Source organism: Brugia malayi, assembly GCF_000002995.4.
Source record: "Brugia malayi strain FR3 genome assembly, contig: Bm_v4_Chr2_contig_001, whole genome shotgun sequence".
NCBI lineage: Eukaryota > Metazoa > Nematoda > Chromadorea > Rhabditida > Onchocercidae > Brugia > Brugia malayi.
Window position 1 is genome coordinate 5,213,546 of NW_025062476.1, and position 282,999 is coordinate 5,496,544.

At 26.1% G+C, this 282,999-nt stretch overlaps 31 protein-coding genes across 36 annotated transcripts; 15 read left to right on the forward strand and 16 right to left on the reverse strand.

Moving 5' to 3' along the window:
* Positions 1-4,111: 4,111 nt before the first annotated feature.
* Bm11526 (Uncharacterized protein) lies at positions 4,112-21,022 on the forward strand (the record flags this gene model as incomplete). Its single annotated transcript, XM_043078489.1, has 11 exons — positions 4,112-4,234; positions 4,554-4,663; positions 9,484-9,613; positions 10,491-10,997; positions 11,620-11,757; positions 12,547-12,715; positions 16,321-16,434; positions 16,611-16,748; positions 17,827-17,939; positions 18,412-18,535; positions 20,880-21,022. The coding sequence occupies 11 exons, from the start codon at positions 4,112-4,114 to the stop codon at positions 21,020-21,022; spliced, it is 1,809 nt and encodes a 602-aa protein (XP_042934423.1).
* Positions 21,023-23,165: 2,143 nt separating this feature from the next.
* Bm2889 (PDZ domain containing protein) lies at positions 23,166-53,869 on the forward strand (the record flags this gene model as incomplete). Its single annotated transcript, XM_043078490.1, has 35 exons — positions 23,166-23,180; positions 23,694-23,963; positions 24,191-24,388; positions 24,993-25,052; positions 25,427-25,555; positions 25,739-25,957; positions 28,924-29,025; positions 33,614-33,688; positions 34,598-34,666; positions 35,251-35,410; positions 35,669-35,766; positions 36,121-36,227; positions 37,270-37,368; positions 37,655-37,898; positions 39,845-39,991; positions 40,232-40,437; positions 40,706-40,898; positions 41,228-41,306; positions 42,788-42,942; positions 43,286-43,402; positions 43,551-43,688; positions 43,994-44,170; positions 44,531-44,699; positions 44,928-45,121; positions 45,369-45,482; positions 49,614-49,719; positions 50,145-50,233; positions 50,691-50,816; positions 51,048-51,119; positions 51,604-51,819; positions 52,132-52,197; positions 52,450-52,648; positions 52,869-53,029; positions 53,269-53,538; positions 53,786-53,869. The coding sequence occupies 35 exons, from the start codon at positions 23,166-23,168 to the stop codon at positions 53,867-53,869; spliced, it is 4,923 nt and encodes a 1,640-aa protein (XP_042934424.1).
* Positions 53,870-56,908: 3,039 nt separating this feature from the next.
* Bma-mks-5 (Uncharacterized protein) lies at positions 56,909-67,217 on the forward strand (the record flags this gene model as incomplete). The annotated part of the gene is made up of 25 exons (XM_043078491.1): positions 56,909-57,033; positions 57,128-57,230; positions 57,667-57,741; positions 57,840-57,976; positions 58,300-58,408; positions 58,865-59,094; positions 59,539-59,821; positions 60,051-60,211; positions 60,341-60,437; positions 60,916-61,080; positions 61,347-61,513; positions 61,876-61,945; positions 62,265-62,477; positions 62,967-63,090; positions 63,272-63,429; positions 63,791-63,919; positions 64,011-64,112; positions 64,316-64,512; positions 64,814-65,000; positions 65,272-65,374; positions 65,574-65,719; positions 66,163-66,376; positions 66,483-66,543; positions 66,633-66,745; positions 67,108-67,217. 25 exons carry the CDS (start codon positions 56,909-56,911, stop codon positions 67,215-67,217), a joined length of 3,579 nt encoding a protein of 1,192 aa, XP_042934425.1.
* A 4,216-nt stretch (positions 67,218-71,433) lies between these two features.
* On the forward strand, positions 71,434-73,857 carry Bma-pqbp-1.1 (WW domain containing protein; the record flags this gene model as incomplete). The annotated part of the gene is made up of 8 exons (XM_001897130.1): positions 71,434-71,491; positions 71,775-71,961; positions 72,259-72,320; positions 72,420-72,551; positions 72,684-72,832; positions 72,922-73,021; positions 73,339-73,402; positions 73,719-73,857. 8 exons carry the CDS (start codon positions 71,434-71,436, stop codon positions 73,855-73,857), a joined length of 891 nt encoding a protein of 296 aa, XP_001897165.1.
* Positions 73,858-74,183: 326 nt separating this feature from the next.
* Bma-pars-1.1 lies at positions 74,184-89,309 on the forward strand (the record flags this gene model as incomplete). Of its 2 annotated transcripts, XM_043078492.1 has the most annotated exons (27): positions 74,184-74,353; positions 74,727-74,832; positions 75,300-75,464; positions 75,670-75,804; positions 76,061-76,215; positions 76,279-76,405; positions 76,653-76,845; positions 77,184-77,355; positions 77,552-77,785; positions 78,263-78,407; positions 78,599-78,715; positions 78,891-79,079; positions 79,384-79,536; positions 79,835-80,029; positions 80,226-80,289; positions 80,507-80,932; positions 81,436-81,689; positions 81,968-82,081; positions 82,963-83,130; positions 83,644-83,853; positions 84,098-84,250; positions 84,496-84,753; positions 85,026-85,220; positions 85,551-85,775; positions 86,082-86,191; positions 86,506-86,716; positions 89,223-89,309. In XM_043078492.1, the coding sequence occupies 27 exons, from the start codon at positions 74,184-74,186 to the stop codon at positions 89,307-89,309; spliced, it is 4,731 nt and encodes a 1,576-aa protein (XP_042934426.1). The 2 variants fall into 2 exon arrangements, with proteins under 2 accessions (XP_042934426.1, XP_042934427.1); XM_043078493.1 differs by lacking the exon at positions 74,184-74,353 and having other exon boundaries at positions 74,734-74,832.
* Positions 87,431-88,697, reverse strand: Bm17495 (Uncharacterized protein; the record flags this gene model as incomplete). The annotated part of the gene is made up of 3 exons (XM_043078494.1): positions 87,431-87,763; positions 87,849-88,054; positions 88,403-88,697. The coding sequence occupies 3 exons, from the start codon at positions 88,695-88,697 to the stop codon at positions 87,431-87,433; spliced, it is 834 nt and encodes a 277-aa protein (XP_042934428.1).
* Positions 89,310-90,187: 878 nt separating the features above from the next.
* Bma-tkt-1 (transketolase, putative) lies at positions 90,188-95,538 on the reverse strand (the record flags this gene model as incomplete). Its single annotated transcript, XM_001893493.1, has 11 exons — positions 90,188-90,363; positions 90,601-90,820; positions 90,960-91,125; positions 91,201-91,353; positions 92,436-92,653; positions 93,108-93,290; positions 93,958-94,033; positions 94,357-94,549; positions 94,691-94,760; positions 95,005-95,211; positions 95,332-95,538. The coding sequence occupies 11 exons, from the start codon at positions 95,536-95,538 to the stop codon at positions 90,188-90,190; spliced, it is 1,869 nt and encodes a 622-aa protein (XP_001893528.1).
* A 1,603-nt stretch (positions 95,539-97,141) lies between these two features.
* Positions 97,142-112,911, reverse strand: Bm13792 (Type III restriction enzyme, res subunit family protein; the record flags this gene model as incomplete). The annotated part of the gene is made up of 45 exons (XM_043078495.1): positions 97,142-97,259; positions 97,643-97,803; positions 97,934-98,113; positions 98,464-98,593; positions 98,825-98,976; positions 99,242-99,410; positions 99,549-99,604; positions 99,801-99,935; positions 100,167-100,278; positions 100,431-100,556; positions 100,900-101,032; positions 101,321-101,465; positions 101,785-101,898; positions 102,186-102,328; positions 102,521-102,641; positions 102,750-102,861; positions 103,028-103,234; positions 103,463-103,545; positions 103,713-103,835; positions 103,928-104,025; positions 104,190-104,361; positions 104,561-104,717; positions 105,189-105,282; positions 105,402-105,499; positions 105,725-105,921; positions 105,996-106,109; positions 106,392-106,566; positions 106,708-106,909; positions 107,165-107,293; positions 107,629-107,734; positions 107,962-108,153; positions 108,359-108,424; positions 108,601-108,781; positions 108,963-109,111; positions 109,394-109,555; positions 109,890-110,030; positions 110,199-110,284; positions 110,390-110,504; positions 110,650-110,772; positions 111,026-111,164; positions 111,242-111,441; positions 111,698-111,829; positions 112,110-112,235; positions 112,422-112,551; positions 112,844-112,911. The coding sequence occupies 45 exons, from the start codon at positions 112,909-112,911 to the stop codon at positions 97,142-97,144; spliced, it is 6,072 nt and encodes a 2,023-aa protein (XP_042934429.1).
* A 965-nt stretch (positions 112,912-113,876) lies between these two features.
* Positions 113,877-117,448, forward strand: Bma-cct-2 (T-complex protein 1, beta subunit, putative; the record flags this gene model as incomplete). The annotated part of the gene is made up of 11 exons (XM_001897126.1): positions 113,877-114,005; positions 114,286-114,400; positions 114,607-114,993; positions 115,313-115,407; positions 115,725-115,814; positions 115,921-116,068; positions 116,142-116,261; positions 116,423-116,601; positions 116,724-116,877; positions 117,175-117,278; positions 117,380-117,448. 11 exons carry the CDS (start codon positions 113,877-113,879, stop codon positions 117,446-117,448), a joined length of 1,590 nt encoding a protein of 529 aa, XP_001897161.1.
* A 711-nt stretch (positions 117,449-118,159) lies between these two features.
* On the forward strand, positions 118,160-120,562 carry Bma-spe-6.2 (Protein kinase domain containing protein; the record flags this gene model as incomplete). Of its 2 annotated transcripts, none has more annotated exons than XM_001897125.1 (7): positions 118,160-118,338; positions 118,697-118,867; positions 119,266-119,436; positions 119,588-119,739; positions 119,922-120,072; positions 120,187-120,253; positions 120,413-120,562. In XM_001897125.1, the coding sequence occupies 7 exons, from the start codon at positions 118,160-118,162 to the stop codon at positions 120,560-120,562; spliced, it is 1,041 nt and encodes a 346-aa protein (XP_001897160.1). The 2 variants fall into 2 exon arrangements, with proteins under 2 accessions (XP_001897160.1, XP_042934430.1); XM_043078496.1 differs by having other exon boundaries at positions 118,295-118,338.
* A 668-nt stretch (positions 120,563-121,230) lies between these two features.
* Bm7473 (Sof1-like domain containing protein) lies at positions 121,231-123,919 on the reverse strand (the record flags this gene model as incomplete). The annotated part of the gene is made up of 11 exons (XM_043078497.1): positions 121,231-121,369; positions 121,546-121,664; positions 121,768-121,903; positions 122,008-122,172; positions 122,273-122,355; positions 122,500-122,647; positions 122,741-122,957; positions 123,102-123,208; positions 123,310-123,387; positions 123,475-123,559; positions 123,850-123,919. 11 exons carry the CDS (start codon positions 123,917-123,919, stop codon positions 121,231-121,233), a joined length of 1,347 nt encoding a protein of 448 aa, XP_042934431.1.
* Positions 123,920-124,610: 691 nt separating this feature from the next.
* Positions 124,611-126,816, forward strand: Bm3839 (ShTK domain containing protein; the record flags this gene model as incomplete). Its single annotated transcript, XM_043078498.1, has 6 exons — positions 124,611-124,756; positions 124,856-124,968; positions 125,161-125,397; positions 125,719-125,771; positions 125,988-126,108; positions 126,602-126,816. 6 exons carry the CDS (start codon positions 124,611-124,613, stop codon positions 126,814-126,816), a joined length of 885 nt encoding a protein of 294 aa, XP_042934432.1.
* A 1,739-nt stretch (positions 126,817-128,555) lies between these two features.
* Bm17496 (Uncharacterized protein) lies at positions 128,556-129,190 on the reverse strand (the record flags this gene model as incomplete). Its single annotated transcript, XM_043078499.1, has 2 exons — positions 128,556-128,688; positions 129,108-129,190. The coding sequence occupies 2 exons, from the start codon at positions 129,188-129,190 to the stop codon at positions 128,556-128,558; spliced, it is 216 nt and encodes a 71-aa protein (XP_042934433.1).
* Positions 129,191-130,483: 1,293 nt separating this feature from the next.
* Bm17497 (Uncharacterized protein) lies at positions 130,484-132,845 on the forward strand (the record flags this gene model as incomplete). Its single annotated transcript, XM_043078500.1, has 2 exons — positions 130,484-132,751; positions 132,819-132,845. 2 exons carry the CDS (start codon positions 130,484-130,486, stop codon positions 132,843-132,845), a joined length of 2,295 nt encoding a protein of 764 aa, XP_042934434.1.
* A 2,023-nt stretch (positions 132,846-134,868) lies between these two features.
* Positions 134,869-137,081, reverse strand: Bm17498 (Uncharacterized protein; the record flags this gene model as incomplete). The annotated part of the gene is made up of 2 exons (XM_001897121.2): positions 134,869-134,896; positions 135,847-137,081. 2 exons carry the CDS (start codon positions 137,079-137,081, stop codon positions 134,869-134,871), a joined length of 1,263 nt encoding a protein of 420 aa, XP_001897156.2.
* Positions 137,082-137,208: 127 nt separating this feature from the next.
* Bm17499 (Uncharacterized protein) lies at positions 137,209-138,390 on the reverse strand (the record flags this gene model as incomplete). The annotated part of the gene is made up of 2 exons (XM_001897120.2): positions 137,209-137,612; positions 138,099-138,390. 2 exons carry the CDS (start codon positions 138,388-138,390, stop codon positions 137,209-137,211), a joined length of 696 nt encoding a protein of 231 aa, XP_001897155.2.
* Positions 138,391-141,334: 2,944 nt separating this feature from the next.
* Positions 141,335-141,906, reverse strand: Bm9381 (Uncharacterized protein; the record flags this gene model as incomplete). The annotated part of the gene is made up of 2 exons (XM_001897119.2): positions 141,335-141,632; positions 141,845-141,906. The coding sequence occupies 2 exons, from the start codon at positions 141,904-141,906 to the stop codon at positions 141,335-141,337; spliced, it is 360 nt and encodes a 119-aa protein (XP_001897154.2).
* Positions 141,907-144,336: 2,430 nt separating this feature from the next.
* Bma-srp-2 (serpin precursor) lies at positions 144,337-146,778 on the reverse strand (the record flags this gene model as incomplete). Its single annotated transcript, XM_001897118.2, has 7 exons — positions 144,337-144,573; positions 144,784-144,945; positions 145,146-145,352; positions 145,544-145,723; positions 145,908-146,128; positions 146,317-146,489; positions 146,672-146,778. 7 exons carry the CDS (start codon positions 146,776-146,778, stop codon positions 144,337-144,339), a joined length of 1,287 nt encoding a protein of 428 aa, XP_001897153.2.
* Positions 146,779-149,393: 2,615 nt separating this feature from the next.
* Bm9379 (Uncharacterized protein) lies at positions 149,394-156,613 on the reverse strand (the record flags this gene model as incomplete). The annotated part of the gene is made up of 17 exons (XM_043078501.1): positions 149,394-149,497; positions 149,654-149,830; positions 149,965-150,190; positions 150,543-150,601; positions 150,863-150,985; positions 151,238-151,445; positions 151,731-151,897; positions 152,036-152,195; positions 152,382-152,644; positions 152,870-153,095; positions 153,468-153,603; positions 154,091-154,334; positions 154,573-154,744; positions 155,030-155,193; positions 155,452-155,605; positions 155,741-155,991; positions 156,577-156,613. The coding sequence occupies 17 exons, from the start codon at positions 156,611-156,613 to the stop codon at positions 149,394-149,396; spliced, it is 2,871 nt and encodes a 956-aa protein (XP_042934435.1).
* A 3,249-nt stretch (positions 156,614-159,862) lies between these two features.
* Bm18584 (Uncharacterized protein) lies at positions 159,863-162,082 on the forward strand (the record flags this gene model as incomplete). Its single annotated transcript, XM_043078502.1, has 7 exons — positions 159,863-159,991; positions 160,302-160,402; positions 160,561-160,657; positions 161,014-161,172; positions 161,452-161,570; positions 161,737-161,904; positions 162,031-162,082. The coding sequence occupies 7 exons, from the start codon at positions 159,863-159,865 to the stop codon at positions 162,080-162,082; spliced, it is 825 nt and encodes a 274-aa protein (XP_042934436.1).
* A 519-nt stretch (positions 162,083-162,601) lies between these two features.
* Bma-sptl-1.2 (Uncharacterized protein) lies at positions 162,602-164,691 on the forward strand (the record flags this gene model as incomplete). The annotated part of the gene is made up of 7 exons (XM_043078503.1): positions 162,602-162,673; positions 163,026-163,130; positions 163,225-163,319; positions 163,477-163,570; positions 163,656-163,869; positions 164,241-164,362; positions 164,515-164,691. The coding sequence occupies 7 exons, from the start codon at positions 162,602-162,604 to the stop codon at positions 164,689-164,691; spliced, it is 879 nt and encodes a 292-aa protein (XP_042934437.1).
* Positions 164,692-165,508: 817 nt separating this feature from the next.
* Bma-tre-5.2 (Trehalase family protein) lies at positions 165,509-170,713 on the reverse strand (the record flags this gene model as incomplete). The annotated part of the gene is made up of 10 exons (XM_043078504.1): positions 165,509-165,703; positions 165,926-166,070; positions 166,554-166,652; positions 166,885-167,149; positions 167,427-167,662; positions 168,245-168,342; positions 168,604-168,800; positions 169,146-169,272; positions 169,785-169,911; positions 170,148-170,713. The coding sequence occupies 10 exons, from the start codon at positions 170,711-170,713 to the stop codon at positions 165,509-165,511; spliced, it is 2,055 nt and encodes a 684-aa protein (XP_042934438.1).
* Positions 170,714-174,800: 4,087 nt separating this feature from the next.
* Positions 174,801-177,880, forward strand: Bma-sptl-1.1 (Uncharacterized protein; the record flags this gene model as incomplete). Its single annotated transcript, XM_043078505.1, has 5 exons — positions 174,801-174,891; positions 175,839-175,892; positions 176,886-177,085; positions 177,356-177,426; positions 177,796-177,880. The coding sequence occupies 5 exons, from the start codon at positions 174,801-174,803 to the stop codon at positions 177,878-177,880; spliced, it is 501 nt and encodes a 166-aa protein (XP_042934439.1).
* A 505-nt stretch (positions 177,881-178,385) lies between these two features.
* Positions 178,386-180,314, reverse strand: Bm1683 (Uncharacterized protein; the record flags this gene model as incomplete). Its single annotated transcript, XM_043078506.1, has 6 exons — positions 178,386-178,639; positions 179,117-179,230; positions 179,374-179,568; positions 179,796-179,884; positions 179,979-180,066; positions 180,212-180,314. The coding sequence occupies 6 exons, from the start codon at positions 180,312-180,314 to the stop codon at positions 178,386-178,388; spliced, it is 843 nt and encodes a 280-aa protein (XP_042934440.1).
* Positions 180,315-182,758: 2,444 nt separating this feature from the next.
* Positions 182,759-185,658, reverse strand: Bma-emc-2 (Protein KIAA0103 homolog, putative; the record flags this gene model as incomplete). Its single annotated transcript, XM_001892293.2, has 7 exons — positions 182,759-182,941; positions 183,207-183,353; positions 183,527-183,718; positions 184,018-184,075; positions 184,547-184,677; positions 185,366-185,499; positions 185,628-185,658. The coding sequence occupies 7 exons, from the start codon at positions 185,656-185,658 to the stop codon at positions 182,759-182,761; spliced, it is 876 nt and encodes a 291-aa protein (XP_001892328.2).
* A 1,278-nt stretch (positions 185,659-186,936) lies between these two features.
* On the reverse strand, positions 186,937-191,646 carry Bma-alh-6 (Delta-1-pyrroline-5-carboxylate dehydrogenase, mitochondrial precursor, putative; the record flags this gene model as incomplete). 2 transcript variants are annotated; one of them, XM_043078507.1, is made up of 12 exons in its annotated part: positions 186,937-187,049; positions 187,253-187,371; positions 187,700-187,821; positions 188,133-188,333; positions 188,565-188,761; positions 188,961-189,143; positions 189,265-189,343; positions 189,453-189,537; positions 189,783-190,010; positions 190,478-190,593; positions 190,959-191,151; positions 191,570-191,646. In XM_043078507.1, 12 exons carry the CDS (start codon positions 191,644-191,646, stop codon positions 186,937-186,939), a joined length of 1,713 nt encoding a protein of 570 aa, XP_042934441.1. The 2 variants fall into 2 exon arrangements, with proteins under 2 accessions (XP_042934441.1, XP_042934442.1); XM_043078508.1 differs by lacking the exon at positions 191,570-191,646 and having other exon boundaries at positions 190,959-191,123.
* A 1,491-nt stretch (positions 191,647-193,137) lies between these two features.
* Positions 193,138-196,975, reverse strand: Bm9377 (Protein kinase domain containing protein; the record flags this gene model as incomplete). Of its 2 annotated transcripts, XM_043078509.1 has the most annotated exons (7): positions 193,138-193,333; positions 194,068-194,199; positions 194,841-195,013; positions 195,167-195,307; positions 195,504-195,594; positions 195,906-195,987; positions 196,405-196,975. In XM_043078509.1, 7 exons carry the CDS (start codon positions 196,973-196,975, stop codon positions 193,138-193,140), a joined length of 1,386 nt encoding a protein of 461 aa, XP_042934443.1. The 2 variants fall into 2 exon arrangements, with proteins under 2 accessions (XP_042934443.1, XP_042934444.1); XM_043078510.1 differs by lacking the exons at positions 193,138-193,333; positions 194,841-195,013 and having other exon boundaries at positions 194,185-194,199.
* Positions 196,976-199,251: 2,276 nt separating this feature from the next.
* On the forward strand, positions 199,252-203,881 carry Bm8453 (Uncharacterized protein; the record flags this gene model as incomplete). The annotated part of the gene is made up of 10 exons (XM_043078511.1): positions 199,252-199,306; positions 199,885-200,002; positions 200,457-200,568; positions 200,912-201,061; positions 201,170-201,287; positions 201,447-201,601; positions 202,006-202,137; positions 202,514-202,626; positions 203,081-203,132; positions 203,813-203,881. 10 exons carry the CDS (start codon positions 199,252-199,254, stop codon positions 203,879-203,881), a joined length of 1,074 nt encoding a protein of 357 aa, XP_042934445.1.
* A 28,526-nt stretch (positions 203,882-232,407) lies between these two features.
* Positions 232,408-259,446, forward strand: Bma-vab-1 (ephrin receptor 1 precursor, putative; the record flags this gene model as incomplete). Its single annotated transcript, XM_043078512.1, has 23 exons — positions 232,408-232,528; positions 239,373-239,452; positions 241,810-241,953; positions 242,792-242,922; positions 243,411-243,573; positions 246,360-246,486; positions 246,796-246,912; positions 252,592-252,747; positions 252,999-253,096; positions 253,671-253,873; positions 254,246-254,354; positions 254,463-254,561; positions 254,791-254,942; positions 255,108-255,268; positions 256,104-256,172; positions 256,341-256,450; positions 256,701-256,838; positions 257,080-257,223; positions 257,349-257,504; positions 257,614-257,826; positions 258,255-258,511; positions 258,881-259,132; positions 259,266-259,446. The coding sequence occupies 23 exons, from the start codon at positions 232,408-232,410 to the stop codon at positions 259,444-259,446; spliced, it is 3,381 nt and encodes a 1,126-aa protein (XP_042934446.1).
* Positions 259,447-261,960: 2,514 nt separating this feature from the next.
* On the reverse strand, positions 261,961-266,066 carry Bm10385 (Uncharacterized protein; the record flags this gene model as incomplete). The annotated part of the gene is made up of 10 exons (XM_043078513.1): positions 261,961-262,241; positions 262,410-262,467; positions 262,931-263,025; positions 263,188-263,248; positions 263,533-263,616; positions 263,812-263,940; positions 264,542-264,615; positions 265,107-265,222; positions 265,449-265,621; positions 266,064-266,066. The coding sequence occupies 10 exons, from the start codon at positions 266,064-266,066 to the stop codon at positions 261,961-261,963; spliced, it is 1,074 nt and encodes a 357-aa protein (XP_042934447.1).
* Positions 266,067-267,879: 1,813 nt separating this feature from the next.
* On the forward strand, positions 267,880-278,626 carry Bm10386 (the record flags this gene model as incomplete). Of its 2 annotated transcripts, none has more annotated exons than XM_043078514.1 (25): positions 267,880-268,077; positions 268,309-268,523; positions 268,810-268,916; positions 269,098-269,274; positions 269,743-269,824; positions 270,312-270,495; positions 271,082-271,244; positions 271,717-271,853; positions 271,957-272,148; positions 272,248-272,369; positions 272,708-272,900; positions 273,358-273,492; positions 273,583-273,733; positions 273,955-274,171; positions 274,634-274,737; positions 274,833-274,948; positions 275,103-275,372; positions 275,543-275,677; positions 275,978-276,121; positions 276,385-276,509; positions 276,704-276,855; positions 276,962-277,059; positions 277,256-277,403; positions 277,529-277,697; positions 278,509-278,626. In XM_043078514.1, the coding sequence occupies 25 exons, from the start codon at positions 267,880-267,882 to the stop codon at positions 278,624-278,626; spliced, it is 3,852 nt and encodes a 1,283-aa protein (XP_042934448.1). The 2 variants fall into 2 exon arrangements, with proteins under 2 accessions (XP_042934448.1, XP_042934449.1); XM_043078515.1 differs by having other exon boundaries at positions 271,723-271,853.
* Positions 278,627-282,999: the final 4,373 nt, after the last annotated feature.

Genomic DNA, 282,999 nt, shown 5'->3' on the forward strand with positions numbered 1-282,999 from the left:
CGAATGTTAATGGTGGTGATGATGCGGTGATGGTGGTAATGAGAATGATAGTGTTACTAATAATGATAGTACTATTGCTGGTGATAATGATAAGGGTTATGGTAGGTGTTGCTAGGTGATTACGATGCTGGCAATGCTTTCATATTATTAAAGATGGTGATTTCTATTGTTAAAATTAAAATTTGCAGTAAATATGGTTTAATCATTATACTAATCAACTGACTAATATGTGATAATTTTATTTTTTATTTTTTGAAATTATCCAGGAATATTAGAAATGAAAGTATGGAAATGACAGTTTCATATTCTTTCATATCATAGCAATAACTTATTAGCTAAAAGATTTGAATAAATTTGTTTCAATTCGTCATTCTAATTAATGAAATTGGCATGATTTTCGTGAATTTTCTATGTTTTATCGAAATCATTTCAAATGTTTGAATTAATAACAATGACTGTTAATATAAAAAGATTATGCTTACTGCTTATAGGAATAATTTTTGATGGAGTAACTTTCCAAACTTTTGAAAGCATAAATTAATCTTCTAACTTGCTAGATATACCTACAGCTTTAACTATTATCATCACTATATCAAGAAGAAGAATTGCTTTTTCGACTTTACACTATCTGAGATATTGATAACAATGATAAGCAATTGTTTATATCAACGAGAATTGCAAAACTGAAATTAAGATTTGATAATTAATAATAAATTCATAACGTTTTGAATGTTGTAAAAGCAAGCATCATTATATAAATCTATCCGATTATAATAAATATTTTACTATTTGTAATTGTTTTGTTGTCTACATTAGCAAATTTAAAATTTGAATTAAAACTATTCTGTTTTTAATGTCATCTCAGTTTTTCTTACCAATTGATTTTCTTCCTCCATTTTTTTCTTTTAATATTACTTGGATTATTCTACTTATAAATACTCATTGAAAAATTTTCGAGAAATTAATGACAGCATAGGTTGTAATCTTTACAAATTTTCTAACATTTGTTTTTAGCACTAACAGCAAATGTTATTGTAGTAAGTAAGTAATTAAAATAGTGAATTACTTGGTGCATTGTTGCTAAAATAAAATAAATTAAAAATTGTGAAATGATCCTTAGTGGCCTTAAATTTTATGACTCATTTGAGCATTTAGATTTAAACGGAACAGATGTTTTCAACATGTCATGTTGCATCCAAAAAAGAAGTACCAACAGGTGTCAAGATATTATTCGGACATTTTACTTTACATTTATGAACAAAATTAAATGATATTTCGAAAACTTTTCCGCCTGTTTCTAATTTTATCGTCTTCATATTCTAGTCTAATTAACATTTTTGTGTAATCATTATTAGCCTAGTATTATATGATGTCATAGTTATTCTTATTCGTTACAAACTAATCAACTTTCATAAGATATTACAGTTATTCTTAATCTCTTTGCAAATTAACTATCCACAAGATATTATATATTTTCAATGTTTACTTGCCAAGTATCACAAGATCTTCAAGTTATTTTAATCTTCACTACACAAATATCAAATATCACAATCATTTTTATCAATTTTTTGCATAAAATAAAGTTATCAATAATTTAAGAAAATTTCATTCTTATTTTATTCAAAGGTTTATGTTAATATATAAAGGTAAGAGAAATGAATAGATTACATTATTCTTTAGCATTTCAATGTTTTACAAAGGTCACTGAAGCGTTAATGTTATACGCATAATCACTTCATCACAAAGAAAAACGAAAAAAAATTGATTTTATGAAATTGCTTTTCGAAATTTGCTAACTTCTTTAGTAATCACTTATAGTGAAATTATTACTATGTAATATATTTTGACTTATTTCTCCTTCTCTCTCTTTCTTTCTCTCCTTATGTTTTTTTTTATTTTTCTGTTTTTTTTTAAACAGAAAAAAAAAGGAAAAATTAAAAAATCATATTTTTAAAGTTATAGCTAACTATCACTATTTATTTTAATTAACTTTAGTAATTTGATTCAGTGGTCATTCTTAATGCTTTGAGATAACTAACCATTACTTTAACAAGATTTAAGTAATTCGATCTAAAGGTCACTCTAAAGATAAAGTTAAGATGGCTAATCCAACTTGCAAAGAAAATAATTGAAAAAGAATTTTCATCACTTCAGAGAGAATATTTCCTTCTCTCTTTACCTTCTTTCCTTTTAATATTATTGATATATTCATACCTTCCTTCCTCCTTTCTTTCATTTTCTTCTTCCTTTCCTTCCTTCCTTCCTTCCCTCTTTCTTTCTTTCTCTCTTTATATATGTAAAATTTATTTATACTTTATTACTTTTTAACTTTAATTTTTTTATCAGGCTATTTCGAATTCATTCAATTTTTTTTAATAGAATTAAATTGCTTTCTATTCTTTTGCACTTTTGTTTCTTTTCTTCTTGACCAATTTTTTTGTGTATTTTGTTTTTTTTCAAAGAAAGGAAAAAAAAATTCTGTTTTTTTATTATTGAATTTAGAACTATCTAATGTAATCTTTAATTCCTAATTATTAAATTTAAAAAATGATAACATTCTTTAATGCATTATTTGTTTGTGTTACGTTTTTAAACTAATGGATTATTTGAGAATAGAAAAAAAAAGAATGAATTAGATAATGTGCGTTCAGTAATTTTTTTATTTTAGGTGTAAATCAAGAACGTATTTGGCAGTTACTGCAAGAATTACGTCAACGTAAAAATAACGACGCAGTGAAGGAAGATATACGTATACTTAGACGTGTCCTTCAGGATCTCAATTTTCAACGGCAAAATTATAAGGCTATTTTTCATTGATTGTATTTCATCAAATTAAATTATATTTTTCCTCTTTCTATTGTTTATCATTCCTTTTCGTATTGTTTTACATTAAATGAAATATTATCAGACTATTATCAGATCATTATCTTCCATCTACTTTTCTTAAATAATTTCTGAACACTTTTTCTTAATAATACATATATCATACATGGACGTGACGTTTTCCAATTATTTTCACTTTAATCATGCAGTGATAACGCTGAAATACACGGATGAAAAAAAAAGTTAAAGTAAAACAATAATAATGAGCTTCTTTCTTAACAGTAATAGTAATAATGATATCAATAATAATAATAATAATAATAATAATAATAATAATAATAACAATAATAGTATTAATAATATAGTATAATAATAATGATAGCAATAATACTAATATTATAATAATAATAATAATAATAATAAAGATAATGAATAATAATAGCGGTAATATTATTCTAATAATAAATATTGTAAATAGTAATAGATAATAATTACATGACGATAGTGATAGTGATAACAATAGTAATTACGATGGTAGTGTTAATGATGATAGTGGTAATTATGATAGTGTTAATGATGATGACGAGAGTGGTGGTGATAATGCCTAATCTTTAGGTCTGTCTAATAAACATTTAGTGACAAATGTTTGATTATTGCTTATTTTTCTCATAGAATTTCCATTCAGATTGCACCACAAATTATCAATTCTGTAATTTTTGATCAGATTTTTTTCTTTTTTGTGAAATTTCCAGCAAAAGTTTTGTTTTTGAAAGGGATGAAAACAGAGAAAAAGGAGTGGAAAAAGAGGAAGAAATTCGAAATGAGAATTAAAGGAGGAAATGTTTGATAAAGTAATATTGAAAAATTGGTATTAAATGAAATTAAATTTCCAATGTTAAAATGAAATATTTAAGGAAATTTAATTGCATCAGAATTATTGTCATATGATAAAAATATATTTGAAATGATGAGAATATTATTTTTCACTTTTTGTAAATATAATTTTTTTTTCTTTTTTTTGCAGAATTTATCAAATTTATTTCCTGAAAAAAGTGATCATAAACCTTTAAATTGTCAAACTGTATCATTATCTAATAAATTATTCAAAGTGAAAATTTCAGGTAAGACTTAAATTTGTTTTCTCTTTTTTTTCCAGTTGCTTTGTGAAGAATTTTTGATTTTATTATTTCATATTCAAAGAATTTTTCCCTAAAGGATATTTCCAAAAAAAGCGCATTTGTCCCATTTCAACAAGTTAGCTCTCACACTTTATCATTCTATTTTTCCCATGATGACTTATATTTCATTGATTTGTATTGCAGTTGACAATGCATTAAAATTGAATTCAAAATTTCGCAGCCTTCTCAAGTATCTAGAAAGTGTGTTGCTACCTCGTATAAAACAAACAGAGGTTTTTATGATTTTTATTTCAATTTTAAATTTTAATTTCTTTTTCATAGCAAAATAAATTTTATATCGAAATATTGAAAATGTAAGGAAGTATATATGAATGCATGAGATATCTATAAGTATAAGGGAAATTTTAAAAAAAAATGCGTACTTTATTCGGCAAAAAAAAAAAAGCAATGAAGATATTACTGAAAATATTGAATGGTTGACTGCTGCAGTAAGGACAGAAAAAAATGGAAAACCTATTTATACCTGAAAAATTACATAAATGCTTTTATCAGTTTTAATTCTTTTTTTTTTTTTTTCTCAAATTTTTTTAGAAGCTAATATTTGTTGGACAAGAAACGCAAGAAATTCGTCACTTAATAGTGAAACCTAACGCTAGTGGAGAACGACTAATTATTGCTGGGCCAAAGGATATAAAAACGAAGTAAGTATATGATATGAGAATGATGTATTCTTCAACAATTCAAAATATTTTGACTAAATTAGAAGAAATAATTGGCCAAATAGATTAAATAGATATAATTTAAGCCATTAAAAGTATCATTGAAATGATACTTTTAAGGCTCTTTTTCGAATTTTTTGAAAAAATTTCTTTAATTAATAACGTTTATAAATTATTTTTTATTCGTCATTCATTTCAATTCATTTCTTTCTTTTTCCTCTCTTTTTTTAAATTTTTATTCAATGCAAATTTTGATTTAATTTAAGCAAAGCAATACAATCCATGTAAACTGAAATAGTCGTAGTGTTAAAATGAAATTAAATTATGGCTTTGTCAAAATCAACTTCACTTTAACATTCCATCAATTAATTTTATTTAGCTTTCAAATCTACTCTTGAACTCATCATCAGTTTTCATTCTTACTTTTAGCGCATTCTTTTGCTACTTAAGTAAACTTGAAGTTTTTTAGGAATTCTGTTTTTCGTGTTTTGGCTTTATTCTTATTGTCTTTTTTTTTCTTAAGCAATAAAATATAAACTAAAATTATATGAATAAATAATTGCTTATAGAGTAAGTTGACTTAAAAATGCGCGAAATGATTGATTGCATTTAAAAAATGGTATTTAAAAAAGTTATGGCATAAAAAAAATTTTTTAAATTTATTTTTTTATGTCAAAAAAAAGTGCTCCTCTTCTTTACTTCAAACTTAAAATTTTTTATTTCATTGGAAAAAAATTTCTTTTATAAATAAACTTCATCTTTCATTTTTTTTGATTAAAAGCTTATAGCGTTTTTATCATTCAATCGATGATTTTTTTTTCATGAGAAAAGACTCTACTTCGACTTAAAAATTGAAACTTTCTCATTATATCTTTAAATAAAAAGTTGATTAATTGTCTTCCAATTTTTCATATTGAAATTATTGGCGATTACTGATTACTAATAAAGTAAATTTGCACCACTGTTTAAGTTATGTTTCACAAATAATGAATGACTGAATGCTTCTACTTCTATCTTCTTATCATTGGATATCACTACGTTCAATTTGCTATACAATATTATAAAATTTAAATGATAAAATTTTTTTTATTAAAAAACAATTCAATGATAATATCATGTATGCTATGATAATAATATTATTAATATAGTACAGAATATTGTTGTCGAATTCTAAGCTTTGAATTTTTGTTAAAAATTGCTACTGTTTTATAGAATTGAATTTTTATAATTTGATATCATTTGAATAATTCATTCAAATAATAAAATAATACAATTTGATATTATATATTTTCATCCCACAACAAAAAAGGAATAATTGTTATTAAAATTTGTCTTATGGGTTAATTTTGAACTATAATCCATGTAATATGTACATTTTCATTTGAATGAACTAGCGATAAGCTTATTATCCATCACTTATATTTAGGCTATGGCTATCATTCATTCTTCTAGAGAAATTATTTGGACCATATGCTAAAATATACTTTGATGGAATATTCTTGCTTATGACAATTGTCAAGCAACTCAAATGCATTTCTCTTATTATCAATATTTAGCAGCCAAGGTAAACCATTCGTAAAATCTATTTTCTAATTATTTCTTATTTCAATTTTTGTTTTTTTTTTCTCTCTCTCTTTTCTCTCTCTTTCACTCTCTTCTGCTTTCTTTAAATTATCATATTTCTTGATGAGATTTTTTTCGTTTTTGATGAATAACTATTTTCTTCTTTCTTATTATTATCTATCCATATATATATTTTAAAGTTTTAATACTGATTGATGAAATATATTTAATAAGAATTTTTTTATCAGTATTCAATATGAATTTTATCAGCATTATTATTAATATTATTATCAGTATTATTAATTATTGTTAATTATTACTACATTTTAATTATTATTGCTATAGGTACTCTATTTTTTCCTTCTTCACACTACCATTATTAGCTAAATTAGCAAATATCATTTTTTTTAGAGAAAAAAAATGAAATAAAGTAATAGAATTATTTCACCATTCAATTTTCAAAAAACTTAAACAATTAAGAAATGCAATAAATATAATTAAAAAAAAGAAATGTAAATAACAAAAGTGTTTTAATTATATTTAAATAATGTAAAAAAAAAAAAAGAGAATAAAATCATTTAGATATTCCATTCCTGTAATAAAATTTTCATTTCTTTAAAATTTCACTTTTTCTTTCAGCATTCTTCATTATCTTTGCTTTTTTTCTTTTTCCTTCTTCCTTTCCTTCTTTTTTTCTCTCTCCCTCTCTCTACCTATACATATATATAAGAAAATGTAATTATTTTGTCCGATTTCATCCACTTCTCATAGCTTACAATAAGTTTCAATTTCAATGTAAAAGCTTCTATTATTGTAATTTGATTTTCTTAGGAAATTAATTAATATAAAATATTAAATTTTCCTATACAAAATAAACTATTTTAATTTGTAATTATTAAAAGCATTTTTTTATTACAATTTAAATATTGTTACCCATTAATTAACACTTATCCTAATTATAACTGTTATTAAATGTTATTGATAAAACATATGCTCAGTCGTTTATTCTAATATTATAAATTTAAGCTTAGTTATCTGAATTTTTTTAAATGATTCATTATAATTTTAAAATTTTGGTGAATTCTAACCTTTCTTTTATGCATTTTAAGAGTAAGAATTTCTTAATTGCCAATGAAATAAGAATTATTCCCTTTAAATATTAGCATCACCTACTCTCTCTCTCTCTCTCTCTCGATTTGTCTTTCCCTCTCTTTATGTCCTCTTTCTATTTGATATATTTTGTCTAATGCTATAATGTTTAGGAAGTAATTAAGGCTGTTGGATGTTGAAATAAATAGTCGTAGAAAATTGTCGTTTATACTCTTAGCTATTATCCTGTTTATAGATCTTATATGCATAGCTAAGTTTTTTTTTTTTTTTCTTTTTTTGTTTTATCATCTATAAGAATATTGATTTAATTAATATTATCGATAAGAGAAATAATTATTTACTGAAATAATCATTGGATCATTCGTCCGACTGATCCAATTAATTAATGTTTAGAAAAAGAAAAATTGATAAGTTTACCCTTATATACATAAATATATGCATATGTATCAAATCTTGCATATTTTCATTGAAACAAATAAGCTTATAGATAAGATAACACTCTTTAGATTAAGTTCTTAATTATTATATAAAACTGTTAATAAATGAAATTTGCCATTAAAATTGAAAAAAAAAAAAAAAAAACATCATTATTAATTCTGGACAAATGCGCCATTACTACATAATTATCTATTTCAATCAAAAATCTTAATAATAAACAAAATAAAATGCGATAGGCTTATTTGAAATGTTGCCATTTCTTTTATAGCTTCATTAATGATGAAGTGCTGATCGATTGTTGTTAGCCTTATAAGCTAGCACAGATGCGCCGCATGCCTAGGTCACACATACCTTTGCATAAACAATACATATTGCTTAACTGAAGGGAACTAAAAAAGTGCCAAGTTTCAATTTAATTTAATTTAAATTAAAGCCTTTTAGCTCCAATATATATTTTTTTCCTTACGTACGCATATTTGTTTTATTTTCTAAGAAAATATTAAAATATTTTTTTTTTTTACTTGCATCCTTTTTTCTATTTTTTTTAATATTTATTTTTTTTTAATACAAAATATTAAAATTATATTTGAAATGTATAATGTATTAATTATTCATTATGTGATAAAAGAAATGCAAATAGTCTAGGTAATATATTCATTTGATAAAAAAGTTTATTTGAATATTTAATTTAATAAATTTTTAAAACAATGCTAGTTATGTTTTGTTTTGTTTTTTTTTCTCCCTTGTTTTTTACTTTATTTAAATTTTAACAAAAATTTAAATTCTTTTTCTCTCTCTTTTTTTTAATTGACAAAGAGAAAAGAAAAAATGAAAAAGTCAAAAATGATGGGATTAAAACAAGCAAGCAATTTTTTGCATAGCTTATCAAATTTTTTTATGCAGAAATTTTGATAAAATATTGATGAGATGATATTTTTATAAAAGTTAAATAATAATAATAATAATTAATCTAGTAAATATCATTCATATTTTAGCATTATTTTCACTTTCGTGTTATCATATCTTCTTTCTTGATTAAGTAATTTGAAATGATAAACTAATATGGAGACCTTAAGAAAAAATTATTTATTGAAATCTATCAGTTATGTATTAATTAGCACATCACATGCATTAACAAATTTACGTAATATTAGACAATTAAAAATTTTAAATGAATGAATTTTCATACCTAATAGAATAGTTATTAGAAGTTTGCAAAAATTCTTCTAAAATTTTACAATTTAATTGTCATAAATGAAAAAATTTGCACAAGTTTTCCTAGATATACTTTGAATAATATAATCAAAATGTATCAAAATTGTATGCAAATTGATTTCATTGCTAATTAATATTAAATAAGTTAATATTGCTTGTAAAGATTTATTTTTAAATATTTTGATTTTAACTCTTCGTGAATTATTCATTTACCTTCTTAATATTTATTTATTTTGATTTGTTTAATTAGTAATTTTATTATTATTAATGTACTGAAACTTTCGTTGTGTTTTTTTTTTTTCTAAGTCTTGTTTAAATTTAAAAATTTGCAAATTTTGTTTATGTTTCAGAATGCAACAGTTTTGTTTACTTTTCATTTTATCATTTGTTTACTATTATGATACCTAGAAAGGATTTAACATAATTAAAATAAATCATTTAACCGAATGAAATAATAATTGAACAACAATTTACAGGTCCGGTAATCGGATTCATATTGGTGATCAAATTCTAGCACTCAATCAGTATCTTCTTCATACTGTATCATCAACCGGAAAATCTCATACGGATCCTGTTCACTCAATTACTTTTACACAGTATAGTGATGTAAGTGTTTAAAAAAATTGAACTTCGCAAAAATTTTACAAGTAGATTAGCAAAGTATTATACTTAATTTTTATTTTAAATTGACTAAAATAAAGAAAAGCATAAAAGAAAACACTAAGAACTAATTAATTAATTAATTAATTATTCATGATCTTATTAAATATATATTTTTTTCTTTTATCAGTTTAATTTCAATCATTCATAACGTTATCTAAGCAGTTTTCTTCTTGAAGGTATCACTAAAAATAAGAATCATCTTTAGACATTTTTTTCAACTTTTAACTTAGTCTTTGAAAGGGATGAAATTGCGGATGAAATTGCATATATTTCTTTAATTATCAAAATAATGTCATCTTTCTGTTAAGCTCTTGGGATTCATTAATTATAATCATTGTTTATTTTGTTTTACTTATAATAACAAATATCAAAAAGTTTCTTCATAAATAAAGTAATATTATTATGATAGCATATCATATTGAATAACTTAATTAAACTTGATCTCGGAGTAAGATACATAACCAATCGTTATGCTAATATTTAGATGAATAATAAAAAATTTTCATCTTCAATTTTAAAAACAGATCTAAAATTAGTATCAGTTATTATATTTGATATTTTTGCACAAAGAAGGGAAAAGAAATTAAATAATTTGTTACTTTAATATTATTCAGTTAATTATAAGCAATTATTCCACCTACAATGTATAATTAATCAAAATGATCAATTATAGATATGAAAATGACTAATCAAATTTATTTGTTGTAGGTTAATTAATTTGAAAGAAAGCATCGTAAAGTGAAATTTATTCTATATTATTCTACAAAATTTTCATGAAATAACATTGATTTGTTATCTTTTTTTTCTTAATTAAATTTAGGTATCAAATGAATGTTCCAAGATAAATTCATGCAACACTAAGGATTATCGGTTAGCAGGAAGACAGAGCAGTGATGACAATGTTAAGAAGAAACAACGAAAACAATCAAAGTCATCATCATTAAATTGCTCAAAGTTTACGAGTAATAAGACGAGAAATAAGAGAGTAAAACAAAATGAAGCAGATGAAAGATCAACAACTGCGTTAAACTTAATCTTAACTCAAACAAATGATGATGATGATGATGATAACGATGATAATGATAATAATAACGGTGATGATGATGATGATCGTGAAATGCTTAACCAGGATGCAATATGGAAATTTGATAGTGAGAACGTTGCAGCGGTGTTGTCACCATCTTTCACTTCTTCAACAGCAATAATTGATCGATACGAAAAACTTATTGAAATTTTTGATAGTGATAAGGTGTACGGTGATAAATCAAATAATTATACAAAATCAATTATTATTGTCACATTGTTGCGTCAATCACCGCAAATGGTCGTACGTTTTTTTTTTTTTTTTCTAATTTTATTGTATATAAAAAAAAAATGAAAAAATTATATATAATTTATTTAATTATTACATAAAATTTTCATGTGCTTTTTATTTATATTTACATTTATAGAGGTTATAATGTAATAAATTTATTTTGTATATTTTGAATTATTTTTTTTTTATAAAAGGAAGAGATTTATCAGTTTAAAATAAATTATTCATTGATTAATTTGAATTGGTATTTTTGAGTATTTGATTTTATATATTTTAAATAAGTTTTAAAAATTACTCTCATGAATGAAAATTTTCAATGATAATTTTAACGTATTAATTTTTGATTTATGTAGGTTGTTGGAGCTAATTTTATTTTCATTTCTTTCTTTTTTAAATGAATTATTCATCTCTGAAATGTTCTCAACATTGGATTATATTTTTATTATTATTTGAAAATTTAAATACATTTAAAATTATTTGAAAATTATTCGAAATTATTCTAATAATTTTGAAGATAAAAAGTGTTGGGAATTATTTGATAATTTTTTTTCTTTCTTTTAATTTAATTGTAGAAATCTCAATTGTTATCTTCTAAATTGAATTATAAATAGAATTAAATTTTTGTATGTTGCAGTTGACAAGTGATTGGACTGAGGTAGAAATTATTCACCTACCAAATATTCCTGGCGTTGGATTAGGTTTTGGTATTGTTGGTGGTACTTCAAGCGGCGTTGTTGTCAAAACAATTTTGCCTGGAAGTGTTGCTGATAAGGTTTGTTCATAGAAATACGGAGAGAGAGAGAGGGAGAGAGAGGGGAAGAAAGAGGAAAAAAGAGATATGTGATGGAAATAAGTAAATTCAATTGATTACAGTTTACAGTATAATTATCATCTAGTCATACCATATTGATCATTTAAATTTAATTCAAATTCAAATTGATTGAAATGAATATTATCAGACAAATAAATTCCAATTGCTACTAAAAATTAAACAAGCATTTAACAAGTTAAACACTGTTTTTTCGTGCTTCATTTTAACATTTTATTTATAATTTTCAAAATTTTCTTTTTCGTTTTTTTTTTTTTTTAAACTACAAATAAAAAAAAGTTGGATAAAACAAAATTAGAACAAAAAAACTTTTTTTTTTCTTCAATTACATTTTAAATTGGTAATTAGACAATTTAATAAATAATAATATAGTATTGTTTTCCTGTATTTTCGCTTTTTCCTTTTTCATTTTCATCTCTAAACTTTTTTGTTTTAGAAAAAGTTTTTGTGAATATTTTTTGCACTATTTTGTTTGTTTTCTTTTTTTCTATTTTATTTTCTTTTTGCATTATTTTATCATTCAAAAAAAAAATGTAAATTTTTTACATTTTTTTGTAAAAATTTTCTATCCATATAAATAATAAAATGCAAAAAAAACAAACAAAAAATGAATGAATTATTTTAGTTTTGTTTCTTTTTTCACCTAATTTTTTTTTTTTTTTTGATTTCAATATAATTAGTTAATTTAATTATTTTCATTATTGTCACCTTCATTTTTTTTTCTTTTTTCAGGATAAACGTTTGTGTCCAGGTGATCATATATTAAGAATACGTGGCATTAACGTACACGGAATGAGTCCACAACAAATTGCTACTTTGCTTAGACGACAAGACACACTGGTTGAATTGGTAGTGGGAAGACCAGCGCTTACTTCTACTAATTCTTGTAAAAATTCTGAAAGTATGATTTTCTTTTTTTTTTTTTTGCTAGCAAAATTAAAATTTTAAATTGTTAGTATTGTTAGCATGGATAAATTTCATTGATTTGTTAAAAGTATTTGTTTTCGTTCTTTTTCTTTTTCTTTTTTTTTTTTTTTTTTTTTGTTTATTTCAAATAATGCCATTCAATCAATTCTTTTCTTTTTTTTTCACCCTCAAAAAAGAGAAAAAAATGAATAAATTTGCAAATTAATAAATTATTATTACTTTTTTAAATTAATTTGTTTATTTCTTTGATAAAAATTTTTCATCTTTTTTTCTAATATTTTAAAATTTTCATATTTCTTTTTCAATGAAATACAATTATTATGCAAAAATATTGAAGTTTTCGCCTATTAACTAAATACTTTTATAATAAATTCATTATATAATTGATGCCATCACTTGATGCTATATGCATTAAGATTAATTCATTATTAATTGGTTTTCATTTTTCTTCTTTCTTTCTTTCTTTCATTCTTCTCTTTATCATTTAAAAGCGGAAAAATAGATAATAATAATAGTAATAGTAATAATAATATTAATAATTATTAATATTGGTGATAATAACAATAACACACTACTAATTTTAAGAAATGCCATTTAATGTATTTAGATTTCATTATTAACTTCTGCTTTTCTTATATCTGTATGTCGGCCTGTCCATCAGTGTGTGTGTGTGTGTGTGTGTGTGTGTGTGTGTGTGTGTGTGTGTGTGTGTGTGTGTGTGTGTGTGTGTGTGTGTGTGTGTGTGTGTGTGTGTGTGTGTGTGTGTGTGTGTGTGTGTGTGTGTGTGTGTGTGTGTGTGTAGTGTGTGTGTGTTGTGTGTGTGTGTGTGTGTGTGTGTGTGTGTGTGTGTGTGTGTGTGTGTGTGTGTGTGTGTTTGCCAGTCTGTTATGCATATTTAATTCCAAATGAAAATTCTGTTCATTTCTATTTTGAAAAATTAACAAATTTTGAAATGAAATATATGTAAACTATCAGTGTATATTTGTATGTGTGTATGTATGTATGTTTATATTTAAAAGATCAACAAATTAACTTGGCCATTTCTGGCTTCTTTTTAACAATATTTGACTTGGCCATCCTTGGTTCCTTTCCGGATTGGCACATCCAAATGTTTTTTTTTTTTCAGTACTACACACACACACACACACACACACACACACACACACACACACACACACACACACACACACACACACACACACACACACACACACACACACACACACACGCACTCGCATGCACACGCAGAGAGAGAGAAAGAGTTACACACAGGGATACGCTTCTTTTTAATAAAACTTTATATTTCTTCAAAAATTAAACATTTTTTTTTTTGATTGTAAAATGCTTTCTAAATTCTAATCAAAAATTTTTTTTATCAACATTTTTGATTTTATTTATTTAATTAGTTTTGTGGATATTTTACTACGATATTTTCAATATTACAGTATTATTAGTACTGATTGTCTTATATCCCTCATTTCCTATCTCAAAAATTTTAATAAATTTAAAAATTTTCATTTCAAATGCTGGTAAAATGTCCGTAGGAATAGAAATATGACAATCAGTACTAATAATATTTTAATAAATGTTCAAATTTCGATTAGCATTTGATATTTCTTATATCTTTTATATATTTGTTTAATATACATATATTTATATATTGTTTATATATAAATATATATATTTATATGTAATATTTTTTCACATCTAGTAATGAAAAAATTAAAAATAGCAAGTACTGCTTTCATGATATAATTTTTCAATTTCAAGATTTCTTTCATTAATTGATAAACAAATTAATATTTTTCCTTTCTTCTCTTTTTCTAAAATTCAAAACAAAGAAGTTGTGACAAGAAAAATTATTATTTTGCTTATTCTTAATAACATTTGTAAATTTAAATTAATTTTTTGGAAGTTAATTAGTAAATTAATTTTAGGGAACAACTTCAAATTTAAGAACAGTACTAAATTACTTAAAATTCCAAATTTAAATTACTGCACTATTTTAAATTAATTTAATGACTAATCATTAGGTTATACTTTTTTGATAAATGATTATCATTAGAAACAGTAATAATTATTTTAATCTTCACTATCTTTATTTTCCTATCGTTATCACTATTATTGCAATTCTTATCTTTATCAATTCCTATCATTGTCAGTCACAATTATCATTATTATTTTATTGCTATCAACATTAGTAGCACTATCACTAGTGTTATCGTATCACTATTATCAACGAATAACTATTCAGTAATGAAAAATGATGAAATTTTAAAGGTTGAAATGATTAAAATGGTTTCCTTTTTTAAACTCTCTCATAACGGTCATTTTGTATTATTGAAAACTTCTTCCTCAATTTACCACAATTCGTAAAAGAAATAAAAATTCTTGTTTGCTAATTTTTTTTTCTGTGGTTGACAAGTTTAAAAATATTGTATTGTGAATTTTTTAATTTTTTTATTTATGTTTTGATTTAAACATTTGTTTAAAAACTTGAAAATTTTTCGTTTTTTTTTTGTTCTCTGTTTTTGTTTCTGGAAAGTTCCTTTGAATATATAATTAATGGATTAAAATAAAACAAAATAAAATCAATTTTTTCTTTTTCTCTTTCTTTTTTTTCGTAAAAATTACATCTTAAAATTGATGAGTCCATGAGAAATTCTTCTATGTTTTTCTTTTCTTTTTGTTATTTTTCTTCTAAACTATGAAATTTTCAATTTATATCAAATCTTTCAGCATATTTCTGTGAAATTTTCTAAAAAAATTTTTGTGTAATTTGTTTCAATTTTTTAAAAATTCAAAAATTATAAAAATTGATAGAGAGAGAGAGAGAGAGAGAGAAAAGGAAGAAAAACAACACATACACTTTAATTGACATTTTCAAAAAATTTCTTCATTCGTCTCTTCTTCATCACAAATAAATTCATTCGTAGATGCTTTAGGCAGGTTTTGAAATCCAAATTTAATTTGCTGAAAGAGAGTAACTCCCTCAGTGGAATTCCTTTTTCGATTTGCCTTTCATGAAATATTGATTTCTTTTTTTTTTGTGGTAGCATTTTTAATGTTGGAAAAACATTTTCTAACATTATTGTCGATACAATTCATTAAAATATTGGAAATGTTTTAAGTTTGTTTATTGATTTCTTTCTTTTTTAATAAATTAAAGAAATTATGTGAAAAATTTCATATTTTTTTCATATCCTATCGTTTAGTTTTTCTTTTTATTTTCTTATTTTTTTTTAAAAATTTTGTTTATTCCTTCTTGTTTATGCTAATATTTTCATCTTTTCAAAAGAAATAAAACTTGTAATTTTAATTTTCAGTAAATTAATTGAAAAAAACGAAAAAAAAAACAAACAAACAAGCAAACATCGTTTCTTATGAAAATAACTTCCAGAATTGATTACACGTAAAATTGAGTAGTTTGATATAAAAACATATAAAGAAAACAAAAGAAATTTTTTACGTTAAATTTTTAACTTTAACATCCATCAATTTTAGCTATATGTAAATTCTTTGCTATAAATAGCACATTTCACAGCAAAATTATCTAAAATTTTGATACAAATTTTTTAGGCTGTTGGACAATGCCAACACGTGACGCTTTGTGTCGTGAAAGTTTGGAAGAACAAATCCGGAAACATACTGGTTCCATGACGACAACTTCAAATATCTTATCAGATATTGAAGGTTGCAAGAAATTGAAACAATAATGATAGTAATGAATAAATAAATAATAAATAACAATAACAATAATATTAATAATATCAGATGTCAAATGCTGCAAAAATTTAAGCAATAACAATAATAGTAAATAATGGTAATAAAAATAATGTTGACAATGATGATAATGATAAATGATATAGCAGCAGAAATAGCAACAACGCCGACGACAATAAACAAATCTTTTGATGGATATGCGGGAAATCCAGGACCATCAGAAATTGTCTCTGCCATCATAGAGGCAACAAATTCGAATGAAATACAAAATTATACAATAAACGGTGAGGAATGCAAGGAGATTTAATTATTTGGTGCAAATTTACAATCAGAGATTTTTATATAATAATTCAATAAATATTTATTATGCGAAATTAAATAATAAAATAAAAAGCAAATTGCTTTATTACTCAATTTGAAATGTGAAACATTTTTTTTTTCATTATTTTCGTGCAATTTCTATAAATTTTATAAGTTAATTTATTACATAAATTAAATTTAAATTGAAATAGATTTCAAACTACTAAAAAATAAGAAGAATGAAATTTTGAAAAGAATTTATAATATCTTAGTGTCTGCATATTGAAAAAAATTAAAATAAATATTCTTCTTATTCATATATTATGTAAAACTGTTCGTATTGACAATTAATTTTATTTTATTAATATTTCATCAAATTTATTAATTTTTTTTTTTTTTTTGAATGAACTGACAAATTATGCATATAGTCTATTGTTCGAAAATTTAAACTATTCATTACTCGATTTCAATAAATTTTTTTATTTAAACTATTTGTAAAGTCAAAAATTTTGTCATACACTTTCAATGACTATCTTCATTTAATTTCCAGAATTTCAAAAAAAAAGTTTTGTATTTGATGCCAAATTTTTTCCAGTTTTTGTCTAAATTTGACAAAAGAAAAAATTTTTTCTGACTTATTCAAATTTATTTCTTTTTTTTGTATGTTTTGAATAAGTCTTTGCTCACTAATTAAATTTTATATGAAAATTAATAATTTAGTCACTAATGTAAATTTTCATCTGTTTGTTAAAAATTTTTAAATTTTCAAATATATTTGCTTTTTCATCTTTATTAAAATTTTAAGGATTTTAAATGCATTCACATTATTTTATCACTGTAATAGTTTAATCTATTCGTCAAATAATTCTAAAATTTATTTGATAGACTTAATAAAAATGAAAAAAAAAAAAAAAACTGAAATATGATAGCTTATCGTCTGCATAATTTTTTTTTTTAAATGATTGTTCATTTTCCTTATTTTTTATTATTTGAAATTTTTTAACTGTTAAGCTTTTTTATATATTAGTAACTTTTTTTTTTTTTTGAGAATTTAATATTTAGATGGAAACGAATCGATTTCAAAAGTGCCTTCAGGGACGCATAATTCATTAAAAAACAATAATGATTTGTCAGAAACAAACAGTACTCGATCACTTCGACAACTTCAGGAGATGGTTTTTAATTTTTAATGTTTAAATATCTGAAATAAATTGCAAAATTTTATTAAAATGTTTTTTTGTTACTTTGCAGTCTTTTTTCTTTTTCAAATTTTAAATAATAAATTGATCGATGATCGTTGTCGTTATTGTTAATTACTTTTTATTGTTATTAATTGTTATTGATTAATCATTCAATAAATTTCCAGAAAATATTAAAATAAATTTTTAAAAAATCTTAAAAATATATATGTAAATTCTCGAGGCAATATTGATCATCATTATTAGCATTATTTTTCAATCAATTATTATCGATTATTGTTGCTATTATTATTATTACTAATAATATTAGTATACTTCCTATTATTTTCAATATTACTATAAAAATTTTATTTATGAAATAATAAGCATTAGGAAATATGCAAATAATTATCCCATTTTTATGGATTTTTTAAATTTTTTTTTAATTTTAGCAATTTTAATCATTTAGGCATTGTCAATATTTGCACATATAAATTGGATTCCTGAAAAGTATGAAATAATTGAAGTGGAATTATGCCGTGATCCAATTGTTGGACTTGGAATTACAATTGCTGGTTATGTTCATAAAAAAGGTTTCTTCGGGGATTTTTTTCCCCGAGATTTTTTTTTTTGTCAACTTTTTTTGAAAATTAAATAATCTTTTAATTTCGTACAATAAGATGTTTTAAAATTTTATTAAATATTATATAAAATAAAGTGAATAAGATGAAAAAGGATTTTTTTTAGTTTGAAAGTTTTATAAAATTTTATTTGAGACATAATCTGGAGACAAATATATTGAACTTACATGCAAATTAGTCAAAATTTAATGTTTAATTAAAAAAAAAATGGAAGAAAGGGATAAAATAAGATCAGTTTTTATAGTAATTAAGTTATTTGATGTTGCTTGATTTATTAAAATGAATTGTTTTTCAATTTTAGTAAAATTAAAGTTGATTAACGTGATAATTGAATTTGCTTGAAATAATTTATTAAGCTAATAAAAAAGTTGAACTTTAAATTTAATGAATTCCTATCAAATATATTTGCTCGATATTCATTATGATGCATTTAATAATTTAAGACTAGTTGTATTTATTTATTGTATGGGATAATCATTTGAACCTTATTGTATCTCATAATATGCAATATAATACAATTAAGTTTTTTTTATTTGACATTTGTAAGATAATTCCGAATTATCAAACAATTAAAAATGCAAAATACTAAAACAGTTTCAATCTAATGAAATATATTGGATTTGTTTAATGGTAAAATTTCAGTTTCTTTTCTTTTTTCTTCTTAATTAATAATTATTATTATTTCCTATATTAATGCGTATATTACAGTTTTGTGAATTTTATAAATAAGAAGTAGTTAAATTAAAAGAAATTAAAAATTTTCAAATATGAAATGACAAAGAAAAGGAAAATTCATTCTTTCATTTCAAATTTTAGTAAAAAAAAAAATTCATTTTTTTAAGTTCATTTTTTGATGCTATATTTATATATGTATGCTTCTGCAAGCCTAAAATTAATATTTCAAAAAAAAAAAAAAATAAAATAAAAGCGGCGAAAAAAAATAAAATAAACCAATCTGATGTCGGATATTTCAAATGAATGAAAAAGGACTAAACTAACTGTTATGTATATTCTAAGTCTAATCTAACCTAGCCTAGTCTTATCTGGCCTAGTCTAGCCTAGACTTACTTAGAATATGATAATACTATGATTAATTTATATAAAAAAAGCCTATCATCGTATTATCAATTGCATTATGCTCAATATTACAATTCATTCATTAAAAGGCCTAATGAATCTCATTTTTTGAACATTTTAACAAATTCAATTAATTTCAATTAAATGATTTAAAATTATGCATATACGTAATTGCAATTTGTATTGTTTAATTTTCAATTGTTGAACAAAACGAATTAAAAAGATTTGTTCTTTGATTAGTTCTTTGTCTCATTTTCTTTAAAAAAAAGTGTTATAAGAGTTATAAGATAATTATCTATGATTTAATTCAACCAATTTTTCCTTTTTCTTCCTTGAAACTTTAAAGAATATTTTTTCATTTAATGTTCTAAATTTGATGAATAATTTTAAAGCATTTTTTTATTGAAAATATCATTGTTATCATAATAAATGTTAGCAACCTTAAAGGAGCTTACAGTTATTCAAAATTTCAGTTTTGAATTTTAAAAATACTTTAATTTATTGATTTACAAAATCAGAAAAAAAAATATTAGTTAATTTTTATCTGCAATATTTTTTGATATATTTTTGCTATTAATTAAGTTAAAATTATTTAAACTAATTAAACTAATTAATTACGCCAAATTTTGAGTTTACAATTTTAAACATTAAAAATTTTTTTATCTTTTATTTTTTTTTTGCTTTTTGCTTTCGCATGTCATTGCTATGGAATCAAAAGACCATTAATTGCTGTCATCCTGTCAAAAACGCCTGTGACATCCGTCTCATATCATCGTCAAAATTACAATTTGCTAAGAAAGAAACAAGAACCATCGATTTCATCCATTTTAAAATTTATTTACAAATTTTCAAACTATCATCCGAAAAAAGAAAATTAAAAAAAAAAAAAAAGATTATTTATTTAATACGAAATGCGCATGCAATTCTCATTATTTTTCATTTCTCAATTTTCGTTGGTCTTTTCTTTTCAAAAAAAGAAAGCTATTCGATTTTTAAATTCTGAAGTAATTTTCAAATTTTATGAAACATGTAATGAAATTTTTTATTGAAATTTTTAATAAAACTAATAATTTCAAATTTCTTGAATTGTTTCTTTTTCTTTCCACATATGTATGACATATTTTAATTCTATCAGTTAAATTTAATTTAATATTCTTAAATTTTTTCTGCAATTAAAATTTGTATTTTTAGTACGTACAGTAATAATATGTAATTTCAGAAGAGATAAGCGGTGTTTTCGTCAAATCATTGGTGCCTAATTCAAGTGCTTTTCATTCCAGAAAGATACAATTAAATGATCTCATTTTTGAGGTATCTAATTCAATTCCTTTTTTTTTTTGTTTTGAATTTATTATTAATTAAATATTGATTGTAAAATTGTTTGTAATCAAATAATTTGCAGTCAATTAACAAGAAATTGGTCATTTAATCAAAAAATTTTTTCATTTATTAATTTTTGTTTATTGTTTCTTCCGGATAATTTTAATTTGCAAATTTGATAAATTTTTCACATCCGTTGAAAATTTTTATTTTTTTTCTCAAAAGATGACAGCATATTATTGAAAAATAAATAAATAAAAGTTGTTGATAATTCATTTTTATTTTGTTTTCTCATTCTTATAAGTGAATAATTATGCAAAAAATTTTTTTGAAATAAAAATTTTCAATTATATTAGATAAAAAATTTCATCAAATTTCAATTTATTAATTAAATTTGTTTATTTACTTTTTTAATAAAGCAAAAAAAAAAATGCTAGAAATTTTTTGTTTCTATCATTTTATTTTATATTATATATGCATTTGAAAAAAAGTAATTTATGACTTATTTTAATAGCTCTTGAATAATCAGTCATTCCTTTTTCCTTTTCTCATTTCTCTTTTATCTTTTTCTTCGTCTCTTTTTCCTTTATTTTTTTTTATTTTTTATTTTTAAAATGATTGATTAGCATCTATCTAAGCTTTTATTTGACTTCATTTCATTTTTTTTTTTTTTTGTTTCTACTCTTAAAATACATGCTAGCATGGTTTTATTTCAATATTCAAATATCTTTCTTGTCATTTTCCATTTTTTTTTCCTCAATTCTTTCTTTTCATAGCTTTTCACAGAAAAAATAAGCTCAAAAGTTAAAAGTCGATCAGTTTTTTTTTCTTTCTTCTCAAACTAAACAAATAAAAAATATAATCAATTTTCTAAAAATTTTAATATTATAATTCGTCTCCTCTATTGTCTCTTTTTTCATTCATTTCATCATTTCAAACTCAAATTTTTGAAATTTTTTCATTTTTTTTTCTTTTTTTCTTCTTTATTTAAAAAGAAAAGAAATGATTATAAACAAACATTTAAGAAAAAACAATTCAATCTTTATTCTTTGTTTTTTTCTTTTAATTTAAAAATTTCATTTTTAATAGATTGCAAAGAATTGAGTGATAATTTTTTCGGAGTAATAGAGATTAATCATTATCTTATCATTTTTGTGTTCATCAATTAATTTGTATATGTTTTTTATTTTCGCGTATACAAAAATTTTTCTTTATGGCAAAAATTTTTAATGAAAAATTTTTTCTCTTTGTTTTTTATGAATTGTAAATAATGTAAATAATATTTTTTACATAAATATTACGTTATTTTATTAAAGCACATATGTTAGAAAAGTTTTTGTTTTCGAAATTTATCACTGAATATAGTATTTTGTCGCCATTAATTAATTAGCTAATTAATTAAGCATTTAATTTTTTCATCCCTCTGACTATAAATTATCATTTGCTTAATTAGAAATGTTCTAATTAGTAAAGATAAATTTATTGGCATAAATAAACATTGAATAAATTTCTATCTTTGTTTTTTTCCTTTTTTTTTTTTTTATTTCAGCAAAAAATTCATTCTTTAAAAATTCTCTAAAATGAAATCATTTGAAATGATTCTTCCTTTTCTTCGCATAAAAGACGAAAAGAAAATTTTAATCAATGCAAAATTTAGATTTTCCTTAACTAATTATGGTTAAAAAAATTTTAAAAATCAAAAATTGAAAATAATTAGTCTAAAATTTATTAACCATTAATTTTCAATTATAATCATTATATTTTGATTATAGTTGGGGGTTATTGATTATGTGATTATATTAATTGATAGCCAATGGCAATGATGATAATGGTATTGATAATAATAATGATAATCTAATTATCATAATTTTTTAGTCTATTTTGTATTTGTTGCCTATGTCAGATTGTTAAATTTTAGGTTGAATTTGTTAATTTCTTTCTTTTGTTGCTGTAACATAAAAAAAAAGAATAATGATTGATAAGTGTTATAACTATCATTGTATCATTGTGATTTATTGTACTGATAACACTTATGAATTCATTTTTTTTTTAATAGGTAAATGGTAAATCTTTGGAAGGTTTAAATCATAGTGAATCAATAAGAACACTGGTAAATAGTGGATCAAGAGTGAAGATAAAATTAATTCGTTTTCTACCTGGTTCACCTCAAGCTGAATGTCTTACAATGCTTCAAAGACAGGTAATCAATGATACTTTTATCTTTTACTCAATTATTATATTACTCATTTTTTTAGGCCTTAATTTTTTTCTATTTATTATTTTTTATTATTTCTTTAATGTGTTGACTAATTAATTAGCTAATTATTTAAATAATTAAAAATGGATTGCCTAAATAATAATAAGCAAATTAGGATCATATTGCTATATTTTTGTTGAAAGAAATAAGTTTAAAAATTAAAAGAAAAAGGTGGAAATGTTCCTATCATTCAAATACTCATAAGATTAAAAAATTTATTAGCATCTTTTATGCTAATAAACAATCTATTGCTTTAATGCTTATATCATATTGAAGTATGCTAGTTTACTTTCTTTTCTTTTCTTTTTTTTCTGAAATAATTTTGAGAGGAATAATACAAATTTTTTTTTTGTATTTAAATTGTGTGAGAGAATAACAATTCATTTATTTATTATTAATTTAACAATTAAAATAAGTTGATTGATTGATAATTCATTTTTCTTTTTTTCAACACAGGAAGCAATAACGCAAGTGATAGACGTACAAAGTACGTTACGTGACGTGGTGGCAGACTGGAAACAACGACTTGGTTGTGAGTTTGAAGTGATCAGTGTTGATTTAATCCCAGATAAATGTGAAGATGGTGGCTTAGGTATTTCGCTAGAAGGTACCGTGGACATTTTAAATGGTGCCCAGCTTTGTCCACATCATTACATTGATTCACTTAGGCCTGGTGGACCAGCTGCTTTCTCGAATGTTCTTCGTTCAGGTGATGAATTATTACAGGTACGACTATTTGTTTATCTTTTCTTTTTATTAGATGAAATCAATTATTTTCCATTAAAACAGCAGCTTTTTTACCTTTTTCATATCTAATTAATACTTCCTTTTTCATAATTCTATTTCATAAATATAATTCTTTGATCTTTTTTAAATGTTTTGTTTAATTAAATAAATTAATGGAAACATTAAATTTGTGTTTTTGTTTAAAAGAGACACGAAACTATTTACAGGCTAATGATGTAGTACTATATGGTGAATCACATGTCACTGTTACACAAGCCTTAATTAAGGCTGCAACCACCTCACAACGTGTTAGGCTTACAGTAGCACGAAAAATTCAAACTGTAAATGTATTCATGCCAAGACCTGAAGAAAGCCTTCCAATTGCTTATCCTTTATTAGCTACAACAGATGATCGTCTTGTTAAGGTTAGCTTAATTATTTTTCCCTCTTCTCTCTCTCTCTCTTTCTCTATCTCTTTCTTTTTCTTCCTAAATAAGTATAATTGTATAAATCACAATTCCTTTTGGTTTCTTATAAAAATTATTTCCTATTCAAACTTCAATCAATTCTTCATTTAATCATATTGTAAATAAAATGAATTGAATTAATTTGAATTATTTAATTATTTTTTTCACCCATACGTTCTATTGTTAATTTCAAATTAATATTTCATCTGTAATTAATGATTAGTTTATTTGAAATGATTTATTTTGTTTTTCATTTTTCTTTTATAATGTTAAACAATGCATCCTTTCTTTCTTTTTCTCTCTTTTTTGCTTTAAAAAAGAAAAAGAATTTGTAATTAATTTATTTACTTTTTTATAATTTCTCTATTTTTCGCACATTTTAATTTATGAAAAGTTTCAAATTTAAAAATTTTATGACAGAAAATTCATCGATATTAATTGATATGTTTTCGAAAATGATGTGTGTGTGTCGTAAAAACTTTCATTGATAATATATTAAATAAAAATGATAAATAATACTTAAAATCATCATTTATAAGTTTGGACAAAACTTATTTTATAGGCTAAATCAGAAAGTTGCATAACGAAAACATTAGATTCAACAAGAGCTGTATTAGAACAGGTATACAAGTTTCTTTAATTTTTTGGATTACAAAATTAAAATTTTAAATATAACCTTTAAAATTACAGAAAAGAAAAAGAAGAAGGACGAACATTTTGAATAATTAAAAAAAATTTTAGATAAACAAAAGTGACCATGAAGTAATCAATAGAAAATAATATTTGTATTTTATCACAGAACTTGTTCATTTTTTTGCTGTTTTTTTTTTTTTTTTTTTTTTCAACTTTTTACTAATTCATAATTATTTTAATTTCATAATGAGAAAAAGAAAAATAAAATGATTATTTACATTTCATATTTATTTAAAACTTTGTATTTGAATTAAAAACAAAGGGCAGAAGTGGAAAGAAATACTAATAATACATTCATTTCAGGTATCACGGCGCTTACGTTCTCGATCATTGCAACTGTTTAACGGATTAGCTATTTGGCGTTGTGTCCCATTGATAGTGCAATTGGAAAAAGATAATCGTGGCCTAGGATTTTCAATTGTTGATTATCAAGTTAGCATTTCTATCAAATTAGCATTTTTTTTTCCTTTTTTTTTTTTTAATTATAAATAAATAAGTGAATGAATTTCTATTTTTCTTTTCTTTCTGCATATAAAGAATTTAAATAATTAAAATTTATGAAAATCATTTTTAAATTTTTACAAAATTTTCATTATTAATAAATTTATTTTTCAGGATCCATTACATCCAGGACAATCTGTAATTGTCATACGATCACTAGTACCAGGTGGCCTAGCACAAGCAGATGGCCGTATAATACCTGGTGATAGGTTAATGTTTGTAAATGACGAAGATCTGTCGAATAGTACATTGGAACACGCTGTTGCTGTATTGAAGTCAGCACCTGATGGCTTAGTTCGGTTAGGTATTGCTAAGCCAATACCAATTGAAGAAGTTTGTTACTTTTTTTCTTTCTTTTTCTAATATTTTTTTAAGACAAAAAAAAATGAAATCAAAGTTTGATGGCAAAGTTTGAAAATTAAAAATAACTTTTAATCAGCTATTTATTTTATTTTTATCATTTATTTAATTATTTATCCATATGCTACATCATTATAATTTGTGCTAATATTATTGAAGTGAATTATGATATTTAATTTTTCATTATCTATGAAAATAGAAAATCAAATTTGTCATTTTAGAAGTAAAAAATTATTTAATAAATTTTGTTGGTTTATTTTTTTTCTTTCTTTTTGCTTTTTTTCTTTATACATTTTTCTGAATTATAAATTATATTTTCAAACAATTAATTTAAGTCATTTTTAACTAATTCTTCCAGTTTTTCTCTCTTACTGAATTAGAAATAAACAAAGAAAAACGCATATATTTTTTTTTATTTATCTTATCAACAATATATTCTTTCTTTCTTTCTCCCTCTCTCTCTCTATTTCTTTCTCTTTTATACTGTACATACGTGATAGACGTATAAAAATTATATCTGAGAAACGTTACATCACGTACGTGTTCATACTTTCATCGCCTTTACACCTTTGATTCATTTCTTTTAAAAAATATATGTGTTTACAAATAATTTTAAATATAAACAATTCAACATATATGTGAAATTAAAAAAAATGTCACATTATGTCACAATAATTAATCTATCGTAATGTTATGTACATTTCATTTTCATTTTTGATTTAAAAAAAGTAAATAAATAAATAAAAGGAAAATGAATTCCTAATTGCTTAGTGATATCTAATGCATTAGTGATATAAAATTATAGAAAAAGAAAAAAAAAATAAAATGAAATTCTCGAAAAATGAAATTTTGTCATATTTATCATTTTTTCTTTTAACCTACGATAATTAGAATACTGAATTAATTAATTGTAAATTGTAAATGATAAATTGGTGCTTCTTATATTTACAAAAAAAAAATTCTAAAAAAATTTTTGAAAAAAACAATCGGAATATACAAATTAACTTTTTATATAGATAATTTAATTAATTAAAATAATGAATGTATGCTTTAGATCAAACTATTTAGCTAAATTTCAGGTTTATATATTTAGGCTAGATAAACTGGAATCATTATTGGCTATCTAATCGCTTATATGAGTAAAAAGTAAATAAAATTAAAATAACTGTATCATATCTAGCAATTTTAATTAGTTAAAATTAATTCTGTATTATAATTTAAATAAAAACTATTTTCATTTAAACTTTACTTTTTCGGGCACTGAAATCTAATAAGTTCACTAATTTGAGAATTTCAAGAAAAAAATTATCTGTGTTACTTTAAAATAGTTAAAAAAATTTCAAGATTCAATATTTATAATATTTTTGATTAGCTAAAAGATTTGTAAAGTTTATAAGCTTGAAGACCTAATTTTTTATAATTTATGAGCATGAAGAAGTAAAATATTTGAAACTTACGAATCATAAATTTTACTTCTTCAAATTCATAAATCCAATGCAACATTATTGACTATTTAAATTTTTTTATTCATTTTCTTGATTTATCATAAATGTTTCATTATTTTCTCGCATTTATTTGCCAATTTAGTAGTATCTAATTTCTGAAAGTAATGTTTAATTTTTTGGAAATAGCATTTATAACAAATTTTGATCGAATTTTAACAGTGGAAAATTTATCAAAGAATACGAATGAAATAAATAATGGAGCGGAAATGATGAAAATTAAATTTGCGAAAATCTATTATAAAATTAGGATTTATTAGTTTCTGCAAATATTTGTAATACGAAATTAATCCTATTGAAAAAGTTGTCTTTCAAGATTTTTGTGATCAATTTTTCATCAAATAATCAAATGTTGTTAAGCTTTTGCCGGGAAAGATGCATAAAACATGAAATTTTTTTTCTTTTTTCAAATTATATATAAAAAATTGGAATTTGAAATCTGTAAAATTTAAGTTTTGATCTGTTTGGCAAAAAATTTTCAAAAAATTTCCAACTTTCTTCCTTCTTTCTTTTTTTTTTTATAAAATTGAAGACTTATTTGTACAGAAAAGAAAAAAAAAAACTGATAAGCATCAATTGATAAGCCAGCTATTTAATAAAGTAAATATTTAAATAAAATTTAAAAGTAAATATTTTCATTTGTGTGAGAAATTTTGTGAGTGAAATGAAATTTTTTAATTGTTTAAAATTTTGATTTATTTTAAATAGAATTTTTGATACATAAAGTAAGCAAAATTTTTTTGATTGATTTTTAATTTATTAATTAATAAATAATTAAATTCATCTCAATTAGTAATTGTATTATTAATTAAATTTTTTCTGCTTCTTCATTGTCTATCTTAAAAGAAACAAATTTTTTAGCCTTTTTCATTTTTTTTTTTTTTTTTTTTTTGCTCACCAGCAGTTTTTAAAATTATTATTAATTAGTGATAATTATTAAAATTAAATTTCATTTTTTCTTAAAGTTTCTTTTCTTGTAATTTCAAAAAAAAAAAAAAAAAAAAATTAAGACAAACATATTGAAAAAAGAAAGAAACAGAATAGAGGAGAAAAAGACAGAGCTTTGAGGGAAAAAAAGAAGAAACAAATTTAATAGATTTTGAAATAATGAAATTAATTAAAAATGAGAAATGGTAGTGCACTTTTCGATGACAATTTTCCATGACATATAAGAAGGGAGAGACAAACAGAGAGAGAGGGAGAGAGAGAGGGAGAGGGGAGGAGAGGGGAGGAAGCATTAGAAGAGGACGAATGGAAGATGACATATGTGTGTGTGTTGTTTAGTTGAGTAAGTAAAGAATGGATTTTAAACTGGAAAGTATTAGATGACTGAATAGCTAATGTAAAATTAGTTTAACTTAGACTTAAAGCTTATTTGGTTTGTTAAAGAATAAAATGAAAAATGCTTTTCCAATATTTTTTTTTGTTTCTTTCAAGTTTGGTAATGGAACAGATGGTCATTCACCACTTATTTCACGCAGCGAACGTGTACTTGCAAAAGGAAGCTCGCCACGATCACGTCGACGTCATCGTAAACAAGTGAGTGAGCTTCGTCTTTTTCCTTTTTTTTTTGTTTAATCAACAATAATGAATAATAATTAGTTTAGCTGCATGCTGCATTCAGTTGTTAAACTTGCAAATAATGAATGTAATATTTAATATTATATTTCTTTTTTTTTTTTTTGTTATGTTAAAATATAAAATCAATTATTATTAATAAATATTTTTCATTTTTTATTTTTATATAAATGAATTTTTAATAAAATTTTGCTTTCTTTTTTTTTGTAAAAAGGTAATTCATTAACAAGATGAAATAAATTAACAATGAAATGAATTAAAATATCAGCGTTAGTACTATCAATAACAGTATTAATTGTTTTATTATGAAGAATTTTACTGTAATGAAAATTAAATCAAATGAGAAATAGCATAAGTTAGAGTAATAATGCAAATGAATATATAATTTCTATTTAAATTTCGAATTAATTCATTTATTTATTTCCTAATTAAGTTGCAATAAATGGAAAATTTATTTTATTTAATGGATAAATATTTATGCATTTTAATTCTTTCCTTATCATATTTTATAAATATTAAATAAATAATTTTGATAATTATTTATATTATATGTATATATTGTTTTTCTAGTAACTTATCATATTATATATTTAATATTGTTTTATTTAAAGAAAATAGAATGCAAAAAAGTTTCATTTTTCAAACAATTATTTCTTCCTCATTCTTTTTTTTTGTTTGTTTTAGTACCATTTAATTTCAAAAAAAAAATTAATTTTTTATCCAAATGATTAATTTATGAAATAAATTTTGATAAATTGACTTCTAGCAACAACATTTTATACTTCATTTTTTTCGCACGTTATAGTTATTAAAGTGATTAAAATGCATATTTCATTAATTTTCTTAATTACTTAAGAGAAGAAGAAGGATGTCACCTGATTCTATCATCAACTTCATTTCTAATTTATTTTAAAAATATCATCGATGAGACAGAATCTTACTTGTTATGCTAAGATATCAGAATTAGATTGGACTAGGTAGATTCTTGTCTGTTATGCTAAGATATAAGGGTCAGATTATACAAACCAAAATGTTTTTTAATTAATGACGACTAGATTGAACTTCAATTAGATAGAATCTTGCTTGTAAAAAATACGAATATATGAGAGAAGTTAGACTGAATTAGGCAAAATTTGTTTATTGTTTGCTTGTACACAAACATATTAGCGATGAGAGCAAAAAATAATTTATATTACTTATTTTCTTTGAAATTTTTTCTTTTTTTTTTTTTTTTGATTATATAATTGAAAAAAAAAAAAAAAGAATTTTATGAAATTTTTTTTTGCTTATAATTGCAGCAATGAATGAAAAAGATTAAAAAAGGTTTTGTTTGAGTGATAATATAGTGTAGAAGAGATAAATATAAGCACAAAGAATAATGCACACGGATAAGCAATAAAACTTTAAAGCGATCATTTTGACATTAATTGCAATTGAAGATTTGCCACTGCGACAGGGGCAGGAAGTATACACATTGAAATTGCGTCGCTAAGGCTTTACTTTTTAAAGCTTATATTTAAATTTCAAATCTTTTACTCTTAGTGAATTCATTCAAATATTTCTTTTCATTCATATATGGTATGCATAATTTCTTTTTTTTTTTAAGTTAAGTAAATTTTTTGAAGTTTAATATATTTTTTTTTATAAAATAAGTTTATGAATGCATGAAAGGTATTAGATTGAAATTGGAACTTCATTTTGATCATTGATCATATCTTTTATCATAAATACGTCTATGTAATGATAAGTGTTATTGCAAATGAAATATATTTACCATAAATATTCAACAAATTAAGTAAATAAAATAACTAAAAAATAAAGTAACTAAAGAAAAGAAAAAAAGAATTTGCTAAAGGTATTTTTAAAATAATAAGTTAGAAGATTTACCGATAATTGATTTTATTAGCTATATAAATAGAAATAGTTAATATTTTGAATTAATTTTTAATCATTTTAAAAATTATTAGTGCTAATTTAATATTAATATAATTTTTAGTTTAGTATTTTCACTTGGCGCTTGCAAGAAATCAAAAATAATTTTTCATTTTACACATCAAATAATTCTTCTGCTATACTTAAACACTTTTTTTTTCTTGTAATTATAATAATATCATTGATTTTATTTCTTCTTAACTTGTAATAATCATCTTTTTTATATGACTTATTACATTCAAAAAGAAAAAAATAACAATTTTGTCTCGTTTTAACTCAAATTACTAATAATTTGCTTTTACTGTAATTAAGTCTCTAATTTTTTACTACGTTAAAATTAGGCCTAAAATAATAAATTTTTTCTTGAAAAAATAAAATGTCACAATTGTTTTTTTCTTTTTTTTAAAAAAGACATTAACAATTGTCTTTTGTTTGTCTCTCTTTTTTCTCTCTCTCTCCCTCCTTCTCCCCTCTCTCTTTGTTCGTCTTATAATAATTTTAAAATAAAATTTCAATGCAATCCTTCTAACATTCATCCTACTCCATAATTCGATAAATGTTTGCATTGCTTTTGCATATTTTCATAGAATATATGCATAAAATATATTTTGCATATATTTTCAATTTTTATTTTTGAAATTTCTTTTTTTCAAATGAATCATTTCTCTTATCTTTTCCTCTTTGCTTTTAATAAAGAAATTTTATTTTAGAATTACTTTAGGTTTTATTGAATATCAAAATGAAAACAAATAGCTTAAAAAGCATAGTGGAACAGATGCAATTTTCGTAGAAAAAAAAAGAAAAAATGGAAAATTTTTGTAAAATTTGTTAAAATTTACGATTTAAGATTTAATCTTTGAACAAAAGGAAATCTTCTTTTCGCTGAATTTTGATCCTTTCATAGTTTTTTTATTTTTCAATTTATTAGCTTAAAGTTTAAATTTGAGATAAGAATGTATTTATCATTCATTAATTGATGGAAAAAAACAAAATTTGTTTAAATAAATTTTTTGCAAAAATAAAATTTCGAATGAAATATAATTTTGTTTATGTACAATAGCAGTGAGAATTGTATTAGTTTTAATGAAACAATAAAGAAGCCTAGAATATAAGATAAGGTATAAAGGTGGGCCATAAGATAGGGCTGCAAGAAAGAGGATCACGAGAAAGTTTACGAGATAGGGACACGAGAAAGGTTACAGGATAAGGTCACGAGAAAGGTTATAGGACAGAGTGACAGGACAGGGTTGAGAGACAGCATTACAAGATAGAGTTACAAGGAGAATTTACAAGCTAAAGGTATTTAGCTGAAAAGTTAAAAGAAAATGATAAAATGAAAGTGCGAAAGGTATTTTTGCGCATAATGAATTTATTTTTCCCAAAATAACAGTTTGATACTGATAATTAATACTTTTTTTTGTGATATTCAGTTTTTTCTCCTTCGACATTAATTAATTTGAGAAAAATAAAAGTGAAAAAAATCTTTTTTAAAAAATTAAAAAAAAAAAGAAAAGAAGTAAAAGCAAAAAGAAAGAAACCTATTGAAATATTACATCGAAAATGCCAAATAATATTTTCATTTACATTTTTTCTCATTTAATTTTTTCTTTTTCCTTTTTTACAAATAAAGAAAAATATTTTCAATTTTCATTTCTTGTTTAAATTAATGATGAAGTGAAACAATGATGACATTATTAGTTTTATCAAATTTAATTTTTAATTAAATTGTAAACTGATTACAAAAAAAAATTTTTTTTTAAGAGAAACTTATTACGAATCCATTAAATTCGTTTATTGCTTTTCACTTTGTGATGATGAATTGATGTTTCAGTTCAATGATTATTGATTATTTAAATTGATTTCTTCTATTTCTTCTTATAGATTTCATTTTATTTGTTGAATAAATTTTTTTCGCTTTTTAGTTTTATTGAAAATTTTTTTGATTTAAACAAAAAAAAATTTTTTTGATTTAAACTTATTACGAATTAGCAAAATACTAATAATCTGATAATAAATTTTGTTTCATGAAATTTCAATCATTTTTTTTCTTAATTCATTTTAATTTTATCAATAATTAATTAGTTTTTTAATTAGCTGCTAATCAGTGCTGCTCTTATATCACACAAAAAAGTTACACTAATTAATTAATTAATTAACTGATGTTTAATGATTCATAAATATGTATCTTAATTATTGCCACTATTAATCAATTTTTTTGTTTGAAAAGTTTTTTTCTTTTTTCAAACATATGCTTTTCTCCTTTCTTTTGGCATTTGATATAAAATGCTGATATAAAATGATATAAAATTTTAATTTAAATAAATCCTTTCAAAAAAATTAGATTATATTTTTATAAATTTTTATCGTTACTTATATTTATGTTATATATATTTATGTAATTTATTAAAATACACATAATATATATGTTTAATATACAAATCAGAATTATTAATAGATTTAATTTACTAAAGAATCCATATAATTTGAATGAAATTGAAATATTTTGATGTGAAAAAGTAGTTTATTTCAAAAATTTTTCCCCTTTTTTAATTACTAATAATTTTTTCTGATTAAATTTGACTATTTTGTAATTAATTAATTTAATAATGAATTGCAGGTAGTCTCGTATACATCAAGTCAGGAAACAGTTTGGCTTGGTGCAACCGAATATCGTCGACAGTATCATTTGCAGGTTTTTCTTCTATATTTTAAATTTAATTAATTAGAAATGAAATGTCTTATTATTACTTGTATTTAATTGCATTCTCTAAGTTTATTCATTTTTGATAAATTTTTTCTTCTAAATCTTTGTTTTTCTAAAACTTTATTTTATTTTCATCAAGTTTTTTTAGAACCAGTTTCTCTTCCATTTTCCCTCTATCCCTTTTTCTCTCTTTCTTTTTTTTTCTCTCTCTCTCTTATTCTTCTCAGATTCATGATTTTACTAAATAAAAAAAGGCAAAAAAATGAAAAAAAAAAGAGAGAAAACCTTTCAAAAGATACAAACAATCATCGATATATTATACTTTTTTTTTCTCGTTGGTAAAAACTTAATTATCACATATATTTCACTATTCTTTCAGAAAAAAATAACTAATTTCCTTTTTTTTTTTTTTTTTTTGAATTTTTATTTTTTATTTTAATCCATTTAATTGTTATGAAATAAGATTGTTGTCATTATTATTGCCATTGTTATTATTATCCGTTAAAAATTTATAAGAAAATAATTATCATTAAATTAAATTATATATTTTTTGTCAAATTACAGAAAAGCTACAAATAAAAAATTTTTATTTTTTATAAATTCACAAAAGCCACTTTTCCCTTTCTTTTTTTTCTAAATTTATTCTAGAAATTTTTATTTAAACAAAAACAGAATTACAATTTCTCTGTCTCGCTCTTTCTCTCTCTCTCTCTCTCTCATCGTTTTTTCTATTTTCATTTCTTTATTTTTTTGTTTTATTACATTTATTTATACTTAAATTCAATTTCATCCTATTTTTTAATCTTTGAACAGTTAATTTCAAACTTTTTTCTTCCGTCTATTTTACTTTGCTTTTTCTCCGATTACTTTTTTTTCTTATTTCAATTCTTTTTTCAGAATTATAATCAATCTTCCGGTTCACTTACACCGTCAACACCTCGTGCCTGTAATATATCATTAAACGAAGTAAGCTTTTTTCTTTTTTTTTTTTTTTTCATTTTGTTTTTTAAATCGTTTCTTTTTCGTCTTTATGCTAATTTTTCATTAGCTATCATAAATTAAAATAACGAAGTTTGTTTTTTGAATGAAGTATTTGTTATGATAATCTTTTAAACCTATCATAAATTGAAGTAATGAAATTTTGTTTGTTTATCTCTTGTTCTTTTTTTTTTTTTTTTTTTTTTTTTTTTTGGATTAATTTCTTATTTGTTTGCTTGCTTATTAGTTGGTTATTATAATTGTTTCAGTATTTAATTACTTTTCTTTTTTCTTCATTTTATTTTATGTTATTCATTCAACTTATCAATGTAATAGTTTGTTTTATTTGATGTAATTATTATTATTGTTGTTAATTTTATTATTACTATTATTTTTTTCGTTTTATTTATTATTTTAGAATTATTTATATTTGTTTGCTTAGTAACATCCTTTTTATTTTATTTTATTTTTTCAATTTAAATGATTAGCTTAATTTTTTTACTAAATTTTACTTAATTTCCTCAATAATTTAATTTATGACTATTACTATAATTAATAATTATTTCAAACAGAGTCATTTATCGATGACCAGTTGGTCACCTTGCTCAACTCGTTCAATATCACCTTGTGGCTCACCGCTTCATCTACGTGGTTCATGGGCGTATGATATCGTCTACTTACCGCCAAGTTTGGAACGATCAATTAAAATTCAGAAAGGAGCACTTTCACTTGGTATTTTCTATTTTAATTCTTTCTTTTGTGAGTAAAACAATAAATTAGCAAATTTTTATTTAATTAATGAATTTTAGCAACAAATTAATAAAAAAAAATTATTAAAAAGAAATTAATAAGTTTTATTGTAATTAATGAGAGAAAAAGCAAATAAAACATTATGCAAAAATTTTTTCATTAAACAATTTCTGCCTTTTTTTTGATTTTTTTTTTGGTTTTGAAAAGGAGAAGGAAAATTAAGTATACATAAATTTTTAGGTATTACATTAAATGCAGAAATTGACAAAGGTATCAATGGTTGTCAGGTAAAAAGTATTTGTAGCAAAAAAGCTATTGGACGAGATGGAAGAGTTCAGGTGAAAATTTTGGTATATTTTTATAAAAATTAAAAAAAAAAAGAATCGAATATATCTAAAATAATTTTGCTAGAAAATATTAATTGAAATAAATTATATTAGAATATGTGCTGTAGAATATTGGTGATATTTTTCATTTTGATCACATCAGTTGTTACATTGGGACTATTTATTAGATTAGTATATGTAAATTAATTAAATAAAGTAAGAAAGAAATTTACGTTTGTGAATTTTTCTTCTTTTCAAAAGAAAAAAAAATAATTAAATTACTAAATTATTAAAAAAAAAAAATGAATAAAATAAATATGAAATGAATACATTTTCATTTTTTACTTCAGATATATTAATTTAAAGGTAAATGATTACATTGTAAAAGTAAATATGGAAAGTTTGCGAAATGTTACGAATTCGCAAGCACGAGCTATTTTAAAACGAACTAATCTAATTGGTACACAGTGCAAGTTTGTTTTCTTTTTTATTCTAATTAATTTAATTTAGTCATTTCCATTTCTTTTTAATTTCCAAGTTTTTTTTTCTAATTGATTTAATTTTTTAGCACTGATTTGATATCTAATATTAACGGGAATGATTTAATTCATATAATTCTTTGTTGCATTCATTTTCAGATTATCGTTTTTCTTCTTTCAAATTTTAATTCTCTCTTTTCAATTCCTATCCACAATTCTCAGCACTTGTAAGATGTAATTGAAAACTTTTGAAAACATCAAAAATTCATTAATTTGTATTTTATGAAATGAATAGTAATTTCAGATTAATTTTTCTAACAATTTATAAATTTTTTTTTTACAATTTTGATTAGTTTGCTTCTTTTGATATTAATTAATTCTATCATATGCTTTAGAAACAATTCTACACTAAAATTTAATGAGTAATTATGAAAATATTTCAGTTTTATTTTATTAGCAATTTTATTTTAAAATATTTCAACTTTATTTTATTAGCAACTTAATCTCGAAATATTTTCATCTTATTTTATTGGCGATTTTATTTAAATATTTCGATTTTATTTTATTATTGATTTTACTTTAAAATATTTCGATTTTATTATTTTATTTTGAAACATTTCGATTTTATTTTATCAAGTATTTTATTTCAAAATATTTCGATTTTCATCTTCAAAAAAAAAGGGAAAAAACAGAGAAAAATTGTTCGTAATTTTTAACATTGTTTCAATCAAATTTAATTAAAGAAAAGAAACAAATAAAACGAAAAGCATTAGCAAACAAAAAGAATAATTAATTAACAAACAAACGATCATTTGATATTAATTTTTTTTTAAAAAAAAAAGTGAATTTGCTATTTCTTATCAGTTAGCTTATCAGAAATAAACAAAATAATTTTTGAATCATTTAACTTTTAATAACTGATAACAATAATCACTTAAAAATTTAATAGTAAATTTTATTCCTTTCATAATCAAAAGTATTTTATTTCCTTTCAACCAATTTGATTAATTATTATTTTTTTTTTTTTTTTTTGCAGTATAACTTATATTACTGCTTCCGATGCAAAAATTTGGAAAGAAAAGTATCATCATGAAATGGATTATCAATTGCCTATTGTTAATCGACTTTCACCAAAGTAATTTAATTCAATTTTTTTGCTATTTCTGTTTACGCAGTTTAAATGCTATTTGTTTATTTCAGTTTAAATAAGATTCTTTTTGCTGTCTCGCATAAAAGAAAAAAATAAGAAAGATGAAAAGAAGGAAGGAAAAAAAGAAGAAAAAAAACGAAAAGAAGTATAAATTAGAAAAAATCATTTATGTGAACTTTTCCTCTCTTTTTTAGCTTTTTTTTTTGGAAAAAATTATTTATTATTTATTTGTTTGTTCATTATTTATTTATTTATTTATTTTTGATTTCAGAATTTTTCCAAAATTCTATCGTTGTTCATATTATGATGAGAAAGCGATGATGATAGATATGGAACAACAACAACAACAACAACGACAACAACAGCAACAACAACAAGATGATGATGATTCATTTGATAATGATATGCTTATTTCCGCATCATCTGATGTGTCATCAATGATGAAAAAAGGATTAAATGATGATATTGTAAATGGTGGAAAATTAATTGAAATTTTTGTTTACAATCTTGTTGAGGTAATATTTTAATTAATATTTTTTTTCTTTTCTTTGATTTATGACTTAATTATTTGATATTAATAATAGTAATAAATAAAACAAATGATAATAATTAATAGCAATAATATTTAAACTTATAATAAATTCTTGTATTAATTTCAGTAAATTTTTGAGTATAATTTCAATAACATTTCAAATATATATATGCAATAAGTTTTAGGCCTAAAGGATTTGTTATCAGTTATTATAATTGAGTTGAAATTTCTTTAATAAAATTATTATACATGAGGATCTATTATTTACTCTTTTTTCACCTCTCTCTCTCTCTCTCTCTCTCTCTCTCTCTCCACTCTTTCATTTTCTCTTCTCTTATAAATAAATTTAAATTAAAAAAAAAAAGAAAACAATTTTCATATGGGATATCTGGGAGCGAATAATCAACGATTGGTATTAATCATATTAAAATTCTTTTTGGTAATTATTGTAATTATTCATTCATTTTTATCGTTGTTAGAAAGTTAGGAGATGAAAATTTATTTTTTAAAAAAAGCAAATTTTTGAGCGATCTAATTTTTTCTAAAAAAAAAATTGTGAAAATCTGAATTTAATTTGTACATTTAACAAATTAAATTTTATTATTTACAGGAAAATGGTATATTATCTTTAAAAAATGAAAATAAGTTATAATTTAATGTAGTTTTGCTATATAAATTTTATTCTAAATATCTACAAAATGTTATGAAATTAATCAATTAATGTTGTAATAATTTATTAAAAATTAGAAAACAATTTAATAGTATCTGTATTTTAATTTCATTTTTGCTTTTGTTTTTTATCAGAAATTGTATAAATAATAATATGCGAAATTAAAATTGTTCTTTTTAATAGCGTTTAATTTCTTACTTTAATTAAATAATTTCTTGAAACTAAAAAATAAAACTCGGATTTCTTAAAATAAAATTATTTATGAAAGATGCTAAGTTTTTTGGTTAAATTTTTGCATAATTTATTAATAAATATTACTCTTCGTTACTTTCTTTTTTTATTTCATTCCGCATTCCAATCAAATTTCAATTTCGTAAAAAATTAAGTCCAATAATATCGAATCTATTTTCTTTCCATTTTTTCTTCTTACTCCAACAGTAAAATAAATAATATCCAATTAATTAATTTTTTAATTACAAATAATATAGTAATTAATGTGTTTAGCTAATATATTTAGGAAAATAAAAACAAATTTAAAGGAAAAATTGAGTAAAACAAGTCAGTTATTTCTTTTTCTTTGTTTTTTAAAATTATTTGTTATTTATTATTTTTTCTTTATAAATTTTGACAAACAAATTTCCTAATTTTTTTTTTTATAAGTTATTATTATTTTTTTGTTTTAATGATTTTTATTTTGTATAAATATATTCATAATTTTCTTAAAAAAAAGTAGAAAAAAATTTGTTATTTACTTTTTCCTATTAACAGTATGAAATTATTTACTTTTTTAAAGGCCTAATTGGCTTGTTGACTTTATATTCATGGGCCATAATAGGAAGATTGACAGTAAGTATAAGCATTCTAATGCTCAAATTGTCAAAAATGATTAAATTCAAAATTAACATTTGATTTTGGTGGTGTGATGTGGCCTAGTTTATATATTTTTTAGTAAGAGTCAAGTGAACATTTGTCATTTGTTCTCTCTTTTTATCTATTCTTTTAGTATGTTTTTTTAAAAAATTATTTTAAATTATAATATTTTTGTTCATTTTGTTCCTCACACTCAGATATTTAACTTTTACAAAATGTTTAATTTAAAAATGCTAAAAATGACATTAATATGGTTGATTTTTCGAATTTTACATTAAATTTCAAGTTTTTTCTTTCGCTTACTTTTCACTTTTTTTGATTATTATTATTTTTTTTAATTCCTGAGAAAAAAAATTGAATATTTTAATTTAATAAAATATCATTTTTAGGCAATTTTAAAAGATATATGGCTGGAATTATTAGCTTCTGAGCATTTACCAAAAGCGATAAATTTAAATTTGTCGGGAAAGGAATTCCAATCATCGTTGTTGAGTGAATTAATCGAAGCAACACCGTCTACAAGTGCTGCACCGCAAGTAATCCGATTTTTCTTCTTTTTTTTTTTTTGTAATTTAATCGATGACTTTCCGGAATTAATAAATTCTGAATTCTTTCCAATATTTTATAGAAATTTTTATCCCATCAATCAGATTTAATCGGAAATTTTATACAATTAATAAATTTTGAATTGTTTCCATTATTTTATAGGATTTTTTATCTGTCAATCATTAATTCTTGAAAAAAAAAAAAAAAAAAAGGATTTTTATATATTTTAGATTCATAGGCAGTCAACATCATTCAAACGACGACAAGATTCTTTGGAAAATTTACATAGAAAAACGGATCAGGAATTAATTAGTGATAAAATTTCCGGTTCATTCTTAAATGAAACAGAATTCGAAAATGGAAAGAACGATTCATTGATATTAGTGAAAGAGAAAAATTGTGAAATGAATAGAAGGATAAATGATACCATTGATGGGTATTCGTTTACTTTTTGCTTTATTATTAGAAAATTTTATTCACTCTCATTAATCTTTTTTTTTTTTTCATTATTTCTTTAAAAAGAAAAAGATATTAAAATTTTATTATTCTTTACTATCTTTATAAAATTTCATTTATACATTAATTTGATGACATTTTTTAATTTTGTTTTTTGATTTTTTTTTTTTAGGAAAAAAGGAAGGAATTGAAATATCCAATAATTTGAATTATATGTGTATTTTTTTTCACTTATTTTCATTATTAAGGTGGCAAAAAAAGTCAGCAACTCAAATATCTGTTGGTAGCAAAAATGTGGAATGTGAAAATGAACAATTAATTATCAAAAATGAAATTAAACGAAATAGTTTAATTGACGCTGAATTAATTAATCCATCAATGGCAACAATTTTATTGAATGATTCATCCGTAATTTCACCTGTTTCATCTGAATTAAATCTGGTGCTTTTATTTATTTATTTATTTTTTTTTTTTTTTTTGTAATTTTTAAATTCTTTTATTTTTTTTTTTTTCTTTTCTTTGCATTTTAATAATGGCAAATGAAATTTCAAAATAGCTATTCATTTGTAGTTGGAATGTTAGAAGACTATTTATTATTAATTTTCTTCCAATAGTATATCCACTTCAACGATTTAGTATTTCTAAAAAATAATATAAAAAGTTTAACTAAAGTATGCATTTAACATTTTGAAAAGGTTTTACTTATAATTTTATTCCTTTTAAAACTTTATTACTGAACAAAAAAATTTAACAATGATCACTTTTTACAGTCAGAGAAGTCAAATCGTTTCAAAATTTGGGGTCAAACAAGAACAGTTGTGCTACATCGTGAACCGAATCAGTCATTCGGTAAGTTTAGAAAAATAAAAAATACCTTAAAAAAGTAAAATATCCATTAAAATAGAAAATGTATAGTCAACAATACGTATAATTTAGAAAATGGATGTACAGTCTAGGACGTATACTCTAGAATATGTGTAGTGTGGAACACGTATGGTACAACACGTATACTCTAGAATATGTGTAGTGTGGAACACGTATGGTACAACACGTATACTCTAGAATATGTGTAGTGTGGAACACGTATGGTACAACACGTATACTCTAGAATATGTGTAGTGTGGAACACGTATGGTACAACACGTATACTCTAGAATATGTGTAGTGTGGAACACGTATGGTACAACACGTATACTCTAGAATATGTGTAGTGTGGAACACGTATGGTACAACACGTATACTCTAGAATATGTGTAGTGTGGAACACGTATGGTACAACACGTATACTCTAGAATATGTGTAGTGTGGAACACGTATGGTACAACACGTATACTCTAGAATATGTGTAGTGTGGAACACGTATGGTACAACACGTATACTCTAGAATATGTGTAGTGTGGAACACGTATGGTACAACACGTATACTCTAGAATATGTGTAGTGTGGAACACGTATGGTACAACACGTATACTCTAGAATATGTGTAGTGTGGAACACGTATGGTACAACACGTATACTCTAGAATATGTGTAGTGTGGAACACGTATGGTACAACACGTATACTCTAGAATATGTTAGTGTGGAACACGTATGGTACAACACGTATACTCTAGAATATGTGTAGTGTGGAACACGTATGGTACAACACGTATACTCTAGAATATGTGTAGTGTGGAACACGTATGGTACAACACGTATACTCTAGAATATGTGTAGTGTGGAACACGTATGGTACAACACGTATACTCTAGAATATGTTAGTGTGGAACACGTATGGTACAACACGTATACTCTAGAATATGTTAGTGTGGAACACGTATGGTACAACACGTATACTCTAGAATATGTTAGTGTGGAACACGTATGGTACAACACGTATACTCTAGAATATGTTAGTGTGGAACACGTATGGTACAACACGTATACTCTAGAATATGTTAGTGTGGAACACGTATGTACAACACGTATACTCTAGAATATGTGTAGTGTGGAACACGTATGGTACAACACGTATACTCTAGAATATGTGTAGTGTGGAACACGTATGGTACAACACGTATACTCTAGAATATGTTAGTGTGGAACACGTATGGTACAACACGTATACTCTAGAATATGTATAATCCAGAAAACATATAGCTCTACAATATATATAAAAATAAAACACGTGAGAATACTTGTACTAAACTTTTTACCGCTTTCTTTACTGCTAACTAATTATGTTCTATATGATATGAGATTAAATGATCAAATAACATTTTTAAAATATTAAATTGGTCGATTTTTTTTTTAAGAGAGATTTTTTAAATTTTTAAAGAAATTAATTTCAGGTATTAGTATTGTTGGTGGACGTGTTGAAGTTAGTCATAAAAGTGGACAATCTGGTACGACGAGTACCGTTTCTGGTATTTTTATCAAATCAGTCCTACCAAATTCACCAGCTGGTCATTCTAATATGATGAATATGGGTGATCGAGTAATTAGTGTAAGTAATTTAAAAAAAAATAATTTAAATTCATTTACAAAAGTGAATAATGATTATTGGTTAAAATGAAATAGAATTTAAAATTGAGAGAAAAAGGTGAAATGGATGAGGAGATTAAAATTTGAAATCAAATGAATGTAATTTTAACTTAAATTTAGTAAGTTAAGGAGAAAAAACAATGACGAATAAGTAAAATTAACTGAAACGATGATGATAAACAAAAATAAAAAAATATATTGGTAAATAAAAGTAAAAAATATTAATGATAAATAAAAATTAAAAGAGAAGAATTAAAATTAACTTGAAATAATAAAATTATCCTTAATACTATTTTAATTTTTAGGTAAATGATCACGATTTGCGTGAAGCTACACATGAAGAAGCAGTTCAGGTTATCAAAAATGCTAAGAATCCAGTGAAATTTGTTGTTCAAAGTCTTCATAGTTTTCCATCACAATCAGTACAATTATTTTATTATGCATTTTATTATTTTTAAAATTTAGCCAAAAATAAAAAAGCAGAGATTGAAAATTTTATTACAAATTGCATTTTTACCAAAAGCATTTTTTTTTTTTTGTTAGCGAAATAATTTGAATTAAATTTAAAAGGATGATATTAATGAAGAGAACGATGAAGAAAGAGAAGAATGTGAAAAAAATTTGACTAATTGGCAAAGTGAGATGGATGAATGTGATAATTCAGGTAGTAACACAGAAGCATTCAATATTTTGGATAATTCAACTAAGGTATTAACTCTTTTCTAAAAAACATAAATATCTAAAACTTTAATAAACATTTTGTAAATTTTATTTTAATGCTTGAAGCTAAGAAAAAAGTATGTATGCATTTTTTTGGTATACACATAGATGCTTTTTTGTCAATTTATTAAATTAAATTGTTATTTATTAAATTAAAATGATTTTTTACAAAATTTGAATTCCTAAAAACTTTTATTTATACTTATTCGTTGTTTATATTTGCTTTGAAAAGAAACAAAAAAGAAAGAATGTTCAAGAGATTTTGTATGAGTTATTTATTGATTTCCCATTAGGATAATAATGCGCAAATGATCACTGATGAACTATCATCATATGGCGGAAAAATGATAACAATTGATGAAACACCGCGAAGAATAAGCGTGGCATCAAAATTTGAATCAGAAGGAAAGAATCAATTTGAATTTGATAATACATCTAATGTTATCACGAAAACATCAATTAATATGAATGTAAGTTTCTACTAAAATATTTCATTTCCTAAAAAAAGAAAATGTAAACAAATAAGAAAAACGAAAGATTTATATCGGGGAATGGTGAGAAATTATAATAAATTAATTTATAATTAATTATACAACTATAATTTATTGCATTGAATTTAATTCTTAATTTCCTTTTTCTAATCTCATATAAATTTGTGTTTTTTTTTTTTATTTATTTTGTAATTGTTTTTTTTGAAAATTATTTTTAGAGAAACATTTCATTGATGTATTGCTTTATATAAAAAAGACTTTTTTTGGATAATATTTCTTCCAAAGTTCATTTGATGTTTATTTTTCGGTTTTCTTTCTTCTTTTTTTTTTCATCTTCAGGAGGAGAAATTTGAAGGAATGAAAAGTTTGGAACAGAATCAAACAACAATGGAATCAGGAAATATGAATGATACAACAAGACGACATGGAATTGATCCGGATAGTGCAGCTGCGTTACCAAAACGTGCTAATGATCCGGAAGAGGAAGATCAATTCTTTTATACAAAAGGTTCTTTTCTTTTTAAAAAATTATTTTCAATTTAATTTTAATTTAATATAAAACTAATTCTTTACTTTCTTCTTTTAACAATTTTGAATAATGCTGAAAAAATATTCTAATACATTATTGAAATAAAACTTTTTGTCCGGTTTTAATACGTATTTAATGTGTATTAACATATTACATTTTATATATGAATAATTATCTGTTAATATGTATAATTTGATATAAATTTAGATAAGATAAGTCGGAAATATGGTAATTTATTGGGTGATACGATACTGTTAAAGTTGGATAAGCTACCACGTGGCGGTCTTGGCTTATCGCTTGCAAGTAATCATGATCATGATCATGATCGGATGAATGTTTTAGTGGTTGCAGTTAAATCTACCTGTCCATTATCAGTGAAAATTGGTGATGAATTACTTGAGGTGTAATTTTTTTGAAAGAAATATGATAAATGAATGAATGTTGTCAGTGATATGGAAAGAAATTAATGATTTAAATTTATGATGAAAAATTTTCATTAAAATTATAGGAGGAAGGGAAAGAGAAAGAATCAAAGGAAGAAAGAAAAATGGAAATAATTTTTTAGACAAAGAACCTTTTCTTTTTGCTTATTTTCTTATTTTTAGAATAATATTTGATTTTATATACCTAAAATTAATAAATTAATAGGTTAATGGAAAGGTACTTATTGGTTTATCACATTTGGATGCATCTTCGATAATGCGTGAATGTTGCGAAGATGGCATTTTGGAATTGTTAGTGCTAAGAAGATTTGAAGCACTGGTGACTATTATTTTCTTATTTCTAAAAAATTTAAAAATTTTTTTTAACAAAAAAATCTGTTGCGGAATAATAGTAATAAAGTAAATAAATAATTTACCAAAAAAAAAAAAAAAACATATTTATAAGAAAATCTAAACTATAAATTCATTAAATTGAATGTATTCTCCCTTCCCAAAAAAAAAGGATGGCTGTATTTATTTTTTAAATATTTTGATTTCGCTATTAATTTAAATTAGTATCTAATTTTAATCATTTTTTCAATATTTCTATTATTTCATCCCATCTGAAATTTTTCATGACAGAATTTAGAATTTTCTATTGAATTTGATTTACTTTTTTTATATTTCATTCAAACATATTAATATTTTCATTTTTTTTAATGAAAAAAGGAAAATATATCAATAAGAGTAATAATAATAAGTAATCAATAATATTTTTTAGAATAAACATTATAACTGAAATTTCTTAACTTAGCTTTCTTAACATTTCGAAAATTTGATTATTTTTTTAGATTTGAAAGTGTCGAAAAAAATGACAAATGTGATTGAATTGTATAATTTTGAAAGTTAATCAAAGTTTTTTTTCTTTATTTCCACTACTTCGTTTTTGACAAGCGATTATTTTTAATCTCACATTGCATTTGCTTACTTTCAAAATATCATCTTTTTTAATTTGCCGATAGCAAACATTGCTAGAAGCAGTTGAAAACGATATTGATTCGTTTTATTTATTTTGCCCATTAATTAATTACTTATTATTTATTCTCTCTTTTAACCATTCTTTCTCTCTCTCTTCATGTCTGTCATTTTTCTTTTTTTTTAAATTTTTAATTATTGTTTATTATTGATAAGCTATTTTCTTTTTTTCATTCAATTTAAATCAGTCTTTCTTGACTTCTAATAAATGAGTATTAGAATCTCGATGAATAGCAAGCAAATCAATATGTACTAAATTTATAAGTAAAAAAGGTAATTATATGCATTGAATGTTTCTGTTTATATATATAAATTACTTCATAAATTGATGGTAAGATTGAAAAACGAAATTTATTACTTTTAAATCAATCAAATATTAGAATGTTTCTTTTTTTTTTGTTAATGAAATCATCAATCATTATTACTCGTTTATGTTATCATTTTTATGACAATTACATATTATTATTAACGGTAAACAAACAATTAGGTATTGCAACAAAAAAAAAAAAGAAACAAAAAACAAAAATAAACATAAATGAATTTAATTTTTTTGAGCCTAAAATTTAAATTCAATAATGACAAAAGGACTAATAAACTCACTTTTATTTAATATATTTATTTCATCTAACTTTTCGTTCATATAAATTTCTTTTATTTAACAAATTAAATCCATTAATTTCGGTGATATTAGCAATAATTTTAATTTGCGTAAGAAAAAAAAAAAAAAACTTTTAAAGTTAAAAAAAAAAATAATAATACGTCATTTTATTATCGCACCTAAAACAATTCCAATTATGTTTGTCCTGCACTGAGGCATAACTATTCTATGTTATATTAGGCTGCATTGCCCTAGGCCTAAAACAATCGATACTATGGCTGTGTTGCATTAGGCCATAAACACAAACATGTGACGCACACGTCTAAAATGCAACATCACGTCAATATTCCAGTTACTTACGCTTTGTTGTTGCATCACGTTTGTGTTGCTTGCATAACTCAGTTTACTTCCTTTTTTGCAATTTATGAATGTGTGCGTTAATTAGTTGAATTGTTAAGTTAATTAATTCAAATTGTTTATATGAAAATAATAGCAAAGTGTGTTATTGGAAAGTAATTTAATGAGTAGTCAGTACTATTTCTTATTTCGATTTAAGTCAATTTAAGAGCTAAACCTTAAGCATTAATGCTCATTTTCTTTGCTGTCTCCCTCTGTGTTTCCCTCTTTCCTTCCTTCCTTCTCTGTCTCTCCCTCTCTCTCTTTTTTCATTTTTCATTTTAAGTCAAAATCAATTTAAATTTAAAGCCTTATATGTTTGTTAAAGTTCTATCTTTATTATGTAATCACTGAAAATGACTAACTGAGTGAGTAGTTAAAGAATGAACTAATGTTAAGATGAGTGGACAGACAACTTTCTTCTCTTTCATTTTTATAAATTTTTCTTTATTTGATTTTTTTTTTTTTTTTTTTGAGGTGTAAGGGACAAAGGATTTTTTAACTCTTTCATTTGATCAATGAGAGTAATTATGAGGGTTTGTTGACATTTAATAATATTGAAATTTTTTTTTCAGTTAACTAACTTTGCCTTTTAGACTAAAAAAAATCATTGAAATTTAGGCCTAATTTTAGAACTCTTTTTTTTCCTTTTTTGTTACGTCTCTTTCAGTTTTTTTTCGTTTCTTTATTTTATTGAAATTTTGCTTTTGTTGAAATCCCTAAGCAAATTCACTTTTCAATTTTCGTAAATTCTCCCTGGAAATGTTTGGAAATTTTAAACATGTTTTAAGTTTGAATAACAAACAAACATTTATTATTATTATTGTTATTATTATTATCACCATCATCATCATAGAGCTTATGATTCATAACACTGTCGTTGTTATTATTTCATTTTAACATTACTATTTTTTAATATAATGATTTTAAATTTTTGTAAAAATTGTAAAAAATGCTTTTTTGTTTTTTCCTTTTTTTTAAAAAATTATGTTCTTTATTATATTATTGTTATATTTGATAGTATTCTTTTTCTTTTCTGATTTTTTCCCTTCTTTAAACGAAAAAAAAAATTTATTTAATTGATATTATAACTAATTCATTCTTGCTACTAAAAATTTATTAATATTCATATTTTTCAGATATATTTTTCATTTTTCTTCGTTTTTGAAGCACAAAAATTTTTTAGTATATTATTTGCTATCATTTTGCTAAACATTAATTTAATATAACAAGAAACAAATATGATAAAATGTGCTTATTTAATATTTTTAGTAATTCTGAAAATGAAAAAATTTTTTTTCAAAATTTTTATATTCAAAAAAAAGGAAAAGATGGTTTAGCACGAAAAAAAGAATAAAAAAAATATGAAATTCTCATAGTTAATAATTTCCAAATTATCGATTTAATGAAATCAACGAAAAAGAAAAGAAAAAGGAAAAGAAATAAAAGCGAAAGAAATAATTTTAAAAAAATCGATGGAAGTATTTCATTTCTGCACTAAAAAATTAATAATATTCATATTTTTCAGATACATTTTTTCATTTTCCTTCGTTTTTTCCTTCTTTTTTATCCTAAAAAAGGAAAAAAGATAAAATGATAAAGAAGAAAATAAAAATTTGAATTATTTCTTTAATATTTAAACACAGACAAATAATGCGTCAAATATGTTTGATCTAAAAAAAAAAAAAAATTGTTTTTGATTCGACTGATTCGATTAATTGATTTAGTGATTGATTAGATGCGAATGTCAGGTGATAAGAAGATGTTAAGAGTAAAGTTAAAGTTATAAACGAGTCACAAGGTTATTTGTATGATTGCACCTTTACCTTTGCATAAATATAAGCAATAGCTTCAACAAATAGTTTATTTTGAATTTGAAGCAATTTTAATCTTTCTTAAAAGTAATAACATATGACATTTGTTTTAAGATTTACGTCATCGTTATTAGCTCCAGCTAACTACTATTATTTTTTTTCTGTTTGAAATAGAATGAAATTTTTGAATTTATTTAGAAAAAAAAAAAAAAAAAGGTGGAATTATCAGATGTCATTAATTATTGTCATTTTATTAAGAAATAATATTAATTGAAAGCTATGATTTTACTTTAAAAAAAATGTTATTTTTTTCATTTTCTTTTTTATTCAATAGTTAATAAGTTTTTATGATTAAATAATTTCTAAAATTAATCTTAATTGTTTATAAAACAGATAGGCACACAATTTATCTATTATCATATCATATGATTCATGTGATAATTAATTAATTAATATATCAAATATATAAGAACAGTTCCTGTTTCTCTTTTTTTTGTTATTTTGTTTTGTTTCAAAAATTTTCACAAATAATATTTTAACCTAATTGTTGCACATCGATTTTTTTTTTAAGTAAGTAACTAATAAATGAAATTTTTTAATAAATTAAAATAATCAAAATCATTTCTAGGCAATTACGTTAGATTCAAAAAAATTAGATGAAAATAATACAATTGGAAATGAATCACAAATGAGTAGCAGTGCTGACGAAATGAATGCACAACATTCTATTGAAGGTAATTTTAAATTAGTTTTTTTTTTTTTTTTTTAAATAATTTTTCTTTTTTTTTGATTTTTTTAGGTTTGGGTTTGTCTTTTTTTTTTGAAAAAAGTAATTTATCAAAATCAATAATTTGAAATATTTTTGAAAATGTAAGAAAAAAATTATTCTCTATCATACAATTATTTAATGAAATTTCTTTTGTTAATTATTAAATTTCCTTAAAAAATCCATTTTATTTTTATTTTTTTGTTCTCTTTATTTTTTATCTTTTTTGGTAATTTTTTGTAACTAAAAGATTTGAAATTATCAAAGGATATTTGATCAAAATGGATATATTCAGTTGTATGTTTTACTTCTTTCGGTTTATTTTCGGAACAAAAAAAGTACTTCGACATTTCGATTTCGATTTTTTTTTTTAATTAAAACATCGATTTCTAGATGTGAATAAGTCATCACGACAAAATGAATCAAATGTTGGTATTGAAACTGGACGTGAAACGCTTATCGAAATTGATAAGGATGGAAAGGTAAGTGATAGGAATGAAATATTTGTTTATGTATGAATGCTATGAAATGAAATTTTAGAGGATATTCAGGTAATTCTCTCATTTCTTTCTGCATTAAACAATCATAAAAATGATTGAAATAATCATCGCATGTTAAATTTTCAAGTGAATTTATTAATGATTTAAAAAAAAAAGTTACTACTTGAAATAGTACTGATACAATTATATTGAATTGATTGATAATCATAAATGAGTGACCTAACATTTCTTTTGATTTGGTTTGAAAATGTGTTTAACAAAAAAAAAAAAGAAAGGAAAGTCTAGAATGTTTCCTTTTTTTTCTTCTTCCAATTTTTTCTTATTTGCAATTTTGTTTTTCAATTTAGAATTTCCAATAAAATAATCAATCAAATTGATTATTTTATTGGAATTTTTAGACGAAAATATAAAGAAATTTTTTCACTAATTCAAAATTTAGGGTTTGGGATTGAGTATTGTTGGTGGTTCTGATACGGTATTAGGTACGGTTGTTATTCATGAAGTTTATCCGGATGGTGCTGCAGCAGTTGATGGACGATTAAAACCAGGTGATCAAGTCCTTGAGGTATATATATTTTTTTGTTTTATTAGTTTTTTTTTTTTTTTTTAATTTGATTCGTTCAGTCATAATAATTAAAGTAACTCAAATAAATATTACTAGGAACATTTATTGAAATTGAAAATTTAGATCTAAAATACTTTTATTAGTATATCTGATTTCAATCATTGATAATAATTTATATAATTAGAATTTAGCAAATCAATTATTTCATTTAAAATTTATTGCTAAATTCAGGTAAATGGAGTATCCTTACGTGGCGTAAGCCATGAACAAGCCATTTTATTGCTTAGGAGAACACCAACTAAGGTTTGTTTATGATTAACAGTTAAATAATCATATCTCTTTTTCTTTTTGCTTTATTAGAAATATATTTAGTTTATTATTATTATTGCTGTAAATGAAATATCCTTGATTTTTTTGCAAAAAGTTAGAAATATCAAAATTCTTGTAAATACTGAATTTTCGTAAGACATTGCGATCTGTAATCAAATTTAACATTTTGAGATATTGATTGTTGAATGTACATACTAAATACAAAATTTATGTAAAAAATCTAAATTATTAATACTAAGTTATCATTAAACTTAGTCTCTTATAGCATAATTAATTAAGTAAAATTTAAATAATTTTAGACTTTCTGTAATTCTAATGCAAAATTTTCCTAATTATTACAAATAATATTTGATATAAAATTCTCGAAAAGAAAAAAAAAAGAGAAAAGACCGATAGAGTTAATGAAGTAAATATATATTTACCAATTGATTAATTATCATTTCTTTTTCAAATTAAGGTTTCATTATTGGTGTATCGTGATGTGAATCTACAACTATCACTGTTGGATCCAACACAAATTTACAATATTTTTGAAATGGAACTTACAAAGAAGCCAGGTCGTGGACTTGGACTTAGTATAGTGGGTAGAAAAAATGAGCCTGGTGTTTATGTTTCGGAAGTAGTAAAAGGTGGTGCTGCTGAAGCTGATGGACGCTTAATTCAGGGCGATCAGGTTATGATTCATTTGATTTATTTAATTTATTTTCAAAATTCTCCCTAAAAACTATTTTAAAATTTAATTCGTTACATGAGGATTAAAAAAAAAAAAATTGTGAAAAAACAGATCTTTTATATTATTATGTTAGGTTTCCCTTTGTTTTTTCCTCTTTTATTCTAAAATTTGATTAGCTTTCTTAATTTCTTACTGCAAATTTTAAATTTTACTAATATTTTAGCGACTATTAATTAATTAATTAATTAATCGAATTACATGAGTTATTTAAACTTATTAAATATTATTGAATATTCATTTTCTTTTTTGCAGATATTAGCTGTTAATGGTCAAGATGTAGCAAGTGCAATGCAAGAAGATGTAGCAGCTAAATTAAAAGTGTTTATTTATTTATTTATTTATTATGAAAAAATTTTCTTTTCAAAAAAAGTATAATAAAAGTTATAAAAAATAATAATTCTTGAAAATTTATTAGTAAATTCATAATGTTTTTTTCAGATTTTTAGTTTATTTTATTTATTTTTTTTTTCATTATGCTTTTATAATAACACTATAAAATCCAATTTTTCTCTCTCTCTCTCTCTTTCTTACTATCCTATTCAAAAAAAAAAAAAAGAAAGATTACTTTAGGCTTGCACTGGCCGTGTGACACTAAAAGTTGGTCGTTGGAAATTAACTGAAGCAGCTAACAAAGTGCATGCAGCAACAACAACCGAAGCTGCTTTATCAGATAATAAACAACAATATTCGGTTGATATAACAACGCAACAACAAACAAAATTAATTGCAACAACACCTAAAATTAAATTATTTGCACCAAATAATAATGGTTATTTAATCATTGATTTTATCTGATATTTTATCCCAAAAAAAAAAAAAAATAAATAATAATAATAATAATAAATAAATAAATAAATAAAACACTCAAGATTTATTTAAAAAAGCGAAAAAAAGGGGTTAAAATTTTTATTTAAAAAAAAAAAAATTATCATAGCTTTATTTATTTATTTACTGTTTCAAAAAATAATTTTTAAATTGATAAGTTTTAGAAAATAATTCGAATTTAATAACAACAACAAATGATCGTAAAACAATATCAATAACTGTTGCAAAATCACAATTATCAACAAATGAGGAAAATCAACAGTCACAAATTACGTATGCGGATTTGTCACCTGTAACAGAAGAATCAAGTAGTGGTGCTGATCAGGTTAATTGAAATTTTTTTTTCATAAATTTTTCATTAAAATTTTCTATATAAAATTTTCATCGTTGTTTTCAGTTTATTATTTATTTAAACTAAATTGATTCAGTCTTTCTAATTTTTTTTTTTTTTTATTTCGATCATTTTTAAATTTGTTATTTCTATTATATTATTCATATTAATTATATTTTATTATTATTATTCTTTCTTTCTTTTATTTTATCTTTATTTTTTATTTTTTTCAGAAATCATCAATGGCTGATGAAGAAAGTTCATCGGTGACAAGTATAGGACAAAACAAAGAAATTGAACTTATTAAAGAGCTGAATGAGGAGAATAGCGATTCACTATTGATGATGCTGAAGAAAATTCCGGATCAGCAATTAGGTATGGGAATCGGTAAACGTACACGTGGTATTCTGGTTACATCATTACAGCCAGGTAGTATTGCAGCAGAAAAATTAAAAGTTGGTGATCGTCTAATGGCAGTTAATGGAGTAGCGATAACTGATCAGGTTTTATTTATATAAAACTTTTACTTTAAATATTTTTTTTTTAATTTTGAAAATCATTTTTTTTTTTTTTTTTGAAAAAATAGTTTTTTGAATTAAAATGGCATTTTCGGACTGTTATAATTAATAAAATAATTTTCATCCTCTTATTATTATTAATGGATGAAGTAATCGCAGGAATATTTACATTTCATATTATTTTTTATTTTTGTTTAATTAAAAATTGAAACATTAAAATGAAATATTTCAGCTATCAGCAGTAGCACTGGTGAAAGCAAGTGGTAAGAAATTATGGTTGCAAATATCGCGACCAAGAATTTATCAAAATCCATAATTTTTTTTTTTAATTTAAATTATGATCAAGTTAATTTTTTAAAAAAAAAATAGCAAAAAAAAAAAATCAAGTTGATCATATTGCACAAATATGCTCGTTTTAGTTGTTTTTTCCTTTTTTTTTTTAATGAATGTTTAAATGGAGTAAATAATAATATTTAATAATAATAATAATCGTTGTTGTATTTCAATAATTTTCATTTCCCAAAATGGTTCAACATTAATTATTTTGTAAAGGTAAAAAGTATTGCAGGCAGGTATTATCATCATTATCTATAATAAACTTCATTTCATTTCATTTTTTTATTTATATATAAAATGATATGAATTTAATAACTTAAAAGCATCCAGTTCTATTCAATACTGAAATAATTTCAAACAAGATTTTAATAATATTTTATGAATAGAAATAAGGATAATGTTGAACAGAATAAAAAGATAAAGAAAAAAGAAACAATTAAATGAATTGAATATTTTAATCTTTGTACATAGTAATAAATATTTCTTAATTTTATATTTTGTTTATATATTTTAATATTCTGTATCATTTCGTTATGTAAATTTTCATTTCTTTGTATTATTTATTTTCTTTTTTCCTCACATAATTAGCTTAATTAATATAATTTGTTTTTGTTAATGCTAAGTATTTGTATGTATTACAGACGTAAATTGCAACATAATTTTAAATCAAAATATTTGCATGTAAAATGTGTTAATTGATTTGTTATTTCTTTTCTTTTTTTTTTTTTTTGTTTACTTTTTTTATTGATTTCTATGCTAATTGCTATATATACAACTGTGATTTATAATTAAATTAATTCATTGATGAGAATTTTCCTTTTTTTTTTTTTTTGTTTTAAAAAAAGCACAAATTTTAAGTATTATTTTTATAAACAAAAAGATTTTAATAGAATATGATATGATGCAAATGAAATATCTTCAAAAAAAAAGTTATTCAATCATTATTCAATCGATATTTTTTATTATATGTAAATGATTTACTAATGAAAAGCAATTGGATAAATATTATTTGAGAAATTATAATTGAAATAACGGTAAGATAACGTATAAATTTAAAACATATATTAAAATATATAATAGAATATAAATGTTAGATTTCAATGATTAAAAATTATAATCGAAATATAATTCTCATATATGATACTCGCATTGAATAATGTTTCAATTTGTTCTTTTTTGTATGCTATTGCAAATTTCTTATCACTTATTAACTGTAGCGAAAAATTTTTGATAATAAAATGTTAATTCTCTTTGTCAATGATAAAGAAAAAAATTATTTCATTTGAATTTTAATTGTGTGATTTGTGATAAAATTTGAACAGTAAAGAAATTATGAGATTTAAAATAGTTATTAATAAACAAATTAATTAAATAAGAAGAAATGTCAACTATTTCAGTTTCGTGACCTAAATAATGGAATTGAAATTGATTAAATGAGATTATTTGAAAATTTTTCAGTGTTAGTCTTTTTTTATTTTTTGGCTAAAATTTGTCTAAATTAGCATTTAATGCTTAAATTTTAGCTTATTGAGAAAAATTTAGAAATATTTAAATCTTAAGTTTTTTTTTTTTTTTTTGGAACAAACTATGGGATTAAACGAGTCTAAACGAATTTATTATCACAATCAAATCGAAATTATCTGATTAAATAAGTCATAGCTTTATCATCGCAGTAAAGTTGGAAGATTCATGAAGTTAATTATCAAATCTAATCTAATTATTAAATCACTCAAAGTCAAGCTAATGGCAGTGATTATGATCATAAAATAATAATTGGAAAATGAGAAAGACTTAGATTTCATCAAGAAAATGAAATTCATTAAGTTTTTTAGAAATTGCAATTAATGAGTAATTTTATGTGTAAAGGATTAATTTGAAATATCAAAGAACATTTGTTCTAAAAATACTTTCTTTCATAAGTAATAATTTAGCGAAAAGCCTAAAATGGATTTTAATTATAATCTTTTTGATAAAAATTTTGTTCCTTCTTGTCTCATCCATTTTTCATCTTTTCATATTTTTTTGAAAAAAAAAAAAATTAAAAAAATGAAAACTTTTTTGGATTCATTTTTCTTATTTAAAAAACGAATTACAATTAATAATATTTTATTATAAAAGAATAAAATTAATTAATTTTATTATTATTATTTTATTTCCCCTGTTGGTTGATAATTATTTAAATTAATTAACATAATAAGAAAGAACTGATTAAAAAAATAATAAAAAGAAAACGGTAACGATTAATAATGATAATAATGTGTCAGTTTCCTTTTTCGTTTTGGTTTACATATTTGTCTTAAATAATAAGGTAAAATTTATTTTTTTAATTCTTTCAAATAAAATAAAAATAGATAAATAATTATAAAATGCATATTAATATTAAATAAAGGATTTTGTTATCATTTCGTTGCCATGGCATCCATTCATTTAACCATTGCCAATGCTTTTTATTATTTACATTTTGTACCAAACTATTTCCAATAATAAATGTTTTACAACTGAGAATTTTCAATTTTGTTTCAATTTAGTTAACTATTGTAAATTTCTAGTTTATAGCATTTTTTTAATTATTTATTTTAATTTTGAGAAACTAAATTTTTCTTTTTCATTTCTGATAATTCTGAAATTTCAAATATTAGAAATGACTAATTATACATATATACCTAATATGAATTCTTATAACATTTTTTAATAATTTATTTTATTACAATTATTTATATATTACTTCACAACATATAAACATGCATTGTTATTTTAGTAATTTAAAAAATTTATGAATAAATGTTAATTAATTGACTAATTAATTAAATGATTGGTTGAACGATGTATGCTAAACATTATTGAAAAGATTTTTTCAATTTTTTTTTTTATCCACTAAATTGTTTATTTTTATTAATTTATTGCAATCAGTTACACATGTTTTTTTTTTTTTTTTTTTCAAAATATAAATTGAGATTTTTAGATTTGAATGAATTTATAGGATATGCATAGTTGTCTGCAAGATGATAAGTGATAAGTGATGGTTATTCGCCCTTCGATCGAGAAATGGTCGAGACAAGAGCTGGAAGATCACTATCATGTTCTTTATCAGCAGCATCATAGCTTAAAACGAAGTTACAATGAGTTAGAAAGTAAACTAAAACAGTAAGTTTAATCACTTAATTAATCAATTGATTAACTTATCAATTAATTAGTCATTAATTAGTATTACATACATATATCCGAAATTTTTAAACAGATCAAATGCCAAAATAAAACGTATTACCATCAGTGGCAAAGATGGCAGTAATGATGTTAATTATGCAGAATTAATTAAGGAAAATCGATTACTCACCAATAAAGTAAGTTAGTAATTTGTCATGTTGGATTATACTGTTAATCTAAAACATAAAAAATTTTGTTGAATATTTAATAGATATGAAATTAAAATGTTTAATTAATATTAGATTAAATTAGCTAGTACTTTGTTGTATATCTTTGTGATTTGTTCAAAATTTTGTAAATTAAACCTTTTTGCTTAAATATCTAATTTATTAATATCAAAAAATTTTTTTTTCATTATTTTTGCAGGAAAAAACATTTTTTTTTACAATAATTGATAATAACTATAGTCAAATTTGTGTATTATCTTTTTTCTTAATTTCTATACATTTCATCAAATTACGCTTGCTGTTATTGACAATCTAATTAAATGCTTGTATTCTTATCATTATTTATCAATTATTTATCGTTATCAATGAAATGAATTCAATTCAAGAAAAAATTTTTTAATTATAGTTGAAAAATCTAAAGCAACAAGTTCTAAGTTATGCTAGGCCAGGGATATCAACACAATGCTTACCTTCCTCACAGGTTTGTCATACTTTCATTACAATTACCTTTTCTGGCTAATATTTTTATACCTTTTTTTGTTTGTTTGTAAAAGCTTAAAATGCCTAGTAATTATTAAGGCTCATTTACCTATAAAACGGCCACAATCAGCTTTACCACGGAAACCTCAACCATTACAACAAACTGCTAATGTTTCATCACAATTTGTAAATATACAACAAAGACCAGCGACAGATGTGCAAAAAGTTTCCGACAGGTAACTTAAATCGGTTACGCTATTTACGTTATTTTTTTATAATCGTTTCGCGTAAAACACTTCATGAATATCATTTTAATAACAAGCTTTTTCATAAAACTAATGTTTTCCTTCTTTCTTTTATTTATTTGATTAAAAAAAATGGCTTACTTTTGTTTATATACTTTTCACCTATAAATACAGTCTGTAGGTTTAGAAATATTAGGAATAATAATAATGAAATTGATAACTTAAAAGAGAAATAATTAAAAAATGACAAAATAGAATATTGTAAAAAAAAGAATAAAATTAAATAAACCAGTGAATTAATTAATTTAATTAAGGAAGTCATTGCTTTTGGACAAGATACTTTTTGTTAAATTAAATCGAGAATTGAAACAGAAAGATGACGAATGCGGTTTATTAAAATGCAAATTAAATAATACTCAAGAAGTAAGTCTCTAAATTATTTCTTCTGTTATTTTTATTTTTTATTTATTATTAGAAAAAAACATTTATACATTTTTTATTTTTTTTATTTAATAATTGTCTTTTTTATTTTATTTGCTGTGAAATGAAGTAATTAATGCGATCTTGCATTAATTATTTGAATTTATTGAATTAAATGTATTTGAATATTCCCTGTGAAAATCAATAAAACAAATCATTTACTAGTACTTTAATAATCCCTACTTTTTTTTGAAAAAAATTCGTAAAAAATTTAAAAACTGATTCTTAATTCATACTAAGAATAGACATTCTAAAAATGAATGAAATTTTTTTTTTTTTGGAAAGTATTTAATTTAATTTTTTTTTAATCTCATATTAATATTATAGCACTTTCCTATCATTTCATTTCTATTTTGCTTTTAAATTTAATTACGCTAATGTATCAATCAATTTTTGCAGCAATTAGCAAAGCTTAAAGATGAATATGACCAATTGTTGGAACAATTTCAAAGTAAAGAAAATGAAGGATTGAAATTGCAACAACAATTTGATCAATTATCATTGAATGCTACAACTGATGCAAAAATTGAGGAGCAATCAAAAAATATTCAAATTATGGAGAAAGAATTGGAAATGATCCGAGAAGAAAATAAAATGTTGCATGAAGCAAATGAGAAACTTATACAAAAGTTTGTCAATAATGATTGTTAAGTTTAAATTTTTATAAAATTAAAATTTATTGAAATAGATGAGTTCATTCACCTTTTTTCTTCTCTATTTTAAAAATTTAATAAACAAATTATTTACTGTTTATTTAAGTGCACATCCAAAAAAAAAATATGTGTGAACATAAAGCACGTGAAAAAATAATTGTGGAAAAGTTTATTATCTAAAAAATAAAGAAAATGAGAAGAATTCGGAATGAAATAAATTTTTTGATATATGAATATTTTATTTTAAATAATAAAAGACACAATGGAAATGAATAATTTGTAATTATTGATCATTTAGATTATATATGGAAAAAATTAGTATGCGTGAATGAGTATACGTAAAATACGTAAAATTAATTGATGCTAATATCATATGTTTCTTTCTTTTTTCTCATTCATTCATTAATTAATTAATTATAGTTCACTAATGATCGAACAGCTAGTAGTGAAAGAGGATAAACAACAAGAAATGAGGAATGATCGACGCATATTGGAAATGGAAAAGCAATTAAACGAATTATTTGTGAAATATTCACAATTAAAAAAAGATTATCAGAATTTGCTGGGAACAAAGTTGAAATTAGAAGAAAGATTAAATAATCAAAATGATCAAAAAATTAGTGAAAGAATGATTGTTGATAAGACAACAAAGCAAACAAATGAATTTGAGAAAACGATAATGGAAAATTCGACAACAAATGATGTTTGTTTATTTTATCATATCGATAATAATTATAAATGATAAGATAATTTTGGATAAATTTACAACTACAACTTTTAAAGGTAACAATTAAACTATTAGCCAAAAAGAGTTATAGATAACAAAAAAAAAAAATGAAAGATTAAGATATTTTATTATACTGATAATAGTTATAGTGATAAGATAAATTAAAAAAAATTGTTTTAAAGAAATATTTATTCTAATATTTCAGAAATTTAACAAAACAGATTTTAATCTTGTAAAAATATACGAAGATTTGACTCGAATAATTGAAGCACATATTATCAAGAGATCAACGGATGATGATAATATTGATGATGATCATGATAATGGTGATAAAATGATAAAAGAAAAACAGGAATATGTTGATAAGTAGATCATTTCTGTTTTCATTTTTGCTTCATTTTTCCTTGATTTTTTAATAATATTAGCTTAATTTGGTGAATTTAAATTGTTTTTATTAATAATTTAAATAAAATATTTTTTGATAATTGAATTTAGATGGCGAATAATGTACATGGAAATTTATGGTGAACTTGAAAAGGTACGAAATATGCTACTCATTCAACATAATATCAATGAAAAACATCTTCAAGAGGTAATAATAAATTTAACATTTAATTATTTGATTTATGGTTTAAAAAAATCTAAAATTCTAAATAATTGTTAAAATATGTTTATGATTAAATAAAAAATTTCATTTTTAACATTGATATGCATGAAATTCATAAAATTTTTAGATATCATTCATAAATGTTATCTTTCTTTTTTTTCCTTTCTCTCTTCCTCCCTCTCTCTCTCTCTCTCCCTCTCTTCTCGACAATTAAACGGTTTAAATGAATGAAATTATGAAACAACTATTTTGAAATAAAACTGTTCTAAAATATTTTGAAAGGGTTAATTTGAAATAAATAAAGAAATTAATCAGTGATAGGAAATGAAATATTCGAAGAAAAAAATGTCAAATTAATCATCCAAAAATTTTATATTATTTTAATTTTTTTTTTGCCAGAAATTTTATGATATATGTATTAATGAATTAAAGTTTTATAAATGCTTAATGTTTGCAACTTCAGATAGCTTTATTAAATCAGAATTTAAAGCAAGCAAAAGCACACGCAGAAATTAAAATGAAAGATTTGATTGTAAAATTGAGTGAACGTGAAGCTGAAATTGTAAATTTGCAAATGCAATTGAAAACGTTGGCATATGATGAACAGATGCCAATTTCATGTGTTCTGGTATGTATTTTTCACTGTGATAATAATTAAAATTAGCATAAATATGAAAAAAAAAAATTAAAAACAGAATAATAATTTTAAAAATAATAAAAAAATTTGTCTTTAATTTTTAATTTTATCAAATTTGAGAAATAATTTTTTTTGAAAAAAACGATAATAAATATATGCAGTGGTTAAGTCAAATTAGAAATTAGCGAAAAAATTAAGGAAAAGATTTTGAGATGTTTAAATTTGATAAAACTTTAATGTTAATTGCTATATTTGAGACGAATGAGCAAGAAATGGAAGCAAATGAAATGATGTTGCATTTATCAAGAATAGTATTAAGCTCAAATGGCATGGCGCAAATTGGTACTCTACGACCTGTCATTTTTCTGGCAATTGAATTTTATGATTTTGAATTGCAAACAACACCAATGTTAAATGGATCTGAGTAAGTTCAGCTAAATAACAAAATTTGCAGTAAATATTTAATGATGAAAAAGTGACATACATATAAACATAGAAGTAAGCAATAACTCATTAATTTGCGCATTTTAAACGAAATTTGCCTCAAATCATAGAACTTTTTAGTTTCTGGGAATAACTTTTGAAGGAAATAAAATTAGTTAAAAGTCACGAAATTATACTGAAAAAAAAAAATGTAATTTTTTTAATGCTAATTTATAGCCAATGGTTTTTTTGTACAAATTATTCTTTTATTGACAAATTAATTCTTACAAAAAAAAGAATTCAATTTTCATTATAGAATTCAATTCTTTCATAAAAAAAAATTTTTTATTAAAAAAATTGTAGCATACGATTGGATTTTTCAACAATTTATGATGTTATTGTTTCAAATTTATTTCTTCATTATTTAGAAACAGTAAGTTTTTTTTTTTTTTTTTCGCTTTCCATTTAGAAAGTTATTATTTATTTAATGCAATATAATACCAATATTTTTGGTATACAAATAATTATAACCAAAAAAAAGAAAAAGAAAAAATGCTAAAAGAAATTACAGCTTATTATTTTTTTTCTAATAAATTTCATTTTTATAGTATGTAGTAAAGAAGATAAAAATTATAAAATCTTTTAAAATTAATTTTAGTTCGTTAATACTTTCAAATTTTTAATTTAATTAAAAAGTTATTAAGTAATCATTAATTCTTCTTGTAATATATATTTTGTCCTTGTGCATTTAGCATGGTATAACAATTGAAATGTATCAGCCACGTGGCACCGATTATATTCTTTGCTCAATTGGTATTATTTCATTAAAACGATTAATTAGCATAAATGAGTCATACAGTGGTGTGCTTCATATGAAATCATTGCATGATGGATGCTTATTTGCAACAATTGAATATGATATTAGCATAAATTCTAAAATGATTAATGCATTAATTTTGCAAAAAGTGCGCAATTGTAATTACTCATCGATATTTGTTGATTATTTTGTGATTACTTATCAGTTTATCAGTCAACATTTGTTAATTTATTATGTAAAGTATCTCGCTGCTTTTTTTTTTTTTTTGAAAAACATTTTAAAATTATAGTTTATAATTTCAAATGTTGAAAATGAAAAAAAAAGAAGAGATTTATAAACATTTTTATAAATAGAGCAAAAAAATATTTATATTATGATTAAATTTATTTGAACATGAGAAAAAAAATCATTAAGATAATTAATTAAAATATTATTCAAGAATCGAAGATTTATTTTCTTTAATAGTTTGTCAACATTTTCTCTTTTTTTTATTTTATTTTTTGGAAGTTTAAACATAAATGATACTCATTTTCTTTTATTTATCAAAAATATTTCTTTGTTAATAGTTTTTTCTTTTAAAAAAATGTTTTTTATTTAAATTTAATACCATATCAGAATTAATGAAATTAATTTCTAGAAAAAATTAACTGTTGTTAGTATGGGAGCATTAGCTGACAGTGATGAATCGATCAATCAATCAATGTATAATGTACTAATTGTTAATATACAACGTTGCGCTAATCTTGATAAGCTTATCAACGGTGATTATTCATTCATTTCTATTAAATCTTACTCCAAACTTTGTTAAAAACTATTAATTTTTATTACTTTTTCATCATTTTGATTCTTCTCACTGATTTTAAAAATAATTATTTAATTATTGCTAAATTTTTATTGATGTCCAGTTTCAATTTTTTTTTTTTTTTTATAATAATCATTCAGACAATTATGCCCCAACAACGTTAATTTCATATGAATTGTATGATTATGATGCATGGCGAACACAATTAGTGCTAAATAGCATTAATCCGGAATATAATTCCACCAAAACATGGCTTTTGCCAACCGGAAATGATTTATACAATGTTTTACGTTCATCGGTATGTGTTAATTTGCATTTTGTTTTGTTTTTGTATTTATTTAATTACCTGAATGATAATCATTTTGTCATTAACAACTTTAAGTGTTATGATGTGAAATGAGAAAGCTTATCAAAATTAACAAACACTTGAAAAAATTCATTACTAATAAGTTATTATATGCATATGCAATGTTTCAGTACTTATTTAATTTCTTTTAAATTAGCAAATTATTTTGTAAGGTTTAATGGGTTGTTTTTTTAGAGCAATAATTTTATTAAATTCAGCAGATTTATGCAATAATATTTTGTTAAAAAAAATTTTTAATAAAAATTTGTCAAATTTTTTTTTTTAAAAGAAATCATATTTTATTTTATTTTAGCATTTAACAATAGTTGTTTTGGAGAAACAAACACATAGTAATGAGGAACGTCAAATTGGTTATGTCAATATTGCGCTTTATCCGCTTGCTCATAACAATGAAATTTCCGGAACATTTCCGCTTCATTCGGTAAATTATGACGCAACTAATAATTAATTGCTTTTTGAATAAAACTGTAATTTTGCAGTGATTTGTTTATGATGTCGCAATCATTTTGCAGATGACAAGGGATATACCAACAGAAGCATCAATTGATATTTCAATAAGTTGGAAATTTCCGTATCATCCGCCTGAACCGGAATTAGAATTGACAAGTACTATGGTACTGTTGCAATTTTTTCTAATAAATATAAAAAAATTGCTAAAACTTTAGAGAAAAACCAAAATTTAAAAATTTTTAATTATTACTGCAATAAAATTAAATTTTAGCTTGCTTTATGTTTAACAAAATCAATAAATAGCTTAACTAACTAATTTTAAATTTAAAATTTAACTTTTTAGACTTTAGTTTCCAATTTTTTTCAGGAAAATGTTAAACGAAGTATTAAAACAAATGGTATAGTGCAGGAGGGAAAATTAATAAATGGTTGGTCAAATTTAACAGATAGCTTTAATGATAATAACGAAAGTGCAAGTAAGAAAGAAATTGATGGAAAAATCTATGAATTAGACGATTTGTCGCAGAAATGTCATAACAATGAGTCACAAAAAGTGTCACCAAAGTAAGTTATTTGCAGAAATAAAAGGAAATCTTTTTTTTATAAAAAATAAGAAAAGTGAGAAATGCTTAAAATTTGGAACATTTTAATACTATCTTTGAAAAAATACGACAACAAATATTAAAAATTTGAAATAAATCAATATTGAATCAAATTGTAGCATCCAACTGAAATATTAATTGAAATATTAATCTAAATTTAAATAATATTAATTTAGACATTTTGTGTTTTAAAATTTGGAATAGTTTTTAAAAAAAAATTAGTCATAAAATATTTCTTTTTTAAATTATTCTTATTCGTTTAGTTTAATGGAAAGCATCAAGCAATCATCAATGATAAATGATGAATTTATTGCTACAAATGAAGATTTTGAAGGTGAAAATTTCCATTTTCACATAGATTCTATGAATGATATAAAGAAAGCAATGCCAAAAGTAATTGATATTGTGGATGATAAAGATGATAAAATGGATAATCAGCTTACCAATATGGTTTACTTTCACATTTTTCTATCATTTTTTTTTTCTTCTTTTGTTAAAATTTGATCATTTCGAAAATTTTCAAAGAAAAGAAATTAATAAGTAATAATAATATTTTATAAGTAATAATAAATAAGTAATAATAAGATCGTATCATCAATCATGATCTTTTTTCTCTGCAGATGTTAAATTTTGGTGATAAGTTATCATTAATTTAACAGAAAAAAATTAGTTTAATTATTAAATTAATTATCTAATTAAATCTTTTCATAATTTAATTTAGGAGGAAATGAATGAACAACATAAATCATCAATTTTATCAGAAAAAAGACGAAAAATTCCTCATGCAGTTGAATTTGCTGATCCAATTCAGGAAATATTTTCACGTATGCAAATATTTAATTCTTTTTATTTAATGTTTTATTTTTATTCTTTTCAAATATTTTATGTCAAATTATTTCTTCGTTAAATATTTAATTGCTTAATTATTTAGTAAATATTTAATTCTTTTCATTTAAACATTTACAATTTTTTTTTTAAACTATTTTTTTTTTAGAAAAATCTGATTTTTATTTTTTTTTTCAGCAAGTACGAGTAGCATGGATGAAACAATAAATAGTTGGACAGGTGACGATGGACAAATTATTGAAGATGATATTTCAATTATCAGTTGCAAATATTCACAACTGAATGAGAAACTTCCAGATCTTAGCAGCAATGGTTTTGATAAGGTATGATAATAAAAGTAAAATGAAGATAAATAATTTAATCGCTACTTTTAAATTTAATTTATAAGCAAATAATTTGTGACAAATAATATGAATTTTCTTTTTTTCTCCATTTTTATAAATTGGAAATTTTCGAATATTTGAATTTTTTTGAAAATCTCATTAATTAGACAATATTTACATTATTATGCAAATTAGCATGATTTATTCTATTTCTTTTTAAAGTTTAATCTACTCCTTTTAATTTGAATAAAAAAGACAAAATTATAAAAAGTTTTTTTTTTTTTTTTTTTTTTTTGTGAAGCAATAAATGAATGTGAATAAAATTAATTCATAAAATTAAATTCCATTTTCAATTCTCTTTTTTTCTATTTCCTACTTCAATACAAACAAACATTATATTTGTTATAATTCGAAAAGGAAAATCTTTTTTTGTCTTATTTTAGTTGTCATCATGCAACAATTATATTATTGAACTGATCATTGGAAGCCTTCATATCAATGATCAATCAAAATTGATTGATCCTTTATACAATGATCAATCAATTTATATCGAGTGGAAATTGCTGGATTTTCCATCGGAGGAATGTGAAACAACTGGCGAATTACTGCCACTTCCACGTGACACACAAACAACGGCAGATTTTAACTTTCAAAAATGTCATTTCATTCATTCATACAAATTAAATTAAATTTTCAGTTTCAAATGCATTTATATAAATTTTTAAAAAATGCAAAAAAATTAAATTAATTAAATTTATTGCAGCATATACATTAAATAACAAACAATATTACCTGTTGCGACAATGGATTGAACATGGAAATAGGTACAAAAAAAAAAACTTACTCTCCAAAATTGCATATTTGTTATCAAAATTATCATTTGATAATAAACATATGACAATGCTTCATTTAGGTTGGAAATAAATTTGGTAAGTAATGGGAATAATTTGAAATCAAGTGAAGATCTAGGCGTAGCGTACGCTGAATTAGATGCGCAATACAATGCAGAAAAACGTCTAATACAATGTAAGAATAATTTAATAAATTTTTTGAAAAAAAAATCTGTTTTAAATTTATTTGGTGATGTAAAGTAAGACAAATGATTAAATTACTAAAAACAATTTCTTCTTAATTCATCAAACTTTTGGAAAAAAACTTTACTGGAAGTTTTTGGAAATAAATAATAGTTAAATTATTCAAATTTTATTTTTCGTAGTAAAATAAAAAATAACATTAATAATTAGTAACAAAAAAACGAAATCTTTGTCATGAAATGATAAATTTTATTTGCGGGAAAACTTCAATTCTTCAAATTTCATTTCGACAAAAAATTTTCACAAAAATTTGTTTTTTTTTTTTTTTTTTTTTTTTGGAATTTTTCTTTTCAGTTACTGATATAAATGGAATTGAAGTTGCGAGCATTGATATCAGTATATCATACAATAAAAATTTATTGGAGCAACTTCAGGGAATTGGAAAAGTTCTAGAAAATGAGTGAAATATTTTAATTTAGTATTTGTTCAATATTCAGTCTTATCTGTCATACAATTATCATTGCTTTATTTCCTTTCTTTTGTTTTTTTTTTTTTTTTTTTTTTTTGAAAATATTATAACAAAAAATAATTGCGAAAATATTTTGAAATTGTATATTTGTTATTTTTGATAAATATAAAAAATCAAAAAACTAAAAATGTGTATGTTATATGTGTAACATATTTTGAATAAAGCAAAAGTTTGCAAACTCTTTTAAATCTGTATTATATTAGTGTTGAATAAAATTAAATAAATATTAAATTTGTTGGTCAATCACTGAATTACTGTAAATTTGAATAGTTTTTTTTTTTTTTTCCTTTCATAATAATATAAATTTGTAAGGAATTTTCTCGAAATATATTAGAATGCAAAAGACGAAATTGTTAGATGAAAAGAAATAAATCTATTTTGATCTTTTAAATGTCTCAAATCAGTTTTATTATTATTTTTGGGGGTTTATCATCATTTTCTTTCCGTTCCATATATTTATCTTATAGCTATATATAGTTTATAAATCATTTAATTAATTGATTAGGTTCCATTATTATTTCTTATTAATAACCAATTGGTTTGGTGGTACACTTTATATTATAAATTATTGGAGAGAAATATCAATGAAATTATTCGTTATTTAAAATAACATCAAAAGGTACTTGTCATAAATATAATATTCTTCAACAGAGAAAAATTAACACATTCCGATTTCCGTAAACGGATAAATTGGTTTGAATGAATAATATATAATTTTCCTGAAAAGTTGCTCACATTTGATATTGTAATAAGAATTGAATTAATTGAATGAAAATGGAGCATTAAATTAAAAAATTTAATTTGAAATTATAAAATAAGAGAATATAATCTAATATTATTCGATTTAATTAAAGTTGTCATAACCTCAGTTCAAATATATTTTAACATTTTCTTGCTACTTGCTACATTTTCATTATTATCATATCACTATTTTCTTCATACTTGTATTACTAATACTAAATTATGATTTAATATCATATTTCACACTAATTACTGAAATTCATTTCGAATTTTTTTTTTCTTTTTTTTTTGAGATTTTGATTCATATGAAGAAATAAAAGAATGTGGAAATAAAAAATGGAAAGAAGAAAAAGTTCATAGTGTGAAGAAATTATACACTGAAATACCATCAATTTTAAATAATTGTGTGAATACTACGAATTGTGAAACATTTAATCTACATTTAACATTTTAGTTAATTAGAATTTATTTAAACTTTTTCAAATTTGATTAATAAAATTATTTTTAAAATTTAGAGAAAGCAAACGAAAATCAAATTTGACGACGTATTTGTGTGAATTGAGAAATTTCTCGTCTAAATTATTGATAGATACATTGTTAATTTTAAAATTTGAAAGTTTGAAATTGTTTTTTCCTTTTTTTTTTTTTTTTTTTTTTTTTTGTAATTAAAATTGTTATCCTAAATAATATGTTGCCTCTCAAAATTTTTTAGCTTACTTAACAAACAATGCTTATCAAAAGTTATCATTAAATTGGAAATGTTATGATACGATGAAATCTTTACTAACTGGGAAGAAAAGCATAAGAGACAGTAAAGTTATTATCTTTGAATTGAATACCATTGGTTTGTATAATTTTCTCTTTCATTTTTCTATTCTTTCCTTTTTGGAAAAATTTAAAAAAATGATAGAAATATATAATCAAATTACAGGAGAGTGAATTTTAACACAATGAAGCATAAATTCAAAATGGAAATTGAAAAAATTTATTATTGTTTATATTCTTACTTGATCATTTTTTTTTTACTGTCAAATGATATGCTGAAATTTTATACCCTTGTCTTGAGTTTGATAAGAATAAAAAAATCGTTACTAACGTTTTATCACACAAAAAATGTTAGCATTCTCGTGTTAATGTTTAAGAATAAATTCTCATTAAAATAATATAAAATAAATATGAGTGATAAATTAACTGATATGAGCAGAAATATTCGTGAAAAAAAAGGATATGACAAATTCTCGGATAAGTATATTTGCGAAGTATCACTTTTTATTGTTTTATTTGTTTGTTTCTTGCATATGTGATATTGAAATTTGAATCATACTAAAGAGAAAAGCGAGAATTACAAAAATTTAAGCAAGGCTATTAGCGTATTTGCTTGAAGATTCATTAAATTTATTTCATATCTTAAGATGACATTTAAACATTAATTAACAAATGCTAAAAATTTTAAATTACTGATTGGAAAATATATCACAAACGTGTTGATAAACACATTAAAAGAGAGTAAAGTATGAACGAAAAAAAAGTATAAAAGTAAAAAAAGAATGTAAAACATCAACGAATTGATATCGAAACATTTTGAAAATAATATATTTGGTATAAGAGACTTGTCATCTTATCACTTTATCAGGTCTAATTGTGAGCAAATGTTTATCTATGCAAATAGCAGGCTAATGCACCAGACTATGGCAGAAATTATTGCATGAAATCTGTAGATCTAGTAGATTTAGACTTAGGATTAATTTATTTTATTATTTTGTGTTTAATTTTATTATTTTGTGTTTTAAGAGAAAATGAAAAAATTAACACTGTTAATCAATTAAATCTGATTCAAATTTCTTTCACATTCCCTAAATTCTAAATTATGATGAGCAGATGGTCAAAAAATTCAAGGATTTGGAAGACAAATTTCTAAATATAGTTTTTTGTTTTCATTTGCAGTGGGAAATTATTTTTTGCTTTTGTTCTTTCCTTCCTTCCTTCTCTCTCTCTCCCTCCTCTCCTTTCTCTCTTTATCAATTTATTATCGATTAACTTTTTCCATAACAGATAATTTTTTTTTTTTAAAAAAAATGAAATTTTGAAATGAAATTCATTGTCTATGAAATTAAATTCACTAATTGAAATTAATTATTTGAGACATTGAAAATGTACAACATGAATTTAACCACATTTATAATATGAAGTGTTAGTCCTGAAATCACAACAAATCTAATGAAATAAATATTATTGTTCGGAATTTATTGATTAAATCAGCTATATAATTGAATAATTAAAGTTAAATTTGACCAAGATTGGTTCCACATTCTCTAATTGCTAAATTTTTATTCCTAACAGATAATTTATAACAGAATTTTGCAAATAATGGAAAATTAGTTATAATAAATAAAATAATGTAAAAATTCAATGTAGGAAAAGTAACGTAAATTTTAATGAAAAATTAAATTCATTAGATGACTAGAATTACATTTCACTAAATGATCAAATTGCAGTTTGAATTTGCTAATTTTCTTAGACAAATTAAGTCATAATTCAAAATCTTCAAAACAAAATTTTATCCCATACAATTAAATTACAAATTTAAATTTCAAAGTAAAATTATAGAAATAATTGGTTATCAATATTATGCTTATTGACTTCTTTTTGACAACACTAACAATCATCACAATAATTCTATTTTAGTGACTCTTGAATCATTTCAAATAATAATTTTCTATCGAATCTGATTTTTTAAAGTACTATAATAACTAGTAAAAACCACAACACGTTTCTGCATACGCAACAGCGTGACATTATTGTCCCGAGAAAAATGACGTAAAACTAGTTAGATATCTCTGCATTGAATTCACGTAACTCAGAATAATGATAGTAATAATAATAATGAAAATAATAATAGTGTGAAAATATTCAAATTTTAAAACTTCTTAAAGCAATTTTGCATGATATATCATTCATGCCTGAAATAATGTCGTCATATAACTTTTCAAAATTACGAATGCCCCTTGACCTCCTAGCTTTCCGTCCTCTTTTCCCACAGCCAAAACATCCACCAAAGTTTATCTTAACTACAATTCAATCCCAAATAAATAATTTTACACATAAATAAATGTTATGCCTGTATTTTACGGTTAGCCGCATTTAACTGTTCCTTGACCTAATAGTTGACGTAGTTACGTCATTTAACTATCCTTGACTTAATAGTTTACGTAGTTGCGTTATTTAACTATCTCTTGATTTAATAGTTGACGTAGTTACGTCACTTACGTTTCCTTATAAAACTGCTATTTCACTTATGCTTATGCAGTTATGTTTGCCTGTTTTATTTGCATCTGCTTATCAATATAATTAATTTTTCCTTTTGTTTTAAAATTTCAGAATTACGTGACACACAGCTTTTTATAATTGTGATGCCTTTACCACCAGCACTTCTTGCTCGACTTAAACGACGTGGAATTATTCAAGAAGGTTTGATAATTCATTAAAAACTACATTATGTTGATTAATTTAAATGAATATTTCATTTTATGTTGAGGGGATTCATTCAGTTTAATCAATTTTGTTAATATGTTAATAAAAGATTCATTTTATATGAAAATTAGCAGTTTTGATGACACATTGGGTCTTATTTTATGACATTGTAAAATTATAGGATAAATTTTTTTCTTCTCTGATCACTATTGCAAAAATTTTACTGAACAAAAGACATAAAAGTTACCAATAAAAGTGATATATTTGTAATAATTTGTAGATGCTGCTGAAGAAGTGATAGCAGAGAGCTATGATGCGGAAATACCTACTGGAATACAAAGTAACGCACGTCAAAAGACGGAAAAGAATGCTTCGGGAGCTCGTGGATGTCCGAATAAATGGAATCCTTATCACTACTGCGTACAATTTTGCTATGATCATTGGAAAGATGGGACAAATGAAAATAGGTTTGTTGTTTTCGCGACTTCCGTTCGTTTAAGTTACTATAGCTTCTTTTGTATTTCAAAGATATCTTTGAAATTATCACAAAATTACTTTTATTGCAATAGGTATGTTTTTAATGGGACGGAATTATTTTGGCTAAAGTGAAGTCTATAAAAGTTATTCGAATTTTCTTAATTAAAGCATCGTTTTATCAAATTTTCTTAATTTATTGCAATAATATTGCAGTGCAGTCAAAAATTTTTGTTTGCAAGAAGTAATTATTTTATAAATACGCTAGCATATAAATTTCTACTTTTCAGACTTACACAAAGATATCTTGATCAGCGAGCTAAAATTGTGAAGAAATATCCATTGCCAAATGGTATGTTTGTAAAAATAATAGTTAAATTTGTATTCTGCAGGTTCTTTTTTTTTTTTTTGTGAACATTGATTTTTTTCCCTTGAATCTGTTGTTTTATAGGTTGGAAAGAAGTTTATGATCCTGGTTGCATGCGTCATTATTATTGGTGTCCACGAACTGATGAGGTGTCTTGGCTCCCTCCCAGACATCCTTTGGCTGTTATTGGAGATGCTGCACCGAAAGTTGCGAAAGGTTTCGATTATCATTTTAATTTAAAATCATTTTAATTTGGACTCATTTGGCTTAATTTGGTTTAACTTAGTTTAATTAAAATATTTTAATTTTCTTGTTTGATTCTGAAACGCTGTACAGTCTTTTTTTTAGAGTTATTTGAAAAAGGTGAAAATACTAATGGTCTTGGCGAGGGTAGAAAAGATGGTAATGAAAGGAAGGATGATGAGGAAAGAGAAGTTTACAGAGAGGATCGGGGAGGTATAATCAAACGGTATGATGAAAACAGGTCGAAGAGAAAGGTTAAATTTGCTAGCAGTGGTGTTTCTCTTTTTAATCAGAAAAGAAAAGAGAAAAATAATCTCTTACTGATAATTTGCTTTCGTTTTAGCGAAGAGGTTCCATATCAGATTCGGAAGTTAGCGATCGTTTATCAGCTTCTGAAAGTGATGAGGAAAGCAGGCCTGAGCTGAATGACAGAGATAAGCTGAGTGAGTTCCATTTATTTTATTTCAGAAATAAAAGTATGTTCCTTCATGATTCCCGTCACGATTTAAATAAAAGTGAAGTGATTTTTATTAGTACATTGAGCGAATTTTTTTAAGTTTTTTTTTTTTTAGTCTATGTTGATGTTTAAAGCAACAGGAATTGTATGCATTAATGAAAGATGTTTATGATTTATATCAAAACATGAAATAAATTTTAAGTCATAATGTGCCAAACAAAATATTATTGAAATCTTATTAGTACAGTCATGTTACCAAACTTTAAATTGGGTTTTGTATGTGAATATGTTTATGTTTCTCAGAACGTGCCAAACGAAAAGGAATCGATCCAATGGATCCAGCTGCTTACGGTGACAATGTTCCTATGTATGTTTTTTTCTAAATTCCAAATTCTTTTTCCGGCAACACTTTACAGTTATTCACCAAAAGATTCCATCTTGCTACTTCATTTTTGCTGTTTGAGTTCAAGTCTGATTTTTCTTTTTTCAAGAACAGAGTAGCACACTCAATATATTTTAGGGCTCATTTTGTTGAATGATCGTTCTTGTATTCAGGTGTACATTAGAAAATCAAAATATTGGAATATAGGAATAAAAGAGCTAGTCAGCAAGATTATTGAGTTAGGTGTCACAGAATGGTTTTTTAATTTTATAAATGCAATGATATACATGAAATTTTTCAGTGGTACATGGAGTTCTGGTTTACATGCCCACGATAAAACAGGTGCCGATGTTACAGCTAGTGGTCCTTTGTTCCAGCAACGGCCTTATCCTGCTCCAGGCGCAGTTTTACGGAGGCAGCAAAAGGAACGAGAGAAGTAGTCCTTGGAATGATGCTTTTCTTTTTTATACGTTCTTTTTTTTTTTTTTTTTCTTTGTTTTGTCTCTATTTGAATGTATAAAAAGATAAATTTTGTGATCACTTGTATTACTTTTGCAGTTGCATTTCATATACATTTATTTATTTCCATGCCGTTGTTTCGATGAATTTGAGAATATTCCTTCAAATCTGTAATTTGTCAGGAACAAATTTGCGTTGTTTCATAGAAAGATTTATTGATATTATTTTACGTTCAATGATTAACAGAATCAGTTGGGGAGGGACAATATGATGCATTTATTAATTTTGTCCTAGTGAGATCTGTGAAATGGTTACCAATGATGATGCATTCCTGGAATCAACTGAACGAAGGACCGTTACATTTAGCATTTCACGTAGGAATCCAGCTTATGGAACAGTTCTTGCTCTTTCTGCGACTGGTTTCAGTATTGAAAAGTCAATTATTTTCACTGACGAAATGTTCAACGAAATGATACTGTAAGTTCAAGTGCAGAGCTGTGCTTTTTCTCGGTTTTTCTCGAGTTTGGAATTTAAATATCTCTTGCCACTGGATTTTTTGAGTCGAGAAAATTTATTGTTTAAACAGCATCAATTTTTAACTTTTATTTGTGAATATAAAAAATTTTCATAGCATTTATTTGTATATTATCATTTTTATATATTATTATCAGTGAAACGATAAGGAATTGAAGCTTCAGTATACTAGATGTCTAGCCATTCTTTTTGCTGGAATGTTCACATGCTTATATAGCTTATGCAGCTGCAGAGACGATTTCTATACCTGAATTCATTGCAACATTCGTTGCACTTAAAATGATTTCTTCATATATCATTCTGTTTCTCATTCCAGAGATGGGATGAAATATACAAATGACGCTTCCATAGCGCGTTTCATTATTCGTAGTTCTGATAAAGCGGGTGATTTGTTTGGAAGGGATATTATTGAGCAAGCTGAGGTAATTGCTTTTCTTTTTATTCTTGGATGATTTAAATTTTTAGACTTTAGGAGAGGTTGGTTGATCTCGGGGAGATTCGTTGGATGTGGATATAAATATGTGGGTAACAGACGAATATAATAATTCTTTTATTAGCAGAAGCAATAGTACAATAACTTGATAGAGAATTGAAGTTGAACGATCCTGGTTCTTGGTAAAAAACACAATATCCCCTCTCAACAAGGGTAACTGGCCTCTTTATGTAGCAAGCACCATATATTTTAAAGTAGTTTGGTAACCGATTAATTTAGATTTTTAAATTTTATGCCCAGTTTATCCCTTATTTTGCACTTTATTTTTAACCTTTTTTAGTATTTCGGTTTGCTACTGGTTGTTCATAATTTTCTTAATTTAAATCTTTTAGAAGTAATTCTCGGTTGATGGAGTGGATCGATATTCTTTACTTTTTTTTCAGATTTTTTGTTTAGATTGATTTCTGGGTGATAGCAGTTGAACGGTATTTAGAGCATGATGATTTGGGGGATTTGATGAGATCAGCTCAAGAAAAATTAACAAGTAATTTATATCTGTGCCTGAATCGACGTACACTTGCGGATATTATGCTGTGGACTGTTATAGCTGCAGATGCCAAGGTAATATGTACGTGTTTTTTTGCGGATACGAAATTTATTGCGTTTCATTTATTACACTTTGGTTGAATGTGCTAAAAATTAAAATTATTTAAAACCATTTAAAATCTAAAGTCTACAATCAACTTTTAATTGATTTTTGACAACAGAAATGCTTTTACATTTCTTTTTTATAATCCTTTAATGAGGGCAATAGAAAATCTTGCAGGCTCAACAACAAAAACCTTTTTCGACATTCTTTGAAAGTATACTGTATGATCCCTTATTTGCTGATGCGCATCATGCTATTGGCAGATTTCGAATAGGGACTCCAGAAAAGTTAGAAAACGAGAAAGTGGAGTCGGTAAGTCTAGATTATCCACCTAACTTTTTTTTCTGATCTTGAAACAAAGCCTTATTAAGAAGTGAAGTAATAATGAGTCTCTTTTGAGTAGCAACGACGTGTAGTCTTGGGATCTTTTTTACTAAAATAGTGATAGATTGTTTTTGTGATATTGTCGATATTATCTTTAATTTTTCCTTGATTGTGGAACACTGTAGGGAATTATAAGGAATCACTTGTTAATATACTTCAATTATGTTTATTGTTGGAAGTTTAGGAAACTACAATGGCTATCAAAGGCCAAAAGGAATCAACTAAAAGTGTTGAAGGAAAGAAAGCGCAAGACCAACTAAAAGATGAAGGAAAATTTATAGAATTGCCAGGTGCAGAAAAGGGAAAAGTGGTAGTTCGATTTCCCCCTGAAGCTAGTGGGTGAGTAATTTTATCTCTGCTATAAATATATATTATCTAATGCAAAAGAATCCTTTTTTCCAGATATTTGCACATTGGACATGCTAAAGCAGCTCTTTTAAATCAGTATTATCAGCAAGCTTTTGAAGGAGAATTGATTATGCGATTTGACGATACGAATCCAGCAAAAGAGAATGCTCATTTTGAACAGGTTCCTGATGCTATTTGGTGATTTTGATATATGTATCACAAAAATAATTTAATTTATAATTTAAACTTTCTCTGCTTTAAAATTCACAAGGTTTTTTCTCATTATTTACAGATTATAAGACTTTCATTAGAAGACAAATCATTAAAAAATTGTAATTATACATAAAATGAAAGTACAGTATATTTGATGACATAAATCACATGACTAAATACTGCAGTACGAGAGAAAATTTCAAACTTTGTTTTAGGTAATTTTGGAAGATTTGAAAATGTTAGAAGTGAAGCCAGACAGATGGACGCATACATCTGACCATTTTGACTTGATATTAGAAATGTGCGAACGTTTGTTGCAAGAAGGGAAAGCATATGTTGACGATACGGATGCCGAATTGATGAGAAAAGAACGCGAAGGACGCAAAGAAAGCCGATGCCGTAATAATAGTAAGCTCGTTTGTTTAATAATTTAATAAATTAACGAAATCATTATTTTTATCATTATTTTATGTTTAATCATAAGTAGTTTTCACTTTAAAAAGGAGGATTTTATGTATATTAGTGTCAGAATATCATACTTCAAGTTCTTTAGTTCAAGTAGGTTATATATGTATATTTCTTTACCATTAAATTTATCTAATAAAAAATGGGGTAATGCACCAGTAGTTGTACTATTTATTGTTTTACAGTGCAGTATTTTCCTTTTCATGTTTCAGAATTCATGGAAATAGAAATAAGTATTAAATGATGGAATGAACTTATGTTTTTTCATTTAAATTTTGAAGCTCCCGAACAAAATTTGGCATTATGGGAAGAAATGAAACGAGCAACCTCAAAAGGACAGAAATGTTGTGTTCGAATCAAAATTGACATGCAAAGCAATAATGGTGCAATGCGCGATCCAACAATTTATCGCTGTAAAGCAGAAACTCATGTTCGAACTGGAAATAAATATAAGTTAGTTTTTGCAATTATTATTGTCAAGTAGCATTCTAAATCTTAAAATATAGCTGCGCATTTTTGTGGAAAGACTTTTTTCAACACCGTTAGTGTAAATAAGGGTCAGGAAAGTAGAGCTTTTTAAGTTTTTTCCTTTTTTTTTTTGTTGTTATTAGAAATTTGTCTAAAAAATTTGTCTTTTTTATATTTGCAGGGTTTATCCAACATACGACTTTGCATGTCCTATAGTGGACAGCATTGAAGGTGTTACACATGCACTTCGTACAACAGAGTATACAGATCGTGATGATCAGTACTATTTTATTTGTGATGTACTAGGATTGAGAAAACCATATATTTGGTCCTATGCTCGACTAAATATGACAAATACTGTGATGAGTAAGCGAAAACTTACGTGGCTTGTCGATGAACATCATGTGGAAGGATGGTAAGGATGGTATTATTGCAGCCCGTTCTCAGACAAAAAGTTTTAAACTTTGACATTTTTTTTTAATTTTTATAAAAATTTGTTGAAACTATTTGGCTATTTTGTAATGATATTAGATACTAACTTTTTCATCCTATAAAGCTGATAGGTTCAATCATGTTTGAGCGAATAACTTGAAATTCTAAAGCTATTTTTCCATAGTCTCCATCACTTTGGTAACAGCCTGAATATTTTATTATCACTTACAGAATTTGCTCCACCTTTCTTTTTTCTCTTTTTTCTCTTCACATAAATTTATTCACTATCTATTTCTCTCTCTCTTTTATTTTAATTTTTCCATCATGCTTATAATTTTTCTTTTTTTTTTACTCTTTTTAGAGGTTATTTTCATAGAAATCAAAATATCTATTGTTACAGCGAATGAAATTATGAGAACCTAAAGCATAATTTGTTCACATAATGATAATTTTCTTAAAGGGATGATCCACGATTGCCAACTGTACGAGGTGTTATGCGACGCGGATTAACGGTTGAAGGTTTAAAGCAATTTATTGTTGCTCAAGGTGGTAGTCGTGCCATTGTCATGATGGAATGGGATAAAATTTGGTCTTTTAATAAAAAAGTTTGTTTATCTCGAAATTTTGTGTTTTTTCATATGAACATTTAATAAGTTATGCATTTGAATATTGTTTTTAATTTAAAAATTTGTTATAGTAGTAGTAATTTTTCCACATGAAAGAATAGAAATTCGTGTAGTTAAACTTTTCCCTTGTTTAAAAAATAAAAGGTCTAATTTTCTTCATTGATTTGTAGGTAATTGATCCGGTTGCTCCTCGTTATACCGCTCTTGCTTGTCCAGAAAATCTTGTTCAAGTAGTAGTTACGGATAATTTGGCTGAAGAATCGAAGAAGGTTTCATTACATCCAAAGGTTACGTTATTAAATATCAAATGTTTCGATTTAAAGGTTTCTGTCTTCCTCCTTTCATTCAGTGCGATTTGTGTGTTGGGTTATTGTATTGTGGAGATAGTTATGGCATTCAGTGAGGAATCAAATAGTAGTTTTTCATAACGTATCACTGATTTTTTTTTTTTGTTTATTTCAGAATCATGAAGTTGGAACAAAAACTGTTTGGTACAGCAAAAAAGTGTTGGTGGAAGAAGCTGATGCACGGGAAATGAAAATTGGTGATTGCGTGACATTTATCAATTGGGGAAATATAAAGATTTGTGACATATTAAAAGATGGTGATAGAATAACAGAAATCAGAGCGAAATTAGATTTAGATAACAAAGTGAGTTGCAGTTTATCTTGTTTTCTGCTTTCTAAACAATCGAGTACGTAATTAGTTGATGAATTGAATTTAATGATTGATAGCTGATCGCCATTTCTTGAGTGTTGCTCTTTCATTAGTAAGATATCTAATTGAATTGATGAAATTTCCACCACTTTTCGATGAAGAACCATAATTCCAAATATTTGTCCTTTCTATTGATTAACTTTTTAACTAACCTGAAGTGCAGTTCTGATTATATCATTTTTCTTTTTTGGTAACAACAAATTTAATATAATTATGTAAATGTTGAATAACAATTCAGGATTACAAGAAGACATTAAAAGTAACATGGATTGCTGATACGAAAATGGGACCACAAATTCCAGTAAAAGTCATTGAGTATTCTCATATTATCAGTAAGCCCATTATTGGGAAAGACGAAAATTGGAAACAGTTCGTTAATTATGATTCTGTGGTACGTTATATTTCAATATTAGAAATATTTCATTTCGCATTAATGTTGTTCATTAGTACTTAATAAATGAATAGCTCAGTACGTACGTTGTGCTTATGCATATCTTTTTTTGGATTTTTTTTTTTTTTTTTTCTTTTTTTTTTTTGGACAGCAATGTAAAAGGAAAATACATGTGTAACTTTTATTATAAATCCAATAAGCTAAGATTCAAATATATTTTTTATACTTTCCAAACTTCAAATTATTATAAGAGCCAATAAAGTATGTCTGAATATTAACGTCAAGATATGACTTGCAGGAATATGTCGACTTCATCGGTGAACCCGCAATGAAAAAAATACGTAAAGGGGATATTATTCAGTTGCAACGTAAAGGATACTATATATGTGATTTGGAATATACGTCAAAAAGCGAATATTCTGGTTTTGAAATGCCTGTTGTTTTGATTCTCATACCAGATGGCAGCAGTAAACCTATTAAACAAACTCAGACGGTAAAAGAAATGCCTTTAAAATAGAAAAACGTTTAGAAAATAAAAGAAGCAAAAATGAAATTTGTTTCTTGCTCTGAATTTATTTGTTGAGCCGAATTATGATTTTTGACTATCAGGGCGAACATTATGGATTGATTTGAGCTGATCTGAGCTAATGTTTGATACTAGCTGGTATTATTTTTATATATTATTTCAGGCTTCTGCCGTAGAACTGGGAAAAACAAACGGTGAAATTCAGATAAATGGAAATGCATCAACAAGTTAGTTTTGCTCTTATAACTTTTCTACTTTTAAAGTTATTTTATTTAATGAATTCAAAAAAGGAAGTGCGAAAGATGTATATAGGTATTCAAGAATATTTATGAATTTAAATTTTTTTGCTGTGTAATTATATATCTTTAATGTTAAGTACCCGTCTTCTTTTCTGTTCTGTTTTTTTCGATTCAAAAGTTTTTCAAACATTTGAATTTTTTCCAGGTGAAATGAACATACTCAAACTTAGTGAACAAATAAAAGAGCAAGGTGATTTGGTCAGATCTCTGAAAGCAGCAGATCCAAAGGGTGTGAAAACTAAAGAAGCCATCGCTACTCTTTTGAGCCTAAAAAAGACTTTTCAAGAATTTTGTGTAAAAGAAAACACCAACAAACTATCCTTATCAGATGATGCTAGCGATTTGTATCAGAGCATTGAGAAGCAAGGAAATCTTGTTCGATCTTTGAAAGCTAGTGATCCTAAAAGTGATGATACTAAAGCTGCTATTTCAAAGCTACTGGATCTTAAAAAACACTACAAGGATAGAACTGGTTCAGAATATAAGCCAGGGTCAACAATTACATCGCAAAAGCAAGCAGATGTGACGACGCGAAATCTAGAAGGACTGTACAAACAGATCGAAGAACAAGGTGTTGTGAAAATGAATTAACCTTTTCATGCCTTTATTTTTTCTTGGTTCTACAAGATTTTATATAAAAATTTGATAATGTAAAAAAAGGTTATATAGGTGACATTCCCTCATTAAACAATCCTACTGCTAAATTGCTAAATTTCTTGCGATTTCTTTCAAAAATTTCACAATCTTGGAAAATTTTTTACAAGCGCTATGTTTTCCGTAGCTTATCACAAATCATAGTAAATTCTTTCTTCAAAATGTGTCTGAAGAGTTAATCATCTTTGTAAAGCCCAGCATATTTTTAACGTTGGTGCAGTGCTTTTTTAGCAACTGAAATTGACTTTCAACCATTTAAGTCAAGTTTACTTAAGCTAACACTTTTTATTTACATATTAGTCTTTAGTTATGACTTCTTATTTATATGTTAGTCTGTTTGGCATTACTTACTTTTGTCGGTAATTGCTAATTATTACTTCTTTTTCTTTAGAAATTGTCAAATCTGAAATTTGATTACAGGTAATATAGTTCGTGCACTGAAAGCTGCTAATCCAAAAAGTGAAGAAGCAAAAGCAGCTATAGCAGAGCTTTTGAATTTAAAGCAAAACTGTAAGGAAATATCAGGGTTCGAATATAAACCGAAGAATATACTTGTTACGCCATCCGATAATAAACTCAGGAGTGATAGCGCAAAATGCAAGGAAGCATTTGTGAAAAAAATTGCTGAACAAGGCGATTTGGTGAGATCACTGAAAGCAAAAGATGCAAAATCGGTGCGTTTCATTTCTTCATTGTCTTTTTCATAGAGATTTTAGGGAATTCTTATTAACTTGTTAAATGAAAATTTTTTTCAAGATATGCAAAGCTAAGAGAAGATATATTCAGAATTCCGTTTTTCATTTGATTTTTGCTGCAAGTTCTAAGGCTATAAAGTAAATGTGCTCTACCGTTCGTAGTATAAAAAAATTTTCTTCATTCCAAAATATTATTCTCTTTTTTTTTAATGTTTAATTGGAGAAAGAATTTTAAGACTTTGAATTTTTTATTATAGCAGGAAGCAAAAGATGCGATAGCGGAATTATTGAAATTAAAGAAGCAATACAAGGATGAATTTGGTGAAGACTATACCGCCAATGCTACTAATACCAATTCTTCCACTGCTAAGGTATAACTATAGAATTCCTTAATGGAAATTTTTAAGATTGGAACAAACGATTGTTGTGTTTTCTTTTTTTGATTCTTCGTAAAAGAAATTTATTGTTTTTGAATTTATTGGCTCTAAATATCTGTTATATATGTTAAAAATAATCCTTGTTCAATCTACGAATTGACTGATATTGACGTATTTAGCTTTTTTGATCGTAAATGATAAACTTATCTCAAAGTGTTGTTACAATTTTTTCCACTTTGTTAGTAGAGTTGTAAGGATATGACGCTTTTACGATGTTTAATAAATATTCGATGCTACCTGGAACATTCTTACTCTGATCTTATTTGTCGTTCATGTCATTAAGTTAATTAGTTCAACTTTGTTAAGTTATAAAACGTAAAATTTGCTCAGATTTCGAAATCTCCAAGTCGTTTTTATATATTAAATGCTTTAGAATAAACTTTCTGTATTTTTGTCTATCCAACACTCACATTATCTACCAAAAAAAGATTACTGGTAACTATTTTCGTCCATACAACAACAAGAAACATCATGGCAATTTTTTTCTAATATTCTTTATATTAACTAATTTTACACTTCAGTTTCAGTCACACCTAATGATTTCTGCTTCATTAATTAACTTAAAAAAATTTGCTAATTCTATTAGTGGAGATTTTCTTCAGGATGAAATATCTGTCTTTTCGCATCATAGAATTATTTCTAGTGCATTATTTTAATGTACTCAAAGTTCCCAAGAATAAGGCTTTATTTACATTTGATTATTGTTTTCAATGAATAAATGTTTATAAATATATACAATATCTATCATCCATAGGTTCTTTTTTTTTGTTTTTTTTTTTTTTGTAGAACATATAATTTTCTTGCTCTCTATTCAGAAAGTTGTGACAGTTACGAATGAAGAAAGACAAAAAAGTGATGGTAAAAAAGAAAAGAAGGAAGAAGTTAAGCCTAAAACAACATTGGCATCGATGGAGATGGTGAAACAGACAAAGTTAGGCCTGGATGTTAAGAAGGAAGAGAATTTAGCAGAATGGTATTCGCAGGTTTCTTTTTTCCTTTTTGACAGAAAATTCTTTTAAAATAAAATAGAAGATGTGCCATTTATGATAAAAGTCAGGAGTTTGACTAAAATTCAAATAGTGTCAAAGTGTGAATTTTACAAATTTCTGTCTGAGAAAATTTCGTTTTTCTATGTTTTCTTTCTGATTGAGAGAAATTACTTTAAAATAAAGTTAACAATGTTTTCTAATCACAAAAATTGTCCAGAAAATTCATCAGTAGCAAATTGAAGCTATACTTATTTATTTCATTTATGCAATATGTAATATTGACAATGGTATTGTTTTCTGGAATTTAGTGACAGTGAACGTTTTGCTTTCTTAAACTGTAATTTAATATATATCTTACACTTTTTTTCTAGAAATGTCAAAAGAGAAAAATGAAGGAAAAAATGGAACGAGATTTAACACTTCAAACTCTATACATTTCTTCAAGTAGTGCTAGTCAGTAATTGGTAATGCTGTACTGTATTCAGTTATTTAGTTGTGAATATTTAGATTATAATAAAAGCGGATATGATCGAATATTACGATGTATCAGGTTGCTATATATTGCGTCCATGGTCATTTGCAATTTGGGAAATAGTGAAAAAATGGTTTGACACAGAAATTAAGAAATGTGGCGTACGCAATTGTTATTTTCCAATATTCGTTTCACAAAACGGTTTGCAAAGAGAAAAGGAACATATTGATGATTTTGCTCCAGAGGTTTGTCACAATTTAAAATTTCCGATTTGAGAATTATTATGATACGAAAATAGTAACAATTAAATAGTGTACTACAGGAATATTTATGAATTTTGAATGAATTAAGTTAATTCAAAAATTTAAAACTAATAATTTTGCTAATAATAATCAGATCTAATGGAGTTGAAACTAATAGTTCAACAGTATCTTTGCTTAAGCAGTTCTACTAATATCTATTATTAATATTTGTGCTGAAACATTACAGGTTGCTTGGGTAACACGAGCTGGAAATTCTGAATTGAGTGAACCGATTGCGATACGTCCTACTAGTGAAACGGTAATGTATCCAAGTTATGCGAAATGGATTCAGTCCTATCGTGATTTGCCTATTCGTTTAAATCAGTGGTGCAATGTTGTGGTAAGCTTTTGCTATGATTTCCATTCACCGACTGAAATTTCTTTTTCATTTCTGGCTGGAATTGACGACGACATTAGGCATTAATATATTTTAGCTAATTTATCTTCGAAATGACTTTTATTGAAAATTGAAATTTGATGTAGTATTCATAGTAATTAAAAATTAGGATTTTTGCTAAAGTTAGAATGCTGTCAAATTTTGAATTTTAGTATTTCTATTTAAGAAATTTTGTTTGTTCATTTTAGCGCTGGGAATTCAAGCATCCGACACCATTTTTACGAACACGTGAATTTTTATGGCAAGAAGGACATACGGCTTTTCAAACAAAACAAGAAGCTGAAGAAGAAGTTTTTGCAATCCTGGATTTATATGCAAAAGTTTATACGGATCTGTTTGCTATACCAGTAATTAAAGGTCGAAAATCAGAAAAAGAAAAATTTGCTGGTGGTGAATTTACAACTACCGTTGAAGCATATGTTCCAGTTAATGGACGTGGTATTCAGGTTTGTATAACGTTTTGAATTTTTGAAAATTGCAAATTTATGAAATGATTTGTGAGTAATTACACTTATTAAGTGACATATTTTTAATTTTGGCTTAATGTCTTGTGATTCCTGATTTACTATAATCCTACAAATGTCTATGCCTTCCCACTATTGTCTTGAATATTAATGAGTATGATAATGTTTGCTAAATTAGAAAATCGTTGATTTCAAATGAAATGAATTTTTAAGTAAATTTGTCATTAAATTCAAAAATTGACCCTGGATTAAAGGGTGCTACATCTCATCATCTCGGTCAGAATTTCTCCAAAATGTTTGACATTTCGTTCGAGGATCCGGAAACTGGTAAAAAAACATTTGCATGGCAAAATAGTTGGGGCATGACGACAAGAACAATTGGTGCAATGATCATGATTCATAGTGATAATGATGGCCTAGTACTACCTCCAAGAGTTGCACCTATTCAGGTTTCTATTCTTAGTTTTTTTAGTTTAATGTTTGTTTAGTTAATAACATTTAGAGATTTTACATCATATCAAGGAAATTATTTTATCGAATTTATCAAAAAAAAAAACAGGCAAAATATATGTAAAACTTTTCAAATACAGAGCATAGTGATAGAATTTCCAAGATTTTTTAATTTTAACTACCATATTGTTGGTTGAATAGTTAAAAATTAAATATAATAACTCTATTACTTTCATTTGAAATATATAAATGCATTTTAAAATGACAAATATGTTAAAATTTGTTACCAAAGTGAAAGAAGTCATGCAAAATGAGAAATGCAATTTTAGGTGATTATCATACCGGTTGGCATCGCATCACAGATGCATAACAAAATAAAGCAGGAAATAATTACAAAAATAGAAGAAATCATAAAGACTCTCGAAAACTCCAAAATTCGAGTCGACATTGATTTGCGTGATAATTATTCTCCTGGATGGAAGTTTAATCATTGGGAGTTAAAAGGTGTTCCGATTAGGCTTGAACTTGGACCGAAAGATATTGAAAAATCTCAGGTACTACAGCATGATAATAAGCAATGTAATTGAATTTGATTAAGTCATTCATTTATAATTTAAACCTAAATTTTGAAAAATGAATTGTTGATTCTATTCCTGTTTGATTAAAGAAGCACCAGTTTTTTATCATGAGTACTTCTTTGAGAAATTAGTTTAGTTGTTGTTTGGCCAATAATTTTATTTCCAGATAGCTTGGCAAGATATTTTCTTAAACTAGTTATTTGCTTCGAGCTATTTAATACCTACAAAAATTTTACTTCTTTTTCCTTATTTTTTCTTAAATATCTAAATATATGTTTGCAGGTCACATGTGTCACTCGTTATAACAAACATAAATCAGTCATTCCGATCGATAATTTATTAGCAAAATGTTCTGAATTACTAGATGAGATACATACTAACATGTATATAAAGTAAGTTCCTAAATAAAAATGAGCATTCCCAAAAATGTATGCACATTTTTAGCTACATTCAGTCTTCGATTTGAATTTGTTCCATAAGCTATATTGATTATTAATGAAGATAAAGACTATATTTTGATAGTAAGGCAAAATAATGTTTAACATTATTTTGCCTAACTTCTTTATATTCTAACATTACAAAATTTATTTTATTTTTTTTTTCTTCAGTGGTAGTAAAATCTTGAACAAAGTAAAAGTAAACTTCCTATAAGTGGTATTAATTCTTTATAATTTTTTATTCAATGTTATTTTCTAAAATTTTTCAGCACGAAAAGAATACGTGATGAGCGTCAGAAAATTACAAAACATTGGTCCGAATTCAAAGAACTGCTAGATCAGAAATGTTTAATTTTGGCTGCATTCTGTGGTTTCTCACAATGTGAAGATAACATCAAGAAAGATAGTTCCAGTGATGAATGTGGTCAAATAGGAGTACCACTAATGGGCGCTAAAACATTGTGCATACCGCTGGAACAGGTTTGTATTACCTTGAATTATGTAGGTTTGATCAAATGACTGGTGAAATTTTACATTTTGATATGGAATAAAGTTGAAGAAATAGTCAGCTCTTATTTTCATATGGAATAAAGTTGAAGAAATAGTCAGCTCCTATTTTCATATGGAATAAAGTTGAAGAAATAGTCAGCTCCTATAACTATGTCAGGTTGTTTCTTGTAACTTTTAAGATGGTAATTCTCACCTTTGTCTACCACTTCCATCACTTGAAGATCGCTTGTCAAATAATCCATTACAGTGGCTTGGATAGTCACTTGATCGGAGTTTTCCGTTTTCACTCCTTTTGTGTTTGAGTTGCCGTTTTCACTCCTTTTGTGTTTGAATTTGTGTTTGAGTTGTGCGGCATACTCGAGGAGTCCTATTGCCAAAGGAAGAGATCTTATATTCTTCTTCATCAGTTTCTAGGAGATTTAGTCGATGAGCTAGCCTTTGTGAGATAAAGGTCGCATCTGCGCCGACGTCAAACAGTACTAAAGCTTGTACTTGATGTTCAGGTTTATCAGGATTAAAGACATTAATTTCTCTACATAAAAGCAGTACTCGTTTCTTTTCAACTTTTAGTTGAATTAACAGATATGTTTGCATTTTTGGTAACAATCTTCCCAGAATCACGAGTCTTAGTGGTACAAAGGGCGCTATTGTGGGATTTTTTGCAATAAAAACAACTTGCTCTTTTTATGCAGTTGAGTTCTTGTGTCCAGATTTAAAACAATTAGAGCAAACATTGATTTCCTTCAATCGATCAATTCGCTGCTCCACTGTAGAATATATGTGACACTTGCTATCCCAGTGATTGTTATTGCAGAAGATACAGGGTCTCCTTTTCTTATTTGTCGACCAATTTGGATTCTCTTGATTTAGCTGGTTCCTTTCGGCTGAAGCCGTTCCTCTTGTTTGCTTTGATTGTTTTATTGCAATCAATGCTGAGTTTTCTGGAATGCTTGCGTTAGGATGACGTTTAATTAAATTTTTACGACTGACGTTATCCAAGTATTGCCATTCCATTACCTGGTCGTTTCTATTAATTGTCTTCCTGAGAAGCTGTCGAAGTTTTGTTACGGACCACTGGCCATCTTTCTTTTTGTTGATAAACCTGGTTTAATATCCAGTTTGGCAATTTGGATTCTATTATCGTTTCGATGGTAGGTTGCTCTACGTTTTCGCCAATTGCTTCTAACTGCTTTAGAACTCTCTCCATTTCTTCGATTATTGTTTTCCAGTCTCGGTTGTTTCGTTTTGTAGATATGAGTTCATTGTAAAGTAATTTTCTTATAGTGGAAACACGACCAAATTTCTCCACTAATAATTCTCTTATAATTCTATAGTTTTCAGGTGCCCTATCGTAACCTCTTACTAGCTGTAGGGCGTTTCCTCTTAAGCAAGAAACCAAGTAATTTAATTTTTGGATATCTGGTATGTTTTGAGAGTGTACGGAGGCTTCGAAACTACTCCAGAATTCTCTCCATGTTTTAGGGTCTCCACTAAACGTTGGTAACGACAATTATGGTAAATTTACTACTGGACGACATTCAGTTAAGCTAGGTTCTTTAATTTGTGCTAGACGTTTAAGGGCTAACTCTGTATCATCCTTGTACATAGATAAGGTTATAATGGTATCCGTACCTATGTTAATTAATTTTAAAATACCTCTATCGTCGTTCGCCATTTGTTCGTATTTTTCTTCTTTTTTCTTTTGCGACATTGGGGCTAGTTGAATGTGTTCCAACCATTTGTCGTTGATATTCTCAAGAGTGCCAACGTATTTTTCGAGGCGCATCAACTTTTCTTTGATGATCCTTGCCCTTGCTTCGTATTGCTGGCACAATACTTCTACTGTCGCTTTTTGGTCTAACGGTGTTAGATCCATTTGTTGTATTTCATCGAGGAGTCCCTCGAGATTCGCTTTTACTGGTGTAGCTTGAACAATTATACTGGCCGACATACCTCACCTCGGGCACCAAAATTATTCTTTGTCGTGAAACCTCAAACTTGGGTAATTAAACCTTTATTTAACATGAAGCAAATAATAGCGCTTTATACATATCGTACGGATGCTACACCGATTAACAAACGCGTAACGAAAGATATAATTATAAAACATTAAAATAATATCAAAACCACCCCAAAATGCAGAATGAATCACCGTATGGAGGACGATGGTTTATATGCAGAACTGAGCTGACCAGATATCCGGCAGAGGATATTTAACTGATGTGAAACAAAGACTGCTAACAAAGGGTTTGCTAACGAAGGGTTTGCTAACAAAGGGTTTTTGTTGTGTGAGGAAAAGGAATCAGATAAGAGGAACTTGTTAGTTTTGGATATAATAATTTAAATATTTCGTCTTTCACGACAATAACCTTATAAGTAGAATATTTGCCTAATTAACTTCTAATGATGATATAATTTGCAAACAAGAGATAAATCATTGCTTACTTGAATGCTAAACTGTATTCTGTTTTTTCAGCCTTCGGAACAATTACCAGTACATTGTATACATCCAAAATGCAAGGAACAGCCTAAATTTTATGCACTTTTTGGCCGCAGCTATTAAAAAAAGTCGACTCAGCTACACTTTTTTCGCACTTTAGAAAGAATTAAAAGGAAAAGAAAAACCGAATTGCCTTTAACTTACTGCGATATAACATACATAATGAGAGAGGAAATATTTGTACCTTTATTGCTTCGCCAACCGGTGTAACACCATATACAGATGATTTGGATGTTACTGCTTAATTAGTACCAAAAAAAACAACCATGTGATTCACTCCTGTTCTTCACCTTACGCAGATTCTTGAAGTGCACTTTTTAGTATTGATATCCTAATATTGTTACATTGAAATGACATTTGTTTGCTAATTCTTTTTCTTTTTTTGTCTCTAAGTCCTTCTGTTATTTTCTTTTCCTATTTGTTACTATTTAGTTCAATACAAGCAGGAGCATCAAAGCAATTTGATCCCTTATTATATAATGTGCTGATTGAAATTTCTGCAGATTTATTTTGGATGTAGAAATAATTTTAAAATAATAAGGACTTTATATAAAATAGGATTTAGAGTATTGCCATACTTACCTTATGTTGGCATTTATCCTATGACATGTTTTGTTGACTACTGTTTATTGCCCGTTGCAGAAAAAAGAATGTAAAAGTAACAAAAGAAACTTCAAAAGAGCATATCATTTAATGGATAAGGAATTCATAAAACAAATTCAGTGAATTAAACTGAGTGTAGAGAAAGAGAAATGAATGAATTAACGCCAGAATGCAATATTTAAATATTTGAATGATAAGCCCACATTACAAAATCACTGAAGTCGAATTAGTTGTTGTCGAAATGTCTTCCTTTTAAGATGAAGAAAGTAATTAAATGAAAAATAATTGCTTAAAAATTAAGAAGCACTTTTCGAAACTTTTTAAAGTCTTAAAATCATTTAATTTGGTGGATGAATGAATTGATGTACAGCATCAACAATACATTTCGCTGAAATTCCGTATTTTTCAAGTAGTACGTCCGATGGTCCGGAATGTGGAACATCAAGAACGAATAATGAACGAACGCGTATATCCTTCTGATCGGAAACAGCTTGGCATACGGCCTCACCAATGCCTTAAATAAAAAGAAATTTGTCGATATTTTTGACAAAATCGTATATCAAAAACTTTCTTTAGAAGTCCGGAATAAAACCGCGGTTCAATACCGTCATCAGATATTGCAGTAAATGATGCAGTTTTACAAATTCTACAATCGTAACAGCTGAGAAAACAAGGATGGACAATTCCCTTCTATCATAAAAGAAATTACATAATGATCTTAATTTAATATTCGAATAGTAGAAAGTAATACCTCCGGCTTGATAATGATCCTCCACTGTAATTATACGATTTTCTGCTCTTCTGGCCGATTTTACAATCAAATCTTTATCAAGCGGTTTAATTGTGAATGGATCCATCACAATTACTTCTACACTCTCCGACTGCAATTTATCTGCTGCTTTTTTTGCTTCATAAAGTGTAATACCTGCACCGATTATCAGTACTTTTGGTTTCGTTGCATCATGAACAATCTGAAATGAGAACAAACTGCATACTAATTACTGTTTAGCAAAAAAACAGAGAATCAAATCAATTAAATGCATCGTATTCAAAAAAGAGATGTCTAAAAGTTAATTTATATAATTAGAAAAGACAGCAATAATCATTCACTTTTCCTTTTCCAATTTCGAATTTCTCATCATTGCCATAGATAACTGGACAAGCAGGGCGTCCAGTACGTATAAATGCAATACCACGAGTATTGGCAGCCAATTCAGTTGCCCGCTCTGCTGCTACTGCATCAGTTGGATAGAATACGATAGATCCAGGTATAGTTCTAAATTTATTAATATAATAGTTAAAATTTTATGAAAATATAAGCGAAGAATTTAGCTATTCAAAATGAACATACCGAAACAATGCGATATCTTCTAAACCCATTTGTGACGGACCATCTTCCCCAATAGAAACACCAACATGCGAACCAACACATTTTATGTTTGCAAATGATACCGCAGCCATACGAAGCTGATCAGCAGCACGTGTGAAGAATGCAGCGAATGTGCTATAATTTAAGAAACTTACAAAATCATCAATAATTGAAAATCTGTGAGCACACCATGATCACAAACAACAGATTTCATAATATTAAAAATTAAGACACTAATTCAAATATCATTTGAAATTAAAACATAAACGAGGAATAAATTTCCATTAGTTTATTGATATCTAATTTTCATCAGTGGAGACCGCTGTATATTGCAAATTCCACACATTAATAAAATTATTCGGCTTTGAATGCAATGCATTTAATGCTTCGGAAATTTTTTCCTCGAAACTGCCCACTTCACAATTTTGCTTTTTTCCTTATTTTAAAACAAAATTATTTTATATTACTTTCAACTACTAAACTGCATGCAGTACTACCAATAAAACTAGACTACAAATGCAATTCTACTAAACATATATTACATGCACTTTTCCATACCAGTAAAAAATTAACTTTTGATAATAGCAAAAATAAATTCCCTTCAAAATCAAAAACAGAAAGAATTAAATTAGTTTTATGTGACAAAAAGTTGGGAAATGAAAAATAAATCGGCATCAATTTTAAAAAGATTTTCTAGATGCATAATTTCAATATCGCCTTGTTAATTATACAAAATTAACACTTATATATAATAAGAAATATAAGACTGCACACCGTAAACTTACAATAATGCCTTCAAACAAAGGCTATATGATTGGTTGCGTATACATGTATATATAACACGCTACAATAATATTGAAATTGAGAAATCTGAGAATAAGTAATGATGACTTTTATATTCTGATACTATAGTAAAATAGATAAAAAGCTTTGGTAATGAATATAACTCCCGAATATTCAATTAATTTTTTTAAACGGTTAAAAAATCGAGATGTGAACATTGAAAGCATAACTATGGAAAGAATTAGAAGGTATGCTGATGTATTGTTGAAAAGTGTATTTGATCATATATTGAATAATGATGGTAATATTAGTCCATGTTTTTAAATTGAACTTTAACTTTAAATGCAATAAGTTTGTTCCTCTTGAGTTTAAAAAATATGGAAGCTGAAATCAACTAAATCTTGTCTTAATTAAAAGTTATCAATAAAATAAACCTTGCAAATGGAATAGCACGATCACGACACTGCAAACCAACAGCGACTCCAACAAGATTTTGTTCCGCAATAAAGCATTCCACGAATTGTCCTGGATGTTTCTTAAGCAAATTCTCACTAAATGTTGAATTTTTGGTATCACCATCTAATCCAATTATTCGTGGACAGGCATCACCCAATTTTGCTAATGCTATACCATAAGCCTGGCGAGTTGCCACCTGAAATAGCCATCCATACCGATGAAAAATTAAGATAAATAAAGGAGTCTTTTGACACTAAGAAGGTTGGAATCACATGAACATCTATCTACCATATTTTTAGGTACGTTAGTCTTCTAACAATGGCAGTGCAGATTATGGATCATTTGTGCACCGTCAAAGTTTAAAAAATTGTGAAGTTTAAAAACCATAGCTAGCTTAATACTAGGAAGTACAATATGACCAAAAATCCATTACATGATTATATTTCTCCCAAATAATTGTATGATTATAGACTTAGTTTTGATAGATGTAGGTTGCATTCTTTTAGCAAGCAGAACTTCAACATCTGCCTAAATACAACCCGTACCTTGATCTGCTGCATTATTGGTCATCATCTTTTCTAGACGAATCAAAATTAATTTTAATATATCTGCTAAAAATACATACAATTCTAAAGGAATATAAAGAATACCTTATCACCAACTGTGTATTCTGGTGATGCCATTTTAATATGACCAATTGGTAGCTGAACATTTGGAGCATCATTTACTGGAAGATTTATTTGAAGTGTTCCGGCAATATCTGCTTTGTTCATAAGACGTTGTTCAATTGCCTCAATAGTACTTTCAGGCACTGGTTTTCCGTGCCAGTTATCCTAAAATAAAATCAAATAAATTACAAAATGAAATTAATATTAAATGTAAGATAAGCTGGAAATTGACAATGCTTGACGAGATATTAAAGCAAATGGTTGCGTCAAAACTGTTTAAAATGGCGAGTTACACAGCTATAAGTCTTCTTTTTTTTTTCTTTTTATTTACATATACTTATCGCATCAACTTCGATAATTCATTTAATATATATCTTATAATAAACTTGAAAAAGTTAATTCCGAGTGATTGTATTACGCTTGTACCTGGCCACCCAATCGTGATACAACATAGCAACATAAGTTCGTATCCCGTCAAACAGCCAACAATTATGATCTAGCAGAGAATCTAGGATATTCCCGGCAATTTATTCCTCCGGTCATAGCTGGTGCTCTGCTGTACAATATTTTAGTTTCAAACGACATCTACAAGGTCCCGAACCTCCTTTCGAGGAGTGATACTAATGGTCAAACTTGTCTCTACACTAGGACACCACTGCTAATCTGTTTAGCATTAAAGTGGCCTAAAGTAGTAGTTATTAAATTTGACAAAGCATGAATAACTATTGATTTTAAACTGGCGAACTAACTGGAACTGAACCCCTATAATTATTGCAGTAGCACAAACTGTTCAGTCATCAAAAGATTATATTTTAAAAATACGAAAACTTACTTCATCTTCAATTCCAATGATACCTTTTCCTTTGAGCGTTTTTGCAATGATGGCTGTTGGTCTATCTTTTGTTTGACTAAATAAATCGAAAAATATTACAATGAACTTCATTTCAACTACGTTTAATTCCAAATAGCAAGTAACTGTTTTAAACCCTCCACAATATTATTGCCAGAGTACAGACTTTAGCTTTGGCTTGTATTAACAGGATTCATCGCCTTTTGAAACTAGTAAAAAATTTTGAAATGTCTGATCAAGTGCTGATCTTATCTCTTACCGTTACACTGAAGTGAAATATCTGAAATTGTAAATTGCAGTATTAAAGTAAAAATTATACAAAATACATGTGAAAATCTTCTTTTTTTTTTTCATATTTTTTTTTCTAAATAAATCCACAACCGTGCAATGTTATACGCATTTAGTAGCTCTACGACATTACAGCCATTAACAACAACTGTATGACATCCAAATGACTCAAAGCGTTTTGCCATAGCATCAGCATCATGTCCTAGCATCGTCTGTTGCGTTTGTCCTAGACGATTCATGTCTACGATTGCAACCAAATTGTCCAATTTGTAGTATGATGCAAATGCTGGAATATTAAATATTCAAGTAATTGATTAATTTATTTTGTAATTTCTGATTAGCAACTTTAACGCTATTAAATAGCACACGACATATCGATTTTTCATCTAAATATCAAAAATCGTTACAATTAAAGAACAAAACATACCTGCAGCTTCCCACACCGAACCTTCAGCGCATTCACCATCACCCAATAGACAATATACACGATAACTTGCCTAAATTTAAAGAAGTTTTTTCAAGAAACAAATTTTGGTGAATAGGCAATAATCTGACTGATACTCTGTAAAAATCTCTGTAAAAACAGTTTATATGGTTAAATAAACAAGAAGCATGTAAATCTGTGAAAATGTCAAATGCCACCCTTCGATGTCTAGAAACCATAGATCTGTTATCTACTAAGCTAGCCAGATGATAAAAATTTCATAATCTAAGCATATAAGTGTGGTTCAAGAAGTATACATTATCAATATATTTTCCAGCATAAGCCATTCCTGCAGCACATGAGAGGCCTTGTCCGAGAGAGCCAGTAGCAACATCGATAAAGTCTAGTCGTGGCGTTGGATGACCTTCTAGATCACAAGTAACCTTCCGTATATTCATCATATCAGATGTTGATATATGTCCCGCTTGATGCCATGCAGCATACAGTACCGGGCATGCATGACCCTTAAATAAAAGAAATACTATTGCAATTTTTATGATTTGAAATCAAATCACTTACTGTTTATTTCCTACAATATCGTAAAAAACTACTCGAAAAAAAAAAAGAAAAAAAAAAAACAAAACCTTTGATAAAACGAAACGATCAGAAGATGGATTTTTTGGAAATGTTTTGTCAAACTTCATTTCATTAAAGAAAAGAGTTGCAATAATCTCCGCAGCTGAGCACGAACTTGTGGGATGACCTGATTTAGCTGCACAAGTCATTTTGATCGAATCAATACGCAGATGATTTGCTACATCATCCAACTGTTGAATATCTATTTTTCCCATTGTTGAATTTAGTAAGCGTTATTGAACTTCCTGAAATCTAGACATTTCTGTAAAACTAATGCAATTGCCCAACGCTTTTTCTACAAGCAAACCATATGAAAACGTTTCTTTATAAAATTAGATCTCCTGCATTAAAATAGTTTCAACCTATTAATCGAGTAAGAGATTTAATCCAACTATATTCCTTCTTTTTCACTTTCAAACAAAAAGACAACAAAAACCACCGTACATGAATTGGAAATAATTAAAGTTCAAAGATCATCCCATAGTATCATCATCATATGTCAAAACGTAGTTGAAGACCGATCAGACAATCAATATGTTTCAAAATGAATATGTCACATCTCAGAACTCTATCATATGTTACAGTGTACTTTAATCTTTTTTTCCACTTTTTTTTTCTACCCGATAAGCAGAATACTAAGAGTCCTTGAGAAAAGGTTATCATTTAATGCTATAACAGTAATCAACTAACCCTGATTGAATTTTTAAAAACTTAAAATAGCATGTAAACAGAATAATGCACAGTGCAGGAACAAGTCTGCAAAATGACTGGGTGGAAACATTTTAAACACACAGATACCACACGCAAATAACACCAAAACAAGAAAATGCACCGTTAACAATTAAAGACATATGAAAGGTCATATTTCATCATATGAAAAGTCTAAATTCACTGCCAACTAAATGATTACATAGCTGTCCCTAATTTTATTAAATGACAATGGTATTTCAAATTTTATTCATTTCTTATTTTTATTTTAATCTAATACTTTCAAGTTATAAGTTACATCAAAATTTTTTAAAATCAAATTCAAGTACACAAATAGTTCGCAATAAACATTTCTAATTTTTTATATAATATCTTCAAAATTTTTCAATTTATGACTAAATGAAAAAATTTATAACCAAGAAGCTATAAAAAACTACCGCCATTGTCTAAAGTTATTCTATTTTCATAAGTGAAATTTAGTTATAGTCCGTAAAACCTTCCAATAATCGAATCGTATTAAAGAAAGACATAATCTAATCAAAATTCAACAAAAAAAAAAAAAAAAGAAAGAAAGAAAGAAAGAAAAAACAAAGCATACATGAACAAAAATAGAACCTTAACGGTGCAATGTCGAATTTTGTTAAACTGCTATGTGACAAAACTTTTTATCACTTTAAAGATTTAAAGAAAAATATTCACATCACTTTACAAATTGTCAATTATTATGACATACATGCAGCATGAACATTCCTACACTGTAATTTTCAGTAGATTCTATTTGAGGTGCATTTCTTTAGAAAAAAAAAAAAAAGAAAAAACATAATCCAGATTATTGGAATATTTATTTTACAAGAAAAAATATCCCAGAAATCGGTCACTTCAGAAATCAGCTAGCTACAAAAACTTGCAAATTTTTTCAAAAAATCGCAAGAAATATACGAACTAACTACAAAATAAAAACTGAAAGACGGAATTATAAAATGAAGTGATAAAAGTGATAAAATGGAGTATCTATAGCAAATTGATAAGCTATCAGTCGGAAGAAAAAACAGCAGTGGTAAAATAGTATGATCACATTATTATCAGTGCTGCAACTTTAAAAGTTTTCATCTAAAGTATCGAATTATCCGACACTTTCTTTTCAACGATGTCGCAATGAAGATTGTATTCCTGATCGATGCCAATGTAAGAATCGGACATGATAAAAGTTGTAAAAATATGTCGACCTCTGGAAAGCAGAAAGCAAGTAACAATTCAATAAGCATAAATTAAAATCAATCCATGCATAAGCTTTTTTCTAGCTGACTTAAAATGTCGTATCACTCGTTGATAAGTTTCTCATAGTTGTCTTTCAATATCCATAGTATACATTACAAATTTCTCAGAATAAATCACAGGATTTTACATCAAAGGATATGCTAAATATGTTGCTGTTTTAAAACATTAACATTTCATTTGTTATGTGGAAATAATTAAAAAATTTGTAATAGAAAATCGTCAGCTATCTGGAAAATTGAAGTCGTTTTAGTACTCGTATCTCTCAGTTTCTTTGAAATGTGAAATTTTCAAAAATTTTGCACTTTTTTCAATCCATAAAATACGAAAACTTACAATCGTTTGGGCATCCTAAATGGAATACTGAGTTGCTTAGAACCGGTAATCGATAATTTTTTACAGCACAGTAATTCGCCTGTATCTTTCTCACCGATGATCACAATCCATCCAGCAGTTTTTTCTTTATGGAAACGTGGACAAAAGGCGTTCGTTTCAAACTAAAACATGGCTGTTTTATTCGGCTAGTTAATTTTTCTGATTGAAATAGAAACTTGTAATCGAAAACAAAAATACGCAAGAAAACGTATTCGTATAAATTTTTATATCTGATTAAAATTATGAACATACTTTATACGGGCCGATTAATTCGACAGTGAATAACATACGGTATAACATATCTGATTCAGCAGTTATGTACTTTGGCCATCGTTCATCTTGCAAATAATCGATTTCGAAAACCTGATTTGTATCACATAACACACATTTCCTTGGCTGTAATATTGGCCATTTTAAAAGAGTATCAACAGCCTGAAATTATAATATCACTAAGACAAATTCAGTACAGTTAGCAAATGTGATGAATAGCATAGATTTAGCAATGGAAGAAAAGCATGTAGTTATAACGAATGACAGAAAAAAGGGTGAGCTGAAAAGATAGCGCAGATTTTAATCACATATTTTTAATGGAATTATGGACTTAATAGTTGGTCTAGCTAGCATATTAATGCAGCTATTATTCACTTCTTCTTAAATATAATTTCCGCTCAACATTACCTTCTTCTAAGAAACTTTTTTCAATGATTCAATATTAGAACTAAAATTCCGAAAAGAAAAACATCAATATTACACAGATAAGAAATATTAAAACAAGCAAAAACCTCCGTTGCTTGAAATTCATCGATAACTGTCATGTCCAAAAGTTTCTTTATGGCCTTTTTCCTAGCCTGTTCGATATTTGCTTTATCAAGACCAAAGTGATTTTTTAATATAGGTATTGTTAAATCAGTCCTATAATCAACAGCTAAATTAATTTTGAGAAAAAAAAAAAAGAAATAAAAGACTTTTTTTAAACAAATAATATAGTCGTGCTTACTGTCATTGATATTTTCATTACTGGTAGACTAATCAAGATTTAACAATTTCAACTTAATCGAAAGCATAGCAAACCATCCAGTCCAGTGACATTCATACACAGAAAAAGTTGAAAAGTTTAGTGGCTTGGAAATATTTCGTACTTACCCAATTCTTTCGATAATTTCCTCACTGAAATGAGGAACGACCAGCAAGGGATGATCTGTGTGCCAAACAGCCTGAGCGATCATTTGCATCAAAATAATAACAGAAAGAGCAGTTGATAGCCACTTATGCAAGATACTTATATCCAACATTGCCTAATAAAATATTAACAATTTAAAACACATTTTAAGCTTGGAAAATTTTTTATACAATTCCTAATTTTAATGAACAATCATCCTAAGCACAAATTTAGAAAATATGTATTTCAAGTTAGTGACGAATTATAATTTGACTTCTAAATATCGCTTCAGTCAATTATTCGTTTCCATCTACTTCATAATTTAATGTCTCACAAATGTTCTCATAGTTTCAGTTTATTCAATAAACATACTTATTTAATAAGTTCCAAAAAATCATTACATTTAAGATACGAAAACACTGATCTAACATTGAGCGTTGGTCAGTTATGTAATCTGTCATCAGCTTTATATGACTTAAATGAGCTTCCAACAGTAGAAATGCCTTTGTATGTGAAGAATCCAAAGCAGCATCAACTGGCAATTTAAGTGGCATAATCTGTTGTAGATGACTGAAATTAATTTTAAAAAATAAATACAGGTCACTCAATGCCAGTTGTTGAAGCTAAACTATTCAGCAGAAACATAAAAGGAGTTAAGAACATATGTATCTGCGATGCGATATTAATAATTAGTGAAAGAAAACTGACCCATTAATTTGATCTTCATTATGTCGAACAGGTATCTCATCATATTCTGGGCAATCCTGAAATAGCTTTCCTCAATCTCTTCAGATAGTCAAAGAGAATCTTCCTGAACAGTATCATTCTTAATAAACAACTTAGTAAAAAAAAAATTCCTGTATTCTGGAAACAGTACAAGGCAACTCTTCATTGCATAGCAGCAAAATCCATTAATGGTTTATATAAATGCAAAATTAAAAAAAAAAAACTGAAACGTACTGCTAAAACTTTTATAAGCTCTTCTACCGTTGCTGTAGGCGTGAGACAACTGGCAAAAAATCGTACAGTTTTATGATTCAAATAATAAACGCTTGCGATAGCTCCAAGCGGAGCTGAAATAAGTGACTGCTCGTCCTGAAATTTGATATAGAAGATTAATTTAAAACAATATAAATAAATAGTAACACAATTCAAAATATCATATTTATAATACTAAGAAAAAGTAGAGAAATGCTAATTTAATTTGGTAAGGAAATTATATCCCGAAAATTTCCACTTTTCCAATACTCAAAACGATCATTTTCTATAAGAAAAAAACATTTCAATCTTCAAGAAGAATAATACTTTCTTGTGAAATAAACATACTTCATTAATGATAATACAGTTAGAAAGCACAAGTTCTTCAATACAATTATCAACCACTTCCACAAGGAATTGTGTTAGAGCTTCTGGTGTTGTATCCACAATACCATAATAACTGTAAAAAATAATATCAGATTTCGTTATTCACTTATATTCAGCTAGAACAAAGTAATATGTTTTTTACAACTGCACAACTTACTACAATTAGATCCAAATATCTTCCTTAAAAAAAGATGAAATCGAACTCATATAAATACAAATTCTTACCTTGGATTTGCAAAAAGACGACGATAAAGGTATGTATTAGCAATGTATTCCATTACATGTTGTTCTGAAGCAATAGTTCCAGCGTAAATTTCTGCATTTACATGATTTGGCAATGCCATGAGCAAACTGAAATGACAAGAAATGTCAAAGACAGAACGAGTAAGTTCTGATTTACTTATGTGCATCTTTTTTTATATATACAATCACTGAGAGCTATAAGAGAAATCCGACGTACAGTGTTTTAATGTATTTCAGTTGGAAGTAAAAGTAAAATTCTTTTTTATGTCTTTTTTTTTATGTCTTTGGAAGTAAAATTCATATTCCTTCCAAAGAAACAAAAGCTTAATAACTAAATATAGATAAAATTGAGAACTGGATCGATAATGTAATTTTATTCTCCAAAAACCAAGTGAGCTTATCATACAGGATAATAATTAAAAAAAAAAAAAAAGTATTTTCAACAAATCACCTTGACTCAACCGGAAAAGGTTCGTAGAGGAATCGTTTATAGAAGTTTTTCTTAATATCCTGAACATAAATAACAGCAACAGCAGAATCGTCAAACTGCGGCCGACCAGCACGGCCTATCATTTGCAAAACATCTAAAAGTTTAATTTCAATAAATTTAAAATTTTTTATCCTTCTCCTTAATTCTATTCTCCTTGATATCACGAGCCCTTGTACTTAATGTATTATACATATTAATTTCGGTTTATGAGAAATTACACATTATAATTTTTATACATACTCTTCGGGATCTTAAAATATACACATATTCTTAGAGATTTCAGATTGCTTATAATGTCTCCACATATCAGTTGAATAAGGTTTATATTGAACTAGATGACTTAAAAGAAATATTTTTTAACATAATAAAATTAAGCTCATACCTGTAACCGGGAAATCAATGTACTTATGAGTTTTCCCATCGTAATATTCGGTCCCTTTAACAACAACCAAGTGTGCCGGCATATTAATACCCCAAGCTAAGGTTGCTGTAGCAACCATAACTTGAATCTTTTTTTGAACAAAAAGCTGAAAATTATTTCCCCATAGAAGTAAATCATAAAAGAGATAAAACTTAAATATAATTTACTGTTATGGATTATTTTTCTGTTATGGAGGATTGTCTTTCTTTACAATGAAAATCCTTTTTTCCAACTAAATAAAACTTAACATCTATGATTTCGGCAATAAATCGTTCGAACACAAAACTTTTCATAACACAAATCTGTCACATGGAAATTGGAAAAGGGAGCACTTTTCTGTCTTTTACTCTTCTTAAATATCATAGAAAAGAGTATCGGTAAACACAAAACAAACAAATTTTAATAAAAATTTGTGCTCAAGATACCCGTTCAACAATGCTCCTTTCGTGCTGTTGTAAACCAGCATGATGCATTCCCACGCCGAATGGCAATGTTAATTTCAAATTCTCATCTTTCAATGTTGTTATTAATTGCTCAAGCTGCAAGGAAATCATTGTCAAGATACTTAAATAAAGAAGATTCTGAAAGTTCGACATTTTTTAAAATGTAATGCGCTACACCTTATTTTGATTAATTTTTCATTATTCAATTACTGCATAAACACTTTTTTTTTAATATTCCTTTCATGAATAAGGTAGATATCATTAAAAATATCAACTTGTTGGAAGTCGGAAAGTTATTTATATCGTCATGCCATACCGCAAGATCTAATTGATACCAGTTTTAATATATTGAAATATGAGATATAGATGAAAATTTTACACACTTCTTCCATATCCATATGAAGCCACTGTCGTGGGTCATCATCAGTAACGAGCTGCGAAACAAATGACATCGCAGTTAATCGTGTCTGACGTCGTGATGCCACAAATATAAGAGCTGGTTTACAGGGAGAATAACTTTTGATTGCTAAAAAACTTTGCTAATCAAAAAAAAAAAAGAACCAGATGAAGTCAAATAATAAAAAAAATCACGTAAAAAGACTAAAAAAATTCCATATGAAGATACAATCCTATTAAAAAGGAGACTGGCGATTTAACAATGCAAACTGATTGTTTAACAATGAAAAAATGGAATTTTTAGACAAAAAAAAAAAAACACCTTTAAAAGCTGGTCGATTCATTAAAGCCATTCGAGGGCAATAATGCTGACCTGGAAAACCAGCAATGTGCACCTCAATAGGTACAGGTCGCACGTTTGGTCGAAAATTGAAAAGACCAGCCTAAATTACTCTTTGTAAAAACGAGATTTTTATAATGTTTCAAGTGCTTGGGTTATCTATAGTATTCTAACAAGAAAAAAATCAAATTTATTAAATTTATCAGCTTACATCGTCAACACCTAACCATTCTGCCACATCGCCTGCATTAGCGAGAGCAGTAGAAAGGCCAACTACACGAACAGGATTGCGCGATCCCTCTTTTCTAGCCATCAGCTTTAATCTGAAAGAAATTCCTGAAGTAATTATGAATTTTCAACATTTCAAAATACAAATGTATAGGTATCTCTAATGACCAACCTTTGCGAATTTCAGATAATCAGGAATATAAAAATAAAGGAAATATTTGGGACCATCCATAACATAACATAGATCGTTATCCTGCCTACCTTGTTATAATTGCTTCCAATACAGCACCTCTTTCAACACCTAGAAGATGAATTTCATCGACAATTACAAGCGCAACATCTTTGACATATTGACGAATTTCCCAGCTGCGTGTTATACCATCCCACTTTTCCGGCGTTGTAATCACAATTTTGGCTGAACTCAAGCTGCGAATATCCGGTGAATGATCACCAGTAAGCTCAACTGTCCTTAAAATTAGTACTAAGCAGATCATATGTAAACCTTACATATAATGGAAATTAAAGTTCAAAGAATGATGCTTCCAGGAAGTACAAGCATCTTGTATACTATCTGAGAAAAGAAAGTAAATGACCAAAAACAGAAAACAGAAATACGGAAGTTAATTTCGATCTAGAGGAATAATAAACAGTTGTGCAAAAACAAAAAATGATAAATGAATCGGAAAAATACAAAACCTTATATTCAGCTTTCGAAACTTATCATCCCAATCAGAAACACGTTCGCGCACTAAAGCTTTTAACGGTGCAATGTACACACACTGCAAATAGCAATCCATTTATTCCTCAGAATAAAAAATAACCAAATCTTTAGGATAACCAATAATTTCAAATTATTTTACAAAATCTAAAATTTTATTTACTAGATTCCATTCGCAACAAAAATAAATTTAAAAAATCAATTTAAGCAATTCTTGATGAACCAAACCTTCTTAGCTGGATATTCGCGAAAAATACGATACATTGCCAGTTCAGCACAAAGAGTTTTACCGGAACCAGTTGGTGCGCCTATTAAAGCATTCTGATCTGTATTATACAAACAGTAGAAAACCTATAATAAAATTAGTTTATAAATTGTTTCACAAAAAAATTCCGAGGCCATTAAAGGCAGAGAGAATGAAAGGAAATGAATAGAAAAATAACCTGTGTCTGCACTGGATTAAAAAATTCGAAACTGTAAATCGACTGGAACGTCTCATTTTTCAAAGCCGTTAATGGTAACGGATCCAAATCTAGCAAATCTGTAATTTTGAGTATAGAGCTCGTTTAATTAATAAGAAACTAAAAAATTCAGCATAATAGTAAGACCCGAAATTACTAACGAAACCAATGTACTTCAACTGTACACAAAAAAAGAAGTGGAAGTTTAGATATATACAATTTGCCATGAAAGAAATAATCATACCCGTATGCGGACAATGTGAAGATGGCAAAACACAATTATGCATCGAAATGGGAACAACACTATCATCAACCACGTATCGATCACTTGCAACACGCACCTGATAATTGTGGGTTAATTGCTGATCTCTGATTGGCACCGTAAAAATGAGATTTTGTGGTTCACTGTTACGGACCTACAAAAGAAAAAATGAGTGCGAAAAAATAAATCGTATACAGTAGATGTTAAAACATGTGACAGAAAAATTTGCAAAAAAAAACACTGGATTCAATTCAAAAAATTTTTTGTCACTACAATATCAACTTTCGCTGGCTGTAAAAAATAATAATTTACAATTGAATAAGAGTTGAAAAGAGAAAAGATAATTTATAAACCTTATTCTTATTAACCACGATCTGATCATGATGAATGATAATGTTTTCATTGATATCCTCAACAAAAATCCAGAAAACTTGAACACCAGTTGAACCAAGAAAATGTTCATTCCAAATGAAATCTGGCGTTAAAATTACAGTCACTTGAATGATCGTGCTGCAAAGTGATCAAATAATTCATAAACTACAGATACTTTGGTGCTCAAATAAACATACCATTTATCATTTTAATTTTTTCGAAAACAATTTTACCAAGATTTTTTACCAAAATCCTCCAAAAGTCCTTTTTTTTTAATGCTCGCAAGCAAGAATGTCAATAATGTAAAGGAATTTTCGAAGACTGAGTTCTGGAAAAGTTCCTTTGGTTTATTTTACATTCTTTGTAATGAACATAAAAGTTCTAAAAGAAATATGAAAAACACAAAAGTCTTTTATATTTAATAGAGGGGCTATTTTTCATAGTAAAGCAAAACTTTCAGAAACTTATAAAAAAGATACTTGGTGAAAATACTTCAAAACAACTTTAAAATGAGAAATGACCACAAAATCAAACTAGTGGTTAAACTTTTTTACCCCAAAATCTGCAAAAATCATGCAGTTAAAAAAAAGCATGAGAAATATTACAAACTTTGTGACAGGCTTGACTGAAGCTTCCAAATTCATTACTGGCAACATGCGTACTGCTTCATACATTTTCTGCCCATCACAACTTAACATTGTCCCTAAATAAAACCATTTATGATAATGACGATTTTCTATTTATTTTCTGGCACATTTATTTGCAACCTTTTGCACTTAAGCAAATAGCAGTCATGAAAAAATAAGAATTGAACTTTTTTACCAAGTTCTTTTGCGCTCATCTCATAGAGTTGATAATGAGAAAGTTTTCGTCGCTCAATTTTTGGAATCCAGTCTGCTCGAATAAAGTCACTGAGCTGTCTACAACAGAAATTATAAAATCTGGTTAAAGAAACTGACTTACTAATTATTTTAGCATCAAGAATATAATCCTTCTTTTTTTCATATAATTGCTCAGAAAAAAATGTGAGTTAAAGAGATCGACCGCCAAATGAATGATATAACAGAAAAGTTGAAGAGACTAATCTGCAAAAGCTATAAAAAATTATAAAAGATGTGCGAAAAGCATGAAATTTAGATTCTTACCTCAGTGGTGTCTGAAATGACCACACTTGCTTATCAAAACATTTCGCCATAGCTAAAGTTGCATTAGCTGCTTGAGCCCATCCCTTTCTCAAAGTTATTTCAAACATTGCACGACATAGTCGATCACAGTTCTGTTGAATAAACATTGACTCCGAAACCAATGAATAACTTCCAATGAAAGCTCGTGAAATATGGGCCTACAAAAAATCATGGCTATCCATCATCCACAGTCTGATATTTCTGTTACGAAATAATTAACTTCATTATTTACCTGGATTAAACAGTTTATTTTTCCCGGTACAGTTGCTAAAGCACCTCTTTTCAACCGCAAAGGACAGGAAGTTTGTACAAGTTCCTCCAATTCCATCATTTCTTCTTCTCGCACCTTAATCAAAAGAATATTCCAATTAGTAAAAATAAACAAAACAATTTTGAATAAGATACAGAAGAATGATTTTATTGGATTGTTAAAATTTGTAGATATATCATTCATCTTACACTCGCAGGAAGAGAATTTTTAACCGATTTTATATGTAAGGAAAGGTATTTTAGTGGATTAAAATGACTAGCTATGAACTTTTGAACAGACTACCATCCGAGCTATTGCAATAAATGAAACAGTTACTCTATTAAATCTTAATTACTTTATTAAACCTTAATTTACGACCTTGATTTGATCAAATTCTGTTGCTGATGCAATTAACGATAAAATCATATCGTCACTCATGAATGCTTGCAATTTTATTCCTCCTACTCCATTCATAAATACTTCAATTGTTTCATATTTCATGTAATAATTTGAAGCTATTCGCCCAAGATCTGTTGATGCCACGTAACCATTTCTAAAATTATTTCTACAATATTCCATATTACACTTAAAAAATAACCTCATCATAATCTATATGAACCATTCTGTTTTAATTAGGTTTTGATGACAATATTCTTGGTGAATTAAGAGAAAGAATTATAATATTAAAACTTACATACTATCAAACCTAATCATTTGATTTTTGTCCAATTTCTCAGCTGCTTCCGTCATCATTTGTGTTAAATACTCATATAAATCAGGGTCATGCTCTAACTGACTCCGAGGTATTCCATATGCAAGGGGATTTAGTTTAGCTCGAATAAAAAAATATGTATACTTGAGCCATTCGACCGCTTCAGGAATACTTGACACCGTCCCTGGAACGTCACAGACACTCATTTTCGTTCTCAATTCAAAAGTACGATAGAAATCAGCAGTTACAATAAACAGAAGAAAAAATCCCGCTTGCAACAGTTTGATATTAAGTTATTTCCGAAGTAAATTCATTAATCCTAACTAAATAAGCATAAGTGACAAAAAAATTGGGTGAAGTAATAAAACTTTAATCAACAAAATCTTTTTTAGTATCTCGCTGTAATAATATTTAGGATATCAATAAACAGGAAATGGACCTAAAGAGATCTCGGCATTTAGATTATCGTAAATTCGCGACATAAACTGGCTTTCAATGGGCGCTTGACGAAGCAGCATATTTAAGTACTGCAGCATACTTTTTTTCCATGTAATGATTACGCCATGTCCTATAATTTGTTCGCATGATAAATAGATGAAATTCTAAAAATTAGCACTACAAATTCAATACAGATTCCTATCAGACTATATCAGAATTGCATTGAATGAGTTGTAAATAATTATAATGTAGCCATTCGATTACTGGTCAGTTCTTGTTGACTGAAAGCCTTATTCATTCAATCAAAGACGACATATATATTGTTTAGCAATAAACGATACAATGTTAATGCGGCATGTCTACGCTGAAGAGAGTTTTAACAGGAGCAACATTTGACTATATTACAGCACTGCAAAATATATAGCCTATAGAATTCCGTAAATATCACAATGATTCATTATTTACCTGAACTCTCATATTGTGGACGACCAGCTCGACCAAAAATTTGTTGCACGTCGAGAACACCTATATCACTGAAACCGCCTTTCTGAACATTGAAGATTTCAGTCCCCTAAATGATTTTGCTCGGGTTTGTGAACATCTTACAAATCTTGAAGTTTTTGTTTCAATACATAAACTACATATATATATATATATATATATATATATATAGCACTTTTAAACTTTTAAAGCTTGCACTTTTAAACAATAATTTTCAATGACTTAACATAACACAGTAAGAAAACTTAAAATCCAGGAAAGAAGTAAATAACTCTAAATGAACAATGGAAATCTTACTCGAATAACAACAGCATGTGCCGGCAAATTGATACCCCAGGCAAGAGTTGAAGTGCAAAAAAGCACGGTAATATGTCCATTAGCGAAGAACTTTTCAGTCATCAAACGTTCCCGGCGTGGTAAGCCAGCATGGTGAATACCAAAGCCAAGGCGAAAAAATTCCGCTAACATACCATTTCGATAGTTTTGAATCTGAAAAAAAAATATAATTCCTTTATTTGATCTTAGCTTTCGACTGCATTTTTGTGGATTTTATTGCTACCATATTACCAACGGTAAGCTTGCCACGGTTGTTTATTCTGTTAACAAAATAGATTTACTCAAATATTCATTCATTTATTACTACTGCAACAAATATCTTCTAAAACATGGATGAAAAAGAAATTTTATGAATCACCGATTTCATTGCATTAATGTACTGCACTGAACCATTATTTGTAGGTAAAAAATGACTCAATTCTCCCTGAAAAGATTAACAAAGATTTAAAAAAGTATTTGAATAGATTAACAAAAAGTATTGGTTACTTGGAAATCATTAAAATATTTGAAACTATTAAAAGAGGACCTAACGACACAACATATTAAAAAGTATTCGAGTTTGATGCTGTGTATAATATTGAAGAACTGCAGGAAAGAAACCCTTTTTGCAGCTTCATCTCTGAAGGTTGTCGCTAATTTTGTAGTAGCATTACGGGCTGTTACAAAGACAAGAACTTGATGTCCTTTGCTCACAAACTGATGCACTTTGTCGTAACACACTTCGTCCATTTCACGCATTATATCTGGTCCCATATTTCGTGGATTACGAACACCAATAAAACTAAAAAGAATGTCGTAATATAATCCATAAATGTCGCACTAGTAAGGATTCAACAAATTGGGTGATTTATTACATATTACATCAAAAGTTTTCGTACAATTTAATGTATTCTATTGCAATATTTGTATGTTTTGATTTTTTGCATTTTAATTTTCTAATTTAAAATTTTAAAAAACTTTACGTTTGTGAAAGTGGAACCGGTCGAAAGCGGCCGTCAAAGAAGAACATCCCTTTATGGGGGTTTACACGCAAAAACCTTGCAACATCGATATAATTTGGTAGCGTTGCAGAAAGTCCAATAATCCTAACACATTGCTGACTCATTTCCACCTGAAATTAGGAGCGTAATCCAGTAATTTAAAGTTAAAACAATTGCAATAGAATATAATGTTTCTACAGGTAATCAATGTCACTACTGACAATTATACAGAATCAATAAAACAAATTAATAAGACAAATATAATGCAAATTTCATCAGAAAATAAGGCAAGACTTATATAGTCCAATGGATTTTATAGTTGCATCACTTTTAATAGCTAACAGTTATAAATTATAACATATAAAAGATTAAAATTAAAATTAAAAAGAAAACGCAAATAATACACGTAAAACCTGTCGAAGTGTTCTAGCAACTATGGTTTCAATTACCGGTCCTCGATCATCGTGTAATAAATGAATTTCATCTATAATCAATAGCCGTACCATTTTTGACAGTGGTAAATCGATAGCTTTTCTCGTCACAACATCCCATTTTTCTGGAGTTAGGACAAGCATCTAAATAAATACTTCAAACATAAATTTCTGTCACGTGAAAAAAAATTGATAATTCTTCCACAACTATTACTAGTAACATGAGTACAAGCCATTGAAGTAGACTTTCTAGTGCTGAATGGCAAATGCATAAAAAATGGACCAATAAATAAACTGAAAAGGTACCTTTAGGTTTACCGTCAGCATACTTAAAGATGCCAATAATTTCACTATAACTTTTTTTTTTCTTTTATTCTCTCAACCGTCTTCAAAATATAAGTATATTTCCTTCGTTTAAATATTACATCTACCCGTATTTAGTTTCAATTTCTCGAGCTATAGAAAAATGTCTCTCCACCTGTGTTTCGGCAATTTGTTTCCTTGAAAGTGTTGTGTCACCGGTTAATTCACGTACATGTAAATTTAGTGGAGCTAATCGCTTAGCAAAATTCATCGTCATTTCAGTTGCCAGTGCTTTCATTGGTGCGATATAAACAATCTGTGACAGTTTCACATAATGCAAACATAGTGAACAAATTTTCAGATGCAATGAACTTCACAAAAGGATTACGATGTAACGATAATATTTTTGATGCAAAGAACTGGATTACTTTTATAAGCATCACAACTGTAATTTGTGTTATTTTATCAGTTAACCAAGCCGTACTTTGAAATCATTTTTGTGAATCACACCATTATCCATGTAAGCATGTATCGTGTTTAATATTGCCAATAGTGCAATATTCGTCTTACCTAAATTTTTGGCACATTAGTTCAAGTTCGTCCTAATTACAGATATTAAAACTTGTCAGCCCTTCTGGATGGGTCTACAACAAATGTAAACAAACATTATCACACCTGCACCAGTTGGAGCACAAATCAACAAATTTTCTTGTGATTTGTAAGCTTGCGTAAACACCAATGATTGAATGACATTAAGTTTTTCGAAGCCAATAAAACACTTCTTTCCTAACTGAAACCACAAAAAATATCAAATTCTGTACAAAATAGGAATTGAACCAACAAAAAATACAAACATTTTTCTAGGTGCATCATCTAAACAAATTTTGATGAAGCAAAACGTATTTCTGCTAAATAAATAAAAGAATATCTCCGACCTCATCAAAATCCTCGATATTAATTTGTTGCACTGCTGTGACCTGAGATCTATCCATTGCAGGAACATAAACTTCTTCATAAGTGTCGCGAATTACACGAGAAGAATTTGCCGGTAAACATCGCTTAAAAAATATATAGTTAAATTCACATCATTCTAGCCTTTCTTTTCTCTTTTAATTAGGTGACAACTCCCACTAGGCAAAATAAACCATGAAAAACAATTAACTAGTATGCCCAATATTTTAATTACGGGGTTTTAGGACTTACTTAATTCGGAATTGCAGTAATTTGTAAAATAAAAGGAAAGCCTGCCATACTTCTTCCTTTACCATTTTTTCGCATAAATATAATTACGTATTACTGAACAAACAAAACCTTTGACCCGTCAACAGTGATAAAAATATGTTCGGATTCGGTTAACGCATCGTATACATATGGAAAACGTTCACGTGGAATAGTTCGTCGATTTTCATGCAGTGTTTCCAACCACCGTTCCGCCTCCAGTTCTTGAAACCTGGCATAAAAGTAAAATTTAATGTGTCCCACGACATCGAATTACCACTGAAAAAAGATTTTCCTCAGAAAACAAACCTCTCTTTAAGCATTTCGTTTTGGACCTGTTTCAACTCAAGCTTTTCACTTTCGCTTAGATTTTGTGTAATTTTATTTAGCTGTTTAGCAGCACGTTTCTGCTCTCGCTTTGCCATTTTGCGCATGTTTACATCGGCATTTGACTGAACTATTACCTGTTGACAATACAACGGCTGTTCCCTTTGCTTTTGTGATTGTTGCTAAATTTGATATGAACTGTCAGGGCTTTCTCGAAAAATTTAAAACAGAATTTTTGCTTAAATTTCAAATTAGATGAAAATTGTAATAGTCAAAAATTTTAAATGAAAACTTCTATTTATTATGTTATTTGCGGCAGCAAGCAGACAATCCTTGCAAATTGTAAAGCTTCAAATACTAGAAAAGAAAAAAGAGTTTATCTCATTATTTCCTTAAGACAATTAAATAAATTGAACTTTTTTCATATCAGTGTTATACCAATATTCTCTCCAGTTTCGTAGTTTGAGCAATATCCTGACGAACTGAGTTATAAGAATTTAACAACTCCTCTCTCGATGACAATATTTTGCTAACTAAATCAAACTGCTCAAATCCAAGTAAATCGATAAGCTGGAAAAGAAAGAAGTCAATTACTGGACTAATTAGTCTGCAGAAATGAAGCAGCATTTTTCAGTCAACTATTTCCAATCGCTGTGAAGTACAGAAAATGAATTCAGATTTTGGCACAAAATTCTGCATTAGAAAAATATACGAAACCACTCTGCTTCTACAGTAACCTCATATCTCAGCACTGTATGAAGTATCTGTTGCAGACCAAAGCACTACATGCTTGCAAAATGTAAATGCTTCCTTCTTATAAATTCTGTCCTGTTTTGAAGAAAGGATGTACTTCGCCTTGTATATCGTCATCTTCATTTGGAGAACGCAATAAATCAAATAAATGCCGACTGACTGATTCTGGGTCGTCATAAATTCCGTTGATTGCCGAAATAATATCGCCACTTGTCATAATCTCCTGATGATTTTATATTTTATAAAAACATTTCTACCATAATTTGACCGAAATGCATCAATTGTTCACAGTTGTTGTCACAAGTAAAGTTATAAAAGATAACGCGTCACAATTTATAAAACCTTGGAGGAAAATATCCACTACAACACTTGAAGAATAATGGAAAAGAATTAGTCCACTCATCAGAACCTTTGATGAAGATGGTGCATTATTGATGGTGGTACTGGGAATTGTTATAACGGTATCATCAGATTGTGCAGTGCTAGAATGAAGCGCTTGTTCGACGAATCGTTTTCTCCAGTAGACATGTCGTGTCGTACTAAATTATCTTTGCAAACCCGTTAAAATCAGTGTATATAAAAAGCGACGAAAACTTATAAAAAGTGAATGTTTAGAACAAATTATTCCTTTTGTCTAATAACTTTAACACATTCATGATAGGACTAATATTCTTGAAAAAGGTTTTTATTAAACATTTCGAAAAACTTCACATTAATATCTAACATTTAATTGTTGTCATCAATAACAGTAGATAATAATAGTAACAGCTCTTCCAACATCGGCTTTCTGACTTTCTGAATATTTTATTTTCGAAATGTTTATTAACTAACCGTGGACCATATTCGTCTGCAGGAGGATTTATCGTGCCTGTGCTATATTTTTCAACGAATTCTTTCATACTTCACTGCAGCTTTTTCCTATAAATCACTTCATGATTTTCTTAAAACTTACCCTTGCAGTAAACCGTAAATAATAAGCACTTCATATTATAACTGATGAAGACATCAATAAGTGAAGGTCTATCGCAATATTGTTCTATATAACATTTAGCAAAAAAGGTGCCTATAAAATCCCAATGATCGGAGTACCCCAAAACCATTGTCTTGTTTGTTTTGTTTCACTTATAAACTTCATGAAATGCAAAACTGCTTTACATTACATATACAACCTTCTGCAATGCAACTATCATACAATTAGCTTCTCTATATCTGCGTGCAAAACATTTCTGCCCCTCAACAACAACTAAGAGAAGTCCTATTTGCATTAAGTAACCACTAAGTGATAACATAATAGGGTCATCGTTGCACAGTATTACTCCGAAAATTTTCAGCAAACCATTGGAAAACCTTGGGTTTGCTAATGGTTTGCTATATAATAGGATAATCTCGCTAGAAAACTTTGTTTGATGTTTTTGCGGTTACAATGAAAATATTAGGCTTTTTACTTGTTTAAATTATATGGGCCTATTATTAGCTTCTTTCTGTAGATAACGAATGAATGGGAGTTTAGAGTGGTCTGATAAGGCTGATGTAAATGTAGTATAAGGATTCTGATATATTAGCTATCAGATAGTTAAGCCAGGAGGAAAAGAATGATACTGTGGATGGAGAGAAGGAGGGTCAAAGGGCACGCTGTGTAACTTCGAGAACGGAGTTTCACTGACCGATGAATATTTAGTTGAAGGTATTGCAGGGCATTGTATTTGGAATTTTGTTCGATTTGTAGAATATCTGTATGTGAAGAATGAACTTGTTTTCAGTTCTCATTTTTACTTCTGTTTCTTGTATTTTTTTTTCGCTTTTTCTTTTACTTCTAAAATACTTCACTTTTTATAAAATATTGTAGATAAAGTTCGCTTCAGCTATGCTTCCAGTACAAATATTAAAACAAAATGCTCATGAAGAACGAGGTGAAGGAGCACGTTTATCATCATTTGTTGGTGCAATCGCAATTGGTGATTTAGTAAAGTCTACATTGGGACCGAAAGGAATGGTTAGTTAATTGTTTCAAAATGCAAAATGTTAAGAGAATTTTATATTTTTTATGTCGTTTTTGTATGGATATTGAGAATTTATTGCAGACAATTTGACAGTTTGTCTATGATAATTCTGATGATTGTGTTAAGTATTTCTTGTAAAGCTTCTTCCATTACATGATGCATTAATTGTTTAAAAACAGGAAGTCTTTAGGGTTCAAGGTTCAGTTGTTTTGTGTATGTGTTTTTCTTCTTTTTTCTCATACTCGTGGATCTCGAATTTATAATACATTTAAGGATAAGATTTTGTTGTGTGGTGAAGGTGACTCACAGCAAGTGCAGGTAACAAATGATGGAGCTACTATTTTGAAAGCTATTGGTGTTGACAATCCAGCTGCGAAAGTTCTCGTCGGTAAGTGAATGAGGTTATTAGTAGTTAATTTTCAGAGTGCTCTCTTTAAGGCAGAAATTCTGGTGGATTATGACCGTTACTGAGCATAATACTGATATTGAGGATAAACTCGTAATTTGGAAATCATAGTCATCCATCAGTCTCTACTTTTTTCACTTTCATCTGTGCTTTTTTTTTCCTGGCAATATGAAGTTCTTATTACTTAGAAATTTCGATGACACAAGATTCGGAAGTGGGTGATGGAACAACATCAGTGACCGTTCTTGCTGCTGAGCTATTGAAAGAAGCCGAACGACTGGTTGCTGCCCGAATTCATCCACAGACAATTATTGCTGGCTATCGACGAGCTTTAAAAATAGCCCAAGATGCGCTCCGAGCATCGGCTAAAACTTCTAGTCCAACAGATATGCGTGATGACTTGTTGAAAATAGCTCGAACAACACTGGGTTCCAAGATTTTAGCGCAACATAAGGAACATTTTGCTCAACTTGCCGTTGATGCTGTGTTGCGTCTGAAAGGTTCTGGATGTCTGGAATCAATTCAGATTATCAAAAAACTGGGTGGTTCGATGGATGACAGTTATCTGGATGAAGGTTAGAGTAAAAGATATGATGTGGAAAAAATTATGTCAGTTATTATGAGACTGGATTATGGAACTGTTGTTTGGTAAGGATATTTAATTCCCTTTCCAAGAGCAGACCCTTGTTGATGACTTCATCTATAAGATCGATTCTCTTGGTAAATTGTATACTTCTCATTGTATTCGCTATTCGTATCAAAGGCGATAGTGATTGCTTAACAGAAGTGACACTATTATTTCCTAGCAATTTCTTTTTTTTTTAGTTTTTTTTTTAGTTTATTTCTTTTTAGTTATTAAAACATTGCTGCATGCGGTTCATTTCCCATTTTAAGGGTTTTTGCTTGAAAAACGTCCAGGCATGTACCAACCAAAAAAAGTTGAAAATGCAAAAATTCTGATTGCTAATACGCCGATGGATACCGACAAGGTTTGTTTATGCACTGTTTAGTGGATGGGGCTGAAAGTCTTAAGTAAATAGAAGTAGTATTGCTATCATTTTGAACGCAAACAGCGAAATTACTATTCCATTATCTCATAGTTCAGTATGCATTTTTTTGTATTTGCTTGAATATATCTACTATAATTAGGTGTATCTTTGCTCAGGTAGTTCCGAATTTCTAGAATTTGTAGTTTACGGAACGCATCCACTGTTAGTGGCGCTTGCCGTCCTTGAGTCAATCTGGGACTTTTTTTTGGATCTTAGGAATATATAAATCTGTTAGAAGGAAACAATTTAATTTCTAGGTGAAAGTATTCGGTTCAAGAGTGCGTGTTGATTCTGTAGCTAAAGTTGCAGAACTGGAAGTTGCTGAAAAACAAAAAATGAAGGACAAGGTTGGTTTACGAATTAGACAGTTTAGTTTGTACTATTAGCAATAGCATTTTCAAAAATCATCCTTCACGTCAATTCAGATGGTCTGAAATCAAATTCCTATTGCAGGTAAATAAAATCCTAGCACATAAAATTAACGTATTTATCAACCGTCAGTTGATATACAATTATCCGGAGCAGCTCTTTGCTGATGCTGGTATCATGGCCATCGAGCATGCCGATTTTGAAGGAATAGAAAGACTCGCTCTTGTTCTTGGTGTGTTTTCATGACCTTTCAATTCAGCAGATTCTATTTTTACCTGTTAAAGGTTCTATTTCATTATTTATAGGTGGTGAAATCGTGTCAACATTTGATTCACCTGAATTAGTTAAACTTGGTTCTTGTGATCTCATCGAGGAAGTTATGGTTGGTGAGGATCGGCTGCTGCGATTTTCTGGTGTTCCTATTGGTATGAGTAGATCTTTGTGAAGTATCTTTAGCGACTTTTTTTATTGTCTTTTCCTGACAGTTGAATTCATTTTCTATTTTTATCAGTATTTGAAAATATATTTAGTTCTTTTTTTGTGATTTACTGGATTGCACAAATTATTGCTTTATTACTCTTTGTAGGTGAGGCTTGCAGTATTGTTGTCCGTGGTTCTACTCAACAAATTCTTGATGAAGCGGAAAGATCACTTCATGACGCGTTATGTGTCTTAGTGACTCATATTAAGGAAGCACTCACTGTCGCCGGCGCAGGAGCGTCCGAAATTTTGATGAGCACTGCAGCGATGTCCGAAAGTCAGAAGGTATCAATAACAATTAAATTGAAATATACTCAATTCATCAATAGCTGAAATAAAGATTTTAAAACTGAGGATGATTTGGCTACTTTTTCTAATGTTTCGTATAGTAAGTTTCTCAAATTAAGATTGCTGGGAAGGAGTCGCTTGCTGTAGAGGCATTTGCTCGTGCACTGGCACAATTACCAACTTACATTTGCGATAATGCTGGTCTGGACAGTGCAGAAATCGTATCAAAGTTACGTGCTTACCACAGCAATAATAATCATAGCATGGGAATTGGTTAGTTCGTGTGTTTTCTTGATCATGCATGGTCAGTGTCTGATTTTTAGATATATTGGAAGGCGAGATAACTTTTGATCTTTTCATCTATAAAATGTATACATGACACATCACTTCGAAAAAAATGTTATGCACACGTAAAAGAGATATTAAATGGAAAATGAGGTAGTAATGAGGTGTCTTTGATTACAGTTACTTAGAATAACTGTTCGATACCTTTTATTTTCAGTTATCAACAATAGCATACTGCGAAACACATGATTTCGTTCGAAGTTATTGCCGTGTACAAATTTTCAGATATTGAAAAAGGGGAGCCAACGGACGTTATTGAAAAAGGTCTGATCGAGTCGTTCAGTGTAAAGTTGTGTATGGTTTCCAGTGCAGCAGAAGCGGCTGAGCAGGTAAAATGTTTGAATTGCAATTATTTCTGAAGGACTGTGTGCAATATCATATTGTCACCGTAACTTTAAGTTTGGAAATAAAACTGTTTTATAACTTACAGATTCTTCGTGTGGACAATATCATCAAAAGCGCACCACGACAACGAGCGCGCGATCGTAGACCTTGTTAAATCTCAACAAAAACTGATTCTATTGTTTGTTGACTGCTAAAATTTATGTGAGTTAAGTAATACTATAGTAAATCCAAAGGATCGTTTTCATAACTCACCAATTTTCAAATTCAAAAATTTGGTGAGCTAAGAAATGAATCACCTGTTTGATTCTTTCTCTGCTTTTGAATTCGATATCTTTAGTCGCTATTTTTTCAGCTGAACTGTTTGATATAAAGTTTGAGTTTTGTGAGATATTACTGCTGAATTGCCTATGATTATTTGGAAAATAAACCTTTTCTTGATTTTAGTTTGATGCACATTAATGATTTGCATTTTCTAAGTCTCAAATTTCCAGCTGTATGCTGCAATCTTTTTGTTTTTAAGCAAATCACGCGCAAAATCGTTTGTGCGTTGATTTTTGCTGCGCAATAACTTTTAACATCTAACAAGCACAAAGCCTTTAATCTTTCTTCCGTTGACCCAGGCATAATCAGCTTCTCTAACCAAATTATTCTTTGATATTTAATCAATCGAATAAACATGTGTTTATATGTTCTGAAATACTTAGCAAACAGTTTGCATTATTCTCAATTTGGAATCGAACTACACATAATAATTCTAATTTCAAAATGCCAATGCTACTGTGAAGCAGTCATTTTGATTATTTGTGTTCATTTGGAACGGTCTCTGATAGCTGTTAAGTGATATAAACGTGAAGTATCAATATTAATGGGGAGTGAGGATAGTGATGATAAGATGCCAACTGTTGGTTCAGAGGTCACATTAAAAGGCAAACAGTATCATATTCAATCAGAGCTGTATGATGGGCCTTTTAGCAAAGTTTATGCTATCAATGAAGGTTGTATGCAATATGCTATGAAAATTGAACGAAGAGCAGGATCAAAAAGGTAATTTTGTTTTTTCTTGCACCGAAGCTATTTATATTGTTGGAATATTACAAATAACTGCAATAAAGAAAGACGATGAAATGCTTGTGACACTATGAACATTCAAATAATGAAAATTAATTATGGAAGGAAAATGTTACCTTTGTTTTTAGAAAAATATGTTCTTTATTTAATCTAGAATCTAATGCAAAATTCGTTAAATTAAATAGTGTCATTGTTCTTTTTTTGGATAAAAACTTTTAAAATGTGTTTTAATGAATGAATTGATTATTTCTACTCTTCAATGAATATGCTGATTTTAGTGCAATATACATATATATGTATATGATGAAACAAAGATAATTTTATCTATTAATAGGCCTGTATTGAAACTAGATGCATTAGTGCTAAAGCAACTAAATCGTCAAAATATTACTGCTGGTTTTCCACGTTTAATTGCTGCTGGTAGAACACCACTTTATAAATATATTATAATGGAATTGGTTGGCCCAGATTTACAACGTTTAAGACGCTCAATACCAACAAAAAAGTGAATAAAAATTTTCATTTATTACTAAAAATTTTGACTCAAATATTATTAGATTTTAGTGAAGTTGTTATACTTCATTTTCATTTCATCATTTTCCTTCATTAAATTTTTCAGTGTAGTAAAATAAAAGTATTAAACATATCGTAAATTGAAATAGTATGAATGAACTATCTTATGAAAAAAAAGCACAACAACGTTATGTGACTTCTAAAATACTTGACCTTTTTCTTATTTTTAATAATTAAGATTTCAATTAAACTACTACTCTCAACAACGTTCAATTATTGTTTTCAGTTACACTAAGGAATTATTCCCTTTTTTATATCTTTATAATGAAAGAAATTTGGGAAACATAATTTGATCATCATCTTTCGCATTTTTTTTTTCTTTTGTTTCAGATTCAGTTTGTCAACAGCGCTTAAACTTGCATCTCAAACACTGAGACGTATCGAAGCGCTTCACGATAGCGGTTGGCTTTGTCGTGATGTTAAGGCAAATAATTTTTGCATTGGAAAGAAAAATATGGGATTAATTTATATGCTTGATTTCGGTTTTGCACGAAGATTTATGTTAGTCTGATATGTTAACTAATCTTACTTTATATATGATAATTAATCTTATTTTATAATTAATTAATTAATATCCTATTAGCTTGGAACTGACCCTTTATAATGAAATAACAATATAAATATAATCATTCTATTATTAAAATTAATGTAGTCGTGAAAATGGTACATTGATTGAGAGACGAAATGCGGCCAGTTTGATGGGTACAATATATTATGCACCGATGAGTGCACATAATTTTTCGGAACAATGTCGAAAGGATGACCTGGAATCATGGTTTTATATGATTATTGAGATGGTTGTAGGTAAGCAACATAAGTTATATCTACAATTAATATAATTAATAAAAATAATCCTTTATTAAATCAAAAAAATTCAAATTTGTCAAAGTAGTTTTCAAATTCCTTATTTGTTAAAGAGAAAAAATAAAAATAAAAGAGAAATATGAAAAATGAACAAATTGAGCAGCTGAACGTTTATTTTGTAGGAAATTTGCCATGGTTTATCCATGATCCCAAACGAGAGTACTTGTTAGTTGGTGAATGGAAAAAATTTGCACGTGGTCCTGGTAGAAAGTTGTTGCTTGGTGATTCACCTCAGGAATTTGAGAAAATTCTTGATATCATCGACCAAACTGCGTATTTTTTCCCCAAATTTCTTATTTTATTCCAGAAAAAGACTTTGTCCCTTTGATTTCCTTGAGAATTTCTACAAAATTATAGAAATATTTCAAAATACTTTGAAAGGTTTAGATTTAATGCCCGACCGCGATATCGTGTTATTCATGCTTTTATCAATCAAGCAATGGATCGCCTAAAGGTACAAAAATTGTCAGCAATGTTAACAGTATAAAAAACTTCCGAGGTTCAAAGTGCTCCAAATTGTACTTGATAATTACTAGCATGAAAAACTCTTGGAATGAAATCCTGCACTCTTCGGAAAATCAATCCTCTTTTAAGATGTGATTTGCATATTCAGATTGACAAAACTAAACCATTTGAATGGCAAGAAGACCCGAAAGTGCTGAGAAAAATTGCTATGATTGGTGGGCACGATGAATCCAATTTAGACAGTTCTTCTGAAGAAACAGATGAAGGAGACGGACCTTTAAATGTGTCGAATAGCTAACAACCAGAAAGTATCACATTTCCCGTTGTAAGAAACTACTCAATTTCATAAAAAAATTTGTGAAACAGCCAAGTTTGATTTGTACAGTATCACTTTTGTAATGCGTCTTATATCAATCACCAGTCTCTAAGATGTACATATTTATATTGCGTTTGATTATAAATTTCAACTTTACATTATTATAGTGCGGTAAGAACCATAATATAATTTTTATAGCTCGTTAATAAGCTCTGTTCTCAATCAACTCATAATGAACATCTATTCTACATTTGTCTAGTCCTAAGTAATGATCTAAGCGACTCGTAATCACTTAACAAAATTTGCAAAATAACTGACCTAATGTAACAATTTATTTGGTGTAATAACAACAAAACATGAATGCGCAGGCATTACTGAACACAAAAAATACAGAGGACATAATTCTGTTCAGCAAGAAAGAGAAAGAAATAGTTTCTTTTCCTTTAAATGAGAAATCGTTCGTCCAAAAAATTAGAGAAACATGCAATTGAAGGAACGAATTTTACTGAACACTGCCTCTAAATAGAAAACACAAGAATTCTACTTATTCTCCTGCTTCAATTACATATTCACTTCACTTGTTTGAAGTGAATATGACCCTGTCTTCTTAACAACTGAATACTATCTAAAAAAAATAATATTGTGAAAATTCACGATGCCGTAAATTCTTTTGCCATATGTTTCAAGTGTTCCGGGATATATGGAACAGCACCAGGTTTCGAATGCTTTCTTCTATTTTCTTCCTTGCGCCGCTGCGATAAATTTATTGCCTTATGCTCTTTTGTAGCACTAAAATTGAGAAAATCTTTTGAAAGCATAGGTGTTGAATTGGGAATTTGTAACCAAATATATGACTTTTTGTCACAAGATTAAAAACTCGAAGTTTACGCATTATTTTTGTAAATGGAATTAGGTATCATAATGCAAATATGTTAAATCTCCTTAAAAAAAAAAAAAAAAAATACGTGTAAATTGATCTCGGAACGAAACGACGCTTCACAATTCGCCTAACTTCAGGGTGTTCACCATATACTTCCAACAGTCGCGCATTGTAATTAAGTGTTGCACGTTCACGTCGGTGTAGCTAGAGTAAAATTAATTAAGATCTTATAGAACGTTTTTGAAATCAAAATTTTAACGAGTGCCAAAACTGACTAAACGGAAAAAAAATAAAATAAAACACCTACTGGGCCTAATTTTTCACTTGCATTTGCTTTCCATAAGCGAATGTTCATTTCATCAGAGCCAGACAGCACGAACTTATTATCTAGTGACCACAGCACAGAAAGGACTTGCTGCATTCGCTTCGTGTGATATATTTCCCTTAAAAGCATTCGTTAATTTTAATCCTAATTAGCAGCGAACGAATTGCTATCACTAAATGTTTCAATTTTTGAACAGAAAGAGCAAACCAAATGAAATTATACCGGCTGCTAAATGACTCCACGGGAAATATTCTTAATGAACGATCGTAGCTTCCAGAAACAAATTCAGTTCCTGTCGGTGAGTAGTCGACATCCATCACTGCATTTGTATGACCTTTGTATACGCGCCGAGGATCAGTCAGTTTTCGAATATCAAAAGTATATAAGCTAAAAAAAAAAAATTCCAAGCAAAATTAATGTTGAACAACAATACTGAAATAAAAATAATAAAAAGGAAATTCCAAGTAATAATAAAAGAAAAAATTACTTGTAGTCTTCGTTTGCGGCAGTGAATGTAAAAGCTTCCATTGGATTCCAGCTTATCGCATTTGGACGCAATTTCATTGTCACCTGAATGAATCTCATGTTGAAAATAGCGGGTGACGACAACAACAATAACACCAATATCCTCAATTGGTCATTTTGCCTCTTTTATTAAACTGCTCAAATTCAATTAACGAAGCCAAGTCAAAATTCAAAAGGAAAAAAACTCACTTTTTTTAATGGACATTTCTGTCTTGTATCCAATAATACAATCGTCCGATCACTACCACAACCGACTATAATCTCTGGTTCGACAGGATTACATTTGACTGTGTAAACTGAATCAACGCCCAAGTTATATATTCGGATTGGAGAGTCCCTGAAGCATAGATATCTTTACATAAATACTCGACATCTTTAAAAAATCGATCGAAAGAGAAAATAAAACATTCTTAGCATTTGTTCAGCTTACCTTAATTTATTCCATACATGGATACCCTCGCCACATGTGACGTAGTCAGTACTATTCACAACATGTGACACGGAATGAGCAACACCATTAAGGGGTATCGAATGTATAGGTTCTGAGAGATCGCCTTCAACCGGATCGGGACATCGCCAGTGTTTTAGCTGTGAGTCGTGTCCAACAGTTATAACAGTTTCACCCGAAAGATTATCACACGAGATCCCTTAAGCCATAAATTATTAAAGACAAAGGGATAAATCACCACTTTCTCCTAACCTACTATCATCCTTAATTAAAAGAAGTTACATGAAATAAAACTGGTGAAATAAATTTTACTGTCTACTTTGAAGATACCGTAAAGTTTTACCATTAACAGGCCCACTATGCGCTTGTATCGTTGCCAGACATTTATGTAACGGCAAATTCCATATCCGTATCTGACCATCTCGACCACCAGACAAAATTGTTGACAATCTAAAATGTAATTATTATTTATTCTTAAAACTTACATAAATAAATTCAATCAAGCAATTAAACCAAGTTTCATCGTTTATAAGAAAATAAAAAAGACAGACCTGAGAGGATGCTTACAAAGCACTGAAACGCCATCATTGTGACCGTCCAGACTTGAAATGAATGGTTTTGCAAAGACCCTTAAAACAATGAACAGTTTTATTCAGTACAAGTAAGACTCATCATGTATGATAAAGACAATACAAATACATTTTTTATGTTTCAACCTGTTTAGTTTAGCAGCATTGACCGCTCGTGTATACTCTACTTGAACTTGAAACGGATCCTCCGGTAAATTAAAGTTTCGCGGTGCTGAAATTCTTTGATTTTTACATGCGAATGCCGTCTAGATGTCATAATTTCTCTTTGATTGCTTCACTTTCATTGTCTTGAATAATATAAAATGAAGTTGATAATAAGTTGTTTTGTATTTTATTTGTTCGTCCAGCTAATGATTACTTATAACATTTTCTAGGTATTACTTATATCCATAATTCCTCTATTTGGTAGACATTTACAATACTCAGCTGTATAATCGGATCCATTAATAAACTACAAATGAGATAAAAAGAAAAACCAGGCAAAAGTAGCAATATGTCTACCTTTGTAAATATCATTTTTTGTCTCACGCTGGTAATCCCTTGGATTTCGTGACAATACTTTCACTCTCATCGAGATGGACCAGCAAAAGAGCACAACTACAGAAGCAATACCAATTTCTCAATGGAGTCAATTTTTAATAGTGCATTGTTAAAATACATTATGCAACTGATACGCTTCATTCGGTATATCTTCATTCGGTATATGCAACTGATATATCTTCCAGCAAGTATTGTATAAATCGTCACTCAGTGATAAGCATGATAATAGTTGTTACTGCTGATTGATGGTGAAAGCATTGTTGTTACTATCATTATCACCATCAACACTATCTCCTATCATTATCATTATTATCACCATTATCATTGTTATCATCTCATTGAAAAATAAAATCAAAGAAAAATATTTAAATTTTGAAAAAATAATTGCACGAAAACTGTAATATCGAATTGAATGTTGAAAAATGGTTTTATTGGGTTCAATGTCCCATCTTGCCATCATATTTGTGAGTTCGATCTTTTTTTCCTTTTTTTTCTCAATCTCTTATACAATGATATTATTAAATATAAAGCCAATTCAACCAAACCATTCTTTTCAATATCAAATAAATTCTTTTAATATTTACCATAACTATTCTTAATTATAAAATAATTGCTAGTAATAAATTAACAAATTACATTTATATTCTATTAAATAATCATGGGAGGGAATATGATTTTCTTCTTCTAATTTATAGGATTTTCATAAATAAATAAATCAACAAATGCTCTACGAATTAATTTATCTTTTCTTTGCTTCAACAATTCAAGCAGCTACATCACCATGTTCGGATGAATTTTCTGCAACAAAATGTTTGAATGAGATGGATGATGTGATTTGTCAGGAAACATTTCCAATTAACGAAGCCTTGTTTGTTTCAATTTTATCTTTCATTGAGTTCTAAATATAAATATTTAGATGAAAATAATTTTGCTAACTTTTCAAAATGATATTATTTATATTTTGTAGTCCAGTAGTAAATGCACACTGTACAAATTTCAAATCGCACAAAGTTGAAAAGTGTCGGAAACAGTGTCGTAGTTGCTGTCAACATCCAGATTTCATGTGTACTGATAAGAAAGGTCCATTTGATTATTATCTAATAGTTTGCTAGATAAAATTCATATGCATAATTTATATGCTAAGATTTTCTGGTTGGCTTAGCAATTTGACTTCTTCCAATCTTAATTTCATATATCAGACGAAGCAGTAAAAGTTATTTTTCCTATTTATAAAGTTTTAAAAGTGTTTTGAATATTTTTTTATCATTCCAGATTCTGCTCTGAATTGTCGTACGATTGCAGAGAAAGGTCACTGTACTACAACAGATGTCACATTTAAAGCGATCCTAGCCGTAGAATGCGCTGGTAGTTGTGGCTTATGTAGACATGCTGGATGCATGGATAATAACTATTTGTTGTGTTCTATGCTTCAGAAACTCTGTGACCTATCAGATTACTATGAACTTATGGTGAAAAAATGCAAGCGTACGTGTAATTCATGCGCTATTGGTTTGTTTATCTTTCGTCTCAATTATGTATCATATTTTTTTCTTTTCTTTTTTTTTTTTCATTTTGCAAAAATCATGATAATACTATAACATGATAAGGTGAAAAAGAAGTGAAAAAAAGTGACAAAAATAATTTATCCAAATCTAGTCTTTTATGTTTTCAATAAACTTCTTTTAACTTTCTCCACCATCTATCTCACCAGTTTATTTAAATTGTTGGCTAACTATTTTTAGTGATAATTTCTCCAGGAGGTATCTTTTCATTCTTCATCTTACAACACATATAATTTTTGTTGCTTTAAGATTACACTTTTTTTTGCAGATATGCAATATCCAGGTTGGGTTTACAATAAAGAAACAAAGGCTCATTATAAAGTTAGCTTGCTAAAATTTCTTCCTTCTTTCAGAAATGTAAACTTTTATATAAGTTAAGTTTTTGGGAGTATATTTAAACTCAAAATTAGCATCCATTAAATTGAGAATTGAACTCTGTACAAGAAAATATTGAGATGTTCACCTTGCTAAAATTCCTTTACACCTTAATTTTTTTTCAGTTATTGCCATATTTCGTATTAATAAATTTTTACCTAGTTTATTGACGCGATTTCTCAAAGTGAAAATATCAGTGCAGTAAAATATGAACGGATGTGTGTCGAAGAGGATGCACATTTGGTCTCAATACATTCCGAAACAGAAAATGCCTTTGTATATGGTATAAACCACACATTTTCAAAATTTTTGCTTTATTAATACTCAAAAAATAAAAATTACAAAATTATATTATTTATATTACGGTGTTACAAACTAATTTTTGGACAACATCACAAAAATTTTATCTCACGCAATACTGTTATGCTTATATACTGCTATAACTTACATAATGAATAGTATAAATTATCAACTTATTGCCAAATGTGATTATTAATGTTATCATTCTCGAATAAGAATAATGAGAATAGAATCTACTAAATTCAACATTTCAGTGATCCATTAATGAAATTTTAGAGATAAAATATGCCGGTAGGAGACATCGGAATTTCATCATTACTACACTGAATTATACTATAAAATGAACAGGATACAAGTTATGATGCGTTATCTATCATGCCGATGAAATTAGTTACAAAATTTCTGATTGTCAAAATCTGTGATTTTTTGAAAATAAATATGAAATCTCTGTACAATGATTCTTTTCTTATGTTCAGGATTGGCTGGCTGTGAACGAGTTTTCATCGGCTTGCGTGGGCAAACAAGCGATCAATTTGGATGGTTGGATGGAAGTAGGGTAGATTTCAAAAATTTTTTTCCTGGCTTTCCTCTCGGTACCCAATATTGTGCTTATATGACTGGGGATAGTATGTTCTGGTACACGGATTCCTGTTTTACGAAAGGCTGTGCAGTGTGTAAAAAGGTAAATTAAAGCTTATGTTTAGTGGAATGATTGCTAATTGATAGAGGGATGCATCCAGAGTGATTGCAGTGATATGACAAAAAATATTATTGGCTGGTTAATTGCTGTTATTTCTCCCTAGTGAGCAATGATTTACTAAAAAATGTCTGTCAAAATTCCATATCAGCTTTTCATCTTTACATGTCTCTTATAATTAGAACATGTAATAAAATATCGCATAATTGCTCTTTTGATTAAATTTTGCATATATGTGTCATACATGACAAAAAGTATAAGATACTCCGTATTCAAAATAGTTTTTAAACTTTATTTTGCTGATCTAAAAATTTTTTGACTAAATGGAATAATATGAAAGTGATATCCCATATCTTTTATGCCAGTCATTACGTCGGTTGTATAATTATTCTAAACATATGTTGTTTTGAATAAATGTAAACATCTTAGTAATTGTTGCGGTCAAATTTAATTGATATTCGAACTAGATATTTCAAGTTGGAACTCCACCTATACGGCGCTAAAAAAAATATAAGGTACTCCTATTCAAGACACTTCTCTTATTTAAAAGAAAAAAATGACGCCATTCAAAAGCGCACATAGATACACCATTCCTCATGAAAGTTTGGTCATTCTTAAAACGATTAAACTCGTTCTGGTTGGAACACTAAATTCATGCATAATTCAAGTTCATTGCTGGAAGTTAGAGACTATTTGAATTTAAAAAATTGTTTGAAATTAGTTTGTTTTAAAATTTATTCAAAATTGTATTGATTAAACCGTATTTTGTTAAAAAACTCAAGTTTTATCCGAGGCAATTGTAAACGAACGAATATTTACTCTAAATTAAGACCAAAGTTATATTAATTACATAAATTATTTTGCAGTGAAGTCAGTAGTTGACCCAAAACTGGTAAATGTATCTGTGAATACCTTGTCGATTTAGTACTAATATTTTTAATGTTATTTATTGCATAGCTATATGTAGATTTCTTCCTCCAAACTAAGAACTCTTTCGTTCCTTCTGTTTCTATAAATATAATAAAATACCAAAAGATACTCCCTCAATTTCCAATTTTTTATTACTTTATGTTAATCGTAATTTTGGTTACAAATCAATTTTTCAGGACAGACCACAAATGCGTAGTTTTTTTTATAAGCTTTTACAAATCTCAAATATACCAGAAATTACGCAAACTGCAATGAGGAAGTAAACTCAAAAACTGACATACATTCACGGAAATAAATCCAGCTAAAATTACGATTCGCTAATTCTAGCAGTATTATACATACGGATAAACAACTGCTTATTAGTTAATATATGCCAAAAGAAGTCAAAGCAGACACTAAAATGTATATGCATGCAAACTTAAATTAATAATTGTTTAATGCATCATAGCATTAGCTGCTTTGAAAAAACAGTACCGAAAACATCTTACTGCTTGTTACAATTAACATCCCAATTATATATTTGCAACATGATTTTGCTTAAATGTAAGTGAAAATAGGGCCCCAATGACTAAATATTCCTTCCTAAATAGTTGCACAGTTTAAATCATAATTGAGAAAATATTGTAAACCTAAAACAACTTACAATGCCAAATAATTTTCTTTCCTTGCCACTCTGTTTATTATATGAATAAAGATTCAATAATCTTTCTGCGGTTTCATAAACTAAGCGTAACTAACCCCAACAAGTTTGCTTCCATGGTTAACGTAACACTACTGTTATTATATCAATTGAACTGTTTATTCTACACTTCAAGATAAGCCTTACAAATTCTTGCTTGTTCCTGACCTTCGACAAACCTTGCAAAACAAGGCAAAAATCCAGACGGTAACGGTTCATGCACTAAATCAGCAACACTTCTCACACCTAATCGCTTGCTAATGATGGCTAATTATGTGTATATGCATTCATTGTAAGTAAAAATCAATTACCTATAGCAAGTGCTGCGAGCAGGAGCAAGTGGAGCGAATTTCAAATATCATAAACCTCCAACTTATCCCAATAAAAATATTAAAAGATTTATGTACAAGTTATTTACCGTTTGATGTTTATCAACCAGATGTCACAAATGTTGGCCACTCCCACTTTCAAGTATATATACGTTATGCAACGACATTCTCCCAGTTTGTTAATAGTTCTCATCTTCTCTCCATTACAATAAATTTAACATGCTGCTATAGTCGTTAGTAAGATTTTTGTAATAGTACTATGTTGTTTTACATAACTGTGTCGAAATAACTTACTTCAGGATCAAAGAATAAAGAACCTCTCCTAAAGACGATCAATTGATCCTTACCAAAAATTCGACAGTGCCAAATCAGCCAAGCCAATAAATTCTCTAAAAATATTTTGGTGCCACGAGCCGGGAATGTCAACCATTATAATCGAAGCGCACAAGCGGTAAAAGAAAAATTGCAATTTCTTCTCAAAGATGTCGAAGGGATGGATCTAACACCATCGGATCAAATGCTGACCAGAAAAGAAACCTGTCAGCAGCGAGGCCAGAAAAAGAATTATTGAGGAGTAATTAATGCGTCTGGAGCTATATCTACTAGCAAAATCGCTCATGCAAGATGGGCAAAATATATCCAACATGTCCCGACTTCATTAAAAAAAAGAGCAAGAAGGAGAAAATATACACAATTGGTCGAGGACAAAAAAGGTATTTTAAACGTAATAAATGAAGATAAAGAAATCAGTATAACTTTAACTATGTACAAAATAACTCTGAATTAGTAATCGCAGGCCTCAAACAAGACAAAACAAAGGATGAATCAACTGATCAAGACGATTCAACCCAATTGACATATTATCCAACGGTAAATTTACCCCAACTATTGCTCAAATTCAATGGCAATTCAAAACCATGGAGAGGATTTTGAAATAGCTTTAAAGCAGCAGTTCATCTCCAAAATATTCCAGATATCCAAAAATTAAATTACTTGATGTCTTATCTCAAAGGAAATGCTCTACTAGCCGTAATAGTAAGAGGCTATCATATCGTACCGGAGAATTATGATGTTATAAGAAAGTTTTTTAACAAAAGTTGATAAATCTTTCATTACAAAGAAACAGCTGTATAATAAATTGTATTCGATCAAAAAGAATAATCGAGAATGAAAATCACTAAAAGTCAAGCTCTGTCGAGAACAAGCTCGAAATTCCACTAGAAATAATCTTTGTACCGAACAATCGAATTTAGCAAAAGGTCAAATTTAAATCAATGTATTTATATTTAAGCAAATCATGTTAATCATTTATTGTAAGTTTTATTGTAATTCAAATTCCTTAATGACTCATAGATGGTAATGTGTTAACAAATTCCCATGCTAATCTGTCATATTATCTAATGCACATCTGTTCCAATCCTTATTTGTTATCTAATTCCGTTTACAAAAACTATCTTTCCCATAGCCTTCTTGCTAGCTTCCATTTTATCAATCGCTTTATCTCTCCACCCTCAAATCATCCTATATAAGGGCAATTACCACTCAACTGGGCTGTCTTCCCAGTCTCCCCGTTGCTTAGCTCATCCTCCTCACTAAATTGTCCTACTACTGATTGCTTGTTTGGGTTTAATTACCCAAGATTGAGCACTCCACTCAATTGTGCAAGTAAACCAACCCAATCCAATCCATTCACAACAAATTTATGGTGCCACGAGCCGGGAACATGTCATCCATCATCATCAGAACCGCAGACCAAACAAAACGAAGATTGTGTGAAGTCCTCAACGAAATCAAGCGTCTGAACTTGGATTCGGTCGACCAAATGACAACAACCGACGAAACAATCCGTCTTCATCAGGAACGGAGAAGGATCACCCAAGAAAAAATCATGCATATCCAAATATACATAGAGGCGTTGGAATCGGTCAATACAGAGTGGAAACAATTCATCCAGCAGATTTCAGTCTCAACCAAAAGAAAAGAAGAAGAAGATCGATACCTTCAGATAAACGACGATGAATCAGGTATTACCAACTTAATTTTACAAGCAAAACAAACTGTAGTCATTTTAAAAATGTATCAAAATGATTCGGAGTTCATATTACAACGGCTAAATCAGTCTATGGTAAGGGAGGAAACAACTCAACCCAAGGAACCCACACAAGCGGGTAAATACCCTACAGTAAATCTCCCACAACTACCACTGCCCACATTCAGTGGGAATCCAAGACGCTGGAGGGAATTTTGGAATAGCTTTGATACAGCTATACATCAACAAGCAATTCCCGATATCCATAAACTAAATTATCTCATCACATGTCTCAAAGGAGACGCCCTCCAAGCTATCAGAGGTTATGACATAACTCCGGAGAATTACAGTGTCGTAAGAAATGTCCTCGTCGAAAAGTTTGGGCAGCCTTACGCCATCAAACGAGCCTTGTTCACCGAATTATACTCCATCAGAAAGAACGATAGAGAGTGGAAAGCAACGCTTGAGGCCATTGAGCGAACACTTCGACAATTGGAGGCCATCGGTGAGAATTTAGAGCAGTCCGGTATCGAAATAGCTGTGGAAGGGAAATTGCCAACCTGGATCCTAGAACAGGTTTACAGAAGAAAGAGGCAGGAATCGTGGTCTGTCACCAAACTCCGAAACTTCCTCACGGAGCTTGCATCTGTGAACGAAGAAGTAGTACAAAGCCAGTCCCTATGGTTTAAAGGGAATAAGGAGAATCAATCTCCAATAAAAGGCAAGCCAAGACCACGACACAATCCCAATGAGACTTCAGCCTTAACAACCTCTGTTCCGGAGAAACCCATCATCAAAGCCCTATCAAGACCTTGTGCACTATGCAACAAGAATCACTGGGATGAAGAGTGCCAGATTTATCCCACTCTCAAACAAAGGCTGGAACGTCTGAAGAAACTAAACGCTTGCCTCAACTGCTTCAAGATCGGACATATGGCAGCCAGATGCAAAAACAAGAAACGGAATTGCTTCCACTGCAAGGGTCAGCACAATTCCGCGCTGTGCCCTAACAAATTCAAGGAAATGCCCAATAAACCAGAGGATCCAGACTCCACTACCACGACAAATATAATAGTCGAAAAAGAGAAGAAACGTGACAAGCGCATCCTACTCTTATGCAAGCAGATAAATGTGTTCAACCCAACTAATCCAAATACTCAACAAAGGGCTTTAGCCCTATTCGACGTTGGATCACAATTATCCTTTGTTTCAAAGAACTTAGCCAAACAACTAATGCTTAACGAAACAGATGAAGGGAAATTAAACATCGCTTCATTCGGCAAAAAGGACCCGAACACGCACCTTACAACCAGAATTGAAATAGGGATAAAAATCGGAAAGGACCGTACAGTGTTGCTCGAAGCGAACACCGTGGACTATTTAACAAACAAACTACAAGTAGTCAACTTAAGTGAAAGCGACATACGATCCCTCAAAGGAAGTCCAACAATTGATTTCCACAGTGAATGGAAGCAACCGGATATATTAATAGGAGCCAACCACTTCTTTCAATTCATCAATTTCGACAAAGCAGAGAATCTGCAATCGGGATTCACACTGCTCCACACTAAAGTGGGCCCGATCCTGGCTGGGTCTGGCTATACAAAGAAAATTTCTCCCAATTCACGAATGTCCTCACAAATAGTTTACGCCGCTAACACGATCAACGTTCCAGATTTAGATCAATTCTGGAAACTGGAACTAATAGGCATACAAGACAAACCCGAGATCAATGACGATGAAGAAGCCTTAAAACAATTTAAGCAAACGATTAGAAAATCCGATGGACGATACCAGGTCGCATGGCCATGGAAAGACACCAGTTCCAAATTAAGCGACAATTTCGAATTATGTCTCGGACGCTTACAGTCGTTAATCAAGCGACTTCACCGCAACCAACATCTACTTACCACATACAATGAAACAATCAATGAACAGTTAAGATCCAATGTCATCGAAAGGGTAAGTCATTTCACAAACCATCAAGGTATTATCCATTACTTGCCCCATCATGAAGTGGTAAAATCAGATAACACCACGACAAAGGTCAGAATAGTTTATGACGCTTCCGCTCACCTCAGAGGCAGGAAAAGCTTAAACGATGTCTTGTATCGAGGCCCTATCACCCTTCCCGATTTAGCTGGAATATTAATTCGACTAAGAACAATGAAAATCATCATAATAGCTGACGTCGAAAAAGCCTTCCTACAATTAGAGTTGCTGCCAACGGAACGGGACTGCACACGCTTTCTATGGGTAAAAGATATTCAGAAACAGGTGGACAGAGATAATTTAATATGCTATCTATTCAAAAGGGTTCCCTTTGGAGTGATATCGTCACCCTTTTTATTATCAGCAACTCTCAATTATCACTTGGAACATTATGAGACTGAAACTGCACGTGAAATCAAGAAGAATCTCTACGTCGACAATATCATCTTATCAGCGAGCCATGAAAAGGAAGCCTTGAATAAATATGAAGAAACAAAATCAATTTTCAAGGATGCGTCAATGAACGTGCGAGAATTCCTCTCAAATAACCAGACATTCAATGAGCAACTACCCAAGTCGGACCGAGCACGAATGAGTCAAATAAAGAAAATATTAGGGATTAAGTGGAATCCACACAAGGATCATATCCAAATAACACTAAATCCATGGACCGAACAAACAACAACAAAAAGAACTATTCTACGGTTCATCGCCTCACAATACGACCCACTTGGATTCCTAGTACCACTGATAGTACCGTTCAAGATATTTCTCCAAGAACTCTGGAGAAAAAACATACATTGGGATCAACCCCTCGACAATCAATTGATTGAAATCTGGAACAATCTTGTGGTAGAATGCCCAACTCATATCAAGGAAATCCCGCGATTCACAATCGATTTATCACAACAAATTACCTTTCATGTTTTCACCGATGCATCTACAGTGGCATATGCTGCAGTAGTATACGCCCATCAAAATACGCATACGTCGTTACTCTTTGCTAAATCATGAATAGCACCTATTAAAGGAATGACGATACCAAAGCTAGAATTACTAGCTATTCTCATCGGTGTACGCGCAGCTCAGTTTGTCATCAAACAAATGGAATTAGAAAATCCAAAGGTAGTGGTATGGTCGGACTCTCGCTGTGCACTACATTGGATACAAAACAATTCTCGCCTCCTACCAAAATTTATACAGAATCGTGTGGAAGAAATACAAATGGCGAAATTCGCATATCGGTATATCTCAAGCGAACACAATCCAGCAGACATTGCTACCAGAGGAACCATTCCGACTCGTCTAATAAGTTACGAGCCTTGGTGGAGCGGGCCCACATGGATCAATGGTAATGAACCGAATTGGCCTCATTGGGAATACGACGTTCCACAAGAAGAGGATAACGAAGAAGATAAGAATATAGTAGCAACAACAACCACAGAAGAAATCATCAATACAAATCGAATCAATCTCCTGGAGGCAAAACGATTCAGTAAATGGAACGTCAAACTGAACGTCAAGCTCAACGTCAAACTTCATATTAACTCAAGGAGAAATTCTCCTCTACGATGGAAGAGGGTTAGTCTCTAACCTTGAAGATATAAAAGACTGTTCGACACAAAAGGGTGAATGCATAACGAATACTAGCATTATCATATGGAATAGCAATGATACGACCAATCATTGTTTATATCGAAAGATCGGAAGATTCAAGGCTACAAAGTATAACAATCACTTCATCATCGATGAGATACAAGCATCGCTTATAATTGATAAAAACCCCCCTGTATTAAACACCAAAATTTGTAGATTCACCTCTCCAATTTTAATGCAGGGCGATATAGTTATTGAACTAGACGTTGAAGATGACTCGAACTCTACTACAAAATTCAAACGAAGAGTAACAAATAAACTATTAATGATGGAAAAGTCTCCGGATAGAAAGTACGATCCTGAAAATGTAAAACTTCAATACCTTTCTGATTCACTAAGACAAGAATTTCTTCAACAACTGCCAAAACAGAAATAACTTATTACTTTTGATCAAATGGCTATCAATCAGCAATCCTACCCTTGCCACGAAACTAATACTTCAAAGAAACGATGTGATAGCTAAAAGAATTAACGGAAATTTGATGGTGGCTCCTTGCAAATCAGAACAATCAACAATCGAAAATATCGAATTCAAAGGAGATTTAATAAGTAAGTTTGAAATTGAGAGAATTAATGCAGAATTGGAAATCCTAACTCAAACCCAAAAAACAATTAATTCAATACCACATCAAATGAAGGATGAACTCTTTTGGTAAGAAATCTCTGAAGAAGGAGAAGAAATTATCAAACAAATGGAAAGGGAATTCGATGAAATTGTTCTACCGATAGAAGAAGAATTTGAAAACTTGATAACAAATTGGAAATTGATTTTTATCTGTATAATAATCGTGACATTATTAACTATTTTAGTTATTATTAAATGGAAATTTAAATTAGTTCAATCTCTCCTTTGTAATACTTCAAAACGAAATTCAAATCAAACTACCATCATTACTCTCCCTACAGAATCACCACACACTCAATTTCTAACTAAAGAAGAAATCCCACCTATTAAACTCCATACATTTAACTATATACCTCAAAATCACTCTCTCAAATTACCTCTTAAAACAATTTCTCTCCCCCTTTGGGAGTGTCGCGAATTATAATTTCGCAAAAACTTCTAACTAATTTCATACTACCATAAATCATCTCTTCTTTTCGTTGTAAACAATTCCAATTCTTTACACATATACTTTTTCTGTAAAATTGAAATTAGCTTTCATTTTAATCTTTTCGTTCTTTCATATTCATGTAAGGCCTCTTCTGTTCCATTAGCTGATATAATAACGTTGTCTACGTATAAGTTCTTTCTTATCTCCCATGCCAATTCACTACCATGATTTTCTAGGTGGTAATTTAATGTTGCTGCTAATAAGAAGGGTGAAGATATTATTCCAAAAGGAACTCTCTTAAATCGGTAACATTTTATATTTTCATTGGTTAGTTCTTTATTAATATCATCTAACCAAAGAAAACGTGTACAATTTCTTTCCTCATTTTGTAGTTCTAGTTGTAAAAATGCCTTTTCGATATCAGCGGTTATTACTATTTTCATCATCCGAAAACGTAATATTACTCCAACTAAATCCGGTAACATTACTGGACCTCGATATAGTACTTCATTTAAGCTTTTAAAACCTTTGTGATGTGCTGAGGCATCATATACTATTCTTAATTTAGTTGTTGATTTACTAGGAGTTAATACTTCATGATGTGGTAAGTAATGAATAACGCCTACCTCATCCTTTGGAGGTACTTCTTCAATTATACCTGAATGTAGTTGATCCATAAGTATTTGATGATATGAATGGAGATTTGAATTATGTTGTAGGCGGTTGATCAAATTCTTCAATCGTCCCAGGCATAATCCATCATTATTGCTTAATTTTTGTTTGGAGTCCTTCCATGGCCAACAAACCTGATATCTTCCAGCTTGCTTGATGATGGTCCGTTTGAAATGCTTTAAAGCTTGATCATCATCATCATCTTGAGGTGATTCTTGGATACCAATCGTCTCTAATTTCCAAAAATTTTCTAGCTCCGAGTTAATATTGGCGTTTGTAGAATATACTACTTCTTTAGGATATAATTCGTTCTTGCAAAGCTTCTTAATATCTCCACTTCCAACAATCATAGGACCAACTTTTGATTGAACCAACATATGCCGTGATTTCAATTCCTTGATTTCTTGTAGACTAATAAATTTGAAAAAATAGTCAGCTCCAATCAATACATCAGGTTTTTTCCAGTAATTTGTTAAATTTTGAATTTGAAATTCATTTGATGTCTCCACTACCTGCAATTCGTTCGTTAGATAATCAATTATATTTGCTTGTAGTGGTATGATTTCGCTTTCGGTAGTTAGCACATTTAGTTGTATGCGAGCAGTGGGACATGATTTCGGTTCTTTCATACCAAATGGAGCTATTCTCATAATTTGAGTTTCTGTTTCGGTTAACTTTAATTGACGTGATAATTTTTTGGAGATGAAGGAGAGTTGCGATCCAATATCAAATAATGCAAGGGCATTTTGTTGTAGTTGAGGTTGTGATGGATTAAAAACCTTTATCTCCTTACATAAAAGTAAAGTTTCCTTTGTCTGTTTGGATCGAGTTGTTAATGTCGAGTTGTAGAGGGAAGTTGAACAATCCTTTCGTTTCGAAGGTTCAATTCTTTCTTGCTCTTCATTTCTTTGAGACATTGTATTGTTTAAAGAAAGTGAATTCCTTTTATTACATAAAGCACTATTATGTGAGCTTTTGCAATAAAAACATTGTTTTTTGACATTACAATTCTGTCCTTTGTGACTGTCTCTAAGATTGAGACGACTAAGTCGAGCATTGAGAGTCGTGTAGTTCACGCAATCGCTGATTGCAGAATACACATGGTCGTCTTTTCGTTGTTGTAGTTTTTGAAGCATTTTGATTATCCTTTATTGTCGACAGTGCTGAAGTTCCTCCGGGATTGTATCGTTGTTTTTGTTCCTGTTTGGTAGTTGTAGATTTAATATTGAGTTGAGTGAGTGAATGTTGACAGTTTCTAATCTGTTCATTCACATTAACTAAACTTGTTAAAAAGTTTCTTAGTTTGAGAATTGACCAAGGCATGTCCTTCTTCTTATGTTTATATATTTTATGTAATATCCATAATGGCAACTTGCTCTCGATCAAGATTTTAATATTTGAATGCTCAAGGCTTTCTCCTAGAGCTTCTAACTGGCGCAGTACTCGTTCTATATTTTCAATTGTTCCAATCCATTCTCTTTCATTTCGTTTAATTGATTAGAGTTCGTTGTATAGTAATGTTGTTACTATTGAGTGATCGCCATATTTTTCATTGAGCAGTTTTCTGATGACTTCATAATTCTCTGGAGCTATATCATATCCAGATATTGCTTGTAGAGCCTTTCCTTTAAGACATGAGTACATGTAATTCAATTTTTGTATTTCTGGAATCGCTTGTGTGTGGACTGCTGCGTTAAAACTGCTCCAAAATTGTCGCCATTGTCTAGGGTCTCCATCGAAAGTAGGGAGCGATAAATGAGGAAGATTTACATTAATATTTGAAGAAGGAGTAAATTTTGCTTCTTCTTTTGTTTGTTTGTTCGTCAACTCCTTTGAGAGTTGTTTTAAGTTTTGGTCGACTTCATCCTTGTGCATTGCCAGTGTTATTACAGCTTCCTTTCCTTCGTGTAATAATTGAAATATTCCTTAGTCACCTTCTGTTACTGTTTTGTATTTTTCTTCCTCTTCTTCTCTTCTTTTCATCGTGACGATTTGTTGAGTATATGTGAACCATTTATCGTTGATAGATTCAAGCGTAGTTACGCATAATTGGATTCTTCGAAGTTTATCTTCTAACACTCTTTTTCTTATCACATAAAAATCTTCTTTTTCTTCTATTGTCATACTTGGATCTGGAAATTTGATCTCCAGTTGATTTACTTCTTTAAGAAGACTGACTAACCTTTCCTTTGCCGGTTGAAAGCTCGCGATAATGTGGCTTGACATGTTCCCGGCTCGTGGCACCAAAAAATTTTTGTCATGAAAGGTTTGTCTGGTTGATATTCGAATAGTTGCAATATAGTAGGAAGATTAATAAACCTTTATTTTTCGCAAACGTAGTATTAATAAACAGAGCAATAAAATTAAGAGAGAAAAAATTTATATTAAAGAAGAAGATCGGAAGAATTGATATTGGTTAACAGAGTAGTAGTCGACAGTGATGATAATGATTTACCTTTTTTTGTTAGAATTGAATTTATATGAGTGAGGATTGGGCGTGTCTAGGATAAAAATCATATGTGTAAAGAATTGAAAGGGTTTACAACAAAAAGATTAAAATGAAAGCTAATTTCAATTTTACAGAAAAAGTATATGTGTAAAGAATTGGAATTGTTTACAACGAAAAGAAGAGATGATTTATGATAGTATGAAATTAGTTAGAAGTTTTTGCGAAATTATAATTCGCGACACAATTCATATACTATGAGCATCTATCATGTATTGTCTATTACAACTCATAGTAGCCATTTATCATAATGTCTGGACAAACCATTGTACTCTCTTTCGTAATATCCATTCAATTCATTGTGATATCCATTTTTAAACTTATTGTTAAAGTTACTTACTATCATTTTTTGTACAAAAATGTCTTATTATAAACCACTCCCACATTTTAACACATATAATGTAAGATAATTGCTACATAAAGATCACCATTGTTAAAAGATTTAGTATATGTGTAATTTATTGCCAAGGACTGACGATTCCACTTTCAATTGTTTTCTATCAACGTTTTGTCCTATTACTTTGCTAATAAAGAACTTGGATTATATTTCTGTTACCTCACGCATTTACATTTACATCCAAGACAATCTCCCTGCGATCAAACACCTCTCCCAATATTATTAATTAAACAATCAAAACCTTCCACGTCAACATACAAGAATTGGAAGATTTACTTGATTGTAGAATAAGCACTTCAACTGATGTAGTAACAAAGCTGTTACGTTGGCCGTGGGATCAAGCCGTGGATTTAATCGCTCACTCAAATTATCAAATAAAATATTTATTGAAACCACTCCTACTTACAATATGTAAATGTGTTTTTCTTTATATATATGAATAAAATTATTGCTTCAGACTGGAGATGTAACTCCTTTTAATTTAACCATTATTTCCTGTTCGTTTTACTTTAACCATCACTTGTTGTCCCTTTTTTTATTTTAAAAATCACACATGGTCCTTTATTCTTGCTAATAAATATTTTCAAGTATTTCTGTGTTGTTTGACACTGCTGTCAACTGCATCTGAACGAATTCCTTCAGGAGCAAAGAATAAGAAAAAAAAAAAATCATTCTTCACCAAATATTTGACTTGCCAAACCTTAAAAAAAAGAAAATTCACAACTTCAATCTCTAATTATAATAAATTAATTACAAATGCTAATCTATTTGAAATACTGGTTTCCTAGAATTGATGTGAATTTCCAAGATATATCACACGGATTCTAATTGCGCTTCTGCGAAGCGTTTATTTCCTACAACTTTCATGAAGCATAAAAATCAATATGCAATTAAGTGAGATCTAATTCAGTCATTTTTTGTATGGAATAATAATAAGTTAACTTGACAAAACGAAAAAAAAAATGCAGTTTGTAAAAGTACAAAAAAGTGCATTCTTTAATAATGGTGGAAATTACTGCTGTTGGATGGTAAAGTTAACAGAAATTATGCAATAAGTACTGGAAAAAAAAAAACTAAAATATATCCGAAATAATTCTATATTACAAGACAGTAATTTGTAGTTTAAAAATTTTCTCATTTATATATTCCTTAAACAAATATAAAACTGTTTCAATTTTATATTTCAAGTGAGAAAACACTTGTGTAGCGTTGATTTTCCAGTTTACAGCTTAGTTGTCTAGAATGTTACAATCTATTAATAAAAAATATGTGCACTGCTTAATATGTTGAAAATTACTCTTAATTTTGTTGTTAAGACCTTCCAGTCACGTAGTCAAGTTTTCTCGATTGTTAAAAATTATGAACTCTTTTTGTCTAATTTATTCTTTTCGTTATCAACTAAATCTACCTACAATGTTGAAATTTTGTGGAGCACTTTTAATATGACAGTATAAGCAACTAACGACTGTCACTCGATAGTGGCAGCAGCTCTTTAATACACTATAATCGTGCCCTTTCTTGTAAGTCAATGTTCACTATGTAAAGAGTTGAATTGTCTTCGCTCAGTTTTTTTCGATTTTGATATCTTTCAATTCTTTGGATTTGGTTCATTCAGTTAATTTTACTTTCATGAATGATAGCATAATAACAGAAGTAACATTAATGGGACGGAAAAAGAATGACAGTTGTAGATGGGAAGTACGACATAGCGAAATTTAATGGACTGTTGATACGATATTGTAAAAGAACAATAAAGCTTGTCAACATTATGATAAGAACACCTACTAAAAAATTTTCCTGACATGTCAAAATGATATATTTCTTGGAAAAAAAAAAAACTTCAAAGAATTTATATAACAAGTTATTTAGTACGTAAATCATTTTCTTGCTAATCCACAGTCTAATATATTAAACGACTTAAAGGCAACTACGAACAACAAATAATTCAATTTTATTGAAAAATGATCGATGATGCTAAACTGAATAACCTTTGTGATTATCTTAATGTCCATCAATATCATAATTCACTAAAAAATTTGAATTAAATGAAATCTGATATAGGTCATTATGTTTATTCAAATTTTATTTAGCATGCAAACAGAACCCACTACAATGAAAAAAATTGAAAACATTTCAATATGTTGTTTGGTGTTTGGCAAAATATAAAAATTTTGGAATTTATAAAATCGTATAAAATTCATTCAAATGTTGCTGGATATCAGTTATATGCATTCGCATTCTCTTTTCAAATTTAGCTATTTATTTGATTATGATTGTTCAAAAAATTTGGGATCACCGCGTTGATATGATACCGATGGGGTTACTCTGTCAAATTTGGGACGACGTATATCCAACAAATAATTCAAATTTCTTGCTTCCACAACCAAACAAAATAAATGTTGCACCATGTATCGATAATTTGTATCATGTAAGATCCAAGTGCCGCTTGAATCACAAACAAGCTCACCCATATTACCATTTCCATGATGAGCTTTTTCAACAATTATTTGTGGCACAGAAATTTCATTTTTATCAATATACGGCAGCACAAATAAGCCGGTTTTGCTAAAATTATATTATTTCCTAATTTACATTTTATGCCACAAATAATCTATTTAATTCATTAAATCATTTCTTCTCTTTCCTCTTAATCAATTTACATTTTCTATTACCGTTTTTTTTTTTCTGAAACAAAGCAAAATAAGAAGTTCAAAAGCTAGACGCACTGTATTATTAAATCATTTTAGTAATTAAATCTTTGTTTGTTTATAACTTACTTAGCATTCAAATCGGTGCCAGTAACAGCTACATACACTGCAACTTCTTTAATGTTTGTCATATTTCGTTGACAATAAACTGTTGCAGTTAAACATCGGCGGTGATAATGATATACCTTATATTTGCCACAGGTAAGACCACGTTGTAATGCTGGACAATTCTGAAGCACTGTTTCCGGATTCAGTTCAGTACAATTCCGTTGACATAAAGGATGCTCATCTGTAATGGATGAAAAAAAAAAATAACTTTTTACTTCATGTTCGTATATTTTAACTATTTATAGATGCAAATGAAATGTCATAGCAAATTTCAACTTCCCATTAATCATTAGAAATGTTTCTCAGACTCTTTCAGAACCTTTGAATCGCTAAAGACCAATTACTTTCTACATAATTCTCCAAGTTACGCACGATCTGATGAAAAATAAACAAATATTCCCTTGTTGTTCAATGCTTTGATATGAACGTAGCAACTGATTGTCCTTCAACTGCCATTCATCCAGGTTTTTGCCAAATAATACAAATTGATCTGATAGAATTGATTCTTTTAGCAAAATAATTAATAGGCCACTTAGATTCAGGAAGCGCAGCATAACGTACAACTTTTTCTAGAATTTTCTTAATGCAAGAGTTGAAATTATTAATATTGAATTGCCAGCAGCATCAGTAATAGTATTTATTAAACACAAAAAAAAAGGGGAATAAATAATTCTAAAAAATTTGAAATTCGTTTCTAACATTCTGAACTTCACTCCCACACTGTGAAACTGAATTTGTCAAATTGAGTTATTCGATGCAAGAAACTAGACCAAAATGAGAGATAAGTAGATGGACTTTATGTGACAACACTTTCAAATGCAGTGAGAGAAGCGGTTATTTAATAACCTTCATAAAATCAATGACCCTTGACCTTTCTAAAGACTTCATTTTGCAATAAATTGCAATGATAGTAGAAGAGATTATCATTTCAAGCAAAGGAAAATCAATGATTCAACTTTTACATTCGTCTATTTTTTAGTTTAATTCTTTCTGATGATAACATAAGTAATACTATTTCTCACTGACCCAGTACTATCCATTAAATAGTTTAATAGTCATAGTTATTCAAGGTTCATTTAAAAGTTCGTGATATAAATTTTGCATTTATCAAAGTAGAAAGACAAAACTTAACCATTTGATAACATTATTATTGATAAGGTCCACAAAAATGTTACTTCAGAAACTATTTTTTTCTCTCCTTTGATATTCAAATTGATATAGAAAATTCATTTTTCTTCATCCTAGCATTTAGTTCTCTATAGGAGATAACTGCTAAAAGTGATAAAAATGCATAATCTCTTTAAACCAAAGGTAGATAACAGGAAAGTACGAAATTTGAGTATGAAATGATTTTATTGCTCAAATATACGATATGCAATTACTTCTACTTCAGAGTTCTTGTCATCTTAAAATTTCTTAATGATAAGCATAGCTTTATCAAAAGTAAAATGTTTTACTTGAAATCGTACAATAATTGTTCTTAGATGAGGCGTTAAAAAAATTCAACTCTTTTCTAAGTAATAATACCTATATTTCCTATATCTAAACATAATCATCATCATCATTCCTTACCAAACCTTCATCTGGAACATTTGAATATAATTATGGAAATTTATGGCTTCACTTAAAACCAGCAAATGGTAAGCCATATGGTTTTGAAATTTTATACAAATTATATCCTCGAATATTTTATTCTATATTAATTTTTTTAGACTATTTGATTACTTATAATAACAAATTATATTGTTCAATATCTAATTTATTTCACGATAATTTGTTACATTTTGCAAGTTGAAGATGATAAAATCTAATCTCTGGCGTTCATATTTTTAGAATGATCGTCTAAAACACATTGTAAATATTAAGATTATTTATGATCACCTATCTGATTTCTCTAAATGTGAAATTCTTCCATTTGTTTACGTGTTTCGGCTCTAATAATATCTCGCGTAATTTCGCGTAATTTCCTTCTGATAATACCAGGTTATATAAAGGAAAGATTTCTTTAATTTTGTAAAAAATTTGCAAATATTCGAAAAAATCTATTAGTAAAGAAAAACATTTTATAAAATTGAAAATGTGGTGAAATAAAATAATATAAACAAATACAGCCTTTCCAGAAGAATCAGGCTTTATATGTAAAACTTAGCTCATCATAAATAATCTTAATATTTACAATGAGTTTTAGACGATTATTCTAAAAATATGAACGCCAGAGCAGAAATCAGAAAATTACTTAGCAGAATATATTTAGAAGCTTTAAATAAGTTGGTGCCTTGAAAAAGTGAATAAAAGTTATTAATTTTGTTTACTGCAATTAAAAAAACGATAGCCAATTAGCACTAAATTAATGCATTTTTTATTCAACATCATATTTCAAAAATAGACAATTCGCGTGGATATAATCAAATGATATTATCATTGTTCAATCGTTCCTCAAACATTCGTATCTGTTATAACCTTTGTCTTTTTTTCGGTGTTTCCTCACATTGCATAGAGTCATCCGAGTTTTCGACAATTGTTTCTCTGTTTTTTCCGGTGAAACGACCAATCCATAGTACAGTCCCGTGGTTATCAATGATTGCATAAAGGAAGGGATGATTAGCACGAAATGCTTCTCCTTTATCCATTACCATATCATTTCTTACTGGCATACTTGAATTTTCGTTATTGATTCCTTTCTCATCAATCTGAACTTTTCTATTATTTGTTTATAGCATTTTTTATGTCCGATAATAAATTATCGATCAATCAGATAACTTAGCCAAGCCTCTTTTTTGCTAATAATCTCTTTTATGGAAGACAATTGGATTTATCAATCCGAGGAATTAACTGAAGTTAGGCTTTGATTAAAGTTTGGTTTGACTAAAACGTATTTAAATTAGGGCAAAATCAAAAACTTTGATATAAGCATGATTTCTGATATCATCCATTGTAAATAACCGCTGCTCAAAAATGCCGGAAAAATCATTCGATTCGTGGAACATTGATTGCACTCCCATCCTCTTCAATCCATTTAACAAACATATTTGATTTTCGTACTTAAATTTTGGAATTGTAACCTAAAAGAAAGCTAAAATCCTTTTTATGAATTGAAACATCCAGTATAGGAAAATAAAGTCAGAGACTAGAAATCTAAATGGCTACTAAAATTTCGATTTTGATTATAATCTGAAAATTTCAAACCATTTGTTTTGTATAAAACCGAAAATCTGTTACTGAGAAAAGAAAAAGTTAAGCAAAGTATCGTAAAGGAACATACGGTAATTTCGTGAGATGAGTCAAGTGCACTAATATAACTGAATAGTTCCTCTCCCGTAAGTTTATCTTCAAACTTTGCTAGATCAAAGGTTTTTTTGGGCAAAATAATTAACATTTGCATTTCGGAATCTTTGAACGGTAGCGACACCGCTTGCATGTGTTGGTTTTCATAGTAAGGAAATTTGGCCGTTCTTTCCATCATTGGCATCTGAAATTTGAAGTCAGTTATATCCAAAAATAAAATGTCCCTGAAACTTCGCGTGATGTCAAAGCACAAATTCTTTCACTATTATATAACACAGCAATCACAAGTTGCGACATCATTTATTTCACTTAGCCTTATCAAATCATATCTATTCCTGCCGAATAATAAAGCAAATAAACATTGTTTCACAGTACATCAGTTACACGTAGCCGTGGTGAATAGAACGGTAATATGTGATTGAGCGGAAGAAATTCGTACATCCAATCATCAGTGAAATGTATTCCATTAAATAAGTTTAATGACTGAGTGGAAGTGATGCTAGCGATATTACGGGCTCCATAATTCATACTTTTCTTTATCCATTTAATAAATATCTGCAATATATTAAATATGTTTTAATTTTCATTGAGAAAAGCACTAAACAAGTTTTAGAAAATTTTATTTATTGATTCATTTATATGTTGAAAAATCTGAAATGCAAAAAAAAAAAAATATCAGAAAAATATTTTTTTCTAAATAGGTTTTTTTTTTTTTAAATCATTAAAGATGTAGTAGTACTTCTCTTATACTCTTCACTTGCAGAGGTGAAGCGAAATTGATTTGTGTCAACTCATAAGGATATCGTCGACGAGTAATATCTTTAAAATCAGACTTCAAAGAATTTTGTTGCACAAAAAATTTGGTTAAATAGTACAAAGAATAATCATTTCGCTTTGATTGCTTGTGAATATTTTTGATAGCGCACTCTATGTAAGCTCCAAATGCATTTTTTGGTTGATCTGAAACCTTTATAGCAGAGTTCTCATTAAGTTGTTAAGTTTAAAAGTGGAATTTTGAACTTCAATTCTCTTTTATCACAAGTGAATCATTACAGTGAAATTTGTCAAAGTTTCTCCATTATGACTTAACATCGTCTCAAACATTCATAAGCATTTATATTTTGAAGAGTTTTTCAAATTTACGTTACCTGCTGAAAGCACCCTCCCCATCTCACGCTCAGTTTCACCTCTGGCTCCTTCATATAATAATGACATTACGGAAGCGATTGCAAATGGCGATAATAGCGAGGTTTCATCAGCTTGCGAAGAATAGCGCAATAGTTCCAATGCGAAATTCATTTGCGCCTTAGTTATCAGTAGCCTATAGCATTTGATTAGCTTTCAGGCATCCCATAATAAATGTATTGAATTTATGCTTGCCATAAAAAAATTTTCTTCCATTGTTTAGATTACATAATTAAGTTCCACTGAATATTCTCACGACATTTGAGCAATTTTAATTGGTTTGTAATTAGTAGATTAAAATAGCGATTAGCGACTTACTTGTTTGAATCATCATTGTTTTCAGAACAATGGTTTAAAGTACTGTTAGCACGGGAACTACCACCGAGTACTGCCACCACAATAAATATTACTTCGAAAAGCTTCATGAGGATAATTGCGAATTGCCAATATTGAATAACCTATTGGAAATCGGTTATTTTTGAATATAGGAATTATTTTTCCGAAACATTGAAAATAAGTGACTCATCTTACGATATATAAATTATTTCCAAACTGTTCGCTCTTCCGGTTTCTTCAAAAAAAAAAAAAAAAAAAAGAATATGGATAAGAAAAGAGGGAAGAAGAAACTTTTAAATTAAAGTAACTTCCAGTCTGACATTTATTCAACAACTGACTTAAATCTTTTCAGTTCTATTTTTGAACCGTATTAACCAGTTTAAGGCTATGTGTTGCACATTTATGGAATGAAATGATAAACTGAAACGGCGCAATTTTTAATGCCTTTGAGTAAAAGTAAATGCTGTCATCTGATTATCAAAAATCAATTGCAAATCTGCAACTTAAAAAATAAATTTAATTTTTGATCGTCATTTGATAAAAAACAAAAATATGAAAATCAAAAATAAATGAATGCATCAAAGCATTGTGTCAGTTTTGTTTATCAAAAAAAAAGTATGAGTTTAATAATTGCTTTTGAAAGTAACACCAGCAAACCTTTGAAGTTCATTAAGCTTATAACATCATAGTAATATTTTCTCAACATGCAATAATTTAATCTCTACACTGATAACGCAAGAAATTAGTGTGGACGTTTTAAAGTTGTGCAGCCAAATTTTCAACTTGAAATATCGTTATGATTAAATTGTGACAAATTTATAGGAAAAAACTGGATTATATATGATCAATATAAATTCAAAATTTTACTGATACTTTTGATTTCAATACTAAATTGTTTACAAATTTGACTTTGGTTTACACATAATCTCTGCGACATAAAAAAAACTTTGGCGAAATAATTTTTGCTCCAATATAATAACTTTTTAATGCAATCCTTTCATATGACATGATCATACGAAAAAGCACATATTTTATTGAGATGGAAACACATTTTTCAATCTCTTTTACGGTAATTTTGATTTCAATGACAAATGCTAATTAAGTTTACCAAAACTGTCAAAATTCAAAATTTTTTGCTATTGGAAAGAAAAGAATATGTGACAATGCGACAACGAAATGAAAGATGTGACAACGATTAATTTTGTTCGATTATTATTTCATGTAAGATAAGATACTATAATCAGTACTACAGCATTTGATTGGATCATGTAATTAATACTTACATCAGAGATGCTGAAATTAGCTTTTTCAGAATATTAGCATCTTTTTCATTTAAATGAGATCTGAACACTTTGGAAGTAGTAATAATGCAGCAATTAATAAACATTGCAACCTTAATTAAAATATGCAAAACGGTCGGCCAAAATGCACTTCAATAAGTAACAGTTATACATGCACTGCGGTTAACTGTGCAGTTTTGAAAGAATCAGAAGAACTGATTCATTATAGGTAAACTTACCTATTCTTTTCTCGCTTTATTAACTTCTAATTTTGTAATTTGTGGCAAATTCGTTTTTTCGAGAGATTTTTTTGCAAGCAAGCATTCAAGTTTTTTGATTTCAGGATTCAAAGATTAAATTGATGCAGCTGTGAATGATACGGATTTGCATTTGCAACAGAAACAGAAATAATGGAGCTTATGGAAGCGGAAACAGAAATTGTTTTTGTTTATTTTTCCTTCATATTGAGGATTAATTCAGCAAATATAACCTGCTAATTCATAAATTAGATCACATATTAGATCATTTTGCAAATTGGATCTAATTCTAATTCACAAAACTTTTAAATTGTAAAGCAAATTAATACACATTTAAACCACTTTACGAATGCAGCTATATCGTAATAATTACTAGGCGAAAGCCAAAAAATCATGTATTATATCATGTATAAAAATCATGTATAAAAAATCATGTGCCACATTTAATTAAATATAGAATTAATTAGAGTATAATCAAATGAAACATTGCATCCATTAATGATATGAAATTTCAAGCAAACTATTCATCAGTTTCCATTTATGCAAAATATCATATCATCTCCACCATTCAAAATTTTAAATTTTGTTGCTTCTTTCGGCCTAAATTGAAATTCATTCTCAGAACAACACAGGTAATAGTTATGAATGTATGTCGAGTTGAAACTACTATTTGCTAAAATTGAAGTATTTCAATTTACTCCATCTATACACTGAAGATTTGCGACTTTACTAAATGTACCAAATTACGTGCTCTTCTAGTAATTCACAACAGTTAAAGTAAATTGCATAAACAGTGGATACAGTCAATTAGAGAAAAATTACGTCGAGTTTGATGTGAACTTAAATTTCATTTGTTTTTGTTAGTTCCAGAAAAATGAGTTTTTAATAATGGAATTAGCAAATTACTGGCAAAGACGTCCTGGATCATTATTTGTTGAAAGTCAAATATCGTAGCTGGAGGTCAAAGGTAAAGAATTGTGGTCAGGAAGTCTCCTAAGCATCATAAGCATTGCCAATATTTCTTGGATGGAATCCTTCACCTCTATTTTTTTTTTTTTACATTTAATTTTAAACAAAATATGAATTTCGTTTATAGTTGTAATATGTGATGTTTATTTCTGCTTATATCAGCCTCACGATTTTAATTAATATTATCAGCCAGTTTCGCTATGTTATTTTAATCAGTATTATCAATTGCAATCCCGTAATTATTGCGCAATCTGTTCTCGCCAAGCTGACGCTACTTCCGGAGGTACTTTCTGTTTGCTTATCTGAATAAAATTATAAAATATGATTTCAATAAATCACTTTTTTATTTCGTAAGATTGAACTGCAACATTGGTCTAAGAAATTAGCTAGACTTCATCTTGCTTATTCAATGAAAACGACGCATAAGTATTTTCCGTAAAAGGAAGTCGTACCCGTACCAATTTGATCAGTTGTAAATAATTGTTTCAAAGTTGATTCCAGTTGCACTTGTTTTGTCAATACTTTCCGATTCCATATTTTCAAATACGATTTCATAACTTCCACTCTTTCCGTGAATGGTTTTCGATTCGTCACTTCTGTGGTTGATACTATTTCCTTATTCATATTCATTTGCGCTGAAAACGCTCATAATCGATGAATTCTTTGCTGAAAGTGAGAAATTCTAATTATTGTAAATTCTTATCGGTTTTACGAGCAAGTTGTTGAGAAGAAAAGTTCTCCAAAAAATTAAATTAAAATGAAAACTAACTCCCAAATGCGACAAAATATTGATGGAAATTATTTTGTAGTACATCGCTCTTAATGTAAACAACGTAACGTCCGCTTGACTGTACGTAGTGTATCGGAACGGTCGGTAGCAAAAATTTGAATGTGAAATATGTGCAATCGTAGGGAGTTTGCAGTTCGTATATGTCATCTGCGGCGAACACACCGTCTATCTCTAAGTCATTTACTGCATTCTTATCCATGAATACCTGGAAATTTCTTTGTTTGAATCTTTTGAAACGAAGTTTTTTGAGAACCATCGAAAAATGATGATTTCAGGGGAGAATTATGATAAATTAGGACATATGAAGCACTCACTGTAAATACCCCAGTCAACCAGCCAATCTGCCAGGATAATCCGTTCTGTTTTTTCTCCCAAAAAGGATAGAAAAGGATGGAAACGGAAAGAACATTTGCGGTAGTTAAAAGGAAGAATGCTTCACTACACCAAAGAAGCATTACATCAAGTGAGATTTTCAATTTTATGATTTCTTGCATGAATTATTATCCTAATAAACTGTTAATGAAATTTTACGTAATGTTATTATTATTTTAGCTTACGATAATTAAATTCCTGTAGTGATGAACAGCAAAATGACTTCTTCCAGTAACATATTGTGCTGCAATTGGAATAAAATTGGTGTAGCTACCATTGTAATTAGAGATACCGGAAGTTAAATTTGAATATAATCATTTCTTAATCATTCCACGTAACAAAAATAGGTGTCTGAATGGTTGTGCATGATAACTTGTAAAACTGTCATGAATAGTTACAAAAAATAAGAAAATAAATTATTTGCAAAACAAAGTATTCATTCAGAAAGTAATTGGACTAAGACCAATAAGTTAGCGTAAGGTAAAATCAAACAGAAATGAATTACCTGCAATGAAACGTTGTGAAAAAGTCAAAAGCTCTCCGAGATAGTTGAAAATAATGTTACATATTCGCTGGTTCAAATGCAAACTGTCCACTGTCAAATTGCTTGTTGATTTTTGACTTTTGCCTTTGAAAAGTATTTGCCTGATACGTTAAATAGTTGCTATCTGATAATACTATGATGAAGAGTCTTTTGTTCAAAAAATTGTCAACCGAATCTCATTTGATATATTATGGAATGATCCATAATTTTAGGAAAACAAATTAGTTAATATTAATAAAAATTCCAAAGATATTAACTGCTCGCTTGAAGGAACATTGGACAGTATTGAATCACATGCAAATGACATTTCTAATATGAATTGCTGAAGGAAATTACTGATATTAGTGTAACCAATGCCATTTTGCACTGAAGGAATTCCCATTTCGCAGCCAAAATCTGCGCGGCTATTAATGCTTAAAGTATTATTAGCGAATAGTAATTGTTGTATGATTATAATCACTTGAAATGGATTATCACCCAATAAATTCAGCGACAGTTCTTTGGCAAATCCATAATATGCAAAAATAGAAGAATTTTTTTCTGCCTGGAATTTTGTTGAAAAAAAAATTCAATTTTAGTACCAAAATTATTAAAAATACTTGAAATTAATTAGTCTTAGCTTGAAATATACACTAAGTTATGCCTTAAAGAGTACTCATGTTCATGAACCGTTTATCAAGTGATAACTCTAATCAGCTATTAAATTTGTCAGCAAGAAGTGATCATTAAAAATCAGTTCGCAAAAAAGTTCTGTCCAAGTTAGTGTCAGTTTAATTTCACATTCTTCAAATTGACCCAAATCGATGCAATAACACAGAGGAAAGAATACCTTAGCTTCAATTTCATGAAACCTTTCCTTCCCATCAAATTTTGCTACGATTGATATTTTTGTCGTTTGATTAGAGGGTAAGAAATATATAGTTATATGGCTATTATTGGCAATTGATTTGGGTAACAAAAATGAATACTTCTGGTCAGCCATTCTTAGAGGTAACACTGAAACGATTCTCCAACAAAACTTTATTCTTCTGAATATTCTTTTTTCTTTTAATAAACAAAAAAATAAGGGAAGAAATTCCGCAGTTTTATTAAATATCAAATTATATTACGCTGAAGAAATTAGCATAATATTACCTACAAAACTTTCACCAATTTCGCCACCAAAGAAACAGCTCTGTGTGACAGATACTGGCATAGAAGATTTTATTGCAATTCGAGAATCGTGGTTACTCTTATAAATAGTATCACTGTACGCAGCATAGAGCTTTGTCACCATTTTTTCATTTATTTCGAGCTGTAAATAAAAGCTTTGCTAAGCTCATCAACGAACAAAAATTATTAATTTTGCTAATTGAACAGCTTAATTATATTTAATTGAAAAGAAAGAACGAATAATAAAATATATTTCTCAATAAATTATAAAAACAAAGAAAGAAAAATGAAAGATAGAAATTTCACAATGGTTAAAGTCATTATTCACCTTACGGTGTGTGTAAGGTATAATGTTGTATGTCTTTTCAATTAAATTTCCTTTGATTTCACTGAGGTAACTAATGTTAACTTCCGCCACCATATATGGATGTGGGTTGAGAATTTCGAGTGTTAGAACGGTGGCTGAGTCGTCATTATTGTCTTCGATTGTAATCCACGGAAATAAAGTCATGAACGAGGTGCCAAAAATATCATAACGGTATGAGTGAAAATTATTTTCAACGATCCATTTTGAAGTTTCCATCGCATAAGCTACAGCTGTTAACAATTTAAAACTTCCGAGTTATTCTGAGTGGCAAACTATCTAATTAATCTAATATTCACTTTTCAAGTTATTAATTAGATTACATGTGAATAGCATAAACTTGAAATGCTGTTTATAGCTCAATTTTCTAATTCTAATTGTACGAGTACTGTCATATTTTAATAATCAAAAAACGATTACCTAACAGTAAAGAAAAGTCAGAAAAAGCTAACTGTTGAAAGCTGGCGCATAGCCATACATTTTTTCACTTCCACCGAAAATAAAAAGCAAATAGCGACCTTTTGATTCCAAACAATGCAATCCACGTGCTAACTTTTTTGTATTAATTTTACGCATAGTAATATAACGGAATGAATTCTCGAAATGTTGGATATATTCCACGTCCAATGCTTTCCCATCTAATAGGAAAGTATCCGACTGACGTGGCACATCGTAGAGCTGAAATAGCGGGTCATCCTATCAATCAAATGCTATAATGTTTGAATTGAAATTTTAAAGATCGGCTCATTACTTTCATCTTTCCTAATCAATCAATAAAACTTGGATCAAAGCAACTTCTTTACCTTCGAAAGCTGGTCAATTATTTTTGGTATATACTTTTTTATTGTGTCGCACACTATGTTATTAAATTTAATATTTTATCGCCTTTCCACTTCTCTTCTGTCATCTTTTTGACAAAGGGCTAAATTTTAAAAGTAATCAAACTGTGCCGCTTGTGCTCCAGTAACTCAGTCACATTGTTATTATTCATTAATTTGTTTAATATCATTTTCGCCTGTTGAAATTGATATAAATTGCAGAAATACTAACAAATAAACGTTCACTTTCATTTTCAAAAATAAAACACATTCGACCGGTCAGATATTGCGAATAAGCCGGTATAATATCCAGAAATGAACTGATGTTTTGGTAGGTTTCAAAACGAAGTAACTGGAAGAGAGTATTGCTGAAAGATAAAATAGTCAAACTGCTTCACTTTCTAAGTCCATACTTTCATTTCACTGCACAGATAAAAATCTTTGTCATTTTCTAATTAAGATCAAATATTTATTGTTAACCAATTAACCATTTATCAGTGAAATAGCTTATCTTTGGAAATTTCGAAATAAAAAAGTGTCATTGCTTTTTTCCACAGATCTTAAAATATAATTATTTTTTTCTCAAATTTTATTAAACTGAATGATTTTAATACTATTTAGAAGTATCTTTGAAGATTTCGAATAAATTTCATATAGCGATATAATATCGGCATAACATTTGTCATTTTTCTTGAAATTTCAAGTTCTCGTGGATTCGAAGAAATCTCGATTAGGTAGTCTCTCTCTCTCTCTCTTTCTCTCTCTATCGATTAGGCAGCATTTAGTAATACTATGATGAAGAGAAAGATGAAATGCAAAATAATAGGCTAAAGTATAACAAATGTAAAAGTAAGCCTTGAAGCATAGCCAACGATTGCATCATTGGCTCGATGACCCCATTCCATGGCAACGTCATCGGAGATCACGTCGGGTTTGACGTCAATTAGCTTTGTGCTATTGGGACGAAATGTAATAACGGTGAAAGACTGACAATTTTGCATTGGTGCTGCTAAGAAGAGTTCAGTTCGGTAATCCTTTGAAGAATCCAACGGAGCAAAATGAGCGTTAAAATCATCTCGAAGTGCTATTTGAGAATAAGCTAGAACAACGCACAATATGATATGAAAAGGTGATTCAAAACTTTTTCAATCACAGTTCAATCAGAAAACTTCCGTCTATTAATGTCACATATATTTTTTAATACATAATAAGTACGCTGTTTCAAAATTAATTCTAAGTTACGTGAAAATATTTTGCCATTCACGATTAATTTGTATTCATTGAGTTCATCGTTTCAAATTGATTTCAAATTAGAGAATGGAAGCAGTGTAAAATACCTTCATTTGGCAGTGGCATAAGCATCGTACAAGCAAAACTTTCGTAAGGGATTTGTTTCAAATGTGTTCGCATCGATAACAAAATCAGAAATGGCGATGCGCCCGATATGTACATTGTAGAGGGATCGTTGATCGAACTGTTATAAGCATAAATCATCGATCCGCGATAAAACTAAACATAAAATGGAAAATATGAAGAAAGTAATAGACTTGAAAGCTTGAAATAGATGAAATTAGAAGGTTCATGATTAAATTCATAATTAATGCAACCATCCATTTTCCTGCTAATTACTCGAATCTTCTAGGCATGGCCCCTGACATACTACATTTTACCTTACTATGTTTCATTTTGGACTGCAAATATATTTCCATAACAGATATGTGTCATTTTTTAATGAAAATCTGAATAAAAAATCAATCAATTAATTTCTTTTTTTATCACAAAGTCTACTCTTACACGTGAAATCGTACTGATCCGTTGCAAACCTTTCCTTGTGACAGATGTAATGCTTATATGTGAATCGGTAAATGTCGGTATGAAATATGCTGTGAATATACCGCTGAATATAGATGGCGCAATTGAGAACGAATACCGATTTGCAGCCATTGTTACCGGTAAAACTGAAAAAAGAGACGGGAAATTCGGTACGATTAAAGGTATCGCAGTGATAATCGAATTAAATTCTCTCTTAGAGCATAAAACTATGGTCTTTCATGGAGTTACTTCATTTGAACATTATTGCTAGCATTAGGAGAGAAGTCATTTTGATAACTGAAATCAGTAAAGTTTGAAATACTAACTGTTATCTGAATAATAAAATTAGATTAATCGTGTCTTTTTCTATTTTAAAATATATCATTGGGCAGAAAAATGCATGCCTGTGAAACAATCACCAATTTGATAAGAGATAAAAATACATTCTACGATAGAAACAGGTGAGCTGGAAGAAAGGTAAATTCTAGATGAACTGGATCGGATCAAACTTTTATTTGCTTCGTGTGATTGTGCCATCATTTTCGCACAAAATTTATGCTAAATAGATTATAAACAATTATAACAAATTTGCGGCCAGATTTTTGAGCACAAATTTCTAAGTTTTTAACTGAATGGTTGTAAGAAGATGATTTATTAACTAATTTTTATTTAATTAAATAAAAAAATGCTAACCGTAGTATAGGAGTTTGGTTGAACATTTAAAATTTCTCGTCGCATTTGTGTTTTGTTTTTCAGCTTTTCCATGCCATCGTCGTACTCAATGACAACTTTTGCTGTTTCATTCATCGACGCATTAATAATTTGAAAAGTGAGATTGCTGTTATTTGATATTCTTTTGCTCCAAGGAAATAATGTCACAAATTTAGTGCCAAAAGTACTCGGTTCATTTCTAATATTTTCCAATATTGTCGTTGGTAGTATTACTAAAAATGTTTGCCTAATTTAAAAAAAAAAAAAAAAAAAAAAAAACTTATTAGATTAATAAATAAATGCTTTTAATAAATGTTATAAATTTATGCGATTTACTTAATAGAGTTAATTAATATTTACATTATTCATAAGGTTGACGTAACATTTGTATATTAGCTATTAACTCTTCTTTTTACTAAATAACCCATTTCTTAAGCAAAAATTTATCTGAGTTTGAAATTTGGTGATAATTTAATATATTTTGTCATATTGAATGACAGTTATTAGTATCAGGCAACACTGCATGTCTCACTTATCAGTTATCAGAATGATTTTGAGAAAGTTCCACCCTTATCGATAAATCATGCTGACTGTTCACTAAAAATATTTTCAAACCAAATTTGTTTTAAATCGAGAATAATTGCATTTCACATTCTTCTGTCACATTCTGTGCTCCCAGAATGCTCGCAGAATATTTTAACAAACTCCCCTGAATTCAATTTTTCCTTCATTCCCTCAGTAGTTTATAATTTCAGTTCATCGAATCTTCAATACTTTCTTATTGCATTTCTTTAATTTAAGGAAGATTACTCACATACCTGAGAAATAAGTGATTATTTCAAATTTTCCAGGCATATTACAAATTAATTTAAATCCAAACAAAACGTACACTGAAAATTTGTTTAAATCTCCCATACTTTTCTTAAAGGCCGTTATTTTTTCCATAAATTTTTATCAAAATGTTGTGCTTGTAAGAAAAAAGAAATAGGCTAAATTCATGTTTTATGTGAAAATTTATTATATTTTTATATTTTGGCTTCTCAAATTCCTTTTTAAAAGCAACATTTAATTATTGGTGAAAGGTTGCAACAATGAAAGTTATAACACTTTTTATCTTTTCAACTTTTTTTTTTTTGTTACTGCAAATTAATTTAAAGGATAATTAAGTGAAACAAACGAATAAATTTCACTCGGATGTATCCAATTCAAAGCCTTGCTAAGGAAAAAATAAAACAACTAGTTAACAAAGTGTAAAAGTAATAATAAAGTTTGAAATGATAATAATCAAATTTTTATAATGCATTCAAAAAAAAACATTTTCAAATTTAATTTAATCAGTTACTGAGAACAAAAAAAGGCATAGAAAAATGTATATTTTAAAAAAGAAATAAATAAATAAACTTAAAACAATATTCATCTCAACGATACTGTATAAGTTATCATAATTATACTACAATGACTGAAAATAGTCTGAAAGAAAAAAACTGAAAATAATCTTTGCTAAAATATTTTTAGATTTCAAAAAAATTTTTAGGGAGCTACAAATGAAAAAGGATAGTGATATGAGAAATAAAATTCTGCATTAAATTAAACATTAAAAATAAATAAATAAATATGAAATACAAATAACTAAAGAACTAATTAATAGCAAATTATATACCATCAAAAAATAAAGGCGTTCATACGAAAATATAATTAAGAGAAATGAAATATGCAACTAATTTGAAGCTTAAATTTAAATATGAAAAGTTCATTTGATAAAAAAACAAAAGCAATGAATTAAATGATTGAAAATATTAAAAAATATCTTTACATTATTTTTTAATATTATAAAGATATTTAAAAGACAAACATTCTCAGTAAAATATAAAATGTAAAAGTTTGCAAAAATATAAAAATAAACTTAGCAGAATGAAGTGGTTTTTTTCTTGAAATATTATCAGATTGAAATATGCTTATCTCACAACAAACAATAATTTAATTTCAACTTAAATCAATGATGAATTTACAAATAATAGCCCTTTAAGGGGCTATTATTTGTTTCAGCAATTTAAGTTTTGTGTGATTGTTGGATATCGTAACGTGACGAATTTTATTCATTTTCCTGATCCAATTAATTCATTGTAACTACGTGGATCGGAATCAAAAAATTATCATTTTCAAAATTTTGCCATTTCGACTGCCTGAAATACAATCTGATTGGCGAATAGAGATTGTACAGTCAAACTGAAGCAGTAGTTTATAGCAAAATAATTTTATGATTAAGGAGGTCAACTGAACGAAGAATTCTTAATCTTGTCAAATTAGGAAATCGTTTACGGAGCCGACAAGCAATAAAACATCAAAAGATGTTAACTAAGTAATAAGTTGATAATTTTAACAGTATTCGAATCGGGGACAGTGGTGATTCTTGTTTGTAACGACAGCACTACTCATGTGATAAGTGTAGTGGATTAGGATGTGAGGAGGCAGCACTGATGGAAACGTTCATGAGTTGCAGATGATGGCGAGGTTGATTTCTACAATTTAGATTTGTATATGAGAGTAGACACTATAAATGTCTTTGTAGTGTTTTTTTATATTTGCTGAATGTTCTGGATGCGTTTGCTACTCTTTTGTAAAAATCCATAAGCCAAATATATATCTGTTTTAAATGACATAACATAAAAGCATTACAAATAAAATAAAAACTAAACAATCATACATGTGCCAATAGGATTTTCATACCTTCAAATCAAGACGAAACTTATTCACTAACTTGAAAAAAATTGCAGCAGAGTATGATCTGCTGGATCCAGCCGATTATTCCAGCCCTTGAGCTGAACGTGGCTGCATTCTTATGGGCGTTTTTTATTCGAAATACATTTTATTCATTTTTATTCGAAACATCAATTTGAAGATTATCTTTTTTCGCAAAAAATGTAAAATTATTCTTCCTGAAATGTGCATTTTAGCATAACTGAATATCATAAAGTAATAGAAATGTAAAAAATTTTTATGGTAATTTCCTAGTTTAAAATTAACTAAATATAAGCTTTTTTAAATTATCATTTATATCATTTCTTGTTTTCTTTGTTTATAATTTAAAACAAGTATTCAAATTTGCTTATAATGATTAATATCTTTTTAAATTGATTGAATAAATTAATATCCTTTGTATGACTGCAAAAGATTTTTTTCATACAAAATAATTATCAATTTTTATTTGCAGGTTTAATAAATTTGTAATTTTTGATAGCAATAAAATGCTATTTAATTAAAACAATTTTATCTGTCAACTCTTCGAAAAGAGTTCGTTGGTATTATGGTTGATGAAAATCACGGTGAGAGAAATGTTCGAGAGTCTCTTGAAGCATTAGCATATTCATAATAGGATGTTTAAAATTTAAACATACATTTATAAGCTTAAGGAAAAATAATAGTAAATTTCATGATCTCTAAAATGTTAGATTTTACTGAAATTAATGACCTTTATCCCAGTAAATCTATAAAATCCATGTGCAACTGAATCGTTCGAGATAACAAATAATTGAAAGATTTAAATAAACGAGTGGGATTTTAAATTTTCATTTGGACCCCGGGAGATGATGTAAAGTTGGGAAAGGTTAGAGGGGTCGATGGTTTGTTTGGTCTATTCTCTTCCTGAGAAACGCCGGGGTTTCTGGGAGTAACTTAGTGTGGGGCGTGCAGTAGAATTTCTACTTTATTTTCTCCCTTTGTAATTTTTTTAATTTTTGAATTTTTGTAATTTTAAAATTCATTCTGGCAAAAGCTTGATATTATTATTATTTAACTATGGAATGGTTTTGTATGATTATTCTCGAATATTTAAGCAAATAAATTTTCACTAAAATAGTGCTAGCATTGTGATTGTAATTTTTTCAAAAAGAAAAAAAGAACAAATTTAATAGTGGAACAGTCAGGTTTTATACAGTTATGTACGAATTTCAAGTTAAATTAAATTGAAATAAACGGAATAAGCGAAATGTCGTGATGTATAAGTAGCAGATGATTATATATTTTTTTTTAATATTTTTTAATATATTTTTTAAGCATTTACAAATACTAATAAAATTTGCTGTATAGTTATTCCTTCTCTTCAGGATGGAATTATTTGAAAGTTTGGAAGAGGAGGCATTACTTGCAATGGTGGATAAATATTGCTCGGAATCAGTCGATAATCCTTTCGAATCAGATATTAGAAAGTTTGATGCTACGGTTATCAACGAAAAAGTAAATTCGAAATTTGCTTTTCATTTCAGATTAATCGTTTCACATAAAATTCGTTCAGGGGCACTATGATATGCTGTCCCATGATCTGTGTTTTTTGGTTTAATAGAAATTGATGCTAGTCAACATGTTCGATATTTTTTATTTTTTTTTCAAACTCGTTTTTTTTAAAAAAGAAAAAAAATGTTTTTAAAATAAGCGCTATAAAATGGGACCAGATTTAAAATTTTCAGTTTAAAACGGGCATTAGTCTTCGAAAGCTTTTTATTACAAAGTCTCGAAGTAGTTTATATTTCAAAATTACTTTCTTCAGGCTATTATTGACAAACTGATTGATATTTATCCTAATTCTGTTGCACCACAATCCGTTGCAATACTTGATGCACTGGTCTATAAAATGAGTGGTCCATACAGGTTATCAATTTTTTAATCTTTATATAAATAAGCAACACATTAGAAATGCGATTTAATTTATATTCACTTTTTTTTTTTGAATTAGAAGCTCTATTCAGAAATGTAAAAATTATCAAATCTTTCATATATGACACCATAAAGCTGGTAATTATTTTTAGGCATGCCAAATTTTGGAGGTTCACTCGTCGTGTCTTAAAGGAATTAAACAAGTTGAATTCATTGAAACTCAACAAATATTTGAAAAATATCTCAAAGGTACTTCGTTGCATTTTTTAATGTTTATTTTTTACACGGTTAACTTTCTGTTATCATTGTTGACTATGATATTAGAAGATCTTTATGTTTTCGTTTTCTCACTGAATGTTGGAGAATTCAACGGAGACACCAGTACTGAGAGAATAGGAATTTCTTATTTTCAATGATTCTGTTCTTAAACATAACCTCTATCGATCATGATATTCAATAATTGACATTGCATTCTTACAATGGAGTTTTTTTTTTTGATTTCTTTTTTCTTGGTAAGCTTTACATTCTTTACGTAGTACATTCATTTAGCTATTTATTATTTGGGGAATCTCAAAAGATGCCTAAATTCAAATTCTTACTTATAGGATATGCTGAAATCAGAGATGCATTACAGTTTGAATGTTTGTGCAAAACGGTACATAGTAGCAGTGTTAATTTCCAGAGCAATCCGTAGTTGCAGGCTTCGAAATCTCTGTGAACAGGCTGCCTCACACTGTCTTCAGCATATACAGACCGGCCATCTGGTATATATACATTTTTTTTTTTGGTGGGATAGATACAAAACACTATTCTGTACTAAATATACAAAATGTTAAATATAGAGTAACAAAACGATGTTAGATATATGGTAACAAAACTGCTTTTTTTTCCGAAGTGGAACTTATAACTATTTATTTTTTGCCATCGATACTTAGTGTATAAATTTTCTAATATAAAAATATAATAGCTATTTTTTTTTTTTTTTCTTCGAAATGAAACTTAACGAATGTTTGCTTTCTGTAATGTTCCTGGTGGCTTTTTAGTTACAATCAAATTTACTGTTGTTGGCACTGAATGCAGATGTGTATGATGCTCTCAAGAAGAATATGGCCAAAATAGTAGAATGTTATGATTGCTTGCAACCGTTTCTTACCGATTTGAAGTATGAGTTGTCTAGTGAGAAGAAAGTTTTCATGGTTTCCGTGCGTAGCTTTCAGAAATAAATCTGCTGGTAAAAAAATGTCGCAAAAAATATATCTAGGACTAAATGATTAAACAGGTTGAGAATATCGTTTTAACCCTCATCGGTTAGATATTTCCTTTTTCAGTCTGCTACATATCAGAAGATTATTGGTGGCAGCAAATAATACATTTCAAAGTAGCAGATATTTGATTTCAACACTAAACTCCTTTCGCTCGATTGCTGGGATATGTGGTATTGAAGAAAATGAATATACTGATTTATTAGCTTCCACCAGTACATCAAAGACAAGCAAGTGGTACTTTTAGTTCTCAAATTATAATTATATGTAGATATTACATTCATTTATTCTTTTACAAAAATTATTTGCTTTGAAAGTCACATCATAATTTCTTTTTTTAAAGGGTTTTTTTTTAATTAGTAGCATGACTCTTACACAAACCGATGGTTCGATGATTCAGCTGAATTTATGATTAATTGAAGTGTCTTTCATTCACCCTATCTCACTTCAGTGGTAAAATATCTCCGTTATTTATCAGTATGATTCAGTGTGACGAAGTATGTACAAAACTGAAAAAAGATTAATAAAATTCCTTTTAAAATTTGTTGTTGGATGTTTAATGTTGTTAATGCTATGTTCATAAGTTAGTTGTGTAAATTTGTTAATAAAATTTTTGAGGCTTTGTTTTTTTATATATTCATACATTCGTTAAACTTTCGTTGTAAAGTAAATTAGTTCTTGGCATACATTTACTACAGGATATTAGATGCTTTACGTATACTGAATTTAAGTGGTGAATGTGATATAGACTTTTCGGATTTCGTCTTAATGGAATACAGAGTTTTCGTCTCAGTAACGGCTGAACGGAAACTGGTTTTAACATAAACAAGGAACTAGTGGTCCACGTTTGGTATGATTAGAATAATTGAATATTGTTGATGTGATGGATAATTAATAATCGTTTTAATGAGTTTTGGACTTGCTTCAAAGGATGCCAACATATCATGAAGAAGACTATAACCACTATTTCAGCAATCACCTCAGTAGTCATATTTCCACCTCTGTAAGTTTTTTGGCTATTAATTTGAACACAGTTTCTATTTCTTCCGGGTGCTACTTTGTGTTCTAATGAACATCTACTTTTGTTTCTGTTGTAACTTTATAATTTAACGTCGGAAGTTGGTATACATTGCCTACAACAGCATAATAATCAAAGTGTAATGTAATCTACATGTTATGGGGATCGATCAACGGTAGACAAATGCATATTTAGGCATTATGTAGATCTAGCTTTATGAAATATAGGATCATTAGAACAAATATTTGGGAAAAAAAGATCACCATAATAATCATAGTGTTCTCTGATAAACTGGAAATTAATCAGATCATGACTAAAATATTTTTCATTCTTATAGAGTTACAAACAATTGATCACTGAAAGTGTAATATTATCTGTAATTATCTACGGTGTAATCGTCTTGAAATTCCGGAAGCAGAAACATACATGGTTAACTGAACAAGTAACTTTTTTAATGTTTAATAAAGTATTACATATTAAATGTTCATTGCTGTACATTTCTTAATATTGTTCAATATATTGCTGAAATATTATAGCAGAAAGAGAGAATAATCGCAGAATGGAAACCAGAGCCATTGGTGCCAGAAATTCCAACAGAACATTCAGCCCTAGAAACACATTACTTTGATGGGTTGGATATTTTTTTGTTTGATATGTATAAACTATAAGTGAAATACGCATTTATAATTGTATCTGTATTGTCATTAAATTTCACGAATATTTTATTGTACAGTGGTCATAGCTGAATTGAATCTATTATATGGAATATTATAGTAGTTCATTTGTAGGAAAGTGAGCAAATTCGTTATCTATGATGGTAAGGAATATTTGAATTTAGCGACAACAAATTTTTTGGGATTGATTGGTGACAAAACAGTTGAGGTAATTGATAGTTTCAATTTTGCAGTTATTGTTGTATTTGGAAATGTCTGATGAACTTTTATTTAAATACTTCACTATTTTGCAGGAAGTTGCAAAAGAAGCAATTGCAAAATATGGCGTTGGTTCATGCGGACCACGTCATTTTTATGGCACGGTGGATGTGCATCTTGCATTAGAGAAGCAACTTGCCGATTTTTTAGGATGTGAGGAAGCGGTGCTTTATAGTTATGGTTTTGTAACTATTTCCAGTGCTATACCATCATATGCAAAAAAAGGAGATGTTATTTTTGTAGACAAAGGTAATCTCTTTTATCGCTACATTCTCTAAACACTTATCTGTGAGTAATAATTTAAGATTGAAATTAGTCTCAAATTGCTTTATCACATGAAATCCCACTGCTAAAAATGGCTTTAAAAAAATGTTAGAAAAATACATTAATAGAAGTTTGGAGGCAAAATGCAAAAACACTGTTAGCTATTAGCCAAAATAAATGTTAGAGATTACAAGCATATCCTTAGTTGCTACAGTCTTGCCACTTTTGGAAAATATGTAATGTTAGTGGTATTCTTAATAAACTGGCGATTACAAAATTCTTTTTTATTTGCGCTGAAATTGAATAAATTAAATTATAATGAGTGAATTGATTTTGTTAGGTTTCATGACATTTAGGAGTGAATTTTGCAATACAAGAAGGACTCAAAGCATCTAAAAGTCGTATTGAATGGTTCAATCACAATGATGTCAACGATTTAGAGAGATTATTAATGGAACAGGCTGAAAGAGACCGTAAAGTTCGTAATTCACATTGATATACTGTGCTATTTTTTAACATTTCTATAGCATTTTTTTACAATTCTACTATTTACTAACTTTACTTTTAGAAGGCTTCCATCTTCTGTTTTTTTTTTTTTTTTTTTTTTTTTTTTTTTTTTTTTTTTTGCAGTTTCCAAAATTAGCATCAAAAACAAGACGATTTATGGTGGTCGAAGGACTTTACATGAATAGCGGTGATTTGTGCCCATTGCCAGAACTTATGGCTTTGAAATGGAAATATAAAGTACGTATCTTTATTGATGAATCATTATCCATTGGTGTTATTGGCAAAACAGGAAGAGGTTAGTTCTTTTTTTTTTTTTTTTTTTTTCTGTTTCTTAAATAATTAATTGATAATTTCAGTAGAAACAGTATTCTTCATTCTATTTTTTTTTTTTTTTTTTATTTGTTTTCTAAATGGTATAAATCAAAACAATGTAAGAAAAGCGAGGAGTGCTAGAAATGGAATGAAATTCGCAAAATTTGTTGAAAAAAACAATTAGATTCTTTTAGTTATAATGTATTATTTATGTTAACTTTCATAGATTGTGCAATCGATTCAAACTAAATTATTAATGAAGTTGGAAACTCTTCATTAACAAAATGAGTATGCTATTAGCATAGCATAGCTTATGATACAAAACTAAAATGCAAGAATAAGATCACCATAATTGTTTTTAAATACAAAGATATGAAAAAATATATGTAATATATCTTAGCGGATGAAAGGAATGTCGCATTTGAATGACTCCTTTCTAAGATTGTGTCTTCGGACTGCATTTATCATATTCACTTGTGTTTGTAAGGAATGGAGTGTTTAAATTGAAAAAATAAAAAAAAAAAAAAACGGAAAAAAGACATTCTTTACAAATGATATGATAGTGTGTTTTGAATCGATGATACAAATTTAGATATTAACAGGTTTTATTCAGTTAGGCTTATATCTTGCAAAACTTTATCGAAATTCGAAATGAGCTGGGATTCTGTCAAGTTTCTCTTTTTTGGATTTCCAGAACATTTTAATAGTAAATTTAAAACATTGGATAATGACTTTTTTTACGGATTTCATAGTAGAAATATCAGTTGAGAGTTAGATGTAACCTATCAGTTGAATCAGATATAAGTCAGATGTAACTTAACCAAATTACGTCATCTTTGGCTAGTAGAAGAAGTGGCAAAGCTAATAATAAAACTGAACTGAGAGAAATAGTAATTGTACTTGAAGCAGTTTTATCTTTCATTTCATCTTTAAATGTTAATAATTTTCCATAGGTGACTAATAAATCAAGTGCTACTCCATTCGTCCAACCAAAGCCATCCTTAAAAATTAGTTTGTGTGAATTTTGTTTATTTACACTTGATAAATTTATCGATCGTGTAAGTTAAATTATCAAATTTAGTAGAGATTTTTCAAATATGTCAAAAAAAGTGCACTATTAAAAATTCCTAAAATGTCAAATTAAAATTTCCTATTTTTTTTTATTTGATAAATTCAAATGTCAGAAAATTTATCCTACTTCTAAGCAAATAAATTTTTTAACCTGTATTTCATATTCACCGCCTTCAGCTTTATGCACGTACGCTTTAGTAACATCATATTTCTCCCACATTTTACCATCTTTTAAGTAAGCTCGATAGTTTAAGTTGATCCATTTTTGTGCAATATCAAACGCTTTTTGTTGCATCCTATGAAATTCATTTTGTTCATTCGTATATATTATTATTTAAGTGAATATTTTAAAGTAAACATTCTTACTGTGACTTGAGCATTTCAAATATGGGTATATAATAAGATTTAGTTTTCATAGAAATATGACAGTACAAATGTATCAGCAAGTGCTTTCAAATAACCAACGAAGATGGAGCCATGCCAACAATATTAAATAGTTGAATGGATTGTTTAGGATTATATAATAAGCAGTATAATATAAAGATGCAACATATCATAAGTAACATAATATATACTTATACTGTTAAGATGAGAAATGACAAAATAATTCTAATAATTTATTTCATTTTTATCACTGATATCATATATGTGTTAATATTAACATTGATAACATGAAAATATGAAAATTTCAGATTTCTATTCAATAGTAGTAATATTAATTATATGAAATTGAAAATTACAATTCTAGAATAATATTTTAATGATATATCTATAAATACCTGTAATAATTAGATCTTCGTAATCCTTCAATAATCATATGATTTACATTTGCCCATCCATTTGGAAAATCCCATTGTTGATTTGTACCATTGATTAAACTAAACATTTCAAGTTATTTAATTTCATTTAAGTTGTTTTATAATTGAGATTAGTCTAATAATTTTGTAATATTTATCCCTATTTTTCATATTAAAATATTCCAAATTATTTATGAATTTTTTTTTTCTCTTTTTCGAAAACTATAATAACCAGATAGAATATAGATTTAATAATAAAATAGAATAATAATTAAATATTTTAAAAATGGAGTTATAATTTATTTATGTATACCTAACAGGAATTCCAAAGGGAAAATTTAAAAGTCCACTACGTTGTAATGTATTAAGTACATCAGTCATCATTCGTGTATCTAATCGTCGATAGCATTCAGCAAATAATGGTATTGCGATGGAAGGATATGCTTCATAATTTCGTTTACCAGTTCGTATATTTACATCATACCATGCTTTTTCTGTTTTATCATAAAATACATCAGTAAATGTATCGATGAACATACTCCGTTCTTTGTTTAGCTCATTTCGACGTGTTAAATTCCCTTAAAATTAATCTTCAATAAATGATTTTTTTGAGTTTTTACATTTTTTATATTTGTTAACTTTTGTTTTACTCATGGTTTCTAGATTTGCAATCTTTTTGGTTCTTTTTTTTTTTCTTTTTCCTTTTTGAGGAATCAAATATTTAAGATTTAATTATTGATTTATGAAATATTTTTGTGAAATATTATATTTGTCGCTAAACATTTAAATTTCTAATTTTATATTTAAAAAACAAATTTCACCTAATACTTAAATTTTATCAAATATAAAACTAACCAAGATGACCATGTATATGTGATAATATAGCCATATTCCAGCACATAAATGCATTTAAGTCAACTGGTGCTATGTTTGATGTCTCACAAGTTTCCATTGTTTTTTGATCAGCAAACCACCGACTACTGAAATCCCATCCTGATTCAGCTGCACTTGCTATATCACGCCAAAGAGCACGTTTTTTTGACGGTAGTACATGCTCAGTTGTTACGTAATCTTCACGATATGATTCTGGTCTAGAAGAAAACTCAAAATTTACACTTAACTTATGCTTTTTTTTCTTTTTTTTGTTTAATGATTCATATGGAATAATAAAATTTTTTTCTTCTTTTTTTCTTTTTTTTTTTCGCATTTGAGAAATTAGATAATTAATTATGATCATTTGTAACGTAAATCATAAAGAGATATAATAGTTAGAAATAATGTTGTGGACGGTGGATTTTTTATGTTCATTAGATATTTTTATAATTGAAGTTTTCCGAGATTTTCAAATTTTTATTTAAAAAAACGAGCAGCAAATTTTTAGGTAATTTTAGCCACAAAATGAACTACAATTATTAGATAGTAACAAAATTATGAATCATTATATATAAAAATATGTAGATAATAGTAATGTTACTGTAGGTAAAAATGTGTCTGCTACCAGACAGCAATCTGATAACATAAATAGATAACTAAATGATAATTGGGAGAAAGGAAAATATCAAAATTATTCATAAATTTTTTTAAAATATATATTTATCTATTTATTAAATACTAAAATTATTCTAAATGATGAGAAAATGATAAGATGCAAGAAAAATCTATTCATATTTTACCTTGGTACATTACTATCAGCTCGATAACGGAATACTGTATAGTTTCGACCATTCTTTTCTATTATTACTGTACGTCTTGTCTTCCAAAAGAATAACTCCTGAAATTGCTGATAAAGATTTTATACATTATTCTAATTTATTTAAATTTTTGTTTGTAAAATAATTTATTATTTTATTCATTGTATCAGTGATTTGAATGGTTGTTTTTGGATTAATTTTGAAAGTTAGTTTTGAAATGAAACAATGAACAGATCTTTCTTATGGCTATGATCGTCCCAAATAGTAGATCTACGATAGATTTAAGGATTAAGCATAATTTAAAGTATTTCTAATTGTGAATAATTATCAGTTAAATTTACTTTTTCCATAGTTTCAATTACTGAAGCCAAGAAATCATCATTTTTTGTGGCTGCATAATATTCGTAAACCATTGGTATGAATAGTGGTGGTTGTGATCGTCGTAAATAGTAGATTCGTCCACCATTTGGTATAAAACCAAAAGTATTTATTAGATAGGCAAAATTTTCAATCATTCGACGAGTTGTATTTTGCATACCTAAAAATGAAATAGATATCAAGCGCACTTTATATATTTAATTCTAGATAATAAATTTTATCTAAATTATAAAATTTATGATTCTAAACTTCATCATTGACACAGTAGACATTTAGATCAGAAGTAGTATATAAAATATTAAGTTAAGCATTATTTCTAATTTCATCTTGTTGAATTTATATTCTACAAAAATATGAATTCTCTTTCGTAGTTTTTCTAAAAGAAAAAATTGAAGTATTGAATGGAGAAGTTTACTATTAGAAATTAAAATCTTTTAAAAGCAACATTGTAACACGTCTCACCAATAGTTTTTCAGTTTATTGATAATCTTGATTATCAGCTAACCTGATGCCAGAAGTCCTTTTATAATCCAATAACCATCCCAATAGTAATATTCACGGAAACGTCCACCTGGCACAATGAATTCATTCGGTACATAAATTAGCGAATGTCTTTGTGGTTGTTCTTTAACCTAACAATAAAAATTTGATGAATTTGTTTAAGTGTAAATTGATTGTAATCTTAAATTAAATGTTATATCATAATAATGAAAACCTTTGACAAAAAAGTATAACTTAGGTTGAAAAAAAATTCAAAGTTTAAAAATTTTTCTTTCAGCCATATTAATTATTAAACCAAATAATCTTAGGGTTGAAATATTTACAACTTTTGTAATTATTCCATCTATCGATATTATTATTATTCGAAAGAAGAAATAACCATAGAACGTTTTTATATAATTTACAAAATAACATCCTTTAAAATTTCCTATTATTAATTATCTATCAAATATTAGCAATTGTTAGATTTGTAAAAGTTTCAAAGTAATTCTTGAAATTTATGTAAAAGATGAGAATTGTTAAAAGAAGAAGATATTGATCATTTTCAGTTTGATTTTTTTTCCTTGATTTCTGAATTTCAATTCATTATGAAAGATTGTGAAAGTCATTGGAATGAAAAACTTTTATAAAAAAAATAACTAACTTCTTTTTTTACAGTTCTGCATAAATCTTTCCATATGTAATTAATTTGAAGTGCAAACTTTCGTAAAGCATTATTTTCGATAGTAAGCAATCGTTCAGGTTCCTCTTTCCAGTCTGACAATTCACACCTGTGAGATAATTGATATTTTGATTGGGAAGAAAAGAAGAAAAAAATTCTTTCTATTTTGAACAGAAAAAATTTTTTTAAGTCGTGAAATTGTTTTTAAATTTAAAAAAAAATGCAAATTAAAAATGCAAAGGAAGGAGACAAAAAAAAGTTCTTTCTAATTAATTAATTATTTAAGAATACTTTTCAACATTATATGGTAAAAAAAAAAAAAAAAGGAAAGAATAAAGTATTTACTCATTAAGCTCTTCTCCTTCAGCGCCAAAGTTATCTTCAATGAATTGTTTCACATTTTCACGATCGTCTTCTGTGATTGCTTTTGTAAAACGTTGTTGAAAATTAGCAATTACCTCATTTGGATCTTTTTTTAATGGCTTATCAACAAATGTTTTTGAATCCTTATATAAGCCAAGCATCATTACTACATGTAATATATCTCCTTGACAATAAATTTCTGCTGCATCAGAATGATTTCTATCACATGCAAATTGTGGTATTTCAAATTCTGAACTTAAAATATCATTTTGATTCAAAATTTTTTCCTTTAATAACTCAGTTGAGATTATCGTATCATTATCATCAGCATTAATTGTTGTTTCAATTATTTTAAATTGATCAGGAAATATATTTGTTGTTGTTAATGTTATCGTATCATTCTTTGTAATATTATTAGCTCGTCGTTTAATTCGTTTTACAATACAGTATTTGTCACAAAAGAATTTCTTCTCGTTATATGCACTATTAGCGATGAATAGTTGTTGGAGCAAAATGATATATGATATTAGGAACAATATTAAATACATTTGATCTGAAAATTAATATTCAAAAAAAAAAAAATACTATTTGATCAAATTTTATCAAATATACGAGACATAGAAATTAAATAATATATATATATAATGACAAGATTATGTCATTATTTCATTACATCATTGATAAATGGATCGATTATCTAAATGCATGATTTGACATAATTAGTAATGGGAATGTTTTCAATCAAAAATTTGTTTTTAATATGAAATGATCATTATAACAGTTATTAATATTTAATATGAAATGATCATTATAACAGTTATTAATAGATGATTAATATTTGTAATATATCATAATGATAAGATTATTTCAATGCTTCATGAATTTTTCATCAAAAACTAGAAAATAAGAAAGATTGCTAAGAAAGAAAAATTGATATAATAAATGAAAAGTAAATTAAAATTAAAAAAAAGTGAACAAACAAACAAAAATTCGATGAGAATATACAATGATGGAGGATAAACTTTTTTTGGTAAGGTAAATAAAACAGTATGTAATGAATTTTTTCTCTTAAAATTTAATTCTGAATTTAGCATAATAGAGTTGTAAAAAAAGAAAGAGAAAATAATCTGAGCTATTTTGCCATATAATTTGAGTTTTAATTATAAAATATATGAATTGTGCATTTATTTATAAAATTGGAATGAAATTAAAGCAATAAAATTTGTAAGAAAAAAAATTTTGATGTGAGTTTTTCAATCCATTGCCATAACTTTAGAGACTTATGGAATAGATTTGCTTTGCTTTTTTTAAGAGGAAATTATATTACTAGTCAAATAATATAACAAAAAGAAAAAGTAATTAAATTTGGAGTGAAATAAGTATTATTGACTTATTAATTATATTGTTGAACAAAATCAAGAAATATGCTATAAATCAAATAAATAAATGCGAAAAAAATAAAAAAATATAAGTAGCTCTAATGTAATTTTGAGATTTAATTAAGTTTCAAAAATAAATTTATTTTATGTCTGAATAAAATACTCTTAACTATATTATTATAAGATTTTTGTTGCTTTTCTTTTTCTTTCCATTATTTTTATTGCTGTTACAGTAGTTTTAAAAGCTAAATAAATTTAAAGAAATTGAAATGACGATAAGACACAGATAGGGTTAATTATTCATGGCATCTTTTTCATAATATCATAAGTTGTTTATTTTTCTTTTGCTGAAATTATCATTAGATATGATTGTCACATTTGATTGATAAAATTGTTCTCATATGTTTTCTACAAATATTTGTTTATTTGTTATTAACATAAACAAACTTACACAAAGTTATTCCAAGAATGTAATAAACGAGGAAAAAAAGAAGAAAGTAATTAGTTGCCTTAAATAAGCAACTTTTTTAATAATATTATCAATTAAAAATAAATATACATATATTATAAGATTATTTGTAAATGCTATTAAGAAATAATTACTAAATCAAGTTTCTTTTCTTTTTTTTTGATTGAGAAAAGGAGAGAGAGAGAAGAAGAAAAAGAGGGAAAGAGTAAGTAACTCTTTTTTTTTTTATTTCATGATTTCTGATAATTTAGCAATAAATATGATTATCCATTGTTTAGTGAATTTATTGCAATAAGTCATGGAAGAAAAAAGTAAAAAAAGCGAAAAAAAAAACAAAACAAAAAGACAAAGCTTAAGTTCGAGTGAATTTCAACAATTTGATGCTTCTAACATTGACTTAGCATCACCTTTCATCACTTATTACACATTTTGCAGTATTATTATGTCATCAAACAATAAATCAATAATGTTAATTGAACTTAATAATATCATAGAATTATTTCATTTCTAAGGTAATGACGAAATAGGTAATACGGTTTGCTGTCAATAAATTACCACCTATCTCTACTACTAATTAATTGCTTAAAAAAAGAAACGAAAAAAAAAAAAAACTAACAAAATAACTGGTATAATCAATTAGTTAAAGCAAAACCATTGATTATACCAGTTATTAAAATATTCGCTAAAGTACACTTTAAAGTGAAGAAATAAATTTCTTTGCTTATAAATATATAAATTATTATTTAATTACAAATTAATTATAGATATTAATGCGAATTTTAATAATTAAAAATTGTTTTAAAAAGTTTCGGAATTATTTCTTAGCAATTTTGTCTTTTTTTTGCAAGTAAAATGATTCTATGTCGAATGAATGAAATTATGCTATATAAAATGGATTGCAGGTGAATTTTATGATTTCCTCTCAAAATTTATGAAAAATTAATAATCATTAAACATTTTCTTTCGATCATCGAAATATTAATTTAATTATGTTCCTTTCATGGTAACTAATATAGAAATAAACATATCTTCTTCAACGATCAAATATTTTGTACTAATTATTAGCTCATCTTGATCTATTGTTTCAGGTGGCATCAATTTAATTCTAATTATATCTTATCATATTTTTATCACTTCTAATAATTAGTGGAATTTATTATTTGCTGACGAATAACTTCTAACCTATCAATCTTTAATTGATTTTAAAATCTTTTTTGATAAATTATATATGCATATTATTTACATTATAATATTTGTTGTAATAGCAGTGAAATAATTTATTTTAGGGACGAAGATAATGAATTTAGCTTAGTATTAGAAGGTATCATATCATTTAGAGATAATTTTTATTAATCTCACTGGATAATTTTAACGTTATCTTTTCCATCTTTTCCCTTTTTTACATTTTTTTTATTATCATTTTTTTAAAATAAATTGTATAAGTATTCGCAGATATCGTAAAGAAAACTATGAAATGACAAAAAAATGATAACCTATAAGCTCTTAACTGCAAAATAGAAAAAGCATTGTAGTAAAACAATTTACTGAACATTCTTTTTGTGCTGATTGCAAAAGATGAAAAAATGTATTTCCAAATCATATTTTAAAATTCTATGCAATAAATTTTAATTTTTCCAATAAAATCAAAAATTTTGATCTTTTGCCAGCACTTGTAATGCTATTTCGTTGAATTTAAAATAACATATAACAAATTTTGTGTCTAATTTTGAGAAGATTTTGTAGCCAAAATTATATTTTAAAATTAAATTATTTCTATAATTTCTTTCTTTGAAGATAATTTTATGCGATTATTATAAGATTAAGCAGATACATATAAAAGTTGAAAATATTGACATATTATTGTATGAAAACATTATCAATCAGATATATATGCGTGTATGATTGATAATTGTTTTATTATCACATTGTAGAATAAGAAAGATAAGCAAAGGCTTTTTATTTATAAGGAATTTCTTAGCTTATTTCTTATTTCTGTACAAAATTTCATTAAAATTTGAGCAAGTATTTGATAATTGAATAAAAAATAGCTAAATTAAGCATTTCTCATTTTTTTTTTATAATCGAGATAAAATCTCTAATTAATCTCTAATTAGATGATTGTGTTTACTCTATGGTAGCATAGTATAATCTGAAATTTGTATGGAATTTTCAGGAAAAAAAAAATTGATTTTTAAGAATGGATAAGATTCTGCAATTAAATTAAGGAAGATAAAATATTTTATTATAAATTCATAAATCAAATTCATTTTATTTATACTATTTATGCTTGATTTTATTTACATTAAATTCATTTCATTCATATTTTATTATTTGTGAATTCATGAATTAAACTCATTTTATTTATATTGAATATTAAATATCTGTTCAATTAGGATTATATATTATTAAGTTATTAAAACTAGAAAAGCAAAAATTCATCAAATATAATAAATTTAGTTTCAATAATTATTATTTTTGGTCAAAATTTCCAGTAATTTTCTAGTAATCGATAATTGCTGATTTATTTTTATTTCCATTAATTATTCATTTGTATTATTTGTATAATTTTTGAATGAAATTTTTTTCTGTGCTCATTTTTTTTTCCTTTTGATTTGATTTTCTTTTAGAAAATGTCAAAGAAACAAAAGCAAATTTATCAAATATCATAAATTTAATTCAATTTGTTTATATTGATTATTATATATTATTTATATATTTTTTTCTTCTTAAAGAAAAAATGTTTGAGGTGTAACGGAGCATTTTGGAATTGATATAGCTGACTGTGATATGATTGTCGGCTCATTAGAGCATGCACTCTCAAGTACTGGTGGCTTTTGCGCTGGGCGGACATTTGTCGTCTATCATCAACGTTTATGCGGTAGGTTAATTATTTTAAGTTTATTATTTAAATTAAAAATTTTGAAATCTTTTCACGTATTTTTTTCTCGGAATTCATTATTAAATAAAAATTGTTTTATTTCTTTTTCATTCTTTACCTTTAATAATTATTGAAAATAGCAAATTTATTACTTTATTTTTTGTGTTTCATTAATATATTTTACTATGAAACATTTTTTTTTTCAAACTTTATGACGAGATAAATAATTTAAGGTAAAATAAAAAAAATGATAATAATTTTAAGTATGAAATAATTTTATTATTTTTTCATTTCAAAATTTTTATCATTTTATTTCATTATGTATTTTTTAAATTTGATATAATATACATATATTAATTCACTGTATCATTATTCATTCATTTGTTTTATCATTAGATTTATTTATTTATTCAAATCTAATTACTTATATGATTAATCAAAGTGGAATTATCATGGTTCTTCGTTTTTCTGTATTTTTGTTTTTTTTTTTTTAATTTTCTTTTTACTATTCAAATCTAGATTTTCTTAATCTGTTATTATTCTAATATTAAATTACTGAATGCAATTGTGCAATTGCAAACTTTCCTAATATATTTACAAAGAGGGGACTGATTTTATAGTTAAAGCTAAAGCTTCTAGAATAGAACTAATATTTAATACTTGATCTCTAGCATGCAACGTTCCCCATATACTTTTATCATTTTTTCTTTTTATTTTATCTCTAATTTTAAATAAAATTTATTGGTTTATTTCAAAAATTGCGTTTCTTTAATATTTTGAACAGTGCAATTAATTTTATAACCCTTTTTTTGAAAATTTATCAAATAGAAATATAAAATTTTTTTGGAATTTATCAAATTACAATGAATTATTCTGTCATAGTTATCAGTTGTTAAATACAAATTTTTATTTATGTATATATTTAGTTGTTTATTTTTGCTTTTCAGGTTTGGGTTATTGTTTTTCAGCATCATTACCACCACTACTAGCAGTTGCTGCAAGTGTGTTCCGTTTATATCATTTTTCTTCTTTTTTTTTTCCTTTATTTTACAATAATTAAACCATTTCCTTTCTTAATTTGGTGGAATAAATGCAAAAAAAAAAATTTTTTTTCATTTTGTCATATCAAGCTAGAAATCTATTTTATATAATATGATAAGATTTGTTTTTAATCTAAAATAAAACTAAAATATGAAAATAAAAAAAAAAAAAATAGGAGAAGAAAAGCGGATACTAGTTTTATAATTTATAACTACTCGTTCATTAACAAATTGTCATATAATTTCTCTTTCATCTACTGTATTACCTTTTTTGCTGTTTTTTTTTTTTTGAATTTCTTCGGAAAAGTGTAAAAATATTCAACTGGTTGCCAATATTTTATTCTCATCAATTTGGATTTTTATATTTAGTTCTAGTCCTTTTCTACTATGACATTTTAATCAAAAATTTACTATCGAAAATGAAAAAACTTGAAGTGAAACAATTAAAAATATTTTTTGCAATTTAATTTAATTTAATTATTAGCTTGTCAAAGTTCCAAAGTATTTTATAGTCTAACTTTAGCATTCAAAAAACTGAAACTCAACTATATCTGACATATTCATTTATTTCCTTCCGAAATAGATAACAAAAACTGAGAAATCTGAGATAAATTTTTGTGATTTGATATTTTGCTATAATTTGAAAAAAAAAAAAGAAAAACGGTAGAAAATTGTTTAATTTTAGAATGCTAATATAAAAAGAAATAATCGCATCGACGTTTTACCAATTATAAATTAGTTTGAAATATAATGCTATTTAAAAAATTATAACAGTATGGTAAAACATTGAAATTGCTGTGCAGAGTAAATAATCTTTAATAAAATCACAGAATTTCAATTAAATTCAAAAAATCAAAAAAATGAATTCGAAATTAAAACATACATAGTAATTCAAAAAAATGAAAAACATTTGTAAAATACAAAAATTTTATATCAAAATTTTTCTTTTTTCAGGTAAAGGTCTTGATATTATCTGTAATGATCCGGAACGTTTAGTACGTCTACGTCAAAACTCTAAAATAGTTATCAATGGATTGAAGAAAGCTTTCGAAGGTACAAACTTTATGATAAATGGTGATATATTAAGTCCTTTACAGCATATCTATTATGAAGGATGTAATGCTGATCAAAAATTGAATGCATTAGTCAAAAAGGTAAGTTATTTCTACAAAAATAAAAAAAAAAAAAATGAAATGAAAATAAATGAATTTATAATAAATGAATTCAGCATTTATAATGCTATAAATTAGCTATTTTTATTACTTCATAGCTAAAATGAATTAAAATTTAATGATATAATGAATGAGAAAAAGTAAGGTAGAAAGATTTTTTTTTGTAGCACTTTTAAAAAAGAAATTCTTTTTTTTTTATTTTATTTATTTTGTTATCAGTTATTGATGAGATTAAAATTTTTTAATTTTCAGATGCGTAAACGAGGTTATTTGTTAGCTCGAGCTTTTTATCATGCAGAAGAATCATTTACACCTAAATCAAGGTAAATAATTATTATTTTAAAAGCGTCACTTTTTTTTCTTCACCCTCAACAATTATAATTAAAATAAGTTATGGTAAAATTGGCATTAATTTTATTGAAAATTTTTGAAATGTCTGTTGCACATTTCATAAATTTTCATTCGCAATTATTATATCATAATAGCTTAGCGCCATTCGACGTAATTAATATATCTCTCATTGGTAGTATAATTTCTTCTATGTTATAATACTAACACTACTAACCTTTAAACATATTCAACATTTAACTCACTTGTTTCAATTCTTTTTCTGTTTTTGATACCACTAAGAACGATTCTTATCAATTTGATAATTATTATTTTCATGGGATTATTTTATAAGTCCTTTTCAGCATACGATTGGCAATACAATCGGAAATGTCATATGATGAATTAATGACATTTGTTGCAACAGTGAGAGAGGAAGTTTTTAATTAAAGGTTGATTGAAACAGTATAAATTTATTTTCTTGTTTTTAAATTTGTGATAAATTTTGAATATATTTTTATATGTGAAAAGCATTACATACATTTTAAAAATATACAACTGAAAAGAAAAAAATCAAATCACTAAATTTTCCATTTTGAATATTGCAAATGGATGACGTCATCAAAGAAAAAGAAAGAAAAATTGTCATTCATTCAAACTATTACATTCAACGATGTTCAACAATAAATTCATTCGCATGAACTTTAAAAATTCAAAATAAAATTCCATGTGAATTGAAAATATGGAAAACAATGAAACATTACAAGCGAAGTGAAATTATTAAAATTTCGAATCAATTCTGTTCCAAAATACAAACGGACAATATCAGCAAAAATTTTTTCCTAAAATTTTTCTTGATTTTGTAAAAGTTTAAAAATATTTTATGAAATTTTTTTAGAAAATCTTATACAGTTATTCATGATGATAAAATTTGATGTAAATGATAATACACAATTCATAGAATATATGGTATAAGAGCTTTTTGATTATTAAAAAATTTATGAAAATGCCTTTTATACCAATTTTGATTTAATAAAGCAGCAATAGTTTGATTTATAGTAACAAACAGAAAACATAGTAGCATTGGTGTTGACAAATGATAAATTAATGCAAATAAGAAATAAAGTATAATTTCAAGGAGATAATGAGGTGACAAGCAATGTTCAAAAAGGCCACCATTCGGTATTGCATATGTATTTGCATTTACACCTAGAATTTATCATATATAATTTTTTAATTTTGCAATTTGCAATTTTATTAGTCGTAGCCAATTTTTTAATTTCATAAATTTACATAGTAGTCATTTGAATAATCATTTCCATTACAATATTTAACTCAATTGAACTTATTTTACTCTCTAAGGCTTTTACAGCATAATTGTTTTAGCTTTTCCTTTATTTGTACTTATCAATTTAATAACATTTGCTTGTTATAATATTTGCACAAATTTTGCATCATTTTGTTCATTCTAAACGATTAAAAATAAAATTTAGTAATATTTCTATAAGTAATGTTTGTTTTGTCTAAATAAAACTAAAATACATGTGAAGCTTAAAGAATTTCAAATAAAAAATATTCCCTTTTTTTTTAACTTTTCAAAAATCAATTCAAAATTACGGAAATTTATTTTCAACAAATTCCCCTTACATTAGCATTTTTTTCTTCAAATAAATTAAAAAAGCTAACCGCTATTCAAGCGAAGTTGAGCAAGTAGAACAAAGCAATGATGTTGTTTAATTTGAACAATAAATATAGCAATAGGTAATGCTGTATAAAATAATATTGTTAAAATATTTATTTCTGCAATTACAATATATAAAGGAAGATAAGTTGATTAAATATTTTTTTGAGATTAAAAAAAAAATTTTTAAAAACGTAAAAACCTTGAAATTTAAAAATCAAAATTGAAAAAAAAATTTTTTTAAGATAGATAGGAACTTTGCCTGTTTTATTATTTAGCAATGTAAACGATGCAAGCTGTGAGCAAACACAAAATGGATAAAAAGTGATTCCTAAAAGGAAATGTAAAATATTCATGCTGGAATCAGAAAAGATCGATACGTATAAGCACTCGTATAAGCGACGTATAACGTGAGTTAGATAAAGTAAAAGACCCATTAAGTTAAAAATAAGATTATCTGAAAAACAAATTTTTTTTGAAGATACATTATACAATTATCTATAAATCATAGCATTCTTTTCTTATACTAACCTTTACATTTTACGTTTGCTAAATTTACATGAAAAATTTTAACTGTAGTGGAAAAATTTGCAGAAATTCATTCATTTAGAAGAAATTCTACAGAAATTAAAAAAAATTATATATAAAGTAATGGAAAATGAAAAATTTTAGGAAATGACATACCATTGTATTGTAACTTGCTATTAATAACAATATCAATAAGAGCAAACAGAACAGCAATGGAAGCAATTAAATAAAAAATCCAAAATAACCTTAAGCAAATTATTAAAAAAGAAAAATTGAATGGTTTAGTAGTTGATTTATTTCTAATATGACTGAAAGATGCAATCAAACAAAAAAACAAACCTTTTTGGCATTTCGATAATTCTTAACCAAGTCTTAAAATTGTGATCATTTCTAAATTTGCCGAAATAAACAAGACCCATAATTGTTTCTGTAAAAAAAAAAGAAAAAGAAAAAGAAAAGCTGGCGATATTTATAAATTCTAAATAGTTGAAAATATAATAAATGAAAACAAAAAAGAAAATCATTTTTATTATATCAAAAAAAAAGAAAATGCGAACGGAATTAGTCGTTACCTGACTTTCTGACCTTTCGTAGAGCAAATATTCCAAGAATGCAAATGACCACAGTACATGCTAACCAGTATGTGATGCACAGCTGATATAAGCTAAATGACATCTGAAAATTTGAAAAAAAAAAACATCCTTACAATTTCGAAATAAATTCATTTTACGAAAAATACATCGTCACTTTACCTTCTTCATTACCAATTTGATAATTATTACAAGAATTATATTGCTATTATTATTATTATTATTATTGTTATTACTATTATTATTATTATTACTATTACTGCTAATTACTATTCATTATTATTACTAATTATTATTATTATTATTATTTTTACTGTTGACTATTAACATTAATTGTTATTGTTATTTATTATTATTATCAATTATTACTATTTATTATTATTATTAAATTATTAAACCATTGGTGTTATTATTACTATTATTAATTACTGGCATTATTATTATTATTATTAAATTATTGGTGGTTATTATTGTTATTGGTTATTATTAATGATTATTATTATAACATTGTTTATTATTATTAATTAATTAATGTCATTTATTATTATTACTAATTATTATCAATTATTATTATTATTATTAATTAATTAATTACTATCAAATTATTATTATTAATTAATTAATTATTATTACTATTAATTTTTGATCATTGTTCTTTATTGTCATCAAAGACGTTCTTCAATTTCCAAGTTAGAAAATTGATTTTAGTTCTAGTCGACATGCCAGCTTTGTAGAGTCGAGAAATGTATACACAAAGACATGCATGCACAATTACATCGATTACCGTTATGGATGAAAGGGAAGGAGGAATGCAGCAGATATCGAGTATCGAGTATCAATATCAGCAGAACTAGTTAGTGTATGTCTTTCGGATTATTGATAATTCGATGGACTGAAATTCCATTTGCAAGTATGGATAATCAATGGGCAGAAATAGAATTCCAATTCTGTCGTCGATTAAAAAGACACTCTGCTAGCTTACTGCAACTACCACTCCTATATTTCCAATATATTATTTCAATAATCTATATATCGACTGAGGCATTGATCTTCAGTCTTTCTAGGAGCTTGAAATAGCACTTATTGCTCTTCATAGAAGTATCCCTGCCTACCTCTCTCTCTCTTTCATTCTTCTATAACAATAATTTTTGAATAAAGAAAACTTCTTCTGATAATTATAACTTAATTAGACTATCAATGAATAGTGCTACATTTACTTTGCACATACTTTCAAAGATGATAGAACTGATGACAATGATGATAAAAGCTATAGTTGTTGCTGGTTAATACTATGCGACAGATAACTAAGATAATTAATTAATTAACAGCTCCGAAAACTATTCCCAATTTCCCATTTTCATTCCCATAAGCATCAGATATGTATTTCGTTAATTCAACAATTTGAAATAGCTATAAGAGAAAGACGACCTCACCCAATTCATTTACAAATACCTTTTCCGAAATTAATTGAAGATCAAATATTTAGATATTGGATAATATATTTAAAAATTAGTTCGTTGTGATGTGAAAGAATGTGATTTGAAATAACCAATAGCAATGCGACATTCAAAAATATTCAGGCTAATCGAAAAGACATTTGTATTACTCACTCATTAGACAGTGCAATATGATCAAGTCTCGATAACCTTAAGATTGTCACACTGATATTCAACAATTCGTAATAAAAATTAGCCATAGCAACTAGATCGTCAAATCATATAATATAAATAAATTTAACTATCCTGAAGTACTCAACTGTATAAAGAATTTAGTACTAATAGTAATAGATGATGCATGTTGCATCCATTACAACCAATAAATGAAAGAAAAATGGGAAAATAGTTAACAAAGTAAGAATTCAATCGACATCTACAAATTGCTGTAAACAAATGAGAGGAAATAGTTTGATTTGGAAAAATTCTTTTATGTTCCATGAAGTAAACGAGATGGCTAATTGTATATACCAGGTAAATTTAAGCTTTTTCTCGTGTTCATTTTATTATTTGAAAAAAAAAAACTGCAAAAAAAAAGGAAAAAAAAAATGGAAAGAACAGTAATCACAGCATAGGTAATATTATTTATTATATTATAAAATTCATAAAATTTCCAGAAGTATCTTTCAAATGATCATAAGTTTCTCTTATAAAAGTGTTAGCAAAGTAAAAAAGGAAACAGATTATGAAAAAAATGCTAATAAGAATCAAAGTAAATCACTCAATAGTATAACTCACTTTTCAATTTTCAGTTGAAAAAAACATCATATAATCGAATATAACGTTAAATACAGTGACAAGAACTGTAGCATAAACAATATGGTCCTGATTAAATGAAAATTTGCTTAGAAAATGAAGTCTTAACATCACTACAAGAAACTTATTTACTTTCATGTACGAGGAAAAAAACACTTCTGTTACTTATTATTGGAATAAGATAGTCTGACAAAAAAAAGAATGAAATGAAAAAATTGAATTTTAATTATTATTTGTCGATAAGTATGCACAAACATTTGGTAATAAATGAAGGCATAAATTAATTTTGTAACTGTGCTTTCAAATTTGATATTGTCTTCAATTCCATAGCAACATTTGGATTTTTCCCTTTTTCTGAAGCTTCTTCATAAACACTTCTCAATTTTTCGATAGCCATTAATCCACTCTGTATTATTTCCTTTTTCTTTTGACCGCTGCTTTTCGATGATAAACTTATGCAACACTGAAATACATCCCGTTCACTCTCATATTTTTCCTGTTTCTCGAACTTATTTTAAATTATTCAAATAAATCTCAATGAATTTGACAAACAGTAAATTTGTCAAATTTCGTTAATGTTTGAAAACATCGTACATCCCAATAATTTCATGTAGATCATTTTTAAAAATAAAATATGATGTTTTATTAATCATGGCAAGAACAATAACCAATTTCACTAAATTATAATTCATGTTGATTTCGATATTGAGGATTTGAGGAAGACTCACCAAAATTATTCCATATAATGAACGACAACATGATGGATTAGTTCGAACAGCTTGTTCAAAATACGATTTCGCAAATTCAATATTTTCTGAACCACCTTGCGTGTAACGTATTTCCGCAAGTCGCCGCAAATACAAACTGTTATGTGGCTAAAATAAGATACATAACAACGAGAAAAACTCATAATCAAACCGTTTCCAGAGAAAAAAATAAAAACAAATTTCAAAGCTTGTGATACTAGTGCTATAAGAACGAAATATCTCACATTCAGATATATTTTAATACTGAAATCAATTTTAAAAAAATATTAAAACAAACTGACACTAGATAAAACAAGTTCCTCCATGCAGTGTGCTGCATGTGGATGATCACCCTCTTGCAAATACAGGTCAGAAAGTTCCAGCCATGCTTCTGTATCAGAAATAAAAGTTTTCAAGTATTCGCTCAATTCTCGAATTGCTTCCTGTCGATTGCCTTGTGCTTTCAAAATTGCAATTTTTCGCTTGCGATATGACTACAAAAAAAGGAAGCAAATATTTTTTTAAACTATCAAAATGAACTATGAATTAATGAAATGGAACTAGAGCAGAAATTAAAGCATTAAACAAGTGTAATACTTATTCAACAGTCGTGTTAAATGATATTTCATGTTTATTTACAAGTCATTTTTTATTTTGTTATATTTTTACTCGAAAATGAGTCAGAAAATCAACCGTCTATCCTGATTTTGTTTAATTCTTAAACACATTTTGAACAAAGTTTAAATGAAATTTTTTTTTAGTAAAAAAGGATAGTGTTAATAATTATTGTTACCATATTTGTTGGATCTGATTCAATAAGTTGTTCGTATAAATGTGTCGCGCTATCATACCTATAATGGGTAAATTATGAACTACAAAAAAAGAAATGGACAAGAATTTTGACGATATCATCAAACATATTAAAAACTCCGCTTAAAAAAGGCAAGTACAAGAGCTGTGTAGATGGGAAATAAATAATCCTAAGTGACAATATTCTTTTAAAATTTGATAATATCAAAGGAGCAACCTATTTGCTCACTGTCTATTTGTTTCGTTAAATAGAGAAATTAGTTTTTTACGTTTGCAAAAGCTTATCATTGAACTGTGAAAAGAAAGCTTATTACTATAAATGATATCAATTATTCCTTTAAAGTTTTTTCTTTACTAACTTTACTACGGCAATCATGATAAAAGAATCGTTACCTCAAACTATATCACTTATTCCTTCTTATAAATCTCAAATTTACTAACCTCCCCTCTATCAATTATCGATCAAATGTGTTGTTAGAATTGCTGAAAATTTAATAAGGTATGAAATGAACCGTTTTAAAGCTTCAAGACGCATTGCCTGAAGTTTCAGGACACGATTACTTCGTGGAAATTTTTCTTGTAATGCATGTATGCATCCCATTACAAGATCGGTTCGACCTAAATCTAATGCTGCTATGCAAACCTAAAATTAAAACACACCTTATTATATATCACTATGCCAAACTGAACCATATTTTCTTGCATTATACTTAAAATATGATTTTATTCAATCTTAATTGTTGTAAACTTTTCAAAACATCAACAAAAACTCAATCCTTCTGCAGATTTACTCATATTTCACAATTTATTCATTTAATATCTTTAATTCATTTGCAGCAACTACTCTATTAATTATCCCAATTAATTGTCCTATGTTTTTTTTCTGCAATTTTTTTTTCAGGAGGGTAAATTCTTTTTAAAGAAAAAATTAACCCCCCTATAAAGTTACACCATTTCTTATCAAAGCAATCCATAACATCAATTAGTCAAACTTTTAATTTATGTCTTTCTCAATAAAAACTTTCTAAAGTCAAAAATCATGATTTCTTTAAACGAAAATTTCCATCATTACATTACCCATAAAACAGTATAGTCCATCCTTACACAGAATTCTTCTCATGTAAGTATGAAATGTAGCTTTAATACCATTATGATACAACAAAGTACCAATATAATAACTAACCCTAATTATAACCAATTAAAAATTCAATTACAATTAATTAAAAATAGCAAATATTGCTACAAAATGGGTGTTTAGACTGTTTTCCGAAAATATAATTAAAATTAAGCAATTAAAAGAAATATTATACGAATGATAAAATTAATTTTACCTGTTCATAAACAAGCCACAATTCATCACCCAATGAACGAGGATGACGACTTAATACGTGCTCCCATAATTCTGCCGTTTCCACTGATCTACGAGCATGCTCTTCACGCCATTTACGTAACACATTTTTTGCTTCTAAAAAACAATTAATTTCTAGGCTACAAAAATGAAAAGCAAATATTACTTCTTATTTAAATTTTAATTTTACTACAAATCAAATTCTTTCCGACTGAAATTCATTCCATGATATCAAATGAACGTACCATCAAATGAAGCACAAGTCCAGTCAGTCATCGTTGAAAATATGGATTCAAAAAGACTTATTTTTTCCAATAACAAATAAATTGAAATGCAATGTCTATTATAATCTGGAAGTCATGTTCTTTTCATTCACTGCAAAATTGCATTTGTATAAGATAGTAACAAATTATGGGGAACTAATATCATCAAATTTCATGCGATTTCTCAACTTTCCCTTTTTCTGATTTATATTCTATGCAGTCAACAAACCCGTTTCAATGCAATCGTAAATTTTCAGTTAAAATTATCAGTTCGAACTTGAACAATTGGACAGAATGTTGCCTCTCATTGCAAAATAAATCTTCCGAATCTTTTTCCAACTAGTTTCATTCGATAAAATACCAGAAAGAAGTCATAACTAAATTTCAAAGAATAAGTTGAATATATTTTCAAAAAAGAAACATTTTAAATCATTTTAATAGTTGAGTTTCCCAAATCTCTCAAAATCAAAAATGTCGAACAACTATTTACTTATGGTATGCTATTTGTATTCTCCAAACACTAAATATCAACTAATATATGACTGCTTATTCAATTTTTTTTTTTTGAAAATATCCAATAACTGTATATCAACCGTTCCAAATACAAAAACATTCCTATAAACAATAAATTTCATTTGTAGACAACAATGTATTTAAAATATACGACCTGATTTCTAGACCATTAAGAAAAAATTATAAATCTTGAACAATATAACAAATTGTTGAAATATTTGGCACAATTGTTAAGACAGGAATCTTGAACAATATAGCACACTGTTAACATATCAATAAATAAACTGAAACGAAACCAGCGAATTTTTTTTACTAGGCCGGAAAAGCAAAAATAAAATTCCAAAGAAGTGATGAGGTATGTTGTTCATAGTTAAAAATTTAATAAAGAGCAACCAAATTTAAAATTTTTAAATTGGTTATTCTTTGTAACGACAAACCAAAAATTAATAACTTATAGAACATTTTACGGCACCGAGTTAAAGTTGACATATCAACTGTTAAGACAGGAGAAAACTGAGAAAATTTTAGAAACATGCATAGACGTAAGGTAAGAAATTTAAATAGGATGGCATGAATCAATTAAACACAAATACAAAACATCGAAGAAATTATATGGAAATAAATTTAATTTTGAATTAAATAAAAAGAATATAACAAAGCATAAAAATAGAACTTTTTAAAACATAAAAGTAAAATAACCAACAAGATACAGTACTTAAAGAACAAACAAAGGAAATGAACTAGGCTTGGACTTATTCTGGATCAATTCAAAACATATTCAATCCATTGATGGATATCTCCATTCCGTTTGAGGAACCGATGTTTCTTTGATACATAGCGGAGATACCCACCGTAAGACATAATGCGGTCCACCAGCTTTATCGTTTGTTCCTAAAAATGTTTTGTGCGTATAAAGTAAAATTAACAACATAAGTTAGATTAATAGTTGAAAAGCCTCACTAATAATAAATGGATAAAGAATTAAAAGATAATGTTTCCTTGAATATAAAAACTGAAAGATTAAGACAAAAAGAGAGAAAGCCAACGCTTTCTTGAAAAAGCAAACAGCAAAATATGGGCGATGAAAAGCTAACCGCTCATCCGTGCTCCACCGAAAGGTTGCTGCCCAACTACAGAACCAGTTGATTTATCATTTAGATACATATTTCCGACAGCATGTCGAAGTATGTCACGAGATTTGTATAGAAATTCTCTGGAACAATTCGAAATTAGAAAGAAAATGCCAACTGTGATATTAAATTTTACAAAATTAATTACGCCATGTCACAATTTTTACAGATAATGACATAACCATTATCATTCACTTTTATTAACTGAACTCAATCCACATTCTTTAAACTACAGTAAAATAAGTGGAATAGATTGAAAGAAGGAATCAAATTGAATATTATCTTCTGATCGCACTATAATAGACTAGTTTTGACCACTGTGAGATGCACATCAATCTACCACAACGTTAATAAACTTCAAAGTATTCTCTAAAAAGTCAAAAACATTAAGGTCTCATAGAGATCAATTACCTATCCTCCGAAAATACAGCTCCAGTAAGACCAAATACTGTTGAATCTTTTAATTTGCTTACAATCTCCAATGCTTCATTGTCTTTATACACATATGCTGTTAATACAGGTCCAAAAATTTCCTAAAGTTATGTTTTGATGCTTTTAAATGCAAAAATTTTACTATAAGAAAAAAAGTATAATGAAATGAGTTCTAAAATAAAGGCGTATAATATGCAAAAATAAAGAAAATCTGAATGAAGATTAAAATTATAAGCCATTAAGTTTCACAAGGAACCAAAATAACTAGATTAGTAGAAGCTATAAACATGGAATTGCATGATGGATTTTCAATCTCTGATCAATCAGACTAAAGAATAGAAAATCATCTAATCAATAACAAATTTCTAAAATAATAAATCACTATAGCGTATAGAGTTAATCTTAGATATACCTCTCTCAGTAATTTGGAGTCCCACTTATCAACTTGCACAAGAGTTGGTTGAATGAAATATCCCTTAGTGTCGTCATAAGTTCCACCAAAAATGATCTTAGCTCCATCCGCACCTGTTTTAGCATAATCAATATATGATCTGATTGATTTGAAAGCTTTTGCATCAATAACTGCTGTCATAAAGATCGAACCATCACGTACCTACAACAAAGTTGACCAATAAATTATTCCAGTTTCTGCCAGGTTCGTCCTTAACATCCCTATCTGTTATAGTTGTACACAAAGAAATTACTATCTTCTAAAGAAAAGCCCTAAGAAAGAATGAAAAAAGTTTCAAAGGTTGTTATATTTTTATAAGCGCCAAAATTTCAAAACTTAGACTCTTTTTTTTTAAAAACAGAAAGTAAGTTATGCAATAAACCAAACACTCACATCGCCAACTTTGAGCTGTTTTTGTATAGCATCAAGTTTTGATTGCAAAGCAGGCCATAAACTTTCAGGTACATAAATTCGTGAACAAGCACTACACTTTTGTCCTTGATATTCATATGCAGAACGAATTGTACATGGTGCCACAGTGTCCAAATCAGCTGATGGATGAATGAAATGGAAATTCTTACCGCCACACTCTATAAATATCATTTCTTTTATTTCCCAGTAAGTGTTGATCCAAAATTTTCTACAAAATTGGACAATATTCACTATAAACACTTATCATTCTTCATATATTTCTGCTGGAAATGGTGGAAAGTTTTAACAATAGTGCTATGCTACTTCTAGATTTGATAACTTATTGCTTATTTTAAATTCCAACATAAACAAGAAAACCTCCAATCAGTCTTGGAAATGAAATGTAAGTATCCAGATTTTCGGCAACTCTCTTCCATAAATGCTTGAATGTTGGCATTGATCCGGTGAAATTGATAGCAGAAAGATGGGGAGATGAAGTGATAGCATTACCAAAAACAGGACCATCAGATGGTAGGAATGAAATAACTCCAGCCGGAAGACCTGCAAATACAAAACTTCACAAATATATCCCTTGAATAAACTCAGAGCACTAAACTATTCCAAAATATTTAAACTTTATAATGCTAGTTATAAAGGAGGATCAGTAATTGATAATGCTTACCAGCTTCCTCTAAAGCTTCGTAAATAAAATAATTACTTAACACAGCAGTACAAGATGGTTTCCATAAGACAGCATTACCCTAAAATAATCTATTGTAAATATGATTAGATTAGCAATAAGTCTGTAATTATAATTAATAAACACATTTTATATGTTTGGATTCAACATTATGTACAACAACAGTTTACCATCATAGCTGGTGCAGTTGCTAAATTGCCACCAATTGCTGTGAAATTAAATGGCGCAATAGCAGCAATAAATCCTTCGAGACTCCTCAAAATAAATCTTGCATAAACAACCAAATATAAAATTTCATCAATCTTAACAAATTTTTGAAATAGAAATAAAAAATTAAAACAATTTTAATATTAGTAAAATAAAAAACTTAAAATGAATTCACATATTGTGATTTTATTTGCACAAATAGATGATTAATTTTTAGACTGTAATGTAATTTTAGCTTCAAAACTATTTAATGTTTAATTTTTAACTTTAATATGATAATGTAAGTTGATTACCTAAAAGTCATTGTATTAGTGACATTTTTTAACGAAATCGGTTGATATTTTTCCAGCTCCAAGGCAAATTTGGCATTAAATCTGAAGAAATCAACCAGCTCACAGGCTGAATCAATTTCTGCTTGTACAATATTTTTTCCCTGTCCAAGCATTGTAGCAGCATTGAGCTTCATACGATATTTTCCAGCACATAAATCAGCTGCATGCAAGAAAACATCTGCTCGTTCTCTGTAAAATAAATTAATTAGGAAAAGCTTTGAAAAAAAAACAGATGAATTAAAAATTAAAAAAAAAAAATTAATAAAATGATTAAAGAACTTATATACTATGTGCTATATTGCTATCCAGGAACCCTACAAACAGTCATTATATAGAAAGCTACAAAATGTAAAAGAATTTTGTTACTGTTACACATCATCACTAACAAAACTCAGTGAAAATTAATTATCTTTAAATTTGTAAATTAAAAAAAAAAAATATGGAAAAAAAAGAAGAAAAGAAGTAAATGAGAGAAGAAACGGGAATCAATCAAGAAACATTAAAATAGTTGCTAGGGAATCGATTATTACAAATGATAAAGGTAGCATAAACTAGAATAAAATGATGCAAGATTGTTATTCAGTTTACTTCAATCATACAATAAAATTATATTACTCTTAAGCATTATTTTATTTTTAAAAGAATAAAAATAGAACTTTAATGATTTTCGTTCCCATTTTTGTTTGGCATTTAGTCCTACTTCAATTGCTTCCTTAATTTGTTCCATAGTAGCATGTGCAAATCGTGCAATAACTTTCTGATGATCTGAAGGCTGAAAACATTTTCATATTTCAGTTGTAATTTAAAAAGTATCAAAGTTTAACAAACTTAAAATTACGACTAATACAACTCAGTGTACTTTGATGTAAAATATTTTGTGAAGCGATTTTGGAAGGAAAGCAGAAGATGTATGTCAGATGTAACTTTGCATTATCCCTCCGAAAGTAAATAGATCGTTCTACGAAATTTATCAATTTCTTAAGCTAACACTAATTCGAATCTTTTGAACCCCATCCGTTAACATTCAGGATGATCCAAAAGCCATTAAATATTAAATGATTAATGATAAATTTGAAGCAAAATTTGATATTTTTTAAAAAATATAATTTGCTGAAAAAATATATAGCTTACTCTTACCATAACTTGTTTCTTATCAAGATTTTTCATAATTTTCTCATTCCCAATCACCAATGGGACATTTGTAGTTGTACTAGCTATCTCTGACATTGCTTTTTCAAGAGCCATCCTTTCTGTACTACCCTTCTGATATGTAAGTACCGGTTCATTTTGTGAATTTTTCATAAATTTTTCTGATGTTAAACCTGACCCACTGAAAAGCAAATATTATAAATACATTATAATAAAAAAAATAAAAATAAAGAAAAGCAAATATTATATTATAAATTCCAAAATTACAGTAATTATAAGCTAATAAAATCTGAGTGTAAAGCAAGCAAAAAAAAAAAAAAAACAGTTGCTTCTTTATATAAATTTTTCGACAGTTAATAAAATTAATTTTTAAACCGCTCAAACTATTAGTTTACACTCAATTCAATTTAACAAAGGTTAAATTATTATTCGACAAGGAAAAGAACACAAACGCTCCTATGTTTAAATTACCATATATATTTATAGGAATATGCTTTAATATTCATATTTTAACTTATAATAATGAATGAATTCTTGCAACAGTTGTTGAACAATCAAAACAGAGCTAATTAATTAATCGATAAATAAATATAAAGTACCCGAATGTAGAAACTTGACGAAATAGCCAAGTCCATTGACTCGCTGTAAATGAGCCAAAATTAGAACGAAGCATCATTTGTATAGAATACTGAAAATGAATAAATAGTAAACACAAAATTGTGTAGCAAGATTACAACAAAAGAACAAAAAAAAAGTTAATAAATAAAAGTAGAAAAGGATGACACAAAGACCAAAGATCGAAATCGAACTAACATTTTCATTGAGCGATAAATTTCGCTTTTTGCCCAATCAATATTGGCATTAAATTTATGCCAACCTTAGCTGCTAATTTTCATTAACGCATACCTCATTCCTGAAATGTTTGATAAGTGTTTCAATGGGAATTGAAATTGATTAGCTCACTATTATTTATTCGTGTTTATTATCATTGTCATTATTGTTATCACTATTATCCCTAAATAATAACAGCAAAAAAGCTAGTAATTATTTTCAATAATAGCATATTACTTGTTTCAATTAAGGTTTTCCAAATACTATTTGTCAATTAAACACAAAATTCATCTCAGTTAAAATTTAAAAAAAATCATTCTTCAGAACCTTTAATTATTTCTAATTAGCTAATAGCAAAAAGTCTAATAATTACTTCTAACTAACAATAAAAAAGAAAGCAATATTTGAGTAATGGAATTAAATAGCACGGAATTAAATAATTATTTCTAATCAATAACAGCATAGAAGCTAATAGTTTAATATCATCATAGCCAACATATTATTTGATATCTTATCAATGCTCCCTTATGACTCATCCTTTCACTTCCTAAAATACCAAAAAATAAATTCACAATCCCTTTTTCTTCCTTCCCTATTTTCAAGTAATATTTATATTTCTTGCAACCATCCCATTATGCAAATTTGTCTCAGTCAAAGCATTCTTGAAGATTCGTCTCTTTTGTTTTGTTTTGTAAAAATATTCTTGAAATTTTGAAGAATGAATAAATTAAAATAAAATATTGTCGCTCATAATAATAATACTTATTTTAAAGTTAAAATATAATATGATTAATAATGTTATACGAATTGAATTTGCATAATAAATAATTGGTGTGTAAGAAAGAGAAACCAAATGTTAGCAAACAATAATGAAATAATTTCCAACTTTTTTTTTTCTTTTTGGAGTACTTATTATGTCTCATAACAATTTATTTGTTAATCAAAAATATTGAGGTATTAATTAGAGCTAATTAAAGTGTACACTTATCCAATTATTTTCATTTTTTTTTTTTTTTTTGACTTTTTTTTCTAATAATGATTTAAAGAAAAAAAAAAGTTGCTAAAGTTTAAATGAAAAGAAAAAAGGAAACAATTATTTATTTTGTTTTTCATTTTTTTGCTTATTTTGAATAAGATTATTAAATTTTGATTTTTTTTTTTGTTCTGTTTTTTGTTTTTTTGACCATTCAATAGCCCAATTTGCATTAATTGAATTTAATTAAAATATCTTTTCGCATAAATACTGAAGCATTTATTACAAAATGATAACAAAACTTTGCATAAATGTATTTGAAATTTGAAATGGAAGAAAAGAAAGGAAAGATGAAGAATAATTTTAAATAATATTCTCAGAATCGGTTGTTGCAGAATCGTTAATAGTTTGAGCTAAAATACGATACTCTACGCCAGCTAGCCATTTTGAACGTATTACTTCCTCAATTGTTAGCCTTTTTTGTGGTATCGGATGAAGAATATCAAATATTAATCGTTTTGCATCAATGCTTATTTCTGTTGTACGTCGATATGCTATTCTAAAATAATATTTTAATTAAAAAAGAAAAAGATATTTAAAATAGACGAAAAAAAAAAATGATTAAATTAAAATTAAGGAAAAAACACTACTAAAAATAAGCTTTTTTTTGAAAAAAAAAAGAAAAATAAAAAAAGAAAAGGATGTTTACAAATATTAGTGCAAAAAATAAATGAAGTAAAAATAACAATTTTTTCTTAATCTCATTACTAATATATTTAGTAAAGTTTAGGAAACATAAAACGAAAACGGAAGTAATAAATGCTTTAAAGCACTCAAAAAAGGGAAGAATGCTTAGCTTATAAATTTATAATATTTTTAAACAATCGTTATAATTTAATATATGTTATCAATCATTGCAACTGATAATTATTTTCAGCTTTTAATAACATAACAATAATAGCAAAATACTAAGATATTATAGAAATAAAAGAAAATATACTGGCTAAAAAATGTTATTATGAGATATAAAAAATACAAAATTATAAGCATAATTAAAAATGCAAAGAAAAAGCTTATTAAAAATATTTAACAAAGATTTTTGAAACTAATTTTATCCGAAAAAGAATAAAATTAAAATAATAATCTAAATTTGTAATCATAATATGGTTTGACTTTAGCACAATACAAATAAAGAAATGGCATGATTTAAGTTATAATTTCAATTCATAAATTAAAGTTTGATTCAAAGTCAAAGCTTAAAATTTTCAAAATAAAAATGTTACGTTTTATGACCTGTGCTGCAATTGTCTTTCTAACATTTTTTGCACATTCTTGTCATCATATGGCATCATTCCCGTTGTCATCACATACAGGACAATTCCTGCACTCCACATATCCGAGAGATACCCGTCATATGGTTGTGCTCTGCGACAATTTTCAAACTTTTTATTATCCAACAATTCATTGTCACATGTTACTTAGAATGCTTAGCTATTGCAACAAAGTGATAATTTTGTTTAAACTTTAAGCATCGTTAAGTTGGCGCATAGTGCCTTTCCATCCATTTCAAATTATTCAGAGCTTTCCTGCATCATCACAAAGATTTCTCAAATAATATAATATTAGCTTTAAAAGTAATAACTATACTAGCATATGTCAAAACTTTTTTAAACTATTATTTTCAAAAATATGTGTCTAAAAGTGCTACTGGCTACTGTTTCAAAAGTATTTCAAAAGTGTAAAAGTTTCAAAAGTATTTCAAAAGTGTAAAAGTTTCAAAAGTATTTCAAAAGTGTAAAAGTTTCAAAAGTACATGTCCTAAAGTACAGCTAGGCTACTGTTTTCAATAAATCTCAAATATATACCTCAAAATACAGCTAAGCTATATTATTTCATTTTAAAAAGTAGCTCGAATAAATGCTAGCATATTATTTAAAAAACATAAGATTCAAAAAATCTATTCTATTATTCAATAAATATGGCTGGGACATATCCGTTTTAAAAAACGGAAATAAATGATTTAATTAATTAATTTATGTGACCTTTTATTTATAAATTAATCAAACCTAATAATTTCTGGTGCTAAATATGCACGAGAACCACAAAATGTTTTGGATTTTTCTCCAATTTTCAATAATCTTGCAAAGCCAAAATCGGTAATTTTAACATTTTCGCATGAATCGAGCAATATATTTTCACATTTAATATCACGATGTACAACTTCCATTGATTTTAAATACTAATGGAAAAAAACTTTTTTTCTTTCCCTTTTAATAATTTTTAAATGTTGAAAATTTAAACGAAACATTTTCACTTCAGTTTTAACACTTAATTTTATGATATTAATTAATTAAATCAAGTTTAATTAAAATTACGACAAGGACTTGCATACCTTCATGGCTTCAATGAGTTGCCGAAAATGTATTTTTCCTTCCTTCTCATCAACTTTACTTTCACGTCTTATTTTTTGCAATAAATCACCTCTACTTGTAAAATCTTGTATAATACAAATAAATGGATTTTTCTCAATTACCTGAAAATAAGACACAAAGAAATGAATTAAATTCAAAAAGCTATTGAAGAAAGAAGCGGAAATTTGTTCCATCTTAAAGATTTAAGATAAATTCAGTATGATAGTATAAATAGAATAAAGCATTTTATAATTTGTGTAGAAAATAAAAATGACAAATAAATTTTTTTCATTGTTTTTTAGGAATCTAAGAAATTACTTCATAAACACTAATAATATTGTCATGTTTTAACTTTCGAACAAGTTCAATCTCACGTGGTAAGCATTTCTTCGTGTATTTTAAATCTTTCCTAAAAAAGAATTTTGATTTATCATTGATTTTTTATGAGGAAAAATTTAAAAAAGAGTAACGTAAGGGTATTTGTTGAATCTTTGAAAAGATCCAAATGATGATATTTATTTGGAATAGTTTCATAAATGATTAGAAAGTTGTAAAATGAAAATGGAATTATGAATTTAAGGCAAATTGAGAGAGTTATTAGCATATCAGTGAAAATATTTGGTTGATGATAAATTAAAATCATAAATAGCTGATTACTGATAGATAAATTAGTGATATAAATTAATGATAAATTGTTGGGTAACACATTTTGGCTATAACCTTGTATCAATTATTTTTATAGCAACCATTTTGGCTAGCATATTGCACCAACCTTTCTTTACAATTGAAAATGTTCCTTTGCCTTAAAAGAAATGACTGAAAGAATTGAAATGAAATGAAATTAATTTAATTTAATTTAATTTAAAAAAGGATCAAAAAATGTACGAATTTATTCAGAATAAGTTAGAAATAAGTAACTGAAATAAAATTGTAGGGAAAATTTCAGCAAATTTTATGATAGTAATAAATAAGTAATACATTTGTTGTTGTTATTTTCTTAATTTAACAAATTGACTACATTACAGATTGAAAGTGATAAGATAAATGATAAAATTTGATTAGTGATTAACTTGTTATAAGTGAAATTAAAATTATTTCTTCATACATTGTCTTATCTTTATTTATTTTTTTCTAGAATGATTTTGTCCAAATTTAGAAATGTAAAAGAAAAAGATGTGAAAGTTCAAAGGTTAAAATGACAAAGAATGAAAAGTATTACCAAGATTTTCATAAAAAATAACTCCACGTATTTTCATTTCGTTCAACATTTCGGGCGTTAAACTTTCAACAATCTTATCGTCTATATTACCTCTACTTTTATTATAATCTATATCTTTTGTATGTTTGTTTCGCTCCAATAATTTATCCTTTTCATTCATTTTCACTTTCTCAGCTTTCTCATCCTTTTTTATTCTTTCAGTTATATCATTTTTCTTTTCTTTGCCATCAACACCATGTATTCCATCATTTCCTTTATTCTTTTCCTCTTGTTCATTTTCTTCATCTTTTCTTGTTTTATTATTCTTTCTATCTTTTATTCCTACTCTACTTTCGTAATCCTTCTTCATTCTTCCACTTTTCTCCTCTTTCTTTAATTTTCCATCATTTTCATTCCGTTTCAAACTTCGTTCTCCCTTATCTTGTCTGATTTTCTCTCTTGTTTCATTCTCCTCAACAATATTTTTTCCATCACATCTCTTTATCTTCCTCTCCTTGTGATCTTTTTTTATCGCTTCTTTGTTGTCTCCTTTTACTGAGGTCTCTCTTTCGCTCTCTTCGTCTTTCGCCATTATTGTGAATGAGTGAGTATCTGTAATAAATTTTATTATAACAGGATTCCGGAACACGATCCGATTCAAAAATCGGATTCTCTCGATACTTTACAATTTGGAAAACAGCAAACTGATAGATACAATATTCGACCATAAATTGTCTCAAAATAGAAAATATATTATTTAGCTTTAAATCAGCAAGGATTTAATTTCAAATTTCAATTTTCATTAATTTTCTTTTGTACTATTGTACTACTCATCTATTCACTGAAATTCTAATTTTTATTAAATTTTATTCGGTGCATTTTTTAAATATTTTTATTTAATGAATTTTATAAAATTATCATCTGTCTTTTTTTTATTTCGTTAATTCTTGATTTTTCATACAATGCTATAATGGAATGACTAAATTAAAGTACCGTAGAAATTATTCAGCAATAAATGAAAAGTGTAGAGCAAAACGATTGAAATAAATAAAAATGAAATGATAATTACATTTATATACGAAAAATTTTACATGAAAAAATGTAAAATAAATTTTGCATATTTAACAAATGCTTTAATTTTTAAATACAACTCAATTACAAAAAAATGAAAAGAAAAAAAAGTGTAAATGAATTATTTTGACAAATGAAAAAATTCGTTTTAATACTGTATGAATTATCAATAATTAAATTTCAAATCTTTTAAAACAGTTCAAATGATTTAATGGTCTTAACAAATTTAGCCAATGTAATGAGGCAAATCATTTCTTTCCTTATAAATGTTTCAAAATATTGGTTTTAAATTAGCGGACATTTAATTCCTATTTTAAAATTTTAGATTTCATTAATTTTATTTATACTATTTACATTACACATTAGGGAATTAAAAAGTGAATATGACATTAAAATTATTAAAACATGTTAACTGTCAAGAATAAATTAAAGGAAAATAATTTTTTCTTTCTCTCTCTCTCTCTCTCTCTCTCTCTCTTAAAGGCTTCATTAACGATTAAAATTTTAACTAGCGAATTTTGCTTATTTATTTATTTTTTCCTAAATTCTTGTAATCAAAGAAAAAAGTGTTAGAAGTATTGTAAAATTGCAAATTAGATGGTAATTAATTAAAAGAACCGCTTACCACTAATGTAATGACAAATTAATTAACCAAGAATAAATCTAATTAATATTAAAAAATAAAATTCATGTTACAAAATTATTTAAAGGAGTTTTTTTATAGAAAAAGAATTTATGTATGTCGTAAAATTATTTAAAAATCTTTCAATAGTTTTCGAATTTTTTGAATTTGAAAAGAAAATTGATTCAATGTAAGAAACATTAGTTTCCTTCTTCACTTGCTTAGCGCTTTCTTCCGTAACTTTGAGTTTAAAAAATAATGAAGGAAGTTAAATTTTAGGCAAAAACAGCCAAAAAGAAGAAAAAAAGTAAACAAATAAGAAAGTTTATTGATGCCAATTTTATGCTTAAATTTTTGATACTAATATCAATCAATTAATATTTGTCTCAGAGAATAAATTATAGCAAAAGATCATTTAAATTTTTTAATCGATGAATTGTGCTAATTATGCTAAAAAATATGATAAAAGCATTCATCGTTATAACAATGATTATTCAATTATAATTAAGTTTTGATATTTAATATAAAATATCAAATTGCTGTATTTAATTTGTGATAACTAAAAATTAGCTAAAATTACGATTTTTTATCGAAAAAATATAAATGAATAATGAATGATAAAAAGAAGTGAAATGAAAAAAAACGGAATATCTAAATATAATGAAAAATTTATGGACAAATTTTAATTTTTAATTTGATACTGAATATAATTGTTAAATAATCCATCACATTGTAAATATTTCAAATTAAAAAATTTGCATTTTAGACAAAATTTAAATTAGTATTTCATTTTGAATAAAACTGTCATTTAGCTAATTTGTGATCGAATTGAGCAGTTTGTTGCATTATTTTTATCAATTTAACAATGATACCATTACTCTAACTTACAAAAATGACTAAAATAAGTATTGAAAAAGAGAAAAAAGATAAAAAAAAAAGTTTTCTTAATATATTCATATATATATATATATATATTATGTAAAATTTAAAAAAAATTCCTAACATTTAACAAAATTTCTCAGTCAAAAAAAAATGAAAAATTGTTTCTATTTATCATTTTGACAAATTTCTCCAAAATATTTTAAACAAAATTTATTGTCAAACTCAAAGCTCTCAAAAATTTCAGCACAATTTCAATTAAAATCAATAACAAACAAATTAAAATCATTGCAAAAATGTCAACAGAAATAAAAATTCCTATAAAAAGTCAAATTCAAGCTAAAATTTCTGGTGAGAAATTTAAATTAGCTAAAGTTATAAGATCAAAAAAAGTTTTTTTTTTCTTTTTAGTACCATAAATTTTATAGCAATGAAAGAAAGTATTTTAAAAGAAGAATGGTTTTCTCATTTTTCTCTTCCGTTGTTTTCTTTTTGAGAAAATTTAAGAAAAGAAATTTTTGATTCGCAATTTTAATTTTCTTTTTCCTTTGCTTTTTTTTTGTAACCAAAAAAAAAAAAAAAAATTAGTAATAACTTTTAAAAAAACTAATAAAAAAGAGAAGAATACATTTTAATGCGCCGATGAATCATTAATATAACTGATATATCAAAGAAATAAACATCGGAAAAATTATTTTTTAAAATTAAAAAAAAAAAAAAGAAAACAATTTTGTTATACTTCGTATAAAGAATAAAAAATAATTACTATTCGTTTTTTATTCACTTTTTTACTTTTTTAACAATTTTTTTTTTTAAATTTATTTATTATTAAAAAAAAATTTATCTAAAATTTGAATTAATTTTATTTCATTTCGAATATTAGTAAAATAAATGAAAGGATTTATCGAAAAAAAATTTATGTTATTTAGACAATAAAAAAACAACACGAAAAGAAGTTATTGAAATGTTAAAAATTGGCGAAATACTTCGCGAAAGGTATATAATCGAGAAAAAATTGGGTCGCAGTAATTACAATCAAATTTATCGGTATATGCTTTTAAAATATATTTTCATATTAATTTATCTTATCAATTAAAAAAAATTGTTTTTGTTTGATTAATAATTGATTATTCAAGTATTATCTAAGAATTATTGATAAATCAGTGATATTTATAATAATTTGTTGTGCTTTTATGTTTTAGTGTAAAATCATTTTTTCTTTTTTTTTTTTTTTTTTTTTTTGGAGGATTTTAATTTTTGGAATTTGGTCATATTCTTTACCATATGATAAATTTTGTTTTAAAATTAATTTTAAATTAAATTTATTGCTCTATTTTCTTGTTTATTTAACGTTTTTTTTTTTTTTTTTTTGACAGATTAGTTAATATTGCATTTATTATTGTTCAAGAAAAGAAAAAAAACAACAATGATAATTAATCAAATAATTAATCATAATTAAATTATATTCACGAAAGATTATGGTAATTTAAATTCATTCCAGTGCCTATGATAATGTTAAATCACGACCTGTGGCAGTAAAAATTGCAACACCTAAATTGGATCCAAGACGAATGAAAATTGAACAAATGGTTTTAACTTTATTACGCGGAAAGGTACAAAGATTTAATTTATAATAATTTGAATTAATCAATAATTTTTTTTTTTGAATTAATGAAATCTAATGTTTAGTTTATTGAATCTTTTATCAAATCTGTAATTCATTTCAAAAAAAATTTATTGCTTACAAAAATTACTTTCTTAATAATCATTTTGCATGTTTGTATTTATATTTCAAAATTAGAAAAAAAAAATCAAGAAATTTGTTTTTTTTTTCTTGCCTTGTATATTACCTACATTTTATTGCATAATTATGTTTTTATGAATTTTCAAACAGAAAATATTAAAAATTCTTTTTGGCAATATTATGTTTATATCATAAATTTGCTAAATGTTTAGAATCATTTCGTGACATTAATTAGTATGGGACAAATTCATGATGTGCCATATCTTGTTATGGACCTTGTTGGCCGTAACTTGGCTGATATACGTGGACTATATCCACCTAAACAATTTCAACCAATTACTGTTTATCGAATATCCATGCAAGTAAGAAGTAACTTCTTTTTTTTTTTTTTTTTTTTTTTAATAATATTTTGATGGATATTGTTTTGTAGGTTATAAGTGCATTACGCGACATGCATATTGCTTTTGCAGGTTATAAGTGCATTACGTGACATGCATACTGCAGGTTTTTTGCATCGTAACATTAAACCATCAAATATTTGCATTGGTAGAGGTGCACAAAAACGAGTAATTTATCTTCTTGATCATGGTAAATTCAATTTTTTAATTTTTTAAATTTTAATTTTTTTCATTTTTTTTTTTTTTTTTTTTTTTTTTTTTTGCAATTTTGGTTAATTAATATTAAAGATATGAAAATACAAAATAATTTTGAATAAATTATAATAAAAGCATAATAATATTAGTAAAGGTATGGCACGAATGTTTACCGAAATAGACGGTAGAATTCGGAAGCCACGTGATCATGCAGGTTTTCGGGGTACGCTGCGTTACGTATCATTAACAGTGCATTCACGTGCTGAAAGAACTCCTCGTGATGATCTAATTGCATGGTTTTATTCAATGGTATTTGTGCATTAATATTAATTTTTTTTACGAATATTAAAATTTAGATTTATTAAAATTTTACATTTTCACCTATTTTCCATCTTTTTAAATTCACATTTAATTTTTGATGTCTCTGATATTTTCATAGCTATATTTTTAATTTCTCTATACAATCATTATTCTATATTCTTTATATAATCTTTCATGATTATTAAATTAAGAAAAAAAATCAATTTAATAGTTGCAAATTAAACTAAGGAAAGAGAGAGGGAATAATTAAATTGAATTGAATAAAATGTAAGATAAAAAAAGGGAAATTGAAATAAAATAGGCAAATAAATGAAAAAATTAACTGATTAATTAAAGATCAGATAAGCTATTTAAATTTTAAAACTAAAATTACTCAAAGACTTAATTGACAGATTGAATTAATCAATGGAAAGTTACCATGGAGCAATTTGATTGCAGCAAAAGATATCGAAGAAGCAAAAAGGAATGAAACATTCGAAAATTTATGCAAAGATCAACCAAATATATCATTGGAATTTGCTAAAGTTAAAAATTAATGATTGTTAAATGAAAATGAAAGAGCAAAAAGACCAAAATATATTTTACTTTTGTCATTTTTTTGGAAAGTTTTCATAATTTTGAAAACCAAACAAAATTTTATAAATTATGTGATATTTTATTAAACAAAAAAAAAAAAGATTTCAAAAGCATTCATTAAATTATTAAAAGTTTTATAAAACAAAATCGATATTTATTTATAAAAACAAAATCATTTTTGTTTTTTAAAAATAAATCAAACAAAATATTTCAATTTTTGCAAATAATTTCATTTCTGCTAGAATTTGAAACGTTTGAAATACGCAGCAGATTTTTTAATTTTTAAATCAAGACATATTGCTAATTTTTAATAATAATTTTTAGTATATATTATCATTAGATACTACTATTATACCAAATTATCAAGAATTAATTGCAATATTTAAAATGGTTAAGTTAAAAGATGATTTGCCATTCGAATGGGAAATGCATAAATCGTTTGTTTTTTAATTTGAATTGTTGTAATTGCATTTCAAATTTTAAAACTGATAGAAATAGTTCATTAAAATTTTTAAAAAAAAACTTAAAAGACTACAAAACTTAGAAAAGTTAGAAATATTACTTTTTCATTTAATACTATTTGCTTATAATATTTGTTAATGTAAATATAAGTTTCTACCAGTATTCCCTCTCACTTTACTTAATAAACTTTTCCATTAAATTGCATATATTTCCTTCAAAGTATTAGAAATTTTTACTGAAAAATATAAGCAATTATTCCTATTGCAAAAACGAAAAGAAAGAAATACCTTAAATTATTATTGAAAAAATTATATATTTCAATTTTTAAAAAAAATTTTTTTTGCTAAATTTTGATAGAAATATTACTAATAAAAATGATTAAAAAATTTTTTGATGATAAATATAAATGCGTTTTTTTTCTTTTTTTAGAAATAAAATGAAGAAAATGATAAGAGAAAGCGCAAATGTCATCGATGAAAAAGTAAACTTTTTTCTTTTCTTTTTATTTTTAATTTAAATTTGTTGAAATTTTACAACTTTCGTCTAAAATCTTTGCATTAGTTGAATTTTCGATTTTTTTTAGCACAGAAAAAACTAAATTATAGTTTGATAATAAATTTAATTGCATTTAATTGTTGTCAAAACTTTAATGACTTTTAAAATTTTCTTGTTATTTATTTATTTTTTTGTTAAAACTTTTGAAATATTTATCAATTATTGATTAATTCAAAATAAAAAAAAATGTTTAAAAATTAATTATTAAATTTTTCATTGATTTAATTGTGCTTAGAATTTTTTTTTTTTGCTTATAATTGAGGAATATAATATGAGAAAACGGATAAACATATAAGCAATGACCGGATTAATTATTTGCCGGAATAAAACTTATTAATAATGTCATATGGAATATTTGTAGGCTTAGAAAGAATTATGTTAAGTTTATCTATAATTTACTTAATGATATTTTGAGCGGAAATCTTTGAGAGATTATCGGTTCACAATCGGTCCGTTAGTTTTACTTTTATTTATTGACTTAGCAGCAATCAATGTAAACTTAGCTGAGCAATGCAAATGTTACTTTTTATCAAAACAGTAAATAAATAGTTAAATTATTTAATTAATAATATTTAATTAATTTGTTTAATTAATGTAATTTTGCAGGTAACAATGGGACAGAAATTAACAAAAGTGAGAAAGTCTAAAAAAGAGCAAAAAGTGAAAGAAAAGTGACAAAAAAATTAAGAAAAAAACTTATTCATTGATAATATTAGCATATTTCTATTTTTTTTTTTCAAAAAATTTTGCTTATAAAAATTTGCATATTTATCATTTTTAAAATTGCTAACATTTTATAATAAAGCGAAAACTTCAAAAAATCTTGGGAAAATAGTATTATAGCAAAGTAATACTAAAAAAAAATCAAATCATTTTGTTAAAATTATCAAATTTTCAGTGCTCTTTAAGTTTAATTAAATAAAAAATTTTTACTTTAAATTGCTTAAATTTTCATAATTTCCACAAAATTCTAAAATACCATTCATTGCATCTTTTTTTCACCTTTGACCCTTAATTCAATGGAACAGATGAATAGCGTGCTATTGTGCGTGCACGCATGCATGCATGTATTTCAATTATAAATTATCCTAACATACAGTTTCTCTTCATGCATATCAAATAATATGTTAGATGGAATACATTGACAATTGAGCGATAAGATTTATAACCTTCTGAAGTGACCGATGTTCCGCCATTAATTAACGATTCTTGCAATTATCCAATTTTTTTCATTAAATCAAAAATTGGCGGGTCAAAGGTCATCTGGATACAAGAGGTATAAAAGTGCAATTGTTGCATAATTAGTGAAAAATGAAAAAAAAAAGTTGAAAAAACAAAAAAAAAAAACGAATAATGTGAACAAATTTGATATTTTCATTATCAAATTAACATTTTTCTCTTATTTTTCCCGCAAAACTAATTCATAAACGAATACTAACAAAAAAAAATAAAAAATAAAACTCAACGAATGGTACTCTAAAAGGTCAATTAGCATAATTTCTGTTCATATAGCACACAGTTTTGTTTCATTTCTTTATCATTGCTTACATTATTGCAATTACTTTCTCACTTATTATTATCTTTAAATTTATCAAATTTAAAAAATACCTCAATGAACTGAAATAATTTAAAAAATAGAAATTAAATTAAACAATTAATTTTTATTCTCTTACCTCTGATTTTTTTCTCTTTCTTTTTTCTACAATTATATTCAATTACTATTATTTCGTTATTAGTACCAAAAATGATAATAATTAAATTAAAAGTTTGCAGTTTAGCTAATTATATTATTTAATTTATTACATATGCAACTAAATGAAAGGTTAACTTTCTCATCACTTTATATCAAGGAAATTCATTTGTTTTTAAAAAAATTTTTTTTTTTGTTGATCAATGATAATATTATTTTATCAATAATAGTATTATCAAAATTATTACATTATTTATCAGAAGTAAATTACTGATAAAATAATAGTGAGTACCACCTAGTTTCTTTGTAAATGAGTACCATCTAGTTTCCTTGTAAATGAGTACCACCTAGTTTCTTTGTAAATGAGTACCATCTAGTTTCCTTGTAAATGAGTACCACCTAGTTTCTTTGTAAATGAGTACCATCTAGTTTCCTTGTAAATGAGTACCATCTAGTTTCCTTGTAAATGAGTACCATCTAGTTTCCTTGTAAATGAGTACCATCTAGTTTCCTTGTAAATGAGTACCATCTAGTTTCCTTGTAAATGAGTACCATCTAGTTTCCTTGTAAATGAGTACCATCTAGTTTCCTTGTAAATGAGTACCACCTAGTTTCTTTGTAAATGAGTACCATCTAGTTTTTTTTTTTTTTTTTTTTTTTTTTTTTTTTTTTTTTTTTTTTTTCTTTGTAAATGAGTACCACCTAGTTTCTTTGTAAATGAGTACCACCTAGTTTCTTTGTAAATGAGTACCATCTAGTTTCTTTGTAAATGAGTACCATCTAGTTTCCTTGTAAATGAGTACCATCTAGTTTCCTTGTAAATGAGTACCATCTAGTTTTCTTGTAAATGAGTACCATCTAGTTTTCCTTGTAAATGAGTACCATCTAGCTTTCTTGTAAATGAGTACCATCTAGCTTTCTTGTAAATGAGTACCATCTAGTTTTCTTGTAAATGAGTACCATCTAGCTTTCTTGTAAATGAGTACCATCTAGTTTTCTTGTAAATGAGTACCATCTAGTTTCCTTGTAAATGAGTACCATCTAGTTTCCTTGTAAATGAGTACCATCTAGTTTTCTTGTAAATGAGTACCATCTAGTTTTCTTGTAAATGAGTACCATCTGGTTTTGATGCTAACTCTTTTTCTTAAATGGGTATCATTCAATTTTATCGCTAATATCTTTTTATAATTAAATTTACTCTAATTCTGACAAGGTTTATACCGCTGTCACATAGATTAATCTTCGCATAAATATTCAATTTAATGTTACCAAAACTGAAGTTACTCGATTACATATTTCTTACTTTTCGATAATATCTTAAAAGTTCTCTTTGTTTCTTCCCTATTTTTTTATAATTTTATTGTAATTATGATACAATGTTTGTTCATCAACAAATGTATATCTAAAACACTTATTTTCTAATTTATATTATGTTCTTAAATTTTACTAGCCTTAACAAATTTTGAAAGTATTTAATGAAAAACAAAAAGTTTATTATTGAATTAAAAATTACTTATTCTTATCGTTTATTTCTACCGGTAATGTCCACTCCGAAATTGACCATTTAAAAGAAACTATGATTTAAAACTGATAACCATTTAATGCAATGATACATTTTATCTGTATGATATCACTAGTGAGTTTTAATAAAATTAAAATTTAATTCTAATTATACTATAACAATTATGATATGGTTATTTATAAAATTGCTGCATTTAAATACAAACATATTTCATTGAGTGACTATCAAACTAGCATTTTAAATAATATAAATCTTAGCTTGTTTAATTTTCAAATTTATCAATTTAATAATATTCAAAAATAAAAAAAAAGAAGCAAATACAATCCATTATTTATATTTTAAACTTTTCTATGATTGGTACAAATTTTACTCTTTTTTTAAAAAAAAGAAAAAAACAAATTTAATTTCCATTTTTGCAATCAATTTATTTTCCTGCACAAAAATTTGCTTATTTTCATTTCATTTTTCAATATTTCATTTCATAAAACTAGAAAAACTTTTTGTGACATATCTAAATTTTTAGAAAATTTGACAATCCTATTTTCATTTTATTTCTGTTAAATTTCTGTCTGTTTGTCAAAGCGATGAATAAATTGTCTGACAATCATTTCGTTTTCGTTCCCTTTTTTTCTCAACAAACACTTTTATGAAATTTAATTAAAATATTATAATATCCATATACATTTTTTTTTTTTACATTTGCATAATGAAATTAATGACAAAATAATTTTTAATGTGTCATTTATTTGTCGTCAATTGAAATTTTTTTAAAAAAAATGAAAGATGTGAGGGTAGAAAGGAAAAAAAAAATGAAATAGAAATGAATGTAAATAAAGTAAAATAAATGAAAATTAAAAAAGAATAAAATTTATAGGAAAAAAAAAATGATAAAATGAATTTTTTCTTGCACAGCGGTATAGTCTTTGATGTAAAAGAGAACAAAAAAAGAAAATTAACTGATAAGCAACCCAAGCTAATTATACTTTCATTCATTTCTTCAGTTTTTTTTTAATTTAAACACGTCCTCCCACTAATTTTATCTTATCTTATAATTCGATAAAATTTCAAATTATATTTTATAAACGATATATTTTGATAATAGTTACTTACTACCTTTTAATAATTTAGTTGCAAAAATTTCTGCCACTTAATTTCCACAGCGTTGTAAGTTTCATTTTGTAAAAGAACAAATTCTAATTTTGTTTTTCTTTTTCTCTTTTCTGCAATTTTTTTGCTTTTTGTTTTTTTTTTTTTTCTGAAAAAAATTTAAACAAACATTTTAATTGCAAATGTTTTATTTCTTAAATTATTTCAAATATTTACAATTCTGTCCATTTCACACATTTATTATTGCGAAAATATGCTAAAAGTGAATTTTAGCAATTATTCGGCAATATTAATTATAATTCAACCGTGAAATCCATCATGAAATTTCCGTTATTAATGTAAAAGCTATAAAATTCCGATAATTTTACTATTTCAATGCAAATGAAAAAAAATTTTTTTTTTTGATTTTGACCAGTGAATGACCAATGGTCAGTAATAATTGATAAAAGTATGTAAACATGAGCGTATTTTTTTCATTTATTTATCTATTTGTTACTATTTTATTTTAGTAAATTGATTTTTTGATATTTTTTAATAAAATCTTACTAAAATTATTGCTCAAATAAAATCACTTAAATGAATTATTTTTGCATCACTTATACAGTTATTGGACTGGAAAGTTGTAAACAGCAATGCAAATTGCTGTTTAAAAATTTTACTTTTTCCTTTTTCAAAAAAAAAAAGAAAAGGAGAAATCAACGCAGTTAAGTTTCATTTCTTTTAAAATTCAACTTGCACTTTTAGTTTCATTTTATTTTCTTTGCACAATTATTTAATTGTTTGATGATATATTATTTGTGGATTAATATATTCCTTATTCAGTTTAATTTTATGTCTTTTTAAACTAGTCGACTTCATCATTCTTTGATAAAATTATTAAAATCTTACTTTTAAACACTACTAATTTTTGTAATTGATTAATCTTTCCATTTATGATCATACTTTGTGTTTAGAATAATTAAACTTTAAATTTTTCTTTCATTCCAATTTCACAAATTTCAAAAGTTTACGTGAAATGGAATGCTTATATCACTTAGTTACATGAAAGTAAAACAATATAAAGTCGAATTGCTTCTAGAAAAATACTTGCAGTGCTTTTTTTGATAATTCATTTTTATTCATTAAAAAAATGCTTTAAAATATTTTTTTTTTCACAAAGTAGAAAAAAATAAAACTTTAATAATATCATTAAATCATATCAATTAAACAGTTCAATTCATTAATTAATGCTAAATGATTAGTCAATTTCTGTAATTTGAAGTAGCAAAATCTTAAATATTTCATTATAAATTCAAAAAACAAAATAAATAAAATTTTAAATAGAATAAAAATAAATAAATTTTTTATTATTTCAATTAAGTTAAATTTCTTTTTCTGTAACAATGAAACTAATATGTATACAAGCTTATTTGTCATTTGGTGACCAATTAATGACCCATGACCCATGGTAACATTTCGCTAATGAGATCAATTTTTATTATAATGTATGTGTATGTGTGTGTGATGCATTTGTGTATGTATGTAAATATATCTGTTATGTTTGAATTATTCCGCCTGGTACCGCGTGCGGAAAAGCTTACTCTTCGGATAATCATATTTTTAATTCGTTCAGTAATAAATATATTTAGCAATAACAGAATTCGTTGACAATTCCAGTAAGTCTTACTTATTCATTCACTTATTTACATTTTTTGGAGGTTTTTCCTTTTTTTTTTGGTCTAAAAATTCGATTAATTTTTGTTTACAAATAATTTGTAATTTCAATTGCACATTGTTTATCTTATTAAAAAATTATCCTTAGCTAACATTTATTTTTTATAAAATTTATTTGCTTACTAATACAATTGCTAATAACTTTTTTTTATTCAGCCAATATTTGATACCGAAATAATTGAAATTAATTGTATTTGAAAGGATTAATTGTTATAAAACTGCAAAAGAATTTCAAAATTGAATATTTGCATACATAATTAAATATATATATATATATATATATATATATATATATATATATATTTAATTCAATATTATCGTTATAAATTTTTTAATAAGCAAAAAAATTAAAATTTAGGCGAAATAATTTATTTGAAAAATACAGCTTTAATAACAGTAATATTTTTTTAAAAAAGAGAAAATAGTGACTAATTATCATTGTAATGTTAAGAATGAGTTATCATTCTGAATTTGTTTATCATAATTACTTTAATTAACATAATATTTAACAATGAAATTATGAGTTAGACAGATGTAGCACTAATAATGTGAATAAATTCATAAGCTAATTATTTACATTATATTATTTCATATTTTGCAATTCAATATTATCTTATAAATTTTTAAAATTTTATTAAAATTTCAAGAGGAAAAAAAGATTGAGTTATTATTGGATCATATATATGTATATATATTTATTTATATTTAATACTTCACTATTATCTTTATAATTTTTAAATTCCTGTAAATTTTAAAAGAAGAAAAAAGGAAGAGTTAAAAAAAAGACTGAAGTTAACTTCGTAATATTTATAAAAAGTACTATGATAAGTGGAATAAATATTTTGTCGCTATTAAGGGAATTAGTTTTTTGTTTTTTGTTTTCTCTTTTCATATTTTAAATGATGCGAATTTTCCAACGTAAATTTAAATTTTAAAAAACTTTCAAGTAAATATTAGCAGTAGCAGTAGTAGCACATCTCTCCCAGATATCTTATCCTATCTCATCTACTTCATCCATCCAATCTATCACTTTCAACCATTTATAGCTTCATTGTTTGGTTAGCATTAAAATCTAACACTTAGCTAAAAAGTTATTCCATTCTTTCAATCTTTTCTCTTTCACAAATTCTCGATGGAATCTCATTTTATACAACTACCAAACAAAATTTTTGTTATTTGCTAAAATTTATTCCCGAGAGATTGATAGACGAATACAAATTTCTTCAATTGGGTTTGAGATTAGTTATCACAATGAATCGTTTTTCTTTTTTTCTTTCTCTCTTTCTCTTTCTCTCTTTCCTTTCTAAGAGTTATATCAAATTGACAAAACTTTAAAGTTGTTTTTCCTTAAAAAAATAAAAAAGAGTAAAAAGAGAAAGAGAGAAGAAATAAAAGAGAAAGAAAAAGAAAAAAAGCATTTTCTAATGTACTGATGACGTTGTTTCGTTTCAGTTAAAAAATAGAAAAAATAAAAATTTTTAAGTTCAATAGCTAAAAAGAAAATAGAAACATAAAATTTGCTTCTTTTCCCTTTTTTCTTGCTACTCTTTTTTTTGTGTTTTTATTAAATTCATTAATTATATTAAATTAGACAACTCAAAAATTATTCTAACAGTGGTATACATTTAAAAAAAAATTTTTTTTAATTAATAAATGATAATAATGATAATGATAACAATAATATTGAAAGTAGTAGTGATAGTAATAATAAATATTGTAGTTTAGATTTAACAGATATTATTGCTAGAATTAATTAAAAATAAATTGAAAATGCTTTTACATATTCAATAGCACTTCAAAAAAAAAATGACACATTGAAATTGATTTGATATCATTCTAACAGTAAAGATATATTTTAATTTTTTCTTTTTTTTTTTTGTTAAAAATTGAAAATAACTATTTCTAATGATTTCGTTTTCGTTTCTCTTTTTTTTTGTTGTTTTTATCACTTAATTTGGCGCCAGCCATCTGACCATTCAACTAATATTATAATCTCCAATAATTTTTCATTTTAATCAACGATATTTCAAATCATAAATTCTAATTAAATTTAATTTTTTATGAGCTAATCAAAAATCTGTTCAAAGCTGTGAAAGTTATTAAAGCAATTTTTTTCTTCGTTTTTTTTTTAACAATATAAATAATGGCATGGATATGCTTTTCTCTGATTAAAATTATTTATACATTTGAATTTCTAAATTAATTTAACTAGAATGTTTTTGGAATTTTTCAAAAAATTTAATGAATTAATTCGAAATCTAATAATGAAGTTAGGTTATAAAAATATTTGACAATTAAAGAAAGAAAAATAGAAATGCCTTTATGTTTTTTAGTTTTCTTAAGAAAACAATTTTTTCAGTTTCTAGAATATACCTAAAATATTTCATTATCATACAAATTAAGAAACGCTAAATAAATTTGTAACTCATAACAAATTGCGCTTTTTTAAGTGTTTTATACTTTTTTTTTTGATTTAAATTAACTTAAAATTAAAATAAATTGACCTTAAAATAAGCCTTTTTTCGCATTTGAGTTAATATTGCATATTAAGTTGGAATAAATTAAATTTGAATGTACCAAAATATAATTATTAAAAAAGAAGAAAATCGTTAGTGAAAATTTTTAACTTTTTAAATTATAAATTACTAAAGAAAACAATAAATTAATTAAGTTATTAAAATAATTCCTTACGAATTACTTCACAGTTAACTTTTTAATAAATAAACTAAATCAGATTTTGTTCTACAAATATTTCTATAAGAATGCTATTTCATATAAGAATGCTATTTCATTCTTCTTTTAAAGCCAAAATATTTTCATTATAAGTTGTCTTGGCTCATTCATTCATTCATTCATTCATTCATTCATTCATTCATTCATTCATTCATTCATTCCTTATTTAGTGTAATAGCTAAAACTATTTTCATGCTAATATTTAATAGAACTGAAGACTAGCCAAGTCAGAACTAAAGTATATATATTGTGAATGATTAAATGAGAATGGACTCGGTGTCCCCCCAAAAATGTCATTTTGTCAACTGGCTTCTTCCACTTTATATCCGAAGGAAATGATGAATGCCATTTTTGTTTCCATCCAAATAAACCTATCACCTTAATACTCTGTGTCCATTTTAACTTATTACCTTTTCCGACACATCTGTTTGTGTATGTGTGTGTGTGTGTGTGTCTGTAATGCATGTACACACCCATAGTTACACTACCACCACCACCACTACTACTACTAATTGTCATCTATCTTATGCATCCATTTAGTTGACTTTACTGGTTGTTTTCATTCTTTCTCATTTTCAACTTACCAAAGATAAAACATACTTTACTATCAATAAATTATTATAACTTTTGCTTTCTCTCTTATTTATATGCTAATTTTTCTTTTTCAAAAAGTTTTTCAATTTAATTTTTAATTAAAAATTTTTTTTTTTTATTCTTGTTTCAATTCTAATATAACATACATACACATCACTGAATAATAATAACGATATTATTATAACAATTATAATAATAATAATAATATTGTTCATTAGTAATATCAATAATGACAATAATAATATAATAATGCTAATATTAACAATGAAATATCAATAGTGAAAACAATAACAATAATTATAAATAATAATAGTAACAATGATTGATAATATGCTAATTTCATTTTCTCTTTCACCCTTTCTTTATTTTTTATTTTGCATTTTATTTCATAAAAAAATTTTTCCAAAAAGTGTATGAAAATAGGTAATCAAATATAAATATGAAGTAAATTGAAAAAAAAAGAAAACTATTTTGTTATTTTAATATTATTTATGGGAATAATATTATAACTTTGCAACATTGAATGATTTCTTTTCTTTTTTCAGTAATTTCACAATTGAAAATAATTTATCGTACAATAAAAGATGTACTATTGCTTGTTTTGTATACAATGTTTTGTTTACATTAATTTATTTTAAAATAAATTCAATAAAATAAATTTTATTAATGTTAAAGAATAGGAAAAGAAAATAGAAATTATTTGAAGATTTCAATTAAGAATGTCAAAAGAATTAAAACTGATTGCTTTAAATTTATTTTAAAGTTTTCAAATGAAATACATAGCAGAAATAGCAGAAAACATTTTTTTGTTTGTTTGCAGCAAAGAAACATTTATTAATTATCAATTTCAACTATCAAAACTTAGCAGTGCATTTAATGAATTGAATTATGCATTTTTAAGAAGTTAATGATTTCCTTATCTGTAAGAAAAGTCGAATTAATTTGTTTTTTGTTTTTTTATTTAATTTTAATCGAAATTGAATTCTTTTCTTTAAATTTGTTTTTGTTATATTCTTCAGATTTTAATTATTTAAAGTTTAATTTTTTTAAATATAATCATCTTTTTTTACAATTGTATAATAATTCTAATTTTTGAGATTTCTTATCAATTTGTCATTTATTAATTAATAATTAAACACAAAAAAATTTTTTTTTTTTTGCATAAAGAAGATTACAAAACTAAATTTTTTTTCGTTCTTACTTTTTTAAAATTCTTCAAATCACTTTTTATACTGCTTCATTTTCAAAGTCACTTTTAAATAAATTCGTATTGAATTATCAAATTCTATTTCATTAATTTCATAGTTGCATTTCGCTATACTCATTGAATTTATTAAGAAAGGAGAAAATTAAAAGTTGTTATTTGTTAAATAACTAATTAAAATATTATCAGTCATTAACATTTTAATAAATATTTTCCAATACTTATCAGATGTTTTAATTCATTCATACTTTTTATCGAACATAAAATATTTTTGCAGTAATTTTAAAACGAAATGTTTTACTTCAGTGCCTGTTTAATGCAACTTGTTGAATTATTCTATTTAATTGAATATTTTGTTTTAAATTTCAGACAATTTGAAATTTTTTAGCCTAAGTAAATTAACACTTCATGATAAGCAAATAATTTATTCCATTCTTTTGCCTTTCTGTTTCCTCAAAAATTATTTATTGCCTTTTGAAGAAATAATCATATTATTTAATTTCAATTTGAAATTTTCTATTTTAGACCTAAATTTAAATCAATAAAATATAGCAAAGAAAAAAAATTTCATTTGCTTTTTTCTTTTGTGCTTTGTTGAATCAAAAGAAATAAGACATTTGTTAAAAGCTTTAAAAAAATTTCGTATGTTAAATTTTCCAAATTACTTTATAGCAAGCAATAATGTAAGTTAGAAACTATTTATTTCTCAAGAGAGTCAATACTAACTCCAAAAGTATGAGTGCTATCAAATAAGATTAGGGTATTAAGAAATTGAATCATACTGCCTGAAATTTACAATCATCTAAATTTATTAGTATTTCTCAAAATTGTCAAAAAAAAAAATCTTTTGTTATAACTTTCATTTCTATAAATTTAAGTTTCAAAAAAAAGAAGAATTTTGAAAATTTAAACATTTATAATCTTTTTTTATATGCTTGTTTTTATTTATTTTTTAATCCAGCATTAATAACTTCTACTTACAATTCATATATTTCTTATGTGAAATTTAAAAAAATTATTGTATATTTATCTAATGACTATTTAATTTGTTTTGTTTTTTGGTTCGAAAGCTCAAATAATCTTTTTAAGTTAATTTTAGCAAATTTTAATTTCCAATAAAACAAAACTAAATTTTCTCACAAATGATTTATTAAAAATTGCTTGTTCATTAACTATTTTATCATATTTAACAAAATTTTTTTTTAAAAAAAAAAAGGAAAAAGAAAGGAAAACGATAGAAAATTGATAATGATCTATCGAAATTCCATATCATACATATATCTTTCGTTTTTTTTTTTTTTTTTTTCATTTCATTTCATGCATTTCTATTCCTTATCAATTCTTTTCTTTTTTCCCTTTTCTCAATTTTATAAAAAATTCTTGCGAAAATAAATTAAATAAAAAAAAATTTTTTTTTGGATTTTTATTCAAATATTATTGTATTTTAAGATGAAAATTTTTTTATTCAAAACTATTTATATTTTTTCTTTTTGTAAGGAATATTTGATATTTTCATAAAACAAAGAATGAAGGAAATGAAAATTTGAATGAATAAAATACATGATTTGATATTTTTTGGTGAATGTTAATTAAATTTATTTGAAATTACATTTTATCAGTAAATTTTCTTAGTATGTATAAAAGGAAATATAGTTGATCTTTTGATTTGTCACATCAGAAAAAACATTTTACAGTAATGTATAAAGAAAATGGTATGAATTGATTTCTTTCGCTTTTTTTTTTTGAAATTTAAAAAAGTAAAAAGTTTGTTTTCCTTTCTTTGAATTGTATTTTTATGATAATTAATATTAATTATTTGATATTTCATATTTATTTGAAAATATTTATTCATCCCTATTTTATTTCTTCAACAATTAATTCATCTTTAATGCATTCTTATAACCAACCTATCATTGTATGTTCACATTTAAAGGTCATCGGACCAATAAATGCATCTTATTGGTTTCTTTCATTTCATTTTGTTTGTTTACTTGTTTGTTTGTTTGTTCATTTGTTTGTTTACAAAAGAGAAGTAATGTGTGAAGAACAATTCATTAGTGTGAATATGAAAAAGTGACAAACAATTAAATGAAAGTAATAAATGAATGAATGAATGAATAAAGGAAAGGAATGAAAATAGGAGAAAGGTAAGATGGAAGTGAAGTATCAAATTAAGTAAACAATAAATGATATCAGATTACCTTTAGCAAAATGGTGATTTGTTTTAATCGTTATTCTTTATAACATATTTCGCGTTCAATAAAATCATATTATTATTTCATTTCATTTTTTTTTTTTTTTTTGAAAATTAAAAAATTATTTACAGTAGTAAATTTAAAAAATAAAATAATATTTTCAATAAAAAACGATAATTTAATGTTTAAAAAGTGGTGAAATACAATTTAGTCAAATGTTAAACAATATTTAAGATTGAGCCGTAGCCATTCAATCGATTAATTGAAATCGTTTAATAGAAATTAATTAATATTCGACAAATTTCAGTAAAAATTAATGCACGAAAATTTGCTCCCACTATTACTAATAATTAAGCCAATTCATTAATTCATGACATTTCATATTCAGTGACCTATGATCTAAGAGAGGTATATAAATAGAGTGAGAGAGAGGGAAAGAGGAGAGAGGGAGAGAAGAAGAGAGAGAGAAAGAAGTCCTTGACTTATATAATGAATTTTCTCAATAATTTATTATTCACTGTTAATCTATTAAAATATTAGCAAAAAAAAAATTTCCTTTCTTTTCTTTTCTTTGCTAAAAAATACTTTTGAATTATTTTTATTTCATTTTTCTAAGTTATAATTTGAATTAAATTCTACTTTATACATTTTCATTTCAATTTTTTAAAACATAATTTGAACTGAATTTTATTTAGTTCATCCATGGCATAATTTTGGATTATAAATTAACATTAAAAAGACATCAAAGAAATAAGAAAATAAAATATAAAATATATATATGCAATGAAACTCATCTTTTAACAAATTAAAGATTTTGTTTTTTAATATTTAATTTATTCAAATTCAATTTCATTTTATTTCTTTTTTCTTCTTTCGTTTTTTCTCCCTCTTTTTCCTTCTCTCTCTTCATTTTCTCTATCAGTTTATTTTCCTATTTACTCGTGCTATTTTTTATAAGTCTTCTAATTTTTTTTTATTTTTTTCTTTTCTTTTCATTTTTTCTCTTCTTTTTTTGTCAAACAAATTCACCCGATGTCAGCTCATTCAATTCTTTTTTAACCGATTATCTTCTCTTTTACCGCCATCTCTTTGAAATCAACATTGGAACAATTTCCAAATAAAATGACATTGATGAAATCTATCTGTTAAATTCTTTTACTTCTTTCGTTTGCTTCTCTCTCTCTCTCCCTCTTTCTCTCTCTCCTTCCTCTTCTTTCTATTTTTATATTTGTTTCATCTTTTTTCTCTTTCATCGATTTAAATTTTTAGTTGTTTATTTGATTTTTTCTCAAAAACTAATATAAAATTTAAATGTTTTATCTTTAATTTTTAAATTTCTGCATTTCAAATTGATAAATTAGTTTTAATTTTATATTGCCACTATAAATATATGAAATAATATAAAATAATCGCTTTATAAAATAAAAAATAATTATAAAATAATCGGTTCATGTACATGATCACTTTTTTTTTCTTTGAACATTCTATACAATTAAAATAATTAAATTGCAATTTGTAATCATTTTAATTAAATTGATAATATCCATATCATATAGACAATAATAAAATTTTCTATCCATTTTAATCTTTAAATAGTTCAAACTTAATTGAATTCTTAATTTTAATTTCTTATTATATGCACAAGAGTGACTCATCAGTTAAATTAAATTTTGTCAGTGAATGATAAATAGATATTTTTGATCAAATTTTCATTTAAAAATTTTGAAAAAAATTTCTTTTTCACTAATATATTAAAAATTATAAAAAAAAAACAAAAAAGAAAGAGAAAATTGTATTTGATAATAATAAAATTTATTTATTTGACTGCATATTCTAATATTATTGAAACTGACAACTGAGCTATGATATGAAGAGCTAAAGTGTTTGTGAGATTGACGTGTTAAGTTTCACACCTCAAAGCGTTTCAAATTTAAACTTTCTCTGATTGATGATAGTTAATGATCGATGATTAATGGTCATATAGTTGTGACCAGTCTAGAATTACCTCCCATCTATCGTCCACCATCACTAACTACCATTTTCATCTTTCGATGTGTAACAGCGAACAGTTAATTCTATCTAAGCAGAACAGGAAGGAAGGAGAAGAGATGGCGGTGAAAGGCGCTTAATTGAAACTGTCCAATAAGCTCGGCAAATATTTCATTCCTTCTAGCATTTATTTCACATTGTAGACTAGTAATTACAATTAATTTTTAGTTTTTTTTTTTTTTAATGTAATGATTAAAATTAGATGACCAAATAGTTAAGTTTGTTCGTTAGCAACAATAATTATTTATTTAAATAATAATGATGTATTTTTAAAATTCTTATAATAGCTAATAAATGTGTAATCGTTCTTTTTATATTATATTATTTAAGAAATTAAATAATTTTTGATATATGTAAAGAAAATGTATGTAATCTTTTTTCTTTTTTATTATTTAACATTTGTCTCATAAAAAGTTATATATTTCTTTTTCTTTTCTCATTATTGAACATTTGTCTCTTGTCACAAGTAAATACACACTATAAGTGATAATTTTGCGAGAAAAGGCAATATTTTAAGAATTGAGACTGAATATGTATCAAAAACTGTTGAATTCCTTCCACATTTTAAAGTTATTTCTTCTTATATATTATAAATTTTATGCAATTTTGGTCACACTTTATGATTCTTAAAGCTCTTCAGTTTTGTAAAATTCTATTTGTCGTCTACAAATGTTACTGTTGGAACTGGTCTTCAATGTGATGTATGCCTGACAAATAAATGTAAATGTACTCAAATTTAATTCCTTTCAAAATTTTATCCTTTTCAAGTGAAAAATCCTTCAATACATTTGTTACATACATTGAATGAAAGATACGCTTTCAAACTATTTAGTATTGTAAATTTTTAAATACATTGTAATGAATACAGTAGGAATGCATAAATGATGTATTTGTACGTTGAATTATACATGATATATTGATGAAACAAATAAATCCTAAAAAATTATTATCATTCATAGCATGAAAGAAAATGATTTTTTATTCAAACTTGAATTTGGATAAGGAATTTAAGCAAACTTTTGAAGTCTGCGTGAATTAATTTATAAATTTGTGTTACCAATTATAAAGTTCTCTCAGATTTTGTTTTATATTTAATTATTTAACATCATTTGTGAACATAATTAGATGACGAGTTAAAATACAATTTAACGAAAGAGTGAATTTAGCATTGGATGAGAGAGGCAGCATCAACTGTTTTCAATTAGATTTTGTTTTACTGTTAAAACTTGGGATTAAACTTATCTTTTGCAAAATAAACTTCTAACCTTTTACATATTACTTTGTTAATTTAATATTTGAAGAAATTTTCATCATCTACCGTATTTAATTCTATTTGCACAAGATTTCTTGTATTACTGTATTCACTTCTACCTAAGGAAAAATTTTTTTTCTATTATTTGTCCATGTATTAGATCTGAATGCTTCTTATTTGACAGTACTTATTTTTGTATGTGAAAAATTTTCGTTAACCGTACAGTATTTACATGTATTTAGGAGATTGTACGGTATTCACATACCGTATCTTTTCGCATTTCATTTAATTCGAATGTTTGTTTCAAGAAGCCATTTGAACATTTCGTCTCATAAAAATTTCCATTTGAAAAAACTTTTCACGAAAGAAAGTATTCTTTATCTTTGTAACAATTTTTCGTAAAGTTATTTTCGTAAAAAAAGAAACAAAAAAAATCAAAAATTTCTCCCTCTTTTCTATAATGTGGTTTTTTTCCTTTTTTTTTTAATTTGAAATTTCCTTTTCTTCTATTCTCTGTTCATCTTCTCATTTCTTTTTTTATTTAAAAAAAGCAAAAGAATACAACTCACTCAAAGATTTCCTACCAATTTCATTCAGTAGTGGATAGCTTTTAATAACTTCATATGCTTAAAAGAGAAAGAAGGGGTGTGCGGAAGAATTGTGGAGAAAAAAAAAAAGAAAAGATAATTCAACAAAAACTCATAAAAATTTCAACGAGAAATATTGAAAAATGAAAGATTGAGTTGATGAGAAGGAAAGCGAAAAAGTGGGAAAAAGAAAGTGAGATTGATTGAAATGTAGTAAAGACATTATATTGGTTCTCGAGAAAATGGACAGCTTTTTGTATGGATTAATTGGTCACAGAGGAGAATGAATGAATAAATGGCAGATGTTTCTAATTTTGTTAACTAACGAATTTGCGCTATTTTTACTTATTTTCATTCCTAAAAATTTGATGAAAGAAAAAAAAAGTGAACAGAAAAGAGAAAAAAGTGGAACGATGATTGATTGATATGAATTGAGACTTTCAACATTTATTGCTGTCAAAATTTAACCAGTTGAAATTTAAAATATGTAAATTCTTAACGGATGCATTAGCAATATTTTTGTTGGATATTTTTGAAATTTAATAATACTTATGAAATAAAATTTTTTATTTAATCTTACAAAAGAGCTTTGAACGGATTGAAATAATTCGTTTCTTCCTCACAAATTTTTGTAAAACTTCACTAAAAAGGATCAAAAATTGTGGCAACTTAATTTTGTCTATTCAAATAATCGAAATGTTGTAGATAAGTTTTCATGGACAACAAAGATGTTTTTTTGTTTTCTTTTTTAATTTGATTGCAATGAAAATTGATTGAAGATTATAAGTTTTTTGTGGAAATAAAATATTCCATATGATTTCTTAGATTTTGACCTTAGAATGATCCGATTTGATAGTTGTTGAACTATGTGAAATGTGAAATTTGACCAGCTGTGCATATACGATGTTTATAGCATATGTGAAGGATATTCGTGATCATAATCATAACAATGGCACTGACCAATAATCTCACCCTAAACATTGTCTGATGACCTTACTACTTCTATGGTCACAACTAATGGAAATTTTGCCTTTGGCCGCAAAATAATCATATATACTACGTTACCGACCATAATATTAGTCATAGTTTAAATATTAGTCATAATTTAGATATTCATCAAATTTCACCGAGAATGACACCGAGAGCACTTGCTGCTGTACAAAATTGAAATTTTAACTACTAATATTTGGTAAATGTAATTTTAGCGTATATCTTTGTCAAACTTTCATTGATTAAGCAAATGTAACTTTTATCTGTTTTTATTGTGACTTTTGATAACAATCATAAAATTAAAATAGCAGTTTAATTATAATAGCAACAAACTTTGACAAGTGATAGTAGTAAAGTTAACAAACAAACTGCAATACCAAAATTAAATGATGGTGATGATAACAAAGTTGATGATAATGTTGATAGCAAACACGATGTGATAATGATGTTATCCTAATTATTAGCAGTAATAAATGAGAAAATTATAATGATTGCAAATTCAATTATTAATGATAGTATAAAAAGGATGATGATAGTGATGATGGTGGTGATGATGATAGTTACTGTAGTAATGAAATTCGACACTTCGACAAGTATGGAAATGAATATTTGATATGAATTCTAATATTAGCAGTGGGTTATATACGGTAATAAAGAAAATGAAAATTTCATCAACGAAAATTTTTTTTATTATTGAGAAGTTTTAAAGAAACTTTTTTCGTCGCAATGTAATAATATCAACCATTTTGACACTGTAAACATTTTAATCTCCAATATGACAGAATAGAAAGTTATCATATCAGTTTATCTCTCTGCGTTATCTTTTTCAAATTAAATTTTTTATTTCTTTTTCTTCTCTGCTACACATTTATTTTAGCTCATTTATTCATAATTTGTTATCAAAGTGTTAATTTTTTTTTTCTCCCATTTCTATAATCTCAAAACCTTTGCTTTTTTGTTTGGTTTTTTTACTAAGTTTTTTTTTTCCTTTTTGAGAACAAATAGAATTTGATATTTGTAAATTATTTTTGATGAAGGTAAACAGAATGAAAGTAGAAGATGCCAGTGAGTTTATCACTTCTGCAATATAATTTTTATTGTGTAGGAATTTCATTGTTTAGCTATTCGACTGCAAAACTATGATTTTAGCTAATCAAAAGTTTTTGATATTTGTAGAAGAAAAATTTGTATTCCGATAAGAAAATCTTATCATTTATAACTATGCTTTTCGAATTTTCACCTCTTTTTTTGTTCTAATTATTATAAATTTGAAATTTATTTAATTTTGGAAGTGTCAAATCAAATAATTCTTACATATATATGTATATATATTGATTTCTTGACGATTTCCAAGAAAAAAAAAACAATTTGCAAAATGAAATTTAAATGGAAGAATTTGAAAACTAAGAAAAAGGGAAAAAATTGTAATTCTTTGCAATTTTTAAGAAGTCAAAAGGTAGCGATTTGTTAATTTTTCACTTACTTTCTGGATGATAGCTACTTATATGTGAAATTTCAACATTACATTTTCTGAATAATATTCTTCGCTTTTTTTTTTTTGTCAATTATTTATCAGTCCATTGCTGCTTCATTTCATTGCCAATTCATTCAAAAGTGGCACTCATTTAAACTAAACGTAATTTTGAAATTATAATATCACTTTTGAAGCATTTCACTGCATTTATTGACTTTCAACAATCCATTGAAATACTATTTGTGAATATGAAATGAATATCATTACCAAATAGAATATAAATAAATAATTAATCATTTAAAAGATAAACGTAATTTGTGTAATCTTTAAATTTATTATAAACTTTTTTTTTTTCATTATAATCAAATTTAAACAAATATTGTTAAGAATTTTATAATTTTTCTGTGTATTTTAAGTACAAATCTGTTTACTGCAAAGTATTTGTTAGCTAAATAAATGCTAATAACATTATAGCCGAATGATTATTAGGAAGATAATATCATTTTCAATTAATCTGAAAAATTTTTCAAAATTTTTATTTAACTTATTTGACAAATAACGATGCAAAAATAGATTAAAATGTTTAAAAATTCATTAACATATTTTTGCATAAATAATTGAAATCAATCTTAAAAGCAACTAAAATACAATGAATAAATAAGTGTAGGAGAAAAAAAAAACATATTTAAAAAAAATTGTCAATTTGTTTTAAGGATGAATATTTTTTCAAAAAAAAAAGAACAAAATAGAAATTTTCATTTACATAAGCACCATTTCATCTATAAGGAATTGTATACTTGAATTAATAATCGTATAGAAGTATATAACTAAATTAATAATTGTATATAAGAAATTGTGTATTTGAATTAATGACTTTTATGGAAGAAAACAGATATTTGAGTTAATAATCGTATGGAGCAAATAATATATCTGAATTTAGTAATTATGTAGGAGAAATTATATAATTGAATTAGTAATTCTATAGAAGGAATTTTATCAAATAAATAATTTAATTATTGTTTGCAAATATTTCAATTATGTTTATTGCAAATTGTTTAAGAAAAAAAGAAACAAATTTTAAATTAAAAAGAAACTTCTTTACAAATATTATTGTCCATATTTTTGTTAGTTACATAAATACATAATACTGTTATTTACACAATTATTGATAATTATTTATTTTTTCGAATTTTTTCTTTTTAATTATTTTTAAAATTTTAAACTGAAATTGGAATATGTCTATGTGCATAAATATATACATATAGCTACCCTTTTGAATTTATTACAAAAATGTCATAAGTTTGATAATAAATAATGGCGCAACTGTCTGAGCAATTGACTGACTGATCGGTTCAAATTTTTTCTTCGCTTCATTTTCTTCGTTTTTTTTTCTTTTTTTACACCTCTTAGTTCGTTCGAAGCAAATTTTTCTGCGCATATTCCAAGTGAAATCTTCCAGTGAATCATTTTATTCTTTTAGCCTTAATTTTTTACTTTTAATTTATGCACTTGTATAGTTTGCATTTTTTAAAGAGATATTCTCAAATTTGTGGTAAAAATTAACTATAATATTAGTAAATGATATTAAAACATGAACGAATCACTTAACAATTAGAAGTAATAATTTTAGACAAATTTCATTAAAACAATTTTTTAATTTAATTTAATAACTTTAAAAAAAAATTCAAAAAATGATATTTTATTATTACTGATTTCAACAAATTCTATTTGCCTACATTTAAATATTATTATATATTTCATAATGCCAACATACTGCATATCTATCTGAATACATTTTAATTTCTAAAATTTAATTTCATATACCAAATTTTTGATTTTTTATTTATCTGATAAAAAAAACAAATTTTGACGCATTTTTCAATTAATCTTAATGCCATCTGTTGCTACATTTTCTAATCTATAAATCTTAAAGATTATAAAAATAAAAAAAAATATCTTTTTAACTTAATTTTTCATCCATCTTACTATTATTATTAACTATTATATCATTATTCTTGTTCTTATTATAATTACAATTATTACTACTATTATTAAATTATCATCATTATCTAACTTATTGTGCATTTCTACGGATGATTTTCAGAAAAATAAATAGCAATTTTAGCTTTTCTAAATACCTTTTTCTTAATTGCTCTACCATATGATTTATTAATAACTGGGCATTCTGCAATTTTTAAATTTGAAAAAAAAAAAGATATTATTTTTAACTAATCGTTAATTCATTAAAAAAATTGAAAATATTTTTTGTATCCATTAAATAAATGAAATTATTAAATTATTTTAGCAATACTTTCATCCATTTACCTAATCAATCAATCATGCAGTATGATCATGAAAAAATTTTGCGCCTTTTTTTTTCAATTATTTAATTTAATATCATTCATTTGTTTCAGATAATTTATTTATTTTATTTAATTCTAATTATTTTACTTCACATTTGTTTCATTTAATTTAGATAATTAATTATTTATTAATCGTATATGACGAAAAGAAGTAAGAAAAACGACATTTATTAGACAGAAAAATTGCAATGTTAATGTAAGATTATTTATGTTTTTTTTCAAACAATTCAAAATTTGAATTCAAAATTTATCTGTCATTTCTTTTTTTTCTGTTTTTTTAAAATACAATTTTCTGTGCAAATAATCAATTAGTAAATTTTATAGCATGCAAATATGACAGTACGGCATTTTTTAATAATTCAAATTTCATGATTATTTCTAATTTCATTAGAAATAATTATGATTAAAAAAATAATTATTTCTAGATTTTTTAATTAAAATTTTAGGTAATTTTGAAGTTTTAATATGTTCAGCATATTTCAGTATCTGTTGGTCATCTCACCTTCGCGCAATTGTCTCCGTTATATTTTTTTATCCATTTTTTGCTTCATTTCTTTCCTATATCCATAATGCTTTTTTAATTTGGAATTAAAAATGATATTTTGAGTTTAATTCTCATATTAATTTATTTCTATCTTTTAATCATTCAAACTTTCTAAATGTCAAAGGAATGTTTTAAACACTTTTAATGTTAAAATTTCAACGAAATCTTAGATATTCGTTTTTGATTTTTTAACATTTAAAAAACCTGAAATGTTAATATTTTAAAGAATTTTGACAAACTTTTCAATTTAAATGACAATCAGTTTAGAAGGAAGATAATATAAATGTGCATTTTTCGTGTATCAAAATACCTTATCATTCACTTTATCATAATCATTAACTATCAGTGTTTAATAAAGGCATCATAACATTAATAAATTTGATAATATTTGTTAGATTGTTTAAATTAAAAAAAAAAAAAAAAGACATAGTAACATTTTTCATTCATGAAATGTATGTGCAACATTTTAGTATTTGATTTTGCACTGATAAGAATAAAAAAATTGATCACAATTTGAAAGACGTGAAAAATTTTTCGGACTTCTATAAAGAAAATAAGCGAGTGCGCTTTTTGATTAATTGCGCCTTATTTTTTTCATTTAACCAAATTGCAAGAAAAAAGTTGTATACATACATAGAGTAGTAGAAATTGAGAAGTAGACTTAAAATGTTTAACATTATTTAAATGTTAAGAAAGAGACGAGGCAACTGTTTTCCATTTTCATCTCATCTTCGAAACTGATCACAATTTTCTATCAAATTCAGATTTAGCAATTTGATAAGCATCCATTGCGGCGTCTTTTTTATTATCAAAAAGAAAAAAAAAATCTTTTTTTTCAACCTTTCCTTCTTTTCACTCCTTCCTATTATTTATTCATTTTTCGTTTTCATTATTTTCCAAGAAAATTTTGTTGTATCATTTTGAAATTGAATGAAAACAAACTTTTTTCTTGTTTGTTTGTTTTGTTTGTTTAATTTATATAATTTGCATAAATGATTATTTTTTTAAAATTTAATCTTTAAGTTTTCGTCTGCTTTATTTTTGGTCTATTTAGTTGATAGAATTTGCATAAATGATTATTTTTTAAAATATTAATCTTTAAGTTTTCCCTTTTCCTTTTAGTTTGCTTAGTTGATAAAATTTGCATGAATGATTATTTTCTAGAATTTTTATCTTTACATTTCACAGTATCGCAAGCATTGAGATTTTTCTATTTAAAAAAAAAAAAATGATACTGTAGAAATGTTTTTTAATTGATTTTTTTTTCCATATGTGACTGTTTTGTGCGCAAATGTAGCATCGTAAGCTAACAATAAACATGTGACTATGAAAATGCAAAAAGTGTTGCACTTTTCAGCGAAATTTAAATTTTTTTTTAATTGAAAAATTTCCATTCTTATTTTTTTAAAAAAAATGCAATTTCAAAATTTTATCATTTTTTTTTTTTAAAGAATTTCTTTTTTCTAAATTTTTATATTTTAAATTATAAAACTAATCAAACAAATATCTTATACATTTGCCATTCTTTCATTATCTATAATTTAATCTATTCCAGCAATTATTCATATTCAGGTATTCTTTTTTTCATTTATTCAAATGTTATTCCAAAATGTGTTTAAAATGTTTTTTAAAAAAACGAAAAAAAAGATTAAACCATATTTAATTAATACAAAATGCAATTTTTTCTTGTTTTCAAAAAAAAAAAAAAAATCATCTTCTTAAAATCATTTTTTCAAGAAACTATTTTATCATAATTTTTTTTCAAAAATTTCCTAATTTTTATTTTCAATACAAATATTTCAAAAAAAAAAAAAAAAAATTGAAATATTATTAAAATATTAAATAATATTCATTCATCCATTCATTTTGGTTGCCTATTCATTCATTGATTGGTTGACATTAGTATTTATTAGTTGAAAAAGTGGTAATTAAATGGTTGTAAATCGTTGTACTATCATAGAAATGATAAAATATTTGCGCGTTATTGGTGAGAAATATTGAACGGATACGTACGTACGTTCAATTCAATCATTTCTAATCATTCATAATAGCAATTACAATCGTAAATCATCCAAATATTGTAATTTAAGCATTAGAAGAATCTATTATTTATCCTTTTTCTTCTCTTTCTCATTTTATTTATTTATCGTTTGATTGATTTTAATTATATTTTTGTTTTTTAATTTTTTCCTATACACTTTTTATCTATTCAAATAATCATGTTATTATAATCATTTGTTATTATTATTTTTGTTAATTAATTAATTGATTAACTATTATGCATTCTTTTTAGGAAGTACTTTTAGCATATCACCATGAATTATTTTGAGCTTTTTTGAGAATTACGAGAATTTTTTTTTTTTTTTTTGTCTTTTTCGTTTTTCTTTTTTTTTTTGCTTTTGTACAAATGAATCAATTTCAGATATCTAAAAACATAACAAAGTAATTGATAAGATCACTCTTCATCGAAATTAATCTTAAAGCTTAGAAAATATTGGTTAATATATAATCATTTCTTTTACCTCTATTTGCTAGCACTGAGACTTTTTTCTTATTTTATTTCCTAATGAAGAAAAAAAAAAATCAAAATTTAATGATAATCTGTCAAATGCTTTTTAATGGTTAGAAAATTATTTTGAAATTTTTTTTATGAAATTTCATAAATTAAAATGAACAAATGATTTTCAAACAAAATACAATTAAGTTTTAATTTCAGTTCGTTAATAATATCTAAATATATAAAGTTAATTATAGATAGCAAATGTTGATTGTAGTTTATTCATTATATGTAAATTTAAAAATGTTTATTTAAATTATTTTTGAAGGACTTTTTTCCTTCACAATATGCTGTATTTGCATGCTCGCAATGCTTAATTTATTTTATTCTTAAATTTAGCTAAAACTTTTTTCTTCCGATTAAATTACATTTCGAACATTCTGAATAAATAAATTTTAACACATTCAGTTGTTTTTTTCGCAAAAAATACAAAAGTTTTAATTTTATATTTCTTCGTTTATTTGTCATTTTATTTGGTTTCTTTATGCATTTAATATTAATATTATTATTATTATTTCATTGAAATTTACTCAGCTTTTTTCATTTTTTTAATGTCATTAAAAGTGCTTTTTGAAAATTTTCTTCTTTTTTCTTTTTCTTTGTCGCTGTCTCTCTCTCTCTCTATCTTTCCTCTCTTTTTCATAATTAATCATTAAATTACTACTATAATATATATGTAAATAACATAATTCAATTAGTTTCATTCAAAAATCTTTTATAATTTAAACAGAATTTAGTTAACAATGTAATTTTTTGAAGAAGAAGAAGAAGTTACGTAAATTTAAACATCAATTAGAAATTACGTAAATTTAAACATCAATTATTTTTTGGATTATTATTTATGAAAATAAAAACAAAACAAAACAAAAAACTAGGGCAACAATGATGGCTTAACAAAATTATTTACCCATAATAGCGATGAAATTTCTGATAGATATGTTGGGAAATACCACAAATGATGGATTACCCTTATTAAAATTAGGGTATTTACAAGACTGATCCGTGATACGTGCATTTTTATCGGGCATATAATATACAAATGTTCGTGTAAACATTTGTGTATTATCCTAATGTATCTTTATTAAAATTAGAATGTTTATGTAATTAGTCCATTTTACATGCTCTTTATTGTATATGTAATATATATGTGAAAATTTTTAACGTCATTCCAACGTTTTAGAATATTTGCGTGATTGGACCGTGATACTTGCGTCATTATTGAGTATATATTATACATGTGTTTAAAAATTTTTTAATTCAATTGCTTACACAGATAATAGCGATGAAATTTCCGATAAATATCATTTTTATAAGAATACTTTGGAATAACATTAAAAATGTTACATATTATAAAGATACACGTAACACGGACTATTGCGGGTCAGTTATAAAAATCACGTGTCACGGAGTCATAAAAATAACTACGTAAATACCTTAATTATAATGAAGTTAGGATAGCATTAAAAATGCTCACACTAATGTATTCTAATCAAAAAAAGAAATGCATTTACGTGACTGATCCGTGATACGTGCGTTTCCATTAGATGCATTAAATGTAAACATTTAATGTTACTTTAACCTTATCTATTATATAAAGTAAATTAATGATTTAAAGAATAACTTTTTTTCTCTTTTTTCTTTGTAAAATCATTTTATTGATATTAAATTTGTGATGAAAGTTTTTTTAAAGTGACACATAAAATTAATTAATTATTCAATTGAAAAAAATTTTTGAAAAGATATTTCACAAAAAAAAAAGTTGTTTTTATTGGCACAAAGTTAATATATTCAAAGGAACATTTTAATAAAGCAAAAAAGAAAAAAGTTTTTTCTTTTTATTAAACATATTTGATGTTTTAATGGATGAAATAATATCGTTTTCGTCAATAACATTAGATTTTTTCTAACTATTAAATTTAACTTTAAAAATTTTAATCAATACTGTCGCACATTTTGTCATATGTCAATTTTGTTATATTAAATTTTTTTCATTTCATTTGATCACTTTGAATGATTCAAATTAACCGAAATAATGAGAATATCACTTTTCTCTTTAATATTTGTGTGTGCAGGTAAATTCTATATCATATAAGTTCATTAGTCTTACTAATTAAGTACTTAGAACATAATTTGATAATGGTATTGAATAAATAGCTATTAATTATTATTCATGTTATGAAGCAATTATTGCTACATTGCTTTCTTTTTCAAAAGTATGAAAAATGTAAACTTAAATTTACTAATTAACAACAGCTATTACCTGATGTAGATTCTTTCTCTCTTTTCATCTCTCACCCTTTCCCTCTCTCTCTCTCTCTCTCTTCCTTAAGAATTAAAATTAGTTTGCTATTAAATGAAAAATTCATCCCTCGAAATAGTATTGAAATGAAACAAGCATGTATTATAAATTCTATTTATAGAAAGTAAAACACAATTTCCTCTCATTTTAATTTTAGCTGCAAATAATAGTTAATTTTTCGATATAATTTAATATAAAATCATTTATCCATTTATTGTTTCATCAGTAATATATTATATATCAATTTGCTTTATAAGTTAAATTTATTTTAAAAATAAAATTTCAGGAAATAAAAGTTAAATCGATCAAAAAACTTAAATTTAAATATTAATTGCAATAAATGAATTAATGCTATTTTTATTGATTTTTATGATTAAAGCAGAAAAAGAATAAAACAAAAAGGGAAAAAAGTATGCGAAAAGAAAACTTTCCATTATAATTGGAATTGAAACGAAATGAAATACAGAAATTGCTTTATGCTATTTCATATCTGATAAACAGTAAATACACAGTTTGCTAGGTCACACGTACGTGACAAAGCAGTCATTCATCTAGCACCGCCCCCTCCGTCATTCCCGCCCATATGAATCTGACATTGGTGATCGCTCGAATGGACAATCAGTTTGGACTGCTTCGACCGCCTATTGCTCTTGCGTTGTCGTCCGTGTTGTATGTGTATGTTTGTGTACATATGTGTGTGTATGTGTGTGTGTGTGTGTGTGTATGTGTGTGTATATATATATGTATGTGTGTATATATATATATGTATGTGTGTGTGTATGTGTGTATGTGTGAGTATTTTGTCCTTTTCCTTTATTTATATATATATGTATGCTTTTGCTTTATTTTTTCACGCTGTCATTTGCGCCACTTTTAGTTGTTGTGCACGTTTCACGTCTCTTCATATATTTAACATATACAAAATTGCTTCATATTACGCTTATTTCCGGATTTATTGTTAGCATAGGGATATAATTGATGGAAAGTAAAATAGAACAGGAAATCTCATCCTTTTATTTGAAAAATGTGAATAACATAAGCTAGACTAATTGATTAATCCGGTTGGGTGGTATAACCGTAGTTGATAAACTGATTTAATTAATGCGGTTGGGAAGTATAAGCGAAATTGTTGATCCGGTCAGATGATATAACTTTTCTCCACATATTCAAATGTACAGGCTATGTTGATTAATCCGGTTGAGAAGTATACTGTAGTTCTCTATGTTACATTAAACTGAATGGATAATGCCTTCCACATAGCATCTATCACTCAGATAATTTTTGTTTTACTTTATGATCGTTAACTTTAATTCTATTCGAGAAATATTTGGAGTAAATAGTTTTGAAATATTTCATAAAAACTTTGTAATTGCAACTTGTTTCATCTATGATAACGTCCATTTTAATGTAATCAAATGACACTGATAAGATGTCTAATTATCATTATCAATCAAATTCCTTTTTTTTCATCTCTAATCAAACATCTGTGTGTATTTCGTTCATTTGATCCATTAAACTTCTCTATATTCGGATGTACAAGCATTTTATTATTTTTATTTTAGTTTCTATATTAAAATATTGCTTTCATTTATATGATCTTTTTCCAATTAAAATATTTCAATTATTTAAATTAATGCTTATTAAGTTAAGTGGTAATCACATTACATCATTTTATTTCGACAGATTATCATTTCAAACTTATATCATTTTAAAGTTAGTTTAGTTGCTTTATTTTATCAAATATTATTATTATTTTATGATAATATAGTTGAAGTTATCAATTTAATTCATTTCTTTATCTTTCTTTTTTTGTTTCGACTTCTAAAAAATCTAAAATTTAAATTTAACAATAGCAACTAACAGTAACATTTCATTAATAAACACATACGTTTGTCTTATTTTTGTGCTTCTTTTCCTATCATTAGCTAATTAGCTAATCAACTAAATATGTTGCTTATGTGCTTTATTATATTGATAATTTAGTATAATATGTGATAATTTCAGGATATTACTTGTACAAATTCTCTTATGGCCATTTTATTTGAAAATAACTAAAAAGGCTATATGATTTGCTTGGCGATCGATATTGCTTAATGGAACTGATGATATATTTGAAGCAAATGCTATCAAATAAGCAAATAATTTAACTGCTAAAATTAAATTGCCTTCCCAATTAATTATTTGCTAATATTTGCATATTTCAGTTGGGAAAGTTTTTTATTTCTTATTCTTCCTCCATTTCTTCCACTTATCTTCCTGGCTTAGTTTTGTGCAAATTATTTTTGAACGATCAAATTAACCTTTAACCTCGGGCAACTAGGGGCGCTTATGCAGCCACCTGTGAACAGCCCGGTATTATCGCCGACCGTTACAGTGAAATTGATTTCATTCTCAATTCATCAACTACTACTACTGTTTACACTATGGTCTATGGTCACATCTAAAAAAGGTATGAAATTTTTTTTTCTTTTTCACCTTTCTCTCTCTCTCTCTCTTTCCCTCTGTCTCTTTTTAATCTCATTTTTCATTTGGAGAAGTAAAAAGAAATATTACATAATTGGTTTAATTATAATGTAAAAATGTCATACAAAAATATCATAGTAAATTCTTTTCTTTTATATATTAAATTTTATTATTTATTATTGAAAATTTGTTTAATTATTTATTTACATTTCTATAATTTCTGTTATGCCAAGAAAAAAGAAATTTTTTCTTTTTATTTTTAGTTCACCTATTAAATATAAATGACCGATTTGCTGTTTCTGTTGTTGCTATTGTCATTGGCGGTGTTTGATGGCGGTGCTGTAGCAAAATGTTAGATACTTTTATATAAATTGAGGAAATGCATTGTCATTGAATGTCCTTTTTTTTCTTTGCATAAATTCTCCTTTTTAAATGTCATCCATTGTAGGATGAGAAAAAGAAAAAATAAAAGAAACGAAAAAGAGTTAACCTAAAATATTTATTATAGTTGTCAAAAATTGATTCTAATTATTAAAGAGTTTTTCATTGTTGACCAAAAATAAAAAGAGTTTCGAAGATTTATTTTTAAAAAAAATTTGAAAATTTTAATCCAAATTTTTCCTCGTTTTTTTTCTTTCCTCTTTTGATTTGTACAAGATTAAAATTTATTCTTCGTCTAATAGTTTTGTATAAATTTATAAATCATTCAATACCATTAAAAATTTAGGCCATTTTGCAAACATTTTCTTTCTTCTTTTTTTGCCTCTGATTTGCAAACATCAAACAATAGATTTACAATATATTTTGACAAGAGTTTTTTTTAATTGAGAAAATTTTAAAAATTTTCAGTGCTTTAAAACCTTATAATTGTAAAAAGGATTATGTTTTTTAAGAAAAAAAAAAAATCTGTTTTTCTTTTTCTATTTAAAACTTCTTTTTTTTAAAAAAAAATATGATTTTTAAAGAAATAATTTTTTTGCAAATCTAATTCTAAAAATATATAAAGTTAAGAAGTATCAAGTAAAAAAAGTAGTTTAATTAATTACCAATGTAAAATTATGCTAATTTGTAAATGAATAAAGTAGCTAATGAAAATTGTGTATAATATATATATGTGTGTGTATGCGTGTGTTTATATTTTTGTTTTTGGCTACAAAATAAATTAATATCATTAAAATTTTTGACACTCATACGAACTGGACAGACAGACTTACATACACACACACGCATGCGCACAGGTATGTATGTCACCTGTAATAATTAATTGTGTAAAAATGAAATATTTCCAAAGGTAAGATTTGATGAGAAAAGTGTTTTATTCTAATTATGATTGATAGATAGATAGAATGTATGATAAGCAATGATAAGATCTAATTTTTTTTTTCCCAAAAAAAAAATGATTTTGAATAAATGAATCTATGGGAAATAATTACGATTAAGGGTAAATTTGTTTAATTATCCATGCAATCTTATCATAATATTACTAGGAAGAAAGAATGAGACGAAAAATCTGTCTGTGCTGATATGCTCTTATCAGATATACTACAATTTATGTCAGATTAAAAGTTGGAATTATCATTAATTTTATCCAAAAATATTAATTTTATATTTAATTCAAATTTTTACGCAAACATCAAATTATAGCAAAAAAAAAGGATGAAACAGAAAAAGTGATAAATTTTAAACTGAAATAATTTTAATTTGTAATAAGAATGAGAAAGAATGATTAAATGTAAAATATATGTTTTGATTAATTAGGAAACGTTCGGTAAAATGCTTTAAATATTTTTCAAAGTTTCAACTTTTTTTTAAGCTTCATTATATGATGAAAGTACTAATATGATATTTGGCCATCTTTTAATCATATACTTCCTTGGCTCTTTTATCTTATATACTTGGTCATTTCTAGTCATATGCCTCTTTTTTTTTCAGTTTTATTTAGAAGAGAGGGAAGTTTAATTCTCTATAAATTTTGGCTAATTGTTTTATTTCAAAATGAAAAAAAACTTTTTTGTTGTTTTTTTTTTTTTTTGCTTTTTTTTGGAATAAATGTAGAAAATTTATGAGTGGGAAAAGTGGAAATTGAAGAAAAAATGATGGGAAAGAATGGATAAAAAGTTTTTTAAAAAAAAAAGGAAAGAATGAAAATCACATTAAAATGTACTGAATGATATTTTACTTAAAAAAGAAAAAAAATTCTTTGAAAAATTTGAAAGATAACAAAACAAGCAAAAGCATATTTTGGGAATTTTAGAATTAAAACTTTTTTATTTTCTTTTATATTACAGTTATTAGGCTAAATTAATTATTTTTTATCATATAAGTAGAACATTAACGAATTTAAGTATTTAAAAAAAGGAAGAAAATTAATTGATTATTCAATAGCTTTAAAATTGAATTAATTAAATTGTACCAATTGATAATGCTTTAATGATATTTACAAAATTAATGATGAATTTTCTTTTTTTGTTTTTTAATCTATGGAAGTGTAATGAAAATGTTGCTGTTGTCATCTAAAAAAAGAACGAAATAATGAATAGTAATAAATATAAAACAATAAATATGATTAAATCTTTTTTATCTTTTATTATTTAGCAATATGATGAACAATAATTCATTACAACTTTTCCAATTAATTAAGACGAAAAATTTGGACAATGTTAATTTATATTAGATTGATTCTATTTACTGAAAAGAATTCTATTTGCTGAAAAAGTTTTTGTTATATTTCACAATAATCATAAATAATAATGATAAATAATAATGTCATCTTCAGTTGACCACTTTGAAAGGTTAAAGGTTAGAGGAGAGATAGTTAAAAAGATCAAATATTTAGAATAAACATTATGCATATGCTTTACTCTTCTTCCTATCACTATATCTAGTAAATAATTTGCATTGATAATGATAAGAATGGTATTTAAAATAAATATAGAGTATAGGAAGGAGATATGATAATATTAAAGGAATGATAAGAATAATACTGTGAATGCCTTTAAAAGTTTACAAAAATGATACTATAAATGTTAATAATGATAGCATTTAAATCGTATCATAAGTGATACGGTTAGCAGTGATAGTACTGATAATCAATTATTGAATTGAAACAAGAGATAATTATATAATTTATATGTTTGATAGAGAAGATAATAATTATCTTCACTATCATTCCTTTCACTATAATCGTAATAATTCATTGATGTGATTATTCTTATCAGTAAATAGTTCATAAAGAATGTTTATCATGATCGGCTTTCTTTTCACTTCTGTGTAACAGTCATTCATTTATCATTCATTTACCGAAAAGGATTGTCAGTTTAATGATAAATTGCTTAATTGAATAGCAATAGTTGGACAAATGTTGGAAATGATAGTAAAATTTTCGGTGCAAATTAATATTTATCCATTTTAGCATTAATTTTATATTTTAAAAATTAATTTAAACATTGCTATTATTTTTTTAATATTAATATTTTACTTAATGGTTTTATTTATTAATAGTTTTAATATGTGATTTTTAAGACTGTAAATTTTTTATTTCAATATTTAATTAATTAATATGTATAGCAATTCTTTATTGTCGTATTCATTATAGTCTTATAATGAAACTTAAATATCATTCTAAAATTCAATTATAATTTGACACAGTTTAATTAAAAAAAGAAAAAATGAAGAAAGGAAAGAAGAATTTGTATGTGCATTATTGATAATTGTGTGTTAAAAAAAATTTTATTTTATTTTTTAATTACAAATCTTATTTATTTTGTCCCCAATGATAAATTACAATTTTTAATTTTAAATTTTAATTTAATTTAAATATTTTTTTATTGCATAAAACACTAATTTATATTTTTATTATGTTCATTTTCTTATGAATTTTTTTCTCTTTCTCTCTTTCTTTTTTCTCATCAAATTCATTTTTTCATTAAATTTCTAACTTTTTTTCGAAACTGTCTCTATATAGTTTAGGATAATATTTTTAATTCTTCTCACTTTTTTCCCTTTCATCAATAAACAGTAGCATTAGCAGTAGAAGTTAAGGTACTAGAAATAGTAATATTAAGTAACTAATATAAGTAATATACATTAAATTAGTAATATTAAGTAACTAATATAAGTAATATACATTAAATTAGTAATATTAAGTAACTAATATAAGTAATATACATTAAATTAATAATATTTGCTGTCTGAGACTACCAATGAATAATTAATTTTTGGCTCTTTTTTTCTTCAATTCGATTTTTCTATTCATATTAGCTGTATGACAAATGGATGCAGATGTTTTAATATTTTAAATTAATTACTATATTAGAAATAAAAATGATAAGCATTGGATTTTTATCATTTGCTTCCTTTCTTTCCATTCCTCCCTCTCCCCTCTCTCTCTCTCTCTCTCTCTCCCTCTCTCCGTGTTTCTCTTTGTTTTATTATCAAAAGTTTAGCTCAATTCATTCATTCATTTATTCATCTCTAAAGTAAATAATAACACTTCGAAAAATTTAATAAAAGGACTTAGAAATGATGGAATATTCATTCATAATTAAATATTTGTCATAACAATAAGAGAATATTTTAATGAAAAATCTTTTTTGTTATATTATTTTAGACAATTTTTAAACATTTTCGAAACAGTTTAATGTTGCCGAAATTTTAAGCATTTTTAAAATACATTTATATTAGTTTTTAGTTGATTACTTTAATATTCAATTTTGAAATTTATTTCATATAAAATTTAGTAAAATTAAATATTTGTCATAACAATGAGAGAATATTTTGGCAAAAGAAGAAAGCAAACCGAATGTATTTTAATATGAAAAAAACAAAAGCTTACTTTTGACTTTTCTATAACTTTTTTTCGCATTATTCATTAAATTAAATTGAAGAGGAAAATTTTTAATTTACTCAATGCTTTATCGATTATACTTATTGAATTTTTTTTTTTTAAACTTTCATTTCAAAATGTTTAACTTTAATGATGGCACTTATGGATAAAGAAAGATAAAACAATAATAATAATAATAGTAATAAACGAAGTAAAATACTGAAAACGTTTTAAAAGAAACAAAAAGTAAAATTGCAAATTTTAATGGAAATGAAAAGTTTTTGCTACTTTTCACTTTTTCGTAAAAAAATGAAAACTTTTTTATGCTTTCTATTTGAAATAAAACATTTTCCTATCTGTTAGTAACGGTTTTTATGTGTTTGTCCTAAATTTTCTTCCGCACATTTTTTTTTAGCTTTTTTTTTGCTGTAACTATTTGAAAACTATTGCTAAAAGAAATTTTAAGAGGAAAAAAAAACGAAGATTGAAAAATAATTAATAGTTTTAAATGTCATTTTGATATGTTTTTTTTTTTTTTTTTTTTTTCAAGTTATACTTCAAAATTTTTCTTATTTCTTTCCCTTTTTTTTTAGATGAAATTTTAAAAAATTTTTATTGTTTTTTTAATTTTCTTAATGCCTTCAATTTCTAACATTTTCCTTTCCTGTTTATTGAGTGAAATGAAAAGAAAACGATAGAAAAAGAAAATTAATTAAAGTTTTAATAAAGATAATTTCAAAAAAGTTATAGAATGGAATTTTAGAAATTTTTTCAGTCTAAATAATCAATTGATGAAAATTTTGTAAAAGGACAATAGTTGTAAATTTTGAAATAATGATTTATTAAAAATAGTTTTTATTATATTTGCAAAAAGGAAGAAAAATTAGTAATGGAAATTGATAGGCATAACGTAATGTGCTGTGGAAATTAATTTCTAATTTAAATAGAATCAGTGATTATTGCTGGATAATTTAGCATGAATTGGTGACATTTTAAATCATTGGTGACATTTCAACAAGTCTGAACGATCCACTTATCTCATTTGCCGATGTGCTCCTATTGTTTAATGGTTAAGAAATTCTCACATTTTAATCAAATATGCTTGTTGGAAAATAATTATTATCAAAAATTGAATACTGAAATATAAAATTCCGTACAGAGGGATCTTCCTTTTTTTTTTTTCATTCTTATTTTTGTTTTCAAAAAATTTTCGACATTTTTTGTTTTTCTCTGAAGGAATAAAGAAAGAAAGAACAAAAAATGAAATGTGAAAAAAAAAGTGATGTTAATGAAGTATTAATTACTGTGTAATTAATTGTTATTTTATTTATTATTAAAATTTACAATCATTTGCACATTCCTATTGCTTGACAATATCATTTTTTACATTTTTAATTGAATTTATACTTCGGAAAATTTTTCATAATTATAATTTATTGCAAAAAAAACATCAATTTTGTCATTTTATTATTATTATGTTTTTTTTTTTCATTCTTTGTCTTTTATACCATGATTTTTTGACTGTGAAATTTAATCAAATTCATTATTAGCTAAAAAAGGAAAATGATTTGATGAAAATATAGAATTTATTCATTTCCTTTCTATGCTAATACTTCATTCATTTAATTAGTAATTACTTTCAAAATTCATGTTACATTAATATATAATAACAGTAATAATTAGTATTAATTAGTAATAATGAAATAATGCTACTGTTATCACTATTGCTACTACTAATAATAATTACACTATTAATTAGTAATAATAATAATAATAATAATCTATCCCTAATCTTAGAATTTTGATGTTTTTCTGCTAATTTCAACATTTAAAAATTTTTTATCTCAATGCTAATTATTATTAACATTGAAGTTTTTTTTTTTTAAATGATAACAAAGTTGCGTCTTATTCTGCAAATCTAATTTAATGGAAGATTTTATTTTTATTCCATTTTATTTTTCTTATCTTTTTCTAATTTTTTTAAATTTAATTTGTTTGTTTTTAGTTATTCTACTCGATACATCAAATTCAACCACTGAATTACGTTGGCAAACGCATTCAAATATGGATGATGATGAAATTGGAGTAAGTTACATTCAAAAATTATTTATTCATTCAAATATTTGCAAATAAATTTTATTATAAAACAAAGGAAATATATGTGAAACAATTTTTCATTCTTATATATATTTGCTTGGAAGTATTTAAATTTTAATAATTTATGCAAAAAAAAATTTTCTTGTTTATAAATTTACTCTGTTTTATTTCATTTAAAAAAAAATATTTTTTTAATGAAATTAAATTTAGGAAATAAATTTGATTTTTATAATTTACATGGTTTTTCTGTTTTTCTTTTTTGAATTTTGCTATTTTACAATTTTTTAATGTCAGAGAAGAATCCATTAAATAAGTCAATTAACCTTGACGTTTATTAGAGTGTCATTATGAGATTTGTAAATAATAGTAGGGGCGGTAGTAGTTGGCGCTGTTTGTAATTTTCGATGTCATTATTCCGACAACATCACAATGTGACAAACAATAAACAAATAACACTGCGACAACAATGACAACAATTTTTATTTGAAAATGCTAAGATAGGTCAATTTAAATTTAGTGGAAGTAATTTTTTTTTTTCGAAATTAGGTGGAATGGAATTTTTTTTTATTTTTATTCCTAAACTTAGAAGAAATAATAGTATGCAAAATGATGATAACAATTTGCAATGATAATTTTAAACTTTAACAAAATTTCGATCAGTAATTTATTTCGAATTTAATTAATTATGTCTCGTAAAATTTTACAATGTAAAGATAGATGAATTTTGGGTAAAGAAATGAAATCATTCAAAATTTTTTTTTAAATGAAAAAAGGAAACCAACGAATCTGTCTTGTTTCTTTTTCTCTTTTTTTGCTCCGACAGATTTTCAGCTTTTTTTTTCTTTTTTTTTTTTTACAGAAACAATAAAAAAATTTTTGTGAAGTAATGAATAATAGAAAAAAATGCATTCAAAAATTCCATAAATTTTTTCTTTTCTTTTTATCCGAAATTTTTATTATTTATTTGTTTATTCATTCATTTCTATTTTCACAAAAATTGAATAAACCACTATAAATGGTTGCATTATTAAATAATTCAACAATTAGACGAACAAAAATTTTTAAAAAGAAAAATTAATTCTTTTTTGTTAATTATTTTATTATTATTAAAATTATATGCTTAATGAATGAATGACAAATAATCCAATGTTATCACCAATGAACTATTTAAGAAATTTCACTAATGAGGTCATTTATAGATGACTGACCAGTAGTATTGACCAGTAGTGTACCCGAATGTATCTTTGTGTTCTGTAGTGACCATTGTCTTATGAGATGGTTGGGTCATCTATGCATAAAATAGATGGACAAAATGAACAAATCGATGCATGGAAGAATAATTTATAAATAATTAATTCAAAAATAATTCAAGAATGGAAAGGCTTTTTTTCTCTTCTCATTCTTAAAAATTATTGTAAAAAATGGATGAATGTTAATTACAATTAATTTATTTATTTTTAAATTTTTTTTGGAAAAAAAAATAATTTATCTGTAAAAATATACAATTTAATAAATTTTAATAAATGCAAAACTATGAATGGTTAAGATAACATGTAAAATGTTAAAAAATTTTGGATATATTTTAAAACTAATTTTTTGCAAAATTAGCTTTTTCCTCCATTTTTTTCTCTTTTTCTCTCCTTCTCTCTCTCTTTCTTTCTTTCACCCTTTTTTGATTAAAATTAGTTTAGAATGGAATGTAATAAAATAGTTTATGAATGCGAGGGAAAAATCTTTCCTTTTTTTTTATTTAAAAGTGCTTATTAGTGACCAGTGGAATAGCATTGTGTTGTCCAAATGTCCAAATTTACTATTATAATGGAAATGTGACAAAAAGGAAGCAAAAAAAAAAGAGAATGGAAGGAAAAACCCGTGCACACCTGTAGGATCAAAATTATTATTTTCCCTCTCTCTCCCTTTCTCTCTTTCTCTCTCTCTTTGTTATTACCTTTTGCATTTTTAATATTTATATATGAAAAAGAAGGGATTAAAGTGGTAAATGCAAGTTATGATAAGAAAACAAATTTGTTATTCATTATGAAATAATCATTGTAAAATATAGTTGTATTAATTAAATCAAAAAAATAAAAATTAACTTAAATTATTTATAACAAATAATTTCTAATTGTAATACATTTTTTAATTATATTAATAGCTCGTCTTTTATTTTAATTCAAATTCTTTTCTTTTTTATTTATTTTTTATTTTTTTAATGAATTTATGAAATGAGACTTTTTTGTTCTTTTTTTGTTATCATATATTATTTTAAATATTCGAAATTATAATTTTAATTTTTTAAAAATTTATTTTAATTCCTTCCACTTTTTACTTTCTTTATTTTAAAGTGGCTTGAAGAAACGTATCGCGGACCGGACGGTATTGATAATCGTCGTGCGTACGTTGTTTGTAACGTTGATCAGCAAAATGTTGACAATTGGTTACGAACACCAATAATTCATGTTAATGGAGCAAATCGTTTGCACGTCGAGGTTAGTTAATTAATTATTGAGTTAACTTTTCAGTTTTTTCCTTTTCTTTTATAAAATTAAATGAAAAAAAAAAAAAATAGATTTGTTGATATGATTTAAAGAACAAAAGAAAAAATTCCGAATGTTTTTCTTCTTTATTATTATTTTAATGATATTTGTTTTTTTTTTATTATTAGAAATTTTTACTTTTTTAAAATTGTTTAGTTAATTTTAATCATTAATTTTAATTCAAAAATTTAAACCTGCTTTTTGCTATAATCAACAACCTAATATAAATAAAAAACGAAGAAAATTGAAAAAATTTTTCACTTTAATCAAAATTCTATTTTGATTACAAAATTAAAGGAAGACAAAGTTGTTTTTCAATTTTTAATCTTTATGAAATTTCTTTTTTTAAATTATATTTTTTATGAACTGAATTATTTATTTTTTTCTTTGAATTTTTTTCTTTTGAAAGCAAATAAAAATTTAAAATGGATGAATTCATTTTTAAAAAAGCACTAAAAAAACGTATTTTTTTGTTTTTTGGTGACAGAGAGATGAAAGAATTTTATTTGGAATATTAATAGTTTTTTATTTAAATTGAAATAAAATCTTTTATAGTAAATTGATCAAAATTTAATCATATTTAATAAAAAAAAGTACATGAAAACAAATTACTTTTAAAAACTAAAGTAATTTGTTTTCTTTTTTTTTTACATTGTATAGAAATTATTTTGAAATAATTTCTTAATTTGGAAAAAAAATTTTCTATATTTTTCTACTTTTTAAACTTGCTAGTAATTTTTGAAATTATTTTATTGAATTTATCATTTAATGGGATTTGTTTTTATTTCAGGTAACATTTACAATGCGTGATTGTAGTGAGTTCCCAGGTAATGCTCGTTCATGCAAGGAAACGTTCCGTTTATATGGTGTTCAGGTAATGAATAATGAGAAATATCAAAACATTTGGAATTCTGATTATTGGTAAGTAAATCCCAATTTTTTAAACTTTTTTTAGTAAATTATTTTTTTAAACAAAATTAAATAATCCCTTGGAAAAATAAATTTAATCCTTTATGGAAAAAGGAAGAAACTTTGTAAATTCATTAAAATAAATTAAAATATTCAAAATTGAGGGATCGATTTGAGCTTCCTTTTTTTTTTTGAATTTTTTTAGACGGTTTATGATTTTTTAGACAGTAAAATTGTTGCATTAACATTTTACATATTTAGTTTTTAGACATTATTAAATAATGGTAATGCAGTAATAGCAATAATTATTATTATTATAATTACAAATAAATAGGTGACAAGTAAATTAACAAATCAATTAATCAATAAGTAGGTAAATAAATGTGTAAGAAAAATATATGGATGAATGAATGAAATAAATAAATAATAATGCTATACAAATTTTTAATTTAAAATTTAAGCAAAATTAAGAAAAATTAATTTAATCTTTTATTTTTTAGGGATTTAATAGATCGAATAACGGCTGATACAGGACGATATTCGAAATCTGATCCAACAACTGCTGCTGTAAATCAAGAAATTCGTAGCTACACGGTTACTAAAGATGCTGTATATTTCGCTTTTCGTGATTCGGGTGCTTGTATATCAATACTTAATGTTAAGGTTTGTATTATTTTATTATATTTATTGAAAAAAAAAAAAAAGCAAATAAATAAAGTAAAATTTGATGAAAATTTCTTGGTTGAATTTTAAAATAAATCAAAAAATTAAGCTAAATTTTATGTGTACTTATATTTCATACAAAAATGACAGTAATTTCATTCAAATTAGAATTTTTTTTTAGAAATTGTACAATTAGTTTTTTTATCCATTTTATTAAATGATCATTTTGTATATTTTGATCAAAATTTAATGAAATTAAATTAAGTTAAAGAAGGTAAAAAAAAATGGGAATGCGAAATAAACAATCACACCGACTTTTTTAATTAAAATTTTGTTATTCATTTAATGAATTTGAAATAAATCATTTAAAAAATACATTAAAAATTATCATTATTCTCTTACTAAAAAAAAAAAAAAAAAAAAAAAAAACATATTTTAAGAAGAAAAGATGAATTTAAATATTATTAAAAATAATGACAGTAAGGAAAAAGTAGTTAAAAGAAAAGTAAAATTAGTTTTAAAAAAGCACAACATTTTAAAATTACATTGTTGTTTTTGAGATATTTAACAATAACAATCCTCAATGCTAAATAATATAAAGAGACATATGCCTAACCTTTAACCTTTTATAGCATATTATATATGACCTTATGTGCTTTATTTGTGTATATTTCTTTGAAGAAATATATGAACAAACAAAGAAAAAAAAACCTTTAAAAAGATCACAAATGTTATTATTGTTTTTATATAATAAAAGTTTTAAAAAAAATGAATTTAAATATTAAAAAATGTTGAGAAAAATGATAGAATAGCAATTACGAAAAAGTGAACAAATAATAATTAAAATTTTCTTTTTAAAAGTGTAATTTTAGAGTTTAATGACCCTCTTTCACAAATCAATGGAAACAACCAATTTTATGGGTAATTAAGATAGTTTTATGATGATCGTTTCAGTTCTATTGACCTATCCATCTATCCATCTAAAGGTCAACAGTAATGAATTAGAGTAGTGCTAAACAGGATCATAAAAATCATCATTTATTGGAGCCTTGTCATTCTTGTCAAAATGATTCTCCCTTTTTATTAATTTTGTCAATTCATTTATACAGTACATTTTTGTTATGCTCTTTTAATAATTTCTAAAAGTTTTAATGAGGCAAAAAAAAGTTCAAATTTTTAATGAGATGAAAAAAAAAAAAAAAAACGAAAGAAAATGATGATAATTTTATAGAGATGAAAGTTATGAAAGGAAAAAAAAAAGAACGAAAAACGAAAAGATAATTTTTAACAATTTAAATTAATGCTTCTTTTGTAAAAAAAAAGTTTGAAAAAAAAATTGTTTTAATTAAAAAATAAAATATTTTAAATTTTGTGAGAGAAAAATTTTAACCGCATTTATTTGTTAATTTTTTCCTGTTATTGCTTTTTTTTTAATTTGATTTTTTATTTAAAACCCATGAAAACGAAAAAATATTTTTTTAAAAATTAAATTTATAATGAAAATATACAATCATCAAATATTATCAAAAATACAAAGATTACTTATCCAATAAGCCATGTTTATGTTTATACGAATTCATTAATTAATTTTTGCATAATGAAAATTTTAAATATATGATTGCAATTTTGCACGAATTTCAATCAACAAATTTTATTAATTAATGCTATTTATTCATTTTGAAATTAATAACAATATGAAAATTCAATTTTAGTTATTGTATCATTGAAGATTGAAGAGATGATGAATTATTAAATAGTGAAAGTTTAGGAATTTTATTGATGAAATAAAATTTAATAAAATGAGACTAAGGAGAGGACAATGAGGAAGATGATTACAACACGCAATTTCATCAGTATTTTTATTGAATTTCTCCCTCTCTCTAGCATTATTTCAATCATTTAGAGTTTGTATCAAGCATTGGGAAACGAAATTTAAATTTAATTTCATTAACATTATAAGGATGAAATGATGGAAATAAAATGGAAAAGCTAAAGAAAACTTAATTAAATGGGTTAAATTTTAGTGTATGAATAGTTAAATGAATTAAATTCGAATGCAAAGTTCTTTTTTTTTAAATATGTTGATTTATTTTATTATTTCTTGTCTCGAATTATGTTTGAGATTAAAGATTTAAAAGAAAAAAACTTTTAGAAAAGCGAAGTAATAGTAATTTGATAAATTATTAAATAATAACAAATTATATATTTTTCATTTCTTGCCATGCATATTTCTTCATTCAAAACAAGTAATCAAGTACTACTGATATTCAAGATTTAAATTGCACTCAATTTTATGTAAATCAGATGAGATAAATTTTAAATTATTTTTATGTATGCTATTTAAGTGATGAAATAAATGAAAAAATAATTAGATAATGAAACAATTGCTTTACAATACAAAACAACAATTTATTATTTTACCAAGTTGAAATTAATTCAAAAGATTTGAAAGAAAAAAAATTTTGTTTATATATTTTTGAATTTGAAATGAAGTGCATCCTTTTACAATTTAAAACTTACTGACAAACTAATAATTTATAATTTTACAATTTAGTGATACTTTTTTTGATATGAGCCAAAAAAAAAGTTCTGTCCTAACAGTTTTTTTTATTCGAAAATTTTTCAACAAAATTTAATTTTTTTAACATCATTACATAGAAGCAAAAAAGAGAAAAGTAACCAGAAAAAGAAGGAATTTTTATAATTTAATTAATTTAGTTTAGACTTTCAAAGAAAAAAAAAATGGACAGAAAGGGAAGGAATTTTTTAATTTAATTTAATTTCAGATTTTTTACGAAGTATGTCCAGAAATAACTCGCGCATTTGTACATTATCCACAGACAGTAACTGGTGCAGAAGCGCATTCAATTATTGCTGTAAATGGTAAATGTGTTCCAAATTCTTCACCGATTGGTATGGTTTTTTTTTTAATTAAAAAATTTTTTTAATCTTTTTTTTTCGAACAAAAATTTTTTGATTTTTTTTTAACACTTTGTTTTTATATTTTATTATATTTAATATTATTATTTATTATTATATAATTTATGCATATATATATATACAATATTTTCCTGACATTTTTCACATTATTCTTTCAATACATTTCTTGTTTTATGTTATTTTTTTAATACGTTTTTAAATTACATTTTTTTTTAATATGCTTTCACGTATGTTTTAAGTGTTATTTATTATAAAATTTTTAGATATTACTTTAAATTTTAGATAGCATCAAACAACCAACATATGTTTGTAAAGCAACGGGGTCATGGGATATGGCAAATGGTGAATGTTATTGTGACAAAGGTTATGCATCATCGATTAAGTATAATACATGTACTGGTTAGTAAAGTATTTAATTAATTTATTTATTTATTTTCTTTCTTTGAAGAAAAGAAGATTGAATAATAAAATATTTGATAGCTATTAATACCAAATATTATATTATTTAAATAATTTTTTTTACAGATTTGTTTTTTCTTTTATTTATCAAGAAGATTGATGAGCTTTTTTTAAATACTTCAATAATACGAAAACTTTATTTTAATTAATATTAATTACATTATAATGAATTTTGCCCGAGTTTTTATAGGTGAAATGATGCAAATAATTATTTCTTTTTTCTTTTCATTTAATAACTAATATATTTATTATTAATTTTAAAATATATTCAAAAAAGTTAAAAGTGTAACTATGAATAAAGTGGATGGATTTTTTTATTTTGTTGAAACTTATTTTTCAAGAAATATATTTTAATTCAAAAGAGAAAAAACGATTCATAAACTAAAATATTAGTTCTATTAATTTCTGTTATTGGTAAAGAAAGGATTAGTAAAATAAAGAGAGAAGAGTAGTCTCCATTAAATCGTTGACAAATAATGACCTGATAGTATAGGTTTTACATTTACGCTTATTCTTTCATTTTGTCGCAGCTAATTTTGTTCCTTTAATAGAGAGAGAGAGAGAGAGAGAGGGAAAAGGAGGGAAAAAAAGGATAAATAAATGTAAAGGAAGATATGAAGGACAAACTGATGCTATTAAAAGTTCTTTCTTTATAAAATTAATGGTCTCAAAGGTTATTAAATATTAATAATGTTTGAGGGAAAAGAGGAAGCAATAAGAAGAGACAACCTTAAGAGGTCAGCATAATACCAGTAATAATAATAGTAATATTGATCATATTTCAACCTCTACTACTACTACAATTAGTGATATTTCTGCTAACATTGTAAATATAACTAATAATAGTATATATACCGTAGTAGCAGTAGTGGCGCCGCTGCTACTACGGTATGTGTGATTACTGTAATATCATTTCCTATCAAGATTACTAAGTACGTTATAAATTGCAAATTATGTCGCAGTGTATTTGAACTTTCAAAAAGAAAAAATGATGATGTGAGAGAGTTGAATAGTTAATGTCCAGAAGTTAATTACTTTAGGCTTATAATGAATTAAAGGTTAAAGGTTATAGAAAGGTCATTGTTGTATTGTGTGAGTTATTGACGTTATTTGATACATTAAGATGTGATTTCTTTTCCTTTTTTTTTTTTTTTTACTCTTTTATTTCTTTTCGGTGAATGACAAAAAAGAAAAGAAGGGAAAGGTTTTTTTTTTTTTTCTTGAGATCAAATTTGACCGAAAAAGCTTGACTGGAATGTAAAATGATGTGAAATAATGTGAAAGGTGAAAATGAAAGGTAATTTTGATTTATTAATCAAATTTAAAAAAGAAGGAATTGGAGAAACAAAACTAAAATGTGAAGACTTAAATTTTTCAGAGATTTTCAATTGTACCATTTTTTCTAGCTACTATAATTTCTATCTATTAATTAGTCTTATTTACTTTCCATTATGTATTTGTAAATGGTTTAATGAAATAATTCCTTGCAAACAATGAACAATATTTTACTATTTTAGGTATTTTAAAATTCTTTTAATCATATTTTAAAATAGACTTACCTGGCTATAAATGATGATTATCTTTCCTCGTTTTCCTCAGCATAAAGTATATCTTTAGTTTTTTTAAGTTATTTTAAGAAATTTCCAAGGTATATATTAACTTACCCGAACTAGTTATAATTTTCAAATTTTTTACTACTTTATTGCAAGCATTAGTTTTAGTTGAAATTTTTGGAATGAAATGGGGAAAGAAAAAGCAATGTAAGCAGAATACTAAACATTAATATCAAATGTGAAAAATAGATTTGTTTTAAAATAAAGCATTAAATTTTAGAAAATTTTTTGAACAAAAGCAAAAATTGAATTAACATAATTTATCAACTAATACATACATATTTGCTAGGAATGACTGAGAAATTATTTATAATTTTACAAAGAGAATTAGTATTTTCCGTTTCACTGCACAATTCGCATGCAAAATATTGTCAACAAAAATTACTTTTAATTGCAACAAAGTTATTAATTATCATGCATGGGATGATAATTTGTTTGTTTCCATGTAAACAAATTTGTTCATTAGCAGAACTGTCAACAGATATACAATTTAGAAATTATATAAAAATGGGATGAACGAATAATAAAACATTTCCAATATGTGTTTCAATGATGAGAATAAAATTCTTTGATAATATTAAGTTGAAGAAAAAAACGAAAAATTCTAATATTACCAACATAGCTTTTATCATAGTTATGAATTAATTACATCTATTATTTTAATTTATAACTGAATGAATAATTTTGCACCTAGGTTTTTATCTTAATGTATTAATTAATTTGAATAATAACTAAATTAAACCCATATATATCATTATCTTACACATGTTTTGACTAATTTATATTTGCTTAATACTATGTTAATTAATTTGGTATTGATATATATTTTATCATTGTTCCTATTTGGTATGGTATATAATTCTATTATTTTTAATTTATTTCAACCAATTCTATTTTTAATTGCTCTAGGATTTTAGAATTTTTTTTGGTAACTTTTATTATCTTCTGATGAAAGTATTAAAGAATAATTTTTAAAGAATAACGCATCAAAATAATTTACGCAAATTCGATAAGCAGATGAAGTATTTAAAAGTTGAACTATTAATGATAATGTATAATTTACTAATTTTTTTTTTTATGAAAGCTGATTAATTAGATTAATTTCAACAAAAATCGAGAAAAAAAACAACAAAGAACTTCAAATAAAATAAGTGCTAATAAATTTTTTTTTTTTTTGATAACGATGATATCAGTAATAATTATTTCGAATTTTTTCAAATTGAGCATACTTTTTTCTATCAGCACATTAATCTACTTGAATCTTTGCATGATTTGAGTTTATCATAATATTTTAATCTATTTAAATAGGTTTATCTTAACATTTCTGATACAATTGTTCTTTTTTTTTTTATTAAAATATTTAATAATGAAAAGAATATTTCTGGAATTTACTTCATTCTTCATTAAGATCTCTTATCAATATTATATTATGCATTTTATTTCATTTAATTTTATCTTATTTCATATATATGTTCATTTCATAAAAGAAATTGTTAATTGATTAATCTAATTTACTTTCTGTCTTTAATTCAATGTATTTGCATTTATCACATCCTAGCATATTCATTATTCTTACCGCTTCTTCTTTAACAACAACAATAACATCAATAGCAACAACCATTAAATCAATCAGAGGAAAATTACTTTGATGATGCATAAATTAGCATTATTTAAACATCTCTATTCATCTCGGAATTCTGTTTCCCTTTTTAATTATTTTCAATATATGGAAACTAAAATTCTTATTTCTTTAACATTTTTGAAATCATAGGGACAAATATTACCAATTATATTTATCCTTTTCAGTATTAATTGTAAATTTTGTGCCATTTATTAATCAGTTATTTTCTGTTTATCATTTAAAAAAATATTTGTTCGCTTTTGGAACTTGTTTTTAATTAAACTAATTTAAAAATTTGCAAAATTTTTAATTAAGAAGAGATTTTAAGTTATATTTTTTATGATAAATTCTTTTGCAAAAATAATTTTTTATTTTTATTTGTTAAATTGAAGTGTTAAATTAAAATTCGTTAATGTTTTTTTCTTTTTGTTTTGCAATACATTAATGGAAGATTGTAATGAAGATTGACAATATGGAAAAGATTAATAACCATCAATCTTTCTATTCTTATTAACTATTAAATTTCATATACATTTTCTATGAAATTAATTGTACTTTGTACTTTCTTATCGACGAGTTTTTACATTTGTAATCATTCGCGGGTCAATGACAACTAAGATGTTGTCACCTCGATGTATTGAACTTGGGGAGAGGGGGAGTGTTTATATTTGTATTGAACAAATTAAATGAAAATAAATGCTAAAATTAGGTAACACTCCAAGAAATTTGTCTTTATATTTGACTATAACAATTTTTTTTTTAATTTTTTGTTGGAAATGATATAGAAGTTCCAAAATGCAATGAAAATGAAATAGGTAATTAGTAGTATGTGCAATTTTGAATTGAAATTCAATTTTCAAATTGGTTTGATCGAAATTTCATAGTGTAGTAATGAAATTAATGTAGAATAAAATTGAATTTCGAATTTCAAATTGGATTACTATAATTTTTTCTCAAAAGGTCCGCATGAAATACTTTGTATTATAATAGCAATAACAATAATAAATAATAAAAATACTGAAATTATAATATATAAATTTAAACAAAGTAATTATTGTTTTGTAGCATAATTAATTGCAAATATTTTTAATACTTTGTTATTTTTCTTCCGTTTTCATTTTTTTTCCGAATGAAAGAATTTTTTTTTCTTTTAAATTTTAATCGAAAAGTAAATTTCTTTTCAATGAAAATTCGCATTTATTTTATCAAAATTTTTCATCATTTTAAAGTTGTAATGTCAAAATAAGAATGGGCGAGACAAAGAGAGGGAGAGAGAGAGAGTGAGAACGAGAAAAAAGTAAGGTTAAATTGAAATGCTACAAAGGTCATCATTAGTAGAATTTTTAAAGTACCAAAAGTTGTAAGAAAATTTTCAACTACCAATAAATGTTTTTTATTTCTGACATAATGATAACAAATTTCCAATCAATATTTTGTAGTGACAAAATTTGCATTAAAAAAAAAAAAACAACGACAGATTAAAAAGATAAATAGGAATAAGATGAAAGACAAAAACCGGAAAGGAGCAAAAAAAGAGCATAGTATCATCATTATTACCGATGGAATGGTCATTTGCGCCCTGAATGATAATGATTAAATGATATGAAAAAGAAAAAAATGGTGAGAAAGAAAATGGTAGTGAAAATTTTGATGAACGATAAAATCGCCTATATTTGATTTTATTTTATTTTTCGAAAGTCATGCAGGACTGAAAGAATAGAATGTAATTTATTAGAGTTTAAAAATGAAAATTTAGTTTTTTGAAAAGTTTTAAATGAATGAAATAAAATGAATTCACAATATTTTATATGTGTTTACATATGTATATTTTCTTAGTTTTAATGAATCAGTCATGTGATATTTGATTTCAAGTAGTTTCGAAGATTTAATTAAATATTTAATTTGAAATCATTTAAATTCTAGATGTCTGTGAAATTCTCATTACGTATTTCTTTTTTAGTCTTTTAAAATGATACCGGATGAAATTATATCCTTTTTTTTAAAGTAGTTTCAAGAACTTGAATCATGAATATTTTATTAAATCATTTGAATTTTTGATATCTTGAAGAATCTGATCCATTCATATTAAAATTAATAAAAATTATTAAAATACTATGTGAAAAAGGGAGAAAAGAGATAATTTATTAGTTATCATTCAAAAGGTAACATTTTATAATATGATAAGCATATGTGTTGTGAATTAGTATTATCTTTACATTTAATTTATTCTTTCAAAAAAGTATGATCGAAATTGAGCGAATTAAAGTGATTTTGATACTTTTATTTTTGAGTGAAATAAAAAAAATAAACTCTTTTCAGATAATTTAATTTTTTTCCTTTTTTTTTCTTCTAAAATTTTACAATGTTATTATTAGCAAATTTTAGCTTGCTCTATTCAATCATACAAAGCAAAAAATGGTTTGGGAGATTGTGAGTCATGTCCTGGACATAGCAGTACACGACATATTGGTAGTGCGGAATGTCAATGTGACGCGGGTTATTATAGGGCAGACGACGAAGGACCTGAATTTTCCTGTACACGTAAGTCTCTTTTTTTTGCTCATTTAAATTCTATATTATTATGAAATGGTAGGTTATTTTTTTATGGTGACTAATTTTTTTTTTTTAATGTAAATGTTTTCATAAAATAACAATATATCAGTTTAATATCATTTTGATTTATAAAATATAACAGATTAATTGTTAAAATTCATTGATTTCTTATTTTTATATTTGAATAGTAAAACTGAACAAAAAATAAAAATAGAAATGGAAAGGAAGATTGTTTATAGAGCCACCATCGAAACCATCACACGTTGTAGTAGCACGAATTGATGATACATCTGTTATAATTGAATGGGATGAACCATTGGTGCTTGGTGGACGAAAGGTTAATTTAAGGGGACGTTTGATATTTTATTAATTAAATTTGTAATGGACGAATAAATTTCAAGAAAGAATGGAAAATTTTAAAAAAAAAATGGAAAAATTTTACTTATTCTTAACACATATATTTTAATGTATTCATACACTATTCAAAATGTTTTTCGAAGAATGTAACATTTTTCCGATGAAATTAATTAAGAAAAATGGCAGTATTATTCGAATTTATCTCACATTATTTAAAAAATTATGGTCTGATTGACAAAGATCTTAGTTATAATTATTTCATGATTGATAAAAATACAAATACTAGTCGATTTTATTTCGCTAAATTACTCGAAATTATTTCACACTGACAAATGACATTATGTAAAGTTATTCGATCATTTGATGTTATTCAGATTTTTCACTGATAATTTAACAGTGACAGCACTCTAAAAAAATTATGTTTGACAAATTAACGTCGAAATTATTACCACATGCCTGATTAATTAATTGTGAAATTATTCGAAATTATTTTACTTATTAGTTTTGCAGTCAATTAATCAAACTTTTATTCATTTATATTTTTATGCTTACAGGAATTGTGGTATCGTTACCAATGTCCCGAATGTCCGTCAACAACAATAGCTCATCCAGCCGGAAAAACATTCACAACGCAACGTTTACAATTAACTGCTTTAAAAGCTGGTACCACTTATACGGTGTTAATTTTTGCGGAAAATAAAGTGTCAAAGGTTGAATCGGTTGTTAGCCAATATGCATTGGTTGAATTTACTACACGGTAGACTTGTTTTCTTTTTTTATAAATTTATTCTTTTGTTATGGACAGAAATAATTTTTATTCTGTATAATCTACGCCTCATATAAGTATTACAGATATTGTAATATTGCATGTATTATAGTATCACATTTATCGTAGTAATATGTAAAGCTTAATCGTCGAAATTTTAAGTGATAATTAATATGATTTGGTACCACACTCAAGCAGTGATAATTAATATGATTGGTACCACACTCAAGCAGTGATAATTAATATGATTGGTACCACACTCAAGCAGTGATAATTAATATGATTGGTACCACACTCAAGCATATTTCGTCCTTACTCGATTTTATGCTTAAAGAAATTAATCATAAGTATGCATGATTGCAGAACTACGGTACCAGTAGTAAATGGTCTTCGAATCGAAAGTATACAAGAAAATGGTGTGACAATTGCATGGAAGCCAATAGGTACAATGAAGAACGAACTCTCTTATGAAGTTAGTTAATGAAAAATTTAATTTTATAATAAAGTCAATTTTCTTGTTTTTATTTTATTTTATTTATTTTTTAAATCGGTTTAATTCAGCTTGTTGTATTTCATTCAGATTGAATCATTACACAATGATTCATCAGCAGTTGTAAAAACCACACGAAGCTATTATACATTTGAAAGTTTAAAACCACAATTTATGTATTCATTTAGGGTAAGTTAATTAATTAATTAATTTGTTTTTATTTGTTTCTTTATTACTTATTTATATATTTAAACTTAAATTTTTCATAACTTTAATAAGATAGAATTAATTGAAATCCAAAAAAACGGAAAAGAAAGAATGATATTTTGTTAATAATTTAAGCCATATTGAGAAATTTCAAGTGTGTTTTCAATTTTTAATTTATTGATTTATTTCCAAAAATTTGTTTGTATTATAGGTACGTATAGTAAACGAACATGGATATGGCACATGGAGTGAACCGTTGTGGTATCAAACTGGTCATGGTTTACCGTTTGCACCAATAAGCCACCATGTTGATGACGATGATATTGATATTAATGATGAATATATGCATAATAATAGCATTGTGTAAATTAATACATTTATTTTGATTATTTTATTATAATAATAAATTTTACTGTATTTAATTTTTATTTGATATATTTCTGAAATTTGCTAATATATTCGGATTAGCTTATATATTTCTCAAATTTATTAATGTATTCAAATTCTCTCCTCTCAAATTATTTTTAGCGATTTGCATTGGTCATCTCCTGGACCACCGTTATGGATTTGGGTTTTATTAATTTGTACCTTCGTAGTTATCGTCCTGCTCACGCTACTCATTTGTCTACGACAAAATCGAAATCGAAAACGATTAAGTGATTGTGATGGTATCGATTCTTATAAAAATGGTATTTGCATTTATTCACTTTTCCTCACCTTTCTAATTTTAAATTTAAAATTAAAAATTTATACTCACAAATACTTTTATACTATTAAAAAAAGAAAAAAAAAAACACCTGTGCTATTGCTATGCTAGTAAAGCAAACAATATTGATTGTTTGTTTATGCACATTAACCAGCGCTACATATATTTGCTATGTAAATAAGCTAAGACAATTATTTGCCTTATAATATACTTTCCGAATTATGGTTAACTGTTCCTACTATCCAATTACACATAGTAGTTATTGATAACTAATGATAAGTGACAACTGATAGGTTCACATTTCGCTTCCATTGTTATTTCAGTTCGGCATTATTCTTGTTCTTATGGTAGGCAATCTCAGTGAAAATAATTTTAATTTTTTTTTTTTTTTATTTTTCATTTTTTATAAAATGCTTTTGTGTATCTGTTGTCTTGCCTAAGTTGCTAAAACACAGGTGAAATATTAAAAATTTTACTTAAGTGTAGCTTCGTAATTATATTTATAATTTTCAAATTTATTTGAATTTTTATTTCTATTCATACTAAAATGTGCATAGTTTTAAGCCTATTTAAATGTAATTTCGAACAAAAAAAAAGACTAACATTCCACAATACAAAATTTTATTCTTTAAATTAATTTGCAATGTTTAAATAAAAGAAAGATTATTAATAATTGTGTTATTTGCTAAACAAACTCTTAATTATCTAATTGATTCCGCATGTTTTGCTATTGAAATTTTTACAATAATTGTTGTTTATAGTTTGAATGCAATTAAATAATTTGTTTGAACACTGATAAAGTAAAGGTTAATTTTCAGGCACATTAACACCAGACTTTAGTGCACCAGTTTCACAAGGTCATGTGCAAAATTTTTTTCGTGGAAAATGTAGGTTTATTTATTGATTGCTAAACATAAATTTGATTTTATCGTCATTATTTTCATTCATATTTTAGTATTTTGGATTCATAATTATTAGTATTATTAATACGATTCTTTTTTTTACAAAAGCAAAAAAAGCTTATCATTTTCTATCCTTATTTAAATAATTTTTAGTGAGTTCGCCACTAATAAATTATGGTTCATCACAATCAACTAATTATGGTGAAACTATTACTCGTTTTAAACCGTATGTTGATCCAGCAGCATATGAGGATCCAAATCAGGTAAATCATTTTGTTGATAGTGATAAACGAATAATTATGATTTAAGCGTTTGTTTTTTTTAGCAAAAGCTTGACAATTTTATCAAATTTTAATTATTTTACAATGAATTCATAATTTTAATTGTTATTAATTTTGTTACTGGTTTATTTGTTTTTTTTTTTTCAAAATTTTAATAAATATATTTTAAAAGATGATAAATAAATGATATTTTGTAATTTTTACAATTTTGTAGTAATAAATTAATTTATAGGCTTTATTGGAATTTACAAATGATGTTGATCCAGCTTTGATACGTATCACCGAGATAATTGGTAGTGGTGAATTTGGTGAAGTCTGCAAAGGAATTTTGCAACCATCGTATAGGATGACCTCTTCTGATATTTGTCAAGTAAGACATTTTTATAAATTAAATTTTGAAGGGTCATAATTATATTTTATACTAAATATATATCATGCGTGAAACAAGAATTACATGTTGTTTTTATGTTGCATTTATTATTAAATATGTAAAATTTTTAAAATGAATTTCAATTCTTAAATGTTTAAGTTGAATTGCTGTACTAAAAATTAAAGTTTGGTTCATTTTAGCCAAGCTACTATTTTTAAAGATTAGTTTAAAATATTTACAGGTACAAACAGTTGCTATTAAAACACTGAAACCAGGTAGTAGTGATAAAGCTAAAGGTGATTTTCTAATGGAAGCATCTATTATGGGACAATTTACTCATGAAAATGTAATTCGATTAATTGGTGTGGTTACAAAAAATGAACCAGTAAGTTTTCCTTTTTTCTCTCTTTTTTGTTAAATTATAATTACTAAATGTTAAAAGAAGTTCAATTTCTAATATTTTTAAAATTTTTATTAAATTTTTTTAATAATTGATGAATTATTTATTAGATTATGATTGTAATTGAATATATGGAAAATGGATCATTGGATCAGTTCTTACGAAAGAATGATAATGGAGTATTGAAATTGATGCAAATAATTGAAATGTTGCGAGGTATAGCAGCTGGAATGAAATATCTTACGGAAAAAGGCTTTGTACATAGGGTAATTTTTTTTTTTTTTTTTTTTTTAATGCTTTTATTTAACAAATATTTTTATGAAATGAATGAATGAAATTTATTATTATTAATTATTATCGATACTTTTTTTATAGGATTTAGCTGCTCGAAATGTCTTGGTTGATTCAAATTTGCTGTGTAAAATTGCTGATTTTGGATTAAGTCGTGGTGTTGAAGGTTCTGTTGAACAAGAATATACAACAAATGGTGGTAAAATACCTGTCCGCTGGACAGCACCTGAAGCTATAACACATCGAAAATTTACCGCTGCCTCAGATGTTTGGAGTTTTGGTGTTGTTATGTGGGAGGTGATTTATTTGATAAGAAATTATTGGAGTTGAACAAAATTATGACATTTAGAAATTTGAAGCATTTAAAAATTTATATTCTAACAAATAAAAATTATAAATATATATGTTAACGTGAAAAATTAGGTCAAAATAATTTTTTTTTTTTTTTTTTTTAATGGTCAGTTGAATAATAAATTATGAAATAATCTGAAAAATTATGATCTTCTATCAAATATAATGTCATTTTACTCAGTGTATCCCTAAATGGTTCTATAATATCATTTTACTCGGGCAATAATTATCGAAATATCACTAATACATTCGTAATAATTATCAAAATATCAGTGCATTATGCTTCTTATTGATATCAAATTAAAAAAGAAAAATTTACGAATTTAAAAAATTGATTAGGAATTAATTTCTAGCAAATTGTTTCATTATTACAGGTTTGTTCATTTGGTGAACGACCATACTGGGATTGGACGAATCAAAAAGTAATCAGTGAAATAACACTGGGATATCGTTTACCGTCACCGATGGATACACCGATATCATTGCATAATTTAATGTTACAATGTTGGCATATCGATCGTCATAAGAGACCAACTTTTGCGCAAATTCTTAAAATTCTCGAAGAATATGTTCGTCAGCCAGCACTGATCTATAGTGATGGTATTTATTTGGATAATACGACATTATCAAAGTAAGTTTGATATGGAATAGTTTAATATTAAAATAAGTTGTAATTACTTATTTATAATAAGTCATTAGTTTCGATTAAGTTAAATTAATTGAGCATTAAGAAATATTTATATATTTAAAAAACGAAAAAAAATGATGTTTTAATCAATAATAAGCAAATTAATAAGATATTTGTAAGAAATTAATTTGTATCAATTGTATATTAAGATTTTTTTCTTTTTTTTTCTTAATTTCAAATAATTTAAAAATGATTTGAATTGTGAAACATTAGAATTTTGAAATTTCTTATTTCTTTTTTTATCATTTTTAAACCATTTGTTTTATTAAAGATAACATATTTCAATAGAAATTAATAAATAAAAATTTATAGTGTTGGATTTTCAACATTTGGTACACTTCCACGTACGCTTGATGCGGAAATATCAGCAGCATCGTTATCATTATCCTCACAACTTTCATTGGATGAATTTTTGAAACGTATTGGTTTGGGACATTGTGCATTAAAACTTAATATGGCTGGTGTTAGTAGAGTCTCGGATTTGATACGTCTTGGACATATTGATTTACTCAGTTACGGGTTAATTGCTGAAGAAGTACAGATGATACGGAATGCATTAAAAAGGTATTCTTAAGTATTAATTGTATATTTCATTGTAATCTAAATAGCTTCAATAAATTATCATTTTATATCAGAGAATTTTCTTTTTATTTTTTGATGAAAAGAAAGACAAATATTTTAATAAAATTTATTTAAGGCTATGTCCAACTACAACATTGCAACATATGAGAAATCGCCCGGAACATCAGCGCTTACCGCCACCGCATCATTTCTCTCCTCAGTTGCATTCACCTGTCCGTACTTCATCACGGCTTGCAACAATGCCACGTGTGCTATCATCAATTTCAACATCTAATAAAGATAGCTTCTTCGTATAATAAGTATTATGCAATTAATTATTTAATTAATTTTTTAAACTTGATAAATAGAATATTAGAATTAGTAAATGTAAATATATTATTATTATTACAAATTATGATTAAAAGAAATGACATTTGATAGTATCTAATATGTAAAATTTCACGGTTCAAACAGACACTAATTATTCATTTATACTTATTTGTTAAATATATAAGAAAAAACTTAGTATTTCTTTTTTTTATTGCATGTATCTTTTATGGGATCAAATAGTTAATTAGACAATTAATTATGATATGTGTTAAGATTAATATGTTAATTAATGTAAGCCCGGTGTAATTATATATGTCATTGTTCACTGCTGTTTATAACTTTGTTATGTTTTGTAGTTTTATTCGATTTTGTTTTTTTTTTTTTTTGAACTTTTTTTTACACAAATAATCAAAATAGCATTAATAAATTACTTTTTTTTCTTCTTCTGAATTATATTTGTTTTTTTTTTATATGGAAAAGAAAGAAAAAAAAGATATATCAATAAATATTAGTATCAATAAGTACCACGCATAACTCTTCATAATTTATTCAAATTAAAAATTAAAATTTAAAGAAAATGAATTAATGCCATTAAATTACGTCTCCTTCCAAAATATTTTAGACAAAATATATTTTCTTTTCTTTCTTCTTTTTCTTTTAAAATTTGTTTTGAATTTTTCTTAATGAATTAATCGCAATCTTATCTTCTTAGTTTATTTTTTCTTATTAAATAATTTTTCCAAAATTTCGAAATTTTCAATAAAATTCTGAATGAAGGAGAAAAATGAATTTGATCAAAAAAATATTTTTCTTTATTTCTGTAGATTACTCTTATCATCTAATTATTCATTTCTATCATTGCAATAATATTTCTTCTTCTAAACTGCTTTTAAAAATTCAATGTGTTCTTTTTTTTTTTTTGACTTAACATTTTATTCTAAATCATTCAAATTTCTTCCAAGAATTTGCTTATTATTTACTTGTTCACACTTATGTTATGATCAGAATGATGCAATTTTCGAAATTATTTGTGAATTTTTTATTCAATTTTCCATCTTAGGTGCCTTTATTTTTAGACAAAAAAAAAAATATGTATTCGCACTTTTTTTTTGCGAAGTTTTCTGTATATTTTTGTATATTTACGTACGTCAGCTTTTTACACAATATAAAATATATTATCATAAATTGCAGCAAATATTCAAACCCTACATATTTCTAAAAAAATAAAAAATGTCCCATTTTATCTCATTAAAACTTGGCTTACTCATAATGATAAAAAAAGCAAAAACTTGGCCTGTTTACAGTCGATGATAAAAAAAAATTACTCGGCTCATTTATAGTTAAAGGAAGGGAACTTTTTCATTATAAGGTTATAAGGAAGGAAACTCCTTTAAATATTTAATGAGAATTTTTTTATGATAAGAGTTGACTTATTGATGATAAGGATGATATAACTTATTCACAACGATAAAAAGAATTTGACTTATTTGTAATCAATAATGATCATTTACTACATAATTAAGATGGAATTACAAACAAGGGAAAAGCTGATATGGAGAAAAGTGTTTAGTGTAAATTGTATATGAAACCATTTGTAATTTACTTGAATGCTTTAATCAATTAATTAATTTAATTTCAGATATTTGATGATTAATTTAAAAATATACGAATGATGTGATTGTAGTAGTAGTAGTAGAATATTAGTGGTAAATGTGTTACTTTGGAAAGAGAAAGGTATTTTTTTTTTCTTATATTTTATAATCAGTTTTTAATGTTTATTAAGCTTATCAATTATTATTTGATATTCATGTATAATAATAAATAATGATACTAGAACTTTTTTTTTTTGATTTAATAATCAAAAATTAAATGACATAATGATAATGTATGCATGAAAAAGAATAAACAAAAAAGAAGTAAAAACTGAGATAATAATAAGATATATTATTATAATTTAATTATTTGAAAACAAAAAAATGATAAAGGAAAAGATGAAATTGTTCATAAAATCATAATTTTTTTATTTATTAATTGGAAAGTTATTCATCTTATTACCTTAATCACCTGGAAAATTATTCATATTATTATTAATTGACGTGATAGAAAAAGAAAAATCGCTCAAATAAATTTAGAATATCATTATTTTCTTTTTTACTTTACAATTTCCTCTAATTTAAATTAAACTAAATTACATTAAATATTATTAAGTCATTTAACGATTTACATAATTTTGATTCAGCTTAATTTTTCTGATATTATCAATAACATTGCTGTTATATAGAGACATACGATAATGAAATGAATCTGATAATTATTATTTAATTCCTGTTTAACTTGTATGTATTTAATCTTCGAGATTAAATATTATAATACTGAGAGATATCTTATCAAAAACAACTTATCAATTTATTATGTAATTCAAATACATTTATACATTAATTTTTATCAATGTTAATTTCATTATTACGAATATTTTCCTTAAAATTTATATCACAGTAAAATTATGCAATCATAGAATATAAAATTTTGCTAAATCTTGAATTAGGCATTTCTAAGGCATTCTTATACAATGCTGCAATTCCACCATTCTTTTCACGTAGAATTTTTCCAATTCCAATTACTAATTCATTAGCATATTTGTTTTTTACCAAATTAGCATTATTCGAATTATTATTATTACTATTGTTAATAATAATAATGCTGCCATCATTATTATTACTAATATTATTACTGCTATCTTCTTGCTTAACTGCATCATCATTCAAATGAATGCTATTATCCTCTGAAAAGAATTTTAAATGAATTGGTTAATTTTATTTGAATAATGATTTGAATAATTTTAAGAACCAGCAAAAAATTAATACTATATCGTTGTAATTTCATCATCGTTTTTCTAATTTTTACTTTTTATTAATTTTTATAAAAAATAATTTTAAAAAAAATTATTAACCTTGTCTGTGAGATGTTTGGTGTGCTTTATCCACCAGTTTTTTTTGTGTTTTCATCGCCTGAATTGTGAAAGTAAATAAAAGAAATAAAAAATTTAATAATAGTAATAATAGGAGTGAGTAATACAATATAGTAACACATATAAATATATGGTAATAATAGTAATAAATGATATAATAACAGTAATAGTGGTTATAAATAATATAATAATAGTAATAATATTGACAAATAATATAATAATAATAACAATAACTCAACAATAAATTATACGAAAATTTTCGACAGATTTCAATAGAAATAAAATTTGCATATAAAAAGAATGAAAATGATAAACAGAGGAATGAATAAAGGAAATGAAATCAAATTTGAATTACAGAATGAATTAATAATATATATGATAAATAGAAAATTTATATGAAAGAAAATTTTTATGAAATAATTTTCTTTTCTTTTTGATGAAATGTTTAAGTACTAAAAAGAAAAAAACTTTAAATATCTTCTCTTTTTTATAGTTAAACTTACCATAGATGAAATCGATGAGATAGGCAGTGAATCTATGAAATGATTTTGTTGAAAATATGATAGTGTGCTATGCGATGCTAATTTATTATCAAATTCTGAAATGTTAGAAAAGAAAATACTTTTATCAAATTAAATTATTATTGCTATTACTTTTATCATATTCATTTCTTATTATTATCAAATGAATTATGCCAACTGGCCGTTTAATTATTTCAAAAATACAATTTCAATTCAAATGAGAAAAAAAATTGATATACCATTATGTATTTCATTTGGTATAATTGATTGTGATTTTGATTGCAGTGCTACAATTGGTGTCTAAAAAAATTGCAATCAATATATTTTTTTTTCTTTTTTTGAATTATTACCATTATTTTCCATCTAATTATATCTCAGTGATCTCTGTGAGAAAAAAAAAAAAAAAAAAAGCATTCATGAAATTGAATTGCAACTGTCAATCATAAATTTTTGCTTTTGAGATGGAAAAGAAAAATATTCCCAATTTATCATCATTTCTTGAGAAAAAATAAATAAATAAATTCACATGTTCAAGAAATTATTGCATTTCAGTAAATATTTATTTAGTTTCATTATTATTTTACCTTAATGTTCATATTAGTTTCATTGATTTCTAAATCTTGATCAGTGGACGATTCACCATCAGTTGTTTCAATTCTTGTTCCAAGCTAACAAATATTTTATTTAAAAATTTCTATCAATTTAATTTTATTTCTCTTTGAAAAAAAAAGGCATTGAAAAACAAAGAGAAAAAAGTAAGATAAAAATAACACTGTAAGTTAATTCATGATAAAGTTAAAATTTACTTTTTAATTTTATTTTATAAAATTGAAGATATTATGAAGATTACAATTGGCTTATACCATGCTAACAAGTGGTGAAGCAAATGATGCAATTCGTTGTTGAAAATGATCGAAGTGTAATTTATTTTGCTCTTTTGATGATAACATTGGTGTTATCACTTCAATAGAATGCTCTGATTCTACACCATCCTAAAATATTTTAATAGAAATGAATAAGTTAAATTAAAAGAAAGAAGGAATAAATCTAAGATTTTTAGCTTCATCTCTAGGTTTATTTTTTTTCCTGCATTTAAATAGATGAACAAATATTAGTAAAATTATAAAATGTTCAATTATAATTTTATTTTACATATGATTTGCTTCATTCTCCTTTTTTCGTTTTTTAATGAAATTAAATTAAATTCACTGAAATGCCACTTTTTTTACATAGCTGTGTTATAATTCATTTGTTTATGCAATGTTCTAATAACTTTTTTATGCAAATCATTTACTAATCATACTGAGAATCTTTTGTTATTACTAATAATACCCTAATCAAGGGTACTAGGAATCAAATTTCATGTGTTTTCAGTTACCAAAATATGATTTTAATAAACAATCTGATAAATATGAATTATTTAATTTTGATGCTTTGATGCGATGCTTTGATTTGAAAAATTTTAGGTTTTTGACGGAACACGATAAACTTTGACAAACAATAAATTGAAAATTCTGATCAACAATAATGTTTAAAGGAAAAAAAAATCATCAGAAAGAATTAATTTTCATAATTATAAATCAGTTTTTAAACCTTTTGCTTAGAGATATCATATTTTCCCGCTCCAGGAATATTAATTGCTGTTGTGTCGAATTCTTCTAATCGCTCTAAAAATTAGCTAATTAAGCAAAATTGCTGGAAAAAAAAATTTCTTTTCCTATACTTTTGTTAATTTTAAAAGGCTCAAAAAACACGTATTGAAAATACATTCATAAAAAAATTTTTTAGTAAGACTTTTTGATGAAGAATTTTCTATAAATTTTAAAATTTCTGATTTATAACCTTAACACATAGTAATTAATACCCTTACAATTAGTAAAGTACAATAACTTTTTGTAGTATTAAAAAATATTGAAAACATCAAGCTATAATATAATAATGCTATATCATATCAGGAAATCGTCAAAAACAAAATATCGCGGAAGAAACAATAATTATTGAATTATTGGATGTTTTTTTTAGCATAATTTCTTTTTGATAAATTGATAATTGATAGTAGTGATTTGTGATAAGTTCATTAATTACTAAATCATTAGTTATTAATTTGATATAGCAAATTATTTTTACTAAATTATTAATTATTGTTAATTTGATTTACTTCCATAATCAATAGCAATATTCATCGTTGTATCGGACGAACTTTTCTTCACACTATGTTGCATATACTGTGTGAATTTATGAACATTGTTTGATTCTGAATGACTTTTTATTGGCCTATAAAATTTATTTAAAAAAAAAAAAAAAAAAAAAAAAAAAAAAACATTTAAAAAATTTTTATATAGTAGTTTATTTCTGAAAAAAAAAAAAAGTATCTTAAAAATTTACATATGACATCTTATCAAAAAAAATTTTCAAAAATTATGTTTTAAAAATTTCTGAAAAAAAATTTTTAATACAAAAAACTGTTAAAATAGAAAAGGGTGAAAATAAAAAGTAATACAATATAGGCCTAGGCCATCGGCCAGAAATAGGTTGGCCATGTGATTCATCATAGAAACTTTCATTAGATGCAACTGATGCATAATCTGTTGCAATGGTTGATGTATCGGTGACAACTGAATATGGCTCTAATTTAATGTTAGTAGTATGACTGATACGTTTTCGTGAGTGTACCTGCATATTACATTCATATAAATGAAAAGAAAAAAAAAAAAAATAAAGGGAAAAAAGAAATTCAAATTGTGCATTTTAATTAAAAATGAATTTTAGAAGAAATATTTAATTAAGAAATAAGAATCTTTTCAACTGTAAACTTTCATTTCAATTTTTTTTTCAAAAAATTGTTTACACTGTTTCTATAAAAAAAAAGCAATTTTTTTTTCGTTTTTTTCAAAATTTTCAAATTTAAATTCTATTATTGGATAAAAGTTTATTTTTATCAAAAATTTATTCTTATATAAAAAGTTTAAAAAAATTAAATTGAATAAAAACAGAAAATTAAATTCAAAAATACTTAATATAATTACTGAATGAAAAAAACTTCGTTTAAATATAAAAACTCAGAAAAATTATTGTAAATGAAATGCATCAGATCAAAATAATTAATTAAATGAACCATTATTAAATGAAGCAACCAGTTAAGAATGAAATATTAAACAGAAATGAAAGTAAAATGGAAAATGTTAAGTTCTTTAAACTAATATTAAAAGCTAATAATTATTAAAAATACTACTTATTCCTGCATAATTAATAATTCTAGAAGAAAAAAAAAATCATACCATTCAGATTAAAACTAAATGACATTTTAATAAGTTTCTAATTGTAATTGATATTTGACTATTTTATGAAATTTACAATTTTATTGAAAAATGAAAAGTTTTTTTTTTTTTTTTTTGCTTTCCTTTTTATTTAATTATTATATGCAATAAAAAAATACGTACAAAAAATTTTTGTTAAATAATTTTCATTTGAAATTTTTTAAAAGTTAACAAATGTAAATAAAATTAAGACAAATGGATTAGATAAGCAGTAATAATGATTAGAAACCGGTTGAACTATTCGAATTTCTTTAACAGAAAAGGAGAGGGAGAGAAAGGAAGAGTTGAAAAGATGAGAGGAGAGAAGTGAAAGAAATAGTTAAGAGAGACAAACTTTCTATTTACCTTTGTCTAATCTTTCTCATTCCAAAAATTCCTCATAAAGACAAATTTAGTTCATCTTTGCTAATTATCAATAACCCTTTGCACTGCTCTCTCCACTTCTTCTTCTTCTCGATCTCCTTCATTATCACTCTTTTGACCTTTCACTTCTCTCTCTCTTCCTCTCTCCTTTTGCTTATCCCTCTCCCTCCTCTCTCTCTCTTTCCCTTTTCACAATTGTTAAGACATTTTGGTATTTTGCAAATGGCCGACATTTTGAGAAAATTTTTGCCAAATGTGTGATCATTCTTTGTTTCTACTTTATCATAATTCTATTTTACTTTTCCTAACATTCTTTTCTATTTTTTATCTCAAATTTAATTTTAAAAGAAGTTACACTATTCTTTATCTCTTTCTCTCTCCGTCTCTCCCTCTCCCTCCCTTTTTATATCATATTTTTATTGAAATAATTCGCTTATATTTTATCGACATTTTGAATGGCTCTAAAAAAAAGTTTAAATTACTGAAAATTTATTGTCTCTTTCCTTTTTATTTTTTCTTTACAATTTCATTATAACGGTATTTAAATTAATGCGAGAATTTATCATTTTTGAATGTTTAATTTAATTGATTACAAGTTTCTTCACCGGTTTTATTTTTTTATTTAATTTATATTTTTATTATCATTCAATTTATTTGTAGCATACTATTATGAATAATCATAATATGCACATGTTAGCATTGTTATAATATATTTAAAGTTATATTTCTTTTTTTAAAACTAAATATGGTAATTAGTTGGATTTCTTTCTTTGAGAAAGAGTAAAAAAAACAAATAAAAGATTTAAGTAAATTTGTAAATATATCATTGAATTAAGCCTTATCATTGCTTACTTCATATACTTCTGTTCATTCTTCCTTCACTTACTAATATTGCTAATACTGTTTTGTTTTTGTTTTTCTGATCGTTTGAATTTCATAGGAAACGAAAAACATATATGGGGATGGATGAGAGTGTGACAGTTCCAAGTTATCATTGTTTGTCATCTCATTCATCACTAATAGAGAGAAATTCACTATATGTGATTGTTAATTAGAACAAAGTATACTATTCAAATGTAATGAATAATTAAATAATTTAAAATATTTTGAAAGTGAAGTTATTTCTAGGTGTGAAATAGATCAAAGGATGATGAATTATAACACTACAAGTTTTGCGTCGTCAAATTATGAATTCAGTCAATTTGCTGCACCATTCATTCTTTATCACTGATCGGTTCTACATTCACTCTAATGCACCCTTGTTTGATTCCAATGATTGCTTTAGTTATTGTTAATATGACTTTTGTCACAATCACAGCAATGTATCATCAACATCAGGATGTCATACGTGAAAATTACATCACGCTCGCAGCGCATTTTACAGCTGATCAATTGTATAAAGCGCATCGATTACAGGTTAATGAGTTGCTCGGTGTACCTGTCATACAGGTATAGCTTTCATTAAATTTATAAATAATTTATTATTTGATTTGCAAAATTATGACAAAAAAATGAAGGATGTGTAACTTTCTGAACCTATTTTATTACTTTTTCAAAATGATAATTATGTTTTGTAGTTTATATGAAACATAGATGTGTTTTACACGTTAAAAAGTTTGTTTATTCCGAAAACTTTCAGTTTACTGTACGTGATATAACTGCTAATTAATTATTTTGTAGTCAATTATTGATGGTTTGGATTTCAAACGGACAATTCTTAACTCTTCATTGGTACGTGATATAACAAATCGATTGGACGCACAGTTTGCGAAATATTGTAATTTATTAACTGAAACAAAGAAATACATTTCAAGCAGTTCACAACCAGATTGGATCACTTTTCGTGATTACAGATCAATGATGGAATGTGCACGGATTACACCAGGATATTTAAGGTTTTCTGAATAAAGAGCTTTTTCTTTAACAGCAGAAACTGAGTAAATTTTTTTTTTTTTTTTTGGCTTATTTAAATTGTTTTGTTTAAAATGCTGGAATTTAAAATTGATTAATTTAAAATGCTAAAATGCCTTACATTACAAGGTATTTTCAGCATTATATGATGCATGATATTTATCTTCTTTTCCTTTCTGTTATAACTGTTAGAAAAAGTAACTACTAACTGTTAGAAAAAGTGATTGATCATTTTTGCTCTTTTATACTTTTTAATTGGACTATTTTAAGTTATGAAGAACAGTTTGGTACACGTGTAAACATGACCAGTGGATGCTTGATATCAACCAAACAACCATCAAAATTCTTGTATTATGCTGAGATGAATTTGACATCAGGTAGCGTGAAATTTTTACATTTTAATTTAAATTCGTGGACATTTGATTGAAGTATTTTTTAGATGAAAGACGAAAATATCGCAATGCATATGATCTGTTCATGATTTTATAACTCAATTAATATAATTAATGATCAGATCCACTATTCTGATAAAATATTTAATAAGTTGCCTGCATTTAGTTTTGCATACTAATGCACTTGATAGTGCAATTCGATGGCAATATATTATTGGTATCAGTGGACCACATATCGAATATCCTGCACATGCCATCCCAATTCATAAACGAAGACACTGGGGTCCATTTCTTTCTGCTGCTTTACCTCAAAAACGACGTGTTATAATTCTTGTCGATGCAGGTTTGCTTATTTATAAGATTTTGTCGGAATATTTGTGAAGAGATATTAAGAGAGATGGAAAGAATAAGATATATATATATAATTAATACTCTCTATTTATGTTGTGCGTTATCAAAAATATCAAATTCAAAAAAAAGGAACAGTTGAGATGTTCCATTGATCAATCAGATCAGAAGATAGGTTTGGTATTACTCACATGTTGTTAAAACTAATCAAAATAAGATCATTCATTTTTTGTTTTTGATACTCAGTATTTGTAGCATTTCAATAAAATTTTTATAATAAATACATCATTTCAAGCAAGTAAAACTATCGGTGATTTTTATAAATTTGAAGTTATGATATATTTCTGTTGCTTTTTTCTTTTAATTTCTAAGATGTTATTTTCTAACTTATTCGCTCACTTCGGAAAATATTCGCTCACTGACCAGATAGCTCAATATTTACTTTGATTTTCAAATGTTTCAGGTACTCTTCTTACTGATATGCATCTAGCTAAAGCAAAAAGTGTTGCGAAAATCCTTCTTGATGGTGCTGTTCCTGGAGATAGGTAACTTTTGATGCTTTCTGGTGACTTCTGAAAATTTATCTACGGATTTATTCTTGTCTTCGTGCAGTTTTTATTTACAAATTTATTCTTGATTTTACTATACCGAGAAATAGTTAAGATTGACTAACTGCATAATGTTAATATTAAATTTTTGTTGATGATGATTGATTAATTGATAGACAAACTATTTTGCTTGCATCTAAGATATCCGAGCAATTGATTAACTTATCTTTTGCTGCACATTCTTGATGGCAATCTTTGAATGAATGATTCGGATTGGATGACCTTTTCAAACCTACACATATCATCGTGTCTCTGATTTTACTTGAAGCTTAAAGGAAAAGTATATAAAATTACCTTACTGTCTTATTACAGTTAATTTTATTGTTGATGGACTACAGATTAGATTTCATAGGAGATTTTATGCATTCACTGAATATTTTGAAAAGTTATTTCTAATTAAAATTCCAAGATTTGAAATGCACAGGTATATGGTGATTGTGTCAAATGGAACACATAATACAAAAGCTTGCAAAAATCAAAATTTCTTGGGTGTAACGAGTGAACAGATTGCCGTAATGACAGCTTTCATAGAAGCATTTGAACGAGGTAATCAGAAAGCATATTCACATACCAATGCTATTCAGATGGCCTGTAGATTATTTGTTGAGGTAAGTGAAGTGTGTGTGTGTTTTTTCTTCAAATCGTTATGCTCAAAAATTAAAAATTAGGATTTATCGAGTAGCATGTTTTGCAAAATTTTTCTATTATCGAGGTGAAACGCATTGTTTTACAAGATTCACACTTATCGTATTATAGTTTTACATAACTCATTTATCTATGTATGCGTTGAAGTCAACATCTAAAATCTAAGAATTGCTGAAGTGTTTTATTCTGATCTTTTTTTCAAATCATGAATTATGGAATTTATGGTGTTTTATGTTCTTTTTCTTCAATATGATTGAAAAGAAAATGATAAACGTAATCGATTATGCGATTTTAGAACATAGAATTATTTGTCTTTGGAAATCCTAAATTTGTCCATCTTATACTTTTTCTGATTTTCCTTTATAAGTTTGTTATTTTTTGCTTTAATTCTTGGAGCAGAAAAACAATAAGTAAAAAATTATGTGTTAATTGCTTGATTTAAAGTATTCTCATAGTCATAGTTCTCATTTGAAATTATTTTGAGCATCAAGAGCATTTTTTTATTTCTTTATTAATTCTAATTTAACTTTGGCATCTTTTTTTTTTTAGGAAGAAGATGACGGAAATGAATTTCAACATAATATTTTGTTTTACATCAGCCGAGGTGTTATGTCAGAATTAGGTGAAGCAGCTTCAGTTTTAAATGCTCTGGCGGAAATTGTTTTAGGAGCCAATATTCGCGTGAAAATTAACACTCTGGCACTGAGCGATGGTATGCAAATCTTTTCGATATTTTAATATGAACAAATAGTTCTTTATGATTCAACTAGGGGTAACTATTTCTTCCTTTTCTAATAAATTAAAATAAGCCATAAAATTATTTGGTTTATCATTAAATTGAAACATAAATTGTTTTAAATTCTACTTCTTATATATTTCATTTTGAACATAATTCTCGGTTTCAACAACCTTTTGCTAATAAAACGTTCTATCTTTATTTAATATATCTCCCTAATATATTTTGGAATTTGCTTTTTTTTTTTTTCTTTTTTTTTTCTCTTTTTTTTTTCTTTTTTTTTTTTTTTTTTTTTTTTTTTTTTTTTTTTTTTTTTTGAACTTATAATGCAACATGCAGCGATGAAATTAGATGTAATAAAAATTGTTTCAGTTTTATAATTATTTCCGACGACAAAATAAAGAAATAAAATAAGAGTTTTTTTCTGACAGTATTTTGGAGATTTTAGTTACAGGTGATGAAACGCCACTTTTTTGGTCTTACGAATTTTTGAAAAGCATCGCAGAAATGAATTTTACGAAATACCAGCAATCACTTGGCGAAAAATTGAAGGCAGCTTTGAAAAAAACGATAATACCAGGGAAGGTGTGGTAATTTTTTCATCCATGATGTTAAACTAATAATTTATTTCACTAATAGTGATTAACTTACATAGGTTTATTTAATTTTTATTAGTTATTAATTACAGATGATTTCAATTGGAACTAATGAACATGCAACATTAACATTGCTCCAAATGTTTGAACTTCTTTCCACTGTTAATCATAAGAAACTGCTAACTCATTTATCAAACGAAGAATTATTTTGGTCGTATCCTTATAGCGAGTATCAGGCAACATTAGTTTCTCTATCAACCAGCATACAGAAAGATAATAAATTGGTACGGCTATATCGTATATAACATTCATGATTTTAAGTTGATTTTCAAAAAAAGAAAGTTTTTCTTTTTAATCTGCCAAGTAAGGACGAAATTTTCTAGGAGGCTGTGGTTGGCATGGATTTGAATTTGGATATAATTGCTGATGTTATCAAATATAATGATTTAGTAGTTATGGCACCAGCAAAAACTAGATTACGAATTTTTCTTTGTGATCTGCAAGGGTGATTTTCTTATTTTTTTTTTTTCTTTTTTATGTTTTCTTTTCAAAGAAATGATTTATACAGTTTAAGATCTCTTAGAAAAAGTAAAGAAGAAAGCGAAATTGATAAGTTATATTTTTTATTACTACATTTTGGAAAGGATCGGAAATGATGAACAAAAGGGGCGGGAAAAAATTTTGTAAACAGAAATATTATGAGGGAGTTATGATTTGATATATGTAAGGTTGCCATGAAGGTTAAACTATGTGTCTTTTTTTTTTCGTACTCAGATTTTTTTTGGTAGTAGTATTTTAAGAAATTTCAAAGCATTTTGGCATTATGAAATTGAAAATGTTTAGTCGCGTTATCATCGCTTCTCATATGCGTAAAACATCACCATGGCCTTTGCATATTGGTACGTTGGAAACTTGGTCAGGAAAAGATTTTTGGCTTAGTGACCATTTCTCAATGGAAGAAATCAGCGAAGGTTCATTCGAAATTGTAAAGGAGGAAATGTTGGAGAAAGTGAAATTAAAATATACCTGGATGCGGGTATCCTTTTTATTATCTGTTATTTTAGCGAGAATTTTGCTGCAAATTTTATTTTTTAGTAGAAGTTTGATACAAATAACTTAAACTTTAACTAGAATTATAAGTAACAATAAAGTTGATAGGAAATCATCAACCTTATAACATTAGTAATTCAATTTTTTTTTAATAAGGCAAGAGAAGTGGCCTATGCTAAAAGGTTTCTAGAATATTTTTTAATAAAGTGTATAAAGGATTAAAAAAAAAAAAAAAAAAGACAGTCGTGAGAGATGGAATCGACTTAATCGATTTAGTTACTTAATAAAAAATTTTTTATCTCTCTTTATATCCTCTTCTTTACATCATGAAATACTTGCTTTCAATATCATGCTTTATTAATTTATCCATTAAATAACTTAATATAAATATAAAATCATATAAGTATTTTGCATAAATTTACTTCTATCAGACTATTTTTCAGCTGAAGAATGCACCATATGTTGTTGCTATGGCAATTAAAGTGGACGAAATGGAGCCCAAGATTTCTATGCTTTTAAAAAATTCAAAACGGGAATATTTGTTGGATAATCTTGTTTACCATCGTCTTGATATTCAGGTTTTTTTATTTATTAAATTTAACATATTCTTGGAAAGATTTTTACTTGAATTTTTACTTTCATACAATATTTAAATAATTTTATTTCAGAGAGATTCATCACTTTACTATTGCTCACACTTTGGCTATCTTTCTACTATGAAATTAGGCGGTGTTTACTTAAGCCCAAGCTGTTTTACTGTTTCTTCATTACAACGTCCTCCATCTCCGCAGTGGATTGCAAATTATTGGGTATACTTAGGTATTTTTTATAAATCTTTTTCATTTTGTTATAATTTTCACGTCATACAGAACAAAGTAAAATGAAGTTAAGAAAAAAAAATGATTCTATGCATGTGTGGAAGAAAACCTGCTATTAGTAAGTGTTCGTGAATTAGGTAAGTCTTCGCATTTGCATCAACAAAAGTTATTTAGATACCTGTTATAGCTAGATTTCAGTTTTTAGTAAATGTATTTTTTGAGGTGATCCGTTCGGATTAATTCGAAATACTGGTATTCGATTGAGTGTTCGTGAACATGTTGGTGCACTATCTGGTATCATACCACACTGGCGTGATAAAACAGCCAGTGATTCACATGAATTTGTCTTACGACGTTATATAGCTACATCACGAGGTGTTATGATAACTTATCCGGCAACCGTAATTCGCGACAATTATGAACCTGATTTGCAACTATGGTTAGTTAATTTTTTCCACCATTTTCACATTTAGAATTTCGATCATTAAATCTCATCAAGTATACTGATTTGTTTAACTTGATACAAATTTTTAAATTTTGATTAGAATTGGCATTTAAGATACCAAAAATTATTATTTTTTTATTATTTTAAAATTTTTTTATTATTTTATTACTATTTATTATTTTTATTATTTTTTTATTATTTTAAATTATTATTATTTATTATTTTAAATATTATTTTAAAAGGCTTTGAATTTTGTGTCAGTATTTATAAATGAACTTCTAAGCAGTTTAGCTAGTGCAAAAAGGAATCTTTCATGCTATAACTCTGTGAATTTTATTTCGAGGATTCTAATTCTTGTTAATGATTTTTGCTTTGATGTAAGTTTAAAACGAATCAGCAGCCATTTTATGGATATAATTTACTTTTTTTTTCCTCCTTTATTTCATTTTTGTTTAGGTATGTGCGTGCCAATGAATTTCCCGGAAGAATCGTTGTGACAGGACCGTTTTTGGAAGATAATGTAGGACAAGTTGTAACAATTTCAACTGCTGTTTTCGAAGGCAATTTTATAGCAGAATTTTTAGTCTTTAGAAATTTTCGTTTTTGTTTTCAAGCACTTATAATTAGAGTTTTTTCTATCAATACTTTTTTTTAGGTCAAGCTGGAAGTATGCACAATTCCAAAGACCAAGTTTTTGCTGTCGTTGCGATGGATGTAACCGTGGGATTTTTTTCAAAATTGCTACGAAGTGCAATTAATGTTTGTAGAGAGGTTTATTTTTTCTCGTTACCCTAACTCCTATTATAATCATCTTTAAGGATTATATAATTAAATAAAATTCGGAAGACTTATGTGTGTTTTAAAAAGGCAAACATAGCAACACGTTTGAACTAACTATAACCTTTCAGTTTTTGATGATTTTCAGTCACGACGTTGTGTTTTGTTCGATGACTTAGGTAATGTGATTTCACGTGGAATAGAAACGAGTGTTTCCAGTAAAAAAACTCGATCGTATGGAAGGAGCGTTTCCTGGAATGCCGTCGAACGTTTCCATATCAGTTATCTAGAGCCTCAACTTGCAACATATTTAATCACAAAAACAAAATTTGTTCAAAAAAAGCAGTGTATGCAATGGGCTACTCGTTCAATTGAACGTTTCTTTCGATTCAATATTTCATATTCTGATGCTTTAACCGTAAATTTTTCTTCAAATGTTTTTTTCTCTCTTTGTTTTTATTTTTGTCTTCATTTATTTTTAAATATGTAAATCGTTTACTCAAATTTTGTTAGCAAACAAATGTTGTAGTAAAAAAAAAAGTACAGTTAGATTTTGCTGCTTTAACTAATGATTAATTGTATCTTCAGATTCCATGTGATGATATCAGCTCATTACCTGGTATGAAATTAGGAAGTATTCGTGCAGAAGTGATTCCGGTGCCACAAACAAATTTGTTTCTTGCTCTTATAAATGAAAGTTGTGATCCACAACATCCTATCCAAGTATTATCAATCATATATCTTTTTTTTTTTCACATTTCTATCTTGTCTACGGATGAATCATATTTGTGATCTTTCGTAATATTTTGCATGAAAGCAATTTTCTCAGCTGAAATTATTTTTCTTCAAATTCTTAATCTGTGGCTATAAATTATCGTTTTGTTCATTTTTATGCAAAACATCTACCTATATTTAATTTTTTCGATTGCTAAAGATTTCTAAAACTCGTTTCTAACATTCTGCTACTTCATCAATGATTTTTTAGTTGTTTTTTAGTTTTAGATATGACTTTCCATATTTCAGGCATTTTGTCCATGTTCAGTTAGTGATCGTCGTTGTCTCCTTTGCACTCGTTTCGATGTTGCAGAATGTGAATGTCCATGTCAGTGTCCATTAAACTGTAATACACAATGTTCACTGAGTTCATCAAATGCTTCACTTTATCCGGTAATTTGTTATCTAAGATGGACAGTATATCGTATATGTAGCTATTATTTATAATGTTGATTTTAGTATTATTAATTAGTTCATTATGGATTGATATTTATTATAATTTGTATTGATTCTTCATGGTAGAAAACTTCAGGAAGCATCGGATTTTTAACTAATGTTTTAGTAGGCAGCAAGTAAGAATTAAAGTCAAACACCATTCATTTAGATTAACAACAAATTGTCATTTATAAGAAGCGATTTATTTTGTTCATTTTCAGAAAACCTCTTTTGTACCAAATGTGGAATGTTCAGGCTTAGAGGAATGTCCGGTAATAGCTACAATTATTCCATTCGGTGCTAGGCCATTGCAGAAAACTGTACTATCAGAGTGTATAAATATCAAGTACTGTTTCTTTAAGTTTTATTAAGAATTTCAAATAATATTTAGTCTATTATTTGGTTTTTTGAGTTCATATAAATGAAAAACAAAGTAGTATTATAATATATAATAAAACGTTTAGTTTTAATGCTTGTGAAATTATTAAATTTCTGAACAAAATCAGATTTATTTGATATATATTTGTGAAATAATTGCAGATGTGAAAATTATAAAACGGTAGATGATTGTCTGGGTGTGCTGGGATGTCAATGGTGTGCATTTGATAGTGATGGGCAAACGCTTCTTCTTAATCCTTCTTGCGTCTTCGCTGATCAATGCTTTGGTGGTACAAAAGGAAGACGTATTCGAGGTGCTTTTTTATTTTAAGCTATTATCAAAGAATTGAGTATGCTATTTTATTTGATTAACTTTTAGATTCTGAATGGCAAAAATTTTTATGGTTTTCTTGTATTCAGGTTTCTTGGAAAGTGAGTCACAGTTAGCTCCACAATGGTCGGTTAGTGCACCAGTTGGACCAGTTGCTGCTGGAATAATGAGTGTTTTCTTGATTATGGTATGACTTTTGTTTCATTAACTTTTCAGCTTACCTTTTATTTTTTATTGGTGGATTCAGTCTATGCTGCATAAGTTTTAAATATTTTAAGAGAATCGGCAGTAATCTACATATTCTAAATTACTAGTGAAATAATTAGATATGCTCAGTTTTTAATAACAAAAACATATATAAGAATTGAAAATTTTATTTTCAGGTTATGGCTGTATATTGTTATCGAAGTCAGGTTAATCGTTTGGTAGAAGCAAATTCGCTTACGGATTCATATGGTGCGCCATTGTGCGGGAGAAATTTTGAAGATGATGATTTTCAGCTTGACCATGATATTTCTGGATCCGTAAAAGGTATTAATATTTCTATTACTCTAATTTATTTATTTCCGTTAGTTGAAACTCAAATTAACCGGGTAATTGGCTTAGAAAAATTGACAAAATGGGAGAGCGGTTATGCTATGAAAGTATAATTTTAGAAAAAGCAGTTACTTTGATCCAACTAACGTCATTTGAAAGGATGTCAAATCCACTAGCAGCTGTCCGCCCGCAATATCGAGTTTCGCCACGAACTGAATCAAGCGATCAGGGTTATTCTACAATGACTGATCGTATGCAAGGTGATGAAAGTGAATGCGCCACTAGCAAGTTAGTTTTGGTTCTTTTTCTCTTTTTCAAGTTATATATTGTGTTATCATATGTTGTATTTTTTCAATGTAATGAGAAATCGAAAGATAACAATTTTTTTTCTGGAGCATTATTGGGTTCTTTAACTTACATCAAACAAAGTACTATATAATGTTGATATGATCTAGCTAACTTACTTAAACTGTAGTAAATATTGACAAAATCATATTGCTCTGTAAGAAATTAAAAGAACCTCCATTACATTATGTGCTGCGTAGTAAAAGTGTCATGAAAGCTTAAATGTTAGTTAAATGTTAGTCATGAAAGCTTAAAAGTCTAACATTATTGTTGATAGTTTTCTCACTTTTTCAGATCTTAGATATGTTGTTTTTTTGTATCATTTGAAATGGAAATTTTTTTTTTTTTTTGAAAAAAAGGAGTTTCTGGTTTCTTAATATTAATTTACGAAACTTATAAGTAACAAAGCTAATGTTAGCAATAGTCGGTAGAAGCAAAGTAATTGCACCTAAATGATATCATAGTATTAAAATAGATTTGGAAATATCTGCAGAAGCATTATGAGAAAGTTATATATATTATTTTGTACGGTTTGTTCGTATTTTAAACATACTATATTAATAAATATCACTTTTTACAAACTTATTATTATTTGTCGCTCAATATTTTTCAGTGATTATTTCGTGTTTTTTTTCTTTCTTTGAAAATAATCTTGCATTACAAAATTTTCTATTTCTGATTATTCATCTAATTGCTGGTAATTTGTTTGATAACAACAGAAGGAATAGTTTTAAACATTCTTAATTCATTGTAGTGTTAATATTTCTCGAGATACGGAAAAAACGATCTTAGATACGGATGGTTGTTCGATTACTGTAACAACAGAAGCTGATATACATCAAGTACCACGGAATTTGCTTATTTCTTCCTAGGAACAAATCATTTATAGGATTAGTTTTTGTTTTCCGTTTAATTATCATCTTTATTAGAATTTAACTGTTATTTCGGTAATATTTCCAGTTGAAATTTAGCCCACAAAAAAAAATAAATTTTAAAATTTTTTGTTTATTTTAACATTTTCGAGAAATATATCATTTTTGAGAAAAGAAACAATATTTTAAATATATTTTGCAACACAAAATACATTTGCAGTCATATTAATTTCTGCTGTGAAGCATTAGTTTTTCTTTTTAATTTTGTGGCAATTTGAGTTCATTCCATTTTTGATAATGTTCTTTTTTTTTTTTCATTTTTGCTCTACAATATGAGAAAAGTGGTGCATGTATAAATATATTTGATGCAAAAGCTAATTGTTTGTCTTTTCGCTTGCAAAAATGTTGATTTTATTTAATTATTATTGAAATTCGCTACGTAACTCATGCTTTTAATCCAGATTTTAATTTTTGTACACTTTTTTCTTTTTTATTTTAAATTGAAATTTAGCATTTTATCGAAACTAAGTTGCGCTCAAATTAAAGTTTACTATCGTTATATACTTTTTTTTGCACCAGTTGGGTCAACAATTTTTTTTCATGCTTGATAATGTTGACAATTTAAAATGTTCAATTTATTACCAATACAGGATGGCATTTCTTTTCTTTGTTTCCTTTTTTATGCAGGAGGGAAAACATGACTTATCCTATTGTCTTTTATATAGATTGCAACAAAAACGAAATGATATTTTTTTTTTTAATTTCAATTTTGATCAAAGTGCATAACTGTGCTACTGATGTAAAAAGTATTCTTGTTTTTGATTTGTAAATATATTTGGGCAAAGTAAATGAAAAAAAAGAGAGAAAAACAATTAAAGGAAGGTTTTTTATATTTTGAGGATTTTAAATACAGCATTTTAAATTGTCAACATTAAAAATGTCCATAAATTTTTCGCTGAATTTATAAATAGAATTAGGGGATCGTTACCAAAAAGAGAAAAAATATTTTTATGACATTTATGATAAAAAAACACTAAATTTTATTTAAACAGAAAATATTTAAACGATATTGAACTATAAAACTATTATATATTTGTATATAGTCTAAAAATCCTAATTAATTATTTATATAATAGGTATTTGTGTAGAGATAACTCAAATTTAACATTTAATCTACAATTTGAAAGCTAAATTAAATGATCAAGACTTGGTGAAAAATTAATCAGTAATTAACTTCAAATCAATGAAATCATTGAACACTTTCTATAAGTTTTATGTATATGCATTTCTTGTTATCAAAATGCAACAACAAAATTGTAGCTTAAATAAAAATGAATTTAATTTTTCTTTTATTTGATTTTCTTCTCTGTACATTCTTTTCTTATTTAATCAGTGGGATAAATATAAAATCGATATTAGTTGTTTATTATCAAATAGATGTTTTACTGTAAAAGTGAGAAATTAGGTGAATTCTATGATATCATTTCCATTATTCGAAAATGGAAATATAAATGGATAGCAAACAATATTTATAAGCATATATTGTTAATAATAAATAGCATTACAGAATGCTTTCTTTTTTTTTTTTTGTTTCGAATTGTGATAGTATTTTTATTACTTTTAATTTTCTTCAATTCATAAATTTTTGATATAACTTGTTTGTTTCCGCTCGTCCAAATTTCCATCTAATTCTTTCTCAGGATTTGCTCAAAATTGTTTGTTTAATTTATTTCCTTACTACTATAATATGTTGCATTTTAAAATTGATACAAATTTCATTTCATGCAGTTGTCACCTTTTTTGGATTGGGTATGTTATTAGTTGATAAATGTTGGTATAATAATTATTTGAATAAAATATGATATCTTTTTTTTCTAGATTTTACGAATTATATTAAAAAAATATGTGATTCTAATTTCAGATAGACCACATATAATATAACTTTATCTCCTAGATGGCGTAACATAAGCCTACTGTATATATATATATTTCTTCATTTGTCTTTTTTTTTAAAAAAAAAATTGAATTAAGAGAGAAATGACTATATATTTCTGCTGCACTGTGCTCACTTTATTATTATGACCATTCATTCATTTTTCTAGAATTTTTTTTTTTCAACCTTGAAATAATTAGTTGTAATTACTGTAAGTAAAGTTCAGGTTTGTTCGGAATAAAGTTTTCGTATTTTTTTTACCATTCATTTAAACTAATTAAACTAATCAAAAAGAGAACTTTGTAGCAGGTTTAATTAACAAGGTAAGTTAAATCAATGCATGCAATCAAAATTAGTAGCATCATATGGAAGTCATATAACGGATTCCAATAAAGATTATGCAAATTTCAATTTGTTATTTGGTATCAAATGATCAGTACCTCTATTCTGCTGGCTTTTTGTTTTAGATTTGTTTCAATAGTTGTTTCTGTCTAAGAGTGTGAAAAAGAAAACGAACTTTATAAATGAAAATAACTAGTTTGTGAATGAATTAAACTATTAGGTAGTTCGGCACTTGCATTTATATAACTTGAGTTTAATTATTTATTTGTTTTCTTTCCTTCTACAAATAAATATAGGTTTTCTTTTTTAAAATCTTAAACCACCAAATAAATTAAGTCACTAAATTGATGAAATTTTGAATTAATATGATTAAGAATGATAGTTGAATTATTTAGTATATTATAGTAACTACAAATGTACATTCAAGCTAGAATTAGAACTGAACTAATTAGTATGATTTATCCTTATCATTTTAATTTAATTCTTATTTGTTATTTTGTTATTTTTTGTTAGAAATAAACTTTTAAAATTATTTTTTTGTTCAAAAGGATAAGAATTAAGTGCAAATGATAGATGCTTTCGTGATATTCATTTTTGCTAGCGCATACAGTTTAAAACTTTATAAAATTATGGAAGTTTTCAAAAGCTCATTAAAATTAGTTATAAAAATATTACAAAATCTTGAATTGATTATAAAAGTGTTCAGTAATTAAGTGTGAATGGTTAAAAAAATGGCAAATTTTTGCACATAAAATACGTTAGCTTTGAATTATGATTAGCAATATATTTGAGATTATTATATTTTATAAATTTGATTGTAACATGATTATAAAATTTAAAAATATAAAAAATTTTAAATTAAAATTCTCAATTCTTTAATATCCTGCACTTATTGTTTGACAAATCGTTTGTAGTGAAAAATTTTTGTTAGCTTTTTTTTAAATGCTGATAAAATCTGTTACATCAAAATTTGAAATTGAAGGTTGAAATTCTTCTCTTCTTTCTCAAACATTCATGAATTCATTTATGTTTTTAAGTTTATCTTTCTAGTTCCTAGTTCACTTTTTTTTTCCTTATTCAACAAAGAAAAATGAGGAAAAAGAAAAAATTTAGCCTCATTTTAGTTATTTTCGTTTTCCTTCCGTTTTCTGAAATTTGACAGATTTTCGTTTAGCTTTCAATTAAAAGAAAACGAAAAGAAATGAAAATGAAGCGATGGAATTAAGAGCAGAAGAAAAGCACCAATTTTAATTTTGAAATTAATTATTCAAAGTAAAAAATAGAATGCGTTTAACATCAAATAACGCTAAAAGATAAAGAGAATAACAAATTTAACTGTGCAATAAGAATAATTAATAAATAATAATTATAACAACAATGAAATATTAATAACAATAATAATAATATTAATAATATAATAATAGCAATAATAATAACAATGATAATAATAGTAATAATAATTAACAAATAATGATAATAACAATGATAAAAACGCTCTTAGAATTATGAATAAACAAATGTTTTGCATGAACAAAGCAACAAAAATGTTAATATATTAATATTCAGAAAGCAATTTTTCATTGATTATTTAAAAATATATTCTTCCAAAAAAAAAATTTTTTTTAAATACTTTTTTTTAAATTAATTTTCAATGATAAAAGAAGTTGCTAATTGTATCATATTTTTATTAAATGCGTTAAAAATTTTATTGTTTTAGATGAAAACATATACACAGATTTTTTTAAATTTATTAGCAATTATGAATTGTGTAATTATTTGGGCAGAAAGTTATTTCAAAAAAATGTTACCTCAAAAATTTTTCGTAGATAATTAAATGAGGGAATATAATAAAAGGTAAGAAATATGAAATTAAATAAATAATGAAGATTGGACATATTTATAGTAATCTTAATTACTATTATAATCAAGATCAGCAGCACTTTGTAATATACTTAAGTAATATTACAATTGGCATATTAAGTTAATGTTATTTGTTAATAATTAAATTAACTTTTTCGATTAATAATGGGATTATTTGATTAACCTCATTTATTCTGGTTTCTATAATATTTCTAACATTATTTTTCCCTAAAATATT